Consider the following 259,634-nt stretch of genomic DNA (forward strand, 5'->3'; position numbering starts at 1 on the left):
TGTAGATAACCAGGATAATCCCACTTTTTTTTTTTACAGCAGTAGAGTCTGCATAGCTCCTGCCCATCCATCTTTGACGTTATTCCCCACCCCCCGGTAGACAGGGCAGTCATTTTATGTGAGATAACTGAGGCCACGGGTAGCTAGTTTGCTTGTCCACGTTCACACTGTAATAGAGGACCAAGTCAAAGGAAGGAAGCAGATCCCCTGATATCTAATTTAGTTCTGAAATATAATGGAATTAAAAGGAAGTGCCAGGGGCGCCTGGGTGGCTCAGATGGTTAAGCTTCTGCCTTTGGCTCAGGTCATGATCTCACAGTCTGGAAATCAAGCCCCTGCTCAGTGGTGAGTCTGCTTCTCCCTCTTCCCCTACCCCTCACCCCTGCTGGTGCTCTCTTTCTGTCTCTCTCTCTCAAATAAATACACAACATCTTATAAAAAATAATAGAAGGAAGGACCAAGTGGTAATAAAAAAGAAATAAACTCATTTTATGGAGCTGGAAATTTGACAGCTACATCAGCTATGAAACATGCAAGTAAAAGCTTGAGTGAAGCATATGAACCTGAAGTTGGGAGCTCTCTTGGGCAGGGGTGTACAGACAGATTCAACCATGAAATTTGTGATACACAACATCACTCAAACGACTTTGGGAAAGGAGAGAAACACAAAGAATGGCACTTCACAGAAGTGGGTACTTCAGGGGTGCCTGGGTGGTCAGTGGGCTAAGCCTCTGCCTTCCGCTCAGGTCATGATCTCAGGGTCCTGGGATCGAGTCCCACATGATCAGGCTCTCCGCTCAGCAGGGAGCCTGCTCCCCGCCGCCCCCCTCCCCCATCATCTGTCTCTCTTGTGATCTCTCTCTCTCTGTCTGTCAAATAAGTAAATAAATAAAATCTTAAAAAAATAAAAGTGGGTACTTCGGCCTGCACTAAAGACAACGCGTAAAATGGACGAATATAGTAACTAGGTCTTTAATAGTTCCTTTTTTCCCTGGATTCTAACTATTTCGAGTTAAAGATATCCATGTGACATTCCCATCTTCTTTCCAGGTCTCTCTGGCATATATATACCCAAATTAAGGAGTGGAACAAAGGAATACTGTGGTCCAGGGAAATCATGCTCTATTTAAGCCATGTTTCTAAATCAGCATATTGGGACATCAAAAAAAAAAAACAAAAACTAATGTGCCACGGTAGGCAAGGGTGCCAACTCCAGGGGCCAAATCATACCTTTCATAGTGTGCTGACAGGGCTGGTCTAGCTTTTCCCTGGGGCCTCCTGCCTTCACTCACTTTTCCTTCCCAGTTCCCCCCAAATCTAAAAAGGTTTCTTTCATACTGGTAGTGTAAATCTCATCATCTCATACCATTCCTTAAAATCCTTTTCTGCACAGCGGGGGACTAGCCAGCTCAGTTGGTAGAGCATCCCACTGTTAGTCTCTGGGCCATGAGTTCAAGCCCCACACTGACTATAGAGATTACCTCCAGAAAAAATTTAAATTTAAAAATCCTTTGCTAGGGCACCAGGATGGCTCATTTGGTGAAGTGTCTGCCTTTGGCTCAAGTCCCGATCCCAGGGTTCTGGGATGGAACCCAGCATTGGGCTCCCTGCTTGGCAGGGAGCCTGCTTTTCCCTCTCCCTCCCACTCCCGTGCTCTCTTGCTCTCTCGCTCTCTCTCAAGTAAATAAATAAAATCTTTAAAATAAATTAAAAAAAATAATTCTTTACTGCACAAATCAGTGTAATGTGGGGGGCCTAGACTGGATCCTGGCACAGAAAAAGGACACTAGTGAGAATATTGATGAAAGCCAAATAGAGTCTTCGTTTGCTTAATACCATTGAACTGATGTTTATTTCTTCCTTTGATCATTGTACCACAGTGACGTAAGATGTTCACATTAAGTGAAGCTCAGAGAAGGGTATATGAGACCTCTGTGTACTATTTTGGCAACACTTCTGTAAATCTAAAATTATCTAAAGTAAAAAATTTAAAAACTCTCCTACTGGCTCTCCATTGCCCAAAGGGTTAAGTTCAAATTTTGCTTAGCAAGGTTGCTCCCCCTAACCCCCAGCCCCCAACACACACTTCTCCAGCATCAGCCTTCCCGTGTGGATGGGGCTCCGCTCCCACAGTCATTCTGATCGTGCTCTAGAGAATGACTTTTAGTTACGTGAAGAGCCCATTCTCCTAGCCTCTGAGCAAATGGATCCTTGCTATTCCTGGGTCAAGTACGCTCTGCTGACGCTCACCTGCTCTCCCATCTTTGGCTTGGCTGAAATCTTGATCCTGAATTTCAACTCATAATCTGAAAGCTGCTTTTCCCAGCATATGTTCCCTGACAAACCCCCACACTACACATATCCCGCCCATATATATCCTAACCCACACAGAGAGTTGGATCAAGTGTCCCTTGAATGTATTTCTGCTGCACTCTATGTATTACTTCTGTCACTTTCACACCGTTTTGCAGTCCTGTCTGCCCTCTTGCCCCCCACCTCCACCCCTGGGGTCAATTGTGAACTCTGGATCTTCCCCTTCTATCCACACCTACCACTTTCCTGGTATAGCAAAAGGCCATTAACGTAGATTGACCTCACGGGTTTAACACTTTGAAGGTTAAGCTTCCCATTTGAGTAATGATTCTTGTAATTCATATACTCTGATAGGGTGAACAGGAAGAGTTTTAGTTTTTCCCTCTGTACTGTAGAGTTTCTGGCTGACAATCATATTTTTGCACCAATATCAACTTGTTACCAAGGGATGTGTAGATCCCTGTATTACAGAAATCATTGCAAAATGATGACCACAGTAAATCTAGTTAACACCCATCACCATACATACTTATCTTTTTCCCCTTTTCTTTCTTCTTTCTTTTTCTTTATTTTTTAAAAGATTTTATTTTTAAGTAATCTCCACATCCAACATGAGGCTCAAACTCACAACCCCGAGATCAAGAGCCCATCAGGCCCCTCGCAAAAAAAATTTTTTTTAAGATGAAAACTTTTAAGATTAACTCTCTTAGCAACTTTCAAGTATACTATACAGTATGAACTATAGTTAATATGCCCTCTGCATTTATGAACTCGGCTTTTTGTCATTGCATTTTTTTGGGTGGGTTTTTTTGGTGTTTTTTGTTTTGTTTTGTTTTGCATTCCACATGTAAGTGAGATGGTTGTCTTTCCTGTCTGACTTACTTCACTTAGCATAATGGCAAGAATTCCTTCTTTATTAAGGCTAAATAATATTCTGTTTTATATATTATACCACATTTCCTTTATCCATTCGTCCATTGATGGATATTTGGGTTGCTTTCGTATCTTGGCTATTGTAAATAACACTTCAATGAACATCAGAGAGGGGTTATATCTTTTCAAATTAGTGTTTTCGTTTCCTTTGGATAAACACCTAGAAACATAATTGCTAGATCATATGGTCGTTCTATTTTTAATTTTTTGAGGGGCCTCTGCACTGTTTTCCATGGCTGCACCAATTTATAACCCCACCAACAGTACACAAGGGTTTCCTTTTCTCCATATTCTTGCCCACACTTATTATTTCTTGTCTTTTTGATAGTAGCCATCCTAACAGGTGTAAGATGGCATCTCATTTGGTTTTGATTTGTATTCCCCTGATGATGAGTGATACTGAATATCTTTCATGTGTCTGCTGTCTATTTGTGTATCTTCTTTGGAAAATCTCTGTTCAAATCCTCTGCCCATTTTTATTTTTATTTTTTTAAAGACTTATTTATTTGGGAGAGAATGCACACACAGGGGGTTGGGGGGAGCAGAGGGAGAGGAAAAGAAGATTCTCTGCTGAGCAGGGAGCCCGGATGCTGGGCTCAATCCCGAGGGGACCCTCAGGTCATGACCTGAGCTGAAGGCAGACACTTAACTGACTGAGCCGCCCAGGTGTCCCTCCTCCGCCCATTTTTAATCAGATTAATTTTTTAAAAAGATTTTATTTATTTATTTGACCGAGAGAGAGATCACAAGTAGGCAGAGAGGCAGGCAGAGAGAGAGGAGGAAGCAGGCTCCCTGCTGAGCAGAGAGCCTGATGTGGGACTCGATCCCAGGACCCTGAGATCATGACCTGAGCCGAAGGCAGCGGCTTAACCCACTGAGCCACCCAGGCACCCTAATCAGATTAATTTGTGTGATTTTGTTTGTTATTGAGTTGCATGAGTTCTTTATATATTTTGAATATTAGCCCCTTATCAGATATATGATTCGCAAATATTTTCTCTCATTCAGTAGGTTTCCTTTTCATTTTGTTGGTGGGTTTTTTTGTTTGTCTGTTTTGTTTGCTGTGCAGAAACATTTTAGTTTGATTGAGTCCTATTTATTTATTTTTGCTTTTGTTGCCTTTGTTTCTTGTTATACCCGAGTTTTCGTGTCCGAGAGACCACCAAGGAGCCAACACCGATGCAATCACATGAGGGTTTATTCAACGAGCTTAAGCTTGGGCCCAAGTATACCCGACACAGCAGACTTGGACCCTGAGCTTAGCTAAGGCAGGGGTATTTATGGGTTCCAGTTACTAAAGCAGGGTGGGGGTTTCTGGAACCAAAGCAGGGTAGGGCTTCCTGTTACTAAAAAAAAGGGGGGGGTCTCTCGAACCAAAGCAGGGTGGGGGTTCTTGTTACTAAAGCAGAGTGGGGGTCCTTAGAACTAAAATAAAGTAGGGAAAAGTTCAGCCCTTGGGCACAGGGGTCTGAGATGGCTGCCGGAGCTAAATGGCTGTACTTATGCTAAGGCTAAACCTGAGGTGGGATGGCCTTAATTTTTCTTGGCCTCCACATTTCTCATGTCAGATCCAAAAAATCATTACCAAGACCAAGCTTACTACCTATGTTTTCTTCTAGGAGTTTCATGGTTTCAGATCTTACACTCAGATCCATTTTGAGTTTATTTTTATGCATGATGTAAACTAGTGATCCACTTTTATTCTTTTGTATATGGCTGTTCAGTTTTCCCAACACCATTTACTGAAAACACTGTCTTTTTCTCATTCTATGTTCTTGGCTCCCTTGTCATAAATTAATTGACCACATATATTTGGGCTCATTTCTGGGCTATTTTGTTCCCTTGATCTAAGTGTCTGTTTTTTATGCCACTACTATACTGTTTTGATTACTGCAGTTCTGTAGTATAGTTTGAAATCAGGGAGCATGAGGCCACAAGCTTTGTTCTTTCTCAAGATTGCTTTGGCTACAGGGGCACCTGGGTGGCTCAGTTGATTAAGCATCTGCCTTCAGCTCAGGTCACGATCTCAGGTCCTGGGATGGAGCCCCTGCTTAGCACGGAGCCTCTATCTCCCTCTCTCTCTGCAGCTCCCCCTGCTTGTGCTCTCTCTCAAACAAATAAATAAAATCTTTAAAAAAAATTATTCTGCAGGCAGTATATGTTTTTTAAAAAAAGATTGCTATTCTGGGTCTCTAATGGTTTCATACAAATATTAGGATTGTTTGTTCTATTGTCAGGTGGTTCTAGAAAAAACCCTATATTCTCTAAAACAAAAGGAAGCGGTGAGAAGAGTGGTATTGTTTTTCATTTTTGCCAATCTCCTTAATGTCTGGCTTCATAGAAGATAGCCAGATTCTCCTACTTGCTTCTGCATCCAATTTGTGGTGATATCACATGTCACACAGCCTCGGGACTACCGCATATTCGGAATTATTATGCAATTTTTCATCTTGTGAACACACTGGATGTGTCTCTGGATCCTTCCAGAGTTCTCGAACCAAACTTGGAGAACCTCTTGACTAGAGCATTAACCTAGTGTTAACCGTGGACATAATGAGATATTTAGGAGTTAAAACTGATAGGATTTGGTGACTGATGGATGATACTGCGGGCTGAGGTAGAGGGAAGGGTCATGCTGATTCACAGGCTGCTGATTTGCACAAGTGGCTGGGTGGTGAAGCCATGGCATTGGGAGAGGAACAGGTTTAGGGTGACAGAGAGAGAGAGAGATCAGGAGGGGTTTTTGGAACTGTTAAACCTGAGGAGACCCTGAGAGTTACAGATGGAGATTTATTTTTTTCATTTAAATTCAATTTAGTCAACATATATTGTATTACTCGTTTCAGGGGTAGAATTTAGTGAGTCGTCAGTTGCCTATAACACCCAGCTCATCACATCACATGTCTTCCTTATGCCCATCCCCCAGTGACCCCTTCCCCCACCCCCACCCCTCCACCATCCCTGTCTGTTCTCTAGAGTTAAAAGTCTCCTATGGTTTGTCTCCTTCTCTGTTTTTTTTTTTTTAAGATTTTATTTATTTATTTGACAGAGAGAGATCACAGTAGACAGAGGCAGGCAGAGAGACAGAGAGGGAAGCAGGCTCCCTGCTGAGCAGGGAACCCAATGCGGGACTCGATCCCAGCACCCTGAGATCATGACCTGAGTCGAAGGCAGCGGCTTAACTCACTGAGCCACCCAGGTGCCCTCCTTCTCTGTTTTTATCTTACTTTATTTTTCCTTTCCTTCCCCAAGTTCATCTGTTTTGTTTCTTAAATTCCACCTATCAGTGAGATCACGGGATAATTGTCTTTCTCTGATTGACTTATTTCCCTCAGCATAATCCCCTCTAGTTCCACCCTTGTTGTTGCAAATGGCAAGATTTCACAAATGGAGATTTCCAGCATGAATATATAGCTCTGGAAAGGAGACATAAATTTGGGAATTGATGGCTTATGATAGAAGAAATCACATACAAGATGAGTACAGGAAGAGAGCAGAGGAGGGTCTAGGGCCAATCTTTGAAAAATGTCAACAGTTTGTAGTCTAGTAGAAAGCGATAAACTACAGAGTTGCTAGAGAAGAAGCAGGTGGAGAGGTAGGTGGAAAACCAGAACTATGTGATGTTCAATCTAAAAGGGCTTGAAAGCCAAAGGAAGACAGCCCTTCAAGGAGAAAGTGCTCAAGAACCAAAAAAACAAAACAAAACAAAAAAACAAGTAAAATAGCAGACAACATTTAATCTATCTGATTTGGTGACACAGATGTTGTTGGTGACATGAGAGAGAGCTATCTGAGGGAAAATTATCAGGAGAAAAGCCAGATTGGAACAGTTTGAGCATTGAGTAACAGGTGATGAAATGAAGGTAGTTAGGGGCACCTGGGTGGCCCAGTGGGTTAAAGCCTCAGGCTTCAGGTCAGGTCATGGTCCCAGGGTCCCAGGGTCCTGGGATTGAGAGTCGGGCTCTCTGCTCGGCAGGGAGCCTGCTCCCCCTGCTCTCTACCTGACTCTCTGCCTACTTGTGATCTCTGTCAAGTAAAGAAATAAAATCTTTTAAACAAAAGAAATTAAGGTAGTTGGTATAGACAACGTTCTTTTATTTGATTAACTTTTAATTGCATAAGTAATACAGAAATATGTTTCTCCTTTATAAAAATTAGAACGTTCAGGGGCGCCTGGGTGACTCAGTTGATTAAGCGTCTTCCTTAGGCTCCGGTCATGATCTCAGGGTCCTGGGATGGAGTCCGGCATCCAGCTCCCTGCTCAGCAGGGGGTCTGCTTCTCCCTCTCCCCCTGGTTTGTGCTCTCCGTAGCTTGCTCTCTCTCTCTCTCTCAAATAAATAAACGAACCCTTTTTAAAAAAAGAATATTGGGGCGCCTGGGTGGCTCAGTGGGTTAAGCTGCTACCTTCGGCTCAGGTCATGATCTCAGGGTCCTGGGATTGAGTCCCGCATCGGGCTCTCTGCTCGGCGGGGAGCCTGCTTCCCTCTCTCTCTCTCTATCTCTCTCTACCAGCCTCTCCATCTACTTGTGATTTCTCTCTGTCAAATAAATAAATAAAATCTTTAAAAAAAAAAAGAATATTAAATCTCCTTTCCTTAAATTGTCCTTTATTAAAAAAAAAAAAAAGAGCATTACAGAGAAGACTAAAGTCCTCTGACCACTGCCATCAATCGTGGAGTTCTCACTTTCTGGAGGTAACCATTTTATTTGTTTGGTGTGCCCTTCCTGGCCTTTTCCGTGTAGTAACATGTAGTGTTGTCTATAGTATAATTTTACATATGTACATACATATACACCTATGCATATACTGAGGCATATTTTACATATACCTATTTTCCATATAGTATAACATTATGTATAAAGTAATGTACTTTAGGGCGCCTGGGTGGCTCAGTGGGTTAAGCCGCTGCCTTCGGCTCAGGTCATGATCTCAGGGTCCTGGGATCGAGTCCCGCATCGGGCTCTCTGCTCAGCGGGGAGCCTGCTTCCTCCTCTCTCTCTCTCTCTGCCTGCCTCTCTGCCTACTTGTGATCTCTGTCTGTCAAATGAATAAATAAAATCTTTAAAAAAAAAAAAAGTAACGTACTTTAGTGTTTTAACAGATGTGCTACGGATGTCACGTACTAGGAGAACATCAGTATTTATTCAACATTCCTCTACTGATAGTTACTGAAGTTGTTTCCACTTTTGTCCCTAGTTGCTAACAATTCTGCACACACACACACACAAAACTGCTTTATACACACTGGCCTCGGCAGGGAAGGCGGCAAGAAGGGTAGGGCTCACTGAAGTTTTAATAGACACCACTCTTGTCCTTCTGATATTTTCATAGATACTACCAAACTGCCCTCCCAGATGGCTGTTCCAAGTTTTCTTCCCACCGGCAGTGGGAGTCTCACAAAAAGTACTAATGACCCACTGTCCCACACTTTACTCAACTATTTTGAGATGTTTGGTTGTGGAGGGGAGGAAAACTAGCAAGTAGTAGCCAGAAGAGGATAAAAGACTGAGTTGGGGGAGGTTCTTTTCTTTTTTTCTTAAAAATTTTATTTATTTATTTATTTTTGTAAGTAAGCTCTACACGTGACTTTGGGGCTTTGAACTCACAACCCTGAGATCAGGAGTCAAATTCTCCCGTGACTGAGCCAGGCAGGCACCCCAGAGGGGGTTTTCTTTCTCTCTTTTTTAAGATTTTATGTACTTATTGAAGAGAGAGGGAGAGTCAGAAAAATCACAGAGGGAGCAGGAGAAGCAGATTCCCCACTGAGCAGGGAGCCCGATTTGGGACTTGATCCCAGAACCCCGAGATCATGACCTGAGCCAAAGGCAGAGGCTTAACCAACTGAGCCACCCAGGTGCTGCCGCAGTGGGTTTTCTACATGAGAAAGGCTTGTGCATGTTTTGATGTGCTGGAGAAAGTTTCAGTTGAGCAGTGGTTGAATATATACAAGAAAAGAAGAATTAATGACATAAAATTCCCAAGAAAGCAGAGGAGGACACTGTCCAAAACACAGGTAGAAGAACTGGCCTTAAATGAGAAGAGCCATTAATCTTCCATTGCATCGGTTCCCCAACTTGGTTGTGCAGCAGAGTTCCCTGGAGAGCTTGTCAAAACACAGATTGCTGTCCCTTCTTCCACTAGAGTTTGGGATTCTGTAGGTCTCAAGGCAGAGTCTGCAAATGTGCATTTCTAACAAGTTCCCAGGCCCTGTCCACGCTGCTGTTTGGGGATGGAGGCTAACTACACTGGGGGAGCCACTGTCCTACCAGCAGGAGGAGAGGAAGATAGGATGGGTAGCGATATGGAGATCCGCATGTTTGGTAACCAGAAGATGAGAGATTACCCATCCACGGCCTTCTATATGTCTATGAAATAAGAGTTGAAGTCAAATATTGGGGCGCCTGGGGGCACCTGGGTGGCTCAGTGTGTTAAAGCCTCTGCCTTCGGCTCAGGTCATGATCTCAGGGTCCTGGGATCAAGCCCCGCATCAGCTCTCTGCTCGGCAGGGAGCCTGCTTCCTCCTCTCTCTCTGCCTACTTGTGGTCTCTGTCTGTCAAATAAATAAAATAAATAAAATGTTTAAAAAGAAAATATTGGGGCACCTGGATGGCTCAGTCGCTTGAGCGACCCTCTCTCAGTCATGATCTCATGTTGTGGGGTGAAGCCCCACAAGGCTTCATGCTTGAGCAGGGAGTCTCCTTGGGATTCTCTCCCTCTGCCCCTCCCCCCACTCGTGAGCTCTCTCGCTCTCAAGTAAATACAACTTCAAAATAAATTTTTGGGGCACCTGGGTGGCTCAGTGGGTTAAGCCGCTGCCTTCGGCTCAGGTCATGATCCCAGGGTCCTGGGATCGAGCCCCGCTTCGGGCTCTCTGCTCAGCAGGGAGCCTGCTTCCTCCTCTCTCTCTCTGCCTGCCTCTCTGCCTACTTGTGATCTCTCTCTGTCAAATAAATAAATAAAATCTTAAAAAAAATAAAAAAATAAAAATAAATAAATTTTTAAAAAAAGAACTGAGGGGATGCCTGTGGCTCAGTTGGTTAAGTGTCTGCCTTTGGCTCAGGTCATGATCCCAGGGTGCTAGGATCGAGTCCCGAATCCGGCTCCTTGTTCAGTGAGCAGTCTGCTTCTCCTTCTCCCTCGGCCTGCCACTCCCCTTGCTTGTGTGCTTGCTTGCGTGCGCTCTCTCTCTCTCTCTCAATCTCTGACAAATAAATAAATAAAATCTTGAAAAAAAGAATTGAGGTCCAATATTGTTAAGCTGGGGGGTGGGAGGGAAGTGATGCTGGGGTAGAAGGTTAGAGAAGAGTGGAGAAATTTCTACAAAATGATTGCAGTAGGTAGGACAGTTAATTGACTAAAGATGTGTAGTAAAATTCCTCATCTGCCCGATTGTGTCAATTTTTCCAGTAGATATGGAGAAATTAAATTTTGGGTTTCACCCAAGAGTGAGGTTTTTGTCACCCTAGTGTCTCAAAAAGACATCCAGTAGCTCATGCCAGAATCCTGGCCTCACTGGGGATTCCTCCCTCCCTCCCCATAGCCAATGTGTCACAAGGTCAATAGTTAACACTTGGTATAGAGCTTACTCTTCTCTAGGCAATGTTATAAATGTGTTGCATGTATTAAATTCATTTAATACTGACCCTTCCTGTAAGTATTATTATTATCTTCATTTTGTAAATGAGGACACCAAAATGCAGAGAAATTAGTAATTTGCTCTAATTCATACAACTTGGAAGTGGCAAAGCCTGGCTTCAAACTGGGCATTTCAGCACCTGCCTAGTCTTTAGGCAGGGTATTGTTGTACCCGAGTTTTCACATCCGAGAGACCACCAAGGAGCCAACACCGATGCAATCACACGAGGGTTTATTCGACAAGCTTAAGCTTGGGCCCAAGTATACCAGACACAGCAGAGTAGGGACTTGGACCCCGAGCTTAGTTAAGGCAGGGGTATTTATGGGTTCCTTTTACTAAAGCAGGGTGGGGATTCTTGTTACTAAAGCAAGGTGGGGGTCCTTAGAACTAAAATAAAGTAGGGGAAAGTTCAGCCCTTGGGCACAGGGATCTGAGATGGCTGCCAGAGCTAAGATGGCTGTACTTATGCTAAGGCTAAACCTGAGGTGGGATGGCCTTAATTTTTCTCGGCCTTCATACTATTCTGCATTGTTTCCACTTCATATCCAGCTTTCTAATCTACCCATGTTTCTCTATCTCCACAACCACTACCCTCGCGTAAGCGGCATCCTCTCCTGCTCTGAATACTGCCTTAAACTCATAAGTGGTTTTCTGGCTTCTGTGCCTGCCCCCTATATCACTCATTCTCTTCTCAGCTGCTAGAGTGATCTTTCAAAAATACAAACCAGCTCAAGTTTTTCTCCTGGATAAAAGCTTCTTATTGCTCTTAGCAGGAACCCCCCAGATCTCAGGCAGGACTTGGAAGGTTCTGGATGCTCTGACACTTCCCCAGTCTTCCAATGACACCACTTGCCACTGTTTTCTTTACTCCCCATGTGCCAGTCAAAGTGGCTTCATGTAAGTTCTTCAAACACATCAAATTCTTTTCCTCAGCAGGGCCTTTGCACGTGCTGTGGCTATTATCCAGAATGGGTGGTTGCTTCCCGTCATTGAGAACTCTGAGCTTCCGTGTCACTTCCTCAGAGAGATCTTCCCTGGCTATTGTAAGTAGGTTTCCTCCCCTTGCACACACATACTTTAAAAGAAAGTTCTGTTGTAATGCTGAGCGCGTTGTACGCCCTCCTCTGAAGACCACCAGAGACACGAGTCAAAGCCAAACAGCCAGGGTCGTTTATTACGAGTTCGAACCCGGACCTCAGCGCACTTGTTGCCGGTGACGCCGAGGTACCAGGCAGAGTAAGTGCAGGGTTTTTATAAGCAGGTACAAACAAGTTTTGGGTGGGGTACAAACAAATTTAAAAAATCATACCTGGCGTTGGTAGATTGGTGTTGGGAGCCCCCGCGCACGCGGGCCATCAAGCAAGCATTCAAACAGAAGCTCAAGTAGCCAGTTAGCCCAGGCGCTGAGCAAGCACTTTTACAGAAGCAGAAGTAGCCGGTTGATAACACTTTCCGGTGCAAACAACTTTTGGGTGGAGTAAACAACTTTCGGGTGGAGTAAAGTTTGTCCAGGCCTTTCACTGTATCTCTGCAACTTGTGTTATTCATAGTGATTTTCACTTTTTTTTTTTGATTTTCACTTTTTAATTTTCTCATCTGTTTTCTCTCTTTCGTGCGCTCGCTCTTTCTCTCTCTCTCTCCCTCTCCCACACACACACCCCAACTAAAACCTAAGTTTCATGAGGGCAGAGACAAAGTCCATTTTATTCACTATTGTATATTGCAGGGGAGCAAAACATGCCACCCCAAAATGTGTCTCTCTGGCATGTGGGTTACTTTTGGCTGGTGATTTTAATTTTTTTTAAGCAAAAAAATTTGCCTGATGTGGGACTTGAGCTCACGATTCTGAGATCAAGAGTTGCATGTTCTGATAACTGAGCCGGCTAGGCACCCAGGCTGATTATTTTTAAAAAAAACAGAGGACTCATGGGGCGCATGGGTGGCTCAGTGGGTTAAGCCTCTGCCTTCGACTTGGGTCATGGTCTCAGGGTCCTGGGATCGAGCCCCGCATCGGGCTCTCTGCTCGGCAGGGAACCTGCTTCCTCCTCTCTCTCTCTGCCTGCCTCTCTGCCTACTTGTAATCTCTCTCTGTCAAATAAATAAATAAAATCTTAAAAAAAAAAAACCAGAGGACTCAGGAAGTTTTTCTTTTTGCCTCTTAACTGCCTTAAAGAATCTAGATCAAGGACCTGCTCCAGGCAAGGAGGTATCAGCATAGGAAACTGTAGTTTAATAGAAACTAGGTCTAGACAGGGAATAACTTAGTGAAGTCTGTTAGAATTCTCCGTCCCACTGTTTCTGAATAGCCAGGCAAACATTGTTTACCAAATATTTGCTTTTTCTCATCTTCCTGCGAACTGCCTGCCTTCCCTTTGGAGCCCCAGACCACTACTGCCTTCTCAGTCTAGAATGACATACCTACTTCACTTTTCCTGACTGTCTTTGGAATCTCTCATGTGGGGTGTGTGTGTGTGTGTGTGTGTGCGCGCGCGCACGTGAGTGTGGATTCCCTGTAGGTACATAATTAAACTCGATTTTCTCCTGTTAATCTGTCTCATGTCAATTTAATTCTTGGGCCAGCCCGAAAAACCTTGAAGAACAGAGGAAAATTTTCCTCCCCAACAATACAGGTCCCAATCTTGGTGACTAATGCCCCGTAGTAGGTAGCTGATCAATATCCAGTCAGGGAATGAATTAATAAACTTGAGGCAGCTGAGGGGTAATGTGTGACAGGAAGTTGGATATGCAGGTCGAGGAGCTCAAGGAAGAGATCTGGCATGGAAATATATAAATCCGGGGAAACATAAGGGTATTTATTGCAGCGGACACTCTGGTAACATACTCGATTACCTAAGAAGTGAGAGCAGAATGAAAAGGCGAGAGGGTCTAGCAACAAGTCTTAAGAAACTCCAAGTTAAAGACCTCTTGTAAAGAAGGAGCCCTTCAAAGACGTTTGAGGATGAATGAATGCTCTTACAGTCAGATGAATCTGTCTTTTCACTCATGCCATCTGGATTTTGTGTCAGAAAGTCCTTTGGCTTCAGCCTTCAAAATATATCCAGAACACAGTAACTTCTCACCACCTCCACTGCCGTATCCTCTATCCCAGACCCTATCCCGATAGTCTTCTCATGGGTCTTCCTGCTTTCACCCTCGCTCCCTACAGTGCATCCTGGAAAGAGCAACCAATGTGAGACTGTTAGGAGGTAAGACAGGTAAGTCACTCCTCTGCTCCCCGCTTGCCAGTGGCTCTCGATTTCAATCCCAGTACAAGGGGAGGGGGCAGAATTTGCCACCCGCAAATAAGCCTCTTTGGCAAAAGGGTTATTTGCAAGGGATTATTTTTTAAGAACTGCAAACTCAGGAGAAGCCCTAAAAACCCAAGTAGAAGTTGCCTTTTCAGAAGACACATTAACATTTACAAGGGAATCTCCATTCGTTAGGGTGTCTCCCTTTGTGGACCAGGAAGAGGATGACTCTAAACCTCTAGAAACTCTTAGCAATGGGGAAGGTAATGACTTAAACTTGCATAACAACCTTACCCTTGTTTCTTGTTCATTGTCTGCTCCCCTCCCATTAGGGACACCCCCATCCACAACGTTTTTCTTTTGTTGATAGCTGAAGATGCTAATTAAGATGATGGCTAGGGCCATTTCAGAGAGATGCTCAGATTTCCTGGGTCTATGCCATGCAGGTAGGAGGGACACATGCTATTAAACTTGTTTTTTCTCCAGTACATCTGTCTTTTTTTATGGGGTGAGGGAGTATATCCCCAGCTGAGAATTTAGAAGGCTAGAAGGATAATTACTTTTCCTAACAAAGGTAAAGACTTCACCACTGTCTACAAACATCTACAGGCTCTGGCCCCTCTGCTACTTAGAATCCTCTCATGCTCCTTGACTCGGTTTCAGCAATACTAGCTTCTTTGCTGTTCTTAGAACATGGCGGGTAGGCTTCGTCTTTCTGGCGAACTTTCCTCCCAGATATCCACACAGTTTACTCCCTCTCTGATCTCTGCTTCAAATGTCACCTTAGTGGGCCGCCTGGGTGACTCAAGTCAGTTGGGCATCCACCTTCAGCTTAAATCATGATCCCGGGGTCTTGGGATCGAGTTCCATATTGGGATCCCCGCTCCCTGGGGAGCCTGCTTCTCCCTCCCCCTCTGCCTGCCGCTCCCCCTGCTTGTTCTCGCTCTCTGTCTCTCTATCAAATAAATAAATAGATAAAATCTTTTAAAAATGTTACCTTAGTGAAGCCAATTCTTATCTTCCCTTTCAATGTTGCCCCCTTCCTTTCCATACTCCAGACACCCACCTCCTTTATTTCTTGCACACCACGTTTCAATTTCAAACATACTGATTGACTGATTGATTTGGATTGTTTACTGTCTCCCCCCACCCCTCACCGGCAAAATGTTAGCTCCAGGTCGGCAGGCGCTCTTCTCCTTTCATTTACGGAGGTATTCCCAGCACTTATTTCTGTGCCAGCACAGAACAGACACTGTGTTTGAATAAGGATTTGCTAAGTGAATAAAGGAATGGATGGAAGTCTACATGGCCGGATGATAAAAACACCTACCCATTTTTCCTCTAGTACTTCACTGGTTCTACCCTTTCCATTTAAGGCTTTGAACTGGAATTTATTCCGGGGTCAAAAGTGTGGTATGAGGGCGCCTGGGTGGCTCAGTGGGTTGAGCCACTGCCTTCGGCTCGGGTCATGATCTCGGGGTCCTGGGATCGAGTCCCGCATCAGGCTCTCTGCTCGGCGGGGGGCCTGCTTCCCTTCCTCTCTGTCTGCCTGCTTCTCTGCCTACTTGTGATCTCTGCCTGTCAAATAAATAAATAAAATCTTTAAAAAAAAAGTGTGGTATGAATCCAGATTTTCCCCCCTTCAAATGCCTAATTGACACAATTTATTGCAAAATCCGTTGTTCGCCACCCCTCCATTTGAAATGTTTCTGAAAACATACTTCAGTTCTTTTAATCAAGTATTAAGTTCGGTTAAAACTCATTACCTCCTTCATTGTGGCGAAAGGTCCCGCAGAATTAGATCTTCATCTCTTCAACCAGTTTCTATACTGATAGCAGAGCCACACTTTGGCTTACAAAGTTTTTATTTCTTGCTTATTGTAGCGAAATTGGCTATCTTCTGGACAGTGGCTGCTCTAAGTGGTTTGGAAAGTCTCCCAATCATTAATCTCATGAAATTCTTCCCTCCCTTCCTTCTAGCTCAAAACCAGATAACAGATGCTTCTAGAACGCGTGGCAGTATATCTTTCTGGCGTTTGAAGAACAGGCGTAACTGGATGCAGAGCTAGCGTCCTTATATCCGCCCTTCGTGGGAAAATGCAAGTCTGCCCAGAGAGCTTTGATTTGCTCATCTCCGAAGTGAGCCCTAATTTGATGATTGTAGTTTCTTTTTTTTTTAAGTTTTTTTTTAATTAAGCAAAAGGTATTGCTTAATCATTTAATTGCTTTTAAAACTATAGGGTGCTTTTCGTTGTCATTTGTTCTAGTATTAAAAAAAGTGAGCTCTTTGCAGGTAAATTGAGATTTAAGACAAGGCTACAGTATTCATTAAACACTCACTATGCCCCCATCTCATACGGAGTACCATGGAGAATAAAAAGAGCTTGCAAGTCATTCAGCCAACATTTATTTGGCCCTGATTATACTCCAAGGATACAGAGCAGTGAAGTAATATTGCTTGACTCTATCAGTCAATCATCGAGATGGCATCTGGAGAGAAATAACCAGACCGAGAAACAACCAGACCGAGGGAAAATTTATAGTAAAGAGAACAACGTGTAACTATACTTAATGATAATCCAAAGGAGTAAGTTGAAAGAAAGCAGCTAAGGGAAAAATCCAGAGGATCCAGGAAGGGGAGGGATGGGTTTCAGAGCTTAGTTTGGGGCAGTGTGAGTCCTGCTTCTCGCATTGTCCACTGGCCAGATCCCTTCCCACTGGGCTGGCCCATGTCCCCTCTCCAAGATTACGTCAACAATACCCTGCTTCCAGCTCCTCCCTCCCCCAGTACAGTCTCCAGACAGCAGACATCTCTTTAAGATGGAGTCTGGTTGGGGTGCCTGGGTGGCTCAGTGGGTTAAGCCGCTGCCTTCGGCTCAGGTCATGATCTCAGGGTCCTGGGATCGAGTCCTGCATCGGGCTCTCTGCTCAGCAGGGAGCCTGCTTCCTCCTCTCTCTCTCTGCCTGCCTCTCTGCCTACTTGTAATCTCTCTCTGCCAAATAAATAAATAAAATCTTTAAAAAAAAAAAAAAAGATGGAGTCTGGTTACCACGTGCCACCCCTAAGAAAGGCTTTCCTCTTCGTTGCTACCTGGATCTAGTCAGTAGGCCCTCCCTCTCCAGTTTCTTTTGTCCCCTCTGTCCTGACTTGCATTCTGGCTTCTTGCCCTTGGAAGTCCTGTCCCCACCCCACCCCCCACACTCCTGGGCACTAATTGCAAAGACCAGATCTCTCTGGTCCACATAGATCCACATTTCCCTCTTGACACCCAGGGGGACAGGGACATTTATGATAGAGTTGGCCCTGTTCTGCTCTAGACTGGGGAGGCCTGGCTGAGTCTCAGAGCCTGGTCGAAGTCCGGTAGTGCTCTGTCTGGATTTGAGACAGAGAAAGACAGCGCCTGCCAATCCAGGGGGAAGGATTTCTTCTGATTCCTCCTGGGGCTGCAGACTGCTTGCTGAGCCCGACATTTAAGTGGTTTTTGCCAACCTGGCCGATTCCCAACTATTGCCATAGCCAGCAATTTAAATAACTGGTCCCGAAGGCAAATGGACAGGACTTTTGCTTTATTTGTCATTATTTGGCTAGGAAATAAAGGAACCAATATGCTCGCCATACTGATTACTACTGAGTATTAGCCCCTCCCGTAGTGTTAATAATGCAGAGCTGGTTCCAAGGCTCCTTGGGGTTTTACCCATGACCTGAACATCATTTACTACTACCTGCCTGGCATATACCCTAATACACCATGGGCAGAGTAATTGTGTTTTTTTTTAAGGTTCTGTTTATTTATTTGCCGGGGAGAGAGAAAGAGAGAGAGCACGCACAGGAGAGTGCACAAGCAGGGGGGAGCCAGCAGGCGCAGGTTGGGGGCAGGGGAGAGGCAGGCAGAGGGAGAAGCCTACTCCCTGCTGAGCAAGGAGCTCCACTGATCCCAGGACTTCGGGATCATGACCTGAGCCAAAGGCAGGCGCATCATCAATTGAAACACCTAGGCATCCCTGGGCTGGGTTATTGTAACTGTGAAGAAGAAAAGTAACAATTGTTCATAAATCCTACCCCCACCAAGATCAACTGGTAACAGTTCAGCATATTTCCTTCCAGTCGTTTCTCTCCATACACAGATTTTCTAGTTAATAATGTGTGATCTCGTGCCTTCTTCTCCCATTGTGTTTTCTTTTGTGGTGGGCTCATTCTTGTATCATCATCTGTAAGCAACAATTTAGCTCTGATCTCCACTCTGAGCATCAAGTTGTCCACATCTCCATCCCAAACTTACTTCTCTGCAACCATTTTGGTAAGTGCCCCCCCATTTATGCCAGGCAGCTACTTGGTCATGCACACCGACCTCTGTTGCCTCAATTCCACCCCAGCCCTTTCCCATCTGATTCATTAGCAAATTCAGTGCACCCTACCTGTCCCATACACCGAAGGATTGATTGTTCCTTCCTCCCCATCCTCACAGCCACGCCCCTAATTCAAGGCCCCGTCTGCTCTCTCCAGGTCTGCTCACACAGTCCCAGAGGTACTTCTGGTTTCACACTTAACCTTCTGCAGTCTTTTAATGGGTTCCAAGATTCTGCCTACCTCCTCGGTTCCTTCTCTCTCTCTTTTTTTTAAAATTTATTTTTTATTTCTTTTCAGTGTAACAGTATTCATTATTTTTGCACCACACCCAGTGCTCCATGCAATCCGTGCCTTCCCTAATACCCACCACCTGGTTCCCCCAACCTCCCCGCCCCAAAACCCCTCAGATTGTTTTTCAGAGTCCATACTCTTGATACCCCTTTAATTCCTGACACCCTGGATGTCTTTCTGTCTCTTGATCCCTGCAGGGTCTTTCCCTCCACTTTCTGCTTAGTGCTCTCTCTTCTTGAAAAGCACTCCCATGGCTAGTTTCTTTTCTGCATTCAGTTCTGATTTGGCTTCTAAAAATCAAATTTGGTCTCCTGTATACTGCCCACCAGAGCACCTAGTTTGCTTCCTGGCACTAATCACAACACGTAATTGTTTTGTTATTTGTATTGCCATTTTTTCCGTTGGGTTTTAAATAAATCAGAGAATGTTTAACTTTTGTAATCCCCCCCAACAGGAGTGGATTGACATAGAAAAAAGACACAATGCCCACTTAAATTTGAGTTAACCATTAAGTTTTCTGTACATGGTCTGGGGATATACATGCTTTAAAAATTTATCTGAAATTCAAACTTAACTGGGCGTCCTTTATTTTTATTTGCCAAAGTTGGTAGTTCTACCTTCGACGTAAATGCTTTCTTGCCCTTGCCTCCGCTTGTTGAGTTGTAACCCCGCAGCCTGCCTTTGATTAGTAGGTGTTCAGTAATTGTTCTCTATGAAATGACTATCTGTCTGCTGTTTCGTACTCTTTCCTCCCTTAAGTAACGTTCATTTGTCAGAATTTTCCCCACCCACTAAAAGTTCCCGTTGAAGATATTTTGGGAAGATGTATTTCATTATCTAAACTTCTTTGTTTCCCCTTGACGCAAAATTAGCACAGTTAGGATCAACCTTCATCACATTGCTTTGAGAATTAAATGAGTTAGCGGGTATAAAGTTTAGCACCGTGCCCGGCCCCCGGGATATGTAATAAATTCCAATTCGGTATTAAACGCAGCCCTTGAAGCATTTTAGCGGAAAGCAAAAACGCGGGTCTGGGGAGCACGGGTGGGGGCTGGGAAAACGGTTACAAGCGGGCGCCGGCTAGAACGCCGAGAGCCTGGGGTAAGGGGTGGGGCAAGGAGTGAGTGACAGAGAAGAAAGCCAATGGGGAGACTGGGAACGGCTCCCCCTCCCTTTGCGTTTCAAATTCTAAGCTCGGTTTCCATCCGGGTCCTTCAGCCTCGTTCCCGGGCAGTATAAAGTTTGCTGTCTCCTTTGTTCGCCCTCGTTGCGCAGTATTGCTAGCGGCTTCCCCCTTCCGTCCTCGGATCCGGCGGCACTCCCTCGTGCTGAGCTGCTACGAAGCCCCTGCCGGCGAGCTCGTAGGAGCTTGGAACCGTTGTCACCCCTCCGGTACGTGTTAGCCTTTCCTTCGGCCGTTTCGCGTGCCTTCTTGCCACGTTAGAACTTGGGATTATCTCCCTGGAGATGGGGGTGGCGGGCGCCATTTTAAGAACCGAAAGGTGCCGACCTATTTCGACAAAGCGGCGCGTGTCCGAGGAAAACAGACGCGGGGGCTCCGTCCCGCTGGGTGCCTCTCGGGAAAGTTTGGTTGTCGCCTGCGGGGGTGGTGCCGGAGGTCGGGGCTGAAACGGGACGAGGGCAGAGCGCGCCACCGCGGTACCTGCATTGGGATGGCGCTGGCGCTACGGATGGGCACGTGCACTTTTACGCGGGTCCTTGTTCATTGGCAGCCTTGGCGAGGAGGCCCTTTGACTTCTCGCAGCCACTGCTGATAGCAAAAGTTAGTCCCCTGACCAGTGTAGGGTTTTCTGGGCTGAATCCAAGTGTCGCCATTTTGTGTTTTCCACGCGGTTTTTAATGACGGATTTTAATTGGATTCTGCTGCAGTCATGGAGCGTTGAGTGATACGATGCGCGCTTCCACCTTCCGTTATTATGAAACGATACTGAAACCTTTTTTTTTTCTTGTTCTAAAAGAACCTTCTCGGCGGGTTTAGGGGTTGGTTTAGAAGAGGAGGTATAACTTGGCTCAAACTTTAAATTTCTATTTAGATTGTCTAGAGAAAAGGCAAAGTTCTTGGAAGAGGACCTGCATCTGGCCTGTGACCTTGAATGAGGCGATACGCTTTCAAAAAAAACATTAGGGTAATTAGAAGGTGATAATGGAATCTTTAAAAGGGAACACATCTAGGGTTAAAACTAGAATTGGCTTTTTCAGAGGCTGAGTAGCTGTTACTTTATTAAAATTATCGAGGTGGATTAAAGGTGAAGGTATTAAGTTGGTCCTTTAACTAGTTTAAGGTAAACTGCAGCATCACTCAACTACTTGAATTGGTTTCCTGCTGAGGCTTAGGAAAGTAGGCTTTTTGGTGTCTGCAGTTTTTAAGGAATGATAATCTTAGTGAAACAAATATGCACTAGTAAATATACACGTGCCCCATAAACTTGAACTTTTTATAGGGAGGTAATACTGTTCTTTTTCAACAGACTCTCACCAGGGGGAAAAAATGGTTGAAGCAGATCGCCCAGGAAAGCTTTTCATTGGTGGCCTCAATACAGAAACAAATGAAAAAGCCCTTGAAGCAGTATTTGGCAAATATGGACGAATAGTGGAAGGTGAGTTATTTGAAAGGATATAGGGAGCTGATAAAGTTAAAAATGTAAGCTGTGATGTATTTGATTTCGTTGATCGTTTGAAATGATACATTTTGTCCTCTAAGAAGTTCTGAGCTTACATGTTATAAGTGCACTTTTGTTATTTAATTCGAACTAGAGTAACACCCCCTCAAAAAAACCTGCTTTTTCAGTTCTATTGATGAAAGATCGTGAAACCAACAAATCAAGAGGATTTGCTTTTGTCACCTTTGAGAGCCCAGCAGATGCTAAGGATGCAGCCAGAGACATGAATGGAAAGGTGAGATTGCACAATGGTACTGTTTCCTAATGCATAAAGAGTGTTACTGAAGTCTGGTCTAGAAAAGTTCTTGATTTGTGTTGGAGTGTATACCTTTCCAGAACCCTCTAATCTTCTGCCCTTTGTAATTTCACGTTTTGCAGAGTTGTGGATTGTACTTTTAAATTGTTTCAGTTGAGAAAATTATATGACCGTGTGTTCTCTAGAATCCATAGAATGCCTCGATATCTTGGTTTCCTTTGCTGTTATCACATTTAATAACAAGTTGACTGTCTAGCTTTTAAAATGTTATTGACCAGCAGTGTGATGGATTCACCTTAATGTTGGAGTTAAACTGATTAGTATCATTCTAAAAAACTTAGAATGGAAAATGACCCTATATTTTATCGCTTTTCTCAGATTAATTGGTGAGCTAAATTTACCCCAAAACTTACATTTTTGGAGGGCACGTTGGTGTAATAACACATAGTAAATGGATGTGCAAGGGTCTTTTTAAATATTAGTGCAGTTAACTGTTTCGATGTTTTTTTTAGTCCTTAGATGGAAAAGCCATCAAAGTAGAACAAGCCACTAAACCATCATTTGAAAGTGGTAGACGTGGACCACCGCCACCTCCAAGAAGCAGAGGCCCTCCAAGAGGTCTTAGAGGAGGAAGAGGAGGAAGTGGAGGAACCAGGGGACCTCCCTCACGTGGAGGGCACATGGGTAATGACTTCTACCCTAGGCTTGTTGTAGAATTAGGAACTGTAAACCCCACACCAGTCTGTGCATTGGTTAAGTCCTGTAGTAAACTCTCCAGTTTTTGATACTAAAAAGACCTCATTTATCAAAGTCATGACTTAAGAGAAACTTAGAAGGCATCCTAAGTTAGTATTTACAAAAGCAATAGACGGGAGCCTCGCTAATAACTCTTGGTGACAGGTAATGAGTAAGTCTCTCATTGAATGTAGAGATTACTTAAATACCAAAACAATAAAACCATGGACAACAACTTTGTCCAGAATTTGCAGAAAATTTTTGATGACCTTGTACTTTGGTGTATAAAAATGAAACAGTTTGTATTTTTCTTTGAAGCAACTTAAGAGTACACTTTATAAAGTTCTATTATTTTGTTAGTCTGTGTCTCCCGTACAGTTGTTAGTCTTAGGGAAGTAAAAAGCAGATTCCCCAACTAAACAGAAAATGGTCATTGATAATAGCAAAGAAAACTTAAATAGCTTTTAATGATGCTGGAATTAACATGTTTTTCTTTTCTATTTCAATGTAGATGATGGTGGCTATTCCATGAATTTTAACATGAGTTCTTCCAGGGGACCACTTCCAGTAAAAAGAGGACCACCACCACGGAGTGGTGGTCCTCCTCCTAAAAGATCTGCCCCTTCAGGACCAGTTCGCAGCAGCAGTGGAATGGGAGGAAGAGGTAAATGCTGGATTTATAGAACATTCTGTTCTACCACTATAACAAAGGATTGATCAGTGAATTTCAAAAATGATGCTTTAAAATAAACGTAGGGGCGCCTGGGTGGCACGGTCTGTTACGTGTCCTCCTTGCCCCACATGGGTCTCCCTGCTCAGCCTGGGGGGAGCATGCTTCTTCCCCTCTCTGCTGCTTGTGCTTTTTCTTGCTTGCTCACTTGCTCAAAATCTTGAAAAAATTTTTTAAAGCCTTAAATGTTAAAAATGATGCTTAATGAAACTGTCTCATGGACTAGGTTTGCATCAAGTTAGAAGTACTGAAGAGAATTGGTTTGTGCGAAGGAAATTTTTAAAGAAACTTTCCACAGTGTCTTATTTAAGTCACTGCTTTTCATTGCCTAAATGTACATGCACATTTTGGTTATATTGAAAAAAATTTTTTTTTCCTTAAGCTCCTGTGTCACGCGGAAGAGATAGTTACGGAGGCCCACCTCGAAGGGAACCCCTGCCCTCTCGTAGAGATGTTTATTTGTCCCCGAGAGATGATGGATACTCCACTAAAGACAGGTAACTTCTGAGAGTAGTTAGTTCGTCGTCTTAATAACTGAGGTTGAAGGGAGAACTTAGGAAAAGTGTGAACCGACTTAAATTTTTGTCTTTTCAGCTATTCAAGCAGAGATTACCCAAGTTCTCGTGATACAAGAGATTATGCACCACCGCCGAGAGATTATACTTACCGTGATTATGGTCATTCCAGTTCACGTGATGACTACCCGTCAAGAGGCTATAGGTAGGGTACTAACTGCTGCCTGCCGCAGCTTGCATGTAAAAAATGAAGTCGCTCTGAAATTGATGTCTTGTGCCTTAACTTTTTTTTTTTTTTTTCATTTTAACTGCAGTGATAGAGATGGCTATGGTCGTGATCGTGACTATTCAGATCATCCAAGTGGAGGCTCCTACAGAGATTCATATGAGAGTTATGGTAAGATACTGGTGGAGGGTCTTTGAATATCACCAGCTTGAGTTTTTAGGTTCATGAGCCACTTTATTAGGCTGTGTGGTGCTTGCTTTTTAAGGGATATTTGCTTGCTTTTAAGGGGTAACTTTATCAGCTGGGCTTTTCCTAGTTTTGTGAGGGGCTTTTGTTTTTTCTAAGTTTTTTTTTTTCTTTTTGAGGCTGTTTGCTTGCTTTGGAGGGGATTTTGCTTGCTTAAATTGGCAGCCTTATGTGTTTTCCCCCAACAGTGAAAATACAGTTTAAAAATTTTATTAACAAGATCAAATGTTTACCATTGCAATATGAAGGAAAGTCTACAGTTCAAAATTGCAACTTATCACTGGAAAGTGTCTTGAGTGCCTACTATAAAATAACAAGCTGTCTGGAATATCCTCTTGAAATACACACCGTCTTCAGTCTTTTCAAACAAACATTAAAACCCATCCATTTCCGTATCTCAGCAGATGAGCAAATCCCTGTTAATGGCCAGCAATGGCAGAGTTTAAAACCTCCCATTTAAGAAAGTAAACGTTTAATACAAGAATTCTGTAAATTCAGATTTAAATGTTGTATATATACAATTTATAGTGTTGCCATATTACCTGACCATTGACCCTGCAGGTAACTCACGTAGTGCTCCACCTACTCGAGGGCCCCCGCCATCTTATGGTGGAAGCAGTCGCTATGATGATTACAGCAGCTCACGTGACGGATATGGTGGAAGTCGAGACAGTTACTCAAGCAGCCGAAGTGATCTCTACTCAAGTGGTCGTGATCGGGTTGGCAGACAAGAAAGAGGGCTTCCCCCTTCTATGGAAAGGGGGTACCCTCCTCCACGTGATTCCTACAGCAGTTCAAGCCGCGGAGCACCAAGAGGTGGTGGCCGTGGAGGAAGCCGATCTGATAGAGGGGGAGGCAGAAGCAGATATTAAAAACAAACAAAACTTTGGACCAAAATCCCTGTTCAAAGAAACAAACAAAAAAGTGGAACCTTTTCTGTCATAACTACCCAAGGACTACTAAAAGGAAAAATTGTGTTACCTTTTTTTAAATTTCCTGTTTAAGTTCCCCTTCCATAATTTTTATGTTCTTGTGAGGGAAAAAAAGTAAAACCTGTTTAATCTTATTTGACTTTATGACATTGCTTTCAATAAGCAAATGTTAAATGTGTTAAGACTTGACTTGTGTACTAGTGTTGTAATTTTTCAAGTTAAAAGTGTCCCTAAAGGCCACTTCCTATATCTGATTTTTCCCAGTAAGTGAGGCAAAGCAATTCTAAGACCTTCCACAAACATCTAGCCATCTAAAATGGAGAGGTGAATCCTTATGCCTATATAAACAAGCTTAGCTGTTAGAGGGTGGTCGGGGTATGCTACTCGTAGGATTTCAGAGGGTCTTCAAACTGAAATCTCAATGTTCTCAGTATGAAAAACCTGAGATCAGATGCTTATGTAAGGAAAGTGCTATTCACCCAGTAAACCCAAAAAACCAAATGGATAATGCTGGCCATATTTTGCCTTTCTGACATTTCCTTGGGAATCTACAAGAACCTCCCCTTTCCCCTCCCCCCAATAAGACCATTTAAGTGTGTGTTAAGCAACTACAGAATACTAAATAAAAAGTTTGGCCAAAACCAACCATGAAGCTGCAAACGGTGCTTGCTCTTACTGTTTCAAATTTTTGCAACTCTGTAGTGTCTCACTTTTAAGGAACAGCTTGATTGCAAAGGAGAAAATAGATAAGCAATGAAGTTATCTCCAACTTCTCAAAGGCTTATGACTTCTAAAAAGTGAATCTATCAGCATTCCACATCAGATTTAAAGCATCAAATGCCTGTGAAACAGCAAAGATGGTAAGCAAAGCAAACTAGTTTTTCCGTCTAAGTCGAGATTGAACACTTACCTTCCTCATAGTACAGTGAGACATACTGTACCTCATGGCAATGGAAATGCTTTCTAGATTTTAAAAAAAACTTTTGGAAAAGCAAAGTGTTCGATAGCATATTAGAAGTCCTCCAAATTCAACACATGGATTTTTCTTTTTCTTTTTTTTTTTTTTTTTTAAAAAAAAAAGCATGTATGACAGTTAAAGGCCTTAATAATACAGCTGTTGTTTACCAATGGCAATCGGGCTCGGGAGGGGGTGTCTTTTTTTTCTTTTTTAAGTATTTTTTGATGAAGACCTTTAAACATGCTTCATACGTTTTAACATTTTTCAAAATAGCCTTTTAGTCAATATAGGAAATGGCTTAAGTTTGGGGTCCCGATCTCTGCCCCTGTAAGCCATTGCAAACTTGACATTTAGTTGGATGCCTGACTTGTTTTTAGTTCTATGGAACTACACTGTATGGAGAAAATCTATTGCAAGTGGTCTTTAAAAAGCAAAACCTGAGGCAGCATGACCCAGGTCCAGCCATGAAGTTGAAAAAGATGCTCTTGAATATAGTAAACTTGAAGACCTCCAACTAAAATCCTTATACTGCACTTATTCCTTCAAATAAGTTTTGTCCGTTCAACTTATGGATTTAACATGGCAGTGCACCATTGGAACAGAATGAGAATCCATAAGCCATGCGACTTAACCATTTTAAGCCATTCCAGTCCATCCCAAGCCAGTGAATCTACCACCACTTTGAGAATTTGTAGAACATGAAATAACGTTAAGCTGCAAGTCTGAACTTGCCTTTTCTTTCTGGAAAAGAGCAGTTGTAGGCAAGTTTTGAAGATTTTCCTTTAAGAGTGGTAACTAGTTACATATTTAATTTTTACAGGTTGAGGATTTTGGTCATTATGCTTGGAGTGCTGATTAATTCACACTAGATAAAGCTGGCAGCAAGAGAATCAAATGCTAAGGTAAGTTTCAGAATCTGTGGCCTAGGTGTAAGTAATAGCTTTTCACTTTGCATACCTGTGGTATTCGTGACGGGGCTTGTAACCTAACTTGTGGATTAGGAGGATAAAGTGCTGTAATGTGTAACCCCTTACACGTTCATTTCCCCATTAGAATGTAGGGCAAAGTTATTTTAAAAGGTGTGTTTCCGTTAGTGGCTCAGTCATGCCACTATTGATTTTTCCTATATTCTGTACTTTACAGTGGAGTTCTTTGTACCTCTTAAGCTCCTTTATAATTAGCTTATTTTTGAATGTATAAAGCTTGCTAATGTAGTCCCCATAAGCAGTGGTTGATTGGAGCTGTACACTTTGTATGAACAAACTTGACGTGCATGAGGTTTAGACTTGTTCCCGTGCATTTTTATAAAAGGATACCCCCTTTTTAAAGATTTTACTTATTTTTTTGACAGAAGGAACACAAGCAGGTGGAGTGGGGGAGGGAGAAGCGGGCTTCCCGCCGAGCAGAGAGCCGGATGCGGGGCTGGATCCCAGTACCCTGGGACCATGACCCAGGCTGAAGGCAGATGCCCAATGGCTGAGCCACACAGGTGCCCAGAGGATACCCTTTTTATTATTGGTGCTTCCTCAGCCATAGTATAACTTGACTAAGGGGAGAACAGATGCCACTGCTTCTCAGTTCCCACTTGGAGAGTGGGGGTGTCACTGGTGTATTGATGACCTAGTAGCACTCCATATTACCAAACTGATAACAGGAATTATTAATGAGTGTGTTTGGTTGCATTTTAGAACTTGCAGTTTAAAGCACATGTTTCGTTGCTAGTTAAAGCAGTAAAAAAGTATATTTAGAGAATGGGTAAGGGGGGAGAAATTTCCAGTGTAAAAGAGTGTCTTGTGATCTGATCACATGCTTTTCATTTTACAGAGTTGTTGAAGCAGAAGAATGCTGATTGTCGATAAGGCACAACAGTTGCATAAGCAGTACTCATCAGAATTGGTTTGGTGCAGGCAATAGATTTTTGCCTTCGAGGGTTCCTGTGGATCTAAGGAAGGAAGGAAGGCATCAGTGTTGGTTAGCACTTAACTAGGGAGCGGTAGTTACTTTAAAAAAGTAATTGGCCAGATAAAGGGGAGCAGCTAAGAAAATTGGTAAGTGGAGGTAGTAAGTTCTTGTGGTTCTTTATGTGGATTTTACAGCTTTGGTTTTCATTTTGCTAAAGGCTTGGGGACAGCTCTGCAATTTAGAACTTGTAATTATTGCTGTCAGAAAGCTGAAGTAGAAAAATGAAAGGCATGAGTGGTAACTCTTTATCCAGTAAACTGATTTTTTCAGCAAGTGGGGACATTTGATTTGGTGTCGTTCATCCAGAAGTGGGGTTCAGTCATAAAACGAAGGAAGTAGCATCTGGAAACTAAAGTAACTGGAAACGTAGCTGAAACGATTGAAAGCACACTTGAAAAACTGGAAACAAATTGGGCCACTTGGCTTTTTTTAAGTGTACTATTTGTAAGTCTGCTTTACCCCACCACCTGTCTTGGAAACAAACCAGTCATGTTGGAGATTAAAGCCGATAGTATGTAAAGCTAATGTTCTTAAAGGGACTGGATTGGAGTTGTTGGGTTAGAAGAACTAAGTACAAAAACTTCTGATACTCTTTTTTTCCATAGTAAGATCAGTGCTGTCATGTTTAGTCTTCGCAGTTGTGAGAAATAGTCCAAAAATTGTAACCCTCATTGGACAGGCTCTTCCAATCCTAGACCACAATGAGGGATTGACCAATTTTAAGTAGCTGTTGCACTTAACATAGCTGTCTTCCTTGGTCCTGTAATGTCAACTACCTGGGATTAGGTTTCTCATGACTTCTTGGCTCTGGAGATTTTATTTAGGTAAATTGAAAATAGGGTAGAACATAGAAATTAATCATAGTAAATGTGAATACTAAATTCAAATTAAGCATACCTAAATCACCATTCAGCTGTTTGGCAAATAGTTTACTGACCCAGCAGACTTGTTCCCCCATTGGAAAAAGAATCCGTCTTGATTCTTCCGGCTTTATACTGGTTGTAAAATGATAATGTTTTGTTTAACAGTAGTTGAATATAGAACTTAGATATTATAGATCACTTTTCTCTTTTTGGAATGTTTTGTATTTGAAACTTAATAAAACTTAACATGCATTTTTTGTGGCCCCTGGGTTCTTTTTCTTTTTTACAACAAGGACTACAGGCTTTTCAGTATGGCTCTTCTAGGTCTCCTCCAAACTACTTCTCACGTACTTTCGGCAGTTCTGAGCAGTTGCCACGGAACATTGTCACCAACGTGGCCTGTTCTGTGACTTGGGCCCCCTAATTAGGGGGAATGAGCTTCAGGTGTAGGGCTCAAGGTAACTGAGGTGTTTGCATTTCATCTACCCCTACATGGGTGAATGGGAGCAGTGACATCAAAGAACTAGAAATTGAAAGACCAAGGATGTTTAAGTCTGTTTAAGTCTTGAGGGAAAACCGGTCCATTTTAGCTCAGTTTAGTAGCAAATTCCAGTTTGGGCCTTAAGCAATGCTGTTAACCCAGTGCCCGATTAACACACTTCTGTATGGGTCACGTTCTCAGCTTGTGTCGGCTGCTCTCTGTATCCCTGACTCCTGGGGGACTGTTGAAAAGTTCAGTGACCTTTGTCCTTTATCAAAGGAAGATAACTTGTGTGCTGGAGTGCAGGGCCTTGCGGAGCTTCTGCTTCCAGAGGACTTCGGGGCCAGAATGTGTTGCAGAGCTTTGGAAGAAGAGGTGGTGTGGAAAGGCGTGGTTCGGCTAGGCCGGCCTGTGGACGGTGAAGCTGGCTGAGGTGAACTGGTTGGTGGGGGAGGTTTCCTCATCCGACTGGTGTAGATTTGTGACATGGGCTGCACTACTGGGGCAGCCTCCATTTTATGGGTCCCCATTATATGCATGAAATTCATCTGCACCTAACCTGTGTATTTGGGTTACGTAGGCAGTTGAGAAAAAAAAACATGGGAAAGTAATGTCCGCCAGGTTGGCAGAATAAATCCCTAAGTATTGCCCTGTAAATAAGTTTCTTAGCTCCATGCCAGTTATTCTAGAAGAGCCAGTCCTTCCTATCAATGAATTTGCACACATCCGTATGCTTCCCTAAAAGCACCTCTATCAGTGAGCGGAGTTTACAGATTTGGAAAATGAAAAACCTGTTCAAAAGTTATTTTGTGACTCTTCTTAAGACCCCTGCCTATTCAGGAGCATCTAAATGGAATCAAAAGTGGAGACTGGCAAAGGCTTTTTGCTCTTAAGCAAAACTCTTTTTAAGATTCTGCCACATGTGTATCCATAGTTCCTTTTTGTGGTCAAGGATAAGCATATGGTACAGTTTACCTGTTGGTGGAGACCTTGGCTATTCTGAATAAAGTGCTGTGTGTATTCTAATCCAGAAGTCTGTAATGAGCTAAAAATACTGGAGTTGCTGGATCCTATGGTTGATACTTAGTTTCATAGGAAGTCACAGTTTTTCTAAAGTTGTAACGTTTTACTTGCCACCCACTTGGAACAGAGGTTATTCTGTGCCCTTACCAGTATTTGGTGGTTTTAAATGTAGCCATTTTGATGGGTACCTTGTATCTCATTTAATTGTATCTCTGATGAATGGGTGGCATTTATATTTTTAAAAAATTTTTACTTGGACTGAAAAGACACAGAACTTGTGTTCAGTTTGATCAGTCTTGGAAAAGAGTTGATAACCCATTTATCAAGAGGCAGGCTATTTTCCTCTGAAAAGTTCCTTTGTGCCCCTTACCAGTCAGTGTGTCTTCTCCCAGGCCCAGAGAAACCCCACTGACCTGGTTTCTATTGTTGCAGGGTAGATGTGGCTATTTTAGGATTTCATAGGAGTTGAAGCTTACATCACTGTACTTTCTCTGTCTAGCTATGTTTAGCATGTTTTTGAGATGCACCCATGTAGTGTTTTTGGTGTAGAGAATTCCAGTGTAGAGTTTACAGTGTATATCTTCTGTCTCGATGGACATCTGGACTTCTAGCTTGGGGCTATTAACAAACAACGTTGCTATGAATGTTGTCCAAATCTTGGGCATACAGTTCCATTTCTTCTGGATAAAATTTGGAGTGGAATTGATGAGGTAATAGGGTGGACTAGATGTGTTTAATTTTTACACTGCTGACTAGTGTCCCCAAGAGGACCGTTTTATGCCCTCCTAGCAATTTGAGTGTTCTGGTTGCTTTCCAACATTGGCGGCGTTGGTCTGTTTTCATTTTACCCATTTTAGTGGAGGGTGGGGTGGGGTGGTATCACACTGAGATTTTAATTTGCATTTCCCTGATGACTAATGCTGTGCACTTTTTAAAAAAGTGAACTTTATTTTGGAATGGTTTTAAATTTACAGAAATGTTGCAAAGATAGCATAAAGCTCCCATATATCCTACACCCAGTTTGCCCTAAGTTTCACCTCTTAACGTAGTTATGGTGTATTTGTCAAAATTAAGAGATGAACATTGGTATATGTACTGCAGGTCTGGCAGTTTTAACTTTGTTAGGTCTGTAATTAATTTTGGATTGATTTTTTTGGGTAAGCGTTGAAGTTTTTTTTAAATAAGGATTTCCATTCTAGTATGTGTTGAAAACTCTGCTATTTGTTGAATTACTGCCTCGTGGAAACCGTTACTATACATTTTTATTAACATGTTTGATCTTGATTATTGTAGCTCTATACTGTAAGCTGTTTAAAGACACTTTTTTTATTCTTTTTTTTTTTAAAAGATTTTATTTATTTATTTGACAGAGATCACAAGTAGGCAGAGAGGCAGGCAGAGAGAGATGAGGAAGCAGGCTCCCCGCTGAGCAGAGAGCCCGATGTGGGGCTCGATCCCAGGACCCTGGGATCATGACCTGAGCTGAAGGCAGAGGCTTTTTAACCCACTGAGCCACCCAGGTGCCCCTATTTTTCTTTTATTCTTTATAAAGATTTTATTTAAAAAAGAGTGAGCCAGGGACAGTGCACAAGCCTGAGGTAGGGGGGAGGTGGAGAGGCAGAGGGAGAAAGAAGCAAGACTGCTCGGCAGGGAGCCTGGGATCCATGGGATCATGGCCTGAGTGGAAGGTAGATGCTTTACCCAACTGACCCACCCGGGTGCCCCAGGAGATACTAATTTTTTTAAAGATTTTTTTTTCCCCCGTGGACTGTATTTTCCTCAAAATTATTGTTGCTGAGTTTTTATTTTACTTAAAATTACATCTTCCATATTTAGAGGCTTTCTTAAGCGGAGATTTTTGGTTTTGCGCTCCTGGTTACAATGGATGAACTTGTAAGCGCTGAGGGCTCTTCACCTGAGCTCCGCTGCGGGGCTGCTTCCCTGATAACCAGTGACTTTGTTTCTCCTCTTGGGCTAATCAGATCCCTCAAGGGAATCTTGGCCACATTCCTGCCTTGGAGGGTCTGGGGAGTACTCACTGGTTAAAGATGTGAGGTTGGGATTTCACGGTGTGTGTGGCGGGTGTGGTGGAGCCGATGGGCCCGCGCTCACACGCATGGTGGGCTCCCCACCGCGGCGGCTTCCCTGCTGCCTTCATGGAACCTTTGCCGGCGGGCTTGGCACCACTGCTTTTTGTCCTAACGTGGTGATGAGGTGGAAAAGGCTTGTTCCAGAGTAATGTTGGGGGAGGCCAAAAAGGGGGTACCGTTGGACATTTCTCCGGCCTCTCTCCTGTCTGGGGCCCTCTTCATTTCAGGCCGCGCTCTCCTGACCTCCCTCCCTGTCCTGGACTCCCCTTGTCGAGACTGGAGGTGTTGCTCAGTTTTATCTGGGCTATCTTGAGTCCGATTCAACCTCCGGCGTTACCAGTTGTGTGACCTGAGGTGATTTACTTAACCTCTCCTTGTTTCCTCCCGTAGTAAGTGGGGAGAAGAAGCTCTGTCTCCCAGCACGGGCTGGCTCAGAGCTGGAGGGTCACATGAGTTAATGGTGCCTGGCACGCGGTAAATGCTGCAGAAGTCGAGTTCATCATCTGTTCGGTTTCCTCGTGTGTTATCTTCAGGGCTGGAATTGGGGGATGGAGCCCAGCACCTTATGTTAGAATCTTGTCCAGGACTGGAAGTCCCTATTATAAGCCAGGGTTCTTCCTTTTTTTTTCCCTGAGTCATAGTCCTCAGTTTTTTTTTGTACATTATGGTGATTAATCCATACAGGGCCCTTCTCTTTTCAGTTTCACATTTTTAATTCTCTCACTCCCATTTACCATTTCCTTCTCTTCCAAAGAGCAGGAGGATGGGGGGAGAGGGAGAAGCAGGCTCCCTGCTGAGCAGAGAGCCTGACATGGGACTTCAGTCCCAGGACCCCGAGATCATCACCCGAACAGAAGGCAGACGCTCAACCGAATGAGCCACCCAGGCCCCCCATCCCCTGCACGGTGGCAACCATTCTAACGCATTTAATGTATATTGTTTTATATGCACGTATTTTGAAGCTACTGAAATGCTGTATGTTAACTATCTCGTCCTGTTTCTTCTAACTTCTCATCATCATGTTTTGAGGGTTTAGCCATGTTGCCAATACATATCTAGTCCATTATTTCTTTTTTTCTTCTTTTTTAAAGATTTTATGTATGTATTCGACAGAGATCACAAGTAGGCAGAGAGGCAGCCAGAGAGAAGGAAGGCAGGCTCCCCGCTGAGCAGGGAGAGAGCCCCGTGTGGGCCCCGGGATCACAACCTGAGCCAAAGGCAGAGGCTTTAACCCACGGAGCCACCCAGGTGCTCCAAGTCCGTTGTTTCTAACTGTGGTATTTAATGGGCTGCGTCCCCATACTTTGACTTTCTGCTCCGGTTTGGTGTGGAAGCCGGCTCTTCTGGGTTGTAGTGTACACCTGACGGCCTGGGGCTTCTCAAGATTTGACCCCAGTTCTGGAACTCTCGTGGCAGATGGTGGGGTTTTGGTGGCCCTGAAGGAGAATAGCACTCGCTTTCAAGGAGTGTGCCCCACGTGAGGTTATTCCAGAGTTATGTTGTTTTTTTCTTTAAGATTTTATGTTTAAATAATTTCAGAGAGAGCAGGAGAGGGGAAAGGTCAGAGGGAGAAGCAGACTCCCAGTGAGCAGGGAGCCTGTTGTGGGACTCGATCCCAGGACTCCAGGATCATGACCTGAGGCAAGGCAGTCCAACCAACTGAACCACCCAGGTGTGGGCACATAAGCAGACGAAGCCTTATTTCTAGGCATTGCCAGGCAATCTGCTTCAGCTGGTCAGGGAGATTCAGAATGACTTTTGGAGGTTAAAGATTGTGCGTTTCATCTGGGTCCAAACAGAAGTGTCCAGCAGGGTCTCATTCCTTACCAATCCCTGGCCTTTCCTATGAGAATCTCCGTGAGCCTGTATTCAACTGTGGTGGTTATTCGGCGCCCTGTACAGTTGACGTTCAGGACTATCAGCCCTGTGACTACGAGAGATAAGTCATGGAAGCTCTTTGAGTCTCGACTGTGATTGGAGGAGCAGACAGTTAATGCACTTGACCCTGTGTTTTTCTTTGTAAGCATTCAGGTGAACTCAAACCACCTAACACTAGTCCTTATGGTCACCTTACTGCTACAGGGTCAAGTGCAGCAAGCTTTTGGGCTCTTAAAGCATGCTCTTCTGTGAACTCTTCCTAATTCATTGTGATGCTCCTACATGCCGTGGATTACTACCGTCCTCGCTCCCATTCACAAGAAACACTGCACTCAAGCCCAAAGGCATGAACAAACCAATCCTTAGATGCTGCTTTTATGGGTTCATCTCCAGTTGTCTCTCCAGGGTCTGTCTCTTGTTGGTCAATTCAGTAATTGTTTGGGTCCAGTTGGAAGAGAAACCAGTCATTTGAACAGTGAAGGTTTGATACAAAGACAACATACGTGGGGAAGGTAGGGATTACTAGGTAAAGAAAACTTTTTTAAAAGATTTTGACAGAGGACACAAGCAGGGGGAGCAGCTGGCAGAGCGAGAGAAGCGGGGCTCTCTGACACAGGGCTTGATCGCAGGACCCCAGGAATCATGACCTGAGCCGAAGGCAGATGCTTCACTGATTGAGCCACCCAGGCGCCACGGTAAAGAGAACTAGAATGACAGAAGTAACATATAATGTATATAATAGACACTAAGAAGGCCAACATGTACTCAGGAAGACACCCCTCAGTCCTGCCAGGGCAGTGATACATCCAAGGAAGGGCACTGCCACCCGCCCAGGGCTGAAATCTAGGCATGGTTGGAGAGGCGTGGCTGTGGTTGTGGTCCCCTTCCCCTACCCGCAGAACTTAACAAGGGCCGTTTTCTAGGATACTGGAGAAGGTTGTTCCTGGGGAGGGAGGTCTCACCAGAGGTATTGGGCCGATAAAGGGGACTGGGAAACCTGGGGAGGCTGATGGCCTGGACAACCTCTAGAATGCCAGAAGGGCTTGAGGCTGGAGGAACTGCCCTCACTGCGGGAGGGAGGCCTGGGGGAGTTGCCCAAGCTGGAGAAGCGCATCCGGTTAGAGCCTGCCAAACAAGCGAAGCTGAACCCGGAAGCAAAACCCTTTTACTCCCTGCAGTGTCTCTTTGATGCCCGTTATTGATAAAACCTACTGGGCTATTGTGGCAGATTAGGAAATACATCTTTCGGGTTTTCATCCCCAGCTCCTGCAACAGCTCTGGAGGAATAAGGGTTAAAGGTGCATCTTTTGTTCTGTTTGGGTTTTGTCCTCAGTTCCTGAAATAGCTCTAGAGTGATAAAGGTGAAAAGAATGTCTTTTGTTTGTTCCCAACTAGCCCCTTTCAGCCACACCCGGGTTTATGTTAATTAAATTTGCTTTGGGAAAGTCCCGAAGGATGGGGGCTGGTTGCCCCGGGAACTGACCACGTGACTGTAACTGTAGAGGATTAGAACTTTCAGCCCCGCCTCCTCGACCTCTGGGAAGGGAATCACCAGTGGCCAGTGATTCAATCAGTCGTGCCTACGTAATAAAACCTTCACAAAAGCACCTAACCTAGGGGCTTTGGAGAGCCTCCTGGTGGGCGAACACACTGCTGGGGCGGTGGTACCCCCATCCCTTCCCCAGACCTTGCCCTATGCATCTCTTCAACTGGGCTGTTCCTGAGTTGTGTCCTGTATGATAAATGGTTAATCGTGAGTACAGCTTTTTTTCCCGAGTTCTGTGACCTGTTCTCGAAAAGTATCAAGCCCAGGGAAGGGGTGGCTGGAATCTCTGGTTTGTAGACAAGGAGAGGAGGCCCAAGTCATTGGCATCTTAACGTGAGGCGGTCTTGCGGGCCTGAGCCCTTGTCGATGTCAGCTCCAGGTGGGTGGAATTAAATTGCGGGCCACCCAGCTGTTGCCAGAGGATACATCAATGGGGGGAAAGACCCACCTTTGGTGGCCAGAGGTATTGAAAGTAGTAGGAGATAGAAAACAAGTTTTCCTTTTATATACTGTTACACACCAGCTGGCAAAGGGACAATGTTTAAAGGGTTCAGCTTTTTTTTCATTTTTTAAAGACTTCCTTGTTTGAGAGAGAGAGAGAGCGAGCAGGAAGAGGGACAATAGGAGAGGGAGAGAGCATCCTGAAGCCCTGGGGCTTGATCTCAGACCTGAGCAGAAATCAGGAGTCAGACACTTAACTGACAGGCGCCCCAGTTTCATTTTCATAGAGAAGCAAGATGTGAATTTGGAGCTGAGAAGCAGTAAGTCGATAATTGGTATGAACAGAAATGCTGGTCTTATAAAATGAATTAGAAAATGGGCTCTGTTTTCCAAAACAGGGAATGATTGGCATTGTCTTTAAATGTCTGATAGAATTCACTAATGAAATCTGGGCCTGGAATTCTGTCTATGGGAAGATTTTTTTTTTTTTGTTATTGCAAATTTTTTAAAACTTATTTTAATTATATTTGAGCGTAGTTGACAGTTAACTTTAGTTTCAGGGGTACAACTTAGTGATTGGACAAGTTTATACATTATGTGGTGTTTTTAAAGATTTTATTTATTTATTTGACAGAGATCAAAAGTAGGCAGAGAGGTAGGCAGGGGGCGTGTGGGGAAGCAGGCTCCCCGCTGAGCAGAGAGCCTGATGCGGGTCTCGATCCCAGATCTCTGGGATCCTGATCTGAGCTGAAGGCAGATGCTTAAGGACTGAGCCACCCAGGCGCCCTGTTACAGTGTCACTGACTATATTCCTTATGCCGTGCCTCTTATTCCTGTGACGTATTCATTCCAGACTGGATTGCTGTATCTCCCGCGCCTTCTCACACATGTTACCCAGCCTCCCATCCTCCTCCCTCTCCTCTGGCAAGCATCAGTTTCTTCTCTGTGTTTATAGGTATCTTTGCTTTTTGTTTATTAACTTTTTTGTTTCAGGTTTAATTTCTTTTTTTTTTAAGATTTTATTTATTCATTTGACAGAGAGCACAAGTAGGGAGAGAGGCAGGCAGAGAGAGGGGAAAGCAGGCTCCCTGCTGAGCAGAGAGCCCCATGCGGGGCTCGATCTCAGGACTCTGGGACCATGACCTGAGCCGAAGGCAGAGGCTTAACCCACTGAGCCACCCAGGCGCCCCTCAGGTTTAATTTCTTGAGTAGATATAGGTCCATTCAGGTTTCCTACTTCTTTTTGTGTCTCTGGTAAGCGGAATTCCAAAGTGGCTCCCCAGATTTCTCTCTCTAGTCCCCGGGGCTGCGAATATATGTCCTAGTCATGATTGTGTTACGTTACAAGGTAAAAGGGAGGGGTACTTGGCTGGCTCAGTTGGGAGAGCATGTGACTCTTGATCTCGGGGTTGTGAGTTCCAGTTGTGAGTTGGGTACAGAGATTACTAAAGTAAAAAAAATAAAAGGGGGCCTGGGTGGCTCAGTGGGTTAAAGCCTCTGCCTCCAGCTCAGGTCATGATCCCAGTATCCTGGGATCAAGCCCCCCCCCCCCTCCCCGCATTGGCTTTCTGCTCAGCGGGGAGCCTGCTCTCCCTGCCGCACCCCCCCACTTGTGATCTCTGTCAAGTAAATAAATAAAATCTTAAAAAGTAAAGGGATTTTGCAGATATAATTAAGGTTACTAATCAGTTGACTTCGAGTTAATCAAAAAGGAGATTGTGTAGGTAGGCCCAGGATAATCACATGAGCTCTTTAAAAAGAAGTGATTGTGGGGGGGGGGAAAGGTACAGATTGGCTGACTGGTAGCAAAAGAGATGTCAGAGGTCAGAGCATGAGAAGGATTTCGTGTGCTCTTGCTTGCTTGCTTGCAGATGGAAGGGAGGCTTCTTGTCAAGGAATAAAGGTAGCGTCTAGATGCTGAGAGCAGCCCTAGGCTGATGGCCAGGGCCAGAGGGAACTAAATTCTGCCATCAGCCCCAAAGAGCTTTTAAAGCCGATTCTTCCCCAGAAGGTCCAGAGAATATCCCCAGTCCAGCCCGGCCAACAGCTTGAGTTTAGCCTGACATGTTCCGCAAAGCAGGGAACACTGGACTCTTGACCTACTACCTGCTGCAGATACTCGTTTGACTCACTCCCTCACCTCTTAAGTCTTTGCTCGCAGCTCGCCTGCCCCAGTGAGACCTACCCTGACTGTCCTGTTTTCATACTGCATCTGTCCATGCCATCTCACCCCATTCCCAGCATGCCTGAGCCGCATCACCCTGCTCTCGCCCCCACCCCCACAATGCTTATTACTTTTTTACATACCTTGTAATTTACCTTCTTACCATATCCATTGTTTATTTTTTATCTTCTGTTAGAGTATAATCTCCATGAGCAGGGAACTTTGCCAGTTTTGTTTATTGCTGTATCCCAAAAGCCTAAGTGAGTGCCTAGCACAGTCGGAGTTCAACAGATACGTGTAGAATGAATGAATACACTTTTCTCATATTCTTTCAAAAAATGTGTCTGCCTAACACACTTTATTTCCCACGTATCCCCAAATGTATTGCTTCATGGCCTCCCCAAAGAAAGATACTCTAGAGTTTCATGAATAATTAATAAAGCTCCCAGTTGCAAAGTCTCTGGGAACTTATCTTCATATTCTCCAATATATGGGCTAAAAATGTTAAATTTATCTCCAAACGTTCTTTTTTTAAAATTACTTTTTGAAGATTTTATTTATTTATTTGAGAGGGAGGGAGAGCATGAGCAGCAGGGAGGGGCAGAGGAAAGAGAAGCAGGCTTCCCTCTGAGCAGGGAGCCCAATTTGAGACTAGATCCCAGGACCCTGGGACCTTGACCTGAGCTGAAGGCAGATGCTTAATGGACTGAGCCACCCAGGTGTCGCCATTCTTTTTTTTCTTTTTAATTTTATTTTTAAGTAATCTCGACACCCAGCATGGAGCTCGAACTCACAACCCCGAGATCTATGCTCTAGTGACTGCCCCAGCCAGGCGCCCGGTCTCCAGATACTCTATTATTGGAAGGAAACAAGTATGATAGAGCAGGGGACATAATTCGAGTGGGATCCACAACACTTGCTTTGGTAACTGGTCACAAGACCATATTGGCATTTACAATGTTCTTCCTAAAAGATCCATTTTATATTCCCTTTTACCTCAGTTAATGATGGTAGTCACTTGGTGTTATGACCTGAACCTTTATTTTTGAGGGGTAAGCCCTTGGTGATGCTACCTGTGTGTGGTAGTAATCTTCCTTTAACTTTTTAAAAACATGAAAAATACCAAAGTATAGCGCACAGAAGAGTGAACCAAGCAACTTCCACGTCTGATAGTGATGGAGTAATTGGTATGAAACCTGCTTTCCCACCATAAACAGTTGTAAAACTGGACAACCTAATGAAACAACCGGGAGGATCCATTTCCTTTCTCATTTGGGTTGTTGGTAGATTTCATTTCCTTCTAGGTTGTGAATTTAACGTCCACGTCACCTGCATGCTGTAGACTGGGGGATATTCCCAGCTTCTAGAGGCTACCGATTTTTTGTTTTATCCCCTTTCCTCCAACTTCAAAGTCAGAAATGGCAGGTTGAGTCTTCGTCATGTTTCATCTCTCTGACCTTTTCTGCTCCCGTCTTCTATTTTTTTTTAAAGATTTTATTTATTTATTTGACAGAGATCATAAGTAGGCAGAGGGGCAGGTAGAGAGAGGGGGAAGCATGTTGCCTGCTGAGCAGAGAGCCCAATGCAGGGCTCGGTCCCAGGACCCTGAGATCATGACCTGAGCCAAAGGCAGAGGCTTAACCCACTGAGCCACCCGGGCGCTCCCCGCCACCCCACCCCCCGGCCCATCTTCTATTTTTAAGGACTTGCGTGGTTTGACTGGGCCTATGTGGGTGATTCAGAATGATCTCCCTATCCTATGTAAACTGATTAGGAACTTTAATTCCCTCTGCAGCCTTAACGCTTCTCCATGTAATATAACATTCACAGGTTCTGAGGATCAAGAGTTGGACATCTTTGTGGGGAGCCATTATTCAGCCTACCACACCCAGATGTGCTCTCTAACTGGAACCAAACTAGGAATCGGTAATAGAAATGCAACAGGGAAATCAAAACATTTGGCAAGAAAACTTTAGCACGGTTAAGTAATCCATGGATCAAAGAGAAAATCTCAAAGGAAATTTTTAAAATATATAGAATTGAATGACAGTACAACATATGTGGGACTCATTGAAGGCAGTGCTGGAAGGGAAATTTTTTTTATATAGTAGCTTAGTTGATATGTAATTTACCCTTTTAAAGTATGCAACTCCGTGGTTTTTAGTACACTCACAGAGTTGTACCTCCACCACCACGAATTTATTTTCATTACCCCAAGAAGAAACCCTGTAACTGTTTGCAGTTACTTCCCATTCCCCGTGTTCCTCTCTGCCTCTCTGTCCTAGAAATAACTAATCTACTTTCTGTTTCTGTGGATTTGCGTATTCTTCTCACATGTAAATGGAATCTTACGATATGTGGCTTTTTGTGACCGACTTGTTTCATTTAACATTTTTTCGAGGTTCATCCATGTTGTGGCATCTATCAGTACTTCATTCCTTTTTATTTCCCCCAAAGATTTTATTTATTTGTCAGAGAGCCAGAGCACACAAGCGGGGGAAGCTGTAGGCAGAGGGAGAAGCGGGCTCCCCACTGAGCAAGGAGCCAGATGTGGGACTTGATCCCAGGGCCCTGGGATCATGATCTGAGCCGAGGGCAGCTGCTTAACTGTCTGAGCCACCCAGACGTCCCAGTACTTCATTCCTTTTATTAATCAAGTAATACTGTGTTGTTTGTTCATCCATTCAACAACTGAGGGACAGTGGAGTAGTTCACAATTCTATTGGTTGTTGTGAATAAGGGTTCTGGGACTGTTCCTGTGCAGGTTCTTCTTTTTTTTTTTTTTATGTGCAGGTTCTTCTGTAACCATATGTGTCCAGTTCTCCTGGGTATATACACCCAGAGTCCTATAGTAACTCACTTTTGCCATTTTGGGTTAATAACAAAATTCTTTTCCAAAATGAAACCATTCTCCAATCCCTTGAAAGAGAAAATTTTAAAACTGGAAAAGAGGAAAGTTCTCAAATCAATAACTTAAATTTCTTTCTTTAAGCAACTAGAAAACAAAAAGCAAAATGAAACCAAAGCAGAAGGAAGGAGATAATAAAGATAAGGGGAGAAATCACCAAAATTGAGGGGTGCCTGGGTGGCTCAGTTGATTAAGCATCTGACTCTTGATTTTGGTGGTGAGATCAAGCCCTGCAGCGGGTTCCGTGCTGGGTGTGGAGCCTGCTTAAGATTCTCTCTCCCCCCCTCCCCTCTCCCTGCTCGTTCTCTCTTAAAAAAAAATCACTGAAATTGTAAACAGGAAAATAATAGAGAAGGTGAAACAATAAGTGATTCTTCTGGGTGCCTGGGTGGCTCAGTTGGTTGGATGACTGCCTTCGGCTCAGGTCATGATCCTGGAGTCCCAGGATCGAGTCCTGCATCGGGCTCCCAACTCCCTGGGGAGTCTGCTTCTCCCTCTGACCTTCTCCCCTCTCATGCTCTCTCTCTCTTTCTCTCAAATAAATAAAATCTTTTTTAAAAAAGTGATTCTTCTAAAATAATAAAATTGATAAAGCTCTAGCAAGTTTGACAAAGATAAAAAGAGAAGACATAAATACCAATATCAGGAACCAGACTACAGATCCGGCAGACGCAGAAAGGATTAAAGAGGAGTATCAGGAACAATTGGCACTCCTAAATTTGAAAACTTAGAAGAAAAGTGCCAATTCCTCCAAACCACAAAGTACCTGTGATGGTAAATTTTACGTGTCATCTTGACTGGGCGAAGGGATGCCCAGATAAATAATCTAACATTATTTGTGGGAATGTCTGTGGGGGGTGTTTCCTGGAGCTGCTTTGCTCGCACGTGTGGAGAGCTGGTGTTGCCTGAGTTGACGTTCCCTCTCACAAAAGCCTGTTCCTCCTCACCTGTAAGCCATGGGTGTTCTTTTCCCAATGATTGACCGATGTGGGAGCATGAAAGGTTGGTTCCTCTGGCTTAAGTAGAGACAAACTCTTGAGTCAAAATTTATGCTCACAGTCCCCCGCGTGGATCATACTGAAGCAATCCTCCACAGGGATCTTGCCAGAAATTATGCACTTGGTTAGCTTCTTCTGTGTCCTGTTACACTTCCTCTCTTGTCAGGTTCTCTGGGGAAGACTTCTTAAAGTTCGTTGCATGGATATGGGGGCGCCTGGGTTGCTCAGCTGTGTCAGTGTGTCACTTTGGCTCAGGTCATGATCTCAGGGTTGTGAAATTGAGCCCCATGTTGGGTTCTGCTCAGGGGGAAGTCTGCTAGAGATTCTCTCTGGCCCTCGCCCCTGTGCTCTTTCTCTCTAAAAGAACTAGTCAATCAACCAAGAAAATTCCATGTGCGTGAATTCTCATCTCAACATTTGCTTCTGGAGAACCCACCCCGAAACAAGGGGGGCTACTTATTCTTTATTCCCCAGGTTTCGGGTAGGGGGACATTTATTAAAGTAACACTTCTTTATGTCCTTCACTCACTTTCCTCCCTGGGAGGAGGAATGACATGCTGAACTGTGAGTTTGGGACTAGGAATTTCATATCTGTTGATAATCAGATACTCTGTGAACCCGTAGGTAGTGGTGCCGGCTGCGGCCTTCCTTGTGGGCAGCTAAGGCAAGTCCATACTTGGCATGTGTGTCAGCCTCTGCCAGAATGAACCACTGACCTTTCCAAAGGGAAGAGGTCAAGATAAAATCATTTTGACGCCAAGTCCGTGGTTGCTGTCCTCAGGGGATGGTGTCATATTGGGGATTTATCTCTGGTCTGTGTTGCCGGAAGGTCAGATATCTGACCACAGCAATATGTCAATACCTTGGGAAGAGGAAGGCCATGCTGCCGGACCCGTGCGTAGCCTCCGTCACATCAGCCGGCAGTTCGTCCTGTCTTCTTGGTCATTTAGTGCTGCTGCTGCTCTCTGGTGGGTGTCAACGTGAAAAGACAAAACCCTTCGTGTTGTGCCATTCCCCTAAGTCCACCCATGTGCCTCTTTCTCAGATGTCCTTGACCCCAGTCTTCTCATCTTTCCGTTCCAAACCCCTGACCAGCCAACTAGATCCACTGTGGCCATGAACCAGTGTGTGTCCTAACGCCAGGACACTTCTCCACACAGAGAGGATGACCAAGTGTACCACCAAAAGCCCTCCCCGTGTCTTTTCTAGAAATCCCTGAGTGTGGCCAGAGGGAAGCAGCTGCACAGCCGACCCATCCACGAGCCAGGTGGGAGCTCTTTCCTTTCACGGCAGGTCGTCACGAGTGGTGCTCACCCTTCCGTGTGCCCATAGCTGGGAGTTGAAGGAGACGTAGCAGGGGTGGTAAGTCACCCACTCGTGTGTCTGGAACACCTGTTCCCGCAGCTGCTTGTGCCCCCTGGGCCCGCCAGGGCCTCATCCTGCTGCAGGTACCACTTGATCTTACAATGGGTTGCTGCTGGGCCTGTGCAGCCTTATGACTGGGTAGCTCTGACAGAACCCAGCTCATGATGGCCAGTTCTGGGAATGTGATGTCACTTGATGTCCCAAGGTCAATGCTCAAATCTCTTCCACAGCCCATAGCATGTCAGGAGCTCCTTTTCAAATGATAGTTCTCTGCTTCCAGAGAACTGGCATGGTCTTGCTCCAGAACCCTAAGGGTCTGCACTGTACTGCTCCATTTTGAGCTTATCAGCACTTTTTTTAAAAAAAGATTTTATTTATTTATTTGACAGAGATCACAAGTAGGCAGAGAGGCAGGCAGAGAGAGAGGAGGAAGCAGGCTCCCTGCTCAGCAGAGAGCCCGATGTGGGGCTGGATCCCAGGACCCTGAGATCATGACCTGAGCCGAAGGCAGCGGCTTAACCCACTGAGCCACCCAGGCGCCCCTTATCAGCACTTTTCTCTCTCTCTCTCTTTTTTTTTTTATTTCTTAGAGAGAGAGAGAGTGTGAACAAGCACATGCAAGCAGAGGGAGGGGCAGAGGGAGAGGAAGAAGGAATCCCAAGCAGATTCTGTGCTGAGCGTGGAGCCCAAACCGGGGCTGGATCCTATGACCCTGAGCTGAGATCATGACCCAAGCTGCAACCAAGAGTCGGTCGCCCAACTGACTGCTACCCAGGTGCCCCAGCACTTCTTTTTTTTTTTTTAATTTAACCACAGATACATTTTGGGGTGCCTGGCTGGCTCAGTTGAAAGAGCATGTGACTTTTGAGTTCAAGTCCCATGTTGGGTGTGGAGATTACAAAAAAAAAAAAAAAAGAACCCCAAACCAAACCAAAACTACATATGTGAAAAACAAACAAACCCATAGATACCTCTAGTATTATGGAACTTTCTGGATCATCTGACCCAAGTGGCAGATTTGCATTTGCTATAGCTTGAACTGGCCACAGAGCCCATTCTTGCACTGGGCCTCATTCAGAACTAGTAGCCTTCTAGTTCATCCAATAAATGGACCAGTGCGGTATTCCCGGTCTGGGAACATGTTGCATCCAGACCTGAAGAGATCCACTTTTACACCCTTCCTTAGAGGGTGGAGGAGTTTCAAAGTTCAAAATCACTTTGGAGCAAATGTCTTGGCCTTTCCCAGACCCCAGATTGCTAAAGCCCTCACTCGTGGGGCTCATCAGTGTGTGTTCGTAAGGTTTATCTTGGCCTCTCCAGAGCGCGTATGTCCTGGACCACTCAGGGTACTTCTGCTTTTCACTCCTCAGATCTGATGACATACCATCAATATTATGGACCCATATGATGATCTATGAAATAGCCAGATGCTTTAGGTACCTTGGTGCTGTATTAGGAGAGAGAACAGGAGAAAAAACATAGCCCTGGGGTGAGACTGTGAATCCGTATTGGTGTCTGTTCCATGAGAATGGAAAGTGTTTTTGATTTTTCTTCCAGATGGGCATGAAAAAATTTATTTTCCCAAATCTATAGCCACCTGCCACCTGCCAGAGGCTGTGTTAATCTGCTCTAGTAAAGATACCACATCCAGCCCAGTAAATGTAATTGGGACTATTACTGGGCAGGAGCCAGACTAATTAAATGGGGATACAGTGGGGGACCGTGACTGTTGCATCATCTAATTTTCTGAGGGTGATGCTAATTTTTGCCATCCCCGGTGCCCCTGCCGGGGGATGTGATGTTTTTTATTTACTATCATGGTCACTGGAGGATTTTTTGTCAAGGGGGTAGGGTTTCAGGGGCTTCCATAGTGCCTTTCCTATTACAGTAGGAAAAGGGTTGTGACTTTTCCATTGGGGCAGTTGACTGCTGTCTTCATCTGTTTGGGCTGCTGGAGCAAGACGTCGGAGACTGGGGGGCTTATAACCTAAACATGTATCCCTCATGGTTCTGGAGGCCGGGAAATCCACGATCAAGGTGATGGCAGATTCCGTATCTGTTGGGAACCCGCTTCCTGGTTCATAGACAGCCAAGCCGTCTCTTCACTGTAACTTCACATGACAGAAGGGGTGAGGGAGCTCTTTGGGGCTTCTTCTATAAGGGCATTAACCCCAGTTATGAGGGTGCCTCCTTCATGACCTCATCACCTCCCTAAGGCCCCACCTCCAAATTCCCTTTCATTGGGGATTAAGTTTCAACATAGGAATTTTGAGGGGGATACAGCCAACTATAGCCACCTTAAACGTCTGCTTATCTAATATTCATTATATATAAAGCAATACCCTTGTTGTCTGTGCTATCTTGCCCCTAGAACGTCATGTTTTGTGAGTCATCTCCTTAGATACCTGTGGGTCAGGCATGCCTTGGTGACATCCGACCTTCCTGTGCTCTGTGGTAATTCTGCCCACCTTGCTTCTGACGGTTACATGCTCTTTCCTGGCCTCCCCACTCCAGAGTCCTAACACCCCACCTGCTCCTAGGGAGCCCAGTTCCATAATAGCATCTCCTGTCCCTCATGTCCCTCCCTCCCTCCTTCCCTTCCTTTCTTCCTCCCTCCCTCCTCCTTCCTGTTTCAGCAGCATCAGAATCCAAAACCTTGTTTACCATTGCTTAGGAGGGAGTCCGGTATTTAGGACAAAGAATTCCTCAAGGGTTTTGTGACTCCCCTGTTGTTTTTTCTAATCATTTACAGGAAAACTTGGAGAAATTTGTTCCACTAGAGGGATCTGTAATTTTCAAAATGTAGATGGTTTGCTGGCAGCCTCAGAAACCGGAGAGCAATGTAATACTGATTGATGCTTTGGCTTGGTTATACTTTTTTGCTTTACAAGGGGCATAAGGCCTCACAAGACAAACTGAAGTGTCGCTAACCCGAGGTAGAAGATTGAGGGCGTCTGTTATCGCGGCCACAGACAGTGACAAGCGAGGGAGTCAACCCATTCTGCAGATCAAACCACTGACTAAAAAAAAAGCTTAAGACAGTTTTGTTTGGAGACCAGTGCGATATTGCAGACAGGGAGTACAGTTTTGTCTGATGAAGCAAATGCATGACAATCCTCCTGACCTTCTGGTTCGGTTTCTGGAATCTAAGGAGGGTTTGGACAACAGAAATTGATAATACCCTCTGTCCCAGTGTTGGGGAGTCCAAATATTGAAAACTCTGACCTCATTTATATGATGTTCTTATTCAGAATGCAGATGTCATAGTATTTACCCACAGCTAATGTGCTCTGCCAGGACGTGGCCAACGTCAGGCCTCCTGTGCTATGACGACTTACTGAGCGACCTCGGAGGCTCACGTTTTGTCTGGAATTCAATGCGTGCGTGCAGACGAGTTAATACTAGTTCCTACAGCTGTAGTTCTTAGTTCTGGACTTCAAACCAGCATATAAAGTCAGCTGCTAGTTAATGTCTGTTTGGGTGCTGCTCGTGCAACAGCACAACTTAGAAAACACTAGACGATTTTTTCCTTTATTAAGCTAAAAACAGGGGCACCGGGGTGGCTCAGTGGGTTGAGGCCTCTGCCTTCGACTTAGGTCATGATCCCAGGGTCCTGGGATTGAGTCCCGCATCGGGCTCTCTGCTCAGCGGGGAGCCTGCTTCCTCCTCTCTCTCTCTCTGCTTGCCTCTCCGCCTATTTGTGATCTCTGTCAAATAAATAAAATCTTAAAAAAAAAAGAAAAAAAAGCTAAAAAGATCGCTCATGGACAGAATATCTCCTGGAAAACTGGTAGCTGATTCATTAGGGGCTTTACAGCGAAATGCTCAGCCCCTAGACTTTGTTCTGCCGACTACAGCTGCAATGGGACTGGGACTGTGGACACACGGTAACTCCAAGTGTAGACACCCTCTTCTCCCTACAGTAAGAAACTTTTGTTGTTAAAAAAAAAAGTGGAAAATAAATAAATAAGGTGCTTCACCAAAGGAAATGGGCCAAGGGACTGAAACAGAAGCCAAATTTGACCGGGCTATGGGAATTACCTGACACTATTTTTTATGCCCCAGTTAGTGTTGTTTCATCAACAAAACCATCTGAATAGAAGGACATTTTAAAGGTATTTGACTCTTTAAAAAAAAAAAGATTTTATTTATTTATTTATTTGAGAGAGACAGAGCCAGCGAGAGAGAGCACAAGCAGGGGGTGGGGCAGAGGGAGAAGCAGACTCCCCACTGAATAGGGAGCCCGATGTGGGACTTGATCCCAGCAGGGGAAGGGGGGACTCCCACCCCAGGGATCATGACCTGAGCTGAAGGCGGACGCCTAACCAACTGAGCTGCCCAGGCGCCCCAACACTTGACTCTTACTATGCCTACCAAAAAGATGGAATTATTCAAAATATATTAAAGAGATGCACTATTTATCAGTAGAATTCTGTACAGGCCACTCCCAAGGTGTGCCCCAGAGCATCTCCCTAGCCAGTTTTACCCGGGTCCCGGAGGAAGTTGTATTTCATAAAACTAGCTAATGCTTGCAGAAGGTAAGAGATTTGTCTCGTTATGATATATATGACATTTAGAGGGCCTGAAATTTTTCCCACTTCAAAAGCTGGTGTTCAGACAGTGCTGTAAGGCTTGTTTGATGCACCCACTGCCCACTTTTGGTATACTGGAGCATACTGACTAGGACAAGGGAAGTCATTTTATTTCTTCTGTTGTCTAGGAATTATGCCAATGTGGGCAGGTTCCTGTAAGCCTCAGTCCTCTGGATATGCAGAGCAAATGAATCAAACTCCTTGGCTAAGATTCAGCAGTCTACCAGGCTAAAGTGACCTAGAGTCTTATTAAAATTTAAAGTGACCCCTGTAAGCAAGCACGGACTCTCTCCCTTTTAACTTAGTTTGGCAGTTCTATGTATTTGGGTCTGAGGCCAGCTCCTGTGCCTTATTTAACTGAAGTTTCTCATATTCGTGTTCAGTATTTTATTTATTTTTTAATTTTTTTTCAGTGTTCCAAAGATTCATTGTTTATGTACCACACCCAGTGCTCCATGCAATACAGGCCCTCCTTAGAACCCACCACCATGATCACCCAACCTCCCACCCGCCTCCCCTCCCAAACCCTCAGTTTGTTTCTCAGAGTCCACAGTCTCTCATGGTTTGTCTCCCCCACTGATTTCCCCCCACTCCCTTCTCCTCTCCATCTCCCCATGTCCTCCATGTTATTCCTGATGCTCCACAAATAAGCAAAACCATAACTGATTCTCTCTGCTTGACTTACTTCACTCAGCATAATCTCTTCCAGTCCGGTCCATGTTGCTACAAAGGTTGGGTTTTCATCCTTTCTGATGGAGGCATAATACTCCATAGTGTTTATGGACCACATCTTCCTTATCCATTTGCCCGTTGAAGGGCATCTTGGTTCTTTCCATAGTTTGGCGACTGTGGCCGTTGCTACTATGAACATTGGGGTACAGACGGCTCTTCTTTTCACGACATCAGTATCTTTGAGGTGAATACCTAGTAGTGCAATTGCAGGGTCATAGGGAAGCTCTATTTTTAATTTCTTAAGGAATCTCCACACTGTTTTCCAAAGTGGCTGCACCAACTTGCATTCCCACCAACAGTGTAAGAGGGTTCCCCTTTCTCCACATCCTCTCCAACACACGTTTCCTGTCTTGCTAATTCTGGCCATTCCAACTGGTGTAAGGTGGTATTTCAGTGTGGTTTTGATTTGACTCTCCCTCATGTTCAGTATTTTAAAGGGCTTCTCTCTTTCTTAGAAACCTGGAGACTTAAGGTCATAGGACCTGGAAGGACCTGCCTCAAGAAGTCTAACCCCTCTAACAGTTGGGAACCTTCGTCTATGTAACTGTATTCCGGAAGAAAGACAGGCTGTCACCTAGCTGAAAGGTACACTGTCAAGTGCTGCTGATCACCCACATGGTCAGCAAAGTAAAGGAGAAACTTAGCTTTCACCACAGGAAGTCAGCACCCAAGGAAGACTGCACTGTGGTTCCTACAAAGGACCTTTCTAGAATAATGGATATTGATAGTGAACTTTAATGAAAAGAGATAGTCTAGAAAATTGATTACTGTTCTCATAGGCTACATTGGTGTCCCACTCCTGGAAGTGGTTATTACCATTACTTGAAAGAATCACAATTACTAAGAAAACAAGTGTTGGTACACTACTCTTTCTTTCTGCACTCCAAGTAATGGTTCCCACAACCACGTGTTCCGGATAGCTCTACATCAGGCTCTTGGTATGGGCATGATCTGGGTTTCCAAATCCAACATTCTGATTATTGGCACAGTGCAGGAGGGACCATCTTTATTAGTAATTTTTGACTATAACAAACTCGAAGTCATTACTGTGCCTCTGTGTCCTCAATCTCTCAATTTGACACAGGTATCTTTTGTTGACTGGTTTGTTTGGAAGGTTGATGTAGAAAATAAAAAAGCAAAAACAATGAATTAACAAACAGGTGTCTAGAAATAGAACCTGCGAAAGTCAGATCTAATATCACGAGATTAACATTGGGAGGTAAGTTCTGTCTGGTCCCAGTATAGATGGATAAACAAAATGAACGCCTGCTATGTCCGGTCAGTTGACTGTTCAAGAATATAAGCACTGATTTATACTAATGTGAAAAATGACCCCATAGGAATGGTGTATCCTCAAGACTTAAGACATTACACACATACAGTAAACACCAGAGGTTCTGTCCATATCTTGAACTGCTTCCTCATCATAGGACTCAAGGGGTGCCTGGGTGGCTCAGTCAGTTAAGCATTTGACTCTTGGTTTCTGCTCAGGTCTTAGTCTTATGGGATGTAGGATCCAGCCCCACATCAGACTCCACGCTCAGTAGGGGATCTGCTTAAAGATTCTCTCCCTCTGCCCCTCCCCACCTCTCTCCCTCTCTCTTTCTCTCTCTGTGTCTCTCTAAAATAAATCTTTTAAAAAGTAATAAGACTCTGATACTAGATGATGGGCATGGGAATCTTTGTATTTCAAATCTGAAAAAAATTATTTGGAAAGATCGAACATTTACTGAAGGGCCTAAATTATGTGAAAATGATGTTGCTTATGTCATTGATGGACCTCGGTGAAAATATTTAAAAGAGTGTATTTATTTCTCTGAGAGAGAGAGGGAGCAGGAGCACAAGCAGGGGGAGGGGCAGAGGGAGAGGGAAAAGCAAACTCCTCACTAAGCAGGGAGCCTGATGCAGACTCCATCCCAGGCCTCTGGCATCTTGACCTGAGCCAAAGGTAGACGCTTAACCGGCTGAGCCACCCAGGTGTCCTTCTATAACACTTTTGAGGATTGCTTTGCTTTGTGTTTTTCTATGCATTTGCTTGATTTAGATGGTTTCAACTTCTCCAGAGAAAGGAAAAAAATGGTGATGATTAAAACATTTTCACCATGATTATTTTATATTAACACAGGGAGGAGATTATAAGGACAAATAAACAGTTAAAATAAGGGGTTTAGGGGCACCTGGGTGGCTCAGTGGGTTAAGCGTCTGCCTTCAGCTTAGGTCATGATCTCAGCAGGGTCCTGGGATCGAGCCCCGAGTTGGGCTCTCTGCTCAGTGGGGAGCCTGGTTCCCATTCTGTCTCTGCGTGCCTCCCTGCCTACTTGTGATCTGTGTGTCAAATAAATAAATAAAATCTTAAAAAAAATAAAGTAAGGGGTTTAATTTTCCCGTTAAAAGTAAGTCATGATATCTCCCTCCCTTTTCTTTTCTCAAAGCATTTACCTTAGAATCTTGTAATTTTAAGCACTTCCTCATCTCTTTGAAATGTATGTAAATCTTTTTGAAGTTTCCAAAGTCAGCTTTGGAACTCAGGAGTGTCTTTCTCAAGGACCTGGGAATATCTCTTTGATGTGAACTTCTAGAGAGATGGCATCCCTGGGGCGCCTGCGGGGCTCAGTCAGTTAAGCGTCTGACTCTTGGTTTCTGTTCAGGGTCATGAGATTAAACCCCGAGATGGGCTCTGCGCTCAGCGGGGAGTTGGCTTCTCTCCCTCTCCCTCTCCCTCTGCCCCTCCTGCCCCTGCTCTTGTGTGTGCAAGCGCACTTTCTCTTCCCCTCTCTCTCAAATAAATAAATGCATCTTTAAAAAAATATTTAGAGGGGCGCCTGGGTGGCTCAGTGGTTAAGCCTCTGCCTTCTGCTCAGGTCATGATCTCAGGGTCCTGGGATCGAGCCCCACATCAGGCTCTCTGCTCAGCAGGGAGCCTGCCTCTATGCCTACTTGTGGTCTCTGTCAAATAAATAAATAAAAAAATCTTTAAAAAAAGTATTTAGAGATAGCTATGTCCCAGCTTCTGTGGGAGGGTAGGAGCCTAACTTTGGTTGGCACCTTGCTCCGAGTTGCAAAACTACTTCCTGTCATAAAGGTATGAGAATTTGGTTTTTGTTTATTGGTTTTTATGCTTTTCTTTGTGTTTTTTGGGGGGGGTGGAAGGAGGGGGGGAGAGAGAATCTTGAGCAGTTTCCATGCCCAGCATGGAGCCCATCACAAGTCTTGCCCCACAACCCTAAGATCATGACCTGAGCCAAAATTAAGAGTCCAATGCTTAGCTGACTGAGCCACTTAGGCGTCCCTGTTTTTTTTTTTTTTTTAAATAAATAATCTCTATATCCAGTGTGGGCTTGAACTCAACCCCAAGATAAAGCGTCACATGCTCACCCAATAAGCTAGCCAGGCACCCCTGGGAAGTTGATTTCTTATCTCGATAAAGCCAATTAGCTAACAGATATTTACGCGGATTACAAAGTAAAGTTAGGGTTAGCTCTGTGTGACAGATGGCACTGTCAGGCCCTCTTCCTTAAGATATATGTATCTTCGGAACGTGCATGTAGTAGGTTATATCTGCCTGGCTGTTTCTTTTTTTTTCTTTTAAGATTTCTATTTATTTATTTGACAGAGATCACAAGCAGGCAGAGAGGCAGGCAGAGAGAGAAAAGGGGAAGCAGGCTCCTTGCTCCTTGCTGAGCAGAGAGCCCGATGTGGGGCTCGATGTGGGGCTCGATCCCAAGACTCTGGGATCATGACCTGAGCTGAAGGCAGGGGCCTTAACCCACTGAGCCACCCAGGCGCCCCTGTCTGGATGTTTCAGCCTCTAGAAGTCCAATGCGCTATCCATTGCGCCACGGAGCCACCTCTGTCTGGATGTTTCAAAGGGTGAGATTTCTTTCTGCCTTTGCAGTCTCTTAGTAGCTCACCTGTGATGCACATCACTTTCTGGTTTAATGCTTATTCAATAATAAAAGTCTTCTCTTTCTCTACTATCATTATGGGGACGATTCTGGGTTTGGAGACTATTTCATTTTTTTAAATTGTATTTCCCCAGCTTAAGCAAAATAATGAGCCCTCCCCAAGATGTCCATGTCCTAATCTCTGGGACCTATGAATTTTTACCTGACGTTGGCAAAAGGGATTTTGCAGATGGGATTAAAGGAGACGGGGAGATGATCCCTGATTGTCCAGGTGGTTCCAGTCTAACCACACGAGCTCTTAAAAATGGAAGGGGGGGCAGAAGAGTGGGGCAGAGCTGTGATATGAGGACGCAACCTGCTGTTGCTAGTTTTGAAGATGGAGAAAGGGAGTGGAAAGCTGGGGAGAGCAGGTGTCTTAGTCTATTCAGGCTGCTGTAATAAATACCCCAGATTGGGTAGTTTCTAAACAACTTCTTACAGTTCTGGAGGCTGGAAAGTCCAAGATCAAGATGCCAGCATGGTTGGGTGAGGTCCTTCCTCCTGGTTCAGAGCCAGTGCTTACTTTTTTTTTTTTTAAGATTTTATTTATTTATTTGACAGATCACAAGTAGGCAGAGAGGCAGGCAGAGAGAGGGGGGAAGCAGGCTCCCTGCTGAGCACAGAGCCGACTAGGGGCTCAGTCCCAGGACCCTGAGATCATGACCTGAGCTGAGGGCAGAGACTTAACCCACTGAGCCACCCAGGTGTCCCTATTTTTATATTTCTAAGTAATCTCTGTACCCAACATGGGGCTTGAACTTACAACCCCAAGATAAGATTCACATGCTCCACCTCCTGAGCCAGCCAGGTGCCCCTCCCTGGGGGGGGTCTCATTTATAAGACACTTATTCCATTTATGAGGGCTCCACCCTTGTGACCTCCTCACTATCCCAAGGCCCCGCCTCCTACAACCATCCTGTCTGAGGGTGAGGATTTCAGTAGGCAAACTTTGGGGAGGGGCCAGGCACAGACACTCAGACCGTAGCAGTAGATGGCTTCTAATGGCTAAAAAAGACAAATGGATTCTCCCCAGACTTGTCTCTAGAAAGGAGCATAGCTCTTCTGACACCTTGATTTTAGCCCTGTGAGATCTATGCTGGACTTCTGACCTGTAGAACCAGAAGTTAGCAAGTCTGTACAATTGTAGCTGTTTTGGTCCCACCCATGCCTGGGTGGCTCAGTTGTTAAGCATCCGCCTTTGTCTCAGGTCATGATCCTGGGGTCCTGGAATCAAGTCCTGCATTTAGCTCCTTGCTCAGTGGGGAGCCTGCTTCTCTCTCCCACTCCCCCTGCTTGTGTTCCCTCTCTTGCTGTGCCTCCTTTCTCTGGCAAATAAATAAATAAAATCTTTAAAAAATAGATTTTAGTTAAAGAGAGAACATGAGAGAGAGCATGAATGGGGGGGGAGGGATAGAGAGAAAGGAGAAGCAGACTCCCCACTGAGCAGGGAGCCTGATTCAGGACTTCATCCCAGGTCCTTGGGACCATGACGTAAGCCAAAGGCAGACGCTTAACTGACTGAGCCACCTAGGCTCCCCTATTTATTTAAAGAGTTTATTTATTTATTTATTTATTTGAGAGAGAGTGAGAGAGAGAGAGAGAGCATGAGCAGTGGGATCTGCAGAGGGAGAGGGACAAGCAGACATCCCCCTGAGCAGGGAACCTGATGTGGGGGCCTCAGGATCATGACCTGAGCAAAAGGCAGACGCTTTACCAACTGAGCCACCCAGGTGCCCCCGATTGTGATTTTGTTGTCATCAACATGTATCTTCTGAACTTGTCAATATTTCCCTAAGATAAATTTCTTTGAGGAAAGACTTTAAGCATATAAAAGGGAAAGATTGGTATATTTAATTACCTACAAAATTTTAAACTTCTGTATAGTAGCTGTTAAGAAATATACAAAAGACAAACACTAGCTAGGAAAGAATTTAAAACATATATACCAAAAGGCTAATATCCTGAATATCTAAGGAGCCCTTATCACAACAATGAACTATATTAGGTCTCATTTGTTGCATGATATGGAAGAATAATTAAAAGTAAACTAAGCCAACTTCTGCTTCTACCTATGAAAGATTATGTGGTGCGGACTTTTTCTCCTAACAGAAACAACTAGAAAACTGGACAAAGTATATGAACCAACTCTTTTTCCAGACACTGAGACAGCAAGCAGTGCAGGATGTTGATCCCCAAGAGAAGGGAGACATGATGAAGAACCCTACAGTCACTCAGATTTTTTTTTGCCTCAAAACGAAGTCAGTACTATGACCGTAAGGAAGGGCAACTTGATTGGATGCTGCTTTGAAAAAAAAGTCTCTAAAAGACATTTTTAGGGACAATTAGATAAATCTTATTATGGACTGAAAATTAGATGGCATTAGTGAATTATTGTTCATTTTCTTAGTTGTGATATAAATCTTTGGTTATGTTGAAAATGTCCTTAATTTTAGGAGAGGCGTATTGAAGTATTTAGGGTTAAGTAATAAGAATAGTTTATTCATAATTTTTTAAAGTAATCTCTATACCCAACATGGGGCTTGAACTCAATGACTGAGATCGAGAGTCAGATGTTCTACTGACTGAAACAACCATTTTATTGGTGCCCCATTTTATTTTAAAAAATATAGCCACTGGGGGCGCCTGGGTGGCTCGGTGGGTTAAAGCCTCTGCCTTCAACTCAGGTCATGATCCCGGGGTCCTGGGATCGAGCCCCACATCAGGCTCTCTGCTCGGCAGGGAGCCTGCTTTCCCCTCTCTCTCTGCCTGCCTCTCTGCCTACTTGTGATCTCTCTCTCTGTCAAACCTGGGTGGCTTGGGGGGTTGGGGCCTCTGCCTTCGGCTCAGGTCATGGTCCCGGCGTTCTGGGATCGAGCCCTGCATCGGGCTCCGGCTCGGCTGAGAGCCTGCTTCCCCACCTCTCTCTCCCTGCCTGCCTCTCTGCCTACTTGTGATCTCTGTCTGTCAAATAAATAAAATAAAATCTTTAAAAAATATATAGCCACTGTACCTATGTAGGCAAGTGAAATATAGCAGAATGTTACTAATTATTAAATCTGGATGATGGGTATGAAGGAGACCATCATACTATTCTTTCAATTTTTCAATATGTTATAAATTTTTCTTAGTAAACTGTGTGTGGGGGGAGGACTGTTGTTTTATTCCCCACCTTCCTTTTTCCTGATGGCTGGAATGAAGACTTGATGGCTGGAGCCCAAGCAGCCTTTTTCTTTTCAACTCACAACTGCCTTTCAAAAAATAACAGCTTTACAGAGACATAATTCAGATAGTATAGATTCACCTACTTAAAGTGTATCATTCAATGGCTTCCAGTATATTCAGAATTGTGCAATCATCACCAAATCATTTTTAGGACATTTTCTTCACCTCCCCCAAAAAGAAATCCCCATGGCCATTAGCAGTCACTTCCAGTTTCCCTTCAACCCCCACCCCAGTCCTGGGCAACTGCTGTTCTACTTTCTGTTTGTATGGATTTGCCTATTCTGAACATTTAATGTAAGTGGAATCATAATAATGTACAATCTTTTGTGTCTCGTTTCTTCTGGTCAGTATGTTTTCAGTGTTTATCCATGATGTGGCCTGTATCAGCACTTCATTCATTTTTATGACCAAGTAATATTTGATTGTATCACTTTATTTATCCATTCATCAGATGATGAACATTGGATTGTTTGAACTCTTTGGTTGTTATGACTAATACTGCTATGAATATTTGTGTACAAGTTTTTATGTGGACATGTGTTTTTATTTCTCTTGGAGAAGAATTGCTGGACCATACTGTGACTATGTTAACATTTTGAGGCACTGCAAAACTTTTTTTATAGCAGCTGCACTATTTGACATTCCCACCAACAATGTAGGAGAGTTCCAGTTTCTCCACGTAACAGCACTAGTTCTTATCTTTTTGATTTTTTTTTTAGTTAAAAAATATTTTTTTTAGTAATCTTTAAACCCAACATGGGACTCAAACTTCTGACCCTGAGATCAAAAATCACATGTTCTTGGTGCACCTCGGTCGGGCATCTGACTCTCGGTTTCAGCTCAGGTGGAGGTCTTGTAGTGAGATGGAGGCCCCTGTTGGGCTCCATGCTCAGCGTGGAATCTGCTTCAGATTCTCTGCCCCTCCCTCTCTGCTTCAACCGCCACTATGCTCGCTCTCTCTCTCTTAAAAAAAAAAAAAAAAAGAATGGCATGCTCTTCTGACTGAGCCAGCCAGGCCCCTCAGTATCTGTCTTTTTGATTATGGCCATCCTAATGGGTGTAAAGTGGAATCTCATTGTGGTTTTGATTTGCATTTCCCTGACCACTAATGATGCTGAGGATCTTTCACCGAGTTTATTAGCTATTTGTATATCTTCTTTTGAGAAATGTCTATTCAGATAATTTGCCCATTTTTAGTTATTTGTCCTTTTATTATTGAATTATAAGAGTTCTTTATATATTCTGGATACTAGTCCCTAATTAGAGATATGACTTGCAAATACTCTCTCTCATTCTGGGGTCATCTTTTCACTGTCTTAATGGTGTCTTTTGAAGCACAAAATTTTTAATTTTGATGAAGACCAATTTATCTGTTCTTTTGTTGTTGTTGTTGCTTGTGGCCATGGACTGATATTAAGAATAGTAAGAAACCATTATTGGCTAGTCCAAGTTCACATTAGTCATTTTGAAACATGAGGTGGGAAGCGAAAGATGGTTAAGTAGCAGGAGAGTAGAGTCCTGGGTTTCTTTCTTTCTTTTTTTTAAATTTTTTAAAAAGATTTTATTTATTTATTTATTTGACAGAGAGAGATCACAAGTAGGCAGAGAGGCAGGCAGAGAGAGAGGGGGAAGGCTCCCTGCTGAGCAGAGAGCCCGATGTGGGACTCGATCCCAGGACCCTGAGATCATGACCTGAGCCGAAGGCAGCGGCTCAACCCACTGAGCCACCCAGGCACCCTCTTTTTTTTTTTTTTAAAGATTTTATTTATTTATTTGACACAGAGAGATCACAGGTAGGCAGAGAGGCAGGCAGAGAGAGAGGGGGAAGCAGGCTCCCTGCTGAGCAGAGAGCCCAATGTGGGGCTCGATCCCAGGACCCTGGGATCATGACCCGAGCCGAAGGCGGAGGCTTTAACCCACTGAGCCACCCAGGCGCCCCTCTTTTTTTTTAAATTTTATTTATTTGAGAGAGAGAGCTCAAGTGAGTCCATAAGTAGGCAGAATGGCAGGCAGAGGGAGAGGGAGAAGCAGGCTCCCGCTGAGCCGGGAGCCTGATGCGGGGCTCGATCCCAAGGACCCTGGGATCATGACCCGAGCCGAAGGCAGATGCTTAGGACTGAGCCCCCCAGGCGCCCCAAGTCCTGGGTTTCTAATGACTATGAAGCTGCATGCTAGTCTTGGACTGCCAGATTCTGGATTTATTTTTACATTAGAGTGAAATAAAGTATCTTATTTTTGAAAATCAAGAACTTCTATTTCCTGAAACACACCACATTTTACACCATGATGAAAAACAAGAGTACAAGAGGATAGTCACAAACACATTCGTTTAGTATCCCTAATGTATTACAGACTTCTACAGATCAATAACAAAAAGACAAACAACCAGTGGAAAAGTGGGCAATGAAAATGAGCAAGTATTTCCCAGAAGAGAAAATATGTATGGCCAATTGACATATGAAAAAATGCTTTAGGGGCAGCTGGGTGGCTCAGTCGGTTAAGCATCAGGCTCTTGATTTCTGCTCAGGTCATGATCTCAGGGTTGTGTGATCAAGCCCTGGTTGGGCACTGTGCTGTGCCCTGCTTAAGATTCTCTCTTTCCGGGGTGTCTGGGTGGCTCAGTGGGTCAAAGCCTCTGCCTTCAGCTCAGGTCATGATCCCAGAGTCCTGGGATCAATCCCTGCATCAGGCTCTCTGCTCAGCCGGGATCTTGCTTCCTCCTCTCTCTCTGCCTGCCTCTCTGCCTATTTGTGATCTCGGTCTGTCAAATAAATAAATAAAATCTTAAAAAAAAAAATTCTCTTTTTCCCTCTGCCCCTCCCCCCTGCCCTCTTCTTTCCCCCTCTAAAAAAGAATTTTTTGAAAAATGCTTTAACCTTATTAGTAATCATAGAAAAGTAAATTTTGCACCCATGAAAATAAAAAAATAATTAGAAGTCTGAAAGGTGTATTAGCTATGATGTGGAGCAATGGGAGATTAGAGCCTGATTGTAGGAAAGTGAAATTCTATAATCAGTTTGGAAAACAGTGCTTTGAAGATCCCTACAAGGTTAAGGGCTACTTGTCATGGGAGAAACTGAACAAGCCAGCTAGAAAGATGGTAGGTTGTGGTTAGAAAATGTAATGTTTGAATTCATGATTTAGGAAGCAGAGAGATTTGTGTGATGACAAAAAGTACAAGCTGTGACCTCGCAAGTGGTTGGCTAAAGCGGAGGAGTGTTCACTGAAGATAACAAGGCGTGTCAGTCTGGGTCCATTCAGGACAGAGAAACCACAGAGGGATTTGAACAGGAAAAGTTTAACATAATTGTCACCAGTGACAGGGGACGGCAGTAATGAGGGATTGACTAGTGAGAAGTAAATAGAACTTTGAAAAGAGTATAAGGATGGCAGATACAGTGTGAAATAATACATACTAGTCACTCCCCTAGAGCTGTGAGCTCTCACACGCCTAATTATAGAAGTTGTCATTGGGCTGAGTCAGTGGAACTTGCTGGACATCCGCCCTCTAGGACTTGCTGAAAATGTGCCCTGGGAGGGTGCTTGTTTCCCATTCACAGGGGAGGTGTCTCACCAGAGATACTTTGGTAGGGGACAGTCCCCCCAAAGGTGGTGGCAGGGGAAGCTAGCTGCTACCCGCTGTGCCCTGGTGGAAGCCAGTGCTGCGGAAGGGGAGCACCAAGAAAGCCCGGAGCTTGGCGGGAGCCTGTGGAGTGAGCACACAGGAAACAGGAAGTAAAACCCCTTCTTCCTGCAATGTCTCTACCACCTGCTACCGATAAAACTTCATATCGTGCCAGCTGGCAAAGTAAAAATGATGTAAAGTCCCACGTCCATGTTCACAGAGCGGGCCAAAAGAGGGGCTGGAGGCAATCCAGCAGTCACAAATAGGGAAGTCAAGGAACTGAGTGGTCATGACCCGGATGGTGGCAGAAATTGGGGTACCTGGGTGGCTCAGTCAGTTAAGCCTTCGGCTCAGGTCAAGATCCCAGAGTCCTGGATCGAGCCCCACTTCGTGCTCGCTGCTCAGTGGGGAGTCTGCTGCTCCCTCTGCCCCTCCCGCTCTTCATGCTCTCCCTCTCAAATAAATAAAATCTTAAAAAAAAAAAGAAATTGGGGTGGAGTGGAAGATTATAAACCAACTTGTTTCTCCAAGTGTGACCTTGGTCTGTCTGTGTCAGAATCAAGTGGGATATTGAGTAATCCAGGTTCCTTTGCCCCATGGTGAAGTAGGGGACTGGGGACTACTACTCCCAACTCTTCATTCTTTTCTCCGCCTGCCCTCACAAGAGGTGACTATTTTTGGACACTGTTGTTTGTAAATCATGGCTTTAGGTGATGGAGAGCCTTTGAGGGTTTTTGAGCACAAGTATTACGCGATCAAAGAGTTGTTTCTGGAAAATGAACCAGAGTGTGTTCTGCCAGAGAGTCCATTAGGATGAGAGGATGCAGGTTGGAAAGCCAGGGAGCGAGGAGGCTGGCTCCGTGGCCCAGGGTGCACACTCCTGAGGCTTGGCGGTCCGAGTGAGAAACCTTTGCTCTTTTTACTCGCGCTGTCCTGTGAAGCCTGTTCCTTCCTGTGACTAGCCTGTGACCACCAGTCTTCCAGCGGCTGCCCCTGTGCCCCCAGTTCATCAGCTCCTCTGTGTCAGCACTTGCTTCCCTAAACAGCCTTGGTTCCAGCTTCGGTTCCATAGCTAGTCATTCAGCCCCGTGCTTGCTACAGTCCTGGGATCCCTTGCTCTCCTGACATTGACTCTCCATACTGACCGTACCTTCAGGTCCTCATACTAATAGAACTGCCTTGAGGAGGTGGCCTTGCTTTCTTGGTTTTTCTTTAGTGCTTAATTTGCTGTAGCCATTGTCTAAAATGAGGCAAATTTTCACCCGGGCGACCTCCGCGGGCTCAAGCCTGTTTTGGGCTAGGCTGGGTTCCCGAAATCACTTAGGCTTTATTCTTGATCAGAAAACATAAGCGATACCTCAATAATTCTGTCAGATTTGTTTGTCTGTGCAGTTTTTAAAAAAGATTTTATTTATTTATTTGACAGATGGAGATCACAAGTAGGCAGAGAAACAGGCAGAGAGGGAGGAGGAAGCAGGCTCCCTGCTGAGCAGAGAGCCCGATGCGGGGCTCGATCACAGAACCCTGGGATCATGACCTGAGCCGAAGGCAGAGGCTTTAACCCACTGAGCCACCCAGGCGCCCTTGTCTGTGCAGTTTTGATGAGGCAGTTGGGAAAACGTGTCCAAAGGACGTAGAAAAATGTGTTCAAGTAGGTCTGACTTGGGAATTTAATTTACCCACGAATGGATTTTGTATTTCTTTCTATGACATAGCTTTGACTATGGTCAAAAGTCAAGTAAAACTTTTGATTGACTATACTTATTTTGCTTCTGAGTATAATTATATCAAACCAAACATTGGAGGTCAAATCCTTGTTAGAGCACTACTGATCGACCAGACAATGTGAATGAATGTCAAATAGTGATGCTGGTGATGCAGAAGAAACCGGAGAAAGGGAAGTACCATACTGTATGCATTCAATTATATAGGATTCTAGAAAATGCAGACTAATCTACAGGGAGTGAAAGTGGATTGGAAGGGAAGGGAGGTGAAAAAGAGTTTGAAAGGGCACAAGGACATTTTTTGGGGACGATGGAAAGTTTTACCTGGATTGTGTGAGAGATTGTATCACAGCTGTGTACATATGTCAAAATTCATGAAATTGGACATCTTAAATATGTGCAATTTATTATATGTCAATTATCTCTCAATAAAAGTAAAAATCATGGGGCGCCTGGGTGGCTCAGTGGGTTAAAGCCTCCGCCTTCTGCTTGGGTCATGATCTCAGGGTCCTGGGATCGAGCCCCGCATCGGGCTCTCTGCTCAGCAGGGAACCTGCTTCCTCCTCTCTCTCTCTCTCTCTCTACCTGCCTCTCTGCCTACTTGTGATCTCTGTCTGTCAAATAAGTAAGTAAAATCTTTTAAAAAAAAAGTAAAAATCATTACTAAGGAAAGAAGTTTTGTTAAGTCGTAGGAGTTCATTCATTCATTCATGCGTTTGTTCAGTGTTTTTTTTTAAGATTTTATTTATTTATTTAAATATAACAAAACTTCTTTCCTTAGTAATGATTTTTACTTTTTTTTTTAAAAGATTTTACTTACTTATTTGACAGACAGAGATCACAAGTAGGCAGAGAGGCAGGTAGAGAGAGAGAGAGGGAAGCAGGTTTCCTGCTGAGCAGGGGGCCTGATGCGGGGCTCGATTCCAGGACCCTGGGATCGTGACCTGAGCTGAAGGCAGAGACTTTAACCCACTGAGCCACCCAGGTGCCTTTTTCAGTGTTTTTAAAAAAGATTTTATTTATTTATTTGAGAGAGCAAGAGAGAGACCACGGACAGGGAGAGGGGGTGGGAGGAGGAGGGGAGAGGAGGGGACGGGGAGAGGGGAGGGGCAGAAGGAGAGGGAGAAGCAGACTCCTTGCTGAGCAGGGACCCTGACCCTGGGCTCCATTCCCAGGACCCCAGAAAGATGACCCGAGCCAAAGGCAAACACTCAACTGACTGAGCCACCCGGGTGTCCCTCATTCAGCATTTTAAAACATCTACTCTGTACCTGGAGCTGCTGGGAACAGTGTTAATTAAACAAGACGGACAAGCCCTCTGCTCTAGGGAGGTTACATTCTGGTAGAGGAGACATACCAACAAATAATAGTAGTGAGTGTGATAAATGTTAGGAACAGGGCAAGGAGGGGAAGCTTTGAAAACATTTAGCAGGATCATCTAAGCTGATTATTTGGTAGTAGATGTTTAAAGCTGTATTGAGAAGGATTCGGAAGCTTAGCTGGATCCCCCACGTGAGGAGGGGCAGTGACCGATGCGGAGGACCATGCCTTTGCCAGTTTAAGGCCATGCCATTCCCCATGGTCTTCTTATACCTTTCCCAACAGTATGTCTCTTTCAGCTGGTTGTGAAAATGTTTGAGGATAACAAGATCTCTTGTTTTAGACTAGGATTGGTTTTTTTCAGAGCAGCATTTTCAATGCAGTGTTTCTTGTCGGGGAAGCATCAACTTTCCAGACTGTAGTATAGACAGAGGACAAGCACTCTTTTATTCTCAAAAGTTGGGTTTTTAAGTGTTTTGTACCCGCTCATGGGACTGTGTCTGCCCCTTTGCTAGGGGTACCACAGCTGGAGTGTGTAGTGGAACCAGGTCCAGAAAAAGAATTGCTAAAGAATGCAAGTAAACAGGATGTCAGATGTTATCCTTAGCCTGTTTCCCTAAACATAGCTTTTTTGGCTGCAAAGTAAAATACCATTCTTCTAGCTTCTGCTTCCACGCTGGGATGGCTGACGGCAGGCACGGTCTTCATTCGCTGGTTACGTTATCACCGTGCAATTCAAGGTGTTCTACAAGGAATGATCCCGAGACACCATCTCTGTGAGACAGGATGTGGACATCCGGCCACTTCTTGGAAGAATTTTATCGGCCTACCTTCCCCATGAGGCTCAGATCTGTCTGACCTAAGAGCCAGTTGGCATCTTCCTCCTGACAGAAGCCAGATTTTCACTGGGGCTAGACTATTTATTGACAGTGTTTTCCCAGACCGGCCCGTGAGTGTCTCATTTCCAAGGTCCCCTCTGTTTTCCAAGAGCACTTGCTTCCTTCTCTCTCCTCCCTCCCCAGCCTCCTCCTCATTTCCTTCCTTTACAGCTTCTTGCACTGTTGGGGTTTTTTTTGGGGGTGGTGGTGTTTGTGTGTGTTTCTTCTTCTTTTTTAAAAAAAAAAAACCCTAATGAATTTGTTTTGCAGGTTTGGACAAAGAAACCCAGCATTATTCAAGGATTTTTCTTCCTTCTTTGTCTACATCTTTTAAGCGCGATCTCTGTGGCTTTAAGATCCCGTCATTCGAGTGGGTTCCACGGTTATCTAAGAAAAGTTGTCAAGAGGCTTTGCTCTGCAAGCCCCAGAAGAGAACTTATAAAAACGGAAGGCAGTAGCAGATGCAATTACGGATGTGGGTTAGCCGTTGCAGCTGCCCCACGGAGCTGTGCAGAGCATACCGTCCTCAGCCATGAACCCAGAAGAGCGAATCGTGACATGGCTTATATCCTTGGGAGTTTTAGATTCCCCCAAAAAGACCATCTGTGATCCGGAGGAGTTCTTGAAGTCCTCGCTGAAGAATGGGGTAGTGCTGTGCAAATTGATCAACAGACTTAGGCCTGGCTCTCTAGAAAAGGTAAGGGAGATGGGCAGTCTCTTTGCCATTGCTTACCACCAGAGAGCAGTAATAATGTAACCCTTGAGACGTTCTGTTGCCCGGGGCCTCGGGACTCTCCCACTTGAATCTCTTCCTGGGAATTTGGCATTCTCTCTTGTTCTGTAGTTCAGAAAACACAGAAAATGAAAGGTTATCCTCTAGCAGTTGGCCCTTAAATATAGCAAAACCGTGATGCACCGTTGGTGCCAGGGGACAAGGAGAAAATACCCGTATCATTTGCTCTGTCATAGAGAGACCTGTTCTACCTCCCGGTGTACCAAGGGCATATTTTGAACTTGAGGTATATATGAGTCTTTGTAATAATGGGATGATTTATGACAGATATTGATGGTGTTTATTGACGGTTTGGCTCAAATCAATGTCGATTTTCTTCTCCAAGAAAGAAAATAGCCTTTGAAACATAGGCAACCAGGAGAAATAATCCCAAGTGTCAGAAAGGTTTGTTTAAACAACAGAAAGCAGATACATGTGTTGAATGCAACATGTGTTCAAAGTGAAATTAACCTCAGTCTCTTCTCAGTAGCCTAAAGTTTTATTGTTGGAAAACTACGGTAGTGAGGATGGGCAATTTCTAATGTAGGCACTTTAAGTAAGTTTAAAGGTCGGATCCCACAGCTAATTTCTGCAGGTTAACAGGGGATGTGACTGTGAGCATAACATGAGTTCTTTTGGCTTCTTGACCCGTTTGTGTTTTTATTGAGCAAATTGATTTCCTTGTAAGTTTCCTTAAACTTGAAAAAAAAAACAGCATACAGAACTGTAACGAAATGTAGCAAACGGGAGAACAGGATTTTAATGTCCCTCATGGGGAGGAGGGAGCCAGGTAATAGATTAAAAGCAAGAACCAAGCTCTAAAAACAGTCTGGATCCAATTCGCTACCCCCACACCTCAGCAGAAGGCAAAGAAAAGGTTTGTCAGTAGAGATAGATGGTTTGGGACTGGAAGTTGGGTGACATTTGAAACAGACCGTTTAGACTTACATCACTTCCTCCAGTGGTTGTTTCTCTTCCTGGATTGATAGCAATGTGGCCCTCTGTCTTATAAAGCCTACTTATCTAGTTATCAGAACCTGGGGCTAGGGTGTGCTTGGCATGGGACCACAGTGTCTGAGTGACATGTGACTCTGGTTCTCTAGTACTGCTTGGAGCCCCAGACCGAAGCTGACTGCCTCAACAACATTGGTGACTTCCTGAAAGGATGTGCGACCCTTCAGGTGGAGGTAAGCCCTGGGGTGATTTTGACCATCAAACAGGGGTAGCATATTATGGAAACCATGGTTAAGACTGGTGGCCTCCAGGGGTGGCTTGCTAGTTTGTCTAGTACTGAAAACCAGTGCCAAACCCAAACCAAACCAAACCAAATCAAAACTCAGAATAGGATATCTTTGAATACAGCATCCGAGCCCTGAAAGCAGGCTTCCGGTGACAGAAGTTGTGTGTGGAGCTTCTCCGCTGGGGCAACTGGCTGCTCTGCACGGGGGCGAGGTGGGGGGCGCGTCACTGTAATGCCTCTGTACTGGGGAAAGAGGAAAGTATATTGTCCCTTTTCCCCATTAACCCTTTAGAATAGAAGCCTTGAAAAGCCCAGAGAACCTGGCCCTGTGGTAGAAATTGTGTATTAAATTACATTGCCTTGCTTTATAGTATATGGATCTGTACAGTACATATGGGGGTCTTGCTGGAAAGGAGGGGATACTTTTGTCTGAGTGTCAAAGTACTTCTCTGCTCCTCTGTGTGTGTGTGTGTGTGTATCACATCTTTATTTGCAGAAGCAAAAACCATGGAAACAATATCAGTATCTAGCAATAGGGGAATAGTCAAATAAATTCTAGTACATTGAAATAATGCTGAAGTCTTACACATTCATTTAGAAAAGATGGTAGGTTTTTTAACTTGAAGTCTAGTTGACATATATTATGTTAGTTTCATATGTACAACATAGTGATTGGACAGTTCTATACATCACACAATGCTCACCACGTTGAATGTAGCTACCATTTGTCACCACATAATATTATTTTTTTAAAGATTTATTTATTTAGCGGGGGGGTGGACAGAGGAAGAGACAGAATCTTGACGTAGACTCCCTGCTGAGCACAGAGCCTGGTGGGCAGGTGGGGTGGGGAGAACTTGGCTATGGGCTTGACATGGGGCTTGATGCCAGGGTCCTGAGATAATGACCTGAGCTGGAATCAAGAATTGGTCGCCTAACTGACTGAGCCCCCCAGGTACCCCTACGAGTTATTGACTATGTTCCCTATGCTGTGCTTGTCATCCCCGGGCCTGCCTTACTTTATAACTGGAAATCTGTGCCTCTTTGTCCCCTTCATCTCTTCTCTCTGTCCCCTCCCCTCTGGTAACCACCAGCTTATTCTCTGTATTTATGAGTCAGTTTCTGCTTTGTTTGGTTTTTGGTTTTTAGATTCCACGCATGACAGAAATCATATGATAGCGGTCTTTCTTTGTCTGACTTATTTCACTTCGCATGATACCCTCTGGGTCCATCCATGGTGTCACCAATGGCAAGATTTCCTTCTTTCTGTTGAGTTGGTCAAGTGCATATATTCCACATCTGTGTCCATTCATCTCTTGATGGACCCTTGACTGGTTTCCGTATCTTAGCTGTTGCAAATAATGCTTTGATAAGTTTGTGGGTGTGTATATTTTTAAATTCGTGTTTTTGTTTTCTTCAGGTATTTGCCTCAGTGTTTTTTTTTAAGATTTTATTTATTTATTTGAGAGAGAGACAGTGAGAGAGAACATGAGAGGCAAGAAGGTCAGAGGGAGAAGCAGACTCCCCATGGAGCTGGGAGCCCGATGCGGGACTCGAATTCGGGACTCCAGGACCGTAACCTGAGCCGAAGGCAGTTGCTCAACCAACTGAGCCACCCAGGCGCCCTGCCTCAGTGTTTTGATGTGTAAGATGGACACATTAATTGCTACCTCATGGGGTTGTTTTACGGATCAAATGAGATGCTACATAATAATTTCGAGCTAAGAGCTTGGACCCAAAAAAGATCTATGAGATGATAATGTACAGAGCTCATCGGGGAAACAGGGACATTAAGAAGTGGAGACACGTTGTGACAGTAGTATTTGTGGAGAAATATTCGTAGTGGGTTGATCATGGTCTCGGACCTAAATTGTTTGGGTTCAGAATCTCAGTTCTCTCTCAGCTTTGTGACCTTGGGCATGTTCCTTGACTGTGCCTCGGTCTCCCCATCTATAAAATGGGAATAGTAACAGCACCTATCTCGTAGGATCACTATAAGATGTCAATGCATTCATGTCCCCAGAAGAGTGCATGGTACATAGTAAGCATTTCTCCAAGTGTTAGCTATTATTAGTAGTAGTAATACAAGTCGCTTTGCCCCAGATAAACTTGGCTTGCTTCAGAATTTTTCCTAAAGTTAGCTACAGCATCAGGCTATAGTTGTCCCAGAATATTTTATCCAGGTGTCCTGTTGCCCACTGTGAGCTGCGTGTGTCTGCATTGGCTCGTGTGTGTGTGTGTGTGTGTCTTTTGAGGTAGGTGTAGCCTGAGACTTTTCTATATATCTTCTAGAATAACATCTACTATTGAACAGATCATGGTATGTTCCATTTTATTTGACAAATAAAAACATGGTGAGGCTGCCAATGATTTCCGTGCCATGAAGCTGCCAGAAGGTATCCTGAGCTTCTTTGCAGTTCTCTGAGAATACTAGATGATACGGAAACACCTCCTGGGTCTAGCACTGTGGGAGAACGAGTCGTTTCACAGAAGTGGATTTTTCTGATAGCTAATGCTTACTCGTTTAAGTATCAGTGCTTAAAATATTTTCACCCACTTTGGAGATGAATCTTTCTGAAAAATGCACACTAATTTTCATTTCTTGAATGGAAGGCACTGGGTGTATTTTTGTCTCTCTTTGATCATTGAGGCTGGCCTGAACATCACAGGGGTATTGGAATAGGGCAGTATCTGGCATGCGGGCGAAGCACATAACTTTCTCTAGTTTGGCAGACTGGGGTTGGAGTCTTGGCTCGGCCAGTTACTGACTGTGGACTTCAGGCAAAGTTACTTGGCCTCCTTCTGTTTCAGTTTCCTCATCTGTATAATGGAGGCATTAACAACATGTACTGCGTAGGATTGTTTTAAGGATCAAATGAGAGAATATACCCAAGGCACGAGACTGAAAGTGAAGCTGGGGGGTCCCACAGCCAGGAATATGCACCACCCAGTCTCAAGCTCCCAGGGAGCTAGGAGACAGACCGAGACACACATAACTACAAAGTTTTGTTTTTTTTAAAGATTTTATTTATCTATTTGACAGACAGAGATCACAAGTAGGCGGAGAGGCAGCCAGAGAGAGAGGGGGAAGCATGCTCCCTGCTGAGCAGAGGGCCTGATGTGGAGCTCGATCCCAGGACCCTGAGATCATGACCTGAGCTGAAGGCAGAGGCTTAACCCACTGAGCCACCCAGGAGCCCCCAAAGTTTTTTTTTTTTTTTAAGATTTTATTTATTTGACACAGAGGGATCACAAGTAGACAGAGAGAGAGGAGGAAGCAGACTTCCCACCGAGCAGAGAGCCTGATGTGGGGCTCGATCCCAGGATCTGATTCTGACCCGAGCCAAAGGCAAAGGCTTAACCCACTGAGCCACCCAGGTGCTCCCCCATTACAAAGTGTTTTTTTTTTTGTAGTTGTTGTGTTTTTTTTTTAAGATTTTATTTATTTATTTGACACAGAGAGAGAGATCACGCATAGGCAGAGAGGCAGACAGAGAGAGAAGGGGGAAGCAGGCTCCAGCTGAGCAGAGAGCCCGATGCGGGGCTCGATCCCAGGACCCTGAGATCATGACCCAAGCTGAAGGCAGAGGCTTTAACCTACTGATCCACCCAGGCGCCCCTATTACAAAGTTTTTTCAATTATTTTTTTCAGTTGACCATATTTGACATGTGACCTGTAACCTTAAGGTGTACAGCATGTTACGTTGCTGTATCTATATATTGTAATATGATTGCCGTCATAGATATACTTATCATATCACATAGTACTAGTACAATATTGTTGTCTATATTCAATATTACTCCAGGCATTAGACCACTGTGGCTCACTTAGTCCTTAAGCAATATCAGTGTTTATCTCCCCATTTCCCCATCCCGTGGTAACTACCATTTTACTGTCTTTTTTTCTGAGTTTAACTATTAAAAATTTTTTTAAAGATTTTATTTATTTATTTGACAGAGAGAAAGACACAGAGACAGAGCACAAGCAGGGGGAGTGGGAGAGGGAGAAGCAGTCTTCCTGTTGAGGAGAGATCCCGATGTGGGGCTGCATCCCAGGACCCTGGGATCATGACATGAGCCGAAGGCAGACGCTTAACAACCGAGCCACCCAGGTGCCCCATGAGTTTGACTTTTTTAAGGTTTTGTTTAGTTAGACTTGAGAGAGAAAGGGTGAGAGAGCGTGGCTGAGAGAGAGCGCAAGTGGGGGGAGGGGCAGTGGGAGAGGGAGAGAGAGAGAATCTCACGCAGACTCCCTGCTAGTTGGGGGTTTGATCTCAAGACCCTGAGGTCATGACGTGAGCTGAAATCAAGAGTCAGAGGCTTAATTGACTGAGCAACTCAGGGACCCCAAGAACACACTATTACTTAGCTAAAGAAAGAGTTCTGGCTTGAAAGGGTTAGTTGGGAAATGTAGAAAAATGTAGAAACCAGAGCTGGGGCAGCACAGTGATATCTTGAGTACTGGCTGTGGGGCACAGCAGCCCCATTAAAGAGCTGCTGCCTTCTGAACCTCTGGGGGGCCGGTGGGTCTCTCCAGGGGACCTCCATTCTTGTGCTCGCAGATGGCTGTAGTGTCCTAGGGCCTCTAGAAGATCACACAGCTAGTAACTGGGAGGTCTGCCGAGACATCTAAGAAACAAAGCCCTCTCTAAAGCACTTTTCCAACATTGATATTTTGAAACATAGAAGTTTTTAAATTTTTATTATTTTTATTTATTTTTAAAGATTTTATTTATTTATTTGACATACAGAGATCACAAGTAGGCAGAGAGGCAGGCAGAGGGAGAGGAAGGGAAGCAGGCTCCCCACTGAGCAGAGGAGCCCGATGCAGGGCTTGATCCCAGGACCCTGGGATCATGACCTGAGCCGAAGGCAGAGGCTTTAACCCACTGAGCCACCCAGGCGCCCCCCTATAGAAGTTTTTTTAAATGTGATAAAGTCAAATTGATCTGTTTTTTTTTTTTTAAAGATTTTATTTATTTATTTGACAGAGAGAGATCACAAGTAGGCAGAGAGGCAGGCAGAGAGAGAGGAGGAAGCAGGCTCCCCGCTGAGCAGAGAGCCCGGTGTGGGACTCGATCCCAGGACCCTGAGATCATGACCTGAGCCGAAGGCAGCGGCTTAACCCACTGAGCCACCCAGGCGTCCCAAATTGATCTGTTTTTGCTGTTGTTTGTGTTTGGGGTATCATGTCTAAAAAAACCCCCATTGTCTAATGCTAGATCATGAAGAGTTATACATAATGTTTTCTTGTAAGAGCATTAGAGTTTCAGCTCTTACATTTAGGTCTTTGAATCATTTTGTGTTAATTTTTGTAGATGGTGTGAGGTAGGAGTCCAAATTAATTCTCTCTTTTTTAAAGATTTTTTTTTATTTATTTGAGAGAGAGAGAGAGCACAAGTGGGAGGAGGGGCAGAGGGGGGTAGCAGACTCCCTGCTGAGCTCAGAGCCTGATGTGGGGGTGCATCGTAGGACCCTGAGATCATGACCTGAGCTGAAGTCAGATGCTTCACCAGCTGAGCCACCCAGGTGACCCCCAAATTCATTCTTTTAAACACTATTTTTGAAAAGACTGTTCTTTTCCCCACTCAATTAATGTAGCAGTGTAATAAGGTTTCAAATCAGAAAGCATGAGTCTTCCAAATTTGTTCTTCATTTTCAAAATCATTTTGGCTATTCTGGATCCCTTGTATGCCCATATGGATTTTAGGATCAGCCCGTCCATTTCCACAAAAACAATAAAACAAACAAACAAAAAACCCCCACAAAAAACTCAGCTGGCATTTTGATAGGGATTGTGTTCAACCTGTAGATGGCTTTGGGGAATATTGCCATCCTAACAATACTGAGTCTTCTGATCCGTGAATACAGGATGTCTTTCTACTTATTTGCGTCTTTTAAAATTTCATTCAACATGGGGCGCCTGGGTGGCTCAGTGGGTTAAAGCCTCTGCCTTCGGCTCAGGTCATGATCCCAGGGTCCTGGGATTGAGCCCTGAATTGGGCTCTCTGCTCAGCGGGGAGCCTGCTTCCTCCTCTCTCTGCCTGCCTCTCTGCCCACTTGTGATCTCTGTCTGTCAAATAAATAAATAAAATCTTTAAAAAAAATTTCATTCAACAGTGTTTTGTAGTTTCTAGTGTGTGTATCTTATACCTCCTTGGTTCCTTTTGATGCTATTGTAAATGGAATTATTTTCTTAATTTCATATTTGGATTGTTCAGTGCAAGTGTATAAAGATACAACCGATGTTTGCTTATTGCTCTTGTATCCTTCAGCTTTGCTGAACTTATCAGTTTGAATGTTTTTTGGATTCCTTGTGGATTTCTTATACAAGATCTTGTCATCTGTGCATAGAGATAGTTTTACTTCTTCCTTCCAATCTAGATGCCTTTTATTTCATTTTCTTGCCTAATTTGCCTGGCTAGAACCTTCAGGTCAGTGTTGCATAGAAGTGATTAAAGTAGACATCCTAGTGTTGCTCTTAATCTTACGGGAAAGCTTTCAGTCTTTTCACCATTAAGTAGGATGTTAGCTGTGGGTTTTTCATAGATGCCCTTTATTGGACTGAAGGATTCCCTTCTATAACTGTTTTTGTTTTTTTTTTTTTTAGTTCTTTTCTTGTCCTGAAAGGGTGCTGGATTTTGTCAAATGCTTTCTCTGTATCTGTTAAGATGCTGTTGGTTTTCATCCTTTATGATCTTGATAAGTTGTATTACTTTGATTAATTGTCATATGTTAGATCAATCTTGTAATGCTGGGATAAATCCCAGCGGGTCATGGGGTTGTATGTGCACATAGAGATGGATTTGTATACATCTGTGATTATTCTTGAAGCTTTTTTTTCATAGAAATGGAATTACTGTGTCAAAATTTGATAGATATTCTCAAATCCCCTTAAAAAATGCTATATGAAGCTCTACTCCCACCAGGTGAGTAGGAAGTGCCTTCTTCCTGATGTCCCTGGCAGGACTGGATATTATTTATCTTTCATATTTGCTAAAATGTTGGGTGAAAGTGGCATTTCGTTTACTGCTGTAATTTGAGGTTTATGATCCTAGTGAGTTTGGGTATCTTCTGACCCCTTCATAGTACACTTACATTTCCTTTTCTGTGAACCAGCTCTATCTTTTTTATGTGTTTCCAGAATGGAGAAGGCAGGAAGGACACTCAGGCCTCAAGAGAAAATCTTCTAGAACATATGGAAAAACCATTCTAGCAGTGTTAGTTTTGTTTTCTTTCTTTTTTTTTTTGAGATTTTATTTATTTATTTGACAGACAGAGATCACAAGTAGGCAAAGAGGCAGGCAGAGAGAGAGGAGGAAGCAGGATCCCCAGAGCGGAGAGCCCGATGCGGGGCTCCATCCTAGGACCCTGGGACCATGACCTGAGCCTAAGGCAGGGGCCCTAACCCACTGAGCCACCCAGGTGCCCCGGTAGTTTTGTTTTCATTCTGCCTTTGAACTTGGGAGGAGGAGGGACAGATACAGTTCTTCTGATCAGTGGAGAGTGGCCTGGGTGCTACCTCTTGGACTACACAGGTCTGGCTACAGCCCCCATGCTCGGCTCCTGGCTTCACCTCCAGCTGATACTCCTGCTCTGTCCCCTGCTACCTCTGCTGCCAGCCCACTACTATCTCCTGTTTTGCTCCTGGGCCAAGCGTACTTTTATAAAAAGAGGTTTTGCTTATTGAATGTCTATGAGACTCCATGAATGCTTCTCTCTATCTCTTTCTCCCTCCCTCCCTTCTTTTCTTTTCTCTCTCCTTCTCTTTTCAGTACCAGCTGGTACCAGTAGGGCTTTTCTTTGTCCCCGCCCCCTCACTGCCTCCTGTCTTCCTGAGTCACTCCATCTGCCTTGTCACTGGAACAGCATGGGTTCCATCCCCAAAGTGAGGCCTGTGGGATGGACGATCTGCCATTCCCCAGGGGCTGCTTTGCATGAAGGTCCTTCTGGAAGGGAGGCAGATCTACTAATGACCAAGAGCCAAATCTCCCATAAGAGAGCTCCAGCTCTAGGAGAGCAGAACCATCTTGGAGGAGTGAGGCCTGAGGCCAGGCAACTAACCAGTAGCTGTAATGGGTATCAGTCAGACCCTTCTTCAAGGCCAAGTCTGCCACCTGTGTGAAGTCAGAGACCCCCCCCACCCCTTCCCTAGGCCTCGGTTGATTCATCTGTGAAAGAGGAGACTAGAGTAGGGATTGGTAATGTCTAACTGTTGGACTCTCTATTTTTAACTGGCTCAATTCCAAAAGTTTCTGCTGGGCAGAGCTTTGTATATTTAGCCGCTCAGTTTGTGCTAGTGGGAAGAGTAAAGAGGCTATCGGAAGTTTTTTGTTTTTCCGGTTGAGCAAATCTGACACTCCTAATGGAATTTCCCTGAGTTCCAGGGCTCTGGCCGTCCTAATCTTTTACTGACTGCATCATATTTCTGTAAAAACTGAACTTCAAGTAAGGCAGTAAATATTCCACATCTGTCGTGAACCTTATTATGCTCCTAACAGGCCCCTTTGACCTGGGTCCTATTACCAGAGAGCCCAAGAAGGGCATCCGGGGTAGTTGGGGAAGGGATGGGTGTTGAGGGTCGCCGGAGAGCGCTTCCTTTCTCGCTCTCCGGCTGGGCACAGAGCTGGGGGTTCCAGCTGGCGTCGGGGATCAGCGGCAGGAAGCGGGCCGCCAGGAAGGGCTCGTCCGCCAGGCTGGGATTCCCTCCCGAGGCCCCGGCAGTGGCCGGCGGCAGGCCAGGCACCCGCGGCCCGGGGCTCGGCTGGAGCCCGCGGCGGCAGCATGCGCAGTGTGGTCGTCGCCGTTCCACCGTGGCTTCTGCTGCTGCCACGGCTACCGGGGCGGCGGCGGCTGCTCTGCCGCTGTCACTTCCAGTTCCTACTTCGGAGATCCAGGTCCGGGTCACCGCTTCCCCGCCGCTGGCCCTGTCCCTCCAGGCCGCCCTCCCTGCCGGGCTCTGGCTCCGGGCCCGGAGGGGCCAGCGCGCTGGGGTCTGGCGGGGTCCCCGGGCCGCCGCTCCCGCCCTCCCGCCGCCGCCGCCCCGCGCGCCCTGGCCCGGCTCGCTGCCAGCGCACCCCGCGGGCGCGTCTCCCGCAGCCCGCTCGGCGCCGCGCTCCTCCGCCTGCCGAGCCGCACGGCTCTGGAAGCAAGAACTTGAGGGCAAGAATCTGGCATCGCTTTAGATTAAAAAAAAAAAAAAAAAAAAAGACATAAAGCAAATCCTTAGGCTTGAGAGGTGGCGGGCGCGGCACGGAGTTTGGAGACGGGCGCCCCCTCCTCGCCCGCGTTCGGGAGCAAAGTTGCAGCCGCCCCTCCCCGCCCGGGCGAGCCGAGCCCAGCTCTCCAGTTTCGCTCGGGTGGCGGCGGCGCTCAGGGCAGGGTCCCCTCTCCGGCTCCGTGCACGGTTCCCGCAGCCTTGGCACGGGCTCGCCCGCCCGCTCGCCGGCCCCGTGACTCGCGAGGGCGAGCCGCTTCCAGGAGTCAGCGGCTGCGGGTGCGCGGCGCGGCCGGAGCGAGCGAGCGAGCGAGCAGCGGGAGGAGCAGCGGGCAGCGGCCGAGCCAGGTGACCTATCTGGGGGCGACGGGGTCAAGGGAAGGAGAGGACGCGAGGGCCGGGGTGGGGCGGAAGGACCCTCGTGCAGAGGAGCCGCCCTTCCTCCCCCTGCCGTGGCTCGCAGCCCCCGCCGCGAGGTCGGCTCTCGCCCGGGCCTGGCAGTGCCCTGGGATCCCGGGGGCCTGGAGGGGGAGGGGGGCGGGGGCCGAGGGCGCGGAGCGAGGACGCGCCAAACTTAGGGGCGAGTTGTCCGGCTCCGGCCGCCGGCTTTGCAGCGGACAGGGTTCCTTCTTTCCTGGGGAACCAGGGCAGTAGTCGACAGTACTGTTTTGGATACTAATTTGATGCCTGCCCCCCCCCACGCCCTCAGTCCCCGGTATCGCACGTTTGGGGAGATTTTCAGCATTGAGCACACAGGTCGGTCGCAGGAATGGTTTGTGGATGGGGTAGGACCTGTACTCTGCAAGGTGTACCAATGTGCCCGTAGTTAATTTCGAGTTTTCATTTTCCAGTCATTTAGGAACCCAACAGGTATTTGAGCTATTTCGTTTCTTAGCTCTAGAGTGGAGAGCCCTTAAGTTTATCTCTGTCTCTTCAAAAACCTTATTTTTATTTTTGGTTTGTTATTGTTTGGGGCTGTATGGGTGACTCACATGATTTTTTTCTTCCCTTTTCTTAATGTGTAGTGGGAATACAAATGGAATAAGGGAATATATTAGCCTATGCAACTACTTATGGTTTTATGAATAAAAGTGTCACATAACCCCCGAAAAAAAAAGTCACACAATAGGATAAATTTCAGTTGATATTCTGTAAAGTATTAACAATGTTAACAGCAAAATTCTAAGGTCCAACTGCTTTTCTAACTTCTATTTGCCTGGAAAGCCCACAATTTGTCCTTGAACTTCCTGTCTTAATTTTGACATTGACCATGGTAAGAGGAGCTTGGATGACATCATTTGCTCCAGCCACAGTTCTGGTGTTCTGTGACTGAGAGCACCTCTCTCCAAAACGTTAAGGCCTGGGCCTGCCCTTGGACTTCAGCTGAGGCATTTCCAAGGATTTCTCTTAAGCAGAGTATTACGCTACATGCCAGGCAGTGCTGCAGTCCCTTCTTACATAAGTGAGCTTCAGGCTGGGTGTGCTTGGAGCGGTTAATATCAGAGAGTTCTCAGTCTCCCCGGGGGTGGTGGTGGTTGGAGATTGGAGTTTGGAACAGAGTAAATTTGCAGCTTCCATCGTCGTCTTGCATTTCTTTGCTGCTCATTTTTTTTTTTTTTCGAATGCCTTCTACGTACCTTATCTGAAACTCACAGGGCCCTTGCAAAGCATGTAGGAAACCGAAAAGTTAGTTAACCAGTCATATACAGCTTACCAGTCACAGCATCAAAACTCCAACCTAGGTCTTCTGCTCTCAGCTCAGCACTTTTTTGTTTGGTTTGTTTTTACTAAACTATGACATTTTATACAACAGCGTTTCATTTGGCACATTTTACGGATGGTATGTTTTCCAAGCTACTCGTTTTTCTGTTCTTTTTGCCAACTCACATCTTGGCCTTGTCTTTGCTCGCACAGGGCTGGCGCTGTTCTTAAGGATGAGGGCAGGAGAAAAGCCTTCCAAAGGAGGGTCTGTGGTTTGTATTTACGGACAGTCTGTGTCCTCTCCATTCATCTTCAGGAATAGCAGGTTTGACATCATTAGTCCACGTATAATATTACTCCAGTCTTTACAAAGAAACTCATTCAGGAGGAGAAATTGGAGAGTGTGGGTTTTGTGCATTTGCAGCGATCTGCTCATCCCTGTGCTTAGATGCAAAGGAGGAAAAGGAGTGGAATAGCTACTTAGCCACCACTTCTTAAGCACCTACTGCTATATTCTAGGTACTGTGCTTGGTGCTTTACGTATATTACCTTGTTTCATCCTGCCAGCAATCCTGGGAGGGAGGTGGTGTTGTGCCCATCACACAGTGGAGGAAATTGAGGTTTGGGGATCATCCAGATAAATGTCAGTGCAGATCAGAACATCACTGCTGATGGGTCTGACTCCAGAACTCGTTCCCTTTGCCGTGTACCAGACTGTCCCCCAAAGGAGCTATTGATAAATACAGGAACACTAAGCCCCTTGGTTTTCAGATATGGCTGTACATCAGAGCCATCTTGGGAGTTTCTATAAAATACAAATGTGAGGTTCCCCCCCCAACTGAGCACTGAGCCTAATTGGTCTGTAAGTGGAGCCCAGGCCTGGGTATTTCCTTTCTTTTCTTTCTTTCTTCTTCTTCTTCTCTTTTTTTTAGAAGGGAAAGGTGTAGAAAGAGGGAGAGGGAAAGAGAGAATCCTTTTTTTAAAAGATTTTATTTATTTATTTGATAGAAATCACAAGTAGGCAGAGAGAGAGGGGGAAGCAGGCTCCCTGCCGAGCAGAGAGCCCAATGCGGGGCTCCATCCCAGGACCCTGGGATCATGACCTGAGCCCAAGGCAGAGGCTTTAACCCACTGAGCCACCCAGGCTCCCCCACCTTCTTTAAAGATTTATTTATATATTTGAGAGAGAGAGTGCATGGGAGGGCAGAATAAGAGGGGGAGAGAATATGAAGCAGACTCCCCGCTGAGCACGGAGGCTGACATGGGACTCGATCTCCCAACCCCAAGATCATGACCTGAGCCAAAATCAAGAGTCAGGGCCACCTGGGTGGCTCAGTCAGTTAATCGTCTGCCTTTGGCTTAGGTCATGATTCTAGGGTCCTGGGATCGAGCCCCATGTCAGGCTCTCTGCTCAGTGGGAAGCCTGCTTCTCCCTCTCTCTCTGCAGTTGCCCCTGCTTGTGCTCTCTCTCTCTCTGTCAAATAAATAAGCAAAATCTTTAAAAACAAAAACAAAAATCAAGAGTCAGCTACTTAACCAACTGAGCCATCCAGGGGCCCTGGTATTCTTTTTTTTTTAAATGTTTGAATAAACTTCATATTGAAATATAATGTGAATTCAGAAGTCGCACAAATTCTAAGTATATGGTTTGATTGAACCTTTACAAATTGAACACATCCATATAATCAGCACACCAATTAAGAAACACAACATTGGGGGCGCCTGGGTGGCTCAGTGGTTTAAGCCTCTGCCTTCAGCTCAGGTCATGATCTCAGGGTCCTGGGATGGAGCCCCACATCAGGCTCTCTGCTCAGCAGGGAGCCTGCTTCCCCCTCTCTCTCTGCCTACTTGTGATCTCTCTCTGTCTATCAAATAAATAAATAAAAATCTTAAAAAAAAAAAAAAGAAACACAACATTGGGGCGCCTGGGTGGCTCAGTGGGTTAAAGCCTCTGCCTTCGGCTGAGGTCATGATTCCAGGGTCCTGGGATCGAGCCCCGCATTGGGCTCTCTGCTCAGCAGGGAGTCTGCTTCCTCCTCGCTCTCTCTGCCTGCTTCTCTGCCTACTTGTGATTTCTGTCTGTCAAATAAATAAATAAAATCTTAAAAAAAAAACAAAAAAAACCCCCCAAAAAGAAACACAACATTATCATCCCCTGGAAGCCACCTTCCTGCCCCTTCCCAGTCACACCCCTCACCAGTGGACCCCACTGCCCTGACTTCTAAGACAATAGAGTCATTTTTTTTCTGTTTTGACATATTATATGAGTGGAATCATATAGTAGGTACTCATTTGTATACAGTTTCTTTTTTTTTTTAAGATTTTTATTTATTTATTTGACAGAGAGGGATCACAAGTAGACAGAGAAGCAGGCAGAGAGCCCGATGCGGGACTCGATCCCAGGACCCTGAGATCATGACCTGAGCCGAAGGCAGCGGCTTAATCCACTGAGCCACCCAGGCGCCCCTGTATACAGTTTCTTTTACTCAGGGTAACATTTGTACAAGTCACCCATGTCGTGGGTCCAAACGGTTCATTCTCTTTATCGCTGGTCATATCCTATCCTGTGGCTGTACCATCTTTTGTTTATCCATCCACCTGCTGGTGGCCGTCTGGGTTGTTGCCAGCTTTGGGCTGCTGTGAACAGTGCCGCTGTGCGCTGTGCGTGTCTTGTGCCCCGCTTCTGGTGCTGGGTTTGTACATGGGAACGGAACTGCTGGGTCACGGGCTATGTCTGTGTTCGGCTTCAGTAGGTTCTGCCCAGCAGTTTCCCAGAGTCACCGTGTCTTGTAATTAGTTTGTTTCTTGGAAGGTCCCCAAGCGATCCTAATGTGCAGCCAGATGTGAGAACCACGTCCGTGGTTTATCTCGAATTCAGCCATCTAGCAACCTCCAGTGTCTGCCACCTAATTGAGAACCGTAAAGAAAGAGATACCAAGCTTCCTCCGGAATCTCGGATCTTCTAGAAAATCTTCTCTGCTGGATCGGGCAGTTATCATCTTCATTCCCATAATCCTTTGCGCCAGGCTCTCTTAATGCTGACGGGCCACTCCTGATAGGGATCTGTGGACACATTTATCTCTCTCCTAGTCTTGGCACTTCTCAAAGGCAGGAAGCTGAGTTTGATCATTCTTAAAATGCCAGCATTCAATATAACATGTGCCCCTAGTAGGTACTCTGTAAATGTTTAGTGGCTAAATGACCAATAGCACGAGTGAGTGGTGAGGGAAGGTCTGGATTATAGAAAAGAGCCCCCCACCCAAGTCTTTGCACCAAGGCTTTGGCACTTCATTCCCGGGAGATTGCCTCAGGATCTCACTTGAAGCCTAATGACTTTTACTTCTCTAAGCATGTTGGAATTATGGGTAATCTGGTTGCTCATCCCCAAACGGATTAGAAACAGAAAATTAGATTAGATGAGATTAGGTATGTGGAAGCACTTTGCAAATTGGAGAACAGCATGGAGATAGAAGGTCGTGATAAAAGGAGAAAGGGGGCTTCGAGGGCCTGGCTGTGCTGGCAGTGGTAGAAAGAGTACATATCCATGCACAACATGGAAGAAATGAAATCAACAGCACGCCGGGAAAGGAGACAGGGAGACTCTGAAAAGCAGACTCCTGAATACATAACCATCTGGGGCCTTCTGGTTCGAGGTTAGGCAGCTCAGCACATGCTCTGCGGTTGAGTGGCTCGAATTTGTGACTTTCCCTACCTGGGTCTGGGTTTGAATCCTGGTCAGGGAAACCTGTGTTCTTGAGAAGTTGCATAGCAGGCAGGGCCTAAGAATCCCAGCTTTGGACTTGAACTGACCTGGGTTGGCCACTTCTTATGTGTGTGTTGACTTCGGTGGCAGTAGCGGTAGGTAATACTAGGAATGTGCTACTTCTCTGTATCAGGTATACACTACCCCTTAGCTGTAAATGAGAGAAAGCAGAGAAAGCACTTGGCACAGTGCCTGGCACTGAGCAGACTCAATGAAAGCTAGATTGTAACTGGAATTTTAATATATCCCAGTGTTCACACATGATAACATTGAGTTATCAAAAAAAAAGTTCACTTAAGTCTTTAGTTATATTAAGCAAAATCTAAGAAGTGACTCATGCTTTAGAGAGAGAGAGATAGATAGATCTTCTTTTGAAATCCTAACACTTTAAGGTGTAAAGAGAGCTGGTGTATTCTGGATTTTTCGATTTATTTGAGGGAGGCTTGGATGGCTATGTATATCCCCCTTGGGACTGCCTTTGCTATATCCCATAGGTTTTGGACCAAAGTGTCTTCATTCTCATTGGTTTCCATGAGTTGTTTACATTCTTCTTTGATTTCCTGGTTGATCCAAGCATTCTTAAGCAAGGTGGTCTTTAGCTTCCAGGTGTTTGAGTTCTTTCCGAACTTTTTCTTGTGGTTGAGTTCTAGTTTCAAAGCACTGTGATCTGAGAATATGCAGGGGATAATCTAAGTGTTTTGGTATCAGTTGAGCCCTGATTTGTGACCTAGTATGTGGTCTCTTTTGGAGAAAGTTCCATGTGCACTCGAGAAGAATGAGTGTTCTGTTGTTTTAGGGTGGAATGTTCTGTATATATCTGTGAGGCCCATCTGGTCCAACGTGTCATTCAGTGCTCTTGTTTCTTTATTGATTTTCTGCTTGGATGATCTGTTTATTACTGAGAGTGGCGTGTTAAGATCCCCTACTATTAATGTATTCATATCAACATGACTCTTTATCTTTTTTTTTAAGATTTTATTTATTTATTTGACAGACAGATCACAAGCAGGCAGAGAGGCAGGCAGAGAGAGAGGAGGAAGCAGGCTCCCTGCTGAGCAGAGAGCCCGATGCGGGGCTCCATCCCAGGACTCCAAGATCATGACCCGAGCCGAAGGCAGAGGCTTAACCCACTGAGCCACCCAGGCGCCCCTGACTCTTTATCTTGATTGAGAGTTGTTTATATAGTTGGCTGTTCCCATATTGGGGGCATAAATATTTACAATTGTTAGATCTTCTTGGTGGATAGTCCCTTTAAGAATGATGTAGTGTCCTTCTGTATCTCTGACTACAGTCTTTGGTTCAACCAACTGAGCCACCCAGACACAACAGTCTTTAGTTTAAAATCTAATTTATCTGATATGAGAATTGCTATCCCAGCTTTCTTTTGAGGCTTATTGGCATGAAAGATGCTTCTCCATCAAAATGGCTCTCTTGTAGACAGCATATGGACAGGCTCTGTTGTTTTCTCCAATCTGTAACCCTGTGTGGCTTTATGGGAACATTTAGGCTGTTCATGTTGAGAGTGATTATTGAAAGATACGTTTTTATTGACATCATGTTGCCTGTGACGTCCTTGTTTCTATTGATTGTAAATTTCTGTTCTGTGTCACTCTTGGGTTCTTTCTTCTTTTATAGAACCCCCCCTTTATATTTCTTGTAGTGCTGGCTTAGTGGTCTTATGCCTCCATCAGAAAGGATGAATACCCAACTTTTGTATCAATGTGGATGGGACTGGAGGAGATTATGCTGAGTGAAATAAGTCAAGCAGAGAGAGAGTCAGTTGTCATATGGTTTCACTTATTTGAGGAGCATAAGAAATAACATGGAGGACATGGGGTTATGGAGAGAAAGGAGTTGGAGGAAGTTGGAGGGGGAGATGAACCATGAGAGACTGTGGACTCTGGGAAACCAACTGAGGGTTTTGGAGGAGAAGGGGGTGGAGGAATGGGTGAGCCTAGTGGTGGGTATTAAGGAGGGTGTGTATTGCATGGAGCACTGGGTGTGGTGCATAAACAATGAATCTTGGAACACTGAAAAGAAATTAAAAAAAAAAAAAGAAAAGAAATCCTAACACTGAAAACAACTTGCCAGATGCCTCAGTTGGTTAAGTGTCTGACTCTGGATCTCAGCTTAGGTCTTGATCTTGGGGTTGTGAGTTCAAGCCCCACCTTGGGCTCCATGCTGGGTGTGGAGCCTACTGAAACAAACAAAAAACTTGGATACAGGGCGGAGTAAACTGTGGCCTCTGTGGGATGATGGCTTCTTCCAGGTTTCTGGGCTTTTATACCAGTTACTTGGAGAATTTAAACAGGGAGGAACTTTAAAACAGGAAAACAAAATCCAGCCATCTTGTTTCTTAGTTCCATGCTTTATTGGACAGAGATTTCTTGTTTGTGGGGAAAAAAATCCATTTTTTTTAAAGTAAAGTTGAAGGTAAAATGCCCACATATTTTCTAATACTTGACACCCCTCTTCTGAAGGCAAAACCAACTGAGTGTTTTCTGGGAACTTTGGATGACTCGTGGTGGCGGCCTTAGCCTCTGTTCTCTTGTTGACCAGCACGCAGCAGGCCTCTTTCAACATTACTACCATCTTTCGCTCACTAATTGAAGCTCTTTTCTTTTTTTGTACTTGAAATTCTCAGTGCCTCACATCATAGAAAATAATTTGAATTTAGATTAGAGTATACTGAAATGTGTTTAAAATTATTTATATGTCCTATTTAATTTGTTTATGTATTTTATTTGGAGGGCTCCCTAAAGACTGTTTAAATTTCAGTGATATCGTGGCTCAGTGATATCCGCAGAACAGAGACTAGAACCTTTAATTATAATTTCTGTCAATTTACGTATAACCTCAAGAGTTTTATGAACCAGATATGAAAGTTCATGTTAAGGTCTCCAGCTGATTGTCTTGCTGTTGTTCTCAATGCTTTGCGTGGCCAATTTTTAACTGCTGAAAGCAATTTGTGTATGGTTTCCTTCATAAGAACTCAAGACCAGAGATGTGTGGGGCTCCAGTTCTGGAGAAGACAAAGCAACCGAATTCTTCAGAGACGATGAATTATTCAGTTGTTAGCCACAGTAACTTCTTTAGCTACCATTTTGTGTGCTAATGATAGAAACAGTTTGGATGGGTTCCTCTTGGAATTGAAAAAATCAGGAATGCTTTTTTGCTCTTTTCTAGTCTATGCAGAAACTAGAAGGTGATAAAAGAATATTTTCAGTTTCTCACGTTTACTACCTGGGTGAGGTAGTTTTAATTTTTGTGTCTTCTGTTTGTTTTATTTTTAATTTTTGTGTCTTTTAAAGCAAACACGTTCGTTTTATGATTACAATAGCTTGAAACTTAAAAATATACCCCAGAGCAAGATGCTTGTTGTTTTAGTTAAATTACACAATTCAACAAATGGTTTTCTATTTTGGTGACGACTGACAAAAAAACGTCTCCCCTTACCCCCTGGGAAATAAGTAGTAAGTCTGTCAAATTGGGCATAGTGGAGGGAGAAAATCAAAGTCAGTTGCCTCTATACAAAAAAACATGTTATATAATACTTAGAAAGGAAACATGTCATTTCTGGGTTGGGTTGAATGTATATTAATAATAACAAAAGGCATGCATTTTGTTAGAAAATTGGATCAGCTGAGTCTCCCTTATCTTGTTTTAAATCTCATTCCCTCTAATTGGGTTTTCATGTTGATTCTAATCCGGACTGTTGCTGGGAGCCCCAGAGCACACAGTCTTGGCCAGCTCTCCCCTACTCCAGCCCCATTCTAATCTGGTCATACGTTACCGTTCGAGGCAGCCCCCAAGGACCAGTTGTTGCTGGCACAGCAGAAGGTGTGCCCTACCATTGGCAATGACTTTGGGGTTAGTACCAAAAGGACGTGCAAGGTCTGGCCTTGGAACTGCAAGTAAAGAAGGGGGAGGGCACCTGTCAGTTTCATAGGGCCTTTGCTTGCCAATGTTTTAGAGGGGATATATGTCCCCCCATTCCGAAGGTGTTCCACCTCTGTATTTCAGTAGTGAATTGCCACTTCCTCTGCTGTCATCTGGAGGAATGACTTAGGATCCCAGACATCTGTCTGATTAGCTCCAGACTTTGTTGTTGTACCTTGGCCGACTTAGACCCTACCGCATGGAGGGGAGTCTGGGTTCAGAGAGGTGGCTCATTCGGAGGAGCATAGAGCCATCCATCAGTTCTGCTTGACTTCTGGCAGAAGATTTACCTTCCTAATTAAGTTCTGCTTAAACTAAGAGAGTAAAATCCCAGCTTTATACTTTCTTGGGGACCTGAATATTATTACAGAGATCAGATGTATCAGCTAAGGGATTGAAACGGGCAACAGAGAAAAGAAAGGATTAAATTAAGGTTAGATGGAAGGCGTTGGTTTCCAGAGCGGTGAGTGACACCGTTAAATTAAGGGCTTGTCTCGCTCTAGACAATAGCAGGCAGGTTTCTCTACCTTGGGAAGCATGGACATTATTTTAAGAGGCATCTTTAAGGTGTCAGGGTCTTCACATCATTTTTATGAAGAGCCTAGCCTGTGATGCAGGCCTGAACACTAAGGAACATTCTGTCTTACAAGTTTGTCTCTTCTTCATGGCAAGGTCTCTAGCCGACAGGGGCTGTTTACCAGTAATTTGTGAGAAACGTGTGCAAACTGAGAATGCAATATATTTTTTTAAATTTTATTTATTTATTTGAGAGAAAGAGAGAGCGTGAGCATGAGAGAGAGAGAGAGAGCATGAGAGGAGAGAGGTCAGCAGGAGAAGCAGACTCCCCGCTGAGCAGGGAGCCCGACGTGGGACTCGATCCGGCGACTCCAGGATCATGACCTGAGCCGAAGGCAGTCAGTCACCCAACCAACTGAGCCACCCAGGCGCCCGAGAATGCAGTATTTTAACACCAAGAAATGTAACTACTTCTTTGGGGGCTTATGCGTTGTGATAGCGTGACTGGACATCTTTGCTGGAGCGTGACCACGTTGCATTCTTTGAAGACATGCTGGTGTTTGGGAGTGGGTTATGGACTGGGGAACATCTTGATTCGGGATTACAAAAGTACCTTCCAGGACAGACAGCAGAGTGGAAAAGAGTGGTTTTGGTAAGCCCATGGGTGACTCCTTTAGTTGACAGATTTTACACACTATCCGTTTTATTTCTCATCTTCCAACAGATTTACCTCTTGGTGCCTGCCGTATGCCAGGTCTTCAGTAAATTTTGTTAAATGAAGAATGATTGGATGGCTTCTTATCTTTTTGTTCTTGTTGTTGTTTTTGAGAGCATGTTTGGGAGCTGGAGGGGAGAGAGAGAATCTCAAGCGGGCTGCATGCTCAGTGGAGAGCCTTGATGTGGGCCTCGATCCCATGACTGCGAGATCATGACCTGAGCTGAAACCGAGAGTTGGATGCTTAGTGCCTGAGCCACTCAGAGGCCCCAGGATGAATTTTTAAGAATGTATTTTAGATAGCTTGTATATCTAAGAGTCTACATAGATTATCAAGAGTTGACTTTCATTCATAGAAATGACTCTTCAGTGAATGAAAATAAGGATAAAAAGAAAGCTAAATACTAAATTCTACAGTATTTACTGTTTCTTTACACCAAGCTAGAGTACCTGTTTCATTAAAAGAAAGAAAGGAAGATTAATGGTGTGTGAATTAGGTTCCATGTCATATGGAAGACCTTCTCTGCCTTTCTAGCCCTCAGCTCACTTCTTTTTTTTTCTTTAAGGTTTAATTTACGTATTTGTCAGAGAGAGAGATTGAGAGGGGCCGGCTGGCAGAGGGAGAAGCAGGCTTCCTGCTGAGCAGGGAGCCAGATGCTGGACTGGATCCCAGGACCCCGGGGATCATGACCTGAGCCTATGGCAGATGCTTAACGGACTGAGCCACCCAGGCGCCCCACACTTCTTATTTCTTATGTTACCCAAACTCTCTTGATTTCATTGGATTCTCAAGGTGCGACACTTGCGCATTAGGACTCTGATACTGGGATTCTCCCAAGTGATCCCAGGCAGTACCTTCACTCCTTTTGGTGAGATAAATGCTTCATCTGCATTCTTCATGACTCTCAATCACAGTCTTCCAAAGAAGAATTTTACCAAGTGATGGAAAAATAGATGTGCCCTGACTGATCAAGTTTTACCAGAAAACAAACAAACAAAAAATGACCTTTCCTCTGTCTTTGCTTCCAGGGAAGGCATGCCAGAAGGACAGGTGTTTCTAGTGGAAGAAATACCTGTTTAACTTTTTAAAAAGCTTTTATTTATTTATTTGAGAGAGAGAGAGAAAGCACGAGACGGGGGGGGGGAGGGTCAGAGGGAGAAGCGGACTCCCTGCCGAGCGGGGAGCCTGATGCAAGACTGCATCTGGGGCTCGATCTGGGGCTTGATCCGGGACTCCAGGATCATGACCTGAGCTGAAGGGAATCACTCAACCAACTGAGCCACCCAGGTGCCCTACCTGTTTAACTTTTAGGTGAAAAGGAAAGCACCATAGTCAGCAGGTACTCGTTCGCCATCTGGGTGCTGTGCCTGTGACATTGTGGGAAGAGCCAGCAGGTTTATGGGGAATCGTGGAGTTTAACAGTGTGGATGGCAGCATATGGTGAGGTATCCAAGTTAGTGGGTCCGGAGTCTAGAGTGTAACACAGAGTTCAGAAGAAGAAGCCTGTTGCGTACCAAGGTGTAATGTCTGGCGCAGACCCCGTGGAGGGGGTGGTGATGTCATCTGGGCCCCAAAGGACAGCTGGGATTCAGATGGTTGAGGGCACTCTTACGTAAGGACAAGTGTGCATATTGGAGAGAGGCACAGTGAAGAAAGTGGCTTCTGGGGCATATAAGTTGACAGTGGTGAGAAATGATGGGCTTGAGAAGAAATCCGAATGCCAGCCTGAAGACTGGGGATTGGATTTCGTAGGCACTTATAGACTGTGTTCCATTAGGCTGAGTGGCATGGAGGTTCATGGAAATTCCTCCCTTCCTGACCTGTCTGATTGGTGAGCTCCCGAATACCCACCTCGCCAGGTTCGGATTGCATCCTGCGTGTAAATCTTGTTTGAGATCAGATGGAGGAACCTTCATTCATTGATTGATCGATGTCTGTTGGGCATTGATGGGCATCTCTGAAAATGACATCCTTTTGAAAAGGTGACTCACCCATACACATAAGCAAGGAATGCCCAAGTTTGCCTGTTGAAGGTGATCTCTAAAGAAAGAAAATGGTTGTAACTTTGGCAAAACAGCGCTTCTACCCAGCTAAGCTGGTGTACGAGGGACTCGGGGCAGGCGGGCTGTAGGCTTTCGATTTGCCTCTCACCCCGTCTTGCTTCTTCGTGAGTTCTTTCGGCATATTTTGCCACATCCCACTGTGCTCTGGCTGTGACTCAGAGCCTGTTTTGGTGAGTTTGGCTTTACAGTGTTTGTCCTTTAAGTGATGTGTCATGGAACAGTTCCAAAAATATGGCCAACTCCAGCAAAGCGGTAAAATCCCACAGTTCTTTCCCCGCTTCCTTTCTCTGTCATGCGGAGGTCATGGCGCCTTGTGAGGAGAATGAAAGGCCCCAGTATGACCCAGGACAGGCCAGCAACTGCAGACTTGGCCCAAATTGGGCACGTAACTCCACGAAATAAATGCACAGCCTTGGACTTGGAAGCACCTTTGGTCATCTTACAGTCACGCAGCTTAGCTTTGCTGATGAGTGTGGGCGTGTTGTTAGGTCAGCTAACTGGTGTTTCCTGCAGAGTCATGTGGAAATTTGATTGTTTCTTCCTTAGTCTGATTCTTTTGAACTCTGCTGTCCTTTTGGCGATACTTTTTCTTCAGTTTTGATTAATCATCTGCTGGCAAGAGCTTCTAAACTTTCCTCATGTCATCAAATATTTATTAAGCACCTGCTTCTAGACATTCAGGATCCAGAAATGAGAAAGTTTTCCAAGAACTGGCTTCACGGGCCTTGCGTTTGAGGCCTGATTTGTGTTTAAGTTCCTCCGGCTGATCAGCCAATGAATGACTGTTTCTCGAGTCTCTCATACATCGGACATTGGTCTTGCTCTGTGGGGTGCAGTTTGGGCTTCCAAGGGTCCACCTTCTTGTTGGAAATCCAGAGCTAATCTTAACATCCACAGAATGAAAAGAGAATGTGACCTTGGTAGGTGGCTGAAGGCTTGAGTGTCTGGCGTCTCTACAGACTAAGAGGCTGGGGCAGTTCCAAAGAAAGAAGCCGGAGGGTAAGGCAGGGCAGAACCTTCTGGAAGGCAGCAGATTAAGGGGCTAGAGGATCTGCTGCAGAACGCAGCCTGCAGTGGTTCCTCTTTTCATGGTCCTCCTCCCTCGCTGATCTTTGTGGGGGGTTCATGTAACACCAGTCTCCCCCATGCGTGGACTCTGTAGTAAAGCTGTTGGTTCCTGTCTGCCCGTGGGAGTCTCCTCCTAACTGGCCCCATGAAACAGGCAGGACTTGTCAACTGTTAAAATTTCTGAGGCTCTTCTCACCGTCTTCCTGTGTATCACTTGATTCTCTAATCCTGCGCAGTTCTAGAATAAATAGTGCTTGGAGTGGCTAGGGTAATTGTTCATCCTTCAACTTGAAAGGAGAAGGAGAAAGTATAATGGATGTGGACATGAATCTGGGACCAGGCATTCTTCAGTGTAAAACGGAGTCTTTTCCAAAATTTGATTTGTAAGTTATTGTTCGCAACACAGAAAACCTTTTCCCCCTAGAAGCCAAGTTCTACGTGCTGATTAAGATTTCCGACTGGCCCACAGCCGTCTGGTTAGTAAGTGTGGCTGAGCTATAGAATTCACACACTAAGTGGCAGACGTGACTGTGTTTCTGGGAAAATGGGTTCTGCATTCCAGTTTGGAATGTCAGGAAATAAGTCCCCTTCCTTGACAGGGTATGGGTGAGGAGCTTGGGGAGCACACCCCCAGGCCTGGTGCCCAGATGCTGTGGCAGCTGAAGAATGACCCATCCACCGCACCCGTCAAAACTGGCAGCCAGTGTGGCTCCCTGGAAGGTTCTAGTGACTGGCATGTGGGGGCAGGGGGCTGGCCGCAATGGCGTCCGGCTGAGCAGCAGCTGTTTCTAGGTGCCCTGCTTCCAGTCCGGGGCTTGGCAAGCCCTTTTAACAAGGGAGATTTCATCTTTTCCTTCCCTTCATGCCTGCTCTCTTCTTGGTGAAATTACCGAAACCCAGTTATTCTGTCTCTTTCTCTTTTTAAATCTGCGACGGTCCTGGCCAAGATACCTGTGTCATTCCTTGTTCATCGCTCTTTCTGGAACACATAATACTCCATTGAAGAGGGGCGTCCGGGTGGCTCGGTCAGTTAAGCATCGCCGTTCTGCTCAGGTGGTGAACCCAGGGTCGGGGCACCCTGCTCAGTGGGGAGCCTGCTTCTCCCTCTCCCTCTGCCCCTCCCCATTGCTTGTGATCTCTCTCTCTCTCTCAAATAAATAAATAAAATCCTAAAAAAAAAATCAGTTGAGGAGAACTCCCTGTTGTGGAAAAAGTGTTTTTCTCCTAAAGGAGTGCTAACAAGGAAGAACGGAAGCCATAAGGCATTGCTGATGTTGCAGTGGCCCTCAGGGACAGGGTTTGGTGATGTCGTGAGGAGGTGTGAGATGAGGCGTTACTCTCAGATCTTCACTCCTGTCGCAGAAGCTCTATGGAGCTGAACTTCCTGGCTCTGGATTCTATAATGTTCAGGCAGTCTAGAAACCCCCATTACTTACGTAAAATGACACCATATAAACCCAGGGACAAAAGAACATTGATTGGTTAAAGCTGTCCACAGTCACAGCCCAAGTGCCACTAGATGGTGGCAGCAAGATAGAGCCAGAGTTTATAAATAGGTCATTAATTAATCAATTATTTTTAATTGTTTTTATAGAGGGAAGGGGTGAGGGACTTAAGAGAGAGAGAGAATCTTTTTTTAAAAAAAGATTTTATTTATTTATTTGACAGAGATCACAAGTAGGGAGAGAGGCAGGCAGAGAGAGAGGAGGAAGCAGGCTCCCCGCTGAGCAGAGAGCCCGACGCAGGGCTCGATCCCAGGACTCTTGGACCATGACCTGAGCCGAAGGCAGAGGCTTTAACCCACTGAGCCACCCAGGCGCCCTGAGAGAGAGAGAATCTTAAGCAGGCTCCACGCCTAGCACAGAGCCCAAGGGGCTCGATCTCACAACCCTGAGATCATGACCTGGGCTGAAATCAAGAGTCAGACGCTTAACCGACTGAGCCACCCAGGCGCTCCAGTAGATCATTTTCAAAATGACATTTTGAAGAAGTCTGCTTATAAACAGGTAGTAATTACATTAGCTTGTGATACCCCAGACTCACTTTGTTTTGACTGTGTACTATCCAACAAATTTCTAGTTCTGATTTGGCTTATTATGCAGATTTCTCTCTTGGGAGAGAGTAATGTTGGCTAGAAGATGGGACTATCCAATCTTATTAATGGTCTGTTTCTTGGAGCAGAAATTAGCAAATTGGCCATTTACTTGATGTGTTGGCCTTTTGTGAACTTGGTTAGAATGAGCCCATTCTCAAGAGCCATGACAATGGAAGACCAGATTCTGGACCTTGGGGACACAACCAGCGTGCCTGGTCTGGCCAAAGACATCTGTCACTTTTCACTTTCCAGATGGGAAACAGAGCTGCAAAAAAAGTGGTGTGACTTTCCCAAGGTGCTCACAGCTGCTCAGCAGTGACGAATCTGGGCTTGGAATCACAGTCTCTGGACCTTCACGCTGGAGCCCTTTTCAGAGACCGAGCTCATCACAGCCCCACACCCAGGTCCGATCTTATCCCCTGAATGGCCAAAATGGGCAGGTAGGAAGGAAACAAGAGAGGACCAGAGGGCAGGATTTGCTGTCTTTTAACTGTGCTCCCTATCAAATAGGAAGTTATCATTTAAAACCAGGCACAGTACAAGTGCCATCCACGGCATTCTAGGAGGGGGAGTGAGTGCCAGTGGCTCAGGGAGTGCCACGCCGTGGAGTGCCACGCCTGAGCTACGGGCATGATTTGGTGCTGACGTCGTGACCACTATTGGTGGGAGCTGTGTGGAAGCATCCCTGGTGTGTTCACAGAGCCACCTGGTGACGTATGACTAAGCAGCTCCGATTGGCTTGCTCTGGTGCCCCGTGTAATGACATTTCCTCCAAAGTTCAGGGGTTAACAGTGGCAGCGTGCTCAGCTGGGGGAATTGGAGAATGTGACTCAAGACGGGCTAAGTGAATTCGAGATTTTATTTAGCAGGAACAAGGGAGATATGGAATGTTCTTAAAACATTTAGAATCTGGGTATTTTTTTTTTAAAGGGCCCAAAGCAGAAGCCAGGTCCATGGGGTTCCAGTGCTAACAGTTGAGTGATGGAGCCTATTGTGATCACCCCAAACCCTAAATTAATTTGAACTGGAAGTCAACTGAACGGTTCCGAAGCCCCGTGACGTTAGAGACGTTCCCCCTGTTCTGAATGAGTATGCGGTGTGGCTTCTTCCCTGAACAAAGATGTGGCCAGGGCCACCACCGGTTATCTCAGGTGGTGAGAGCAGGGTGCCAGGGAGCGGTTTAGCATGGCCCTGGAAGCATGGGCCGGACCCCCTGGCGGGTGACCCCTCGCGAGGTGGAACTGGCAGCTCAGCGCAGCCCCGCCCTGCTTCCGGCCTGGTGGAGATCGGAAATGTTAACATGTACGGAAACATTTAGAGATTAAATGTCTTGTGGGGGGCCTGGGTAGTGGAGTCAGTTAGGCGCCCGACTTTCGGTTGAGGCTTGGGCTGTGATCTCAGGGTTGTACGATTGAGCCCTGCGTTGGGCTCTGCACTGAGCAGAGAGTCCGCTGGAGATTCTCTCTCCCTCTTCCTTTGCCCGCCCCCTCCAAGGGACACACTTTCTCTCTCTCTCTCAAATAAATAAAATCTCTTTTAAAATTTTATTTTTTAAAATATTTTATTTATTGGGAGAGGAGAGAAAGAGTGAGAAAAAGAGAGAGGGACGGCATGAGTAGAGAGAGGGAGAAGCAGAGTCCCGGCTGAGCAGGGAGCCCGATGCGGGGCTCGGTCCCAGGACCCCGGGACCATGACCTGAGCCGAAGGCAGAGGCTTTAACCCACTGAGCTACCCAGGTGCCCTAAATAAAATCTTTAACCGAAATAAAATGTCTTGTCTGAGTTCAGCTGCTGATGTAGAATTGGACCTTAGGTAATCTTATGTAAATTGGCCAGAAGTCTCTTTGATAACATCAACAGTTAACTCATATTTTGCACATTATATGTATTATATACTGCATTCTTAAAATGAAGTAAGGTAGAGAAGAAAATGTTATTAAGAACTCATAAGGAAGAGAAAAATACATGTATAGTACTGGGTTGTGTTTGTTGAAAAAAAACCCCACGTGTCAGTGGACCTGCGCAATTCAAACCCATATTGTTCAAGGGTCAACAGTACTTAAAAAGAAGACAAAACAAAACCCATCTTTCATGAAGTTTCTGTCTTTAAGATTTTATTTACTCATTTGACAGACAGAGATCACAAGTAGGCAGAGAGGCAGGTAGAGTGAGAGGGGGAAGCAGGCTCCCAGCTGAGCAGAGAGCCAGATGCGGGGCTCGATCCCAGGACCCTGAGATTGTGACCTGAGCTGAAGGCAGAGGCTTAACCCACTAAGCCACCCAGGCGCCCTGTTGTTGATATCCTTGAACCCTGCCTCATCCCACTGTGGGAGCGGGACCTTAAAAGCATCTAGCAGTATAGCCTGAGAAGCAACCCTTTCTTTCTTGTCTGCATCACAGTTGTGGTCAATGGAGGGAGGGAATCCTGCTGTTCATACGACCTTGGCAGATCCAATTGGAAACTAACCAGCTAATTTCTGGACCCAAATGGTAGAGAGAAAGTTCAGCTCATCTGGGACTCCGCTTCATGCCATACTAAGCAGGCTAGTGAGGCTTGCACAGAGTGGCAGCAGATGAAAAAGCACAGGCGGGGTAAATATGCAAATTTGCATTTCCTTTAACAAGCCCCAGTGCTTTGCAGATAGGAAAGGGGAATTGCTTCTCCATTTTGTATGTATAAATGGTTGGGATTCGCCCGAGGCAAATGGCCTGTCCCACAGCCTACTTCTCCTGGTTCTCCCCATGCCCACTCCAAGTTGGACTGTTCTGCTCTTTCCCAGCAGGGATACGATGTTCACTACCATGCAGTTTGAGGTTTGGAAGGGTGTGGTACTGTGGACGGGATTGCAGGTTATATTTGCTTTTTCCACTGCTCGCAAATCGTAGCTCTTGGGCTTTGCTTTCTGTACTCCGCCCTAGAGGCCTCTTCCAGCTCCTTCTGGTGTAGCTCCTTGTGCTACAGAACAGGCTTTTAGAGAGAAGAACAGTGTCCCTGGGTAAACTCAAGTTTATCGGGCTTTTCCAAAAAGGAAACTCTGTTGTTGCGGCAGCGCCCCTCCAGCAGATGCGGTGGCTGACTCTTGCTGATGATGTACGTTTCATTTTCTGATCAGGTGATTTGTCCTAATTCCAGCCAAGGGCCCGCGTGAGTGAATAACGCCAGTGTTGCCACATACGGGCAGTCAGTCAGCCTGGAGAGGGAGCAACAGAAAAAGAAAGGGGCAGGTTTTTTTTATCACTGCTTTTGCTCTCCTGCCTTATTCTGCTGATATTTATTTCTGCTTCTTATTTCGGACTCTCCCCATCTTCACGTGCACACACATATTCATGCTCCCATTAAGAATTATGGGCTAAAAATGAATGAATATTTTGCTTTGTTAGCATTTCGGTGTGCATGGCATTAACACTTCCCCACCGATGGGCCCTAAGGGACGTTCAGTGAATCTGGAATCCTCTGGGATACTAGGTTCTTTCTCCAGGGTCTGTTGTATCTTGTTCACCCAGACTTTGGCATCCTGAAACAGAATGCCTAATTATTCCTGGACAACTTTGAAGTTTATATTGGACTGTAGTGTCATTTGACTCCTGACTCTTGAGTAAAGGGCTCTGATGAGCCCTTTACTAAAAGTAGATTAGTGTGTCATTTTGGTTTTTATTTTTTTTCAAAGATTGATCGATCGATTGGGGGAGGGGCAGAGGGGGAGAGAGAGAAAATCACATGATCCTGAGATCACGACCTGAGCCCAAATCAAGAGGCGGCTGCTTAACCAACTGAGCCACCCAGGCGCCCCTAGTGTGTCATTTTTAGATGTGATTGGGCTCTTCGGTCGTATTGTTTTGACTGCAGAACATTCGTTGATTAAGTGAATAGCATAGTCATGAATCCCGGAATAGGCAGACTTCTCTAGGCTCATATTTGCATACAGTATCTAGGTTGATACTCCTTCCCAATTTGAAAAAAAATGGCTACTATATATTTTTGTTCTAGAGACAGAGTTTAAGTCTTGAAGAATATGTACACAAAGAAGAGAAAATTTTGCCTTGACGTTGTCCAGAAAACACACAGATTAGGAATTAATTGGGCCCATTACCAATCTTGTCCCACACAAAGAGGTACATTTTATTCCCATCACTACATCTGGGAAAAGAAGATTCAGACTTCTAGACTTCCTGGAATGAAATGTTTTTAGAAGGTACATTTCCATCCAGGATGTGGGTTTCCCATAGATAAGTATATCTACATCATTGGTTCGCAAATTCGTGGATTGTACCTATGTTCGAGGATGCTTCTAGTTTCAAATACATGTATGTGAGACTAGAAGAATTGTCCATACATTTTAATACATTGAATACATTTATAAATCAACAATTCGTTTGTATTTAAAACAACAGCTGACTGGTGTCTTCACTCGGGACAGTGGCCTATCAGAATGAAGGCAAAGTGAAATGTTGTATTTATTTCCTGTTTTGTTGCTGACAGTAGAGTACTGTTAGGAAGGCCAGAGGTCCCATCTGAAAAAGTCACCTGAGGCCAGGAAGAGCTGGCACAGGTTCAAATCCATGAAGATGGGCTGAGAGGGGCAAGGTCAAACAGCAGAAACCAGGCACCGAGGCTGGGAACCAAAGGCAGGCCTTGGAAAAGTTTGGGTGGCATGGAGTTGGGATCCCAGGCCATTGGGACCCAGTGGGTGGCAGCGGGGAGGACGGGGAGCAGAGGAACAGGCAGTGTGGACAGTGGTCTTACTGAATCCGGTGATTAAACCGTGCACTTGGAACATGTCAGAAAGGTTCCGCCCCCTTCTTCGCGGACCATCAGTACATCGTGTAGGTGACAGGTATGAACTGTAACCCATGCATTTGGGTTTTCTGGAACTGGCCTGAGGATTGACATGCTCAGGTCGGATGAGCGCATTTGCTTGTGGGTTGTGCTTCTTAGCTTGGCTCTCATTTCCCATCACCGCTGCGCTCTGACTCACCGATGGCCTCCCACATGTCATTAGGTGGCTCAGCTGCTGCTTTCACTTCTCCCAAAGGTGCACAGAGGTTTGGGTCTCAGCTTGTACATTTTTGTCTCCCAAGAGCCGGAGGAAGTGGCCGTTTGCTAGTTTGGTTTGCTGAGTTGAATACTTACGGTGTCTGACAGTTTCAATTTCCTTTCTCATAGGTATTCGATCCTGATGACCTTTATTCAGGGGTCAACTTCTCCAAGGTTCTGAGCACACTTTTAGCTGTCAACAAGGCAACAGAAGGTAAGCAGGCTTTGTGATTTATGAGTGGCGCGTGACATGTTTGGATCCATGGGCTTCTCATTCCCCTAGGAGCCAACTGTGGCCAGGACGGTTCGATCGGGGCACATTTCTCCTCTCCTGGCAAATAAATCCCAGTGGGGGTCACATGTCTTACTTGTCCATGGAGTAGGATTTTGACACGCCTCTCACAGATTTACTGCAACGCCCTTCATATAAGGATAAGAACCAAGAAAGCTATTTTGTTCAAAGCTGTGGAACAAGCCCCTGAGTGTTACAGGACAGAAAAGGAAAAGGAAAAGACAAGTTCTCTTTTTCATAAACTTCACAGAAGATAGTTGTTACTTCCCTGTCCCCCCTACTGACATGTTTTTCTCAGATTTTTGTATGTGTTTCTCCATGTAAAGGAAGCCATCAGTAACCTTGCACTGGAAATGAAACCTCAGGCTCCTAGTGAATGAAAAAAATCCTTTTTTTAAATTATTATTTAAACTTATTTAAACATTTAATAACCACTACATTGGAGGTACTGGATATAAATCTTAAAGAATGTAAAGAAAATGTGGATATCTTGGAGTATAACTTCACTCCTTCTGCAAGACAGCATCTTCTTACCTACAGCTGGATGGAAATCACCAGAATTAAAATGCATTGAGCAAAAAAAAAATGCATTGAGCCCTTACCACGGGTCTGAAACAATTCTAAGAACCATCGGTGGGCTCATCTTTGAAACAGTTCTAGGGGTAGGTATTATTAGTAGGTCCATATGACAGATAAAGGAAATCAGGCCTGCAGTTGCCCGATTAGCAAGTGGCAGAGCTGGGATTCAGACCTGCATCAGATGGAGCCCCGACCCTTCATGCCGGAGCATGGCTCTTGGGGTTCAGACTGTTGGAAAGTCAACAGGCTGTGTGCCCAGCACTGCCAAGCACCACAAAGGAAGTGTAAGATACAGTCCCCGCCCTTGAGAAAATGTCTATTTAGGAAGGCTCTACTTCCCCACGTGAGACGATTGGCGAACAAGAGCAGACAATGTAGTCAATGCCAAAGCTATCAAGTAATTACCATTTTAGTGAAAAGAGCTGTATATAATAGCAATAAGTGTAAAAATACTTCTCTGGAGTTGTTCTTTTGCTATTTGGGAAAAAAAATGCTTTTGAGCCATTGCAAGGCGCATAGCAGAAAGTACAGCTAATTCAAGGAACTATATTTAACACACACGACAAGCACCCAGGGCTGGGCAGGGAGGATCGTGTAATTCTAACATTATGCCATACAAATTATACGTTCTTTTGCCAAACTCTGCTAGCAGGTTTTACAGTCTCTTCCCTTGCCACAGATATTTATAAAATATAAGGAGGTGAAAGTTAAAACATCAAGGAAATTACTTGGATACTGAGCTTGTCGCCTAGGGAATGTTTGGGCTCTAGACTTTTGCAGTTTATGTCTTTTAAAAATAAATGGAGAGGAAAAGAACCCTCATTTGAATTGTCAAGAAGCTAGCTACTCTCTTTTGCACGCTGTCAGCATACGGAAAACATCCAGCTCAGCGCTGGTCTGATCAGATTTCACGAGGTTTCAAGGAAGGGAAGATTCTTGAATTTGAGTTTTCCAAAGAAGGATCCTCGGTGTCAAGATTGCATCTCTCCCCGACACACACACACACATTCTCTCTCCGATTCTCCTTCTCCCCGGCTCCCACCCCACCGACCCCACCCCCCAGCCCCAGGCTAGTCACAGACACCACACATACTGCTGCCTACGAGGACGAGAACCACCCAGATAAGGGTCAAAACACAAAGAGAGAAGTTTGAAATATTTCAAAGTAATAAGAGCCACAAACAGCTGTTTGGTACCCAATATAGTTCTGCCTTGGATAACAGGGCGTACTGTTGCCGCTGGTTCAAGAGGGGCCAGTGGTAGGGAAATGGGTTAAGCGAAAATGTGGCTTTGTCGCTGTTTTTCATTCTACTGGACAGCGATGGCCAGTAAGGTTACGCAGGAGGAAGCTGGCCGCCGGCATGGAGGGGGCGGGTGGTGCGGAATGAAATGCACTTGGCACGTCCCTAGCCGCAACCGTGCGGCCCCGGGAGCCTTTGATGATGTCCCAGGAAAGACGGCGTGCTCTGTAGCTGTGTTTCGGACAGGAGCAGTTCGCTTTATCTTGCCTTTTCTTCTTTTCACAGATCAGCTCTCAGAAAGACCATGTGGACGTTCCTCTTCTCTTAGTGCTGCTAATAGTTCTCAGACGAACCCACAGGGAGCGGTGGTGAGCGCACCTCCAGGCCCGCAAAGGCAGTCCAAGGCAGTGGTAAGTGCAGAACCCGATTCCCCTTGCCCGTTCTAAGATCCGTCGGATGAGACCCCCTGACCCGGTTTCAGCTGCCTCGGTGGTGAGACAGCTGGCCTCTGTGTTGGGGGCCTTGCCCCCAGAACGACTCTGGAACCCGGCTGCCAGTTCAGGCCTGTGGGGGTTGAAGCCCTCGAGTTCTTCCCCTTCCTCGAGCCGAGTGAATCCTTTCCTGCAGAAGGCTCTGCAAATGGAAGTCACTAGAACAACCTCCTGATGTTGGTTTCAGTCCTCATCTCTTACTTGCTCTCATTATCCTGATCGTCATTTCAGTTTTTCTCTTTGCGTTCCTGGGGAGCCTGTGAGGATCTCCCGCATTGGCTGTACCCTGTTGTCTTTGCATTTGGTCTTAATGGGAGCGTTTATCAGGGAGGAACCGCCTGTCTTCTGCTCGTTAGAGACTTCGTTCCTGTCAGAAGCCACCCACTTGCTCTAAGCCATCAAGAGCTCTTGCTTCCAAAGCACTTTAACTACTTCCAAAGCGCTTAACCTTTTGAGATCACGATCCCTTTGAGGAGCCGATGAACACGACGGTTCCACAGCTCTGGGACCCTCTCAGATTGTGTGCAGAATCTCTTGCCTGTGAACTTCGGGGGGTGTGTTTTGGGTAAAGGTCCGTTGTGCTCATCAGCTTCTCGAAGGCGCCCATGACAGCTTAACGACTCCCCACTCAGGTAACGAGGGGGTATTTGGTGTTTGCCAATGACTAAATCTTAGCCACTTTAAGATATTCTTAGCAATGGGGAGGTGGGTGGCAGATTTTATGGGTAGATTAGTACCTAATCTTGGCTGTGTAATTGTGTAAGATCGTGTCTGTGTGTGGGGTAGAGGCGGCTCATTTAAATAAGTACCTTCAGATAATTGGCGAGGGAGAGGGAGATGAGAGCTGTGACCCCCCCCCAGAATACACATTCTCACGAATGCAGAAGGTTACGTGCTCTTCCGAGGAGCTTACTAACCTCGCCCCCGCCAGCCACCTCCCACCCCATCCCACTCCTTAGCTAAAAACTCAAAACTGAGGGAGACCCGGGGTTTCACTTTACTGGCCTCCATTCATTTAATTTCTGCCCCTGCCCCATTTAGGGGGCCGCTTAATCTGGTGTGGCTTTTGTTTCTCTAGGAGATGACGGAAAATGGAAGCCATCAGTTGATAGTCAAGGCAAGATTCAACTTTAAGCAGACAAATGAAGACGAGCTGTCGGTTTGTAAAGGGGACATCATTTATGTCACCAGAGTTGAAGAAGGAGGCTGGTGGGAAGGCACATTAAATGGCAGAACAGGCTGGTTCCCTAGTAATTATGTCCGAGAAATTAAATCCAGTGGTAAGTAGATCTTTCAAAAGCCTGTTTGAGTGTGACTCTTGTACTTTCTTATGTTCCTACTGCGATGCTGGCCCTTTTACTGGGTTCCCAGAAACTATTTGTACTTGCACGTGCATGCCAACAATAAGGGTGGAGAACTGGGGGAGAAAAATCTGTGATTAGATATTTTGAAACAGTGTTGTATTTAGATTACATCAAGACAGCAAAAACCTTAAAAAGCCAAAGAATTCGAAGCTCAGACAACTGTTCTACCTTAACTATGTCCCCTTCTGTTTACTAATTCTAGCCCATGGAAGACAGTGCACAGTCCTTCCTGCGGCTCCAAGACTTACCATGGTAGAACACAATAATAAGAGAGGCCATGTGCTAACTTCCTTTTTTTAGCCCTAAGCTCTTTAAGCAGACCTAAGTCTAAATGCCTCCGGGATGTGTTCGAGAAATAACAATAGTAGGACTGCAAGCTGTCTGGCTGCTTTTATTCTGAAGAAGATTTTCCTTAACTCCTTGCGTACTGCTAACTGCTTATCCTCTTTCATAATATCCAGAGAATGCAATCTAATAATTCTTCAGTAGTCCTTCTAGAACTTTCTTAGGTAACCTCCTTGCTTTTTTATTATTTAAGAAAGTAGGCCCTGCCTATATTACCAAAGACCCCTGATGTATAAAGATATACACAATGCAGATAACATAGTGTTCACTTATTCACATTATTATATCTCTTTACTTCCCCAAAATACTCACCCAAGGGCTCCTTTGAGTGGTTAGCTCCTCAGTGCATTTTTTTCTTTCCTAGATGTCTTTATTGTTTTCTTAATGTCTCAAAATTAATACTATTAACGACTGTAATTGTAGGCTCATTGTAAATGAATTAAAACATTACAGAGATATATAATGTAGATAATATGAATCTTCTTTGCACCCTCCCCCAGATAACCACTGCTTGGAGTTTTTTTTTTTAAAGAATTTATTATTTGACAGAGAGAAACACAGCAAGAGAGGGGAACACAAGCAGGGGGAGCCGGAGAGGGAGAAGCAGGCTTCCTGCTAAGCAGGGAGCCTGAGCCCGAGGCTGGGATCATGACCTGAGCCAAAGGCAGCCACCTAACTACTGAGCCATCCAGGCGCCTCTGTTTGGAGTTTTTCCCCCGCCAAAGCATTTAAGAGAAAGTTTAGTTTTCTGTATTGTGTGTTCATTTAAGGGTGGCAGGGGTCTGGGAGAGGGCATCTCCTTTAATGGAATAAATGTTTACTAACAGATTTATAATTACATGTGTATGTGTAGACTTCTTAGCACTTATTTATTTATTTGACAGAGATAGAGAGATCACAAGTAGGCAGAGAGGCAGGCGGCGGGGGGGGGGGGGGGGTTGGGAAGCAGACTCCCCGCTGAGCAGAGAGCCTGATGCGGGGGCTCGATCCCAGGACCCTGGGTTCATGACCTGAGCCGAAGGCAGAGGCTTTAACACACTGAGCCACCCAGGCTCCCCTTCTTAGCACTTTTTAAAGATTTTGTTTTTAAGTAATGTCTGCACCCAATATGGGGTTTGAACTCAAAACCCCGAGATTGAACTCAAAACCCCGAGATTGCCCTCCAGCCTTCTACTCTACCCGTCAAGGCTCTATTGACTGAGCCCACTGGGCGCCCCTTATCACTTTTCATTACTGGGTATCATGACGTTTCTCCTGAGCCCTGAAATATTTTTCCGCGTCTTGCTTGGAATTTCCTTGGTTTTGATGATCCTTGCAGCTGATTCTTACCCCTTGCTACAGCTTTCAGTAACTGTGAGCCTGGTGGTCAGGGTCTATAACTTTCCAGATTCACACTAGCTTTGTTCCTTGATTCCATGTCTTCATCTGCAAAATTAAAAGCCACAGCACTTGCTGCCTTGCCTGGGAATCCCAAGCATTGTTGGGAGGACACGGGAAGTGGACAGACAGCATGCCTTTACCGTCATGTCCCTCACTGACATGCCTCGTAGCACAATCTGGCTGTTGGTGCCGGGCTTTGGACCCTTCCCTTCAAGTTTCTCGTAGATTCTCTTTGGTTTTGAGCTCAGTTTAGGACTCTCACGACAAGCTCTGGCTGATCTGAGCACCTAGGTAACCCTCAGAAGCATCTTACCCACCCGTCAAGGATAGGTCTGGACAGCGGGGGCCAGCAAGCAAGCCTGCTAGTTAAATGAGACCTCACTTCAACTCAGTAACCAGAGTGATTCTTTCAAAACAGAACTTGGGTGATGGCTCCCCATCCGAAAAAGAGTAGAAGCCAAGGTCATCTCACTGCTCTACGAGGTCCTCCAGGATTTGGCTTGCTGGTGCCCCTCTGCCGTCCTCCCTGACCTTTCTCCCCCTCACTCTACTTCAGCCACACGGACACCTGCGTCACTGGCTGCGCCTCTGCCCGGGACTCTCTCCCCAGATCTGCATGACGGGTTCCTGCACCTCCTTTAGGTCTTTGCTTACTTGTCTGCTTCACAGAACGGCTTTCCCTGGTCACCCGAGGAAACGGAACCTTATCCCCACGGCCCTGCTCCCCTCCCCTACTCTGCTTTTTGGTTTACTGTTTCGGTCTAATGTGGTATACATGTGCTGATTTATCTCGTTCTCTGTCTGTATCTTATCATTACAATGTACATGCCATGAGGACAGAGATGTTCTGTTTTGTTTAGGGTCAGGAAATCTCCGTGAAATGAATGATTACGTGGGGCAGGCCATCACGTTGTGTTTGGCTTGGTCACTGAGGGTCAGATACTGGGTAGCCACGATGCTGTAATAGTCTGTCCTCATGGACCCTGCCTCCAAGGACCTGACAGTCTAGCAGTCAAGCTAAGTGTGGATGTAACCAACTGGAACAGGATGGCACAAGACAGGTAACACAGGCAAAGCTCTGAGTCTAGGTAAGGTGCTGTTAGAGCAGTAAAGAATTGACTCTGTTAACGATAACTTGGGGGCGGGGGAGGGGGTAGCCCTTAAATTGGGTCTTGAAGGATGCCGAGAAGCTTCTGCAGTAGAAGGCTGGAGGGCAATTGTAAGTTAAGGAATGGAAGTCAGAGGGCATGGGGTGGGTGGTGGGGTGACTGGGGTCGTGGGGAAGGCAAGTCGAGAGAGTGGGGCCCTGGCCGGAGCCAGATGAAGAAGGGTGTCAGCGAAAAGCAGGGGATCGCGTGTGGTTCCAGGGGCTGGATGGCGGAGAAGAGGAGGGGGTACTCAATGAGGGTGTGGGGAAGCCAGCCCAGGCTCTCGCTGAGAGCGAGGCAGTCCAGGTAGTGGTATGGGCCGCTTTCGCGATAGTGGAGCGGAAGAAGTGGGTGGCTGCAGTAGACACTGTTAAAATCCAATCGAGAAAATTCGCTGATGACTTGTTATGAGCGAAAGGGAAGAGGTGCGTATAACTCCAAGTCTAGGGGTCCAGCTTGAGGGGAGCGCTTTAAGGGCATGTGGCGTTCCTTGCCACGACAGGCTGTCAGGCAGAGAAATGAGACATGAGTTTTGCTCTCGCGTTCCTAGTCTAGTATGGGGCAGGCGAGACCTCCTCGAATGTAGTAGGGTTAAGCTCGGTGATAGCGTGAAGTGCAGGGCACGCTGTGGAGAGTGGTGAGCTGAAGAGGAGAGCCTGACTCTCAGGATGTGCCGGGCGATGGGGTCTTACTCATCTTTGTCAGGAGATGGTTGACTCGTGCTGAATTCCATTAATAGAGAGGAGAGGGTGAGGAGGGGTGTGTGTGTGTGTGTGTGTGTGTGTGTGTGTTTCTGTTGGGTGGGTGGTCAGCACCGAAGAGGAAGACTTGCTTTGGACATGGGGAGTAGAGGTGCCAGAGAGTCGTAGTTCGGATGATTTCTAGCAGGTAGTTGTCCTTACGGATGTAGGGTCCGGGGGAGAGCGAAAGGCTAGAGTTGAAACCGACAAAAAGTGATGATGAGGTGGAAACTCCGGAGCAGATCGGCAGTGGATGGGGAGTGCGCTGTGCGTGGAGAGATCCAGAGGGGCTTCACGGAGGAGGCGGGCTTTGAGCTGAGCGCTCAAAGGCATGGAGGCTATGGGTAGGCGCAGATGAGAGGAGAGGACAAGCCAAGCCACAGTGATTGGTGGGGACGGGACAAAGGCCACACAAGTTCGATGCCGTGCTGTTTCGTGCTTGGTCTAGAAAACACCTGTCAATTTTTCATTTCTTTCCACGAAGCTCTTACTGATGTATAAGCTGAGGAAAGAAGGTTTGTCTTGAAGGAGTTTTTAAAAAACGATTCAGAGGTGAAATACATCTCTCCTAGAAAAGAAACTGTCCATTTCGAGTTTTAAACTTGGCGGCCACACAACCTTGCGGGTCATGGATGAAGTTCGATCAGGCATGGAACTAAAGGACTCTCATGATCTCTGTCTACTTATGATTGGGTCAGATGTGTAACACTGAGGTCACTCAAATCGTCCGTAATTGTGACCAACTCATTCTTGGTAGCCTTGGGTACCTCCCGCTCCTTTAGGCGGACTTTGTCCATTCCTTTCTGTTCTCTTAAAAACAAAAGCAACCAACCCTAGCCCCGGGCAAACCCTCGCCCTGCAGATTGCTGGGCTGTGGGAGTTCTGTGCAGTTTCCTTCCCTGGAGCCTGTCGCCCGACTAGAGCACTTTGTGCTCTGGTAACTGCCCTCGGGGAGTGGTATTTTAAGTTTTAGAATCTGCTGTAGCTTTTGTCTAGGAGATAATTATGGTCAAAGCCCTGGGGGCAGCTTCTTCCCTCTGTTCAGGACGAGGCTGGTTTCAGAGTTCTCGCGGAGCCCCCAGTCTCCTACGGTAGAAACTTTAGAAATAGCATATTTGAGTATGTGGTGCACACACACGTGTAACTCCTTTCAACGTGAGCTTGAGGCTGAAGATAGAGTAGGTTTTTGTGACCGTGAGGGTAAAAGCCTCTCACCAAGGATGATGGAACCTGGACGGTGGTGACCTTATGAAGCTGTCCTTCCCAGTCCTGCTTGTGTACCTCTCAATTTCTTGTTACATGAGAAAAATAAACCCTAATGTGAACAAAAGTATTTTTTTTAAAGATTTTATTTATTCATTTGACAGAGAGAGATCACAAGTAGGCAGAGAGGCAGGCAGAGAGAGAGAGAGAGACGAGGAAGCAGGGTCCCTGCTGAGCAGAGAGCCTGATGCGGGACTCGATCCCAGGACCCTGAGATCATGACCTGAGCCGGAGGCAGCGGCCTAACCCACTGAGCCACCCAGGAGCCCCAGAACAAAAGTATTTTTTCCAAAAGATTTTGTTTCATGAAAAATACATGTATGAATAAATTAGTCATGATATAAGCTACAGAAGCTTCCTTAAGGGCCTTTTTTCCTCTGTGTGGGTCAAATACATTATAATTAAGAAAATTAGCCACTGATACAATTTTCAGTCCTTTACTTAAAAATCAGCGGTGACCTATAAAGTAACATGTTATTTATACCTTAGAGAAATTTCTGCCAATGCTTCAGGAACATGGTGACTTTTCTCTCTTTTTCATTTTTGTTTTTATTACTTAGGGAAGAGCTCAGGGTTCTGTTAACTCGGCGTTAAAATTTTCCTGGCAGAGTTTCCATGCCAAGGAAGTTTTGAAGCAAGTATGATCAGAACAGATATTTTAGGCAAATTCTGTCTTCTGCCACTGGTTCAGCAAAAGGGTCATTAAATCCTTCTTCTAAAACTTCTATTAGCAGGTAAATATAGATATCAAATGCGGAGATTAGGTAGCGTTCTAATTAAATTTGTATTAAGGCAGATTAAGAAATGGCTCTTCCTACTGATTATAAACCAAAACTAGGATTGAGCTTTATATTTAGATTTCCTGTTGTAGTCCCCTGGGTATGTCCCATGGATGTTTTGTATCCAGAGAAACTAATTGTCACTAGATGTCTTTTTGTCCAGTGTCCACCACAGACAGTAGGATTGGGCGCCCCAGCAAGGGAGGGGAAGGAACCCGAGGTTAGTTGGAAAGGGATCTTTACATCAGAATTAGGAGGGTTTCTTAAGGCTCTGTCTGTGTGATTTGCTGCTGTTCGGGTTCTCATATGCCCGATAACCCATTTGAATTCTTCTCTATGCTGAGTGATGTCAGTGATGGGATTGGATTGAGAAGGACCACCTTGCCTCGTTCCTGACCTTAGTGGTGCATGTTGGGCTTTCTGTCTTGCGCCGTTCCTCTTAAACGCTAGCTGTGGGTTTGGGGTAGATGTTCTTTATTGACTTGAAGGCGTGCCACTTCATTCCTGTTTTGGGGGACTTGGGTGGGAGGTGGGAGTTTTGTTCCCCTTGAATGAGTGTTGAGTTTTGTCAAGTGCTTTTTCCACATTGATTGATATTATTACCATGGGATGTTTCTTTTTAGAGTATTGATATTGTGGGTCACGTTGATTGATTTTTAATATATAGCCAACCTTGCATCCCTGGGATGAGTTCCGTGGTCTACAGTGCTTTAAAAATATTGCTGAATTTTATTTGCTAACATTTTGCTAAGTGTTTCTACATCTATATTCATGAGGGCCATTGGTCTGCAGTTTTCTATTTTTAGACTCTCTGTCTGGCTTCAGGATCAGTGTGAGAGTGACTTCATAAAATGAGTTGGAAGGTTATCCCTCCTCTCATTTTCTCTAAGACATCGTGAAGAATTGGTATTGCCTCTTCCTGAAACATTTGGTAGCATTCTCCAGTGAAACCATGCAGGGCTGGAGAGTTCTTTTTCATGAGTTTTAAATTTAGAAATTCAATTTCCCTAATAGTTAAAAGGCTCCTCAAATGGTCCATTTCCTGTTGGGTAAGTCATGATAGTTCTTGTTTTCTGAAAAGTTGGTCCATTTCACATCTAATTATCGAATGTCTATGTGTAGAGTTGCTCAGAGTATGGCTTTATCATCTTTTTGATATCTCCGGGGGCTGTAGTAATCCTGTTTGACTCCTGATGTTGGTAATTCGTGTCTTCTCTCTCTTTTTTTCCCCCTCTGCCAGTCTTGCTAGAGGTCAGACAATTTACTGATCTGACCAAAGCACCAGCTCTGTCTTTGCATCACGTTCGGCCACCCAGGAATCTCCAGACCGGCCACTTCGTTCCTTTCGATTCATGTCTCTCCATTCTACTTGACATAGTTAACATTTTGTTTCAACTGCCATCACCCATTCCCATGGCCCTTCCTTCCCTCTTCTGTTTCTTGGCAGGCTCTCCATTACTGTTTACCTTCCTTTTCAGCCTGGCTTTTGGAAGGTGACCACATCTTGCTGGTATCTCCAGAAGGTCTCATTTTTATCAAGACTGGCTTACATCATCGCACAAAGTTTCTGTGCGTTCTAAGTAGAACGATTATCGCTGTACTAGAGAAAACTTGCTTGATAAAAACCCCAAAAGAACCCGGTAGCGGTCACTTTCGAGTATGTCTAAGAGTACAGCACCATGGTGGACTGGAAGTGCAGTGTCTGGTTCAAGTCCTGGCTCAGCCCCTGACAGTGTCAGGTAGAGGCAAGGTGCCTCCGCGTTGCTCTGCTTTGCCCAGTTAGGCCCTGTGAAGCCAAGATCTGAGATCTGAGATCTTGAAATAGCGTAAAGCTCCCAGAAATTGGCTATGCCCCACTTGTCATCACTTGGAAGTGACAGAATTGGCCCAGATTGCTGCCTTTTGGTCTTATTTTCACTCTACCCAGCATGGCCCAGCTGGACGATTCACTGTCACAGGAACAGTCCTTCCTTGAGCATTGCTGTTTCTACAGCTGTACTTCTGGAATCTTCCCTGCCTGGAGAACTCTTCTACTATTTTCTCTCCCGGTTTGAATTCTCACCACCCTCCAGGACTAGATCAAGTGCCCCCATAAGGCGCCTGGGTGGCTCAGTCAGTTAAGCATCTGCCTTTGGCTCAGGTCATGATCCCAGGGTCCTGGAATCAATCCCTGCATCAGGCTCCCTACTCAGCGGGGAGTCTGCTTCTTACTTTCCCTTTCTCCCTCCCCCCACATGTGTTCCTTCTCTCACTTGCTCTGTCTCTCTCAGATAAATAAATAAAATCTTAAAAAAAAGTGCCCCCTGTCTAGCAAAGTCTTCCCTGACCATCCCAGCTCAAACTGATGGTTGCTCTGAAGTCCCATAGGAATCACTGCCAGTGCCTTCAACCGAAGCCTTCAGTAGCTTTCTGTCTGGACATCATATAGGTCAGGAGTGCAGGCTGTTCTTCAAGCACATACCTGGGCTTCAGTCTTGGCTCTGCCATTCCAAGATATGTGCCCTTAGGCAACTGACTTGATCTCCCTGACCTCAGTGACCTCTTCTGCAAAATGAGATCCTCTCTGCCTGATAGGGCTATTGTGAGAATCAAATAGAATGTCTTAAAAGCTACTAAGTACCAAATAAATATAAAGGATTTTTTAAAAAAGATTTTATTTATTTATTTGGCACAGAGAGACACAGAGAGAGAGGGAACACAAGCAGGGAGAGTGGGAGAGGGAGAAGCAGGCTTCCTGCTGAGCAGGGAGCCCGATGTGGGCCTTGATCCCAGGACCCTGGGACCATGACCTGAGCTGAAGGCAGACACTTAACGACTGAGCCACCCAGGCGCCCAAGGATATTTTTTTAAAAATGAGTATTCAGTTAATTAACATAGAACATATCATTTGGTTTCAAGAGGTAGAGGTCATCTTATATAATACCCAGTGTTCATTATATCACATAAAAGATATTTTTAATATAATAATAATTAAAAGCCAAGGATAGATGAAAAAATATTCATGAAATAACATTGTGCTAGGTGAATTACAGAGGAGCACTTGACTGGCTCATTTGGTAGAACGTGCAACTCTTAATCTTGGGATTTTGACTTCAAGACCCACCTTGGGAACAGAGATCGCATAAAAAAAATTAAAAAAAAAAAGGTTGTTAGGAGAATTACAAAACTGTAAGTAAAATAAGAAAGATCCCTGGGTGTGTGTCTGTGTGTGTATGTGTTCACAAATACATAGATAAAAAGAGTAGGAGGCATATTTTATAATGTTACTCTAATGATGGTTAGCTCTGAGTGATGGGCTAATCATTGGTTTTTATTTTCTTTTCTAAAATTTGCATTTTTTTAGGGCGGGACTATAATAGATTTGAAACTAGAAAGTATTTTTCAAAAAGAAAAATCAAGCATGATGATATCTTATCGTTTGGTTATTTATATATACTCTGCCATGCTTCAGAAAGAGTTTAAAGTGTCATATAATACAGGAAGATAGAAATGGAACATACAACAAAGTGAGCAAAGGAGAAAATGAGGATAGGATCGGAAAGATCACCATCTTGTATTTATCTTAAGTGTTTTTTTTAATGGAAGAATGTATTAGGATGTCTCTTAGTCATGAGTTTGAAAGGTAAGAGTAACTTTGTAAAAGAAAGCATTCTATCGCTGAGTGTCATGATATTAAAATGATAAATCAAAGAATCAAGAATTTCCTGCTAGTTTTCAGTGTGTTAGAGATTTTGATTATTTTATTTTTGGTACAGTAGAGAGCCCCAACAAAGGATGGTTGCTATTCTCTATATTATATTATACTTGTATAATAACTTACAAGTTTGTAGGGGCGCCTGGGTGGCTCAGTGGGTTAAAGCCTCTGTCTTCGGTTCGGGTCATGGTCTCGGGGTTCTGGGATCGAGCCCCACATGGGGCTCTCTGCTTATCAGGGAGCCTGCTTCCCCCTCTCCCTCGGCCTGCCTCTCTGCCTCCTTGTGATCTCTCTCTCTCAAATAAATAAAAATCTTTAAAAAAAACCTTACAAGTTGTAAATATGTAGATTTGGTTAGCATTGGCTTTGCTTATCTGTTTTGAGTAAGTTGAGTGGAGAGAGAGACTGCAGTAAATAAACATGGCCAAGTGTAGAGAAATTCTTGCCCTGGCCCTGCCACTCATTAGCTAGGCTTTTTTTTTTAATATAAATTCCATTAGCTATCATTAGTATTTGATATAATTGATGATTCATCAGTTGCATCTATCACTCAGTGTTCATGACACCACGTGCCCTCCCCAGTGTCCATCACCCATTACCCGCCTCCCCTCCAGCAACCCTCAGTTTGTTTCCTGGAGTCGACTCAGGGATTGAGGGGGCCTGGACAAGGTCTAACTTGGACCATCTAGAGTTTAGTAAAGTTAGAGTTTTACTTGTCGAGGAACGTACATTTCCACTCATCCTTCCATTCGACACTATTTATAGTAGGTTAGTTGACCGACATTATAAAAGTGTTCCTCTTAGCCTTCTATATTATTAACATCATTTAAATGTCTTTTTTGCAGAGAGACCTCTGTCCCCCAAGGCTGTCAAAGGATTTGAAACTACTCCGCTTACCAAGAACTATTATACTGTGGTGAGTGTTCAGATCATAACCAAAGAGTTTCTTGTCTGTCTCTATGGAATCTTTTCACTGGCTGAGCCACTGAGGTGTTGAGGTGACATGGGAGACTGGGAAAGCTATTGCAAGGGTCTGATGTCTGCTTGTAGGCCTCAGACAGATGGCTAGAAGTTTTGCCTTCACTGTACTGTAAGATTCAAAGATGGAGAGCAAGGTCCATTAAACAGTGCCAACAGAGAACTTGGTTCACATGGAGGCGTTACGGCGAAATCTGGAAGGTAGATGTAGCCTTACCAGATACTTAGAAGGTGAATTCCCAAGTTCCTCTAAGCAGTAAGTTTTAAGTGATTACATACTGTGGTTTTATTTTAGAATCAATCAATGTGTTATGATGTCCTCGGAAATATTATCAGCCTTGTGTTCGAGGACAGCCTGAAGGGAAGTCGGCCCTTTGGCACAGAGGGAGGAATGGAATGGCTCTGGCTTGAACACAGATATGTCAAAATCTATTAGCTATAAATAGGGCCTGTGCAGGATTCAAAATAAGTTCCCATTTGAAAAAAAAAATCATGTTATTCTCCTTAATCTTCTCTCTGCTTTCCTTCATGTCTCCTTTCCAGACTTGGCCCAATCACTAATGAAAAGGTCGAGCCATCCTAACCTCTAAGTTTTCCTGTCTGGTAGCTTTGTCGTCGTCTGCCAGCTCAACTGAAATAGTGTCACTTTTCACCCAATGTTGGATGTGCGTTGGGACGACATCCTCCTTTCCTTTTGCTCATGGATAGTTTTTAAACATCTCTATACATTGCTTTTCAAAAGACAGAATAGCACTCTTTAGTGAGTTTGCTCCACAATGATGACATGAGCAGTAGTTGGTGTGAAAACCCAGGAAGGAGCTTGCTTCATAGGTGACATGGACAATAATCGTAGGGGACAGTTTTATCACTATTTTTCTTCTTACATTTCTGAGGTTAAAATATGTTACCCAAAAAAAAAAAATGTTACCCAGCAGAGCCGGGCTCCCTTCTCCCTTCCTCTGTGACCATTTCTTTTAGCTTCCAGGTGACCTCAGTGATTTATTTTTTTTAAAGAATTTATTTATTTATTTGAGAGAGAGAAAAAGAGAGAGAGTGTGTGTGAGCCAGAGGGGAGGGGCAGAGGGTATGGGACAGGGAGAGAATCAGAAGCAGACCCCCCATTGAGCAGAGAGCCCAGTGGCGGGCTCCATCCCATGACCCTGCAGTCATGGCCTGAGCTGAAATCAACAGTCAGAAGCTTGACCACCGGAGCCACCCAGGCGCCCTGCCAGCCCCACCCCCCACCGCCCCAGTGATTTAATTTTTAAAGAAAGGATGCTGTCAAATATGGTGGATGAGGGGCGCCTGGGTGGCTCAGTGGGTTAAGCCGCTGCCTTCGGCTCAGGTCATGATCTCAGGGTCCTGGGATCGAGTCCCGCATCGGGCTCTCTGCTCAGCGGGGAGCCTGCTTCCTCCTCTCTCTCTCTGCCTGTCTCTCTGCCTACTTGTGATCTCTGTCTGTCAAATAAATAAATAAAATCTTTAAAAAAAATATGGTGGATGAAAATATTACCATAGCTGCTTCTCCCTGCTTTGGAGCTGTCTCTGCCTCTGCTGATTCTACCAATTTAGTATTTCAAGTTTTTTATTTAAATTCCAGTTAGTGAACATACAGTGTATTATTAGTTTCAGGTGTACAATTTAGTGAAATCATACAGTATCTGCCTTTCTCTGTGTCACCTAACATAATACTGTCTAGCACCATCCATGTTGTGAATGACAAGATTCATTCTTTTTTGTGGCTGATTAATACTCCTCTTGTATGTGTGCATGCACCTACGCCTGTGTGCCTCTCAAAAAGTTAAAAATAGAACTACCTTATGACCCAACAGCCACGCTACTAGGTATTTACCCAAAGAATATGGGAACACGAATTCAGCTTAACTGACTGAGCCACCCAGGTGCCCCTTACCTCTCTGATTCGTATGGACCTTCTGCAAATCTTACGTACAAATTCTGGATGTCCTGCAATCTGTATCTCCCACCTCCTGTTGGAGTTCATGTGCATCACTTCTAGGTCCTTGCTGCTATAGAAACAATTCTGAAGTGAGCATCGTAGACATAGGACTTTGGCAAACTATATCAAGATGTGTAGAGTGGATTCCTAGAAGTTAAATTGTCCAAAGGCCTGAGGACCAGGAGAGCCAATAATGGTGTAAGTTCTAGTCCAAGGGTAGGAGAAGACTGATGTTTCAGCTCAAGAAGTCAGGAGAGAGAACGATTCTCTCCTTCTCTACCTTTCGGTTCTATTCCTGCTCTCAGCAGATTGGATGATGCCCAGCTGCACTGTTTACTCCCTCTCCCAGTTTGAAGGCTCATCTTTTCTGCTTATAGGCCTCAGACAGATGGCTAGAAGTTTTGCCTTCACTGTACTGTAAGATTCAAAGGTAGTGCGAAGATGGAGAGCAAGGTCCATTAAACAGTGCCAACAGAGAAATCAGTTCACATGGAGGCGTTACGGGGAAATCCGGAAGGTAGATGTAGCCTTACCAGATACTTAGAAGGTGAATTTCCAAGTTCCTCTAAGCACTCACAGACACACCCAGAAATAATGTTTAAGTTGGGTACCTTGTGATCCAGTGAAGTGACATGTAAAATTAACCATCACGGGGTACCTGGGTAGCTCCTGTGGTTAAGCATCTGCCTTTGGCTCAGGTTGTGACCTGTGACCTCTGGGTCCTGGGATCAAGCCCCATGTTGGATTCCTGGTGCAGCGAGGAGTCTGCTTCTCCCTCTGCCTGTCCCCACTGCTCGTGAACTCTCTTTGTCTCTCTCGCTCTCAAATGAATAAATTAAAAAAATCTCAAAAAAATAAAATTAAATTAACCATACATCCTATAAACTTGGGCAGGATAGATACTTCTTTTTTTTTTTTAAAGATTTTATTTATTTATTTGACAGAGAGAGATCACAGTAGACAGAGAGGCAGGCAGAGAGAGAGAGAGAGAGGGAAGCAGGCTCCCTGCTGAGCAGGGAGCCCGATGTGAGACTCGATCCCAGGACCCTGAGATCATGACCTGAGCTGAAGGCAGCGGCTTAACCCACTGAGCCACCCAGGCGCCCCAGGATAGAGACTTCCTGAATTGATAAGTCTGTGGATGTTATCTCCCCCTTTTCAAGTTTCCACGGGATCATCTGCTGATTTCTGCCCCATTCAGTCCTTGATGCAGTCTGGTGGCACATCAGTGTGTCCAACTGTGGCTGGGCCACTCCTGGCCTGCTGTTCTGAATGGGTATTGAACTCCTGCTGCCCCTGACCTTGGTTCCTTTCATGTGCTCAAGATACACTGCCATTTGTTGAACTTCTTTCACCATTGCAAAACAGTGTATCATTTTTCTATTCATTGTGTTTCTGATAATCTTACCGTGCTCCTTGGCTTTTGTTGCCCGTCATAACTTAAGGTTATATGCCAGGAAGTATTTAAAAATAAAGCAACGAGAGGGGCGCCTGGGTGGCTCAGTGGGTTAAAGCCTCTGCCTTCAGCTCAGGTCATGATCCAGGGTCCTGGGATCGAGCCCCGCATCGGGCTCTCTGCTCGATGCTTAACAACTGAGCCACCCAGGCGCCCTTAGAGAAAAGGAAATGTTATTAAGAAAACCATAATAAGGAAGAAAAAATACCTTTACAGTACTGTACTGTATTCATTGAAAAGAATTCGTATCTAAGTGGACCTGCGCGCTTCCAACCTCTGTGGCTCGAGGGTCAGCTGTTCATCGTCCGTCTGCAGGCTGGAGGTAGAGGCGGTCACAGGATTTGCTGAGTCTGCTGAGAGGGAGCTTGTGCTGCTTGGTTCCGGGAAGCCCAGGGCCTGGAGGTGTGAAACCAGCCACGGCACTCAGTGTGGCATGTGAGGTGGCGCCTTCTTCCTTCCCATAGGGCTTTGTCAACATGACCTCATTTTCACAGGCATCGTAATAATCTGGGAATTCATGTAATATGATGCCTTGGCTTCGATTTAAGGTTTCCCGAGGCCACTAGAGTCCCCCTTGATCGTGGGACACGTCTCTGTTTTAGGCCTTTCTTTGTGGATTTTTGCCTCTTAAAAGAAGTCATTCACACTCGATGACTCTTTCCTTTTGGAAGAAGGAGTTATAAAATGAACTCACTCTCAAGCCTTTCCGGGAAGCGTGGGAAATATATTTTACTGGAAAATCAATAGCCCGGGATAGAGCTACAAAAGGCCTCCACCTCTCACCATCTGTCTTACTCCGAATTTGGTCAGAGGCTCATGGAGCAAAAGGATACTCAGTTGTCCTCGGGAAGACAGAGTCAGGGAGGCAAAGGCAGTGTCTGGGTGCAGCCTATTTTAGTAAGTTCGAATGGATTTCATCTCAATCAAACCGTACTGCTCGGAAGCTGGTCGGCTTGCCAAACCCCTTGCCTTCTGACTCACCACTGAGGCCTTCTGTTTGGGAACACACAGCCTCCTCTGTCTGCTTCCCTTTTTATCCTTCTACAGGAGATGCCCTGTGGCCTGCAAAATAAAGAACCAGTGTCAGAAGTTCATCAGTTGGTCTTTTGAGATTGAGGAGAGCAGTAAAGGCCTAAATGAATTTGGGAAAGAATCCCAAGCATCCACCCAGATGAGCATTTCTACTAATCAAATCATAGCAAGGGCAGTGCTGTTTAGTATGTTATCATTCAATTTTTTTTCCCATTACTTAACGAAGGATTCATTGACCACCTTTGTCAGTTTAGTTCTAAAGATTTTATTTATTTATTTGACAGACAGAGATCACAAGTAGGCAGAGAGGCAGGCAGAGAGAGGAGGAAGCAGAGAGCCAGATGTGGGTCTCGATCCCAGGACCCTGGGATCATGACCTGAGCTGAAGGCAGAGGCTTAACCCACTGAGCCACCCAAGTGGCCCAAGTCAGTTTAATTCTGTAGGTCAGCATTCAGCCATATTCAAAACTCACTGCAGTGTGAGTTAACCAGTTTCACTCTGTGAACTCACTCACAGGCAGCAGGAGGTGTCTGCGTGCTTAGCTCACCTTTGCCTACATGGGTCCCGGGCTAGTGGGTCCAACAAGAACGGGACTCCTGCAAAGCGTTCTGCCTCACCTAGCAAATCAACCCGCTGCAGCAAGACAGTCCATACCCTTCTCGCAAAATCTTACCGAGTTCTTTTTCTTTTCTTTGCAGAATCTTAGCGATTACTTTTTTTTTTAAAGATTTTATTTATTTATTTGCCAGAGACAGAGGGAGAGAGAGCGAGCGAGCACAGGCAGACAAAGAGGCAGGCAGAGGCAGAGGGAGAAGCAGGCTCCCTGCCGAGCAAGGAGCCCGATGTGGGACTCGATCCCAGGACCCTGGGATCATGACCTGAGCCGAAAGCAGCTGCTTAACCAACTGAGCCACCCAGGCGTCCCGCGATTACTTTTTTTTAAGATTTTTATTTTATTTATTTGACAGAGAGAGATCACAAGTAGGCAGAGAGGCAGGCAGAGAGAGAGAGGAGGAAGCAGGCTCCCCACTGAGCAGAGAGCCCGATGTGGGGCTCGATCCCAGGACCCTAAGATCATGACCTGAGCCGAAGGCAGAGGCTTAACCCACTGAGCCACGCAGGCGCCCTTTAGCGATTACTTTTAAAGGAGCCCCGGATCACAGCATTAAAGGAAATGGACATGAGAACGCTGTTTCAGTGGTGAGAGGGAGGTCGGATTAATGCAGTGTTGTTTGTTTTAAAAATCACATTGTATGATGTAAATAATGTCTGACTTTCCTAATTTAAAAACTCCCTTGAGGCAGTGAATGACTGGATCTAGTTTGATTTTTTTTTAATTTCGTTTTCCTTGTTTCCAGCAGACATTATAATTTGGGTAGGGTGACAGTTAGAGGCAACAGTGCTCAGAAGGAGGGTGAGTTTGTGGGATGGCTGGTTTCCAGACATAGTCTTTTCAGAAAAATGTGAACAAAGGGAGATCATTAGATGACTTCATTCCTTCCTGAACACAAGCAGGAAGGCAGGCCACCATCCTTTTCCCCCTTCTCAATACAGATCCTATAGGCAAATAATGCTGTTAATAAAGCAGTCTGCATATGTTTTACCACCTCCTTAATAGAAGGCGATATTGCTGCATTCTGGTGCGGTTCTCCCAATTTCTTAGAATACGGAACAAATATCAGTGCTGAGCATGAATGTACACCTACATGAGCTGAAGCATGGCAGTGAGCCGCGGCCCAGCTGGGCAGGGAGCCCTGTGATGGACAGATTCAAGGTTGGAAGGCTGCTCTCCTGGATGAGGACTTGGAGGCCAAGACAAAAACCTGAGGAGGGGCGCCTGGTTGGCTCAGTGGGTTAAAGCCTCTGCCTTCGGCTCAGGTCATGAACCCAGGGTCCTGGGATCGAGACCCGCATCAGGCTCTCTGCTCAGTTGGGAGCCTGCTTCCCTTCCTGTCTCTCTGCCTACTTGTGATCTCTGTCAAATAAGTAAATAAAATCTTTAAGAAAAAAACCTGAGGAGTTTCTATTAATGGATGAGAAATGTGTGCTTTGACTTTTTTAAAAATAGTTTTATTGACATATAATTCATATACCACATAACTCACCATTTTAAACTGTACAATTCACTGATTTTTTGTAAGTTAACAGAATTATGTGACAAACACCACAGTCTGGTTTTACAATGTATTTTTAAAAGATTTTATTTATTTATTTGGCAGACAGAGGTCACAAGTAGGCAGGGAGGCAGGCAGAGAGAGGAGGAAGCAGGCACCCTTCCGAGCAGAGAGCCCAATGCGGGGCTCGATCCTAGGACCCTGAGACCATGACCTGAGCCGAAGGCAGAGGCTTTAACCCACTGAGCCACACAGGCACCCCCCACCCTTTTTAAAAAGATTTTATTTATCTATTTGACAGATGGAGATCACAAGTAGGCATTTAAAATATTCATCACCTGATCACCTCAGTAAGAAACCCTGTACCCAGAGCAGCAATGTTCACAATAGCCAACCTATGGAAAGAGCCCAGATGTCCATCAATAGATGGATGGACAAAGAAAGGGGGATATTATATGTACTATATATACATAATATCATATATATTATGTGTAATATATATATTCCCATATATAGAATATATAGCATACCTCCAATGGAATACTACTCAGCCATCAAAAAGAATGAAATCTTGCCATTTGCAGTGGCCGATGGAACTAGAGTGTATTACGCTAAGCAAAATAAGTCAGCAAGAGAAAGACAAATACCATATGATTTCACTCATATGTGGAACTTAAGAAACAAAACAGGTGAACATAGGGTAAGGGAAGGAAAAATAAAATAAGACAAAATTAGAGAGGGAGACAAACCATAAGAGACTCTTAACTCTAGGAAAAAAATAGGGTTGCTGGAAGGGAGATGGGTTGGGGGATGGGGTAAGTGGACGATGGGTGTTAAGGAGGCCACTTGATGGAATGAGCACTGGGTGTTATAGGCAACTGATGAATCACTAAACTCTGTCTCTAAAGCTAATAGTACAATATATGTTAACTAAATTGAATTTAAATAAAATTTAAAAAAAAGAAACCCTGTACCCATTAGCAATCACTTCCTCCAGGCCTTGATAGCCACTAATCTACTTTCCGTTTCTATGGATTTTGCCAATTGTGGACATGTCATGTAAACTGAATCATACATAATTTTTCCTCTGTGTCTGGTTTCTTTCAGTTAGCATGTTATTTTCATCGTTTGTTCATGTTATAGAATGTACCAGTACTTTCCTTTTTATGGCTAAGATTCTATTGTATAGATGTACTAAGTTATGTCTATCCATTCATCAGTTGGTGGACCTTTGGACTGTATCCACTTTTTGCTGGTTATTAATAATGCTCTGTGAAGGTTCATGTGCAGGTTTTTGTGTGGACATATGTTTTCATTTCTCTAGGAATTGAACTGCTGTGTCACATGGTGAAACTCTATGGCTGTTCAAATTCTTAGCCAACTTTCAAGTAATTATTTTTACTGTTGAGTTTTTAGAGTTCTTTATATATTCTGGATACTAGGCCCTTGCCGGATATATGACTTGTAAGTATTTCTCCCAATCCGTGGCTTGTCTTTTCACTTCCTTGATAATCTCCTTTGACACACAAAGTTTTAAAGTTTTATAAATTCTAGCTTACTTATTTTTTTCTCTTGTTGCTTGTGCTTGGTTTTTCTTTTGTTGCTTGGTGTCAAATCCATCGTCGTGAAGATTTCCTCTTTGATTCTCTTCTAAGGGTTCGGTTATTTTAACTCTTGAGTCCATGTTGAATTAATTTTTGTGTATGTTATAGAGTTGGAGTACAAATTCTTTTGCATGTAGACACCCAGTCGTCCTCGTGCCATTTGTTGAGAAGATAGTTCTTTCCCTATTGAAATGTCTTGGTACACTTGTCAAAAATCAGTTGACCGTGGGTTCATTTCTAGACTCTCAATTCTACTCTACTGATCCGTCTATCCTATACCTGTACTAAACTGTCTGGTTACTGTAGCTTTGTGATACATTTTGGAATTGGGAGGTGTACCCTCTACTCTGTTCTTTTCCAGGATTTTAAGAGTTTGTGAAGGACTGATATAAATTCTTTCAACTTGTAGAATCAACCAGTAAGGTCTTCTCATCCTGGGCTTTTAACTTAGGGGAATTGTTTTGAATGCTTATTCAATGTCTTGTTATATTGTTGAGACTTTCTGTTTCTTTTGTGAGTCAGTTTTGGTAGCTTTGTATCTTTCTAGAATTTTCTTTTTACTTTGAGAAGTTGACCTAGAGTTTGCAATGTATATTTAGAACTAGTGCAAAAGGAGTACTCTGCTGCTTTACAGGTAGCATGAGTACCTTATAATAACAGAGTACTCGTAATTCCTCCCTCCCATCCCTCATATCCTTGCTGTCATTCATTTCATTTATACATAAGCATTATATATATGCCTATCTATAAGCATATCTATCTATCTATCTATCTATATGCTTTTTAAGATTTTATTTATTTGAGAGAGAGAACGAGAGAAACAGAGCATGAGGTGGGGAAGGTCAGAGGGAGAAGCAGAGTCTACGCCCAGCAGGGAGCCCGATGCTGGGCTTGATCCTGGGACTCTAGGATCATGACCTGAGCGAAAGCAGTCTCCCAACCAACTGAGCCACCCAGGCGTCCCTATATGTGCTTTTTTATAAGCATATATATATACATACTTATCTTAATTTTATATATATATATATATATAATATATATATATATATATATAATTGAATACATTGTGGTTTTTTTAAAAAGATTTTATTTATTTATTTGACAGAGATCACAAGCAGGCAGAGAGGCAGGCAGAGAGAGAGGGGGGGGGAAGCAGGCTCTCTGCCAAGCAGAGAGCCTGATGTGAGACTCGATCTCAGGACCCTGGGATCATGACCTGAGCAGAAGGCAGAGGCTTTAACCCACTGAGCCACCCAGGCACCCCAACCTTCTTCGCCTTCTGATATTCTCTTTAAACATGTGTTATCCCATAGTTCGTAGGTATTCTGTAAACTCTTTTCTTTATGCTTGCTTTTCAGTTTCAAAATCTATCGATATACCCACAAGTTCATTTGTGTTACAGTGTTTTGGATTACTACCATTTCACTTTCATTCTAAGTATTTCTGTCTTTCTGCTTACAATACCCATCCATTCTTGTATGTTGTCTACTTTCATCAGAGCTCTTAGCATATCACTCACAGTCCTATTAAAATCCTGGTCTGATAATTCCAGTATTCGTGCCATACTTGACTGTGGTTCCAGTGTTTTTTCTGTCTCTTCAGACTGTGTTTTTTGCCTTTTAGTATGCCAACTTTTTGTTAGAGGCCATACATGACATACTAAGTAAAAGGAGCCGCAGCAAGGAGACCTTTAGTAATATGGTGGTGAGGTGTGGGGGCAGGGGAGGAGGGATTCTGAAGCCCAACGATTTGGTCTCCGTCTTTTGGTGAGTTTATGTCTCTCGGTTGTGAACTTCACCATTGCTTCTCAGGTCATTTTCCTCCTTCTCGCAGGACAGGAAGGCTCGAGGGAGCTGAGGTAGGGTATTTCCCTTCCCCTAGCTAGGTTAGGCCCTGGTTAAAACCTGATAGTTAGGCTCTGGTAAAATAATTTCTCTCTTGAGGGCAGACCTTGTTAGGATGGACAGAATGCTCCGATGTATTTCAAAATGGCTTCCTTTCCTTTCCTGCTTCTGAAGCAGGAGGGAAATTTTCCTCCTCTCTTCTTTGTGACAGCCTGGGAGAGCTGCCAGAGGTACCACAAAAGGTGGGTGTGCTGCCCTGTGGCGGGGCCCCCTGGGAGTTTGAATTCTCAGACTCGTCCACACTGTGCCCCCAGTAATCCAGTTACAGCTCAGGTTTTCCTGCCCTGCTCCTGATCTCCGTGGAGGCCTCTGCTCGTGGGCTTCTGCTCCAGCAAGGTTTGATTCCTGTATCTGCCTGCCTGTCTCTCCACTCGTGGGGGTAACACCCCCCGTCCCCGCCCCGTGGCCTCAATTCCCTGACAGGTATAAGGAAAGTCAGGCGGCTGTTTTTTTCCAGTTAGTTCAGCTATCGACTTACTGTTAGGATGGAGTAATGACTGCCATGCTGCTTAAAGGCTGGACCAGAGACCGGAAGTCCTCTTTCTTCTTTTTCGATATGGACATTTACAGCTATATGCTTGTCTGCTTTAACAGCATCCCAGGAGTTTTTAAATTTTTTTAATTTAAAAAAAATTTTAAAGACTTTATTTATTTGTCAGAGAGAAAGAGAGAGTGCACAGAAGCAGGGGAAGTGGGAGAGGGAGAAGCAGGCTTCCCTATTGAGCAGGGAGCCCGATGCGGGACTCGATCTCAGGACCCTGGGTTCATGACCTGAGCTGAAGGCAGCAGCTTAACAACTGAGCCACCCAGGCGTCCCCCATGAGTTTTTAATGTTGCGTCAGCTTTCTGGGTGGGGGGATCATTTCTGTTCTGTCACTGGATTAGTTTCAGAGAGCATTAGTGCCTGCAGGTCCCAGGATTTATTGATATTTTCCCCTTTTGAGAGTAGTTTCTGAGGAATAGAGGAACTAAAAGGAGACATGAGTGGTTGGGGAGGAGGAGGAATGACTTAAGCCTTTGCTTTTGAAGCCACACTGTGGCCTGTGGCCCCTAAACCAGGGATTCTCAACTGGGGTGATACCGTCCTTCAGGTGGCATTCAGCAGTGTCTGGACGCTTGTTCGTTTGCCCTGTGGTTGGGGGGGGTGCAGCTGGCATGTAGTGGGCCACGGACACTACTCAATATCCCATAATGCACAGGGCGGCCCTCACAGCCAAGAGTTGTCTGGTCGGAAGTGTCAGCGCCGCCCTGGAGAAACCTTTTTTAACCCCTTCCATTGGTGGGCCTGTTTCCCGCTCACTCAACACCTACCTGTCCAGTGTCTCGGTCCCTCTTCACAATGGTCCCTGAGGTAGGTGAAATGTCACAATCTGAGGTGAGGCGAGTGAAGCCTTAAAACTGTGGCCACCTGTCCATCAGTAGCAGAGACTGGACGACCCCTCCCCAAGCCTGGCGGTTCCACTCAAAGCCCACAGTGACCGAGGCCTCCGCTCGCTTTGTCCACTCCACCTTTCCAAAAGCGGACCATCATGCATTGTCCTGTGAGTCTCTTTCTGGAACCCTGGTTGCCTGAGGGACTCCTTGCAGCTGAGAATGCTTCTCACTGTCCTGTGGTCCCCTATTTAACACCCCCCTCTGCAAACAGAGTGGAAACTCCCCACAGGCCGTGTGCCATTGGGCATGGAGATAAAATACACCGAAATGTTAGCTTGGTGAGCTCTAGGAGCTTGAAATGTAGGTTGTAGCTACTTCCAGAAGAGTTTGGGGAATGGGGCAGGCCCCCAAGACTGGTGGGGCAAGAGGCATTATGTTCTGTACGTTGGTGGTTTTGCCTAGAGGAATTTAATTTGGTTATTTTTCAGAATACCAGTAGGCATTATTCACTATTAAATTTCTCCCACTGGGGCGGGGTGCCTGTGTGGCTCAGTGGGTTAAAGCCTCTGCCTTCGGCTCAGGTCATGATCTCAGGGTCCTGGGATTGAGCCCCCGCATCGGGCTCTCTGCTCAGCGGGGAGCCTGCTTCCCCCACCCCCACCCCTGCCACCTGCCTCTCTGCCTACTTGTGATTTCTGTCAAATAAATAAATAAAATCTTAAAAAAAATTAAATTCCTCCCACTTCAGCTTCCTCTTCTCTTTGAATTGTTCATACTGGCACTTTTTACCTTTCCTAAAAGACCGGTTCTAACTCTATGTAATGATTCACTGTGGCCTCGGGTTCTGTCCCCTAAAGCTCTTATCGAAACATAACTTAAAGAAAAATCTTTTGTGGTATTGGACCTGTTATTACCCTGACATCGAATCTGTATGTCTTAAGGTAGCTGGTCTCAATGTCTCATCCGTAAAATGGGAAAATATGATCCTTGGTTAGCTGAGACCTTTCCCTGAGGATAAATGATTTCAAGCCCATGAAAGCATTCCCAGCAGTGCTGTGTAAATGGCCAGGTCCTTCCGGTTATGAGTAACTGTGAGAAACTAGATTCATAGGAATTATGCAGTTACTCATTTGCTGGAATGAAGTTCCTTGTTAGTTTGCATTCAGATTTTGTGCTTCTTACCTACTGGGGTGCTAGCCTAGTAATTTGGTTGAAACATCTAAAGCTCTATCTTCCCTCTGGTTCTCCTGATGAATACAAGATCTTGACCTTGACCTTTGTTTCTCTACAGGTGTTACAGAACATTTTGGACACTGAAAAGGATTATGCTAAAGAACTTCAGTCCCTGCTTGTCACTTACTTAAGACCCCTGCAGTCCAATAACAAGTAAGATTTACATTTTCAGCCCCTTGCTAAATAAAGCCAGATAACGTCAGCAGCTGGAGTCATTGCTGTCATGTCACTGAATAATTGATTTTGCCCTTTAGAAGAATTTCCACAGATCACAGGTTGCCAAGAACATGGTCAAGGCAACGGAAATTACACAGGAGGTTGCTGCTGGAGAGCTCGGCTTTCTGTCTTCTCTGGCCGTGGAAGGAATGAGCACGTCTGCATGTCCGTCTGTCACAGTTACCATCTCGTACATTTTAAAAGCGATGTGTGCATCGCTTTTACCTTGCACAAACACACACACTGCACAAATGTGTGCAGTTTTACCTTGCACAAACGGGACCTGCTGGTGTTTTTATGCAGAAAAGCGTGTAAACTGGAAAGTTATGTGCTCCCGCTGACCTTTGCGTGCTGGGGCAGAAACTCTTTCCTACGGTCTGAGAGTGGAAAGAGTGTGGCATTTTGTGAATGTTTGCAGGGGCACTTGGAACTTGAACTCGCGTTTCCCCCAGGCCTAAGAGAATGATAAGAGCTGTTCATGTGTTTTGTCTTGTCTTAAATAAAATACTCAAACTTTATTCAGGTCTTAGAAGTGACTGAGGTTTGAGTTGAAAACTTTGTTTTCATGCAAGAAAAATATGGACCATTTGTGTGTGTGTTTGTTGGCGTGGCCTGTTTAATAACTATTGGCTAATGGCATTTGTTTGCGTTTTTATTTTAATTGATTACACTTAACTAGGGATTATAATAATCTAGAAGGCGAATAGAAAATTGAGCTGCGGGTACACATACTAGAGGACAAAAGCCTCCCCTTTTCCCTCAGGAAGAGTTTACTTTTGCTGAACAGCTGCCTCAATTCTTGGACTTCAGGCTTAAATACGTTTAACATATTTTGCGATCCCCTCCCCCTGCTTTTTTGCCAAATCGTGGTTGCTAAGGCAGAAGGTCTTGCTCAGTTTCCCATGGCGCTGTGGGAATCTCACTTTGGTATGAAAGGATTTTGTATTCCCGAGTTTTCTAAGAGTCGAAAATGCGATCAACAACAAAGTGTCTTTTGTTATTATTATGTAAAACGCGAAGTGAACCCTGTGAATCCTACTTCCTAGAGCTGAGTGGAGGGAACCTCAGTGAATCACTGGGTCTAGTCCGCATTGAGCAAATGAGAAAAGTGAAGTCCAGAGAGGTTCACCGCCGGCCATGCCCGCCACACAGTCAGTCCGGGGCCAGACTCGACCCAGACGCCACCTGCTGCACCTCCTGCCTCCGACTGAAACGCGCCTTCCATTTTGTGGAGGTGACAGGCAGCGACAGGAAACCGGGGCGGTGGCCCTGCCAGGAGCGATGATAAGATTTCAAATGAAAGAGGCAGGAGCCTGACTCAGAACTCCCCCGATGCCCTATAAATTCAGAAGGCGGTCAGGGTCACTCTCCGCCAGGCTGTCTGGGGGATCCCAGGGGGACCGGAGCCAACCAGACTGTTCACCGTCTGATCCTGCGCAGGCCGAGAAAGCCCCGTCCCCGATCAGGTTCACTTCGGCCTGCCCGTCAGCTTCTTGGGGCCATGAGAGAGGGAAGTCAGGGAACCGGCCGGCTGGAGGTTTCGCTTTTGTCCCCCACGCTGGGGGGTTTCCCAGCTTGTGGTTCAGAAGGGCACGATGGCAGAGGAACTGGGCACTTCTGGTGCTCGAGGGGTTACTGGTAATGTTCGTGTGGGGCTTCCTTTGCTTTGTCAGCAAAAATTACTCTCTTGGAAACACTCCCCTTGTATTATTACAAGAAGAAAGAAGACGTGGCCGCCCCTGGCCTTTTCAATCTTCAGGAAAGGTGTGTGAGAGCATGGACTCTGGAGCTAGACTGTTGTGGTTTAAATCCTGGCTTCACCCTTCCCAGGCTTTGTGATGTTGGGTGGTTTGCTTAACCCCTCTGTGCCCAGGTCTCCTTATGGGTAAGATGGGACACAACAGCCCCTACCTCATGACCTTGACATCAGGCTCAACTGAGTTATTTGGGAAACGCCTGCCGGGGTGTTTAGTGCTGGGTGAGTGGTGTTGGCGGTTTGTTATCACCTACCATTTGGGAGGGGAAGAATGGAGAAAATTCATCGGACAGGGGCTCTCCATAAAACCATGGTTTTATCAGCTGGCCTTTATTTACTCCATTCCCTTCCACAAACAAACAAATCAGTACTGTTTTCTTCTCTACTTCTTCTGTTAAAGATTTCCTTTTGTTGATTTATGAGCATTTTAAATCGGGAGAAACTGGATTTTGTGGTTTTCCCCTGTGCCGTCTATGAGCCTATATAATACCTTTCAATTATTCTCCCGGTTCCTCTAGAAGAGAATACTCCAAATTGTTTACATTTATCCCCTGCTGTGATGGATTTTGCCTATTGAGGTACTTAGATATTACACACTTGTTACTCGTCCACTAGTCGCTTGTAAAACACCTAAATGTCTTTAATAAACACTTATTTGCTCTAGATCATTATTCTTATTGTAGAAAAAGGAAATCAAGGAAAGACACTTTTTTTAAAAGATTTTATTTATTTGTTTGACAGACAGAAATCACAAGTAGGCAGAGAGGCAGGCAGAGAGAGAGGAAGGAAAGCAGGCTCCCTGCTGAGCAGAGAGCCCGATGTGGGGCTCGATCCCAGGACCCTGCGATCATGACCCAGGCGCCCCTAGGAAAGACACTTTTAAATATTGTTTAAGAGGGGTGCCTGGGTGGCCCAGTGGGTTAAGCCTCTGCCTTCAGCTCAGGTCATCATCTCAGGGTCCTGGGATCGAGTCCCGCATCGGGCTCTCTGCTCAGCAGGGAGCCTGCTTCCATTCCTCTCTCTCTCTGCCTGCCTCTCCGTCTACTTGTGATTTCTCTCTGTCAAATAAATAAATAAAATCTTTAAAAAAAATGTTGTTTAAGACCACAGAGCTGGTGTAAATTAAAAAGCAAAAGTTAAAATGTAGGGATTGCTTCCCTCGTGCCATTGGTCAATTTTTTTCCCCAATTTTATTTTATTTTATTTTTTTCCAATTTATTTATTTTCAGAAAATCATTATTCATTATTTTTTCACCACACCCAGTGCTCCATGCAAGCCGTGCCCTCTATGATACCCACCACCTGGTACCCCAACCTCCCACCCCCCCGCCACTTCAAACCCCTCAGATTGTTTTTCAGAGTCCATAGTCTCTCATGGTTCACCTCCCCTTCCAGTTTACCCAAATTCCCTACTCCTCTCTAACGCCCCTTGTCCTCCATGCTATTTGTTATGCTCCACAAATAAGTGAAACCATATGATAATTGACTCTCTCTGCTTGACTTATTTCACTCAGCATCATCTCTTCCAGTCCCGTCCATGTTGCTACAACATTGGTCAATTTTTTAGCAGGTTATCAGCTCACCAGACTAGCGATGGGTAACGGGAATCCTCCTGAAGTTCTATCCACTGACACTGGGTATTTTTTTTTTTCAGTCTGAGTACTGTGGAGTTTACATCTTTGTTGGGGAACTTTGAGGAAATATGCTTGTTTCAGCAGACGCTCTGTCAAGCCTTGGAAGAATGTTCCAAGTAAGTATTGCCCATTGCCCTTAGGCTGGCTAGCCACACCATTTCTTTGGTATGTTTTCTTTTCCTGCTGGCTGCTGTCTTAGATAGGGATACTTTTTATCTACTCACTTGTTAGAGCGTTGATAAACTGTCCCAGTACAGAGAAAAGGCACCAGGGAGAGCCAAACCCCTCGTTGTATATCAGGGCTCTACAAGCAGTAAACCATTTCTGACTTCATTTAAAAATCATTATCGATTTACTGCTCCTGGTCAGTATGAGAGACAAATCAGGTCTCCATCGACCGGGGATGATGCCTGTGACATTGATTCGATATCTCCTTTTGTACATTGCCAATTACTTGGGAAAGTTAGGTGATTCATTCAGTTGCATAAGCTGCTTTTTCTCTTTTAGTCACACCTGGTAGCTTGTTAACGCTTGAAATACACAAAAAGTTGGGGAAGGGAAGTATATCTTTTTTTTTTTAAAGATTTTATTTATTTATTTGACAGAGAGAGATCACAGGTAGGTAGAGAGGCTGGCAGAGAGAGAGAGAGGGAGAGAGGGAAGCAGGCTCCCCGCCGAGCAGAGAGCCCGATGTGGGACTCCATCCCAGGACCCTGAGATCATGACCTGAGCCGAAGGCAGCGGCCCAACCCACTAAGCCACCCAGGCGCCCCAAGGGAAGTATATCTTGATGAGAACCACAGTACATGTCAGGTGGTCAGCTTGGTGGTTGAGGTGTTCAGCCCCATACTGCAGAATGGACTGCAGTGATCATCAGGCCATATAGTTCTGTGGCAAGATGAGTTTTCCAAGCACTGTATCTCAGAGAAGTTGGCAACTTTCATCATCTCCAGGGAAATATGGGTGACTGCCTGTTTCTCGAGCTTTCTGGGACACAGACGGTCATCCAGGAAGGAAGATGGTTAAGGCCTGAGGAACCATCCTAAATGCTGTTAGGGATCCAGCTTATTGACGTGGAAAGATAAGTCACTAAGTGAGAAGAGCCGATTACAAGCTAGATTTGTAATCTTTGTTTTCCGTTTTATCAAGAAACATGTAGAAGGAAGACCAAGGAATATGCCAGAATTATCCTAATAGCTATCTCTGAATGGTGGAATGCTGAGTAATTTTTCTTTCTTGCACTTCTCTGATTTGCCTACAAATGAAAACAGGTGGCTTGTAACTCAAAAAGATTAAAGTCATGAAGCCATCCTGCCTGGCAACCCCCAAACCACCGAGACTACATAATACTCCTTTGTGGTGTGTCAGTTTGGGGTTTGATTACTTTTGTCTGCACTTGAACTTCATATAAATTAGCCAAGAGTATTTTGTGTGTGTGTGCCTGGCTAAAATTTTGAATATTGTAGTTTGAACAAATGTCTTTAAAAAACACTATCTGGTCCTTTCAAGTAAGTATCCGGCCTCTGTGTATGGGCACCACGTTTGGTGGCTCGAGTTTGGCGTGGTGGTCCAGTACCCCATCAAAAAAAGTAATAATAAAGTAGCGGTCAGGAACTTGCATTCCATGGCAAAAGTGTTATAGTTTCTCTCTTCACTTTGGCAAAAGAATTCAAAAGGTTTGCATGTTGCCAGGTTTGACTGGAAGCCTCTTCCTTTATCCCCTGTTTCTTATTTTACATTCTGAGTTTTCATCTGTTTTACCTGCAGGTTTCCAGAAAACCAACACAGAGTCGGAGGTTGTCTGTTGAACCTCATGCCTCATTTTAAATCTATGTACCTGGCTTACTGTGCAAATCATCCGTCAGCTGTCAATGTGCTTACACAGCACAGGTAAGTCGTTAACATTTCCCCAAAGAAGCGGTTCCACAGTGCGATCCTTTCCTAGGACCGCTTTGTTTGGCAATGCAAGGCCTCCAGTGGAACTTCTGATCATCCCCCTTCACCACTGCTGGAATTAATCCGTCGTTACACGGATTGCATATCAGCTCAGTGGGTAGTTTACTAAGCATCTGCTATGTGCACGGTCATGTACTAGCTGATGGGGCTACAGTAGTCCATAAGGAAGAGGCAGTCCCTCCCCTCCTGGAGCATAGAGGCTTGAGAGAGATACGGACATGAAATTAAAAGTCATAAACATGTGGTTTTACAAAAGGGTAATTAAGAAGATGCTGTGAGACTTTGCAATGTGGTAGCAGCTTTGTGTGGGGCGAGGGAAGGATCAAGGAAGGCTTTCCTGAAGCCTAATTCTGTTTACATTCAGTGTTTTAGCCTTCCCCTGCCCCAGCGAATGGTTTGTCTGAGTTGCTGGCAGATAGCTAGAGTGCCTGGGTTCATCTCTTTGTCACTTTCCCTTTGGCTGGTGCGGGAAGTTTCCAAGCAGTGCCGTGGCTCAAAGGCAGATACTCGTGAACTTGGAAAGGTGGAAGGGAACTAGCAGTGTGAACTGACTGGCAAACAGTTTAAGCAATGGGCTGTGATAATTGCGCATGGAAATTGTTTCTGATTCATGGGGAACAACAAAACCGTATCTCCTTTAAGAGTCCTTGCAAGGGCCCAAGACAGGTTTGTACCTCTCCCACCCTTCGTTACCCCTGGTTGCCCATCCCTGACGCATTCACTGATGCATTCATCTGGGCCAGAACCCCAGGTGATAGGCTTCAAGATGCAGGTTTTTTAAAAATAATTTTGGTGGTTTTTTTTTAAAGATTTTATTTATTTGACAGACAGAGATCACAAGTAGGCAGAGAGGCAGGCAGAGAGAGAGAGAGGAAGAAGCAGCCTCCCTGCCGAGCAGAGAGCCCGATGCAGGACTCGATCCTGGGATTTGGGATCATGACCTGAGCCGAGACTCAGAGCTTTATTGATTTAGGCCCATGGGTGGCTCAGTTGTTTGAGCATCTGCCTTCAGCTCAGGTCATGATTCCAGTGTCCTGGGATGGAGCCCCGCATCGGACTCCCTGCTCAACGGGGCGCCTGCTTCTCCCTCTGCCCCTCCCCTTTGCTCATGTACTTTCTGTCTCCCTCAAATAAATAAATAAATCTTTAAAAAAGGAGCTTTATTGACTTTATAGAACCATTAGGTAAGGACATTTTAAAGGTAGAATTCAGTGGGTCCCGCTTGAAGGTCCATTTTACCCTGATCGAAGTCATGACTTTTTGTGGAATAGCAAATACGGAAATTGGAGTTTAAGGAAAGAGAGGCCATGGTTCTGAGTTGCTTAGGCAAGTGGCTCAACTCCTTAAAGCTAATATTGGCTAATAATAGCACTGACAGCATTCCAGGCACATGACCTAAAAGCCTATGAAGGAATTACTATTACCACCGTCCCTGCTTTACAGATAAGACATGGGAAGGTCTGCTAGTCTGCCAGAGAACTCATAGCTCTTAAGTGGTTGAGCCACAATTAGCATCCGGGTCTGTCAGCCTTCTAAAAACAGTATTTTTATTAAGATCTCTGTTTTACCTGCAAAGCATAATTTAAATGCAAATTTAAAGAATTAATAAAATGAACACCCATGAACACACACCACCCAGCTTAGGAAGGAAAACATTACGAAAAAGGCGAAAGAAAGCATCACCATTTCCTTTTTTATCTACCAGCCTTATTGAATTGTACTCCGTATACCGCACGATTCACCTATTTGAGGTGCACAGTTGAATTATTTTGAGAATATTCAGAGCTGTGCGTGCATCACCACAGTCAGTTGGAGAACATTTTCCTCACTCCCCAAACAAGCCCATGCTCATTAGCAAGCACCCTCCATTGCCAGGCCAAGGCAGCCACGGAAGACCTTTACATTGCTCTGGCTTTGCTTCTTCCGGACATTTCACTTAAGGGGAGTCACACAGCATTAGGGCCTTTTGTGTTTGGCTCTCTTCACTTGTCATGTTTCCAAGCTGCATCCATGTTGTAGCACTTACTAGTACCTCGTTTTTTATTTTTCAAAGATTTTTATTTATATGAGAGAGTGAGAGAGAGAGAGAGAGAGAGAGAGAGCAAGCGAGCGCACGTGTGGAGCGGTGGGGGGGTGCAGAGGAAGACAGAAGCCATACGGAGCAGGGAGCCCGATGCGGGGCTCGATCCCAGCACTGTGGGATCATGACCTGAGGGAAAGGCAGATCCTTAACCGACTGAGCCACCCAGGCGCTCCTAGTACCTCACTTTAAAAAAAAATCACCACAGAAGATTTCATTATTTAAATAGTGCATATCGTTCTTCCATTCACTAGTTTGCAGACATACAGACTGTAAATAATCCGCTGCTCTGTGTGGACATATGTTTTCATTTCACTTGGGTAGATTCCTAGGAGTGACATGGCAAGGTCATAGGAGAACTCTTCTGTTTTTGCCTTCGGAGCGACTGTCAAGACTGTTTTCCAAAATGGCCGCACCAGGTGGTGTTCCCGCCACCAGTGTATGAGGGCCCCATTTCCCCCACCATTTGTTATTATGAGTCCGTTTGATTATAACCATCCTTATGGGTGTAAAGTGATCTCTCATTGTGATTTGATTTGCAATTCCCTAATGAATAGTGATGGTAAGTGCTTTTCATGGGCTTATTGGCCATCTGTACATCTTCATTGGGGGAAACGTCTGTTTGGCTCCTTCCCCTATTTTAAAATTGGATTATTTGTTTTATTGTTGAGAAATTATCTACATACCATAAATTCACCATTTTTAAAGATTTATTTATCTACTTTAAAGAGAGGGTGAGAGCACATGGGCGCACGCACGAGCTGGGGAGAAGGGCAGAGGAAAAGGGAGAGAAATCCTAAAGCAGAGTGTAGAGCCCCACCTGGGACTCAGTCCCAGGACCCTGAGATCATGACCTCAGCACCCATTTTAAAGTGTATAATATTGGCCACGTTGGGCAACCATCACCACCATCCAGTTTCAAAACATTTTCATCTCCCCCAAGCAACCTTATAGGCAGTAACAGTCACTCCCCTTCTTTCCAGTGGCTAATGATGTTGAACACAGTTGCATGTGCTTGTTGGCTCTTATAATAATCTTCTTTGAAAATATGTGTTTAAATCTTGCCCATTGTCTAGTTGGGATTTTCATCTTTTCATTGTTGAGTTGCAACACTTCTTTATATAGTCTTCTTTACATTCCTCTTATACATGATTTGCAAAAACTTCCTCCCACTTTGTGAGTTGTCTTTTCACTTTGTGGATGGTGTCCTTTGAAGCACAGAAGTCTTAATTCACGTTTCAGTTTGATGATGTCCAATATATCTGTTTTCCTGCTGTTGCTTGTTCTTTTGATGTTATAGCTAAAACATTGTTACTAATCCAGGTCATGAGGATTTGTGCCTATTTAAAAATTTTATACTGTTATCTCTTACTTACATTTAGCTCTTTAACCTATTTTTGAGTTAATTTTTGCATACGGTATGAGGTAGGGGTCCGACTTCATTCATTTGCATATGTCTAATGTCCCAGCACCCTTTGTTGATTTCTAGCCTTACAAATTTGTTAAATTGTTTTATGTCTCAGAATTGGATCTATTTTGGTGAATGTTCCACGTGAGCTTGAGAAGAATATATATTTTGCTGTGATTAGATGAAGTATTCTGTAAATGTAAATTAGATTACGAGATTGACAGTGCTGTCTAGTTCAGCTGTATCTTTACTAATTTTCCATCTGCTGGATCTGTTGATTACTGATAGGGGGATGTTGAGGTCTCTAACCACAATAGTGGATTTATCTACTTCTCCTTTCACTTCTATCAATGTTTGCCTCATGTATTTTGATGTTCCGTAGTTAGGTGTATTCATGTTAAGGATTGTTTTGTCGGAGAATTGGCCCTTTTATCTTTACGTAATGTTCCCTCTTTTTAAATTATTTTTTTAAGATTTTATTTATTTATTTGACAGAGATCACAAGTAGGCAGAGAGGCAGGCAGAGAGTGAGAGGGGGAAGCAGGCTCACCACTGAGCAGGGAGCCTGATGCGGGGCTCAATCCCAGGACCCCGGGACCATGACCTGAGCCGAAGGCAGAGGCCTCAACCCTCTGAGCCACCCAGGTGCCCCTGCTCCCTCTTTTAAAAAATTTTTTTATTTTTTATTAACATATAATGTATTATTAGCCCCAGGGGTACAGGTCTGTGAATCTCCAGGTTTACACACTTCACAGCACTCACCAATGTCCTTCCCCAATGTCCATAACCCCACCACCCTCTCCATACCCCCCTCCCCGCGGCAACCCTCAGTTTGTTTTGTGAGGTGTAGAGTCTCTTATAGTTTGTCTCCCTCCCAATCCCATCTTGTTTCATTTATTCCTTTCCTATCCCCCAAACCCCTCACATTGCCTCTCAACTTCCTCAAATCAGGGAGATCATATGATAGTTGTCTTTCTCTGACTGACTTAAGAGAAATTAACTTTTAAAAATACATTTAGCTTTATAACAAACATCCCCTTTAGGCATTAAACTTCCACAAAACACATCCTTTGCCCCTTATGAGTTATGCTCTTGCTTCAAAAGAGTGAAAAAAAAATTAAAAATTTGTTGAAGATTAGTTGACCGTGGAGTTAAGGGTCCATTTCTGAGCTCTCTATTCTGTTGCATTGATTTATGTGTCTGTTTTTGTGCCAGTACCATACTGTATTGATGATTCTAGCTTTGTAATAGAGCTTAAAGTCTGGAATTGTGATGCCACCAACTTTGGCTTTCTTTTTCAACATTCCTTTGGCTATTCGGGGTCTTTTCTGGTTCCATATAAATTTTAGGATTATTTGTTCCATTTCTTTGAAAAAAAAATGATGGGATTTTGATAGGGTTTGCATTAAAAGTGTAGATTGCTTTAGGTAGTACAGACATTTTCATAATATTTGTTCTTCCAGTCCAAGAGCATGGAACATAATGTTCCCTCTTTATCCCTGATAATTTTCCTTGTTATGATGTCAGGTTTTTCTGAAATTAATACAGCTAATCCAGCTATTTTTAAATGTATCTTTTGCATCCTTTTCCTTTTATTCATTCTATCAATATCTTACATACAATCTACAGTTGAGTCTTGTTTTTTAATCCACTGTGACGGTCTCTGTCTTTTAATTGGCATATCGAGACCATTTATGTTTAAAGTGGTTATTGATATAGTTGGATTCATGTTTACCATGTTTATAACTGTTTTGTTTTCATTGTACTTGTTCTTTGTTTCTTTACTGCCCTCCTTTCACTGACTTCTCTGGTTTTAGTTAAGTATTTTATATGATTTCATTTTATCTTCTCTCCTAGCATATTATACTTCTGGAAAAACTTTAGTGGGTTCCCTAGAGTTTATAATAACCATTTATAACTAATCTAACAGCACTTTTACATTAATACTTTCATTCCATAGGTAGCCTAGGTACCTTTTAACAGAGTATTCTCAATTTCCCCTTACCTCTTAAAACATTTTTCTCATTCATTTAATTTATCCATAAGGTAAAATAACCCAATATATTGTCTATTAGTTTGAACAGTTATCTCTTAGATCCATTAAGACTCAGAAAAAAGAAAGGTTTTCTTTCACTTGTATGTAGTATTTACTGACACTCTTCTTTTTTTATGTAGATCTAAGTTTCCTTTTCTCTAAAGAACTTCTTTTAACAATTTTTGCAAAGGTGGTCTACTAGTGAAAATTTCCCTCAGTTGTTGTTTGCCTGAGGAAGTCTTATTTCTCCCTCCACTGTTTTTTTCTTTTAAGTAGGCTGCACTCTGGGCATGAAGCCCAGTGTGGGGCTTCAACTCATGACCCTGAGATCAAGACCCAAGCTGAGATCAAGAGTCAGACTCATAACCCACTGAGCCACCCAGGTGCCCCTCTCCTCCACTTCAGAAGAATTTTTCCCTTTTATTTTTATTGTAGCAAAAAATATAAATAGCACGAGATCTACCCTCCTAAACAAATTTTAAGTATAAGAAAAGTACACAAGGGGATTTTTTTCTCGATTTTCACCAGGAGAACTTAAGTAGGCTTGTGGATGCAAAACCCACAAAAGTATTGGGATCCCAAGACTGGATCACTGGGAGTTTTTAACTGTCTAGCTAGTCCACACTTAGACTCTTAAAATTCATCAAAATTAGCATTTGAGTGTTGCTACTAGTTACTGGCTCCAGTGGCTTCTCTTTCAAGAAAGCGGATCTCTGTTTTAATTCTCAATATTTACTGGTCCTTCCAGATTTGGAGGAGGGGGGGCATGGTTTTCCCTGTGATCTCAATTCCCAGTAGATCTAAGGAAAGTCATTGATTTTCAGATAGTTCAGTGTTTTTTCTTGTGAGAATAGTAATGATGCCCTCCAAACTCTTTACGTGTTAGAGCTGAAACCAGAAGTCTTTCAATGATTTTTTTAAATTCGTTTTTTGGCAATTGCGGTGAGACTTTCCATATATGTATATGTGTGTGTGTGTGTGTGTGTGTGTGTGTATCTAGATCTATATACATACATACACATATATATAAAATATATGGAAGATCTATAAGATATATATATTATCTTATCAGTATTTCCTTTATATTCACACTAACTTAATTCTAGTGAGATATACTAATGTTACTGCTAGTGTAGCTTTGTATCCTCTTCCCTTTTTGGGGCTATTGTTATATGTATTACATCTCTATGCTACAAACCCAGTAATGTTGCTATAAATATTATTTTATGTGTATTAATGAAACTGAGAGAGGAAAGGAGAACAAGGATCTGTTTAGAACATCTGTTCCATTAACATTCTTACTTACTATGTGTTTATCTTTCTTTTTTTAAAAAAGATTTTATTTATTTCACAGATAGAGATCACAAGTAGGCAGAGAGGCAGGCAGAGAGAGCCGGGGAAGCAGGCTCCCTGCTGAGCAGAGAGCCGATGCAGGGCTCGATCCCAGGTCCCTGAAATCATGACCTGAGCTGAAGGCAGAAGCTTAAGCCACGGAGGCACCCAGGCGCCCCTATCTTTATTTCTTCCTGAGGATTTGAGTTACTCTCTGATAACACATCTTTCCTCCAATAGAGCTTTCCACCCACCTCCACTGTGCTATGGTTGTGAAATATATCACATTTCTGTATGTTACAGGCTCCATAATATGGGTATATAATATTGCTTTATACATTTGTTTTTTATATTAGGTAAGACAAAAAGGAGAAACAGGTATTTGTACTGTCTTTCATAATTGCATGATTACCTTTGCTGGTGCTCTGTTTTCTATGTGGTTTCGAATTTACATCTGGATTTACTTGATTTTATCATCTAATTTTCATATTTCCTGTAAGGTGGGTCTTCCAGCAAAGAATTCTCTGTTTTTGTTTATTGGGGAATGTTTTCTTCCCACCTACATTTTTTTTCCCACCTACATTTTTTTAAAGATTTTATTTATTTATTTGACAGACAGAGATCACAAGTAGGCTGAGGGGCAGGCAGAGAGAGAGAGAGAGGAGGAAGCAGGCTCCCTGCTGAGCAGAGCAGAGAGCCCGATGTGGGGCTCGATCCCAGGACCCTGGGATCATGACCTGAGCCGAAGGCAGAGGCTTTAACCCACTGAGCCACCCAGGCGCCCGCTCCCACCTACATTTTTGAAAGACAGTTTGGATGAATATAGACTTCTTGGTGGGCAGTTTCGTTTCTTTACCTTGAATATGTCATTTCACTACCTCTGCGCCCTTATTAACTCTGAGGAGAAATTAGTGGTTATAATCTTCTTCAGGTTCCCTAGCCCATGATGAGCTGTTTTTCTCATTCTCATTTTCAGATTTGCTTTTTGTTTTTGTCTCTCAGCATCTTTACTATAATTTGTACATGAATCTTTTTGTATCTCTCCTACCTGGCATTCATTGAGCTTTTTGGTTATGTACATTAACATTTTTCTCAAGTTTAGGAAGTTTTCAGTCTGAAATGGATTCATTTTTCTTTATTCATCTCCCCCCCACCCTCTGTTTTCTCAGATTACATTAGCTCTATGAATCTATCATTAAAGTCACTGATTCTTTTGCCAGTTCACACCTACTCTTGAGCATCTCCAGCAAATTTTAAAATTTCAGTTATTATACTTTTTAACCCTGGAATTTCCATTTGGTTCTTTCTTTTTCTCCTGTAATTTCTCTACTAATACTCTCTGGTGAGACTGTCATTGTAGCTTCCATTAATTCTTTAAGCATAGTTTCCTTTTGTTATTTTTTAAAAGATTTTATTTATTTATTTGACAAAGAAGGATCACAAGTAGGCAGAGAGGCAGGCAGAGAGAGAGAGAGGAGGAAGCAGGCTCCCCGCTGAGCAGAGAGGCCGATGTGGGACTCGATCCCAGGACCCTGAGATCATGACCTGAGCCGAAGGCAGCGGCTTAACCCACTGAGCCACCCAGGCGCCCCTTCCTTTTGTTCTTAAAATGCATTTATAATGACTACTTTGAAGTCTTTGCTGGATCTGACCATTTGTCACTCTTGCAGACAACTTCTTTGGTCTCTTCTTATCTCCAGTATATGGGTCACACGCTCCTGTTTCTTGGCGGGTTACATATTTTTGTTGTTGTTGAAAACTAGACACTTCATGCAATTTCAGGTTTAGCAACTCTGGACACTGATTCCTTTCTCCCCTCTTGGGGGTGTGTTTTTGTTGTCGTTTGCTTGTTTGTTTAGTGACTTGACAGCATCTTTTAGTGAGGTCTGTTTTACCCGCCTTGTGCACCTCTGATGTCACTCCTCAGAGGGCCCGGCCTTGGTCACTGCACCCAGTCACCCTGGAAGGATGGTGGTTTTGTTAGCAGGGTTCTCTTTGCCCACGTTTCCCTGAGTTTCCTGCTGAGCTGTCTGCGCCAATTCCGCGTATCCTCCCACTGCCGGCTCCACTAATTTCCAGCTGATTGCGCTCATGTCTCTGACCATTCCCTAGGGGCATAAATGATCTGTCATCTGACCCAGTGACGTTCAGGCAGGTGTAGTTTTTTTTTTTTTTAAGATTTTATTTATTTATTTGACAGAGAGAGACAAGCAGGGGGAATGGGAGAGGGAGAAGCAGGCTCCCCCATGAGCAGGGAGCCCGATGCTGGGCTCGATCCCAGGACCCGCCGAAGGCAGACGCTTAATGACTGCGCCACCCAGGCGTCCCTGGGCAGGGGTAGTTTTTGAGACCGGTCTTCGATGCTTGTTTTGACCCTTCTTGGCTGTCTCTTTGGGTCTCTCTCGTCACCTAACTGGCCCAGGGTTTAGATTCCTGCTCTTAATTAAGAAGAGCTGCCAGCAACCTCTCATTTGCTCACCACCAAAATCTTCCTTGTTCCTGCAAGAGCCTTTAGGCTTGGGTTTCCCCCACATTTTTTTTTCTTTTTTCCTTTATTTTTTTTAAAATAGGCTCTACCCCCAATGTGGGGCTCAAGCTCATGACCCGCCCCCCTCCCCTCCCATCAAGAGCCACATGATCTACCCTCAGAGCCAGCCAGATGTCCCTCCCCACACTCTTTCTCAACTAAAACCAGTTCCTCTGGGGGAGAGCTTCAGAACTCTCTGGTCCTATAGGCTACCTTCCACCCTGGGCAAAATCTTTGTGCCGGCTGGCCTCTAGTCTTCTCTGCCTGCCTCTCCCAGCCCAGAAGCTCTGCCCAACAAGTGAGTGGGGGTGAGAGTATTGGGCCCCAGTGTTTCCAGCCTGCCTGGGGTTGACCCTCCTCCCTGTGTGTGCGTGTGGGGGGGGGGCTGGGGTGCTGAGTAGAGAAGGGAGCCTCCGACCTCTCAGCCACACTGGCCAGGAATTGGCTTCTTCAGGGGTAGGAATTAAATGAGATAATGTGTACAGAGGAACCAGCGGCTAGCACGAGGTTATTTCTGCCTTTATTCATGGGCTTCCAGCTCCTGGCTGCTCTTTAGGAGAAAGGTATGCGGTATTTCCAGCAGACAAAGAACAGATAAAATCAAGTCCTCCCAGGTGGTCACCAATCAGCGTGGGAAACAAAGTCTGCCGTAGTTGGGGACCATGTGTGCCCTCTCCTAGTTCCTGCTCCTCCCTCCCGTGCCACAGGGAACCGCAGTCCCGAATTTGGTTTTATCATTTCTAGGAACCTTTTCATACTTTACTACTTAATCTTCAGTAAAGAAGCAGAAAAGATCCAGAAGCATTCTTCCTGTGGTGGATACGTAAACATCCTGTGTGTATAAAAGCAAATTTCTTAATAACAATAGAAAGAGCTTTCCCCCTCTTATCCTTTTAATCTGAGAACAAAAATTCCAGAAAGAAATGGTGTGCCTCCAGGAGCAGACTTGTGTAGTGTTCAGAGAAGTTTCTGTTTTAACTCTGCGCGTCGAAACGTCACTGATTAGATTTACCCACGTTAGGAATTTAATTTTATAAGTGACAGTACAGATGCCTTCAAACGTTATGATTTCAAGTTAATCTAGAGGTTCTCGACTTTGGGGGGAGATGATCATATCATTTATCATATCATTATCATATCATTTTGGTTAGTGATGTTTTTTGAGAGTCTTACAGTATCCCTTGAGATGATGGAGGACTCATTGGAGTCCCATAGAACTGAATTTTGATCTCACCTTTAATTTGCATGTAAGGGGTAAAAATTAAATTGAAGTGCTTGGGGTTTTCCCCCAGATGTGCTTCTCATATAATCTCAACTCTGTTACAGACGTCTTGTGATTCATGCCGCCTAGTAGAGGCGAGGCATAGTCGAATGAAATTTACAGAAATTTCAGTCTAAAGTCCTGTTTTATTATCTTTTTTTTAAAAAGAAGACTGATTTACTTGGGAGAGAGAAGGTGAGTGGGGATGAGGGGCAGAGGGAGTGAGAGAGAGAGAGAGAGAGAAACAGAAACTAGCACTCACGGCTGAGCGTGAAGCCCGATGTGGGCCTCCATCTCATGACCTGAGCCAAAATCAAGTCGGACACTTAACCGACTGAGCCCCCAGGCACCCTTAGATTCCCGTTTTTGATCAAGGTGTCAGCTGAAACAAGGACATGAGTGGATTTCTGTTCTTCCCGGTGGAATCTGTTGGTGATTAGACACTGGAAAATCACTCCCGGCAGAGCAGGCCAGTCAGTTGAACTTCTCCCCTGCAGCCTGCAGGTGGCAGTATCATACCAGCGATGCGCCTGCCATTCGGCCAAGAGCTACAGCTTTAAAATTCATGGCGTGTGTTGGCACCTTGTTAAAAATGCAGTAACATATTATCTGAATATGGGTATAGAAGCAGACCCCAACTTTGATGTGTCCCCATATTTACATATATTTGAATGACGGCCCCAGTCTTTTGTTATCCCCTGGCTGAGGTCTTTTGGGATTTCCCCTCTCTCTCCCCTTCAGGCTTCTTACTTTAGCTCTTGTTTCTTCCTGGGAATAAGCTCTCCCTTACAAAAATACCCACTTCTCTCCTGTGCTCTGGTGTGGCTCCCCTCCTTTTCATGAGGGAAAGGGACCCGGATTGAAAGAGAGAGCGAGAGAGGGGAGCATGAGCCCTCAGACGGGTCTGAACTGTACTTCTGTCTCCATTGCAATGACAGACACCACTGTGTCACCACTGTGCCCTTTTCCTCTTGTTAGCTGTCACTCTGTTTACCCTGTTGTCAGCAATGAAGACTTCGAGAAAAACCCAGAGTTGTGTTATGTACTTGCTTCGGGGACGAGGAGCCTAGGGAACATTCTGAGACTGGGTTCAGTTCTGTCTGTGCCTTTGAGGAACCAGGGAAGGGAGTGAGTGAAACGGATCACAAATAAAAAGTGATGGGAATGAAAGAGTCTCTTCCCAGGGAGCAGGGACTAGGTGAGTGAAAAAGCTCCTTGGGCCTCACTTCCCCCTTTCCAGTGATTCCGTGAAAGGGGGGTGAGCAGGAGGGTGTGGGTGTGTTGTGGGGGAATATCTGATCCTTTTCCAGCTGTTCTCATCATTCAGAGCAGAAATCTAGGCAGAGGTTCGACAGAAACACTCTTATATGATATGGTTATGAGCTCTGTAGAGATATCAGAACATAAGATAGTTTTCTGGGGCCTTCCAGCCCAAGCCAGAGCATCCCAGAGCCCCATTCACCCTGCGTTCTGTGAGATCAAGGTTTTGTTGAGTCTAAGACAACACTGATACATTGACAACTGCTTCTCTTGTCTCGTGTCACTCGTACAGAACATGTGAAGCTTGAAAAACAAGCCTCAACCCATTGACATTTCCAACAGGCTGTGTAGAACTAAAAACCACGTTTAGCTTGTTCTTTGGTACAATATAAATTTGAGTCTTAACATTTTTGTATAATGACATTCATTTGTGGATTAAGTTTATTTGGCTTAGTAAAATGAGTCTTGCAGGATCTAGTTATTGTAATGGGCAGCAGCTTTTTAAAGACAGTTTTATTCTTTTGTTGCACAGTAAAATGTTCATTTCCTCCCAGTAGCCGATGAACTCATGTTAAATTGAAAAATTAAAAAAAAAACCTCTTTCATAATATTCAGCAAGCCTAAAAGTTAAAATGCTGCATGGAAAGTAATAACAAAGTACATGTTAGTATTTGCTTTTAATTGTTACAAGCCTTTTATCAATTAGAGGAGAACATTGAGGACGGGGGACTTATTTAGTCATGAAAAGAAAAAATAAGACTTGTTTACCAAATTGAAAAGAAATTAGGAAAGTGATTTTCTCTAAATTACATTTCTACTCAAATGCACTCTCCAAATTCAAGTTATTTTCCTAATTATATTTTATATGCAATGAATTTTTAAACCTCTTTGTGCACTTTATGCTCCTGGTTGGAAATTTAACATCAATTGAGTTTCCATTAAGCTGGAAATCACAGCTTAATGGTAGTTTCTAAAGATGTGATTTTAGCAAGGTATTTGCCTTGGCACAGTAATATAGTAATACAAATGCTTTTACAAACTACTTTAAAGTTTACAAAATACTTTTCTAACACAGGGGCATGTGGTGTTATGGAAAGACTCAGACCGGGGCTTGAACCCCAACTCAGCCATTTACTTCTGATTACTCACTCTTCCTGAGTCTCAGCTTTTTCATCTGTAAAATGAGGATAACACCTGGGTTGAAGGGCCGTTGCACATATTAAAGAGGATTAAATGCACGTGAAAACCTCACACTCACGGTGAAACAGACCCCAATGGTGAATCTTCAGAATCTTAGTGGGAAGTAGGTTTAATTTCTGTTTTACAGATGAGTCAGCTGATGCAACTAACATGATCCAGGGTCCCCAGCCCTGTTTTATGACTCCAGGTCCAGGGCACTCCGTCCTCCCAGGAGCTTCTGGGGCAAGTTGGCAAAAATGGATACAACCCCCCGCGTGGCTTTTCAGGCTTGACCACTCAGAGGTGACCCTGCTTCCGTGAAGGCAGTGATTCCCAGCCCGTTATCCCTCTGGCACACATGACCCCGCCGGGGCATTAGCTGAAACCCATCCGTTCTTCTCCCACTCTCAAAAGCTCAAGGAGGGCGTGTGTCCACAAAGAGGGGTAACGCAATCCACCCCATCCCCACGCCTACCCCCCCCCAGTGTTTTACTGCTGGTGACAAGTTTCTTTGAACACATTTCACCACTGATTGCAACACGCCATGGTTGGGCACTGCCCTGCCTGAGCTGTCTTCTAGGGAGAATAAGTCAGTCATTTTGTCATAGAGGGTTCCTGAACGAAGACTGAGGAGAGAGATGGGTGGGACCCGTGGGAGGCTAGAAAGCACAGGCTCGAGTTTGCGGGAAGTCGGGAGTTCCTGAGCAGAAAGTCACAGGGTCGGAGCAGCCGTCTGCAGGACGGCTGGGAAGCCAAAATAAGCCAAAATAAGCCGGGGATTTGGGAGATAAGGAGATAAGGGTCTGAACTGAGGCCATGGCAGCGCGAATGGAAAGGAATAAACTTGAAACTGATGGGATATGCACGCACTGGCAAGGAGGCAGAAGGGGCCAAGTCAGAAGCCAAAGTTTCAGAACATGCCGTCCCGTAGGCGGGGGTCCTTATTTAGTTTTATTTTGCACAAATGAATATTAAAATGATCTTACAGCCCCAGGACTCAGTATCACGTCGCTGTAAAGGAGACCATCCAGATGGTGCAAAAAGGCAGAAAGAAAAAGCTCACGCTTACAGGGCAGAGTTCGTAACATACAAATAGTCTTTTTCTTTTAACCAAGTTGCCGCCTTCTGGGACTGTCTGTATAGCCTGCTGCACTGGTTTCAGATCCCAGGCTAAGTGACTTGGTGATTAGTCACACACACGTGCAGCTCTCTGAGTTTTGAACTTGATTCTGAACATTACAAGTGGGTGCCCGGTGATAGGGGGTGTGCAGTGAGTTGCTGGCCTTGGCAACTGACCAGCCAATAAGTAGAATGTTTGAAGTGACTGAAACCATACGTTGACACCATCTGATAGACTGTATGTCCCATGTCTGTGGGGGCAGACTCCTTAGGGGCAGGGGTTTGGTTTTGTTCATGGCTGTATCCCCAGCTGTATCCCTGTTACTTCGTAGCTGTCAGTAAGTGATTGTTGGGTGAGCAGAGTGGCTCACGGCAGGAGCCCCAGTGCTAGGCTGAGTAAAGGTTTACTGAATGGAGCTGAGGTGAAGCGGACACCATTTGGATTAATGAACCTTGATTTCTCTTTGGATTCATATTGTGCGAAACACAGGAAAACAGTGTTTGGTTGCTAGTTCTGTACTTGGGACACGAAGCAGTTAACGAGACCATGGTCATTCTTTTGCTAGTGATGATCTGGAACAGTTCATGGAAAGCCAAGGTGCATCCAGCCCAGGGATCCTCATTTTAACAACCAGCCTCAGCAAACCGTTCATGCGACTGGAAAAGTACGTTACTCTCTTGCAGGAGTTGGAACGGCACATGGAGGTAAGGGAAGGCAAGGTATGGGCCTCTGCTCTGAAGGAAGCAGCCAGTCTCCCTCCAGACTAACCTCACTGAGGAATTCAGGAAAAGCCTTGGTTTCCCATTTTCCTCCTGCTGGGCATCTAGCTTCCTCCTTAATGCAGGGAAATAAAAAGGGGACCCTCTTTCCCCGCCCCCCCAAAGGTTTTCTTATTTTTACTTCTTTTTTTAAAAATTTTTAAAAAAAATTTTATTTCTTTTCAGCATAATAGTATTCATGGTTATTTTTACTTCTTTATTTTTTCCACTTTTATTCGGGTATAAATAAAAACTGCGTATGTGTAGGTTGTACAATGTGGTTTTTTAAGTGTACAGTGGGGTGGCTTAATACACGTAGAGATTATGAGATCATTATCATGAGCAAGTTAATTCGCACCTCCATCACCTTACGGAGTCATTAATTTTTTTTATGATGAGAACACTTCACATATACTGTCAGTGAATTTCAAGTACAATACGGCACTATAGAACCACCGTGCTGCATGTTAAGAGCCCCAGAATTTATTCATCTTGCAACCGAAAGGTCCCCGTCCTTCACTACTACATGTTCATGATCATTCTCCCTCCCAGCCTCGGTGCTACTGCTTCTCTCAAGTTGACTTGGGTTTTCCTCCTCTGTAGATGGTGGTTCAGTCAAAATTGACCAAGATCGTCTGCTCTTCTGGTATATGAACCACCTGATCTGGGGAGATAAACAAAGCAAAACACCAGAAAATATAAATACCACTTTCACTATAGACAGGGATAAATATCTCGATCATGGAGCTTTCTGACTCTGGATTATGCTGGAACATTCTGGAATTTCCTTAAAGATTCGAAAACGGGTCCAGGATTAGTTTATCTGTCTGTGTATCCGTAGACCAGCATCAACGTTCCCTCACATTTGTGTTTATCAACTTAAGAGTTGATTGACAACAGCTGTGGCATAGCTATAATCTTTTCTGAATACTAAGATTTGCAGTGAGGCCCGACCATGGAATACTGTTTCAGCAAGAGGCCAGATCCTTTCAATAAAAACCAAGCAACAGGGATAGCTTCTAGAATCATCCTCACGCCATCGAGCATGGGTGTTTGAGGTGTGGGTAGGAGAGGAGGGCTCTCTGAGGGAGGCTGCATTTACCCTAGTTGCTCTTCCTGTGTCTGGGGAAAGGTTTTGAGGTTTTAAAGGGTTTGATTATCTTTAAAGAGAAAGGTTGCACGCTGCCTTTCTTGTCAGCATTTGTAAGGGTTGAAAGCAAAACCACATTCGCAGGTTATTTGACCTGCCGGAAAGCTAGAGGCAGTGGGGAGCTAGTGAGTAAAGCCTGCCGGAATGAAATTTCAGTTAGGGCTTGGGAAGGTGTTGACCTCTGGTTGCCTTTCCAAAAGCTAAAGCAATTTGCTGGACCGTTTGAGGTTTGCCCCTCCTTGCTTATCGCAAAAATCCAGAAACCAGTGGCCTCCGTTTCTGTTACAGTTCAATGCTGGAGTACTAATGCACCCTCAGTTTGAGGCGAAGAATCCCCAGGTGCCTTCCCCCCCCCCCCCGGCCCACTGCCTGGGTCCTCTGTCTTGGGCTTCCTTGAATTGCTGCTGCTCACCTGCCTTTGGCTGCCTTCTGCTTCCCACCGTCAGCTGACCCGGAGCTTCAGCGCCGGCTCGCCATCCGGTGAGATGCTCTCTCCGGACCTGGGGCTGTCGGCTCTGTGTTTTCTTAGTGAAGGCCGCTGGAGCAGCAGATTTTGTCCTTCCATTATCCCAGCTGAATCCCAGAGGTTAGGTGGACATCTGGCCCCACGTCGGGTCTGCAGCCTTCCCAGAAATCTCCCCTTTCCCTTCAGGAGCAGTCCTCAAAGCCGTTCTTGAACCTGCCCACGTGCCAGGGTCGTTAGTACCACGGGACTGCGGACCGTAGATAGCACAGTGGTACGAAACCTGCCATTTCGATCCCATCTGCCATGCTGAGCCTGCTGAGGGAAAGTGACGGCGTTTTAGGAAATGAGATGGGATTGATTTTTCTCTACCCACCACTCGGTTCCCACCTCTTACCATGTATTAACAACATGGCCCGATGATGCCTCCCCTGCGCCCGACTGCTGATTAATTATTATCTAAAGTCTCCGGAACCACATGGACGATGTCGTTGCCAGGTCCTTGATGTGCCATCAGCTGTCTTTGTTTCTTGGTCACCTGGTCATTGGAGGCGCTGAGATGCCAAGTGCTCAAGTGATATTTAAATTAGCCTCCAGTAAAATGGACTTCCTTCCTTTGGCTTTTATCACGCGTGTAGATTCCTGTTACCATTGCTGCGATGGAGATACAGGACGGTTCCATCATCCCCTCAGATTTCCTGTCTCCCGGCGGCCACACCCTCCTGCCACCCCTGACCCCTGACCCCAGCTGATCTGTTCTCCTTTAATACTGATTTTACAATGTATTCCTTTACTAGGACACGCATCCGGATCACCAGGATATTCTGAAAGCAATCCTAGCCTTCAAAACGCTCATGGTAGGCGATGCTCTCACATTCTCATTCTCCATTTTGTATGCTTTGTTCCTAAAAAAGTGACTTGGGTGGAACGTTTCTTTCCTCATGCAAAGGTCTGTAGAGTGGAAACAATAAGCTTCAGCGACAGTATCGCAGTGATTGCTTCATTTAATTTTGTCTTCCAAAAAATCAGGCTTACCTATGAAAGGTTGCCAGGCTGAGGGCATAAAGAGCTCACATTGGAAGTCTCTGCCACATTAAGCATTGCTGTGTAGGTGGGGGGTTTCCTTTTGTCTCTTTGTCTTTACCCCCATGTCATTCACCTTATGTCTGTGTAGCTTGACGTTCGCTGATCGGCGTCAGTACTGGATTCCTCTATCTATGCCAAAAGGTGTGAGTTTATTCTTTGCATATGAAAAAGAAATCCTGAATCAAATCTAAAAGGAGAAAACCTACTAAGATCCAATTGCTTTATAGAGATTGCTATCAGAGCTCCCTGTAGTCTTACATCTTGAGCCTGATGGTTAATGTCTCCTTGAATCCACTGATGTAAAACCACTTGGTGGCATTTTAGGAGAAGAGATAGAGTTTACTGGGCGATTGATTGGGTTTAGCTTAATTTATTTTTAAAGATCTTTTTATTTGAGAGTGAGCGAGCACAGGCGGGAGGGGCAGAGGGAAGACGAGAGAGAACCTCAAGCAGACCGCACTGAGCATGAAGCCAGATGCGGGACTCGATCTCACGACCCCGAGATCATGACCTGAGCCAAAACGCAGAGCTGGATGCTTAACCAACTGTGCCACCCAGGCATCCCAAGTTGAGCTTTATTGTAGACATTTCCGTGGCATTCCAAGTGGTTGGGATCCGTGGTTAGTTAGGATTCTTGCTATAAGCTTGTGATGCGACATTCACCGTCACCTCATTTTCATTGCTGTCGCAAGATCAGTGCCTGGCATGACCACGGGTGAAGAGCAAGTCGAAAACCAGAATAAGGTATTAGGTTAAAATTGCTATTTTCAGGGCGCCTACGGAACTTAGTTCAGTCTTAAGCATCTGCCTTGGGGGCTCAGGTCACAATGCTGGGGTCCTGGGATCGAGCCCCACATCGGGCTCCCTGCTCAGCGGGAAGCCTGCTTCTCCCTCTCCCACTCCCCCTGCTTGTGTTCTCTTTCTTGATGTCTCTCTCTCTGTGTCAAATAAACAAATAAAAAGTCTTTTAAAAATATTTTTTAAAAAATTGCTGTTGCCACAGGTCGAAAACAGTTACATGACTCGACCGAAATGAACAGCCCACTGAAACCCTTGGCATTTACTACTCTTTGTGTCCCCTTTATTTTGTCCTATAGCGAATGTAACATTCCTTTTTGAACGAATACTCTTTCTTTCTGACCAGTTCCCCAGTACAGATGCTTCAGAAATGTGTGCAGAGTGAACCGATGTCTTCCAGTTTCCACGTAGCTGAAAGGGACAGCAGAGATTTTATAGAAAACACACCCCCCAAAACGATGACATTTATTTGGAAACAGTAACATAACTAACCATATGCTCATTTTCATATTCAACTTGGAATGATACTCTAAGAAATAACTTCACACGTATTCATATCCCACATACTGTTTCCTGGCTTGTATTTCCAGTTTGTATGTGTAAAATTCAGTTGTATCTCTTTTTCACAGTTCTCTTGGGAATGAAAATTAACTTAGTATGTTTCTCCCGCCCCAGTCTCCTCCTAGTCCCTAAAGTAGAGGGCTGTGCCACAGTAAATGAAATCGCTCGTACATGAAATAAATGCGTGGCCCCTGCTACCACACTATCTTCATCTTTTGGCAAAAGTAGCTCTTTCTCACAAAACATTGGGTTAGAGAGTTAGGACAGTGGATCTTTCTGTCCAGCTGAGGAATAGGGACTCGGTGGAAATCTGAAAGTCCAAAGCTTCATCTCACTTTGGTCTGGATTTTGGTCTGTTTCATGGGAATTCCTGTTCCATTGTGTTCTCCTTTGGTTCCGTAGGGGCAGTGCCAAGATCTAAGAAAGAGAAAACAGCTGGAGTTGCAAATACTTTCTGAGCCTATCCAGGCCTGGGAAGGAGAGAGTATTAAAACCTTGGGAAATGTGCTGTTTATGTCCCAAGTAATGGTGCAGTATGGAACATGCGAGGTAAGACATTTCAAACCCCCATGCCCTTACATTGCCCAGGCGTCGGGTAGTAGCCATTCAGGTCCACCCAGTGGGCCGTGGAGGGGGCGGGGCTGCTAGAGGGTCAAGTTGTATAGAAATGCCATGAAGGGGGTGTCGATGATACATAATCCAGAGAGGAGGGGGCTAGTCACAGAAGGACCAGCTGGGCTGCGAAGTGAGAAGGACCCCCATCCACCGCACGAAGGGCGGAGAGGGAGCAGTGACCCGTGGGCTGGAGATGACAGATGTCCTCTTAGACGCGTTCACCTGCAGGTAACCAGCTGTAGGTCCCCGGGCGGGGGTGCTCTTATAGGCGGCTGTTACAGCAGCAGAGGAAGGTGGGTGGGTGGGCAGAGCTGGAGGCAGAGGCTTGGATGTCCCTGACAGATGTGCCTTCCTAGGAAGCAAACACCCAGAGAGAAGCACGGGAGGCTGAAGATGGATTACGTCTTTTAGGAAGGGGGCCGAGTAGGGGAGGAAGGTTGCTTGTGTCACCTGGTATGATTTATCAGGTGTTAGAATTGCCGTTGCTGTCCCAAAACAGATCCCTATAGCCCCTGACAGGCCTCTGTCAGAGATTCATGACTGGGGGTTAACAAGCAATCTCATTCAAGACGCAGATACCCTGGGGAGGGCTGATGGGACCCGGAGTCCGAATGTTAGTCTTTCACACCTTTGGGATGAACCTCTAGGTTGAAGGGAGGAGGAAGGGCCGGCCAGAGGGGACTGGGGGACTGTGTTGTCATGGAAACCCCGGGAGGGAAGGGCGGTGGAAAGCAGTCAGCCCGCTGAGTGTGGCCGAAGGTTCAGAGGTCAAGGAGTGCGGAGACCAAGAAGAAGCCAATGGATTTCTCCAGAAGGCAGTTATTGATGACTTCGAGAGGGCAGTGGGACCCCAGTCAGGGAGGAATCAATGGGGAGAAAAATAAGGCAGCAAGTCATTTGGCAAGAGAATGTCGAGGCACAGGGCCCTGGCGTACTTGGGAGGTGCTGGAGGTCCGCTTCCAGAGCCCCGCCACGAAGCCGGCAGTTCAGGGAAGTGAGTCACATCAAGGTGTCAGTCCCTCGGTGCGTATGAAAGTTGCTTTTACGCCGTCCTGTAGTTTATTGAGTGTGCAACGGGGTCATGTCTGAACACAGCCTGTAGCTTCATCAAAAACACTCTGTGGCTACAAAAGGGCTAATCATCCTCAGAGCCTTCCGTGAGTCCTGATCATTGATCACCAGAATAGGCTCGAAATGTGGCAAGAATTACCAGAACGTGACAGAGACAAGAAGTGAGCAAACGCTGTGGGGGAACATGGTGCTCGTAGACTTGGTCCACGCGGGGTTGGCCCAGACCCTCAGTCGTAAAAACCACAGCGTCTGTGGATAGCACGAGGCGGGCCTGTGTGATGAAGAAGGAGCCTCGGGGGCCCGTGAAGGCCCGTCAGGTCAGGAGGTGGGCGGATGGTAAAGGCAAAAGGGAAGAAACTAGCTAAGCAGGAGAGGCTGCTAGAAGGAGAAGGAAGAAATGAAGTGTCTATAGAAGGAAACCAGGCAATAGAAAGATGTGAGAGGTTGCAGAGAACTTACTAGAAGAGTGAGCCTCGGAGGACTGCCCTTCTCAAGTGCAAGGAAGGAGATGGAGAGAGGCATAAGGATCATTAGAGCAAACCGGCTGGTGTTTTTGCACCTGCTAATCGCCTCTCGGTTGAAGGGGTTCGGAGAAGCCCTCCTGTGTGAAATTTCGTTTTGTGCCGTTTTCAGAAAGTATTCACTTTTTCACGTTACATGGGTATGATAGTTCTCTTGTTCTTACCGGTTAAAAGTAATTTTATGAATAAGAATTTGAGACACATGCTAGAGCATAGGAAACTTCCTGTAACCTGGAAACCCCTTCTGTTTTGCTCCTTTTCAAAGTAAAATCGTTTTCATTTTGTGACCCCAGAGCCTCGTGCCTTGGCATGAACCACGTGACAACTCAGGTGTGTATACTCGGGAAGCCAGCATGGTTTTTCGTATCTCACTGTTACGTAGAGGCAGAAGAGAGATACACCATGGGTTTGTATTCCTTTCAAAGCAAAATCCAACCAGTTTGGTGCCTTGAGGTTGGGTATCTTTTTTAAAAGGTCACCGTTCGTGTTTCATTGCCTCCCACAAGCTCTGTGTTACACATTAGGGACTCCTGAAATTCTTAACAAATAAAATGCCCAACTTCTGTTCTCCGCTTAGCGTGTTTCATTTCACTGTAGGAAAAAGAGGAGCGGTACCTTCTGTTATTCTCCAGTGTCCTGATAATGTTATCGGCAAGTCCTCGGATGAGTGGCTTTATCTACCAGGTTAGTAGATTTCATATAAAGCACATAGCAGGATCCAGAATGAAAACAGGTTTCCATCCAGATGCAGTATTTCCACTGTGACGTAAAAAGGTCCAGCCAGAGAACACAGAATGTTCTGACCCTTTGTTGTAATTAAACAGCTTATAAGATCAGATGTTCTTTACATCAGAAACCTTTATATTGCTGTAATGAGTTTATCTTCAATGTCCACTGCTCTGGTTATGAGCATAACCTATGCATGTTTAAAAAGAACTCTTAAGTGTGCAACTGGATAAATTCGCAGCCAAATTTCACGGGCTCGTCTCACATCATTACTGCTGAGAAACTATAAAGCGGATTCGGGGTTCTGAGGTACAAGTCTTGAAACTCCTTAGGAAGTTAAACTTCCTTCAACCTGCTCCCCAAATATGGAGGGCCGTGAGTTACGGTTGCCTGTTTTATCTGTTGTAGCAATTACTCATTTTCATAAAAAATTTTTTTATTTTTATTTATTCATTTTTTTTGGAATCTTTACTTTGTTGACAGATTCTCCTGCAAATGTGTCAGAAAAAAGTGAGCTGTTTGTAAATCCCCACCGTATGGTTTAGGGCGTTTTAGCAAAACACAACCCACATTTCCCCCTTGCTTCCTTGTCTAATGAAAACTGAAAGCAGAGAAACATACTATCTATTGACAGGACAGAGAAATCTGTCTAGCCGTCATTCAGCAGTGATTCTTGAGAGGGTCACAAAAATCTAATAGACATAAGCAGAGATGCATATAACCACAGACTTAATGGGAATGTTCTTTTCTTGATAGGGAAAAATACCAGTAGCGGGAATGGTGGTGACTAGATTAGATGAAATCGAAGGGAATGACAACACATTTGAAATCACAGGTAGGTAATTTTCTCTTTTTTCAAGTAGCTACTTGAAATCCTTTTTGGGACGAAATGGAATTTGAGTAAATTAATGTCATTATTTTCTGTGATAAGCCTCTGAGTGAGTTTTACCTGGGCAAGGCAGAGTATAATTAGGGCCCAGCGATGGAACACAGTCTCCTGGTCATTTGGAAACCTCGGCTTTGCCATTAGTTTCAATCTCTTCTTTCATAAGAGCTGCTTGTTAGAACTCAGAAATAACAAAATGGACTGACATAAAAGCACAAACTGAAGAAAATGCCAAGCCTGACCTTTTGGCCTGTGGTGCCTTTTTGCCAGGCCTGTGTGATTTCCATGTGACAGTGGTATTTTTTTTTTTTGTATGGACTTGGCACGGTGGCTGACACTGGGATAATGGCCCCAGGCCTTACCCACTTCTTCCCCAGGAGGGAGCCTGAGATTAGATGTTGGTCCCGTTTCAACTTTGAATAGTTCGGTGAGGCAGTCCAGAATTCTCACGGCGGGCTGAGATGGGCCCTGGCCTTCAGTTTTTGCCCTGTGAGTTTGTTTGAAGTTTTACACTCCTTTCCTCCGATTCTGTAAGCAGTAGAAGTCAGGGACAGTGTTAGAAATCAGATACAGATACTTAATTTCCTGACCTCATGAACTGTTCCTTCTGACATAGAAGCTTCCACAGGGTTATTCTCTAGGTGCGAGTCTTAGTTGCGTTGAGTCTGTTTATGGAGGAGGCGAGCTCAGGCTTCTCGCCTCTCGTTTCCAAATGCTCCCCGTCGGACGATGCAGGTAACATAGAGAGAATCGTCATCCACTGCAACGGCAGTCAGGACTTCCAGGAGTGGCTGGAGCAGCTGTGCCGACTCATCCGGGGACCCGCCTCCTGCGGCTCGTTATCCAAAACGTCATCGTCATCTTGCAGCGCCCATTCCGTAAGTGGCCCACTCGTGCTGTATGGGGGTTGTTGAAGCTCTCGTCAGACCTGCCGGCAGAGGACTTATGAGAAGTAGCGAGCATGCCCTAAGACTTCGGCTCGCCTATGTCTGTAGGTTTCGAAGTACAATAAAACCTCATGAATTCCGATGGCTGGTTTTGGACAAGGGTCCATCCAAGTTAAGACAGAGGTGTGCACTTCTGTTTGATGGTCCCAAGGGTCTCCCCACCCCTCCAAATCTCATTTATGCCACCACATTCATTAGGTCACCTTCAAGGGTAAACTTCCCGCGTTGCCTTCTTCTGAGTTATCATGAATTTGGACTTCCTGGAATTGGAATCGATGAGATTTTACCGTACTTGTTAAGTGAGAGCGAAGATTGCCGTGTTCTCTGTTAACACTCATACCGGCCATGCCAAAACTCCAGTCTTGAGCACCGCGTGTTGCGGTGCGAAGAACAAGGGCTTTGGCGTTGGACCTGAGTTCAAATCTTGGCTTTGTCAGTCGCCAGCTAGTTTCTTTGCCTTGCTGATGTTTGTTCGTCTTCAGTTGTTCCGGTGAAATAACCTCTTTTGGCACCTAGTTGAGCACCCAATGCGTGACTGAACCCATTCGAGGTTAACTCTGCTTTCCTCTCTTCTAAAGGAAAGCCACCCCTGGCTTGAGTGAAATTCCAGCAGAGAGAGGGAAGACAGGATCATAGGATGTTGAGTCAGTGGGGTGCTGTTACTCAGAGACCCCCATAAGCTGGACTGAAAAGTGCCAGTTCTCAAACGGGATGCTTTTGTTTTCCCACCTTTTCCTTCCTGTGGCTGGCTTTGCTGATCCAATGACACTGCGCTGTTCTCTCGCCATGGTGGCCCAAGGTCGGGTTCAGATGGCAGATTGCCAACATCTCATCAGACATTTTCCCAGTCTTTTAGCTCTACTGGACAGCCCCGAGGACCCCTGGAACCTCCTCAGATTATAAAGCCGTGGAGTTTAAGTTGTCTGCGACCCGCACCTCCACTTAGACCGTCAGCAGCACTAGGTTATAAAGAGGTAATTTTTGCTACCTATGGTATAAAATGCTTCTGACAAGCTCATTTCCTAGCTCATTACAAAGAGTTCTGTGGGAATGTGCTAGAATTTATGCTATGGCATACACGTCAGTCACTTGGGAATTGTCAGACTCGGGGATTTCTTATTTATCAACTATCCACAGGGTGTGTGTGCACTGCCTGAGTTCCCGGGTCCCCTCCTAGAGTGCCTCTGGTTCATCTTTCTCGTGGTCCGGCACGTATACCCAAGGGCCACTTCACTGGACTTGAATTTCCACCCAAGCAGACCCAGTTCTGCATTTGGGATCATTCTGGTCTGTTAAGCCAAACCGGGAAAGTCTTACAGGACCAGGACCTGGGTCTGAACTATGAGGGGCCGGACTTCTAGCTACAGTTGGGAGGGGAAAAAAATTCAATGAAAAGAATGTCCTTTAAGCAGAAGCTTCTAGGCAATAACTTTAGAGGGCATTGGATATTTGGGTAGTGTGGGGACTTCAAGGTTCTATGTTTTCCTGAAAGTTGCAGTCAGGAAGTGTCAGTCACTGGCCTCTGTGGACATGTGGACTATTACTTTTTCCATCCACAGTGTTTTTTATTACTTTTTTCCCCTAAGCTGTTTCTCTTCATTCCAGCTTTCAGTAAAGAGCCTCGTTTATTAGGAACTGTTCTTTACCCAGGTCTTACCGAGTGAAGGTGTAAGTCTGTGAGGGTTATGAGGCGCATCTTGGAATTAGGGGGCAAAGACAGCATATATTTCTATATCGAATGTGTGTTTCAATGCGTGACACAGATTCAGCTCAATTTTAAGTTTGTCTCCATCTCAAACACTGTGCTGCTATTTCGATTAATTGTTGCCTCCAACCCTGAGTGCAGTAAAAATATAACAATCTTTGGACACTGGAGGATTTTTTGATCATTTCAATTAGGCATGACAGGAGAAATCCTTATTACCTACCTCTGTTCAGAATTGGGCGAGGAAACAGTCCCACAGGTTTGCTTTGGAATTTGGCCCGTGATACCCGCAAGCATCCAGTTTTCTTCTCCGATTACATGAACCAGGAGGGCCACTTCATGGTTACATGGGTCCCCTTTTAAACGATGGCTATTTTGTAATTGTCAGTCACTAAGTTCAAGTGCCGGTGAGCCTTGAAGGGTTAAGTTGACTTAATCCTTCCCAGAACTAATCCTAAGGCATGATCATGTTGTTTCCACTGGGAGAAGAGAGTTATTAATATGTCCTTACTATGTAGTGTGTATTTCAGTTACTTTCAGTATTTGTTACTCTGCACGGAACTGAATTCCTTGGGCTTTTTGCATGGTGATATTTGCATCTGAGACTAATGTGGGAAAACGTAATGATATTCACTCTGTGTAACTGATGATGACACTAACATTTCAAATGTTGTTTTAGAATTGTTGATAAATGGATTTGGTCATTATAACCATCGACCTCTCACGCTCATCTTCTCTTTCTTTACATATTCACTTTAGAGGATGTCTTATATCTTAAAGGTAAGGGTAGACGATATCTTTGGCTTACAGTGACGTTATAATGCTGTGCCATAACCTTTGATGAATGAAGCTTTCCTTTATGCTTGTTTTGTCCCTTGTTCTGATTGGTGGCTAAAATATGAAGATGCAAATCTGACATGTAAGTACTTTGTTCAAAAAAGCAGGCTCTTGGGAAATACATTTGAAAACGACGTCTTAGATGCCCTAAAAAGGCCTGTTTTCCTTGTGTGCGTGTATGTGTTTTAATGCTCTTTTTCCTGTTATTTTTGTCACATGCGAGTTTTCCATGGCTGTCTGTTTTCAAGCCTAAGTGGGTCACTGTGGCTGAGTGGAAAAAATTAGATTCTTTGTTCCATATATTTTAAGGTACCAATGATTATCCACACATCACGTAGATGCATCGCATGGGAGATTGGGAGAATGGTCGTCATTCTAATCCATTTACTTGGTTATGGGCACTGGTTATTCAGACGGCAAAGGCAAACTCAATAATTCGTGGCTCTGTCATCTCCTAATTAAAAATATGGCTTTAGGGGTGCCTGGGTGGCTCAGTGGGTTAAAGCCTCTGCCTTTGGCTCAGGTCATGATCTCAGGGTCCTGGGATCGAGCCCCACATCGGGCTCTCTGCTCAAGCGGGAAGCCTGTTTCCTCCTCTCTCTCTCTGCCTGCCTCTCTGCCTACTTGTGATCTCTGTCTGTCAAATAAATAAATAAAAATCTTTTAAAAAAATAAACTACGGCTTCAGATATGTATGTCTAAGCTTGGGTCTGCACCTGTGACTGCCAACCCGGAGTTATTTATGAAGAGAGCACTCATTTGGCTTTTCTCTCCAACTTCGGGGAAAGTATTCCGTCCCTCTGCTTTGATTTTCCCATCTGACAAATGGAAATTAATAGTCTTCTTTGGGGGACTGTTGCTAGGGAAAATGTATTTATACCACTTTGAAGCTCTTTGAAAAGCAGTGTGTACTGTAGTTGTTTTTCAGTTCCCTTAAAACTGTATCAGTGAGGACCCTAAACGAAGTCAGGAATACGGTTGTTTCCCTAGGATTGACACCCACTACTTTCTCTACAGATGGGCACATGTCCCTCTGGCAATTGAGAGGAGAGTGTCATTGCCCCTGTTTTATGTTACCTTTTAGAGCTTATTGGAGCCATTTATTGTGTGCATTATTAAATTTAGATGCACTCTGGAGACCGTCAAAATAAGAGAGAGTCATTTGGTTTAATTTCATTTGCTCTTTTTCATTTGTTTTCGGGGGGAGAATTCTAATTCATAAAGAAACCTCCGTCCTTACAGGAGTCTAGTAAAAGCCCCAAAACGATGAAGAAGTTTCTTCACAAAAGAAAGACGGAAAGAAAGCCGTCGGAGGAGGAATACGTGATTCGGAAAAGTACGTGTTTTATACCTTTGACAGTCGGTTACAGATGAGCTAGCAGAAGAATTTTGTTGAGGGCAGATGATCAGAGCCGTTTGTCCTCCGTATCACTTGTTACACAAAGAAAAATGTGCGTGCTCTCAGGTTCGGTCACCTCTAAGCTTTCTGAACGAGCTGCCTCCCGTTGCATTTCATTGATCTGAGCCAGACAGCCGCCCTGTGACCTTCACCTTGGACATTTCATCCCCCCTGGTTGGGAACCACTAAAGGGCCCCATCTGCTATGGATACATTGCCCCCCGCCTTATTTTCTGATGCCCAAGATGTTTTCCCCTGCCGAGACACACCAAATAGACCTGAAGGCCGAAACCCTTCTGGAAGTTAAATGCTCAGTGATGTTCCCAGTTCGCCAAGGAGTCAGCCTGCTGCCGTGTAGAAGCGGCTTGATTCTGAGGCGGACTGTGCCGTCGGTCGACCGGTCCCTATGTGCGCGTTTGCCTCGATCGCGGGGACCGAGGTACTCTGGGCCCCGCGTAAAGGAGTAAGTGATGCGTTGCAAAGGGTGTCTCAGCCAAAAATACACTCTGGAGAACTCTCTGCCACACTCCAGCTTCTGCATGGCCCAGCCTGCCCCCCGCGGAGTACGCATCAGTCCTCTGGCAGGGTTCTGCGCCACCCCCCCAAGTCCCTTCAAGAAGATTTTGGCAGGGGGAGGGAGAATCGATGACTCTGCTGGCTGGTTGGAAAAAGTGGGCGAGTTCTGTGCGGGAAAGCTTCCTAGAGAAGGGAAGCCTGGCAGTGTGGAGGAGGGGCAGGTTGTGGTGTGTGTCAGGGGAGAACCGAGGCTGGGGCCATGCCCAGTGCTGTCATCGTGGCTCCTAGGAGTCTAGTAAAAGCCCCCAATGATGAAGAAGTCTCCTCAGAAGAGAAAAATGGAAAGAGAGCCACCAGAGGAGGCTTTCTGGGCGGGGGGAGGGGGGAGCCGGTCCCCAGCAGCCGAGCGCGGCATCCTTTTGAGGTTCTAGAGATGGATCTCTCTCTGCCAAGTCCTTACCCCTTAAATCCCCCAGGTACCGCCGCGCTGGAGGAAGATGCGCAGATCCTGAGGGTGATCGAAGCCTACTGCGCCAGCGCGAACTTTCAGCCAGGCCACGGCTCAAGTAGGTTACCCCCCCCCCGCCACTTTCTCTTCTGACTGTTCAGCGCCTCTTTGCAAAAAAAAAAAAAAAAAAGAGAGAGAGAGAGAAGAGCAGGTGACCTGGTGCAGAATTGCATCTTTCCGATAAGGTGCTTTGAGCTGCCAGGCGGTTTGTTTACCCGCTGCTTCTTTTCACCCAGAGAGAAAGACAGATGCAAGAGTAAAAAAGTTGGAGGTGATAGAAATGAAAAAAAAATTTTTTTTTTCAAAAAGTCTTTTCTCCTTTGAAGTACACAGATACCTTCAGCAGCACTAGTTAGGAATTAAAGAGCCCAGAGAGTTCCTGTGTCTGTGAACTGATGCTAATCTCTTCTCATAGGCAGATTTGGAAAGGAAGTCAGAATACTATCTTTGATCAGTTGCATATTTAAGCGAACAGAACAGCACTTCACCCAGCTCGGGTTTCACAGTTGCTCTGAAAATCTGGAAATGTAGCTGCGGGGAGCAGGGGGGCTGTTGGGAATGTCCGCAGTTTACAGGGAGCTGTCAGGGAAGGGTACAAGGGTACCGCCCCCCAGCCTCCCAGCACCTTTCAGGCTACATGCTGAGAGCGAGATGAGGTTTCCTGATTGATCCTTGAACTTGATCCTTGAACTGCTTCGATTCTGTTTTGTCTTCTGTGATTATAGACATTCAGGAGACCTGGTGTGAGTTGTTTTGATTTGCAGAAGTGAGTTCTCCATAACTCTCCCTGTTGGACAGCTACTGACCAATCACTTGAGTGGGGGTGGGGATGGCTTGGGTGATGGCCTTGACCGATGCCTTCGAAGTAATGTGTCCCCCAGGGCTGGCGCGAGGAGAACATTTGATGTCACACTTTGACACGTTTGACCATGAGGAGAGGACTGCCCTATGTTCCGCTTCACAGACAGATCCTGGCTGTGGCTTTAGGCACACCCAGCTCTGAGAATAAGTTTCGAGGAGGCAGGAAGGGAAAGTGAGAGCAGTTTGGGCTGTGAAAACTAGGAGAGAGAGGGTGACAGGGAGACACCAGAAGAAGCATCCCTCGTATAAAACATGACCTCATCTGCTCCCCAAACCCGCACTCTTCACGTTGACAGCGTCCGCCAATCTGTAGGAGGCACAGGCAGGTGTTCTGGTCTCAAGAGTCCCATTTCCGCCCCTCCTGCCCAGTCTTCCCCTGAGACTTGGCCATGTCTAGCATCATGGCGGCCTCCCATCCCCTTCCCTCTCCAGCTGGAAGTCCCGTTTCCCAGGAACTCACTGCTGTTATTTCCCACCACGTTTAACCAGTCAGTCAGTCAGCCAGTCTGCTGCCTACTTGGTAAGCACCTGTGGAGTGCCGGACCCTGTGGAAAGCAGAGGCACCACCACCTCAGCAAGGGGGAGGCAATGAGCACACACAATGCAAAGGCTGAAGGTTAAGGGCTCAAGCTCCCAAAAGGAAGGCTCCAGAAGCGAGGGGGAGGTTGGAGGTGCAGGAGAGCTCTTTGATCCGGTCTCTTGTCTGTTCTGTCACCTCTTCCATCTCTAGACCCATAAAGATGCCCACATCTTTGTGCCATGTGGTAACGCCCACCCCCGCACTGCCCTTCACCAAAATGGACTTCACTCACAAAATACCCCCCACCCTGGTCAAAATCAAATCAATTATTTGTCTGTTTTCTCATGTCAGGAAGATTTTAGTCAGCAAGTGTTGGATGACTGCTCTGTGGGTACAAGGCAGCAACGTGCCATCAACAAAGACCCCTCAGCAGCGATAGCAGAAAGGGCCAACACCTAGAGTAGTCTCGAGTAACTCTCCCCTTTTTCCCTCTCGCAACCCTTGTCTTCGTAGGTGCTCGCAAAGATTCACTCCCACAAGTCTTACTCCCTGAGGAGGAGAAGCTCATCATTGAAGAAACCAGGAGCAATGGCCAGACTATCATTGAAGAAAAGTGAGTAGAGCAGACTACATTTTCTGATTTGTCTGGGGGCTGGAAAGAAGGTTCTGGCAGGGTAGTGCGTCTGTTGCAAAGCCCGCACTGAAGGACAGTGCCTCCTTGTCCGGGGGCTGGAAAGAAGGTTCTGGCAGGGTAGTGCGTCTGTTGCAAAGCCCGCACTGAAGGACAGTGCCTCCTTGTCCAGGCGTATAGCCCTTTTTGCTCTCACACCGCTGGGAACTATGGGAGGGCTGCCCCCCAACAAGGGGAAGGAGGAACGGGAAGCAGAGTGGGTGGAACTTTCTGGGGCCAGCTCCCCCGTACAGTAAAGTGCTTCAGAGTATTCAAGAATAGCACTGCAGGGTCCAGATGGTTCTGGGGAAGGCTACAGCACTACTTCTCCTGGCCAGAGGGTTGCTTCTCCCATTTACTGAGTCAAACCCTGGACATTCACATACTTGAATATTTAGAATCCTCCAGAAACCCAGTGAGGCAAGCATTACTTTCACCACTTCTACTGAGGTTGAGGCACAGGGAAACGATGTTCCCAGTCTACCTTTGCACACTAGTGAGGGTGACCTAATGGGGGAAAATCAGGTTAAGTACCTTTGGGCTCATAAAATAAACACAAAGTAGCCAAATAATTCATTTCTTTAAACTTGAGTCATTTCTGAAGTCAGACCTAAATTTGCATAGGACAGCATATTTCAAAGTGCTTGACGTCGTCTATGTGTTTTTCCATCTGGTATGTGAAGTGATGTGGCAAAATGGTAAAGCACTTGGGCTCAAGAGATCAGCCCTGGTTCAAGTCCACAAATTCTGCATCACATTAGCTGTGTGACCTGGGGCCAGCCTCTTTAACTGCTTCATGCCTCGGTTTCTGCATCCATAAATGGGTGTGATGGTAAAGCTTTAATTTGAGGTTTGTTGTGGGGCTAAATGGAAGAATAAGTATAAAGGCCCATGGTCATCACTCCATAAATGATCACGGTTGTAACAACATTGTTATGAGAGCTATGTTAATCCCCACAGCAACTTTGTGTGGCTTGCGGGAAATGTGATATTATCCCCATTTTGTATGCAAAGAAAGTAAGACAAAGAGAGGAGGAGAAAGAAACTGGTTACCCAGGGCTGGAGGACTGGTAAGTGGTAGGATCGGAACTGGAACCCAGATCTCCAGAGTTCTTGTCCAGGGAGAGAGCCATCTGGGAAGTAAATGTCCCATGACTCAGCTAGGGCAGTTCATCCTCTTTTAAGACAGGTGGGATCTTCCAGAAATAATGCCCCCGACTTTGTGTCATGCAGGGTCACGTAGAGTCGGAGCGGTGAGAACAGCGCCGTCACACAGATCTCGTAAGATAGGCAGGTCTCCACACCTCTAATATGTTCGGTGATGTTCATTCCTGCCCCAAAGAAAGAATCAGAACCTTATGTCGAGCCCTGGTTTCTCTTTCTTTGTACTCCCTCAAGCTGGGAAGCAAGCGGCCAAGGAAGAGAGCAATGTAGGAAAGGTGCTAAGACATGGCATTCGAATGACCATGCGCGCCGGCAGTTGTTTGCGCGTAAAAATGGGGACCACGAGGATGGTTCGTAGCAGTCTCTCTCTCTCCTGACCAGCTAGAAAGTCCACTGCTTTTCAGGATCTGTAGTTCCCGAAAGCTGCTTTTATGGTTGAATTTTACTCAACAGCATTTCAGTGCCAGCTCTTAATCTCTGAACTTTCTGTTGTAGGAGTCTGGTTGACACTGTGTATGCCTTGAAGGATGAGGTCAAAGAACTGAAACAGGTAATGAAATAGAAGAGTCATTTTCTCGGGTCATATAACAGGAACAAGGTGGTGAGGTGGGGATTTTTCTTGTGTCTTCAAGGTAGGTTTTGTTGATTTTACTGCATGGTCTTGGCTTCAGATTTCTCAGGATTGCTCATATACCTATTTAGCGGTTTGCAATAGGGTCCCATACTTAGTGATGGCTTTCCTGTGCTCTGACATCTGTAAGCAGAATGTTAACAAAGATAAGACACTTGTGAGTGCGTGAGTATAAGGAGAACCGAGTATAAGGATTGAAGATGAAGCTTCTTGCATGGGTCTCTGGTTTGACACGGTGGTGCCCTTCATGGCGATCAGGAGCCACAGGAGGAAGAGAAGGTTGGGGTGACTGTAGAGATAGCGTTCACTTTAGGACATAATGAGTTTGAGGTACTTGTATATACCAACGTGATACTGGGGAACCGTGGACCTAGTGCTTGTGAGACGAGATGAGGTCAAGTGTGTAAGGGACGTGCGAGGCCTCTGAGTTGAGTTGCGGGAGATGAGGCACTAAGTGAAAAGAGAGCTAAGCCGGAAGAGGGCCCGGGCCAGAGCCGCCGCGGATGCTTACGCTGCAGGCCCAAAGAATGCGAAAGCTCGGCCCGAGAGGGGTCAGAGAAGCAGGGGGCTGTCCTGTCTTAGAAGCGGAGAGAAAGGAGCCTGAGGAAGGCATGTACAGTCAGTGGTGAAGGCTGCTAAGAAAATGAGCAGGAGGAGCCCTGGGAAGGGGAATTAACCAGTCTTTTGCCATCATAGGAAAATAAAAGAATGAAGCAGTGCCTGGAAGAAGAATTGAAATCAAGAAGGGACCTAGAAAAGCTGGTGCGGAGGCTGTTGAAGCAGACCGATGAGTGTATTCGGGTCGAGTCTAGTAGCAAGACCTCCGTTCTTCCGTAACCATCACTGTGCAACTGGGCACACGTGCCTCCGGGGCATCTAGAAATGTCCAGCTGAATGATTTGTTTGCTCACTTCCTTGGTTTTTATTTTGTATCTGAGTCAGTCCTTCTCTCTCTCTCTCTCTCTCTCTCTCTCTCGCTCTCTCTGTTTGCTTGAGTGTTGTCGTTTGGTTATTGGTTGGTTATTTTCTTTTTGACCGGGGTAAAAGCGAGACATGGTGGTGGAAATCTCCCCCGAGTCTTTTCCACTCAATAAGAAAAGGAAAACGAGGATTTAAAATGGATTTTAAATGATTTAAATGGTCTTCATATGGCCTTCAATTTATAGTGCCTCTTCACCAGCCATTACTCGCCCCCACACCCCGCTCCGTCACTCTTTTGGGGCTGCCATATCAAAGTGGCCGGCCGTGGCTTAGTAAATGTGAACTTGACTTTTTCTCTCATGCTTTCTTGTATCTGGAAGCCCCTCAGTACCCAATTTAAGGAGGGCAGAGCTCCTTGAGCTATGACAAGGGTAGGGTCATTTGCCCAGTGACCCAGCCATCCTGCCCCGACTATCATGTGCCGCCCTCAATGCACACTTTTTTTTTTAAATTACTATCCTGTGTTGTCTCTAAGGCCAAGAAAACAGTAGCATCCTTACTCCTTTTGTGTGGGTTTACATTTTAACTCTATGGGGCAGAAGCCCCGGTCACCCTTGCCAACACCAGACCCGTTAGCAAATTGCAGTAGACAATCTTGCCCATCTGCCGCAGAGTTGACCATCCCCGCCCAGTGCATGATAGTTTTTGCCCCTCACTGTCTGCCTCGTGTGTAAGTTTTCTACTTCCCCAGTGCTTTTCAGCCAACCGTGTAAAGCGGTGTGTAAACTCGTACGTGTGCACTTTGCCTACTTTTTGGAAATATAGACCGTGAGCAGTCACTTCATCTACATGGCATATTTCAACTTGTGAACCTCTCATCCTTCAAAACAATCCGCATTGAGGAGATAGCGTGCCCTAGTAGACGGCTTTAATTCACTTTATCGCTCTTCCACGTATGCAGTGCGAAGCTGTAATATTCATCAACCTCTTTGAGTAGGACTTGAAGCATTATTTGCAGAAATGTGCCGTTGGTCGAGTTTGTATATCCAGAAAGAGAGGACCCCCCCCGCCCATCCCCCTACCCCTGGCATTGGTCGTGTGCTGGTTGCTGGTGAAGCTCCGTGTTTGGAACTTGTCTACTAACATTGCTCGTTGACTCCAACAGTCCCCTTTGTGAGTGTCTCCAAATTTAGAACAGTGGTAAACCAGGTTTAGAAGAGGGTCCCAGAAGAGCAGAACACATCCAGATAGGCACAAATGGAAGTCGGCATGAGGCTCCAGGACAGAGCAGTGCAACCCACTGCCCCCTCTCCCCAAGACAGGTGCAGTCGGGCAGGTGGGGCAGATCACTGGAAAGAGAGGCAAAGGGCCTATGGACTGGTCAAGGTCGCCTTCCAGATATATTTGGTGGGTCCCTCTAAATGTGGGTTTTGCCAATGGCATTTAGAAACCACACTTGAAGCTTGAATCCCGCAGCTCGCTAAGCTCTTTTTCTTTCTAGTCCTGGGGGGGCCTCAAGTTCCCATAGCTCCGCAGTACAGGGCGATTGACTGCTTGCCGCACGGCAGAAATGACACCATCCCCAGGAAGGGGACGGTTCTGGAAGACCGCCATCAGCCAACCGCACGCAGCCATCTTCGGAATGAAGAGTGAAGATTTCTAGAAGCGGCCGCTGTTCTGTTTTTAAGCCCAGCAGCTTAGATACACCGTCCTCCACCTACAAACGAACAACCACCACGCAGACCTGAGCATCTGCCCCACCTGTGGTTAATGAATGGCTTGCAGTAAATGCGCCAGCTATATCCGTAGGGAACATTTTCGTGATTACAAAATACTTTAGCTGATAAGGCATAGGATGGCTTACAATATTGAAAGGTCTTTATTTTAAAGTGACGTGTACATATGCATGTTTCTGGAACTGGGCCCTTTGGAAGAGAGGCCCTCGGTACTGTGGGTCGTGAAGCCGTCCTACACAGGAAATGAAGCCATGTTCACCCGAGACCAGTGTCTCCATAGGTGTGTTGTTTACAATACTCTGTAAGTGGGTTCCTGTCACCCTGTAATTAAACCGCTGCCCTTAGAGGCTTTTTAGTTCCTCTTCCGTCATGTCCCTTCTTACACAAGCTCAGATTTTCTAACTTGTTTTTATTTTGAAGACTTTTAAAATGGACATTTTCAATAAATAAGAATAACAGTGCTTTATAAACCAAGTCCTGTGTTTTTCTCTTCTCTTCTCCTCTCCTTTCCCTTCCCCTTCCCTTTCCTTTCCCTTTTCCTTCCCTTTCCTTCCCTTTCCCTTTCCTTTCCTTCTTTGCTAGCCGGTGTGCAGAAATGTTTCTCACAGGGTGGCAGCTTCCTCCCCCATGTACTCCTGAGCTGTCCGCTGTCATCGGGTCCCCTGGCAGGTGCACTTGCTCCCCACTTCACAGAGATAATTCATGTCATAAGACAGAACCTTCCTTAACTTCTCCGCCCCTCTCCTTCTGGTCCCAACCTACGAAGCGTTCGCACACCGTTTTCCGTCCACGATCAGGGTTTTTTCATCCAGCGATAGCCTACATTTTGACCACAGTTGGAATGCTGGTGTCAGCCGTCAAGATGAAAATATTTGCTCCACCTCGAGACAGATGTGCTGGATATTATCTGTCGCTGCTCAGCACTCTTCCCACCCCTTTTGTGTCTCTCCCTGGAAGATTTAAAAAAAAAAAAAGAAGACCCTCAGACTCCCTTGCAGCTAGGGTATGGAGGTACAGTGTACGCTCTGATACATTTTCAGTTCTGTCCATGAAACACCTTTGCACGATGTTTGGAAGGCTTACGTTAGCTAGAGGCCATTGTCCTGGGGCTTGGCGGCTGGAGGGCCATCCTGGAGATGTGTTTGTGGCTTCTGTACTCTAGCTTCCACTGTGTCCGCTCACAGCTTGTGCGTGGGAGATGGTCATGGCAGTGATCATGACGGAGCGAGAGCAGAAGCTTCCTGAACTAGATTTGGATCATAATTACAATACAATGACCTTGAAGCCATGAGACCAATGTTAGTCCCCTGACTTAAGCTTCTGTCACCAATGATTTTGTAGGCACCAAATATTATCGCTCTGCTTGGGATGCCTTTCGTGGTTGATGTTTCTTACTCTGAAGCAGTCGATGTAATATCACACCTCTGTGGGCTGGGCTCTCCCAAGTGTTTATACGGTTGGGCTTAGGAAACCCTCGCAACCACTCTGTGAGCTATTGGTCATCCCCATCTGACAAAGGAACAGAAGCACAGATGTTGAACAAGATGCTAGTTGCTGTGGAGCTGGGATTCGAAACCCTGGTTTGTCCGCTTCCGGGATCTGTACTCTTTCCACCAGGCTTTCTCCTTTGTGCTTGGCACCTGCTAAGTAGGCTACTACCTCAGCCACCTACTCTTGGGAAGTCACTAATAAGCTCTCAATCGAAAAATCCAGGGAACACTTTTCAGTTCCTATCTTGTTTTGACCCTTGCCTCCTTGATAAATCTCTCCTTCCTTGGCTTTCCTGATCCCAATGTTTCTGGCATTCATTCAGCCTTTCTGACCACCCCTGTCTTCGTTGCTGGCTCTGTCTCCTTTGCCTGTCCCTTGAACATTTGCTGATCCTCGTCACTTTTCTTCTTGCCTTCCTTTCTATGGCCTCTTCCTGGATAACCTTGTCTACTCCAGTAACTTCATTGATCAAAATGCAGGTGACTCCCATATCCATATTTTTCCATCCCAATGTTTCTCCTGAGCTCCAGAACAATGGGTGCAGCTACTTCCTGGACAGTCCAGCTTAGATGTCCTACACAGCTCAAACTCAACATGTCCAAAGCTGGACGACTCCTTTCTATTCCCAGATCTGCTCCTCCGGTGTTTCCCATTCCACTGAACAGCCCTTCCGGCCACTTAGTTGCCCCAGTCAGGAAAATGGGCATTATCCTCTGCTCCATCCTCTCCCTCAACCCTGTATCAATTTATACATTAATGCTTTATAAGTCTAGTCATCCAATCTTCCCATTTTTAACCCTGTTGTATCTCCTGAACTCATCTCCATCCTCGTACCATCACTTGTTTTGGGCACTTGTCATCTCTCCCTCAGACTGATGCATCTCCTTGCCTCTTGTTGCCTTCTCTAGTCTGTCCTCTTTGGTGTCAGTAGTCGATGTCATTCATCTGTTTAAAAATATAATCTCTTGCTACTCCCCACCACACAGTAAAATATAATCTCCATGAATTTCTCTGAAGTCTTGTAATATGCCTTTTGCCCTGCCTAAAACCACTCTCCCATCCCTGTCCATTGAACAAATTCTCTCCTTTCCATTTAAAGTCAGCTCAAGTATCAATATGAACTCATGATTTCTAAAATGCATGTATATATGTGTGTCTCTGCATGTTTATGTGTACATTTATATGTATATACTATGTATGTTTCTATGTGTTAGGATTGCCAGATAAAATACCATGATGCTTAGTTAAATTTGAATTTCAGCTGGGGTGCCTGAATGGCTCCATCAGTAGAACATGCAACTCTTGCTTTTGGGGTCTCCACTTCAAACCCTACGTTGGGTGTGGAGCTTACCTAAAACAGCTGAATTTCAGCGATGCAACAAATACTGTTTTGATACAGATCATGTCCCAAATATTGCATGGGATATATTTATACTATGTTTTTCACTGTTTACCTGAAATTCAAATATAAATGGGTATCCAGAATTTTTATTTGCTAACTCTGACAGCTTTTGTGTGTCTGTGTATAAATATATATATTTATAGGTATTAATATATGTTTATATATGTTATATTCCATATATATCCATATATACATACACATACATATCTCTCTCTCTCTCTCTCTCACACACACACACACACTCTCTCTCTCTCTCTCTCATACATATTTCCTAGGAGCAGGAACTGTGTTCTCAGGAACACAGTTAGTACCCAGAACTTGGTTTCTAAACACACTCTGTACTGAAAGGAACTAGAGCTCCTTAGAGAAATGGCTGATCCTATGGCTGAAGCAGGGAAGGTATAAGATGAGCCTAGAACATCTTGTGCCAGAAAGTAACGGAATGCTAAGAAAAGAAGCTGACAGGCTCACATCTGAAGGACACGGGCCAACTTGAAGAGGTTCCACTGGCCAAATAAAGGTAAATTTGAGCACCAGAATAAGGATAGTAATGATTTAGAAAACATTGAAAAAAGTAGACATCTATGAGTCCATGCTGAGAAATAAAGAAGAGGGGAGAAAGGGTAAGTTTGTGTTTGCATGACCGTGCTGAGTGTTGAGTGGTAAGTGTGGAAGGAACCCCAGAGTTGGGAAATCCTTGTTTTGCAGCCGCCATACTAAAGACTGATGCAGGCAAAAATGACTCTCAGATGCTAAATAAAGGGGAAAATGTTAATGATGAGAAAGATATTTGCATGCTCTCAAAGTGTTTCCCCTAAGACTTCTTACTTGTTACAAAGGGGAGAATGGTAATTATAGAGTGCAAAAACTAGACAACACCTTCCTTCACTGGGTGATCGGAATCCACATCAGCGAGGAGAGGCAAATGGCCATCATACACCTCCAGATGTAATACGCTGAAAGGAACACAACATCATGTACGTGGTTTGCCATCTAGGAAAGCATCACTTGGACTTGACCATGAGGAAGCATCAGACAAACCCAAAATAAGGAACATTCTTTTTTTTTTTTTTTTTTTTTAGGAGGGGAGATGATTATTTGAGGCAAAAATGTCCATGTGTTAAATACAAAGAAAGGCTTGGGGCGCCTGGGTGGCTCAGTGGGTTAAGCCGCTGCCTTCGGCACAGGTCATGATCTCGGGGTCCTGGGATCGGGTCCCGCATCGGGCTCTCTGCTCAGCAGGGAGCCTGCTTCCTCCTCTCTCTCTCTCTGCCTCTCTGCCTACTTGTGATTTCTCTCTGTCAAATAAGTAAAATTAAATTAAATTAAATTAAAAAAAATACAAGGAAAGGCTGAAGAGATGTTCTAGATGAAAAGGGACTAAAGAGATCTAACAACTACATTCAGTACCTGCTCCCCAGACTGGATCCTATAATGGAAGGGCAAAGTGATAAAAAAAGATATTAATAGTTAACATATAGTTTGTACATTCTCTGTGTCCTATGCTGCATTCTTACAATAAAGTAAGCCAAAGGAAAGAAAATGTTATTAAGAAAATCTTAAGGAAGAGCAAATACATTTATAGTACTTTATTCTATTTATTGGAAAAAAAATCCAAACCCTGTGTTACTGGGGAATCATCTGTGCTATGGTTATAAAGAAGAATATCTTTATTCTTAGGAAATGCACCCTGAGGTCATGAAGTCCACGACCTTAAATGGTTCAGGAAAAAAAGAGGTACACTGTTATTTTTATGATTTTTTTTTTGGAACTTCTCTAACTTTGAAATAATTTCTTAAAAAAAAAAAAAAGTGAGCTCTAGTCTTGCCTCCTCAGGGAATCCAGACTCCAATAGCCCTTTTCCTGTCACCGCACCGTGCTTCCCCTGCCTGGGTCATCTCCTACACGAAATGTTAAGGGACTGACTCCTGTCATCTGTGTCACTTCAAGGCCTAGTACAGGGTCAAGCCCATTGTACCTACTCAATGAATATTTGTTGAACGAGCAAAAGTTCCAAATAATTTGAATGGGAAACCTGTGAAAACTTGCCTCAGCGTCTACAGCAGAAGCCAACTGGAGGCCCAAGCTGTCTGCGGCCTCCAAGCCTGCAGGGTCTGGCCTGTGGCCCAGCCTCCTGGCCACCTTCTCACAACTTGCCCCGTGGGCCATGTGGAGCCAGCCCCTCTGGGAAAGCAGGCCCAAGGGTAGTTTCTCGCTGCCAAATGAGCTCCGGGCCTCTTCCTAGACTGGGCTTCCTCAGGAGCTGTGTGGCCGGCCATACACCAAGACCGGTTCCCACGCAAGGCCCTCGGGGGGGGGGGCCTCCCTGAACCCTATGCTTTTGTGTGTTCTTCGCTCGCCCTCGGGGGCTCCTTTCCTCCCCGCAGCATCCTCAGTCTGGGCCACCACTCCCAGAAAGCCTTTCCTGACACCTGCCTTCCCCTGCTCGTCTGAGTTTGTGTCCTTGGCATGTAACACGTGCAACACGGGTCCCTAACTCCCGCGGCAGCATGGACCCCAGGCTTTAAACGTTCGCAGCCCTGTTATGCAGAAGACTGGAAGCTCCGTGAGGGGAGGGACTGGATCGCATTTGTCTCGTGTTTAGCACAGAGCGCATAACGTCCATCAGTGTTGGATGGGTGTGTGGATGGATTTAAAAAAAAAAAAACCTAGTAACGAGAAATGTGAATCAAATCTGAGTTAAAGGGGCACCTGGGTGTCTCAGTTGTGGAAGCATCTGCCTTCGGTCCAGGTCACAGTCACAGGGTCCTGGGATCGAGACCTGAGTCGGACTGCCTGCTCGCTCGCTCTCTCTCTGCCACTATCTCTGTCTCTCTCTCTCACAAATAAACAAAAATAAAATCTCAGAAAAAAAAAATCTGAGTTCAAGGTTGCACGTTGGCCTTCAAAGAGGTTTATAGCAGAGAAGTACAGAAGATAGGAATAGAGTTTGTGGCAGAAAAATTATTGGACTTTAAGTGTGGTTACATTAGCAGAAAAGTGGGAAGGATAATTCAATGTAACTCCAGGAGTGGGGCACCCACTGGTGTTCGTGAAAGTTGCCGAGTCGCGGGTGGGGTTAGTCAGAGGAGTGTAGCATGGAAGAAGTACATTTGTGTGCGGGTGTTCTTCAGATCGAGAAGCAATGATCACAGTCCTTTTAAAAAGAAACCATATATGTATATATATCTCACATCCTCTTTATCCATTCATCTGTTGATGGACATCTGGGCTCGTTCCATAGCTTGGCTATTGTCTACACTGCTGCTATAAACATTCGGGTGCACGTGCCCCTTCCGATCACCGTGTTTGTATCCTTTGAATAAATACCTAGTAGGGGAATTGCTGGGTCATAGGGTAGCTCTGTTTTTAACTTTTTGAGGAAAACTCCATGCTGTTTCCCAGAGTGGCTGCACCAGTTTGCATTCCCACCAATAATGAGGAATTTAAGAAACACAACAACAGGGAAAGGGAAGGAAAAATGAAATAAGATGAAAACTGAGAGGGAAGCAAACCAGAAGAGATGCTGAACTCCAGGAAACTGAGGGTTGCTGCAGGGGAGGGGGTGGGGGGAGGAGTCATTGGGGGATGGGCATTAAGGAGGGCACGTGATGGAATGAGCACTGGGGGTTATAGGCAGCTGATGAATCACTGACCTCTACCCCTGAAATGAAAAAAAAAGGAGAAGAAGAAGAAGAAGAAAGAAACCTTCCTAAATATGCTAAATGTGGAACTGCTCAAGACAACCAAAATACTGGGCAACCCCAAACCTTCAATGGTTCAATGTTTTTGACAATGTAACTGTAAGAAAGAGTCTTTGCTCCACACAAATCTACTGTAATGTTAGGTATGTGATCTTACCCTGGCTTTTTTTTTCTTTTACTTTTCTTCAAATTGAGTGTGGTCTTTGGTCTACTACAGTGGGCAAGTCCTATTTTCCTCGGTCTCAGGTGTCCCAACCATTTTAAGATGGCTTCCTGTTCCAGAGAGCAGGCTCTGCTGTGGACTTCCTGTGAACGATCTCGTTAAACCCTCACAAACCTGGCCAAACAGGCATTCTTATCATCCCTGCTTTCCAGACGAGGACACTGAGGCTCAGAGGAGGAGAAAAGATTTGCCATGGTTTTAAAGTTCGTAAAATGGCGGAGGCTATGTCAGGAAGGTGTCTGTCTGCCTCCAGATGCGACCACTACACTACAATGACTACTTCTGGGGGTTTTATTTATTTTTAAAGATTTTATGTATTTATTTGACAAAGAGAGAGACAGACAGAAGGAGAGGGAGAAGCAAGCTTCCCCCAGGACAGGGAGCCCCATGTGGGGCTCTATCCGAGGACCCTGGGATCATGACCTGAGCCACCCACGCTCCCTTTTCTGTTTTTTGTTTTTTTTTTAAAAAAACATTTTATCTATCTGTCTGTCTATTTATCTATCTAAAAAGTCAGCTCTGTGTCTGGCATGGAGCCCAATATGGGGCCTGAACTCACGACCCTGAGATTAAGACCCGAGCTGAGATCAAGAGTCAGATGCTTAATTGACTGAGCCACCCAGGTGCCCCTGGTTTTGTTTTTTTTAACTTGAGATGTGTTTCACAGAGAAAAATAAATTCTACTTAGCTTCAAGTCCCGGGTTTCTGCGTCTGTTACTTCAGACAGCAGTATAGCCTACAACACGGTAGTATCAGGAGCTGTGGAAATAGTAAAATTCAGTGCCAGATAGGTTCCCTCCTGGAGCCCGGGGGGGTGTCTATATGCTGTTTTCCTTTAACTGGGGTGCCCTGTACTGACAACTTTGCCTTTTTTAGACATTTGCTCCCTACCAAGTAAGAGTGGTGGTATTATTTCACACTTCATTCATTTTCTCTGTCTGGAAATAAAAATCATTGGTCATTTCAAGACTCCCCTCCCCGCAACCCTTAGATGGCAGGTAAAAGTACTATGTCTATAAAAATGGGATGAAATTAGATAACTTAACAATCAAAATATTATAGGTACTCAAGTCCCCATTACTTACTAGAACAACTTTAAAAACGTTCAAGTGAAGTTTGGACCAACTTCATGTACTGTTTTACAAACTATCATGAACCATATAATGAAAATAGATGATTTATTTTTTAAAGATTTTATTTTTAAGTTACTTCTACACCCATCTTAGGGCTCGAACTCATGACCCCGAGCTCAAGCATCACACGCTCCACTGACCAAGCAGGCCAGGTTCTCCCGGAAAACAACTCATTTATTCTTATCTACAGTATAATTTGCAGTCATTCTCTATTCCTTGAGTACAGTTTTATCATATACATGTTGTTGACATAAAATATTTTTCCAGTATTGCAAACTTATGCTTTAACCAACGCACAGAATTATTTTATGAACTACTTAAACGAGTTGCAAGCAGAGACATTAATTCATTCATTTTTTTCTTCATACAATGAATCAAGGACCAATTGATTCATACAATGAATCAAGGCTCTGTGGCAGGTACTGAAGTCACCACAAACAGGTGAACAGGACAAGGTCTTCTTGCTCTAAAAGCTCACAGCATAGTAGGAAAAACCTCAACTTTGGCGAGTGCCGCGATGCTCAGTGCAGGGTACAGTGGGGGAAGGGGACGGGGGTTCCAAGCAAAGAGCACGCGTGGGCCCAAGGCGGGAGAGAATGTGTAGCTTTGCTCAGTGGAACTGAGGCTTGGAACTTAAGACATTGAGAGAGGTATTAGCAGGAGATGATGAAGCAGGGCAGTGGGAAAATCAGACTTGTATTTACTTTTTTAAAAGATTTTATTTATTTGAGATAGAGCAAGAACAAGCGAGCGAGCGCGCGCGAGAGAGTGTACGTGTGTGTGTGTGTGTGTGTGTGTGTGTACAGCAGGGCGGGGGGAGAGATACAGGGAGGGGAGGAGCAGGCTCCCCACTGAGCAAGAAGCCTGACTCAAGCCTTAATCCTAGGACCCCGGGATTATGACCTCAGCCGAAGACAGATGCCCAACTAACTGAGCCACCCAGGCACCCCAAATCAGACATTTATTTAAGATTTCATTTGGTGAATGAGAGGGAGCAGGAGTAGAGGCAGGCAGGCTAGGAGGCTGCCAGGAGAAAGATGATGGTAGAGTGGACTAGGAGAGTGGCATCAGAGATAAAAAGAAGTAAATTAATTTAAGGACTATTTAAGAAATAGGGGTGGTGTATTTACGCCGGTAGGATTGGACACGAGAGTGAGGACAGCGAGAAGTCAGGCCAGATTTCTGTTTTGGGAAGTAGGGCAGAAGAGGCTGGAACTCTCTGGAATGGGAAACACTGAAAGCAGACCTCATTGTGTTGGGGGGAAAGATTAGGAGTTCCATTTGAATGTTTCAGGTTTGAGGGGATGAACTCCAGGAGGCAGGTCAGGACTAAAGGCAGGAAGGTGGTCGTTGAACCCATGAGTGGGCAGGGTCGGGGCGACAGCACGCTGTAAGCATGTAGAACAGGAAGAGAAGAGGGTGAAGGATGGGACTGAAATTCTTGGAAAGGGCAAGGTGACCTCATGAGGAAGTAATCTGAGAGGTTGAAGGCAGTTGGCTAGGTGAGGCTGACATGCAGGGAAAGTTCTGGGCGGGAGCTACGGGAGAGGTGTCTTAGCGAGCAGTAGGAAGCATGAGAGCGGAAGCAATAGGCTGGAAAATGCAGTTTTTGTATCTGTAGCATTCATTGTGATAACGCACATCATTAGCAACTTGGTTGCCAGAGGCAGAGATAATTGGGAGATACAATGTCCGAAGAAGAAGGAGGGCGAAGTACAAGGGCAATGTTTAAATCAGAGCGTGGGAGTATACGAAGGCTATACAAGTTTTGTGCAGGCTCGACACGGATTCCCTTCGCAGGAACCCTAAAAGGGGTAATGCCTCTTGCCTACCCCCACCCGTGTCTCACCAGGGCGAGCTGGGCAAGTCCGGCTGTCCCCCCAAAGTGGGCACTCATCTACCGTGAGGGAGGGAAAGTCACAGCCCATGGATTGTCCCTTCTCTCTGGGCGGGACCACACCCTCTTCTCAGCTGGACCTGGGGTCCTGACCTTCCTAAGGGAGCCCCAATACCTATGGGAATCTCATGACCCATGTCTCCTGGCTGCCATGGCCACTGCCCCACTTCCTTCAAGCATCCCGCGCAGAGGACAAGGCTGTAGAAGAATCTTTGCTCCAGAGGACAAGACAGCACTGAGGACAACATATCCATGGGTCCCTGAATCACCCAGTGTCACCTCTACTCGTACCAAAATCCTCTCACTGAACATGGTATACAGCTGAGTGAGTTCAACTAGCATGATTTCAGCCTTGTGTTAGAAATTCATGCTAGAACGTGCTCAAAGTAACTCAGCCCAGAAGGGATTGTGTGGTCCTCCCACAGCGGACCACCCCATTCCCCTTCCTTATTTCTATGGTGATATTTTTCTGCTTGAACCTGTGGGGTTTGCTTTAAGCAACGCACTCTACCGATAGGATGAACAAATTACTCTGGGTTTCTTGGAGGTGACCAAGAATAGCTCTGTTGGCTTCCATGGAAGAACGGGGGAACCAGTTTGTCCCTGCTCCACTTCCTCTTGCCCGAGGTAGAACCACCTAGACAGCTCTGAAAAAAATAAGCAACTGCTTCTCACTGAAGCCCTCCCTCCCGCCTGGCTCAGCAGCGATGAATCAAGAACACAAAGTCTCTTTTGCTCCCCTGCAGCCTTTCCAGAACAGGCTGGAAAGAAAGACCCACGTTGATTTTCACCGAACAAACTTCACGTCATCCACCAAAGCTTATGGCAAACTGCCAGGGAGGGGACTGTCGCCAAAATATTTTGTGGTCCAAGAAGTTTGAGAACCACGTTTGGAACCCATCACAAATGTGAGATCCCTCTGAACGATTCCTCCCCCCTCTCCCGCCCCCACCTGGCCCAGGGCTTTAGGTGCTAGATGACAACAATAACGTTAAGGGCACTTTATTATTCAAAAAATAAATAACAAGATCATCCCAAGTTCACGCTGGAAACAATGGAGACTGCAGGTAGAGACGAGAGATTTCCTTTAAATACAGTCATTTCAGGAGGAGTGGGCAGCCTCGGAGCCTCCGCCTCTGCTCCCTCCTCCCGCCTACAGTGGTGGAGACGCGACAGGGTTGAAATAAGATAACGGATTAGCAACAGCCTGAGTGTCGGGGTGGCTGGTGGGGGCAGGGTTTTTCAGTTCTCTGCTGCACCAGACTTTCTAGAGCCTGCCCCCTCCATCGGGGCCACGGGGACCCGGGCTCAACCAGGACTGACCGTGAGCTGAGGCTCCCCGTGGCCCTTCTGCATCTTCACTGGGAAATCAAATGCATTATCCGCTGAAAGACACTGCATGCAAAGAAACGAAATGAAACTTGACTCATGATCTGCCATTTACTCAGAATTCAGTCTGCGCGGAATGGTCTTGTCTTTTCACGGGACTCTCTGGGTGTCTGCATGCGTGGGGCCGCTGCTTCCAGAACAGAAACCTTAGGGAACGGGGCCTGCTGGGGCTTCACCGGCCCTGGCGTTCCCTCACCGCAGCCCTACCTGCCTGGGGGGTGTATAATAAATAGCTCTCCACGAGGAGGATCCTAGGGTTATAAATAGGCAGTTCAACAGGGGGGTGGTCTTAACTGCTTTGCTATTTGGCAGCCCGCAAGGGGTGCCACCGCTCAGAGTTTGAGTAAGCCAAAAGACGTGAAGCCCGTCCCGTGGCTCACTTGGCTTGGATCAGTCACGTTGACGAACACCGAAGCACCGGGATGCAATTCAAATACGCCCCCCAAGTGGACGGACTGCTGCCCACAAGGCTTGGAGGAGCTGCGGGCGTTTGCAGCCCTGAGCAAGACCCGCTCCGATCCGCTCGGGGAATTCAGGCAGAGGCTGGCTACAAACGGAGCTTGACTCGAAGTGTCCCGATTGGAGCAGAAGGTGACTTGGGCGTAGATGTAATAGAGTCCTTGTCTTTTCACGGCCAGCTGTTTCCCGTTTTCGAGGGTTACCAGGTTGCTGCTTAGGGTGTAGTATCCTTTCGGGGCCCACTGCAGAACTGCAACAGACAGGGGGCGCGCATGGTGAGGCGAAGCGTGCATGGTTCCCACTCCACCAGAACAGAGTTCAATGTTCCATCCTGGCTTCCCATGAGCGCGGAAGCGGGGGCTGCCAGGGATGCTTACGGAGCCCTCCCGCCCTCAGTCTCTGACCGATCGGCGGGGGCTTCACAGTCGGATGGAGCTGAGTTGCCACCCAGACTTTAGTCACGCTCACGCCCAGACACTTAATCTCCCGGAGCTTTTATTTCCTCATCTGTAACACGGGGCTAGTATTACAGTGTCTCTCGGACACTTGTTTTGAAGATTAAAGAGAGCAACCGGGTTCAGTGAGTTTCCTTCTTCCTTTTAAAGCATTTAAAGCCAATTTACCCTTGAACTTCAGATGCGCGTTTTAAAATTGCACGTCCTAAACTACACACACCTACAAGACATTGGGACAAAATCCTTGCTAGTATGAACACTGTTACCTCACCAGCCTTGGATTTTACAAAGTCAAAGTCTTGCCCAGCTGTGTAGCTCAGCCTTGGCTGACAAAAGGAAAGACCCCATTTATTCCTACCTGCTCATGCTGTCGCAAACCCGACCTGCCTCCCACAGCAAGGACTAAAATTAGGCAAGGAAGTATGAAAATGAACCTGTCATTTCACTGGGTGTTTTGATCTTCCATTGTAGTGGGCGCCACCAACTTGAAAGTACCTGTGTTCTTGTGGCTAAACTTGAGTACCCACCAACGGTCTGCCATTTTCTCGGCGGAGATGTTGAGTGGGTTCAAAGGTAGTGTGTGCACCCGATTTCAAATCTCAGCTCCCACAGCGAGCTAGACTGCTGGGTGTGGGGGTTGGGGAGAAGTGAAAGTATCGCTCATTTGCTTCCTTGAGCCCTTTTCTAAAATTCCTACTTGGTCATCAGGCACGGTGTGAGAGTCAAGCTGTTGAGACTCATCCTTCAGCAACAGGAAAGACATCCTGAAACATCTAACATTTCTTGGCCCTCTGGACCACTCCAGAAATGACACTTCCTTATGATGATTTCACTTGCAGACCATTTGAGAAGCCAAGGGGAGGTTCTCTGTCTTTTAGTCCACTAGGGTTATCTTCGTATGTCCTTACCTAATCTTTGTCCTTGCTGTGGGATGCAGGTCAAGCTTGTGGCAGCATGACCAGCCAGGAGTGGGGCGTTTGCAACTGGGCCAGGGGATGGGGCTGTGAGGAATCTTTTAGTCTTCACACCTTATCCCCTTCAGACCTCCTGTGAGGCAGACCGAAATATGCTGGGATCATATCGACCTTGGGCTCTTTGTCAGAATCTGAGCGCTATGAAATCTACCCAAGGGCATGAAATCTACCTTGCCGGTGGCCAAACCCTGGCAGAATGCTACTCTTCTAATCAGTGTCTCTGTTGCTGTCATGCAATCTGCGTAAGCAAGTGTCATGCAGACCACCGCCCTGGCCACACCACCCCAGCTGGAACGTTCTCCCATAAGTGTATTTTCTGAGAATGGCTACCTGGCAGGATTATTAAATATGGTATTAACGAAGGGCTTTCTGCGACTCTTCTGACATCCAAACTACCATAATGGAAGCTAAGTAATAGCACCTTACATTTGTCTGGCCCGTGATAACATAACCTTCTTCAGGGGGGGTGGGAGGTTGGGATACCAGGTGGTGGGTATTATAGAGAGCACAGCTTGCATGGAGCACTGGGTGTGGTGAAAAAATAATGAATACTGTTTTTCTGAAAATAAATAAATTGGTAAAAAAAAAAAGAAGAAGAGGTTGGGAAGATAGACTTTAAGAGGTTTTCACCTTGCAGAAATATTTCAAAAGATAAAAAGTCCTTTTGTTTCAATATGAGAGTAGTACTCAGTAGCAATGAGATAATGTTGCTGAATTGTGGACTGTACAATGTATACCATAATATACTATGGATGGGTCAACCTAAAAACAAAAACAAAAACAAAAACAAAAACATAACCTTCTTCCACATTAGCTGACTGGACGCTGAGAGCCACCCTCGGAAGTAAATCAAGTGTGACACGGTAGCAAAGGGACTTGCCCATGGTCACCTAGCAAGTGGTAATTCATGGTTCCAGAATCTCAGTTCAAAGACTTCCTATCCAGTGCTCTTCCTTCCGTATCACCATCCGTGACAACCACGTATGTGTTACGCCCCGTGAGAAGCCCAAGCTGCCTCGGAGATGAGGGGGTATGTCTCTCTTCTTCTCTCTGTCTCTGTCTATCTCTCTCATTGTGTGTGTGTTTCACTCTCTTACACACACACACACACGCACACTGTTTAGAACTCCTTTCTGGAGCACTGTGCTAAGTTTTTCCAAGACTGCTCTGATGCCCTCAGACTGCATTTATCTAACGAGGGGGGTTTTGTGCTTGCGGGCGTGTTTCCATCCATTTATCAGATGCGACGCATTCTCGGGCACCAACTCTCTCAAGGTACAGGTTTGGGAAAAAAGATCTAAGAGCTAGAATGATGGCAGAACGTATATGGAAATAAACTCGTTCAGAGTTGAAAAGATGACAGTATGTTGTCTGTTGTTACTTCATTGGAAAATCTAACGTCCTGGAGCCTATTGATCTTTGCAGAATGATTTTACCTTTAATTTCCCTGAGGTTGGCCCCCGCGAGGCTGGGGTTAATCATACAGGGATTGACAGATGGCAGGAAGTACCCCCTGAGGCCCATTTACACACAGCGAAGAGGGGTTAGCATGAGGAATGCTCCCAGCCAGGAGGTCACTACCTGCCATCTCTTCTGTGTTCTCAGAATAATGGTCCCTCCACCCAGCAATTCATCATTTAGAATCGGCCATTGGGCAAGAATGTAATGAGAACTTCGGGATTGCTTCTCATCTCCTTTTGTCCCTTCAAGTCCCATCTGTGCCTCTGGGCTCGCTTTGAAGACAAAGCCCAGCATATGAGAGGTGTAGGGGTGGGTTGGTAAATTGGGCCCCAGAGGAAGAGAGGACCCTGATCGTTAGGCTGCTGGATGCTGCTTCTGCATCCCAGCCTTCCTGCCGGGGTGACCAGCTCAGATGCTTTCGACTTACCAGACGCTGTGTTACTGCTGGCCTCACTTATGACGTGGGCTGCAATTTGAGGATCCTGATCACCTGGAATGAAACCAAAAGCCAACTGTCAGGCCAAAGCAACACAACACTGCCCACAGAACGATCTGGTCTAGATCTACAGCTCTGTCATAGAGACCCGGCTTAAGTAGGTCACACAAGAGGAAAAGCGCAACGGTCCAAAATCTCTGTCCCCGGGGAAAGCTGGTTTCTAGAATCTGAACAACCGAATTGGCTATTTGCACTGACCCCATTCTTCTAATGGGCGTTCAGTACCCAACTCCACTTTACCTAGATTGACACAGGCTAACATTCAGGGTCTTCGTGAAACACACTTTGAATCTTGCCATTAGAAACAGCTCCCATCCATTGGGAGTCCCACTGGGCCCCAAGGTGATGTCAGCACACTTCCCTGATATGATGCCAACAGCATCTGATGTGGTCAAGCAACTGGCCAAACTACTGTGCCTAGCTTGGGTTGTTTCTCATGTAAAAGCCTTGCTCTTTAATTAGATGTGCTGATACTCTGTGTTCAGAGACTGTGTGGACGTTCTCCCAACCCCAGGAATGAGCTTGCTGTCAGACACTTGGCAGGTGCCCTATAAATATTGAATCAAATCGCATGACCTAGATAACCAGTTGTGTTGAGTTGATCCCTTTCCTGAAGACGGCTAGGCAACACCCACGTGCACTCATTTCCTCATATTTCACTGTAAGTCACAGACAACATGGCACCATTCAGCATATCTTACAATCTGAAGACGAAAACGTCCTAGAGATAGGATGACCTTTGTATCCAGAGCAACAGTTAAAGCGAGCTCTGAGTATGCTCCTGGCCTCCAAAAATGGTATCTGTATCTCTATATGTATATATTTCTTTGTGTGTATTAGTTTGCACAAGCCATACATAATTTTCATGGACATTGTGAATAACACTCATCTGCTACTCTAAGCATTGTTATTGTGTTTGGGATGCTGAATTCTAAGAGGAATAGGGAGACGAAAAGCCCCAGAAAGCGTCATGGGAGGCACAGTGGAAGACACTGGGGAGGTTTAGCCTGGAGAAGAAAAGGCTCAGCGGACATGATTGCTGTTTTCAACATCTGGACAGCTGCTATCTAGAAGAAGTCTACTTTACTTAGTATGGCCCTGAAGAGCAGGACTGGGTCCAGTGAGTGGAGATTATAGGAATAAATTTCAACTCCAGAGGAGGAAAGACTTCTCTCTGAGTAGTCTAGTAATCTTACTATGATTACTAGAATCGTTCAAAGTTGGACCAGGATGACTAATGGGCTAGGAGGTGCCCAGGCATGTTGGATTGGAAACCGGATGGTTGTGAAGATTTGTGCTCTGTGGGTGGCCTTCCAGTCAAGATCCCTTCCAGCCCTGAGATGTTTGACATGTTCTGACATCAAGAACAGGGCAAAGAATGGAACATTGTCACACAGAACCATTCCTTGATCTCAGATCCTCCGCTGGCATGGTTCTCCACCAAAAACTATTATCATTGAGCAATGAATGCCAGCGATGACTTTCTTGTCATCTTATCCTCTGTGGGGGGAACCAGGCCATATGGTGCTTTGAAGAAGATATTGAAAAGAGTGACATTTCTTCATACTTGGTATTGTCAGCCTCAAAGGAACACAGCCTTCCCCATACATGGGTCCATACTAAGCCTTTCCAAATCACATGTGCTAGAGAAGGTGTCAATCTGGCCATTGTAGTCCTGTTTTATTTCCAGGGCTCCAAGTTCCCTAATTCTAACAACGGGGTTGTTCAGCATGATCAGCCCAAAGCTTCCTTTTAGGTGTTAAGTGCTCACAAAAATGGATAAATAGCAACCTACCTTTTTGCATCGCAACGCTTTTTTCTTGCTTCGCTTCTTTGTTTAGCATTATGTCCTAAAATGAGAATCAGGGCTAAAGGTCATTTTGACAGGAAACCTGGTGTGGGGTTTTGGAGGTATCATTCATTTGGCATCTGTCATGACTCTAGTGCCTGTTCCTGGTGAGGATTATCACATGGACTTAGATCCTGTCATTAATTCCATCATAGTGATTGGGAACCCATGGCACTGACAGATGAGCTGACAGCCCAGAAAGCCCAAGGGGTGAGCCTGGAGGCAGGATCAGGGCCCTATTATCTGCACTGCAGGGCTCTCCCCAGACTGGAGGCTGTGACGCTGACCCTTCCTATGACCCCAGCCTCCCTGCCTTTGATGGGTATTGACAGATAATGCTGAATGGGGAGATGTTTCTACCTTGGGAACCGGTATATGGAATATTATTAAACATAAAGCAGGGGATGTATCTATTAGAATAAAATTGGTCTGAAATCTCTTAGGAAAGGGTAATAGTACGTTTGATCTTGGGAAGAAATTCCAGATTACAAACAGACTCTCAGGCATTTTTTATTGTCTTGTCCCTGTCCACGGGATGAGGGAGATTCTCTTGCAGTTGGCTGCCTTGTGTGGCCTGTATATATTTAGAATAGTCAGCATATAGGAAACCCAGGTAGTCTCCCGATGATGCTGGTGTTCAAAGGCAAATGCAACACTTCCTAAGTGGTTTCTTTTCACTTAGCAACCGGGGAAGTTCACAGGCACGGCCATCAGCACAAGCAGGAAGGGAATCAGGGATTCGGCTGCCATTTTGAAGATCATGCAAGGTCACGCAAGGAGTCTGAGACTGAAGCCAAGAGCAGGAACTCTGAGATCATGTTCAGAGGTCGACCTAGCTCACGCCATCACTTTGGACTCTAAATACAAGGGCCAAGCACAGTAGTATTTTCCCCTCTGATAATCAAAGTCTTACGCACCTTCCCATTCCTGGACTCCAAGTTTTCTACAACACCCTCCCTTTCCATCCTTCCCCAGATGGAATTAGTGTCGGGACTGTTGAGCGCCTCGGGGGAGGCTCAGCTTGGTTGCCAAATGTGAGGGTATAAGTCTCGGAGCCCCACCAGGGAGCCTCGAAATGCCACAGGCGCCACAGGCCTTCAAGTTTCCACTTGAGCTGAGAAAGTGCGGCGACAGGAAGATGTTTGTGAGACACCCAGTAAACAAATGAGTATTTAGTGTCTCCTCAAAAATGGAGTGTGATGATCGAGGTTGAGATACTTTTCGGCTACGTGGTTGTGCTGGTGTCAGGGTTTGGCCAAAATGAAAACATGAAGTCAGCAAAGTTTGTCTTTTATGTGCCCAGCCCTGTCTTCCTGCAAACTTGCCCTCAGTCACACTTCCCCAGAGCCCCTTTTTCCCTCCCTTCCTTCACTCCCCACCTCGACTGAAAGACTTTTCAAAGTTGACGTTCAGAAAATCTCAGATTAGTGATTTCTTTCTTACTGGGGAGTCTACGTGGGCAGGTATGGATGGGTTGGCCTCTACCTTCAAAAGGAAATGCGTCGACCCCCATCAAAGACATCTCAGTCCTTGAGGGGGCAGACAAGCCTGAAACCGACTAGTCTAGTGGGATGGTGTCACTAGAGCTGTTCAAACAGACCTTGATGACCACTTGATAAGGACCGTGGAGAGAAGACTGAGGCCCTGGGTTGATCATTGGATCTGGTGACTTCTAAGACCCCTTCAAGACCTATGATTTGGAACCCCCAAATTCAAACCTTTTGGTTGTTCTGGCCCAGTCAGACAGTGAAGCCCAGAAAGAAAGCCTGCTAACACTCGCTGAGAATACTAAAATCCACTTTGGGGTTATTCTACAGGTGACCAGTTGGATTTTTTTAAAAAGCCCAAAATATGGTTTAGAATGAGAAATTTGGGAGAATGGATATTGGAAAGGGGGTCAGTCAGTCTTCACGGGAGGACTCTGCGACACGTGGCACTCATTAGGATCCCGCCCTGGGGAGCAGTAGAGGTGAGGGGCTTCCTCTGCCTTACGTCAGGAGCCCTGGCTGACATGTCTGAGAAGGTCTGCCTTTCTAGAATATGAAACTTGGGAGCTGTCACTTTGCTCATGCAAACATAAAGCAGAGAGGCAAGCCCAAGGAGCCCTTGCTCCTATCCTGGGTAGCTGATTTGGGAAGTTTTATATGTCTGACCTGAAATAGAACCATTAGAAACTGGCCATTGAATGATAAGACTGTCAGTAAGACAGAGTTCTCTCATTTATAGATGAGAAAACGGGCCCGGAGAGGGGAAGCCATTTGCCCGAGGTCGCAAGGCCAAGCACATTAAATATCTAATAAATATTTGAATTATTAACTGCTGTTCTGAAAGTGCCTTTCTTCATATTTAAATTTGTAACCCCTATGAGTACCATAGGGTACTGGCCAGAGTCCTCGGACAACCAGAGAAGCTCAACTCATTTCCAATGAGTTGGCCAATGAAGAGGAGTCTTTATCTAAAACCTAGATTAGTGTAAAGAATGTGAAAGCCAACAGCAGATTTGGGGCTGCCTTCTGATTCCCGTTAGGGGACCCAGGAAGAGGATATTAGCGTCTTTACCGTTGGAGGACAAGAATAAACTCAGAAATAAGATCTTAAGTCCTTTACTCCTGGGTTAAATGACAGATTATTTATATGGGAGAAATAACTGCTGTTGGTTTATCCAGATTACCCCCGACACCCCGTAGCTTGGCACAGAGCTACCTTCAATGCGGAGAGCTGCCTCTTACTGATGACCCCAAAGTGAGCTGAGGGCCCGGGGGATTCTACTCAGTGTTCTGAGAGGGGAAACAAGCAGAAAGGCTGTTTGATATTCTGCTTCAGGAGAAAGAACATTCTACACTCCTTGTACATGATCATGGAATTCATGTTGTAAGTGCATCCTCAGTTAATCCTCTAAGGCTTGTTTGCTGTAACTATTACCGGCCCCGGTGACTACAGGGACTCCTTGCTGGGGCCTCTGTCTGCCTCAGGGCTTGGCCAGCAGTCCTACAGTGGACTGACTTCATGAGCAAGTGGTGTTCCGTGGGGTCTGGTTTGAGCAGCACAGAGAAAGTCCATCCCCCTTTCCCCATAGCTCTCCTCACAAGAAAAGGGAAAGATCTCACTTTCATGGCACTTGAAATTCTGTCATGAGAGAAGTGTTTGTTCCCCAGCCTTCAGGAATCCTTACTGCCCTCAGTAAAGGCTGGTCTTGACCCTGGGGCCATCCAGTGATCCTCGCTCCCCTGGGAAATGGGGACCGACCATGGGTCCGTAGTGACAAGGCAGCAAGGTTTGGATGGAAAGATAAGAAAATACCAAGAGCCAAACTCGGTGTGCTTCATAAATGTTCACAGGGTAGTATCCCCAAGAGAGACTCCTTTTGTTCCTCTCGAGAACATTCTTATGAATGTGTACACTTCCAGTTTTCTTTTCCCTTTCACGTAGGATTTTTGGCTTCATTTTTCCTTTTTTTTATTGGATACATATACCCATGTGTGTATGTACGCACATATGTACGTATGTCTACAAAATGTCTACGTTGTCAGCGTTTATTTCCCGACCTAGCAAAAGCAATAAACAGTTTCAACAGCCCTTTAATCAACAGCTGAGCTCCTTACCTTGAGAAAGGCTTCAAACCGGCTTTTAATTTCCTCACAGTTCAGTAAGGACAAGGACCCCTCTCCTTTGTTGCATTTCTGTAACGTTTTCATGAATACAAAATCTTCGTAAAGATTTCTTTCATCTTCTATCTATTTGTGAAATAACAGGGACGTGAGAAACGTAACTCTGGAGAAGGTGGCTGATAATGTCTCCCTCCACAATCACTTCCATGGCATCAATAATAGAAGGAGGATTTTGCAGATATAAATGGGGAATAAAAGTTATTATACTGGATTATTGTTATTTGGTATCAGCCATTAAAAAAATCAACAAAAGCCAGCAATTAAAATGTCCTACTACCCAAAACTCTAGGTAGAAATCACAGCTATTCTAACAAAATTTTATTACAAAATGTACATTTTGTCCACGTATTATAGCGGCAATGTTCGAGAATGATCGTACTCCTCATTGCTCTGTAAGGATCGGTCATTGTGAACCCAGTGTATAAACTCATTTTCCACTGGGCTCATTTGCCTAGTTCACTTTAGCTGGTGCTGCAGTGTTTTATAAAAAGCAGTTAATTTGCAGTGTGTGTCAATTAACTTGAGTTCTAATTACATCTCTCTCTTTTTAGCTTTAGTATTTGTGGAAAACATTTGCATTTTTAAGGAAACCATCTTTCATTCCCAAAGTTAACGAGTTAAATGTATGGAATTCACTTGTGTAATAAACTGATTTGGGGCCATTTTCTTGTTTTAAAATGAAATTTTTAGATTCAAAACAAAAGCTACTTAGCCAGCGGCTTCCACTGTCCCTAAGAACACACCTCAAGGCTTTGGGAAACGTGGTTGCTGCTTCTCCCCATAGAGGCTTGGGTCCAGGCATTTGATTGACAGAGCCTACCAGGCCAAACACAAGCCAACAACCAGACCCCGAATCCTGCTCTTTACTCAACTACAAATCTGAGTAACCCAGTGCATTGCCTCAACCTTCACTGCCCCTCCTTATCCTGATGAAAATAATGGTGTTAATTCTAGCATGGGATCCCAACAGGCGGCATCGAAACATCCCTGGGAAAATGCAGTCTCCAGATGCTGTGCATCGACAACCCCTTTACCCAGATATATAGCAACAGCCAGATAATTCGTCAAATCTCTCCTTTTCATGTATGAATGATGTTCTTTTGGTACAGCCAATAATGCCGCTCAGTGGAAGTGGGTAAACACACTGAAATGGGATGAATCCCAACAGTTATTTTCTCCTGACGACACCCAGCTACCTCCTAAGTTACTCTACTGTTTTGTTCCTGTAAGTCCAGCCACTTAAGCATGTAAAACATCTCAGAGGGAAATGGAGCAGCTTGCAACAGTCCGTGTTTGAAGAGGTATAGAGACAATGCGACTTGAACTCTGTAAATTCCAGACTTATCCGTGTCTGTGCTAATCTGAAACACTAGGAAGCTTCAGATCAAATTCCTACTCTCCTTCTCTAGTTAACAATTTAAAGAAAAAAAAAAGGTGTCTCCATCAGAAAAACAAGTTTACTTTTTAAGCAAGACTTTAGCAAATAATTATAGCTAATGCCCACCTAGTGCTCCCTCTCCACCTGCTCTGGTCTAAGCTGGCTACAAGGCTAAATTCATTTAATCTACGAGGTGGGTACTATTATCTTCCCCGTTTCTAAGATGTGGAAACTGAGGCACGCAAAGATAAAATAACTTGCCCAGGATTGCAGAGCTAAGAGGGGGCAGAGTCAAGATTTGAACCCACCCAGTCTGATTCCAGAACCCAAGCTCTCAACCAGAGACAAGAAGAGAAGACCTTACGAACTAGATGACAAACATAGTGCCGCGAGACCATTTCAGCTACATGGGTTCCCACCACGGTCCATCATCTGGGCAGACCTAAAACCATTCAACCCACAAATCAATAAGGACCCCCCGCTTGAGTTAACCAGGGCACCTGGTTCAGCTTACCTTGTCCAATCTTCTGTGAAGATACACAGCAAAAAGTGCTGACCCAATCATCTGGGTGATGAGAAAACCAGTAAGTAAATACATAAAAATTTTCATACTGACGGGTGGTCCGGTGGCCACAGATCGGGGAGCAGTTTGGCTATATGTTTCGATCATGCTGTGTTAGAGTTGAAATGATATCTTCAGACCGAGAAGGTGGCAGGGGCAGCATGAGAACACTGTCAAAGTGGCCACCTTACTCAGGATTAGTTAAGAGCACACAATCGTTACAGCCCACACTTCCTGGAAAATGTGCTTCGTAGTCTTCTCTCCCAGCAAAAAAGTTACGTAAAGGTTTTTTTTTTTTTTTTAATTATACCCATATCATTCACTTCCAGGCTTTCCCTTTTGTTAGTAAAGAAGAAACAAGTCTCTTCTTCCATACATTCATTCTTGCCTTGAAATGTCATAGACTTCTTAACAGACAATGGCAGTATTTTCCTATCGCTAGCTTTCTGGGTTCACCAGTTTCAAGGAAAGTGACAAATGTGTCCACCAGCAACAGACTTATTTCAATTTCAGTCTTACTAATACAAACTGGGAACCTGGCATACGGGGAAAGAAACGAATGTCAACAAAAGTTTGGATTGATTTTATGACTGGTCTACCCCTGGCTTATTGCTTCTCGAGAATTCTTTCATCTTCAAACCCAATGAAATCCCAGCAGCTTTTCAAGTCTACGTGGCACGAAGCAAAAAGGAGTGCTGACAGTTATTTTTTTTTTAAATTTAGCTGGACTGGTAATTCAAGAAAAAATAAATTCCTCAAGGGCCAGGAGGAGTAGGGTCTTGAAGGAAGTGGTTCCCAAACTCCGGGATCAAGGTTAAAGTTGGAATCTTCGATTGACTTGGCCAAATTGCTTGTCTATACTGTTCCCGTCCGTCAGATAATTGCTGATGCTGATGGAATGGCTTGGAATAGAGAAAACGGGCTCCAGTTAAGAGACCTCAATTCTAGTCCTTCCTCTACTAACAAATGGCTATGGACCTCCAGCAAATCACTTTACCTCTCCAGAGCTCTGTTTCCCCATATCCGAAGGGGGTAGTAGCACCTGCCTTGCCTATCCCATAGGCTGTGGCCAAGATCGAATAAAAATGTGCATGGAAGATCTTTGACACATGTTAAGCAATAGGCCAACAACTTATCCTGAATTGGGGGGGATCTGTTTAGCCAAAGATAATGAGTTTTCCAAATAATGGCCACCTCCTGACATACTCGTAAAAGAAACAAAAGAACAACAGCAATATCAAAAACACCCCAAGTTTTGGCAATGAACTGAATCATTGAGGCATGTAGGATTATGCATTTCTCAATGGCTTTTGTGTCCTCTTATCAGATCGCCTTTGAAACAAAAGCAGCCATGGAAATCCCTACCCCACCGTCCAACCTGGTCTAGAAACCATGATAAGATCACTTTGGTGATTCCTATAAAATTGTTTTGAGAGACAAATAGGAAATGTAACAAAATGCTCTGGTAGGCTCACTCTCTGTATTGTTAGCACCTGCTCTCTTCCCCTCCCACGCGCCTGCATCCTGTCCTGGGCCCAGAGCTGGGGAGCTTTTCACTACATCTGCCAAGTAGGTGGCTTCAATGCACGTGATAAACTTTCATCAGTCAGGTCAGAAGCTTCAGTTCTTAGACAAGTAACCTGAGTACCACTAAAGGAAAATGATCACGAGAGCTAAAATGGGCTGGAGGACTTCCCTAAAGCCTGTTTCATACAATTACAGAGGACGCTGAAGGGACCACCACAGAGAGGCAGACAATGTCAGTACTTGTTCACGTGACCACCTTCCAGAAAGAGTTCTCGTCCATTCTCTCTGCCTCCCAGCCTCCTGCAGGCTAACTTCCGCCCCCCACATTCCCCAAAATGGTTTCCACCATGATTAGCTCAATAGATTGGGCTGAATAATTTTTAGGGTTCATTTCTAGTGACCTTTCTATTTGTCTGTTACCCTATGATTCTGTTGTCCGCCTTCTGAAAGCTTTCTCCCCTTGCCTCTCAGAATACTTCTTTGTGTGATTCCTCTTTTCCTTTGTTCCCCTTAAAACTTTGGTATTCCTGGGGCACCTGGGTGGTTCAGTGGATTAAGCCGCTGCCTTCGGCTCAGGTCATTATCTCAGGGTCCTGGGATCGAGTCCCGCATCGGGCTCTCTGCTCAGCAGGGAGCCTGCTTCCTCCTCTCTCTCTCTCTGCCTGCCTCTCTGCCTACTTGTAATCTCTCTCTGTCAAATAAATGAATAAAATCTTTAAAAAAAAAAAAAAGCCTCTGCCTTCGGCTCAGGTCATGATCTCAGGGACTCTGGATCGAGCCCTGCATCAGGCTCTCTGCTCATCAGGGAGCCTGCTTCCTCCTCTCCCTCTGCCTGCCTCTCTGCCTACTTGTGATCTCTCTCTCTCCGTCAAATAAATAAATAAATCTTTAAAAAAACCCAGCAAACTTTGGTGTTCCTTCTCCTCATCCTCACTTCCCCTCCCCCACCCCTTCTCCGCTCCTCATTCTACATGTTTTCCTTAGGAGAGTCCCATCGCTCTCATGGTTTTCACTATCACCTTTGTTGTGATAAATCCCAGATCTGTAACTACAACATTGAACTTCAGATTTCTAAGTACAGCCACCTCTGAACATTTCCACTTGGATAGCCCAAAGCCGCCTCACATTTGCTTGCCCTACACTTAATTCAGCTTCCATCCCAGACCTGTTGTCCCTCAAGCTTCTTCCTATCTCGGAGTACGATGCTCCTATACCTAACTAATCATCCTGGAAGCCGTCTATGACTCCTCCCTCTCTCTTGCCCAGATTCCTCCCCAATCCCAATGGCTTCTTCTTCCCCAAAGCTTCTTGAAGCCACCACTTTTTTCGTGCCGACATCAGAGTCCAGGCCCACATCCTCTCTCTGCTAGATTACTGACTTGTATTCTCCTAATTTCTCTCTTTAATTCCCTTCCTGCACTACCCCATCTAACCTTCATACCGCCATAAGAATGTTAACTCTTATAATTAAGAATTATTATAACATATAATTCTTATGGTAAATCTTATAAGTGACCTTATCTAATCTGTTGATCCCCTAAGACTCTGCCCCAGACGCAGGGAAACAGAACAACAGAGTGCCCTGGCATGTTCAACAGGAATGGGATTAGCTCCAGAATAGTCAGCTTGAACTTCAGTCTTTGAAACCTTGTCTTTCTTCTGTCCTTCTTCTGCCTGGTCTTCTACAACAATTGGGTATCTTTCCAGCTTCAAACTTGGGCTCTATTTTCTGATTTCTGATTCTCAAACAAATAAGCTTTGGGTCAGGATGACCCATACCTGTCTCTCCTCCAAGGAGTGGCCTTGCCCCTGGTGTTGGGATCCCTTTGAAAATCTTCAGCTGCTTAAGGCATCTGGAAGTGATTCTTGACCTTAGTTGCCGAGAAATCTGTAGATCTATGGAGAGCACAAAAGTGCGTGCATCCAAAGTCAAATGTTGACCATCTTTCTCTTCATTAACAGAAAGAAGGAAGTTAATGGATTGAATTGTTTCAGTTTTCAGTTTTTCTTATGCAAAATATTCTGAAATCTCTGTCCCCCCTTTTTTTTTTCACTACTGCTTTCCTGCAAGCTAGTGATTGAATTACAGCAAATAAGTATCAAGGGAAAAGTTCAAAAAACAATGGATCAAACTTCAACGGTTTGTTTTTGGTGTGACTATGCTTGTGGTTGTGATTTTATATTGATAACCTAGAACACAGTCATAGTTTCTGCTAGGAAAATTATTTCCAGTACATACGAAAGAGTTAAATATATCACCATTTTGTTTGTTCTACAAATGGCCTAGCGCAGACTCTTTTCCCTGAACGTGTCTGGGAAACCATAGCCTAGAGCACAGTACCCAATTATTAGCACAGAACATGATTTGTTCCCTGTCCACCTTTCTGTCTTCATCTCTCATAACTTGGTCCTGCTCAACCCTGAGCATCAGCCATATCAAGCTAGGCTTATTCCCCTAAATGTACTGTGCTTGGTCAAGCTGTTCGCTGTGCATGCCCCCCCCCCCTTTATCCATTATGGTTGATGAAGAGACATCCCCTCCCAGCAGACAAGCATTTGCCACATTACCTCATAATTGACTTGTTCGATTTCCCTACCATTAGCTCCTAGTGGAAAGAAACAATTAAAATAAATCGCAGAATCTTTGCTTCCTGACACATGGGAAGGAATTAGTAAAATCTCTGCCAATTTACTGAATTTTCTTTTAAGGAGATCAAAAGGGGAGCTGTACAACATTCTAATCTGATGGAGTAGCCCTAGCAAGCCTCTGTGATACAAATCAGAATATATTTAAGTTTTTTTCTGGTCTTCTAGTTATCTTTCTCTCCTTTGGCATCAGTTCCCTTTGTTTATTTTGGTCCTTCTCTTTCATGTTGATCGTTTTCCTCAGATGTCTGATGACCCTTTGTTGTCTGGTCATATTTATGTATGAAAAACCAAGTTTATTTTTATGGGTAGATAGCATGTGTTTCCTCTGCAATTGTACTGATCTGTTTTCCCCCCACAAAGCTTTCTCCGGAATGGGAGGGCTGACTGCGGGTTCTCTTTCAGTGGGTAGAGTCTGTCAACAGGCGGGCTTCCCTTTAGGTTATGTGGGTGGAGAGGCAGGAAGGCCAGGGACCCCCACAACTGATAAAGCAAGGAGGGCTTTTCTCTGGGGGAGAAGCCCTTTAGAGGGTTTCACTCTTGACTGATGCTGGTTTTCCTTTTGTTTTCTTTTTCCTGTCTTTTGCAGAGGTCTTAACATCCTCCCTAGAGCCCTCCTCAGGCACTTCAGCCTGAGGGCAAAGGCCAAATGCTGCTGCTGACAAAGGGTTCCTGGGGGAAGGGAGAGAGAGAGAGAAAAGAGCCCACCTGTCCCCGCTGTTTCCACTGTAACTCATCAAGAGTCACCATAATGATTACCTCTCAGCCTACCCCTGCTCTTTGCATTCATTGTCTCTGGGATTGGTGTTTCCTTGGGAAAACCCACTCTTACCTCTGAGTTCTGAATTGCAATGTTCTCTGCTCTGATTTCTCTTCTAGCCCAAGTTCATTGCCTTTCTTACTTGTTGGTACCACTCAAAATTTGTTTCACACTGATGTCACCTTTTCTTGTTTCCCCATGGTTGCAATTTCATTTTTTTTTACATTATTTTTGGCCAAATAATACAGTCACATGGTTAAAAAGGTAAATGATATGAAAAACTGTGCAATGTAAAGTCGTCCTTCCACCTCTTTCTCCCAGTCCTCCATGGTCAACTAGTGTTGTCAGTTTCTTCTGTATCTCCCAGAGATGCTTTTCCGCTCATTCAAGAAAGTTCATATTCTCTTCACCCTTTTTACACACAGTAGTATACAACACACTATTCTGCATCTTTGCTTTTTCATTTAACAGTTTATTTTGGAGATTATTCCATGTCAGCAAAGTGCTTTATACTCTCTCTCCCTCTTTTTACAACTGCATAGTATTCCATTGTATAATGACATACCACAATGTATTTAACTAGTTCCCTATTGATAAACATTTAGGTTGTTCCCAGTCATACAGTATTGAACAATACTGCAACAGGGACACCTGGGTGGCTCAGTTGATTGAGCATCTGTCTCTTGGTTTCCACTTGGGTCATGATCTCATGGGCTGGGAGATTGAGCCCCCAGCCCCACTCTGAGCTCAGAGGAAAGTCTTCTTGAAGATTCTCTCTCTCTCTCTCTCTCTGCCCCTTCCCCCTTTGTTCTCTCTTCATCTTTCTCTCTCTCAAGTAAATAACTAAATCTTTTAAAAGCATAATAATGCTGCAACAAAAAGCTCGGTACTTATTCATTTTATTTAAAGTTGCTTTTCAGACATTTCTATGAGATCTGGAAGGCAAAAAAAAATCACATTTTTTAAAAACATTGAACAGTCAACATGTTAACCTAAACATATCACACTCAAAGGAAGAGACTTTAAAAGTCATTGTTTATTTTCTATTAGTCAACAGAAAATGAAAGTTTCCATTATCAATGCACAGTAAATTATTTGTGTTATATATCCTCTTCAAAGCCAGGTATTGCATTTTAAATCTTCCAACACAAAGTCCTATCTGGCCTTGAGAATTTTTGTTGCCCCATGTGGGATTCTCCAAGTAGAATTGCAGCAAAGAGCCAGAGATGGTATGATGTGCTCTCTGGTGCCTCCATCTCAGATGCTGTCCTTGTTGGCTAGATTGATAAGAAACAATTACAGGAGACATTCCTTTCAAGTGGTTCATTTGCTCAAATCAACAATCACTGAATGCCTACCGTGGGCCAGGTGCTAAGTTGCATGCTGGGGATACAAAGATAAAGACAATAGTCCCTACCTTGCCAGGAGCTCCCAGTTCAGAGCAGCCAACCAATACATGAGCCAACAAACATAAAACAGTGTGAGAAGTGCCACAGTAGAGAGGAACACAAACTGCTGTGGGAACATTAAGAAAGAGTACCTAGCAGGTGGCTGGGGTAAAAAAAATATCAGGGAAGTTTCCCTAGGAGAAGAGATACTTGTCATAACATTGAATCCTGGCTTCTAGCACTCTACCAACAAATTCCAACATTCAGTGTCCATCTACTTTGGCTTTTCTAGTCCAGAATCTTCCAATTCTTTTCATTCTGCAGTAATCTTCTCATTGACTTATTGACTCTGACACTCCAAAGGCTCAGGAGGAGTGAGGTAGGAGGGGGTTGGGGATAATCATCTCCAGCATAGACGAATGATGTTGGTGACAGGGATGTTTGGAATATTGGCCTGGTTTTAGGTATTAGTTTTGCTAGTGTGACCAGAATCCTCAATCTCTGTTAACTACAAGCCACCTATCTCCATCCCAGATCCCCAAAGTGAATTTTGTTGACAAATGCTCACTCTTTGTTTCTGACTTGTAGGTACTCTGTCTCCACTCCCCATTTGTGTAAGAAAAATAAAGCTATATTTATCTGTATGCTTAGATGGACAAGAAACACAGGTAACATTGATTACCACTGGGAAGTAGAAGCGGGAGGTGAGGAGGCAGCTTTTGCTCTTTGCCCTACACCCTCTGTACTTTTTGCATTATTTTTTACAATGAACATATTTTACATTAATAAGAATTTTTTAAAAGATTTTATTTATTTATTTGACAGACAGAGATCACAAGTAGGCAGAGAAGCAGGCAGAGAAAGAGGAGGAAGCAGGCTCCCCGCGAAGCAGAGAGCCCAATGTGGGGCTCGATCCCAGGAACCTGGGATCATGACCTGAGATGAAGGCAGAGTCTTTAACCCACTGAGCCACCCAGGCACCCCTAAGAATTTATTTTTAATAAACCTTTATTGAGGTAAAGCATTACATACAGAAAAATGCACAGACCATAAGCTTAATGGATTTTCATGAAGTAAACATACCCATTGTAATGATCACCCAGATGTAGACCTTTACACTACTGCTGAAACCCCCCTCTTGTCTTCTCTCAGTCACCTCTAGTTCTCACAAAGGTAACCACTATTCTGCTCTCTATCACCAAAGATAGTTCTGACTGGGAGTTCCAGTTGCTTCTTATCTTTACTAGCACTTGGTATCATCTGTATTATTTATCTTAGCCATTTTAACAGGTCTATAATATTATTTCATTATAATTTTGATTTGTGTTTCCCTAAAGGTTAATGATGTTGCACATCTTTGCCTGGGCTTCTTTGGTACCCACATGTCCTCCTCTTTGTTGCTAACACTTTTCAAAAATATAGAACACAATCATCTAAAACAATTACTTGAAAATAATAATGCCATTAACTTGACTACAGAAGAGTCCTTGGGTGTCACAATCCTAATGAGAGGCAGATGAGGGTGATGGAAATAGCCAGAACTTGGTAGCAGATATTCCAGTCTGTTCTTGCTGTGGGTTCTTAGCTGAACTAATCTTTTTGTGCCTTAGTTGCCTTGTCTATAAACCAGAGGTGACAACAGGTTCATAGGGTTGTCCTCAAAATTAGATGAGAAAATTACATAAGGCAATCTGCTCCAAATGTTCATCAGTGTTCTCTCTACCTGTCTGGCCAAACCTAGAAAGAGGCCAAGGGAGAGAAGTTCATCTTGAGGTAGTCGGCAGTTTAGTATATGACAGAGAATGGGTAAGTAATTCCTCTTTTTCTGGATCTAAGGATTAAAAACCCTAGAATTGTATTCTAGTGCAAGATTCTGTCCCCTCACTCCCTGCTGTGATCAACCCCAAAGAACAGGAACAGCCTGCTTTGAGGAAAATTCTAGAAGAAATTTCTAGTCATAACTGGGCTCTTGGATGCTGTTGCACCCCTTGGATGAGTTTGACACCTCCTTCCTACTGTATGTCTAGCAGAAAGACACAAGTCCCATGACATCTTTTGGTATAATTCCCAAGGGTTTCCCATTGTCTTCTGTGGAAGGACTGCTTGAGGTGTCCTGTGGAAACCAAGTAGGCAACATCCATGTAGCAAATATTTGCCCAGCAGTTAGGAAGCACTAGTCTCTCTGATAGGTCTGGGGAGCCAAAATGAAAAAGAAAGAACTAATAGTTTAAGAGATAGGAAGGCAAGGAGTCACCTGGGGAGGCATCACAACAGGGCAAGTAGATGGGGTTTTAGGAACACGCAGGATGAGTAAGGGTGACGTGTGAGAGGGTCAGAGAAGGTTCCTGGAAGAGGTAATGTTAGAGCTCGGAGGGAATTTTGGATCATGTTGGATCAAAACCCTGCTCTGGGCTCTGCACTGCACCCCAGTGTCTTCCAATGGACCCTTAAGGTAGAACACAGAATATTAAGACTTTATAGTAAAAAAAAAATCCCCTTTGTTCCAGAGTGAAGGGTCTCTGGGATCAAGTGCTCTATGGGTGAGTATATTATCAGCACCCATTTTCCTTCATAGATCAGCCTGATATGAGTGAACATCTAAGGCTTGTCTCTGTGGTTGTAGCCCATTTTTAACCTCCCTCAATCCAAACGTAGTTAGCCTTCTGCATCTCCCCTGGAGCTACAGAACTCTGGCAGGCTGGCCCCTAGGTCCAATGTTTCAAGACCCCACCACACAGCCTTTCCTTGGGCCCCTCTTCTTTACTCCTACCCAATCCCTCTTCTTGACTTCACAGGTTCAGGGTCCTCTCCTATCTCTCCCCAACTTATAACTACTATTCTCCAGGCTGTCCTCTTTAGTTCTGACCCTAGGGTTGAGCAGTCCCTCTCTGATCCCCCCTGTGATTCATTCCTGGGGCTGTTTCTGAAATAGTGCTTCTGCTCCTAACCCATTTCCTCCATAACCCCACAGCAGACTGTCTTCTTAGCAGGACCTCACTCAGAGGACCTCTAGTTCTCCTGCAGGGTCTCCTAGGGCTGGAAGCATGTTTTCCTAAGTAGGGAAACTGAGGCTCAGAGAAAGGGGATGACTTACCAAAGTCACGCAGCAAGTTAGTAGCAGAGTAGAGACTAGCCCGGGCCTCCACACTTCCAGCAAATGCTCTTTATCGGGAATCAGACTGCCCCTCACAAGGCTCAGGGCTTCTAGGCACCATCAGCTCCCACCCACTGAGTGCACAGTGCACCATCTCCGTTAGCACTTCCTTCCTGAGTCAGTTCATTAAGACTGCAGCTAGCCCGTCCAGGCTTCTGACTCAGCAGCCCACCAAAGAACATCCAACCATGTCTGCATATAATTAAGGAAATACCAGGGGCAGGAAGCATTTTTTTTCCTGGCAGAGTGGGGGTGCAAAAGGAGGTGAAGAGATTCAATTAAATGGTAAGATGTCAGGGATCACGATGGGGGTGGGGTGAGGAGCAGAAGGGCTGTATCAAAGGGTTTAGGATTAGTGGTTTAACAAATTTTGGTACAGAAGTATATTTACTGGCTTAAAAGGACCCTTGGGATATACTGTTAGTGCAAATATCATGACAAAAATAGACTGCTTCCATAGTTCCACTTGTGTAAGTGTAAGTTGAGAGTGTTCCCAAAGCACCTATGAGTACTAATTACAAATGAGCTATATGCAAAGGAAACAGTCAACAAAACCAAAAGACAACTGACAGAATGGGAGAAGATATTTACAAATGTCTTATCAGATAAAGGTCTAGTATCCATAGTCCACAAAGAACTTATCAAACTCAACACCCGAAGAACAAATAGCCCAATCAAGAAATGGGCAGAAGATCGGAACAGACATTTCTGTAAAGAAAACATCCAATGGCCAATACACATGAAACAGTGCTAACATCACTCGGCATCAGGGGAATACAAATCAAAACCACAGTCAGATACCACCTCACACCAGTTAGAATGGCTACAATTAACAAGTCAGGAAACAACAGGTATTGGTGAGGATGCAGAGAAAGGGGAACCCTCCTCCACTGTTGGTGGGAATGCAAGCTGGTGCAACCACTCTGGAAAACAGGATGGAGGTTCCTCAAAAAGTTAAAAATAAAGATACCCTATGACCCAGCAATTGCAGTACTGGGTATTTACACTAAAGATACAAATGTAGCGATCTGAAGGGGCACATGTACCCGGATGTTTATAGCAGCAATGTCCACAATAGCCAAACTATGGAAAGAGCACAGATGTCCACCGACAGATGAATGGATAAAGATGTGAGACATATATATATATATATATTCATTCCATTGTGTGTACATATATATATATATATATATATATGCATACACACATAATGGAATACTATGCAACCATCAGAAAACCTAAATCTTGCCATTTGCAACGACATGGATGAAACTAGAGGGTATTATGCTGAGCAAAATAAGTTAGTCAGAGAAAGACAATTATCATATGATCTCACTGATATGAGGAATTTGAGAAACAAGACAGAGGATCATAGGGGAAGGGAAGGAAAAATGAAACAAGATGAAACCAGAGAGGGAAACAAACCATAAGAGACTCTTAATCTCGGGAAACAAACTGAGGGTTGCTGGAGTGGAGGGGATTGGGAGGGATGGGGTGGTTGGGTGATGGACATTGGGGAGGATATGTGCTATGGGGACCTCTGTGAATTGTGTAAGACTGATGATTCACATACCTGTACCCCCAAAACAAGTAATACATTATATGTTAATTTTAAAAAAGAAATGAGCTGTATGCTCCCTTCTATTCTCAGCACCCATGTTAATTTTTGCCCATAAGTTAATAATTGGAAATGATTACCACACTTTTGAGAGTGGTTGTGACTCAAGGTTCACCTGCAAATACATGGAGTTGAGAACTTTTCTCCTTCACAATGTTCCCTGGTGACTGTTGCCATCTTGCTAAGTGTAGACTTAGAATAGCTCCCACCAGAGCACATCTATGTCTCATCCAGCATCTAATCCAATCAAGGATTTTTAACAAGTCATCTCTACTCCCAACATGGGGCTTGAACTCACAACCCTGAGATCAAGAGCCATGTGCTCTACCAACTGAGCCAGCCAGGTGCCCCTCCAATCAAGGATTTTGACACCAAGATGTTTTCTGCCTTAGAGGAGCAGGAAGCCCTGGGTATTGTGACAGGGTCATGGATACCCTGAACTGCTCTCATGACACTGAAGAACCAACCACATCTGAGGCATGTTCAGATAAACAATGGGGTTGACACTTGTGCTGGGTCCAATAGCGTCCCCCCCCCCAAATTCTTGTCCACCTGGAATCTGTGAATGTGACCTTATTTGGAAACAGAAACTTTGCAGATAGTAGTTGAGTTCAGATGAGGTCATCCTGAATGAGGCTGGGCCTTATCCAATGACTGGTGTCCTTATAACAAAAGCATAATTTGGTCACAGACACACACCAAAGGAAGAAGGCAATGTGACAGAGGCAGGGACTGAAGTGACACTGCCACTAGCCAAGTAGCGTCAAGGATGGTTGACAACCAGCAGAGGCCGGAAGAGGCAAGAAAAGATTCTTCCTTTAGAGCCTTCAGAGGGAACAGGGACCTGTTGATGCCCTTGAACTTCTGGCCTCCGGAAATGTGAGAGAATAAATATCTGTTGTTTTAAGCGACCTGATTCGTGGTAGCTTATGTGTGGAGTGCGCAAGCTTGCTGTAGGGTTATGGAAGCCATTGGAAACGAATACAACTCTTGTATGGAAAAAATTGGCCCCATCTTGGGAAATGCTATGCCAGTCGTGACATGAAGAGAAAGACGCTCACCAACAGAGGACATACTCTCAAGCATAAGGACTGCGCGACCCCTCTGATTATGCTCTACACTGGTCTGCACATGCAGAAAGAAACAAGCCTGGAAGGTCCCACCAGACTCGTCCCGGAGCAATAAATCCTGGAAGGTTTTTATCTACGTGCTTTAACTTGTCTGTATTTTCTAAGCGTCCCACAATGAATATGCATTACTTGGGTAAATGATATGTGTCTCTATCTACCTGTCATCTATTTATTCACCTACCTATCTTGGATTGCTAGTACTCTCATGCACTCACAGAATCCTTCTAAGAGAAATAGTCCCAGGGTACCTTCATTTCTCATAGGCCCGAATTTAAGAATCACTCCCTAAAATTCCCACAGGAATGAAGGTAGACAAAAATGAAATCATATATATATATTTTTTTAAGATTTTATTTATTTATTTGACAGAGAGAGGTGGAGAGGGGGGTGGGAAGCAGGCTCCCTGCTGAGCAGAGAGCCTGATGTGGGGCTCGATCCCAGGACCCTGAGATCATGACCTGAGCCAAAGGCAGAGGCTTTAGCCCTCTGAGCCACCCAGGCACCCCGAAATCATATCTTTATATGGTATTTGATGCTACTTCCAGGGCATACTTTCATATCCATCCACCCACTGAACCTCAGTCCCCTCTGACTGGTAAGAATTCTCAGGCTCAGAGAGCTGTTAAAGACCTTGTCCAAGGTCTCATGGCTAATAACTCATGGTACTATGACTAGCACTCAGGGTCCTGACACATTTTTCAGTAGCAGGTTCTAGAATGTAAAATCCATAGGGACAGCACTTGCTTCCTGTCATGTTCCCTGAACACTAATATCTCCAACCCTGAGAATAGTGTGTGGCATAGAGTAGGAGATCAGTACATTTTCCTTGAATGAATATGACAAATGAAAGCTGCCTCCTAGAAGCATTCTCTGCTACTAGGAACATTTTTGTTCAAGCCAAGCCTCTGTGCCCTGCAGAAGACCACAGCATTGCTGAAGGGATCCTATTTTTTTCTCAATCTCTGTCCCTCCACAATCTGCTCCTCCACCCACACCCTTCACCCAGGCGAAGAATAGCTACTAGGTATGACTTCTCATATCACCTACAAGAGGGCATCTATATATTCCAATGCAAGGTGAGTCTACAAAGAGCTCCTTGGGGCACCTGGCTGGTTCAATCAGTAGAGTGTATGACTCTTGATCTCGGGGTTGTGGCTTCAAGTCCCACGTTGGGTGTAGTGATTACTTAAAAATAAAAACTTTAAAATAAATAGATAAATAAATAATACAAAGAGCTCCTTGTCCAAAAACAGCACCACCCAGCAGAAAGATCCAGGACCAAGGGGAGGGCAGGCTCTGCGGATGGGTGGGCTTCTCAGTTGCAGAGTAATTAATTCTGTCATAAGGAGTGCATCAAGAGATGCCAAGACACAGAGATAGACAGAGAGAGGAAATGGCAGCCAAGTGGTTACCAAAGGGTCTCGGTTCAGGAACAGAAAAAGAGATGTGCTGAAAATGTCCAAAAGGAAGTCAAAAGGGAAGACTGGTTGAAACACATAGGAAAAAGGAAGTGAGGTAGGGCAGACAGAAGACACCTCCATCCCTGGCTTCCCTCTAGCCCAACGCAGTTCTCATGCCTTCTTCTAAGGATATCCCCCTGGGCCTCCACACAGCTGATACCTTCCCACCATTCCTACAGGCCTTGTTGGGAGGAAGGTGCTCCCAGAGGGGAAGCTTTGTAGCCAGGTTTTCTTTTTCAAGGACAAATTCCCAGGAAGCTTTAAAGCTACAAGCTGCCCCGTCTGGGGAGAGGTGGGGGGTGGCGGGTAATGTGGTTAGTCTCAGTGCCAAGAACTGGGTCTCTGGAAGCTGAGAAGCCAGCCAAGAAGTTGGAGAAGGGGAGGAAGGAGGGTCAGGGGTCTCTGAGCACTGGGGTTGGGAGCAGAGCTCTGGGGACCCTGTAGGATTTCACAACTCTTCTCTTTCCTGGCCTCTTTCAAACACACCAGGACAGGAAGGGGAAGCTGAAGGAGGATTATGAGGCAATTAATTGTAGGTAAGGAAGTTGCTTTAAAAAGGAAAGCTCGAATCACTATCTTAATTAAGGACCATTCCTGGCTAATTTGCTAGACAAGGAGAAGGTGCAGTTTTGATAGCGAAAGATTTTGAGAGATCATTTCTGTGTCCAGGCAGAGCCATGTGTATCCTGGGAAAGGAAGTCTTCCAGGCCTTTGAGCTATATGGAAGGGGAGTTGTGAGAGAGTTTCCTTCTTTTCCAACACCGCATACTTCTGCGCCAGCATTGCAGGATTCACAGCATTAGGAGCCTCTAGATACAAAATGTCAACCCAGGATATCACTCATGTGGCTAAGCCCAGGAATTAATGCATTCTGTTGATTGCCAATGTTCTTATTTTCATAATTCTTTTTAAAAAAAGATTTTATTTTTTTATTTATTTGAGAGAGAGAGAGAGTGCACAAGTAGGGTAGGGGGAGAAGCAGGCACCTCACTGAGCAGGGAGCCTGATGTGGGGTTTGATCTCAGGACCCTGGAATCATGACCTGGACTAAAGGCAGAGGCTTAACTGACTGAGCCACCCACGCACGCCTTATTTTCATAATTCTTAACAAAGACTTATCTCAAAATCTACTCCCACCTAGGAGCAAAATGTTCATTTACAGCTCAGGACTCAAGAGAACTTTCTATCAGTGGGGTGGGTTTGGGGAGTATCCTTCACAAAGTCGGTGAACAATGAAAAGTACTGCCTCTTCAGAGTTAGCTCCTCTGAAACCGGAAATGTGAACAGAGCTGACTTAGTACTAATACTTTCTCTTACTCCTGTAAGAAAGAGGAAAGACGGTGCTCAAAGTAGCAATGATGTGCGAAAACCACAGTAGAGGTTTTGTAAAGAAGAGCAATTGTGGCTTTTGCACAAGTTATTCCTAAACCGGGGCTGGCGACAGCATATGACACTTTTCAAAGTAGCGGCTGGACTGGTATTTCACTGAAATGAAGACAATCTTTGAGCAAGACCGGAAGCCAAAAATCTACATTTCATGACCTCTGCAGGAAAGTAATAGTTGCATTATGGAACATTCTAGAACGGCAGGCTCAAACCGTGGCCCGGAAGAAATGTTGGCCTTTTTAGGTAGGAGGGGGGAGGCAGGAAAAATCTAATTCCCAAAGAAGGTTTCTGATAGTTTTCCACTCTCTCCCCACCCCCTCACCTGGTTCCGTGGCTCTTCTTTAACCATCTCTTCTAGCACAGGAGATCTGATTCAACAGATGGGGAAAAGGAAGTAGAGGAGACAGAGAAGAAAAATTAATTTCAGTTTCAGGAAGTCCAGAACATTTTTTTAAAAGATTTTATTTATTTATTTGACAGAGGGAGAGGGAGAAGCAGGCTTCCTTCTGAGCCCTTAAGGAGCCTGATGCAGGGACCGATCCCAGGACTCTGGGATCATGACCTGAGCTGAAGGCAGATGCCCAACCGTCGGAGTCACTTTGGTGCCCTGTGTCCAGAAAATTTTTAACTCAAAGGTTGCCTGAAAATGTTAGCAGAAAGGAGGAAATGACAAAGATTAGAAAAGAAATAAATGAAATAGAAAATCAATAGAAAAAATCAACAAAACTAAGCTGATTTTTGGAAAAGATAAAATTGATGAACGCCTTGCTGGAATAAAAAAAGGAGAGTGCAAAGACTTAAATAAATAAATCATAAATGAAAGAAGGGACATTGCAACTGATGCCATGGAAATAAGAAGGATGATAAGAGACTAATATAGGAAGAATTATACACCGACTAACTGGATAAACTGAAAGAAATGGACAAATTCCTAGAAACATACAACCTACTAAGAATGAATCATGAAAAAACCAGAAAATCTGAACAGACCAATTTGAGTAAGGAGATTGAATCAATAATCAAAAACCTACCAAGCCAGGGGATGCCTGGGTGGCTCAGTGGGTTAGGCCACTGCCTTCAGCTCAGGTCATGATCTCAGGGTCCTGGGATCGAGTCCCACATCAGGCTCTCTGCTCGGCAGGGAGCCTGCTTCCCTTCCTCTCTCTCTCTCTGCCTGCCTCTCCATCTACTTGTGATTTCTCTCTGTCAAATAAATAAATAAAATCTAAAAAAAAAAAAAAAAAAACTACCAAGCCAGAAAAGCCCAGAATCAGATGGCTTTACAGGTAAATTCTACCAAACATTAAAGAGGAATCAATTCATTCTCCAACTTTTGCAAAAAGTTGAGGAGAAGGGAGCACTTCCAAACTCATTTTATGATGTCAACACAATGATATCTGATACCACAAGGAGATGGTAGGTCAATATCCTTAATGACTACAGAAGCAAAAATCCTCAACAAAATACCAGCAAACTGAGCTCAACAGCCATTAAAAGTCTTAACTACCATGACCAAGTGGGATTTGTCCCTTGGATACAAAGATGGCTGGCTATACACAAATCAACCTACATGATATTCCACATGAGTAGAATAAAGGATAAAAAATCACACGATCATCTCAATGGATGCAGAAAAAGCATTTGACAAAATTCAGTATCTTTTAATGATAAAAACTCTAAATAAACTATGAATGGAAGGAAAGTACCTCAACCAAAAAAAGGGCATATACAACAAGCCCACAGCTACCATCATACTCAATGATGGAAAGCTGAAAGATTTTCCGTTAAGATCAGGAACAAGGCAGCGATGCCCACTCTTGCCACTTCTATTTACCATAGAACTGGATGTTCTAGCCAGAGTAATCAGTTAAGAAAAAGAAATCAAAGGCATCCAAATCAGATAAGACAAAGTAAAATCAACCCTGTCTGCGATGACATGATCTTATATATAGATTTAAAGGTTCTTTTTAAAAAACTGTTGGAACTAATAAGCAAATTCAGTAAAGTTGTAGGATACAGAATCAATATACAAAAACTACTTGCATTTCTATATGTTAGCAATGAACTCTCTCAAAAGGAAATTGGGAAAACAAATCCATTTATAATAGCACAAAAAAGAGTAAATTACTGAGAAATAAATAAAAGGCTTGTCTGCTGGAAACTACAAACCACTGATGAAAAAATTACACAAGATACAAACAAATGGAAAGACTACATTGCATGTTCAAGGACTGAGAGACTTTATAATGTAAAAATGCTTATACTACCCAAAGCAATCTACAGATTCAATGATGCTCTGACAAAATTCCAATGGAATTATTTACAGAAATAGAAAAAAAATCCTAAATACCATGTGGAACAATGAAGCACCCTGAATACCTGAAACAATCTTGAGAAAGAACAAAGCCGGAAGCCTCATATTTTCTGTTTGAAAATATATTACAAATCTACAGTAATCAAAACAGCAAGACACTGGCGTAAAGACAGTCCTATAGATCACTGAAAGTGAATAGAGATCCTAGAAGTAAATCCACATATATACTGTCAACTGATATTCGATAAGGATGCCAAGAATCCACAATAGGAAAGGGATAGTCTCTGTAACAAATGATGTTAGGAAAACTGGCTCTCCACATGCAAAAGAATGAAATTGGACCTTAACATACACAGAAATCAACTTAAAATAAACTTAAGACTTAAATGTAAGACCCAAAACCATAGAACTCTTTAGAAGAACACATACAGGAAAAGCCTCATGGTATTGGTCGTGGTAAGGATTTCATAGTATGACACCAAAAGCACAGGCAACAAAACCAAAAATAAACAAGTGGGACTACATCAAACTAAAAAGCTTCTGAATAGCAAGGGAAACAATCAAGAGAGTGAGAAGACAACCTACAGAAAGGGAGAAAACATTGGCAAACCTTATACCTAATAAAGGGTTAGTCTCTGAAATATATAAGGAAATTTTATAACTCATAGTAAAAAACAAACAAATAAAAACAACTAACAACTCTATTTAAGAATGGGCTAAGCTCTCAAATAGACACTTGTCCAAGGAAGACATAAATGGCCAACAGGTATATAAAAAAAAATGCTCAATGTCACTCATCATCAGGGAAATGCAAATCAAAACCACAATGAGACATCACCTCACACCTATCATGATTGCTACTGTTAGTAAAAAAGGTGACAAGTGTTGATGAGAACATAGAGAGACTGGAACCCTTGCACGTATTGCAAAACGGTGCAATGCTATAGAACACAGCATGGACATTCCTCATAAAATTAAGAATAGAACTACCATGTGATCCTGCAGTCTCACTTCTGGGTATTTATCCAAAAGAATTGAAATTAGTATTTTGAAAAATAAGAAAGAAATTAGTATCTTGAAGAGATATTAGCACTTCTGTCTTCATTGCAGCAATAGCCAAGATGTGGGAAAAACTTAAATATCTGCTGAAAGATACATACACACAGTGGAATACTATTCAATCTTAAAAAAGAAGGATGGCTAAACCCTGAGGAAGTTATGCTGATGGAAATAAGTCAGTCACAAAAAGACAAACACTGCATGATTCCATTTATATAAAGTACCTAAAATCGTCAAATGCAGGGGCGTCTGGGTGGCATAGTTTATTTCGGCTCAAGTGATCTCAGGGTCATGAGATCAAGCCCCGCTTCAGGCTCCCTGCTGATTAAGACTTTCTCTCCCTTTGTCCCTCCCCCTCCCTGCTCTCTCTCACACTTTCTAAAAGAAATAAGTAAATCTTTTCAAAAATAATAAAATAAAATAGTCAAATTTATAGAATCAAAGACTGGAATGGTGTTTGCCAGGGGCTGGGATGGGGGAAACGGGGAGTTACTAATCAATGGACATAAATGTCCAGTTTGATCAAGATGAATAAGCGCAATAGATCTGTTGTGCACTTAAAATTTTGTTAAGAGGGCGCCTGGGTGGCTCACTCATTAAACGTCTACCTTCGGCTCAGGTCATGATCCCAGGGTCCTGGGATCGAGCCCCGCATCGGGCTCTCTACAGGGCAGGAAGCCTGCTTCTCCCTCTCCCACTCCCTCTGCTTGTGTTCCCTCTCTTGGTGTGTCTCTTTCTGTCATATAAATAAATAAAAAATCGTTAAAAACATTTTTTTTGTTGTTGTTAAGAAAAAAAAAAAAAAGAATAGGGGCTCCTGGTGGCTCAGTGGGTTAAGCCTCTGCTTTCAGCTCAGGTCATGATCTCAGGGTCCTGGGATCAAGCCACACATCAGGCTCCCTGCTCAGTGGACAGCCTGCTTCTCCCTCTCCCTCTCTGCTTTCTCTCGCTCTCAAATAAATGAAGTCTTTAAGAAAAATTGCTAAGAGGATAAATATCAGGTGTCCATGCAATGATAAAATAAAATGTAGGGGCGCCTGCGTGGCTCACTGGATTAAGCCGCTGCCTTCAGCTCAGGTCATGATCTCAGGGTCCTGGGATCAAGGCCCACATCGGGCTCTCTGCTCAGTGAGGAGCCTGCCTCCCCGCTCCCCGAGCCTGACTCTGCCTGCGTGTGATCTCTCTCTGTCGAATAAATAAATTAAATATTTTAAAAAATAAAATAAATAAAATATAAAAGCCTGAAAAAGAGCATAAAACATTAAACTGCCTATCATCAGTCTCACACATAAATATTTATTGAAACTCTGCCAAGTAAAATCTTAGTAAGGGAAATGAGAAGTATGTTAATATACCTTCACCAAGAAGGACCCATTGAAGGAATGCAAGAATGTTTTAATATTAGAAAATCTGTTAATCAAGTTCATATTAATAACAGAAGAAAGAAAAAATACTACTGTAATCAATCCATGGTGGAAAAGCCAAAAATTCACCATCGATTCCTGACAATGCTTTTAGAAAAGGAAGAACATTGACATTCTTCATTCATTAGGTACATGTATCTTCCAATCTTATTATCTCTATGACCTTGGGCATCTGGCATCACCTTTGTGCCTCAGTTTCCAAATATTTTAAACAAATCACAGGACACAAACTGAGGATTGCTGGAGGGGAAGGGGGTGAGGAGAGGGGGTAATTGGGTGATGGGCATTAAGGAGAGCATGTGATGTAATGAGCACTGGGGGTTATATAAGACTGATGAATCACTGACCTCTACCTCTGAAATCAATAATACATTATATGCTAATTAATTGAATTAATTTATTGATATAATTATATTTATAAATGTAATATAAATTATATTTTATATAAATATTTATCTATATAAAATATAATTTATATAATTAACATAATTCAATTAATTAATTGAAACAAGGATAATAGTATCAGCCTCTAAGTGTTATGAGGATTCGGCAGTACATATGGAAAGTACTATCACACAGCGCCATTTCTTCCCACCCCCTTACTTGTCTTATTTTCTCATGTGTCTATCACTCATTAACACTGTGTGGGAAGTGATGTACTATCATTTTTCTGTTCTCCTGATTTCTTTTGTTTGCACCAGTGGATGTACGATGTTTTTATTGCTGTCCTAGCTTGTGTTTACTCAGGCATGGTCTTGTCAACCAAGTAACCCTCTTCACGCCCACCCTTCCATGCCAACTCCTAGACCCCCTTAAAGGAAGATTGTACTAATTGGCTTTACTGGTATTAAGCCAATGGTTCCCAGCCCTGGCTACCCATTAGAATCACCTGAGCAGCTTTGTCACGTGGTCCTACCGGGGGTAGCTCGACTTACAAGCTGGTGCAGCCGTCATTTCTCTCCAAGTTCCGACACATTCACTCCTTTTAAGCATTGACCTGTACGCCACCTCATTTTGAAATTAGTTTTTTTTTTAAGATTTTTATTTATTTATTTTATTTGACAGAGAGAGATCACAAGTAGGCAGAGAGGCAGGCAGAGAGAGAGAGAGAGGATGAAGCAGGCTCCCCGCCAAGCAGGGAGCCCGATGCGGGACTCGATCCCAGGACCCTGAGATCATGACTGAGCCGAGGGCAGCGGCTTAACCCACTGAGCCACCCAGGTGCCCTGAAATTAGTTTTGATTCATTGCTCAAAAGTGACTGACTGATTCCGTAATCCCATAAAAGACCATTTGTTAGAGTGGGTACACTTGCAGAAAGGAAGGGGACAGTAAAAAGTGGGCAGAGAGGAAGTAACCAAACCTTAGGAGAATCTCAAAATTAGATTAAAGAAAAAAGAGAAGTAAGGAGGGGGTCGAAAGGGAATGGGAACTGGGTGGTACCATAGAAACCCAAGAGGGGGAAAGATGCAACAACTAAACTCGTCCTTCTTGTCTTCCCAGAAGCAGCGTCCACCTTCGCACTCAAGGAAGGCTTTTCCTGGGCTCATCTGCTCGGACGGACCCTCAGCACCAGAACTACACTGCCTAGCTTCTCAGTTCCAAGCACACAACATCAGACAAGTTAGTAAATTCATTATGTCTTCATCTCATCACCTACAAAATGGGGACAATGGTCTCTGCTCCTAGGGCTATTGCAAGGCCTACGCAAGGCACCAGGAACAGCACCTGGAAAGAGTATGCATTATTAGCTATCATTTTATAGATCTATATTATTTTATATGTAACATATTAATCTATATTATATATTTTATAATATATATTTTACAATATGTTTATATATTTATAACATATAAGGTTAAATAAATATGTAATTATATATAAATATATATAGTTAAATATCCCCATTATAGACCTTTTTAGCACTCTACATTCCCCTTCTGTAATGTTTATCCCAATTGTCATCTGACAATTTCTTCTGCTGATTAAGTCAGCTCCACCAGAAGAATCTCCCTTTTGAGGACCCCAAAGTCAACTGATCTGAGACCTTCATCATAGCTGCAGAATCCCTTCCCCTTCAGCATACAGGGTAACATAATGACAGGTTTAATAACCCATCATACTCGTAGGTCCCACCCACATGCATGTGGAGGGGATTATACAAGGCACGAACCTCAGGGGGTAGGAATCTCCAGGACCATCTTAGAATTGTGCCTACCAGAGTGATTCTCTCCCACTAGATCATAAAGTCCACAATGGGGGAGGCCAATTCTGTTTTCTGGAATGAATGAACAAATGAACAAAAGACGAATGAAGGAGAACTAAGGGAAAACAGTGGTGGATATCCGTGTTTTGATTCATAGAAAGCCTTACCACTGTGTTCAAGAAGTTGAAGTTGAGGGACCCCTCAACTTCTTTACAGGAGGTTCCGGAAAGCTATAGAGCATATAAACCAGGTAGGCATCGGAGCTGAACCCCTCTTTGGTGCTTGTCGTGCTATCAGAGGCAATGGGGGTGTTGCCTGGGGCCTCTGCCGGCCTGAGCCGTTCCGTTCCCAAAGCACAGGGTCTCCACACACGCAGCTAGCTCTTGGCCGGCACCCAGAACCCAACACCTGGCACTCCTACCATCTGATCTCGAGTGTTTATAAAGAGATCAAGGGCATTCTGCATGAGGGAAGGAGGGGGGAGAAATGGCATCTAAGGCCAAACCGAAGAACTTCAGAGAATAAATTCGAGACCTCACCTTAAAGGGACCCAGGTGTTTTTGCTTGGTGTGTATGAAGTTTTGCAGCTGATAGTTTTTCCTGTGCAGCATTCTATTGTCCTGCCGTTCCCTTGCCTCATTCCTCTCCTGGCAACGGGGCCCCTGTTCTGGACCAGGACCCAGGATGGGCCCCAGGGGCTTCAGTACTTTCTAAAAAACTTTATTTATTTATTAGAAAGAAAGGGAGAGGAGGTGGGGAGGGGCAGTGGGAGAGGCAGAGAATCTCCAGCAGACTCCACACCGAGTGCAGAGCCCAACATGGGGCTCGATCCCAGGACCCTGAGATGAGAGCTGAAATCGGAACTCGACACTCAACCAACTGAGCGACCCAGGCACCCCACCTCATTACTTTTTGTAACCCCTTTAACAGGATACAAATCTCATACCATATTATGCCCCCATTTAAAGTGTACAGTTCAGGGGTGCCTGGGTGGCTGAGTCCACTGGGCAGCCGACTCTGGATTTCAGCCCAGGTCATAATCTCAGGGCTGTGAGATCGAGCCCCACATCAGGCTCCACATTCAGCGGGGACTCTGCTTGAGGGTTCTCTCTTCCTCTCCCTTTGCCAGGACTTTGAACTTTGAACTTTGGCCTTCTGCCCCACCCAACAAAGGCACGACTCCTGACCCCCAGGCTCTCCCAGTCTTGTGCCACATCACTGGGCTCTGGGTGGGGCAGAAGGCCAAAGTTCAAAGTTCAAAGTCCTGGCTGTGCTGTTGACCAGCTGTGCCACTGTGCAGCCTTCTCCGTTCGGGTGTCAGGTTTTTTTTAGATGTAAAATGAGGGGATTGGGCCTCAAAATTTCCCCTGAGGGACTCTGCTGTTTTTATATTCTACTCACAAACTACTGCTGTATGCAAGGTATGACTTCAAGCCAACAGCCCAGCCTCCATTATGCCTCCACTTGCATTCACCTCCCCTGCAATATCTTCCTCTTTCCACAGCCCCCCCAACTCCTCTCACCAAGACTCAACCCTAGCTGTACCTCCTCCAGGAAGCCCCCTAGGTTTCTCTCTTTTCTCTAAGCTCCTGTGGCAGCTAAACCATCTACTGCCCAAACTGGCCTTTCCTTTTAGAGAGAAAGTCTGTGCTTCTGGGATGGATGGCTAGGGATGGATCAGATATTTGTACCGCATCCCACATTACCATCCCCTTTCTTCCTACCCAGTGCCTTGTGTTACTGTTTCTGTGATTCTTTCCTGTGTGACATCTGGCAAGATACTGCAATACTCCAGAACTTGGGAGGACAGTGGGAATAAAACAGGATGGGACTAGCATAGCTGGCGTATTTTTGATATGCCCAGTCCATGCCAAGGATTTCATATGCTTTATCTCACCGGAGGCAGCTTGTGGGGTAGCACTGAAGCTGGGGAGGGTCAAGTTACTTGGCCAAGTTAGTAAGCAGCACCGAGTGGATGAAAATCCAAATTTGATTCCTGTGTTTGTGCTTTTAACCTCTGTGCTATGATGGCTTTCACTACAGTAGGAAATGCAGGAAGAGGCATGGTCAGAAAAAATCCGAATTCCTCCCATAGCTAATGGGGGCTGAACTCTCTTGCAACAGAAAGAGCGACCTGTGCAGCCCCATCACACCCAGTGCAATGCTGGGCATGCCATAAGCTCTCAGCTCCTGCCTGCTCAGGCCCTGGGTGATTGGTCAAGACATTAGGGCAAGTTTGGGCGGGGGGGCGGTGGCTGCGCCACTAGATCTCATCAGAAAAAAGTTTACCTGAAAGAGGCTGAATTTCTGTGGAGAATTCATTTTCAATTAGCCAGAGATGTCTTTAAAATTGTTCTTAAACCCATTGTATTATTTTCACGTAGGGTTCTTCATGTTAGAATGCTTCACCGACTGATGCCCGATGGAGCTCTAGTTTTCTGATGACAAAACAGATAAGTGCTCATTGTGGGAAACTTTAAAATGCAGAAAAATATAAAGAAGGAAACAAAAAGCACCCGCAACCCCAAGATAACCACTGATAACATTTTGGAGTATTTCCTTCTAGGCTCACAGGCTTACATGCACTCTCTCTAAAGAAAGAAAGAAATACACATGCCTTTTGCATCACTGGATTCGTAGCGGGCATACAACTTCATACCACTTTGCCCTGAACATTGGGTGGGGTCAGTGTTTTTCTATTTAAGTCGTTCCCAAACATGTTCCTATTAGGAACTGATTTTGTAAATGAAGAAAATGATTTTAGCACTGTCTCTCAGAAGCACGTTCTGGGGGCACCTGGGTGGCTCAGTGCGTTGAGCCTCTGCCTTTGGCTCAGGTCATGATCTCAGGGTCCTGGGATCGAGCCCCGCATCGGGCTCTCTGCTCAACAGGGACCCTGCATACCCCTTTCTCTCTGCCTGCCTCTCTGCCTACTTGTGATCCCTCTCTGTCAAATTAAAAAAAACAAACATGTTCCATAACTATTAAATACCAAATCTTAATCCAGAGCCCAGAGTGTAGCAGAGTACTTTGGAGGCTGTCCTGGTAACCTCAGAGTGCGGTTCCATTCATATGACCCTTAATTTCATAGCACCAGGCACTGGCACCTAACTGGTTTTAACACACGCTAGGTATTAAACTTCTTTGGTGCCTTGACCCCTCACTCTCTACATTTAAAAAAAAATTGTAGGATCAACTCAAATGTGCTTTTGAAATTGTGTGTGTGTGTGTGTGTGTGTGTGTGTAGGTAAAAGCAGCCCTCCCAAAAAGATTTTGGTGAACCTGGTGATTCACTTGATGATCTGTGGGGACAGGAAAGGTTCTAAGTGGCAAGCCTAGCCACAAAGGTCATCTTCCTTCCCAGGAAGAGGAGGCACCTTTTTTTTTTTACCCAGCATGCTCCATTGTCATTTCCTTATTTCCGGCCCATCCACGATGAGCCCAGATCAGGGGCTTCCAATGACTCTTTATCCTCCCTGAGTCTCAGCTTTTTGCAACCCAGCTGGCAGGCACACAGAAGCATGGGTTGTACCTGGCCTCTGTTTAAAAGGATAGATAGGAATGAGGCTGCTGGACCTTGTTTCTGGGATGACTCAGAGTTCCTCCAGGTCTACTCACTGAAGCCAACAGCCCAGCTGAGCCCCTCTCCCAGGCAACCTCTTTAGAATGAAGATCTGCTCATTCCACTGAGATTCTCAGTTTCTGGAAGATTGGGTTAGGCAAGGGAAAAAAAATCGACTCATGCTTTCAGCTTGGAAACTGAACTTTGTAATAACCAGACAAAAACCCCTCTTTTATTCGAAAAAGTATTATTTCGTGATATTGTCAAAAAAAAAAAAGAGAAAAGGAACAAAATTACTCATAAACCTACCTTCCTAGCCTAACCATTATTGTCATATTTCCTTCTAGTCTTTCCTTCACATTAAATTTGTCATACTTGTGATTATAGAATCTATATAATCACTACAGGGTGCTTTTTTCACTTAGCTTTTCTTCAGCTTCATTGGGGTGTAATTGACAAATAAAATAATAAGATATGTAAAGTGTGCTTTGTGATGATTTGATGTATGCACACTGTGGAAGGATGCCCCCATCGAGTTAATTACCACATCTGTCACCTCACGCTGTTGTGTCCACTTACCATTTTCTACTAAACATCTGATGTTGTTTCACATTCTAATAACCACAGATTTTTTTTTAAAGATTTATTTATTTATTTTAGAGGGGGGCCAGGCAGAGGGGGAGAGAGAGAGAACCTCAAGCGGACTCCTCGCTGAGCACAGAGCCTAATGTGGGGCTTGATTCTGCAACCCTGAGCTCATGATCCGAACTGAAACCGAGAGCTTGACACTTAACCGACTGAGCCACCCCGGTGCCCCCTAACCACCATTTTAAAAGGCAACTTAACAGAATGCTTTCTTTTTAATAACATCACATCACTGTGCGATTGTGGTTTTTCTCCTACTCGCTTGCAAAAGGCACAGGGTTAAGAGATTGGAGACATGGCAACTGCTCTCAAAGAGCTTTTATTTTACCTGGTGAAGACACTCATTTCTTCCAAGACCCTTAAGTTGGAGCCCCCAAGCATGAATATCATCAAAGTCGGGACTGTCTAAACAGATACCCCTCCATGAGTAATGGAGTACATATGGGTGTAAATGGATAAGCCATTTTCAGTGGCTCAAGTTTACCACCTTCAAACTCAGATTCTATATTGGTGCCTCTGTCACTTATTCCTAGCTAAAGAGATGTTTCAGGGGCCTTGATGTGGAGTCTGTATGTGTGGAAGCCCCTCCCACACCCTTTTAGTCTGGCTGGTTGGTTTGATGCAGAGTATACCCTGATGAGTTTACACCTTACTCCGTGGTAACCTAGTGAGAAGATTCTAACATCTTGGAGGGCATCAAATGAAACCCTAAGGTGAGCAGCAGACTCTTTCTGACTTTAAGTGGCTCAGCTGATGAAGGTGTTACCCAGACTCTATAGTCCTGATAAGCGCTACTGCATTTTGTCACGTTGCTGAAAACTTCTAACCCTAAGGTTTTATTTAGAGACTGGTAAATGTTTGGAAATTTTTGCAATCTGTAACTTGTCTTTGTTGGTTTGCACAACAGTATCAATCAAAATCATTTGCATCGTGAGCTTCCATGAAAAAAAAAAAGTATGATCTTGATACAAGAAAATCTTCCTCATTGGCTGCCAATGGTTAGGAAATAACAAAGCTACCAGCACCAGTGTATTCTCAAATGAGAAGATCCATTTGAACATTAGGTGGTCTTAGAAGTCAAAATGGCTGTGGACAAAAGTACTAAACTGACTTCTAAACAGGGTACCACTCCTTTAGCTAACACTCAGTTTTGCTAAGAATGAGTTTCCTTTTCTATCTCCATAGTATGCGTTTATACTGAGTCCAAGATCACGTGTGTTTGTCAACTTACTATTGACTTTGATTAATAGTATCTGGCACTAGTTGAAATAAGCCTTTCTCTAAGGCACCAACCCAGATCATCTAGAAATGAAGGTTTAAATATTGAGTTCTAGAAAGAGCATATAAACAGATGTTACAGAAGGGCCCAGGATATCATTCTTCAATGCCATTCCCTACAGCCTGTGATAGTCTCGAATATTCATATTTTCTCTTCTTCTTTAAAACTATCTTTCTTGTATCTCCCTGATAAAACACGGCAGATTGTATCCCACCTTGGCAAAAAAAAAAAAAAAAAAAAAAAAAACATTTTCCCATTTGAACTATTTGACTTCCTCAATAAAATATTTTAGTACTTTTGTCCACAGCCATTAGTCTTCCTCTAATTGCTCTGACTCAAATGGAGATTGACTTTGTGGTTGGAAATTTTGTGACATTACCAAGAAAGCTCAGTCAGTACCAGGACTCTTCTCAAACTCCTGTTTGCAAACCCAAGGAAAGACCTTTAAGCAGGAAAGGCCAAAATACTGATATGCAAAACAATTATGTGATGTTTGGTAGAACTTAAATGATTAGTGAACCCTTCTCTCCATTGTTTTTTTTTTTGTTTTGTTTTGTTTTTTTGGTCAAAGGAACCCATGCAAGGAAATTTTTAGTGAGGCTACCCATGATTATTTGTGTCCATGAGGGCCAAACAAGTTCTGGAGAATTAAAAGCCAGACAATATCAAAAGTTTATGTTAAGTCAGTAGTCTCAAACTTATTCCCCACCAAACCTTTATTTTTGCTTTTCTCCTTACTTAAAAATACAAATATGGCTTATAAGCTAAAAACCCTTGAGGACATCACCAGCTACACTAAGGATCAAACTAGTAGCTAAGAGTAGCAAGGGGTCCAAGCAAGAAAATTATCCTAGTTCTAAGCAGATAAGGGGGATAGGCAGAGTGGATAATAGGTCATAGACTTGTGAGATGTTGAGTTTTAGAGACCTTGGGGGCATCTGCGTGGCTCAGTCGGTTAAGCGGTTAAGCATCTGACTCTTGGTTTCGGCTCAGGTCATGATCTCACGGGTTGTGGGATGGAGCCCGGTGTCAGGCTCCATGCTCAGCAGGGAGACTGCTTGAAGATCCGCTCCCTCTGCCCCTCCCCCATTCTCTCTCTCTCTCTCAAATAAATAAATCTTAAAAAAAAAATTAAGAGACCCTGGAAGGACAGAGTTTGTTAAGATGCAGATTCCAAGGCCCCAAGATAGGAGATTCTGATTCAGTGGGTCTGGGGTTTGTCCCAGGAGTTTACTGGAAACAAATGTCCCAGATGATTGTGTTACAGCTGGTTCATACCAATCCCACCCCGAGAATCTCTGTCTTAGCAGGAAGGGGGTACAGGTATGAATGAAGAAGCCCTGAGAGGCTAGGTAATTCGTTCAAGGTTCTTGAGAAGAAGATTAAGAAGTTATGTTTCTCAACCCAAGGCCTTTCTCTTTCTGCTGTGGCTCTAGAGTGGGTTCTTTTTCCTTCTGTGCTCATTACCTGAGCCTATGCCAGTGGCCAAGGCAGTCAGGCCTATCTGCAGTCAGGCCTATCTTTTCAAATTGGGGCTGGTACCTCTTCACGGTAGGCCTCAGACGATGTGGGCTGTGATCTCAGGAGAGGGGCATCCGGAAAGTGGATCTGGCCCCTTAGCTTTGTTGTTCCCCAGAAACAGAAAGAAATAAGACACAGGCTTTCCTGGTGCCAGAATGCTGGATTGTAAGGACAAAGGGCTTAGGTCTATAGTCACTGTTGGTTAAGCCAGCCAGCTATCGCACCTTGGTGTCGCTGACCTCTGGAATATATCTGTGCCATTGAAGACTTGTCCCAGGATACCTGGCCCCTCAGCATATACAGGTTATTAAAAATTTGGGTCCTTGATCACCTTACCTGTCCAAAAAGAATAATATTAATTGCCCATACATGTAGTGTATTAGTTTGCTACGACTGATTTAACAAAAGACCACCCACCATACTGGGTGGCTTAAACAATAGAAATTTAATGCCTCATGGTTCTGGAGCCTAGAAGTCCAAGGACTTTAAAGACCCTGTCTCCAAATACAGCCCTATTTTGAGGTACCAGGGCTAGGATTTCAACACCTGAGTTTTGAAGGACACAACTCAACCCATAGCAGGCTGTCTTTCTTTGTTTCTACAATAAGTAGGGCTGAGCAACTGATGGTGGAAGGTGGGATGAGTAGGGAAGAGGGGGTGGCGAGGAGCGGAAGGGTGGAAAGAAATCTGAGCACAGGGCTGCCTAGTGAAGGGAAAGTGTTAAGTAAGAGAAGTCAGATATCAGGGAGGCAACACCACCAACTCGATACTAAAAGCATGTACCATTATACTTCTCTTTGCACAAAATACAACATTTCATAAGGACAGATGAATGTTTCATGAAAACTCTTCATATGCATGCATTGACCTTATAGTTTACTGATAAAATGTGCTCTTCTGAATTAAAAAAAAAAAACACAACCATGCCTTTAATCTTTTGGAGTTTTCTCTATATATGAATTTCCCCAATCTCTCTCTTTTTTAAAGATTTTATTTTTAAGTAATCTCTACACCCAGGGTTGAACTCACAACCCCAAGATCAAGAGTCATATGCTCTACCAGCTGAGCCAGCCAGGCGCCCCTTCCCCAAACCTCTTAACCGTTAAAAAAAAATAGTTAACAGATTACCTCAGAAATTAAAAAAAAAAAAAGATACAAAGGCATCCAACATTTCCAACTGAGAACATAAGCAGGGATGTTACAGTCCTATTCAGATGCTCCTACGATGTGGTTTGCTATGGCTGACTTGGGAAAAAAAGAGGTCATGGCTATCAGGGGTGGCCTGGCAAGAGGAAGGGGTGGAAAAACACAAATCTTGGCTCAGTCCTGCAGATCAGATAAAGATTAGGGAGCTAATCCATAAAGATTAGGGAACTATTGTAGGAGGAGTTGATGTGTTTTGTGAATGAGAGCTTAAAGCAGCTTGACCCCAGCCGGTGACTGGAGAGGTAGGCTTGGCTCCATCAGAATCCCAGACTGGAAAGGCCTGTAGCCTGAGCGATGTCTCCGCCAGGAGCCCCGCCCAGCCAGGTTCCTATACCAAGGGCCCTGAGCGCCAGGGAGATTGGAGGAGGGAGACTCTGAAGGAAGGAGTGAGCAGGGCTGCCCTGTCATACGGGGCTGTGGTTTGGGCTAGCCTCAGGCTTCAGTGCTAAGGGGGAATGAAAGCGAGTGCTGAGTCACCCCAGCAGAGTTGCTAGAAGACAGAGGTGGGCACTTCTGAGTTTTGGTGGTCACACAGTGTGGCTTCTGGTGGGCCACAGTCTGTCTACACTGGAGCTCACCAACAAACAGTGGAAAGAGGAAAGAGAACTACTCGATGCCGGAAGCTGTACCTTCCAGGCTTAACCTTCAACTTACTGCCTCTGCTTTGTCTATTGGGTGCCCTATCCACGAGCCAGCCTGTCATCACAGGGTCATTTCTTACTGCAAGCAGCATAATAACATGCAGTGGTTACTACATGCCATCCTCTGTTTTAAGGGCTTCACGAATAAGAACTCATTTAATCTACGCAGCAGGTGAGGAAATGGAGGGCACAGAGATGAAGTATGGGCCTAAAAGTAAAGTGCTCAAAAGTGGCAGAGCCAAGATTACAACCATAGCTGCCTGACGTGAGAGGCTGCCCTCACCATCCCTGCAACTGACCGCGGCCTCGTCCCTGTGTATAGGGAGGACAGAGGAGGCAAGTGAGCCCAGCGATCAAGAACCGACGGAGTGGAGAGGGGGTGGGGATTCTTCCACAGAAGGTCATTTTCCATATAACTGAAGGCCAGCCCTTTATGTGTGTGGGAACGTACCAGTGACAGTGTAGTTGGATAGAGATCTTTCTAAAATTTACTTTCCAACAGAAGACTCTAAACATGTGGTCACCCTTTCTGAAAGTCAAATGGCTTCATTACCAGCATTATTCACACATTCCCCACACACTTACTGATTGCTTGTGCTGTTGATGCCAGTGGCGATTGCGTGGGACCCAAGCTGAATGAGCTTTCTACTCTGTATGGGACAACAGAGCCCTAGTGCTCTAGCAAGATGCTGCAGTAGGCTGCTGGATATGTCCTCGGCTGGACACAAGTGCCTTAAGGTTCCCTCCAGAAAGAGGTAAACTCAGCTGATTCCCATTTAAGTGGTCCTGCCACCTATTTGCTTTGTGACCTTGAGCAAGTCATTGAGCTTTTGTAAAGCTCTGTAAAAGGGGGATAAAAAGAGACTTCCTACCTCAAGCGTTAGGAGAACCCAAGGAGATAATGCAAGGGAGAAACAGAGCCTGACTCCAGAATGAGCCCTGTGATCATGAACCGGTCAGAAGGTCCCTTTCATTCTATACAGGAAACCCACCACGAGTAAGCACCGGGTGTTATCACAGGGGCTCTGGCCTTCCCAACTCTGTTCATCTGTAGCTGTGTGCTCAACTGCAGCCTCTAGGCCATCACAGAAGCCTTTCCCAGTCCTGAGCTAGGCCTATCTGACTGAGAAAAAGAACATAGGCGATTGGTTGACACAGCTCGAGAGTTATGCCCATACTGAGTAGGCACTCAGTGAGTGGCAACTGGAATGGAATACACAGTAGGCCACCTCGCTGGTTCAACTCACCCACCTTGGCTGTGTTTCACTTTCTCCACCTGCACATAGGTCTAATAATACTTGCCACCTACGCACCTTACTGTTGTTGTCGGGGAGCAAAAATTCCTATCCCCTTCAAGGGTCCTTCCAGCTGGACTAAGAAGCCACTGACTTGAGACAGACTGATAGGAGAAAATCACATTTAATGGCATACCTACAGGGAATCCACACAGATGTGGAAATTCTGAAGACAGACAAACAGAGGTCTGTGTGTCATCCTAAACTAAGGAGAAGGGAGTAGGGGTCTGAGACTTCAGAGGAACGGAAAGTACTTCACAGGGCGATGAGAAGAGCAGATACTGGTAATTCGATGTTTGTTCTGCTATCCAGATGGGTCGCTCAGATAAAATGTATCTCTGCTAATAACCCTTATTCTGGAAAGACCTTCCAGTTTAGATTCTTCTGGGTAGTTAAGGGAGGAGCAAAAATTTCTCTTGAGCCTGCAGGGTCCTGATTGCCATTGGCTCAAAATAATCCAATAACCCTTGTTCTGGAAAGACCTTCCAGTTTAGATTCTTCTGGGTAGTTAAGGGAGGAGCAAAAGTTTCTCTTGAGCCTGCAGGGTCTTGATTGCCATTGGCTCAAAATAATCCACATGCCAGAGTGGCACATTCTGGGGGGGAGGGGACTGTTCCAACCCCTTCACTGTTGTGAGGGTTATCGTAGACAAATGCCGTGGAGAGCAGGGAGTCATTAGAAGATGGACATCTAACAAAGTAGAAACCTTTGAACCTTCAGAGCTATGGGGTTGTCATGTGGAGACCTGCTCTCTTCATCTTTCAAATTCCTCTTCAGCATTTCAATTACGTTAGAAGTGAAGTGTTCCCATCTGGGCCCCAAGCTGGTGTATACGTATCTAGGAAAGTGTTCTGGCCTCTGGCAGCCCAAATTCCAGCTTACCTCTTGCCAGAAGTCCTTTGAATGACAAAATAACTTCTTACTACTGCCACAGCCCTGTGCTATTTAATGTACAGGGAGCACAGGACAGTCTTATTCGCTCTGTTAAAAAAAATTACGAGGTCTGAACTGTCAAAGACTATGTGAGGAGATGAACAATTTCCTTCCAGGAAGACTTGCTAAAAAAGCACTTCAGTTCATTATTCCTTTATTTACTTCACAAGTGTTTATTGAGCACCTATTATATGGAAGACCCTGTTCTGGGCCCTAAAGGATTTAGGAGTGGACGAACAAGACAAAGTCCCTGTCCTCATGTATAGTACATTCTTCAAAGGGTAGACAGACAATAATCAAATAAATAGATCCATTAACAAGATGATTTCAGATAGTGATAAGGATTATGAAGAAAATGAGAGGGGGTCATTGGTTAGAGATTGACTATGGCGGGAGAAGCAGTTTAATTGGGATACTTGAGAAAAGTCTTCTCCAAACCTGCTCATCTTACTCTGACTAGCAGTCCCAGGGTTCGGGTGTCCACCACTAGAGATTTGTCACTCTACCAGGGATTCCCTTCAAATCGTAAATCCTACTACCCAAAGGGGTCACACTTACAACCGCTAACACCTTAAAGTGGATTTGGTGTCAAATCCTTTCCTCCCCATCCTGAGCAATGAAGCCCTTGGGGGCCACGGGACGGAGCGGAGTGTAGGATGGGGTGGGGGTAGAGGGGAGCCCTTTGCAGTTTCTGCGTCATCATTTCCGCCTTCTCATCAAGGTGCTTTACCCCTCAGGAAAAATCTTTAGATGACGAGTGACTAGAAATCGGTTTGAGAGGTTTCCAAAGCTGTAGATCTTGTGATCACTGTTGCCATACCTGCATTCTTCCCTTCCTATCAACAAACACTGGAAAAGCTCTGATTCATGGCGTCGGGCTTGCCATGCGGGCTTCTTGTTCTGAGTCAGAGTGGAAGAGCTCAGAGGCCTTCGGTTGGTAGGGCTTAGTAATGAGGAAGGAAACGGTTACTAGGAAATGAAGAGTTGCACTCATCAAAGTGATCGGTAACCAAAGAACGGTGACTTGGTTCTTTGTTACATGGTGGAATAGAAAAGAGTAGGTGTGTGACAGAACCAGGCCCAGATGACCCCGCACTGCTCAAAGGGCCAATGCCAGCTTCCTATGAAGCCGCCTAGGAAGTAGGTGGGGACGGCCCCAATTGTACCTCCATATTGTTTGTTTTTGCTTTTCCCGAAATAAGCAATTTCAATCTTTCATTTCCATGTGGGAACACTCCCACTTTCCCCGGTCCCCCATATGTGGGTGTGTAAAGAAACTAGACTTTGCGGGTGCTGATCAGTGACCTGAATCTGGAAGTTTTCCTCAGAGCAGCTCTCCTCTCACCCACCTTTGAAGTGCCCTGTCCTTAATGACTGCTCAGTAAACTGGCATAACACCTGAGGTCGGTAGAACATTCTAGAAACATTTAGAACTCAGAAACAATAGGGATGCCTGGGTGGCTCAGAGGGTTAAGCATCTGCCTTCAGCTCAGGTCATGATCCCGGGGTCCTGGGATAGAGTTCCACATTGGGCTCTTTGCTCAGTGGGAAGCCTGTTTTTCCCTCTGCCTCTGCCCTTCCCCCTGCTTGTGCTCTTTCTCTCTCTCTCTCTCTGTCTCTCTCTCTCTCTGTGTCAAATAAATAAACAAAAGCTTTAAAAAAACCCCTCAGAAACAATAATATATAGCACTTAGCACGTGCCTAGGAGGTGTGCTGTTACAGTTTTCTTTTTTAAAAAAGATTTATTTATTTTAGAGAGAGGGCGCGCGCACATGCTTGAGAGCGCAGAGCAGGTTGAGGGGAAGAGGGAGAGGGAGAATCCTGGAGCAGATTCCCCGCTGAGCGCCAAGCCAAGGACACAGGGTTCCATCCCAGGTCACTTGCGATCATGACCTTGGTCAAAATCAGGAGTGGGCCACTTAACTGATGGAACCCTCCAGGCATCCCTATAATTTTCTATCTAATTACACACTTCCTCTTGCAGTAACTCCATGGGGTACCTATCCTGTTATCATCTCCTTTTTCCAGATTAGGAGACTGAGGCCTGAGGAGATGAACTAAGTTGCCCTGCCGTGGAACGGCATGGCAGGATCTAAATGTAGACAGCCCGCTTCCTCTGCCTGTCGTGCAATCATTATGCTATTCCCGTTTGTTCCACGGTCTGCGGCAAGTGATACCCAGCTCTCGGTGTTTCTGGCTGCTCTGTGGGTTTGAGTAAACTCTGTCTCTGTTGCTCACTCCACTATTATCTCCTTCCTAACTCCTTCCAGAAAAGATCAGAGGTGGTCACTTAGCCCCTAAGGGATTCAACCCCCTTAGAATAATTCACCAAATGTTTCCCAGCTGATTTATAATTATTTGTTCCCCACCCACACATTTCCCCCCAAATGTTTTTCATACCTGCTCCTTCCTCAGAGAATCAGGGCTCCGAACTGCTGAAGCCCAAATGAGCACCATATAGCATTTTCTGGAAACTATGAGTTGGGAGGCCCCATGCCCAGAGATGGCCTTGGCAGATATTCCGCTTTCAGAAATGACCAATTTCATTTTCAGACACTGAGCCAAGGCAAAATTTGGCCGAACACTTATGAGGACCCAGAGTTTGGTTATTATATATGTTGGGGGCCCTCAGGAAGAACAGTTGGATTGAGGGCTTGATGGGCTTAGCTGTGCCCAGTTAGCGGGTCGAAGCAGTGTGCCATGAGTTTGTGTCTTGCCCCTCCAGACCCGCGCTGAGGGGGAAAATCTGAAATCTTCCAACCAAAGATCCATGCACATTCCCTGAGGAATGGGACAACACGGTTTCAGGAAGGAAGGTGCCAAACGTGTACTCATTCACCATGATCCGCAGGTCCATTTCAAGATGTCTCCTACAGAAGACAACAGTGCAGCCCTAGATTCTCCCACTGCTCAGACCATCTGGCAGTTTTCTCTCCCTTTTCGACCACACTTTTCTTCTCAAACCCTTTCTTAAAATTCACTGATTCCATGCTAATAACCCATTAAAAGGGTTTTTACCTAGGGGAGGATTAAAAGCTTGCCTTCTTTTCCACAGGAAGAACAAGAGGACATAAGCTCACAGTTAAGCAAAGGGGATTTGTCTGATTACCACAGACTCGCTCCCAACATCCCCTCCGCTCATTAATTAGGTATTACTTTAGCACCTGAATCACTGATTTTCAGTTTATTACTTGGTATGTAACCATGCGTTGCTTCAAGATAGCCGTGTCTGATTTTTGTTTGCTTGAGTGTTTGCTGTTCCTGACAGTCTTCAAAGGGCTTCTTGCAAACTTAGGTCACATTTGAAATATTCAAAAAGGTTGAATGACATGAAACAAAAACCTAGAGGCATTGTTCTCCAGCTTAAAAGGGCAAACGTTACACATTCCCATCTGGGACAGAGTTGTGCCTGGTTTGTGGTAGTGGTGGTTCCCCGGGCCTATGGCGGCCTTGCAGTGAGCCCTTGACACCACCGTGTGCTCTAAAAGCACTGAGAAGAGTCTAGAAAGCTTGAGCCGACTGAGGGCCGGCACTCTCTGAAGACGCTAGTCTTCACTGCGTAAGAACCACCCCCCTCACTGAACACTGGAGGGGAAGGCCCTTCATCTGAGCACTCCAGGAAGTCAAATGAGGGAGGAAAATGGTCTCCATTTACTGAGCACTTGCTGTGTTCAAAGAAGTTCACATGCATTATCTTTTTTCATTGTCACAGCAGCTCTGTGAGGTAGAAAATGTTAGGAACAGGGCACCTGGGTGGCGCAGTCGGTTAAACCTCTGACTCTTGGTTTTGACTCGCGTCCTGACCTCAGGGTCATGGGATCAAGCCCCACGTTGGGCTCTGCGCTCAGCAAGGAGTCTGCTTCTCTCCCTCTCTGTACCAATATCCCCACCCCCGCTCACACGCCCATGCACACTTTCCCTCTCTCTAAAATAAATAAAAGCTTAAAAAAATCTGTTGTGATCATCCTCATCTTATAGGAAACCGAGGATCAGAGGAATTTGAAAACTCTCCTGAGCTCATTCAGCTTGTAAGTGGGATAGCTGGGACTCAAAGTGAGGTCATGAGAGGCCACTGCCTGTGCGTTTTGTCACGGCCCTATTCTGTCCCTTGCAGGACCCAGTGCAAGAAGGGGGGACTGAAATTGGACTGTAGGGACGGTTTAACCCCCCCTTGGGTTGCCTCAATTTTAAGATCCCATTGGGTATCTAAGAGGTACCACTCATTTAGAGATAGCCTTGGGAAAGAACACAAATGCAATGGTTTTGGTAAATTGGACGCCAGTGTCACAGTCAAGATCATGGCTATGACCACCTCTGCCTCTTTATGGATGCCTCAGTCAACTCTCAAAGAGGGTATAATAACTGAACCTAACTCACAGGGTCATAATCAAGTTCATGCAGATAAGGTACTTAGAAGAACACCTGGCACATTCAGTTGTGTATAAGCGTTAGCCGTTATCATTACATCATCATTATTATTATTTTAGCTGCATCACCACCATCATAAGTATACATTCTGATTTCAGAAATAATCCAGTGTGGAAAATGTCCTTTTTGAAAGTGAGGAAATACAGTGAAGAAATGCCGTGACTCCTGGCATGGGTTACGTGGATTGTCTGACAGTATGACAGTATCATCATCGATGTGACCCAAGACTTAGCCACTTGTGTCACTCCAGGAGTCTCTCTCTCTCTCTCTCTCAAATCCTGGGGATTTTACATTTACCCCTCAGTCAGGCGTTCACTGGGCAGCCAGATGTGTGTGGTTCTATCCCCTGTCCGGGGGCCAATCTCAGCCATTCTTCCCTATGGGCCACTGCTCACAGCTGAACTTGGCACCGCGTGGAGCTCCTGGACAGTGGCCATGGGCATCAGCTCCAAGCTGAACGAGGAGCAGGCTCTCCTCCCCTTGTAGCCTTTGCAAATCCCACCTCGCAGAGTTCTGTAGGAGTATCCGACTTCAGCGGAGGGCTGGGGGTAAGGGTAACTGGAGAGATTTCAACGAGGGACGGACGATGTGAACAATACATTAAACGTACTTTTTGCTTTTGTGTTGTGCAGCAGAAAAGCGTGAAAGAATTATCTCCCACAAGGCTCCTTTGTGGACACATTGGGTTTCCGGCCTTGCTCTCCCCTATTAAAGGCTGTGCACTTCTCAATAAGGCTTCCATTTCCAAGGTGGGGATGACTGCCTTCCTTTTGGGAAATCCCACCCCAGAAGAGTAAACTTTAAGCACTGTAAGCTCCTTGTCGGTATTAACTACTGCACTTCATAGATTAGGAAATGTGCACACTTCTTTTTAAAATTTTTAAAATTTTTGGAAATGTGCACATTTCATATTTTAACATTTACGAAACCAGGGTGTCTCAAAATCAAGGTGTTCAAGGTGTGTAGAGTTTAAGGGGTAACCTGCCTTTTCTTTTTGAGTGGTACATAAATTAATGGTCTATCTTACAACGGATGATGTCTTGGGTTCCATGAGATATAACAATTTAATCCTCACGACTCCATCATGGAGGAACCTTTTTTTTGATATTTAATTTTTAATTTTTTTTAGCTCCAGCGTGGAGCCCAATGTAGGGCTTGAGCTCATGACCCTGAGATCAAGACCTGAGCAGAGATGAAGAGTTAAACCCTCAACCTACTGAACCACCCAGGTGCCCCACTGAAGATTTTATTTATTTTTAAGATTTAATTTATTTATTTGGCCCAGAAAGAGAGAGCACAAGTAGGCAGAGAGGCTGGCAGAGAGAAAGGGGGAAGCAGGCTCCCTGTGGAGCAGAGAGGCCTATGCAGGGCTCGATCCCAGGACCCTGAGATCATGACCTGAGCTGAAGGCTTAACCCACTGAGCCACCCAGACACCCGTGAAGATTTTATTTTTAAATAATCTCTACACCCAATGTGGGACTTGAACTCACAACCCAGAAATCAAAAGTCACGTGCATCACCGACTGAGCCCACCAGGCGCTCACCGGGGACTATTTTTATCAGCATTTGACAGATGATGTATTTGAGGCTCTGAGAGGTTACGCAGCTCGTAACCTTAAGGTTATTCAAAGCCCACGGTTGGTAAATGGTTAATGTGAACGTAGGTAGGCTGACTCAAAAGCCCATACCCTTAGAAGGTGATCAAATCCTCAGGGATCAACATGTCTCCCATGGGGCCCCATTAATTATTAAGGACCATCCAGTCCAATTCAAAGTGAGAAATAGAAACGCTTTCCAAAGGGTCACAAAACCTGCCAGGTTCTCCCTGCCAAGTAATATTGTTAACACAAAGCAAGTGCTGGTGTTTTCTTTCTCCTGCATTCAGACTGTGTTCCAGAGGCAAAGAAGTAAACGGACCACAGAGCCACCTACCCCAAGAGTTGGCAGAAGCTTTGAAGTAGAAAATTTCTTGCTTTCTTTTGGAGGCTAGGTCAGCTTCAATCTCTGCAAAGGGAAGCTGGGCGAGGATTTACTAATTCTGCGCTAACACCATCTCTGGGGTGAAGAGGTGAGGAAATGGGCCGTGGTTGTCTTTCTGGTTCCACAGCTTTGTGACACCGTTATTTTTCTTGTCTTGTCTATTCAACAGGTGTATTTTGACCACTCGTTTCCTATGAGCTCGTGACAGAAAGGAAGAAGTTTGACACCAGAAACAGAGATAGATGTCTTCAATCTGTGTCTGCATCGAACGAGCAAGAAGCCAAAGTACTTCAAAGTGAGGGTGGCCCAGCCCTGCCCCACTTCGAAAACTTGGAGGAAAACAGCGTTAGAAGGTCAAATAATGCACGAGTCTTAAGAGGCGTGTGTTCTAAGAGTTTCCAAATGCCGCCAGTTGTGCGGTGTGCATTCTTTCCTTTGGGACACAGGTCTTTGTAAAACAGGATTTTCTTATCATCGGGTAGCCAAAAACAAGTTAGGAAATAATACAAACAAAAAAAGAAATAAACTTCATACTATATCTGACATGGAGATCAGGAAACTTCATTCCTCGCATCAAGTGCATGTTGTGGGGGAGTTTTGTTTGTTTGTTTTTAAGAATGCCTCACTGTTCTCATTTTTACATGTTTTGTGATACATGTCATATTTTATACAAAAACTTAAATGTGAGAGTGCCTGTGTGGCTCAGTCGGTGAAGTGTCTGCCTTCCGCTCAGGTCACAGTCCTGGGGTCCTGGGATCAAGCCCTGCATCAGGCTCACTGCTCGGCGGGAAGCCTGCTTCTCCCTCTCCCCCTGCTTGTCATCTCAATAGACGCATAAAAAAGTGACAAAATTCACCAGTTTCTTGATAAAAACACTCAATATTCCATGAATAGAGGGAATTTCCTCATCCTGATAAAAGGAGTCTATGAAAGACTTACAGCTAATATTATAAATAATGACAAAAGACTAAATACATTTCCCTTGAAATAAGGAACAAGACAAGGATGTCCGGTCTCACTGTTCATGCTCAGCATCGTACTGTAGGTTCTAGCCAGGGCAATCAGGAAAGAAATAAAAAAAGAAAGAAAGGAAGGAAGGAAGGAAGGAAGAAAGAAAGAAAGAAAGAAAGAAAGAAGAGGGAGGGAGGAAGGAAGGAAGAAAAGACATTTAGGGATGCCTGGGTGGCTCAGTGGGTTAAGCCTCTGCCTTCGGCTCGGGTGATGATCTCAGGGTCTTGGGATCGAGCCCCGCATCGGGCTCCTTGCTCGGAGCGGAGTCTGCTTCTTCTTCTGCCTGCCCCTTCCTCGCTTATACGCGTGCACACTCCCTCTCTGACAAATAAATTAATAAAATCTTTTTAAAAAACCCTTTTTAAAAATTCATAAATATGAATTGTTTTACCTTGTTCTCTGTTGTAATTTTCAGTGTCAATTAAAGTGATTCAATCTCCCTGTTTTAAAATTGTGTAATAAAGGCTATGACTCACATCTTGGTTGTTTGTTTGCTGTTTATTTATTTAGCACCAACTAAAGGTGGAAACCGTGTTTTGCTCTTTGCTATTTGTACGAGCTCTCTGTGAGCCCGTGTTGGTGTGCTAGCAATAGGTTCTCATTTTATTTTATTTTTTATTTATTTTTTTATTATGTTATGTTAGTACAAGATATATAATAGCTAAACACATTTAAAAACTTCTAACAGGGGCGCCTGGGTGGCTCAGTGGGTTAAAGCCTCTGCCTTCAGCTCAGGTCATGATCCCAGGGTCCTGGGATGGAGCCCCGCATTGGGCTTTCTGCGCGGCGGGGAGCCTGCTTCCTCCTCTCTCTCTGACTGCCTCTCTGCCTACTTGTGATCTCTGTCTGTCAAATAAATAAATAAATAATCTTAAAAAAAATACCTTATTAACAGAGGGTGTCTGGGTGGCTCAGTTGGCTAAGCAACTGCCTTCGGCTCAATTCATGATCCTGCAGTCCCAGGATCGAGTCCTGAATTGGGCTCCCAGCTTCCCGGGCAGGTGGTGGGGAGTCTGCTTCTCCCTCTGACCTTCTTCCCTCTCATGCTCTCTCTCACTGTCTCTCTCTCAAATAGATAAATAAAATCTTTTTTAAAATGTTTTAAAAATAGGGGCGCCTGGGTGGCTCAGTGGTTTAAGCTGCTGCCTTCGGCTCAGGTCATGATCTCAGGGTCCTGGGATCGAGTCCCGCATCGGGCTCTCTGCTCGGCAGGGAGCCTGCTTCCTCCTCTCTCTCTGCCTGCCTCTCTGCCTACTTGTAATCTCTCTCTGTCAAATAAATAAATAAAATCTTTAAAATAAAATAAAATAAAATGTTTTAAAAATAAATAAAAAATAAAAACTGCTAACAGAGACGCCAGACTTCTAAATTGAGAGCCAAGGAACACAGACTGGCCTTTCGGAAGGTCAGACTCGGCAAAGCTATCCCCACAGTTGGTTGTGCCCCCCATGATGCACCCTGTCTGTCCTGCTCTTTTCCTTCTATTTCTTTTCTGCTATTCGTTTTGGAAGCACAGCGCTGCTCTGCTTATCTTTAAAATTACTTGGAGATAATATCCTGAAGTGCGACAAGGGCAGCTGTGGTTTGGAAAATCACTCGTTGGTCATTCCAATGAGTTGGGCCATTTTCCACTTTCTGAAAGAAATTCTGCCCTCCTGGCCACCGTCTGTCCCACGTCTAAAGATAACACTTCCCACGGGTAAAAGCAATTGTTCTGTTCACTGTAACCACTCTTTGGGAAGGACTAATGCTGTCTCCCACACGCCTATCCCCTCCTGCTTTTATTCTTAAAAGTAGTGGCAGAGGATTGTGCGCTCCAGGCTGGACTTTCACTACCACGCTAGACCACCTCTGTTGGGATTTGTGTCTCTGTGTGTGTCATGACTCATCTCATGATGAGGCAACACTAATTGGAAGTTAAAGTGTCTAATATTTTTCCTTCGCTTGAATGATTTCTCACCCGTCCGAGAAAAGGGATGTTCGCAGTTCTGCCCTGTTGAGTTCTGGGGAGATGTGAATTTTAGTGTGTTCAGAGAGAGATGCAACCGTCGCCAGAGTGCATTTTAGAAATGTGGGATTTTCATAACCTCAAAAAGAAACTCCAAGCCGTTTAGCTCTCGCTTCCCTTCTCCCACTCCCTACCACCCATCTTAAGCTTAACCACCAGTGTTCTCCCTGTCTCTACAGAGGTCTCTCTCCTGGGCTTCCACACGAATGGAATCACAGAGTGTGTGGTCTTTTGCGACTCGCTTCTTTACCTTAGCACGTTTTCAAGGTTCCTCTCCGTTACAACATGTTCGGTAGTTCCTTCCTTTGCATGGCTGAACATATCATGAATTTACATTTTCTTTTAGTGATGGGACTGAGTGGGGGCCAGTGAGCAGGGGCTAAGACAAGGCATCAGGGGGCGGAATGAACCTTTGGACCTGACGATTCTGGGATTCTCTGAGAATAGATGGGACACATGAATATTATGTAGGATTTGTAAGTCCTTATCAGTGGACAGAGCCCTTTGGTCTGGGTTCGCATCAGACCTCAGTTTCCAGGCTTGCTGTACTAGACATGCTAATAATTTGCCTGCTTTTCCACAGAGAATCTGTATGTTGCTTCTGTGAGCCTAAATGTCTGTGGGACCCAGCCCTTCCCTATGTTGTCTGATCACAGCGGGATCGGTGGGCATTGGACCAAGGATGGCCGTTTCATAGGAAGGTCAATGCTCTCCGTGGAACTCCGTGGCCTGGCTTCAGAAGATAAACTTGAGCAATCAGATTCCTTTCTCGGGCATAGGGTAGAGGGCCGCGGAGACTCTGAGCCACCATCTGAGACTGAAAGTCTCTAAGAAACACGCGGGGTGGGGTCAAAGGTGAGGGACCATCTATGAGCAAAAGTGAGGAGGAAACCAGTCAACGGAAAGAAGTGAATGGAGCAGATAGTCAGAACAGACCAGAGACTGGGAGAGATCCTGAGCTTCCTGTCCAGGGCTAAACGTGCGTGTGTGTCCACGTGCATGCACACACATGTGTGTCTGTGTGCGGTAGGTGTGGGTGCATTGTGGGGGGACACTAACAACAAAATCTTCACCCCAAGGTCAGATGGGTATGTAGATCCTGGAGGCCAAGTGGCATGAGGGATGGTCAGGCTCAGTGGGCAGTGGGAGTACCGGCCCCACGCCCCCACCCTCACCTCCAACCTCAGCCCTGTAAAGCTGTGCCTTTCATTAATCATTGGTTTCCTGTTTTTGAAATACCTGTTGGGGAGAGCAGCTGTTATCAAGCAGAAAGAAACTTGGGGAGGTGGGTAAGAGAAAAGGGTCTGATAAAACGATTTTTCTGGATTTTCTTCTTTCAGTATGCATCTATAGAGACCCATACGGACTGTAGTCGTGAACTTATTGAAGTCTCAAAACAGTGACTCCAAACTCCTTGTGATCCTACAGCCTACTGACATGGGTAAGGCTGAATGTCCAGTTTCTTTACCCAAAGTTAGCTGAAAGCATTTCCCTTGAGGCTCGCACAGGCAGGGAACTTCTGAAGTCTGAACCCCGGGGTAGCCTCCTGCTTGGGGGGTGTTGGTGTGGAAAGCAAGATTTGATACCTTTTAAAATGTTCTTTTCCAAAGGTAAAATGCTTTTCTCTTCCCTAGCCCACACATACTACATGTTCATGCTGGAAAAGAGATCAAAATATACACCAAAGTGCACAGAAGATTGAAAAACTATCTGCATAACCCCACATCCAGATACGCCACTGATCACATCGTGCTGTGTGTTCATTGAAGCCTTGCTTGCTCTGTTCACATCACGGTCCGTGGCATTTCACCAGCACAAGCCAGCGTGCCTGTGGGCTCCGAAGCACACCAGCATGGCAGAGCCAAGCACAAGTTGAATCAACCCTGCCACCTGCTGCCCAACCTAATCTCCTAAGCAGCTTTTTGGCCCTTGAAAGCTCATTTTCTTTTCAAAATCCCTATTATTTCTATTTTTGTAATCCAAGGGTAATGTATGTTTGCTATACAAATTCAAACAGTAGAGAAGCTGACGTCAAAAATGAAAGTCCCCTTTCCATAATCACACCCCCCAGAGGTACCCCTATGACCAATTTGTGCATATCCATCTTGATCTTGGCATTTACATGCCTATATATGGGTCATTCATTCATTTATTCAAAAAACTTTTTTTAGGGTCTCCTATGTGCCATGCTAGACACCAGGGCTGGGGCTGTGGGAAAGAAAAAAAAACCCCTTCCTTTTCAATTGCCTGGGTGGCTGAGTTGGTTAAGCATCTGCCTTTGTCTGGGGTCGTGATCCTAGGGTCCTGGGATGGAGCTCCCTGCTCAGCAGGGAGCCTGCTTTTCCGTCTCCCTCTGCCTGCCACTCCCCCTCCTTGTGCTTTCTCTATCTCTGTCATATAAATAAAGTATTTTTTTTAAAAAGAAAATATTTTTTAAAAAATCTCTTCTTTTTTGGAGCTTACATTTCAGTGTAGGGAGACAGGTAGTAAAGAAACAATGGATCCATAATACGCTAGGTAATGATATGGAGGAAATAGGATGGAGTGAGAGAGCTGAGGCGTGCCCAGCAGGGTGTAGACAGGGTTGCTATTTTATAGAACAGGAAAGACTCTCAGGGAAGGTGACATTTGGGCAGCATCCTTTAAAAAGTGAGGCAATAATCTACTGAGCCACCCAGGCGCCCAAAAAGTGAGGCAATAATCAATGTGGGTATCTGGGCCAAAAACAAAGGGCTGAGGCAGAAATAGACCTGAGAAACATCAAGGAGGCTTGCTGGCTGGAATAGAGTGACTTCAGGGGGAGGACAATAAGAGACAAGGTCACAGAAGTAACAGTGTTGAGGTAGGGGGAAGTGACTCCTTGCGTAAAGGTGCAAGGAGAGAAAAGAACAGTCCAGAAGCCCCATGAGAACTGAACTCTGGAGGAAGGGACCCTGTGACTGCAGACACTGGAAAGTTTTGAGGAGAGAAGAAGAGAGGCAGGATCTAACCTAAGAGTTTTAAAGGATCACTCTGACTGCTGTGTTGAGAATAGACTGAAGAAGTTAGGATAGTAACAGGAAAGTCAGTCAAGGTAGACAGCCGAAGTTGAATCTGGGGCACACCAATGTGCAGAAAGAGAAAAGGAATTGAAGGGGCCCAGAAATCTGTATTTTTTTAAAGCACTATCACAGGTAATTCTGAGGCAGGTGCCTATTCCTGCCACTTTTATTCAACACAGTGCTGGCAGTCTTAGCCAGAACAGTCAAGCAAGAAAAAGAGATAAGAGGCATCTGAAGAAGTAGTAAGAAGCAAAATTGTAAGTGGAGAAAAAAAAATTGTGTATATTTGTAGACAACATGATATTAAACATCGAAAACCCTAAGGACCATAGTCAAAAAAACTTCAGAAATAATAAAGAAGTTTAGTAAGGGAGGATACAAAGTCAACATACAAAAATCAGTTGTTTTTTTTCAAGATTTCTTTATTTATTTTAGAGAGAGAGAGTGAGAGTGTGGCAGGCAGAGGGAGAGAGAAACTTCAGCAGACTCCCCACTGAGCGCAGAGCCTGATGCGAGGTGGGGCTCCATCTTACAACCCTGAGATCATGACCTGAGACAATATCAGGAAGAGAAATTAAGAAGACAATACCACGGTGCTCGCTTCGGCAGCACTTATGCTTAAATTAGAACGATACAGAGAACATTAGCATGAACCCTGTGCAAAGATGACATGTAAATTCATGAAGCAGTCTGTATATTTTTAAAAAATATTTTATTTATTTATTTGACAGAGAGAGACACAGTGAAAGAGGGAACAGAAGTACGGGGAGTGGGAGAGAGAGAAGCAGGTTTCCCGATGCAGGGCTCGATCCCAGGACCCCGGGATCATGTCCTGAGCTGAAGGCAGACACTTAACGACTGAGTCACCCAGGCACCCGCATTCTATATATTTTTTTGAAATTTTATTTATTTATTTGACACACAGAGATCACAAGTCGGCAGAGAGGCAGACGGTGTTGGGTGGGGGGGAAGCAGGCTCCCTGCTGAGCAGAGAGCCTGCTGCAGGGTTTGATTCCAGGACTCTGAGATCATGACCTGAGCTGAAAACAGAGACTTAACCCACTGAGCCACCCAGGTGCCCCTCTATAATTTTTTTAAATAGAAAAATAATAAAGCATTCTAAAATACCTCAAAAAATAAAACAATACCATTTATAACATCAAGAAGAATAAAATACATAGGAATAAATGTAACCAAAGAGGTAAAAGATCTGTACACTGAGAACAGTAAGACACTGATGAAAGAAAATTAAGAAGACACAAATAAATGGAAAGATGTTCTGTGCTCAAGGATTAGAAGACTTAATATTGTTCCAATGTCTATGCCATCCAAAGCAATCTACAGAGTCAGTGTAATTCCTATCAAAATTCCAATGGTATTTTTCACAAAACCAGAACAAATGATCCTCAAATTTGTATGAAACCACAAAAGACTGAATAGCTAAAGCAATTTTTAGAAAAAAGAGGAAAAAGCTGGAAACAGCACACTTCCTGATTTCAAACTGTATTACAAAGCTTTCGTAGTCAAAAGCATATGGTCCTGGCATAGAAACAGCCACGTGGTTCGATAGAACAGAATGCAGAGTGCAGAAATAAGCCCATGCATCTAAGGTCAATTAATTTTTAAATAACAATTAATTAACAAAGGAGTTAAGACTACGCAATGGGAAAAAGGACAGATTCTTCAGTAAATTGTGTTGGGAAAACTAGTCAGCTACATGCAAAAGAATGGAACTCGACCCCCATCTTAGAGCACACTCAAAAAACAACTCAAAATGGGTTAAAGACTTGGCCATAAGATCTGAAACCATAAAACCACAAGAAGAAAACATAGGAGAATAAGCTCCTTGACATTGGTCTTGGAAATAACTTTTTTTTTACAGCAAAAACAAAAATAAACAAGTGGGACTACATCAAACTAAAAAGCTTTTGCACCGCAAAGGAGACATTCAACAGGATGAAAAGGCAACCTACAGAATAGGAGATAATATTGGCAAACCACATACCTGATAAAGGGTTAATACCCAAAATACACAAGGAACACATACAACCCATTAACAAAAACAAAAACGAAAAAACATACAACCCAATTTAAAAATGGACAAAGGACCTGAATAGGCATTTTTCCAAAGAAGACATCCAGATGGCCAACAGGCACATGAAAGGATGCTCAACATCACTCATCATCAGGGAAATGAAAATCCAAACAGTGAGATTCTACCTCTAACACTGGTTAGGATGGCTATTATCAAAGAGACCAAAAAAAACCCACAAAAACCCCACAAATACTGGAGAGGTTATGGAGAAAAAAATGAGCCTCATGCATTGTTGGTGGGAATGCAAATTGGTACAACCACTGTGGGAAACAAGATGGAGTCTCCTCAAAAAGTTAATAGAACTACAATGTGATCCAGCGATCCTTCTTACCAAGTACATATCCAAAGGAAATGAAACCATTATCTAGAGGAAATATCTGTACTCATTCATTGTACTATTCATCTGTACTATTCATTGCAGCATTATTTACAATAACCAAGGTGTGGAAACAAGTACCTGTTGATGGAGGAAGGGATAAGAAAACGTGGTATATGTACAGATACAATGGAATCTGATTCAGTCTTTAAAAAGAAGGAAATTGTGTCATTTACAACATGGATAAATATTACAGGGTATCGCTAATATGTGAAGTCTAAAATGAAGAAAGAAAAAGAAAAAAAAGTCAAATTCATAGGAACAGAGAGTAGAATTGGGGGTTGCCAGGAGCTGGGAAGTGGGGAAATTGAAAGGGGCTAGGAAAGGGGTACAAACTTCCAGTTATAAGATGAAATAGTTCTAAAAAAAAAAAGAAAGAAGGAAATAGTTCTGAAGATCTAATGTATAACATGCTACCTAGCTGATAATACTGTATTGTATCACTGAAATTTGCTGAAAGTAAAACTTAAGCATTCTTACAAAAAAAAAATCACTATGTGAGGTGATAAATGCATTAATTAATCTGATAGTGAGACTCCTTTCACAGTGTATCCAATCACCATGTTGTACACTTTATTTTTTTAAGATTTTATTTATTTATTTATTTGGGAGGGGGAGGACAGGGAAAGGGATAAAGGGAGAAGCAGACACCCCACTGAGTGGGGAACCTGATGCAAGACTCGATCCCAGGACCCCGGGGATCATGACCTGAGCCAAAGGCAGATGCTTAACCAACTGAGCCACCCAAGACCCCTACACTTTATATATACTACAATTTAATTGTCAATTATGCTTCCATAAAGATGAAAAAAAAAGGGTTATGGACATTGGGGAGGGTATGTGCTTTGGTGAGTGCTGTGAAGTATGTAAACCTGGCGATTCACAGACCTGTACCCCTGGGGATAAAAATATATGTTTATAAAAAATTTTTTAAAAAGATGAAAAAAAAAACCCAAGCAAGTGAACATACCCACACACATCATTAGACATTTGTGTTGTTTTGTAAGCTCACACTTTGTAGGAAAAAGTGTTTCACGAAGCTACATTTCCCCCATACAGCAAATGACAGAAAAAAAAAAAGTTGTCCAAAGTGGAAGGGTAGTAAACACATGTGTTTATTTAAAGACCAATGAAAAGGGTTGGAGTAAGCCACACCCACGCCTCCTTGACTTCCATCATTATGTTTATCATGTATACTCGTGTTTTAGGAACACAGTAGGTCAATCTGAGTCCTGCTAGGGGCTTCTTTATGAGTTCTCTTGTTGTTTGAGGCACACAGTTGAGGTAGGGGTGCAGAATGGGGATATTTGGATTTGTGTCACAACAAAAAAAAGTCTTCCCGGTTGCCAAACTATGGAAAGAACCAAGATGTCCTTCAACGGACGAATGGATAAGGAAAATGTGGTTCATATACACTATGGAGTATTGTGCCTCCATCAGAAAGGATGAATACCCAACTTTTGTAGCAACATGGACGGGACTGGAAGAGATTATGCTGAGTGAAATAAGTCAAGCAGAGAGAGTCAATTATCATATGGTTTCACTTATTTGTGGAGCATAACAAATAGCATGGAGGACAATGGGTGTTAGAGAGGAGAAAGGAGTTGGGGTAAATTGGAAGGGGAGGTGAATCATGAGAGACTATGGACTCTGAAAAACAATCTGAGGGGTTTGAAGTGGCGGGTGGGAGGTTGGGGTACCAGGTGGTGGGTATTAGAGAGGGCACGGATTGCATGGAGCACTGGGAGTGGTGAAAAAATAATGAATACTGTTATGGTGAAAATAAATAAATTAATAAAAAAATTTAAAAAATGTCTTTCCATTCAATGACATAAATAATTATAAACCAACAACAACAAATAACCTTCTGAAGTTCTTTCTGATTGGCTTATTTTTGCACAAAATGATGTGTTAGGTGACAGGGATGAAATAGATTTGAAATATCAGTCAATGCAAATCTTTCCCCAGGAATTACTAGTGAGCTCTTCTTTGGTGAAGGATTTATCTGATTGGTAAATTTGTGAAGAACAGACCGGACATGCTTAGTTTTTAAAAATATGGCTGATAGGCAATAGAATTTTCCTTCCACACCAGAACTTGAGCAAACATGAGGATTTCAACAGTTCCTTGCATCTCATTTAGCCTTGTCCTTGGGATAGGGTGAGAGGCTTTTATGTTATCATGAAGGGAACAAAACAGACAATCCTGAGCAGAAAGAAGAAAGCTCTCCAGATGATCTTGAAGTTTCCATTTCAAAGATGAAAGTAATGGTAATGGTAAGAAGTTTTTGCTCCTTTAGAAGCGGAGCTGGGCTGTCTTCGTCAACTCTGCAGTTGGCAAGCTTCACTGTGAATGAGGCCCCCTTCTGAGGAGTCACAGAATGGGAAAGTCCTGGAATTTGTAGCCTGTTCAGAGAATCCAGATCTGCTGGTTTCAATCTGTAGCATTCCTAACAGTCCTAACCAATGGCCATGCGAATAAGATGGTCACAAATTGTGTCGATAATGGGTAATATCATGATTATTTGATTCGATAATTGAACAGTGTCATGGTATTTGCTTCCAAGAGTCTTTGCCCAAGTTGATGAAATCATCTATGTTTTCTTTGAAATTACAATGATTACCCAGCTGATGTTGCTGGAAGCTGGTTGGTATGTTAATATGTGGTTTGGTAGAAAGGCAAAAGGTTGGGAGGTGGGCAACACCAAGATGTCTTGAGAATGGACTAGTTGACTCCAGTAAGAATCAGAGGCCAATCACTCACACCATCTATTAATGGGGAGCTGTGAACACATTTCCCACTTCTGTGTTTTCCAAGAAAGGGAGAGCTTAAAACACAGCACCCAGGCACCTGGGTGGCTCAGTGGGTTAAGCTGCTGCCTTGAGCTCAGGTTATGATCTCAGCGTCCTGCATCAGACTTCTGCTCAGTGGGGAGCCTGCTTCTCTCTCTCTCTCTCTCTCTCTGCCTACTTGTGATCTCTGTCAAATAAATAAGTAATAAAATCTAAAAAACAAACAAAAACCAAAAACAAAATAGCACCCAAAAACATTCCATTCAGATTCTGCTATTGCATACATTCCCTTCAAAACTGGAGTTTTGTTTTTCTTTGTTTTCCCCTAGGAAGAAAAAGTTACAGAAGAGACTGGTCATCCTATCAAGCACACACTATAATTCTGCTAGTACTAAATCCTACTACAAGGTATATTGGGTTAAAAGCGTCGCCCTCAAAATTAGTGCCCTCTCAGATTGTGGCCTTGTTTGGAAATAGGGTATTTGCAGAAATAGTTAAATTAAGATGAGGTCGGGGTGCCTGGGTGGCTCAGTGGGTTAAAGCCTCCGCCTTCGGTTCGGGTGTGATCCCAGGGTCCTGGGATCCAGCCACCCACCAGGCTCTCTGCTCGGCAGGGAGCCTGCTTCCTCCCCCTCTCTCTCTCTGCCTGTCTCTCTGCCTACTTGTGATCTCTCTGTCAAACAAATAAATAAAATCTTAAAAAAAATTAAGATGAGGTCATAGTGGATTGGGGGGGATGCCTAAAGCCCATGAGTGGCATCTTTATAAGAAGGTCATGTGAAGACACAGACCCACACAGGGAAGACAGACATGCGATAATGGAGGCAAAAATTGAATCCATTTCTGTGGTTTCAAGCCACTATTTTGTGGTAATTTATTGTGACAATCCTAGAAAACTAACACATATAATCAGGGGAGGCTGGGGGGGCAGATACTGAGGTCTGATGAATGAGCCTCTTTAACTTTTCCCCTGATCTCATTTCTGCACTCATCCGATGTTTGACCTTTCATGGTACATCCACAGAGCAGCCAGCATCCAGCCTCCACTGAGGAGCCTCCCATGCAGGCAACTTTATTTTCAAATTTCTATTGAGTTTAGTCTTTCAGGTTTTCATGGGGATTCTGCTGTCAAGGATTCCAAGTGTACGGCCACACTCCCTTGATGTTCTGAGCGTCACATGGACTCAGGACAAACAAGTAGAACAAGGTCAAGAGACCCTGCCTTCTTGGGGTGCCTGGATGGCTCAGTCAGTTGGGTGGCAGACTCGATTTCAGCTCAGGTCATGATTTCACGGTTGTGGGATCTGGGCCCATGTCGGGCTCCAGGCTCAGCTCAGAGTCTGCTTGAGACTCTTTCTCCCTCTCCCTCTGCCCTTTCCCCTCCCTCATAAAAATAAAAAATCTTTGCAAAAAAAGAAGCCCCGCATTCTTGTTGCAGCATTTTTGTTGCACATGTTTCTGGGTGAACAAAAACATGGGTGCACCTGGACCCTCGGTGTCATCTTCTGCTCTGCCTTCATACTGCTGAACAGTAGCAAGGCGAGATGTAATATTGAATTTAAGAGATGAGCTTTGTAGCACTATTAGGCTTTGTTGATTAATTTATTAGTGGAGAGGCGCCTGAGTGGCCCAGTCGTTAAACATCTGCCTCTGGCTCAGGTCATGATCCCAGGGGCCTGGGATCGAGCCCCGCATTGGGCTCCCTGCTCAACAGGATGCCTGCTTCTCCCTCTCCCACTCCCCCTGCTTGTGTTCCCTCTCTCACTGTCTCTCTCTATATATCAAATAAATAAATAAAATCTTTAAAAAAATTTGTTAGAGGATATCGTCAAAAGATGAAAGAGGAAGAGTTAAAAAAAAAAAAAGACCTTGACCTTCCTTAACCAGGTTGCCTGAAAATATAGTGATATATCATCAGACATAAGCTGTATGACAGGGACATCAACTTGTAGGGAAAGACCAGGGATGTGACCCGAATATCCTGCTTTTAGATTAAGCACGTATTTTATAATAGCCTTCATTCTTCCAATCATTTGATTTCAAACATCCAAGGAGACTGTTTTCAAAATAATTTTTCAAATCTGTAAGAAATTTCACATGAATTTTTTGAACGCTTCAGATTTAGGCTAGGCAATACGTATCTGTAGGATTGATTTCATTAGAACTGCTAAATTTGTGAATTCCAGATTTCTGCTTTTAAGTGAATATATCAGTAATGGGACAATGTGGTCCCTGCTGCGAGAAACAGCGTGGTTGGAGGTAGCGACACTAACTTAGGAGGGCAGTGTAGGGTAGAGGTTAGGAGCCCTGGCTTCTGAATCAAACAGATCTGACTTCAAAATCCAGCTGTGCCAAGTGCCTACATTACTGAACTTCTCCCAGTCTCCCTTCCCCATATGTAAAGTGGAGAGGATGTATTACCGACCTTATAGAATCCTTATGAGTATTTCATGTGATAATGATAGTTCCAACCTTCTGAAATTCTCATTTCTGTAGGTTAAAAAAAAAATCAAATACTAGCATTTTGCATCTTTTAACCTCTACATCAAACATTACAAACGATTATTCCAGAGATACGGGCTGCAACTGAGCTCCCGGGATCACTGGAGGATGTTAATTTTGCCCAGCACAGGGTGGGTATGAACTTCTGGAGGGCAGAGAACTTTGTGTTCTTTGTTGCTGTTTCCTCAGTGCACGGAAGGGTTGGTGCCTGGCACACAGGAAGGGTACAGCTACTGATCGTGAGTGAGCGAATGAAAGCACAGTCAAGGCCAGATAAAGGGGTAACTTGGTCCTAACTCACGTAATTTTTGGCCTTTCCTCTTTCCAAGGCTGTCGAGACCAAGGTGGGGTAAATTGCTCCAGAGTGACTATCCACAGTGAGGACCGATCGGACTCACAAGGTAATTGCTTACTCCCTCTTCACTTCATTTTACTCAAAGAAATAGTTGGGGTGCTTGCTCAGAAGAGTCAGACACTTGGGTCACCTGGATGACTCAGTGGGTTAAAGCCTCTACCTTCAGTTCAGGTCATGATCCCAGGGTCCTGGGATCAAGCCCTACATCGGGCTCTCTGCTCAGCGGGGAGCCTGCTTCCCCCTCTCTCTTGGCCTGTTTCTCTGTCTACTTGTGATCTCTGTCTGTCAAATAAATAAAATCTTTAATAAAAAAGAAGAGTCAGACACTCCATATTTTTTCCCCAGCTCAAGAAGCAATTAAAAGGACTAGAGAAAAATGTCGAAATGACCGAATCACTATCATTGGAGAGGTAAAAAGGGTCTGCTGTAAGCCTTTTGAAAAAAACCTGTGGAAAAACAAGAATATTTCCCGTAAAGAAAGAAAAGGAAATTTTCTACATCGTGGGAAGAAAGATAGTGTTATCAAGAATCTGAGTTACAGTGCAAATACAGTTTTTGCGGTACCGCAATTTTAGAAAGGCTATATTTTGACAAGTATTCAGTTTCAGCATTTCCCCGGGGTAAGAGGTTGATGGTAAAATACTGAATACAAAATAATAAATGAGAATTCTTACCATAGTGCACATCGTTTAACCATTCTAGGGAGGTGTTTAAAGTCACTAAGCTGTTACAAGATTTAATCTGACAGTCACTTTTAAAGAAAATGTGACAACTGCTGATCTTTTTTTAGCACAGTACAAAATGTGGTAGAAAAATTTTCTTTTGGGACAGACCTGTGGTCAAATAAAATTCACTTAGAAATCAAGCAGAAGGGGCGCCTGGTTGGCTCAGTGGGTTAAGCCGCTGCTTTCGGCTTGGGTCATGATCTCAGGGTCCTGGAATTGAGTCCCACATCGGGCTCTCTGCTCAGCGGGGACCCTGCTTCCTCCTCTCTCTCTGCCTGCCTCTCTGCCTACTTGTGATCTCTCTCTGTCAGATAAATAAATAAAAATCTTTAAAAAAAAAAGAAATCTAGCAGAAAACCGATTTCTTCTGGGTCTATCCATTATGCTACTGCAGTGGACAATTTCACTGTATTTTCTTTCTTTCTTTTCTCTTTCTCCTTTCCTTCTTCCTTTTCTCCCTTTCTTCCTTCCTTCCTCCATCTTCTCAAACCAGTTTAAAAGGAATTTCCAGTGCAGCTTTGGTGGGGAAAAAAGACTTATAGAAGATCAGTGTAGTTTGAGGGTTAGAGAAAGGACTTGAGTGGACAGTGCATATGTTCATTGGTGTGTTTTTATCTGTCTCAGGTTGGGGGGTTTGTTTTTTTAACTGCACTAGAGCCTTCTCTTCCATCTCATTGAGAGGTGGCCCAGAGCAACTTTCTCACTGGTTGAAAAGGCAATGGAGGCCCAAGTCAGACCATGTTGGCTACTGCTCATTGGCCTTCCTACCTCCAGGTCTTTCTTGACAGCAGAACCCTGAATCTCAGGCCTTCAAGCCAAGAGCTCTTGATGTCACGGAAGGTGTCCCTGGCCACTGTCATTACTGCTCCAAGCCAAGCATGGTGATCCCATTTCTCTTGCCACCTTTATGGCTGGTCATGTGGCCTAGATCGGTTAGTGAGACAAAGGAGAAGTCCACTGATGGGTTTGGAGGGAGGCTTCTGAGAAAGGTTTTCCTCTCTGATCAAAGAAAGAGGCATACAGAAAGTCTCCTCCTTCCACTTACTTCCTGCTTCTGGAAGCGGCTTGTGTGATGTGTGGAGCTGCTTTGTACAGTGCTGGATGGAAGACTTTGCTTTCCCACTGAAGGTGACAGAGTGGAAATGGAGAACTGAGGGCTTGAGCTGCAGTCCCTTCTCTAGAACCACCTGTTTCCAAAATTATTATTATATGAGAAAATTAAATGTATTGTTTAAACGGGTGTTAGTTACTCTACTAGATGAAGCCAAAGGCAATCTAAGCAACAAGACAGATAAATGAAATGACATGTTCAAGAGCCCTGAAGTCATAGGGTCAGGTGTGGAGTGAGTATGCTGTTTGAAATGAAATAGACCCATGTTCAAATCTCTGCTTCCCCGCGTGCTCTAGAACAAGGTCTGCCCTGTTGCTGGGCCTGGGGATAACATGGGCAATGGGAGGGTTAAGCAAGACTGTGCCATGTGACTGATAGTCAATAACAGCTTTTCTTCTTCCCTTTCCTCCCTGATGCTGCATCCAGCGCCATCTTTTTTTTGTTTAAAAGACGGACGTATTTTAGGTAAATCAATGTTAAGAATTTTAACGCAGTGACAATGTTTAAATTCATCTTATTATTATTATTTTTTACAAAATGCATTTGAGGGACGCCTGGGTGGCTCAGTTGGTTAAGCAGCTGCCTTCGGCTCAGGTCATGATCCCAGCGTCCTGGGATCGAGTCCCACATCGGGCTCCTTGCTCAGCAGGGAGCCTGCTTCTCCCTCTGCCTCTGCCTGCCATTCTGTCTGCCTGTGCTCTCTCCCTCTCTCTCTCTGATAAATAAATTTAAAAAAAATTAAAAAAACAAAAACAAAAACAAAATGCATTTGAAAGAGTGCGATCTTTGGACCGCCTTATCTTTCCTCTAGAACTATATGAGCCGTTGGATGTTTGTGATGAAATAGTAGTTGTGTTCCATCTCAGAGTGCCTGAAGGACTCACGTCCCTTCATTGTCAACATTTCTGTGTATTGACAGTGTGTCTCTTCTCTCAAAGTCCCCCAGACACTAGAGTACTTGGTTACATGAGGGAATTGTTGCTGAAGATCTGGCTCTCTTGTTCTGAAAAAATGTTCGGCTGCTGGGAATGCAGTTTATCATCTTGAAAATCTTTAAGTGCTTTTTAGAAAGTATCCTTAAGTCTATTTTTGTACTGCTATTTCAGACCCTCATGACAAAAAGCAGATGAAAATGAGTGACTCAGTTGTTCCTACCTGTGATTATTGGAAAGGAAATGACATCTAAATAACAGGGATTTGGTAGTGGGCCACACGGTGTCTCTTCAACACGGATGTGGACAACTTCACCCTCGAGCGGATGCTCTGTGCTCCATTTTTTCCGGGTGGCATCCTACTAAACGGTGCCAACAGCTTTGGGGTAAATTCTATTCTTCTGTTATCCCCATCCAAGGACAAGAACACTGAGATCTGGGGTACCTGGGTGGCTCAGTGGGTTAAGCCTCTGCCTTTGGCTCAGGTCATGATCTCAGGGTCCTGGGATCGCGCCCTACATCGGGCTCTCTGCGCAGCAGGGAGCCTGCTTCCTCTTTTCTCTCTCTCTGCCTGCCTCTCTGCCTACTTGTGATCTCTGTCTGTCAAATAAATAAATAAAATCTTTAAAAAAAAAGAACGCTGAGGTCTGAGGAGTTTAGTGGTCTGTCCAAGGTCACATAGCCAGTGAGAGTGGTATGGCGGGGACTGAACCCCAATTCTGGCAGACTCAGGAGCCCATGCTCTTGATTGCTACACTGTACTGCCTGCTTTCCTGAGTTGTCACACTTCCGTGAACAACTAGACACAAACACATATCATTCTCCGTAATACCCATTAGAATTTATTGAGTACTTACTATATGCCAAGTCAATGGTCGTTTCATCATCAGAACAACCCTGAAGGGTAGGTATAATTGCTAGACTAATAAATTCTTTCTTATAATTAATACCAACATCAATATCAGTTAATGTTAATATTAATTATTAATGTTAATATTACTAACAATACTGAGTAATAATATTAGGCTTGATTAATGATGTTAAGTTAAATACTAATTGACAGCATGAATTATTCGCTATTAATTAAAATGCTAATGGTACTTATCAATAACATTATTAATACATATATTGTCAATTACAATAACTTTACAGATGAAGAGAGTGAGGGACAGCAGTGGGCTGCAACTTGTCCAGGTTTGCACCGTTGATGAAGTTCTTTCAATTCCACCACCACTTGATTCCAAAGCCTGGGTTCTTTCCAGTCTACGGTGTAGCTTCCTGTTGTAAGAAGAGCCAGCCACCATGGGAAAGCTCCTGCATGTTTACAATGGAAAACATATTGGGGCTCCTGGGTGGTACAGTGGGTTAAACATCTGACTCTTGGTTTGGGCTCAGATCATGATCTCAGGGTCGTGAAATTGAGCCCTGTGTAGAGCCCCAGCCCACGTCGGGCTCACACGCTCATCACAAGATCAGTCTACTTGATCCTTCCCTCTCCCTCTGCCCCTCCCCCTACAACATAAATAAATAAATCTTAAAAAAAATAGAACAGGAAACATATCTACAGAAATGTATTTTAAGGGTCTCAGGGGCCTTACTTGTTTTATTCCACAACTTGAGCAACGCTGGGTACCTACTAGGCACTCAGTGATTGATTGATTGGCCAACGAACTGATAGATAACAAGCAATAGCTTCCTTGCACACATTTCCCTCTGAAGAATTATTTAAGGGCCTGACAATGATGTGAATCTCATCATCATTTGCAAAATACCTATTATGCTTTCTTTTTTTTTTTTAAAGAATTTTATTTATTTATTTGACAGACAGAGATCACAAGTAGGCAGAGAGGGGCAGGGGAAGCAGGCTCCCTGCTGAACAGAGAGCCCACTGTGGGGCCCTATCCCAGGACCCTGAGATCCTGACCTGAGTTGAAGGCAGGCACTCAACGACCCAGCCACCCACGCCCCCCCCCTATTATACTTTCTTAATGGCTGCAGGAAACTTCCACAGCCATAACAATTTCATCAGTTTGTGGAAGTCTTGAGGATGCAATTATCAAAATGAAAGCTGGTTGCATCATTCTTTTAAAGGCCAAATACAGCAGAAGTTTTATAAGAGGAAACAGAAAAAGGCTAAGGACCTCATCTTTCATTAGACTTTCATGCTGAAGCTGAGAATTGAATATGAGTCAAAGTAGTTTGCAGAGCTAAAATTTTAAGTGTCATGGCCATTCTCTCCAGCAGGTACATCAACTGAAATTCCTGACATTTTCCGAAATCATTAACTTGAAAGGACAGAATGAGTGGGAGCAGAGGTTGATGTATACTCTGTGAAGAAAACAAAGTGTGGTATTTTTTTTTAAAAAATGCCCTGCAATTTCCTTTATATAATTTCACATTGGGGAACCGATGGAAAACTAATGAGTTAGAAGAAATGAGCAAGACCGGAATCTAGTTCTGGCTATGTTGCTGGTTTACTGTGTGACTTTGGGAACATCATCCCATCCCCTCTCTGGAGCCCCATTTCCCCAACTGTACAATGAGGGCTTGACCATGTGATCTGTAAAGCCCTTTTCATGTGTAAGTCAGCTCCTTCTCTTTCCTTTTACACCCTCCCCAACCTCTTGTATTGCCATGGGAGAAGGAGTGGATGTTCTTGAGTTTAGAGCAAAGTCCCTTGAGTAGTAAATGCCTTGTCTCATGAACCTGGAAAGCACTATGGAAAGTGAAAAAAGTCAGACACACAGAAGGACAAATGCTATATGATCCCACTTAAATGAGGAATCTAAAATAGTCAAACTCTTAGAAGCAGAGAGTAGAATGTTGGTTGCCAGGAGCTGGGGGCTGGTAAAACAGGGAGATATTAATCAAAGGGTACTAAGTTTCAGTTGTAAGATGTGTAAGTCCTAGAGATCTATGGTCCGGCATGGTGCTTATAGTTAACAATGCTGTATTGTAGACTGAAAATTTGGCTAAGAGGATAGATCTTGTGTTTAAGTGTTCTTATCACAAAATAATGATGATGATGGTGGTGGTGGTGATGGTGATGATGATAAAAATAAAGAGGGTAGGAGGAGCCTTTGAAGGCGATGGATATGTTTATGTCAAAGATTATAAAGGGCATCTCGCTGGCTCGGTTGGAAGAGCATGTGATTCTTGATCTCCGGGTCATGAGTTTGAGCCCCACATTGGGTGTAGAGATGACTTAAATAAGCTTCCAAAAAGATTATGACGCTTGTTTCACAGGTGTATACTTATCTCCAAACTCATCAAGTTTTATATGTTGATATTGAATGTATAGCTCTTCATATGTGAATCATACCTCAGTAAAGTGGTTTGAAAAGGAAAATACCTTGTCTTGAGCTGAAGGTACGTGAAGGCTTAAGGCTCTTCACTCATTTCCAGAGCTAGTAGTGTGTTCCATGCGTATATTAACTCAGGATTCTTGTGGTTGCCAGTGACTTAAGCCCAGCTGGAACTTTGCTTATACAAAAAAGAGAGACCTACTCATTCACATAATCAAGCCATGGGAAGGGCAGATACAACTGGAACGAAGGACCCAAATAACTGACAGGATTCGCTCTTTCCCTTTTCCTCCCCCTTTCTTTTTCTGACTGCCATCTCTGCCTCTCTGACAGTCAGCTTCATTCTCAGAAAATTTCTCCCACAGTGCTGGACATATGGAAGCTGGCCACTTCTGTGCTCATACCTCCCAGAGTTTCTGCAAGAGAAGAATTTCTTCTCCCTCTTTCTAATGGCAAGTATTAAAAGATCCTAGGAAGGATCGGCCTACCTTGGATCAGGTGCCCGTGTCTATCTATATCAATCCCTGTGTCCAGGTAACAGAGTTCTCTAAGAACGTAGCTGTAGTCCTTCCAGTGCATGGCTGGAGCAGAGAAGGGAGCATTTCCCAGAAGGAGAGCACTGTTCTGAGTAGACAGAGCCCAGATAGCCACTGTGGTGAGGCTCCACTGTCTGGGATGGAAGTCTACTGAGTACAGCCCACAGTAACACAGAAAGGTTCTATGGCATTTTCATAATCAGGAGATGCTACAGACTGAATGTGTGTGTGTCCCCCTCAAAATGCATATGTTGGAATCCTAACCCTCAATGTGATGGTATTAGAAGGTAAGACCTTTGGGAGGAGGGTAGGTCATGAGCTGCAGCCCTCCGGAATGGGATCTATGTCTTTATCACACACCCCGGAGAGCCCCCCTCAGCCTTTAGCCATGGAAGGATATAGCCAGAAGATGGCCATTTATGGAGCAGGAAGTGGGATCTCACCAGACACCAACTCTTCCTGTGCCTTAATCTTGGACTTCCCAGTCTCCAGAACTGTAAAGAGTAAGTTTCTGTTGTTTATAAGTCACCTAGTCTATGGTAATTTGTCACAACAGCCGGAATAGACTAAGACAGGAGAGTCTTGGAAAAGCAAATATGTTGCATGTTGAATTCAAAGGATCGAGGGACTGAATATGCTTTATCAGTCTCTTTTCTCCAATGCACACATGCAAGAGACAACCATTTTTTATAGTGTCACTCAAGGAGTGAGCAATAGAAACTTCATCCATTTTTTATTATTCATAACACTACTTGATACTTACACAGATGGCATTTTCATCAAAGGATTTCAGAACATAAAATTAGCAAGTATTAGTCAGTTTTCAGATGGGAAGTCAGAGGTGCTGAGAAGACAAAGCCAGGCACTGTGAGTCTGCCTGGGATGGTGAACTTCTGGAAAGTACCTTTTCTAACCCTGGCCCAGTCAGTCAGTTCAAAGGTGACTTTTCATCCAATTCATAAGCCCTATTCCAGTCAGAAGGTAATTAAAGATGAAGGTCAAGCTTTCAGGGAATCAGAAACTCTCAGATTTGGAAGAGAACTTGGCAGCCAGATGCAGGCCAACCTCTCATCTCTTTCTAGAATATCCTCTTTCTAGAGTGGCCATGCAGTGTCCAGGGGCAAAACACTACTTAGTTTACTAAGCAACACATTTTATTGTTACAGCAAGAAATTTATTCTCTAAGTTGGAACCTGTCTTCCTGAGGGCAGTCATTCTTTTTTTTTTTTTTTAATTCATTCTTCAAGGCCTATTCTGTGAATGACACTCACCGAGTGTAGGGATTCAGAGGTAAGAGCTAGTCCTCATTCTCCAGGATTTCAGTGCCCAGTGGAAGCCACAGACAATTTTGTATATGGTCTATTCTTTACTGAAGTTGTGAACATGGAATCCCAAAAGGAGAAATGCTTATCTCTCTCCAGAGAGGTCAAAGTTCTCCTGGAGGAGCTAACCCCATAACTGATTTTTTAAAAGAACAGTATGAATCTGCCAGATGAACTAGAATGGATTCTTCATTAGACAGAGGTGATATCAACATATACAAAGGCTCAGAGATGAGCAAGGGAATGGCCCATGAAGGGAAACCAAGGCCCGTTCTGTGTGATTGGAGATAGGGTGTTGGAGGCATAAAAGGTCAGGCTGTAGAGCTAGGTGGAGCCAAATGATGGGCTCCCATATCACAGCAAAGCCGTGCTTGCCCTATAAACTTGTGGGTCTTAGCACTTGTAGGACCACAAATTACTGGGGCTCTGATGGAAGGTTAGCGACCCAGTCTCCAGAGAAACACATGGACACAGAGGCACATGTACACAAATGTCACACTCATTCATACACACCATATTTCTTTTTATTATTTTTAGTTTCAGAGGTAGAGCTCAGTGATTCATTAGTCTTATATAACACCCAGTGCTCATTACATCACGTGCCCTCCTTAAAGTCCAGCACCCAGTTACCCCGCCTCTCCACCCCCCTCCCCTCCAGCAACTCTCATTTGTTTCCTATGATTAAGAGACTCTTAATCTTACAAAAGAAACTGAGGGCTACCAAGGGGAGGGGGGATGTGGAGAGAGTGGGTGGGTTATGGACATTGGGGAGGGTATGCGCTATGCTGTGAGATTTATAAGTCTGACGATTCACAGACCTGCACCGCTGGGGCAAATAATACATTATATATTAATAAAAATAATCAATTATTTTAAAAAGGAAAAAAAAAGAGTGTCTCATGGTTTATCTCCCTCTCTGATTTCATCTTGTTTCATTTTTCCCTCTCTTTCCCTATGATCCTGTTTTGTTTCTCAAATTCCACATATGAATGAGATCATATGATAATTGTCTTTCTCTGATTGATTTATTTCACTTAGCATAATACCCTCTAGTTCCATCCACGTCATTGCAAATGGCAAGAGTTCATTTTTTTGATGGCTGAGTAGTATTCCATTGTGTATATATACTACATCTTCTTTATCCATTCATCTGTCAATGGACATCTGGGCTCTTTCCATAGTGTGGCTATTGTGGACATTGCTGCTATAAACATATGGGTGCATGTGCCCCTTCAGATCACTACATTTGTATCTTTGGGGTAAATACCCAGTTGTGTGATTGCTAGATCATAGGGTAGCTCTACTTTCAATCTTTTGAGGAACCTCCATACTGTTTCCCAAAGTGGCTGTGCCAGCTTGCATTCCCACCACAGTGTAAGAAGGTTCCTCTTTCTCTGCATCCTCTCCAACAACTGTCGTTTCCTAACTTGTTAATTTTAGCCATTCTGACTGATGTGAGGTGGATGGTATCTCATTGTGGTTTTGATTTGTGTCTCCCTGATGCCAAGTGATGTGGACCATTTTTTTAATGTGTCTGTTGGTCATTTGTATGTCTTCTCTGGAGAAAGGTCTGTTCCTATCTTCTGCCCATTTCTTGACTGGATTATTTGTTTTTGCGTGTTGAGTTTGATAAGTTCTTTGTAGATCTTGGATACTAACCCTTTATCTGATAAGATATTTGCAAATATCTTCTCCCATTCTGTCAGTTGTTTTTTGGTTTTGTTGACTGTTTCCTTTGCTGTGCAAAAGCTTTTGATCTTGATGAAGCGCCAATAGTTCATTTTTGCCTTTGTTTCCCTTGCCTTTGGAGATGTGTCCAGCAAGAAGTTGCAGCGACTGAGGTCACAGAGGTTGCTTCCTGTGTTCTCCTCAAGGATTTTGATGGATTTCTGTCTCACATTTAGGTCTTCCATCCATTTTGAATCTATTTTTGTGCATGGTGCAAGGAAATGGTCCATTTTCATTCTTCTGCATGTGGCTGTCCAATTTTCCCAGCACCATTTGTTGAAAAGAAAATGTCAGGCGCCTGGGTGGCTCAATGGGTTAAAGCCTCTGCCTTCTGCTCAGGTCATGATCCCAGAGTCCTGGGATCCAGTACCGCATCCGGCTCTCTGCTCAGCAGGGAGCCTGCTTCCCTCTCTCTCTCTGCCTGCCTCTCTGCCTACGTGTGATCTCTCTGTCAAATAAATAAATTAACTCTTTAAAAAAGAAAAATAAAATAAAATGTCTTTTTTCCATTGGACATTCTTTCCTGCTTTGTCAAAGATTAGTTGACCATGGAGTTGAGGCTCCATTTCTGGGTTCTTTATTCTCTTTCATTGATCTGCTTTTGTGCCATTTCCATAGTTCTTGATGATGACCGCTTTGTAATAGAGCTTGAAGTCCAGAATTGTGATGCCCCCACCTTTGGTTTTCTTTTTCAACATTCCTTTGGCTATTCAGGGTCTTTTCTGGTTCCATGCAAATTTCAAGATTATTTGTTCCAGCTCTGTGAAAAAAGTTTATGGTATTTTGATAGGGATTGCATTGAATGAATAGATTGCTCTAGGTAACATAGACATTTTAATGATATTTTTTCATCCAATCCGTGAGCATGGAATATTTTTCCATTTTTTTGGTGTCTTCTTCCATTTCTTTCATGAGTGTTCTACAGTTTTCTGAGCACAGATCTTTACCTTTTTGGTTAGGTTTATTCCTGGGGATCTTATGGTTTTAGGGCACTTGTAAATGGGATCGACTCTTTAATTCCTCTTTTTTTGTCTCATTGATACTGTATAGAAATGCAATTGATTCCTGTGCATTGATTCATATCCTGCCACTTTTATGAATTTCTGTATGAGTTCTAGCAATTTCGGGGTGGAATCTTTTAGGTTTTCCACATAGAGTATCATGTCATCTGCAAAGAGTGAAAGTTTGGCTTCTTTGCCGATTCAAACACATTTTATTTCTTTTTGTTGTCTGTTTGCTGAGACTAAGACTTCTAGTACTATGTTGAATAGCAGTGGTGATAATGGACATCCCTGCCGTGTTCCTGACCTTAGTGGAAAAGCTTTCAGTTTTTCTTCATTGAGAATGATACTTGTGGTGGCTTTTTCATAGATGGCTTTGATGATATTGAGGTATGTACCCTCTATCCCTACACTTTGAAGAGTTTTGATCAAGAAAGGATGCTGTACTTTGTCAAATGCTTTTTCAGCATCTATTGAGAGTATCATGTGGTTCTTGTTCTTTCTTTTATTAAAGTATTGTATCACACTGATTGATTTGTGGATGTTGAATCAACCTTGCGGCCCAGGAATAAATCCCACTTGGTCGTGGTGAATAATCCTTTTCACGTGTTGTTGGATCCTATTGGCTAGTATCTTGGTGAGACTTTTTGCATCCATGTTCATCAGGGATATTGGTCTGTAATTTTTCTTTTTGGTGAGGTCTTTGGTTTGGGGATCAAGGTAATGCTTTCCTCATATAAAGAGTTTGGAAGTTTTCTTTCCATTTCTATTTCTACACACACCATATTTCTTTTTTTTTTAAAAGATTTTATTTGACAGAGAAATCACAAGTAGAGAAACAGGCAGAGAGAGAGGAGGAAGCAGGCCCCCCGCTGAGCAGAGAGCCCGACGCGGGGCTCGATCCCAGGACCCTGAGACCACGACCAGAGCCGAAGGCAGAGGCTCAACCCACTGAGCCACCCAGGCACCCCCACCATATTTCTTATCATTGTGCAGATGCTTTAAAATCCATCCATGGAAGGGCTCCTGAGTGGCCCAGTTGGTAGAGCATGTGATTCTTGATCTTAGGGTTGTAACTTTGAGCCCCATATTGGGTGTAGAGGTTACTTAAAAATAAAATCTTCAAAAAATCCATCCATGAATTCATTCATTTGTTCATTCAGTATTCATTGGGAGAATTAGAGGCCTGAAGCCAAGGACTGTGTTAGGTCCTAAAGATACAACAGTGTTTTGTGTTGAATTGTGTCTCCCTTTCAAAAGATACTTTAAGGGGCGCCTGGGTGGCTCAGTGGGTTAAAGCCTCTGCCTTCTGCTCAGGTCATGATCCCAGAGTCCTGGGATCCAGTACCGCATCCGGCTCTCTGCTCAGCAGGGAGCCTGCTTCCCTCTCTCTCTCTGCCTGCCTTTCTGCCTGCTTGTGATCTCTGCCTGTCAAATAAATAAATAAAATCTTTTTTTAAAAAGATACTTTGACCATACTCCTGCTATCCCTACTACCTCAGAATGTAACCTTGGAAATAGGGTCTTTAAAGAGGTGATAGTTAAGATTAACTCATTAGGGTGGTCCTAATCCAACATGAGGAGTGTCCTTATAAAAAGGGGAACTTTGGACACAGAGACAAGCACACTGGGAGAACACCATGTGAACATGAAGGCAGAGATCTGTATGATGCCTCTATGAGTTAAGGAACGCCAAAGATGGTAGCAAACCACCAGAAACTAAGCAAGAGTCCTGGAACAGATTTCTTCCTCACAGCCCTCAGAAGGAACCAACACCGCCCACGCATGATCTCTGACTTCTAGTCTCCAGAACTGTGAGACAAGAAACTTTTGATGTTTGAGCTACCCAGTTTGTGGTACCTTGTAACAGTAGGCTTAGAAACATAACACAAGCAGTGAACAAGGAAAACCTAGAAGCTATCCTCATGGAGTTTATACTTTCATGAGAAAGAGAGATAATGAAACAGATACAAAAATGTATGCCACACACTGTGAGAGCGAGAGCTCAGGGATTTATGGGAATACATAGAGGGGGACCTAACTTAATACAGGTGGACAGAGAAAACAACCTAGAAGAAGTGTCCTAAAGGATGAGTAGAAGTAAGTCATGTCAGGAGGGTGATGAGGTGAGAAGTGAGTCATGAAAAGAGAGAACACCTGTGTACAAAGGTTCAGAGGTAAGAAAAACATGAGGATGAATTCCAGAAGCAGAAAGAATGTCAGTATGGCTACAGTCTAATGTGTAAAGGGGAGAAAGGTCAGGGATGAGGATGTAGAATTAGGATCAGATCTTGGAGAGTCTTATAGGCCAAGTTAAGGAACTCAGACTATATAGTAAGAGCAATGAGGAATCACTGAAGAGCTTTAAGTAGGGGAATTGAGATCAGATTAACAGTTAGGAAGATCATTCTGGCTGCATTTGAGAACACCAAGAGTGGCCAGAGAGAGACCAGGTTAGGAGGCTTTTACGAGGGTCCAGTGAGCAATGCTGATGGCTTGGGCCACAGCCACAGCAAGTGGAGGTGGAGCACACTGAATGGATTTGGGATAAAATTTTGAGTTAGAGCCAATAGCACCTTCAGGCAGAGCTATCCTGCATGTAGTTGGAAATATCTGTGGGGATCCCTTTAATTCATCACCAATTTCTCTCTTTCTACGGCATCAAAGCCTTGAGCATACAAACATACTCTAATAATTCCGATCTTAAAAAAAAATACCCTTTGATTCTATATGCCCCTTCAGCTTTTCCCTCTCAAAGCAAAATTTTTGCAAAGGATTTTTGCAAAAAAAAATTGTCTATCTTCTCTTTCTTCATTTCTCATTCACTCTTTTTTTTTAAAAAAAGCTTTATTAAAGATATAATTCACATTTCATACAATCCATCTATTTTAAGGGTACCTTTCAATGGTTTTTTATTATACTCATAGAGCTGGAGCATTTTCATCTTCAAAAATATTTCTGTATCCTTTACGATCACCCTCTACCTACCAAGCCCTAAGCAACCATTAGTGTACTTTCTGTTTCTGTACAATTGCCTAGTCTGGACACTTCACATAAATGGAGCTATATAATATGTGATATCTTGTGACTGGCTTCTTTCACTTAGCATAATGTCTCAAATGTAGCATGGATCAATATTTCATGGCTGAATAATACTCCATTTTACAGATATGCCACATTTTGTTTAACCACTAATCAGTTGACCTATCCACTCTTCAATACTGTCTAATTGGGCTTTCATCTCCACCACTCCACTGCAAACACATTAGTCAAAGTCATTAATGACGTCTACATTGCTTGATTCAATAGTCACTTTGCTATTCTCATATTATGCAAACTCTTAAGCATTCAACATGATTGAATATTCTTTCTTTTTTTGAAATAATTACTTCTCCTGATTTCAGTGACACCATAATTTCCTACCCAAATTGCTTGGTTCCTTCAGTTTTGTTGCTGTTTTTTCCCTTTAATTTCATCTATAAATGTTGGCGTGTTCTAGAATTTTACCTTGAACTCTTTGATTTACCGAGGCTTTCTAAGTGGTTTCATCCTATCCGATAGCTTTATGTATTATCTATGTATGTTGATGACTCCAAAGTTTTTATCTTCAGTCCAGACCTCTTCCCTGAGCTCCACATTCATATGTACTATCTCCTGCTTAACCATTTCTTTAGATGTATAATAGATATCTCAAATTTTTTTAATTTTCTTTTTTTTCCAATTTATTTATTTTCAGAAAAACAGTATTCATTATTTTTTCACCACACCCAGTGCTCCATGCAAGCCATGCCCTCTATAATACCCACCACCTGGTACCCCAACCTCCCACCCCCCCGGCCACTTCAAACCCCTCAGATTGTTTTTCAGAGTCCATAGTCTCTCATAGTTAGATATCTCAAATTTAACATGGCCAAATAACACTTGATTCCCTATCTTCTACCCCATCCTCACAAACCTGATCCTCTCACAACCTTCCGCATCTCAGTGAATGGCACCATAGTCCAACAGTCATTCAAGCAAAAACCCCAAGAGTCATTCTTGATTCTTTACTTTCTCTTCATCTTTTATATCCACACCCTCAAAAATTCCAATGGGCTATGTCTAAAACGTATTCCAAAATTTGATGACTTCTCATGACCTTCATCATTACCCACCCCCCTAGTTTAAGTATGGTTCAAAGAAACTGGACATCCTTGCTTGGATCACTGTAATGGCATCTTCATTGGTCTCCCTGATTCTATTCTTGGCTTTGTTCCAAATCTCTAAATCACAGCTAGAGTGATCATTCTAAAATGTGAGTCAGATCACGTCTTTCAAACTCTTTTTCAAGTCCTCCAATGCCTTGCTACCCATCTGAGTGAAATCACTTAGAATTAAATCCAAAGTCCTGACGATGGTCTATAGGATCTTCTAGGACTAACTCTTATTATTCTTTCAGATCTCATCTCTTACAACTTGCCCCATGGCTCATGCTACCGCACCCACACTGATTGTTTTGTTGTTCCTCAAACACACTTAGCATGTTCCCATCTCAGAGCCTTTGCACTTCTGTTTCCTTTGTCTTGTTATTCCCCCTAGCTCCCTTCTCATTGTGTCATCTCAATTCAAATGTCATCTCAATTCAAACCTTCTTTAGAGATGGCATTCCTTGACTACTTTGTCTAAAGTTGCACCTACTATTTTGTTTATGATGGAAGGCAAAGTAATTTTTAAACATGAGAATCTAGGGGTGCCTGGGTGGCTCAGTTGCTTAAAGCCTCTGCCTTCAGCTCAGGTCATGATCCCAGGGTCCTGGGACTGAGCACCATGTTGGGCTCTCTGCTCAGCAGGGAGCCTGCTTCTTCCTCTCCTGTTCCTCTTGCTTATGTGCTCTCTTTCTCTCTCCCTCTGTCAGATAAATAAATAAATAAAATATTTTTAAGAGTTTTAAAAATTATAAAATATGAGAGTGTAGAAAATTTGTATATTATTACTCTTCTTAGTCCAGCAGAAAAAAAAAATCTTTGAAAATTCTTGGTTGAAGTTAAAATGTATTTTTTTACAATAAATATATTTTTTAAAGATTTTATTTATTCATTTGACAGAAAGAGACATATAAAGAGAGGGGACACAAGCAGGGGGAGTGGGAGAGGGAGAAGCAGGCCTCCTGCCAAGCAGGGAGCCCGATGCGGGGCTCGATCCCAGGATGAGATTATGACCTGAGCTGAAAGCAGATGCTTAATTGCTGAGTCACCCAAGTGCCCCTATGATAGATATTTAAGACGAATTACCATCTTTTCATGAAGCTGACAGAAGAAAAACTGTTTCAGGGTCAATTCTGTAAGAAAATCTGCTAATAAGGAAAAATATGTGCATGACATTTAGGAAGGTATAATTTTCAGCATAGGCCAACTTTAAATAGAGTGGACAAAAAGATCAAAATTACTGTGAGAAAAACCTCTGTAGTTAACATAATTTAAAAAAATACTGGCAGCTGTATTAGCAGAACAGTGGGCTTTGAGCTATATTTCTATGGTCTTAGAAAATTCTAGTTGAATAGAAACCCCTTGGACTTCACAGAAGCTTGGAACACTGAAATCAGTTTTCTTTGGGATTTTCTAAAAGCTTGAGAGATGGCCTAAACCCAGAATAGACACCTACAGGGTGATGGTTCCCAAAGGCTCAGAAAACTAACTTTCCATTGGCACTAGAGTCCACACATGTAGACCAGGACCTACATGCTAACCTAAGCAGGGCAACTACATGATAAGATAGAAGATTTAAATAAAATTAAGAGTGTCTTAACATAATAATCAAAATGTACAGGATACAATAAAAAATTACCTAAGAATCACCTGTCATACCAAATCCAAGAAAATGAAAATCTGAGTGAAATAAAAATCACAATCAACTGAGACAATTCATGTGTTGGAATTACCTGACAAGGACTTTAAAACAAATGCCGTAAAGATGCTTTAACAATCTATGAAAATTCTCTTGAATTTACAAGAGAAACACATAAAACATCCTTATTTTAAAGAGTCCCAAGAAGAGAAGACAGACAGGGACCGAAAAAACATTCAAAGTAGTAATAGATGAAAATTCCCCCATTTTGACAAAAGATTAACCTATGGGTTCAAGAAGCCAAGGAAATGTCAGTTAGGATAAATCCACACACAACCCAATTCAAACCAGGACACAGCATCATGAAACTTCCAAAAAGTGAAGACAAAGGAAAAAGTCTTGAAAGCAGCCAAAGAGAACCACAAAATTGTAGATAATTCTATAGGGAACATCCCATTATAATGGGCCATCCATTATAGGCCATCCTGGAGGCCAAAAGCAAGTGGCACAACAGTTTTGAGGTACTGAACGAAAAGGCCTGTGAAGCACAAATTGTGTATCCATTGAAACTGTCCTTCATGAATGGAGAGAAATCAAAACATTCTCCGATTATGGAGAACTAAGAGAATTTGTCACTAGCGAAACTTTCCTGACAGAATAGCTAAAGGAAGATCTCTAAAGAGGGAAAAAATGGTAACAGAAGAAGGCTGCAACCCCCAGAAAGGGAAAAACAACACGGAATGGGTAAACATAGAAGTAAACATCACAGACTATCCTTCACCTCATGAGTTTCTTTAATAATATTTTATAGCTAAAGCAAATTATATAACACTAGCTGATACGGAGCTCAGGGCACATAGAGAAAATATTGAAGACAATTATATCTGAAAAGTAGAGAGGGTAAAGGGACCTAAATGGAATTCAGGTTTCCATACTTCACTCGAAGTAGTAAAATGTCAACATCAGTAATCTGTGATAATATACATATGTATGTGGTAATGCTCACAGCAGCTATCCAGAAAACTATACAAAGCAAGTTGCTCAAAAGCATTATAAATAAATAAAATGGAACCCTAAAAATTTTTTTTTAAGATTTTTATTTACTTGAGAGAGAGAACAAGCCCGAGAGGGGGTGTGGTGGGGAGGGGCAGGGGCAGAGGGAGAAGCAGACTCCCCGCTGAGCAAGGAGCCCAATGCAGGACTCAATCCCAGGATCCTGGGATCATGACCTGAGCTAAAGGCAGATGCTTAACCCACTGAGCCACCCGGGTGTCCCAGAATACACATTGTTTTTCAAGCACTTTTGGGACAGTCATCAAGGTAACTATATCCCTGTTCCGTGAAAAAAACTTAACAAATTTAAAATAATTGAGATACAGAGTATGTTTTTTGAACAAAATCAAACTAGAAAGCAGTAGCAGAAAGATAAAAGAGAAATCCTTGAACACTTGGAAACTAGGCAACATGCCTAATAATCCATGAGTCAAAGAGGCAGACTCAAAAGAAACTTGAAAATACACAGAATAAATACAGAAAATACACTGAATAAAAATGAAAATATAACATATCAATATGTATGAGATGCATCCGAAGCAGTACACAAAGGGAAATTTATAGCACTAAATGCTTATATTAGAAAAGGAAAAAACTCTCAAATCCATCATCTAACCTTCTTATGAACCTGGAAAAGGAGAGCAAGATAAATACAAAGAAAGCAGAAGGAAGAAAGAACAACAGAGATTACTGACATTGAAAACAAGGAACCAATAGAGAAAATTAAAGAAACAAAGAGCTGGTTCTTAAAAAACAAAAAACAAAAAAAAAACCCACCTCAACAAAATCGATAAACCACTAGCAGTTTTGAAGAGGTAAAAAAAGAGAAGATACAAATCACCAACATCAGGACTGAAACAAGGATATCACAGCTGCATTTCTGACGCTGCAGCCATCGGAAAAATGAAGGAATGCTACAAACAACGTCATGGTTCTAAATTCTCGTGCAAGAACTTGTACACAAACGTTGATAGCATCTTGATTCGTAAGAGCCCAAACGGGAAAGTACCCAAATGTCCTACAAGGGGTGACTGGTTACACACACTGGGGATGGGTGAGGGGGTGGGGTGGGGAGGTCATCCCCGCTAGGAGGACTGCACGGCGATACAAAGGAATGCGGTCCTTAGAAATCCAACAACTTGAGTGAGTTTCAAGGGACTCATGCTTAAGGAGAAAAAGCCAATCTCAAAAGAGTGCCTACTGAGGAAGTCCATTTATATAACCTTCTCAGAATGGCAAAAATAGAATGATGAATGAGGTCATGAGGGGGCGTGTTCATGGATGGGGCCAGGGATGAGGGGAGGGAATGGGCATAGCTCTGGTGTAAAACAAGAGAGTTTGCGGTGATGGTATAGTCCAGTCTCTTGATTGTGGTGGTTTTACAAATCTTCACACGTGACTAAACGGCACAGAGACACACACACACAAACACACACGTGCGAGCACACACACACACTAGAGTGCCTGGGTATGTGTATAACGGGTAGGATTTGAACAAGTTCTGTGGATTTTACTAATGTCAATTTCTTGACTTTGATATTGTACTGGGGTTGTATCAGATATCAACATTAGGGAAAGCTAGGGGAAGGCTGCTTCAGACTTCTCTGTGCATTTCTTTGCAACCTCCTGGGAATTTATTATTTCATCATAAAACGTTACCAAAAAACTTCTGGAGACCAAGTGAGAGACTCCATGTATGAAGTCCTTCATCAACTGAGGTCTGTATATATGTTCTTTATTAGTGCTTATTGTTACTCACCTCCCTACCTGATCCGAACTCGTGCCCATGTATAAGAGCTCCAAATAGTATGGCCACAGAGAGTGGCTTTTCCCAGTGTGGTCAATCCAAGGAAAACCAAGATTCTTTTTTCAACCTGGCTAAAGAATGAGGTCCTCTATGCCTTAGCCAGGTTAAAAGGTGGACAAAAACCTACTTTTTTTTTCAAGTTTTCAATGATTTTTTTAAGTATGATTTGCTTATGTTCAAAATATGTTTCTGCTGGGAGTACATGATCATACAGTAAATATTTATACCATCATGAATAAGCAGTGTCTATGTGCCATTTGATAATAAAGCAATGGTACTGACAATGATATTCACT

At 44.5% G+C, this 259,634-nt stretch overlaps 3 protein-coding genes and 2 non-coding genes across 9 annotated transcripts; 4 read left to right on the top strand and 1 right to left on the bottom strand.

The window, feature by feature from the left end:
• The first annotated feature begins 20,007 nt into the window (after positions 1-20,007).
• Positions 20,008-29,127, top strand: RBMX (RNA binding motif protein X-linked). 2 transcript variants are annotated; one of them, XR_006382401.1, is made up of 10 exons: positions 20,010-20,163; positions 21,261-21,389; positions 21,581-21,687; positions 22,221-22,392; positions 22,955-23,107; positions 23,556-23,670; positions 23,768-23,893; positions 24,003-24,085; positions 26,871-26,952; positions 27,875-29,127. XR_006382401.1 is itself a non-coding variant. In XM_044234356.1 (9 exons), the coding sequence occupies exons 2-9, from the start codon at positions 21,281-21,283 to the stop codon at positions 25,030-25,032; spliced, it is 1,176 nt and encodes a 391-aa protein (XP_044090291.1). In that variant the 5' UTR covers positions 20,008-20,163; positions 21,261-21,280; the 3' UTR covers positions 25,033-25,198. The 2 variants fall into 2 exon arrangements, 1 of the variants encoding a protein (XP_044090291.1); XM_044234356.1 differs by lacking the exons at positions 26,871-26,952; positions 27,875-29,127 and adding an exon at positions 24,722-25,198 and having other exon boundaries at positions 20,008-20,163.
• Positions 21,438-21,506, top strand: LOC122897858. The gene has a single exon (XR_006382687.1). It is a non-coding gene; the product is annotated as a small nucleolar RNA SNORD61 (small nucleolar RNA).
• A 34,463-nt stretch (positions 29,128-63,590) lies between the features above and the next one.
• Positions 63,591-164,186, top strand: ARHGEF6 (Rac/Cdc42 guanine nucleotide exchange factor 6). 4 transcript variants are annotated; one of them, XM_044235842.1, is made up of 23 exons: positions 63,591-63,877; positions 64,077-64,503; positions 65,682-65,765; positions 96,060-96,144; positions 98,328-98,452; positions 99,612-99,813; positions 110,092-110,162; positions 122,958-123,052; positions 126,526-126,621; positions 128,273-128,395; positions 143,229-143,367; positions 145,832-145,891; positions 147,882-148,028; positions 150,284-150,370; positions 151,169-151,247; positions 152,034-152,176; positions 153,094-153,219; positions 154,710-154,730; positions 156,030-156,123; positions 157,178-157,267; positions 159,104-159,203; positions 160,920-160,974; positions 161,752-164,186. In XM_044235842.1, exons 2-23 carry the CDS (start codon positions 64,339-64,341, stop codon positions 161,890-161,892), a joined length of 2,328 nt encoding a protein of 775 aa, XP_044091777.1. In that variant the 5' UTR covers positions 63,591-63,877; positions 64,077-64,338; the 3' UTR covers positions 161,893-164,186. The 4 variants fall into 4 exon arrangements, with proteins under 4 accessions (XP_044091777.1, XP_044091778.1, XP_044091780.1 ...); XM_044235843.1 differs by lacking the exons at positions 153,094-153,219; positions 154,710-154,730; XM_044235845.1 differs by lacking the exons at positions 63,591-63,877; positions 64,077-64,503; positions 65,682-65,765 and adding an exon at positions 75,342-75,383 and having other exon boundaries at positions 153,082-153,219.
• Positions 164,187-175,181: 10,995 nt separating this feature from the next.
• Positions 175,182-186,440, bottom strand: CD40LG (CD40 ligand). Its single transcript, XM_044235174.1, has 5 exons — positions 186,206-186,440; positions 184,248-184,379; positions 180,592-180,646; positions 178,728-178,790; positions 175,182-175,660 (listed from the first exon to the last, which is right to left on the bottom strand). The coding sequence occupies exons 1-5, from the start codon at positions 186,359-186,361 to the stop codon at positions 175,284-175,286; spliced, it is 783 nt and encodes a 260-aa protein (XP_044091109.1). The 5' UTR covers positions 186,362-186,440; the 3' UTR covers positions 175,182-175,283.
• A 46,029-nt stretch (positions 186,441-232,469) lies between these two features.
• LOC122897796 lies at positions 232,470-232,576 on the top strand. The gene has a single exon (XR_006382638.1). It is a non-coding gene; the product is annotated as a U6 spliceosomal RNA (small nuclear RNA).
• The last annotated feature ends 27,058 nt before the right edge of the window (positions 232,577-259,634 follow it).

The sequence above is a fragment of the Neovison vison genome, chromosome X (genome assembly GCF_020171115.1).
Source record: "Neovison vison isolate M4711 chromosome X, ASM_NN_V1, whole genome shotgun sequence".
NCBI classification, from domain to species: domain Eukaryota; kingdom Metazoa; phylum Chordata; class Mammalia; order Carnivora; family Mustelidae; genus Neogale; species Neogale vison.

Coding starts and splice junctions, on each gene's coding strand:
- CD40LG (XM_044235174.1), bottom strand. CDS start 186,361: ATGATCGAAACATATAGCCAAACTGCTCCCCGATCTGTGGCCACCGGA. Junction 180,647..184,247: donor GGTTTGAAGCCTTTCTCAAG/GTAAGGAGCTCA, acceptor TTCTCATTTTAG/GACATAATGCTAAACAAAGA. Junction 175,661..178,727: donor CAGCAGTAACACAGCGTCTG/GTAAGTCGAAAG, acceptor TGTCTGTTGCAG/TTCTGCAGTGGGCCCCGAAA.
- RBMX (XM_044234356.1), top strand. CDS start 21,281: ATGGTTGAAGCAGATCGCCCAGGAAAGCTTTTCATTGGTGGCCTCAAT. Junction 23,108..23,555: donor CAGTGGAATGGGAGGAAGAG/GTAAATGCTGGA, acceptor TTTTTCCTTAAG/CTCCTGTGTCACGCGGAAGA. Junction 24,086..24,721: donor AGATTCATATGAGAGTTATG/GTAAGATACTGG, acceptor TTGACCCTGCAG/GTAACTCACGTAGTGCTCCA.
- ARHGEF6 (XM_044235842.1), top strand. CDS start 64,339: ATGAACCCAGAAGAGCGAATCGTGACATGGCTTATATCCTTGGGAGTT. Junction 143,368..145,831: donor AGTTGGAACGGCACATGGAG/GTAAGGGAAGGC, acceptor TTCCTTTACTAG/GACACGCATCCGGATCACCA. Junction 145,892..147,881: donor TAGCCTTCAAAACGCTCATG/GTAGGCGATGCT, acceptor TTGGTTCCGTAG/GGGCAGTGCCAAGATCTAAG.